At 35.6% G+C, this 288,358-nt stretch overlaps 1 protein-coding gene and 2 long non-coding RNA genes across 7 annotated transcripts; 1 reads left to right on the top strand and 2 right to left on the bottom strand.

The window, feature by feature from the left end:
• Positions 1–97,416: 97,416 nt before the first annotated feature.
• On the bottom strand, positions 97,417–221,726 carry TUSC3 (tumor suppressor candidate 3). Of its 4 annotated transcripts, XM_083834594.1 has the most exons (10): positions 221,490–221,726; positions 177,444–177,613; positions 169,200–169,317; positions 166,469–166,609; positions 165,661–165,801; positions 158,944–159,033; positions 123,044–123,107; positions 107,752–107,826; positions 105,639–105,729; positions 97,417–97,716 (listed from the first exon to the last, which is right to left on the bottom strand). In XM_083834594.1, the coding sequence occupies exons 1-10, from the start codon at positions 221,625–221,627 to the stop codon at positions 97,701–97,703; spliced, it is 1,044 nt and encodes a 347-aa protein (XP_083690720.1). In that variant the 5' UTR covers positions 221,628–221,726; the 3' UTR covers positions 97,417–97,700. The 4 variants fall into 4 exon arrangements, with proteins under 4 accessions (XP_083690720.1, XP_083690722.1, XP_083690721.1 ...); XM_083834596.1 differs by lacking the exon at positions 105,639–105,729; XM_083834595.1 differs by lacking the exon at positions 158,944–159,033.
• A 34,514-nt stretch (positions 221,727–256,240) lies between these two features.
• Positions 256,241–270,145, bottom strand: LOC310898644. Of its 2 annotated transcripts, XR_014583509.1 has the most exons (4): positions 270,060–270,145; positions 261,511–261,665; positions 256,586–256,838; positions 256,241–256,468 (listed from the first exon to the last, which is right to left on the bottom strand). It is a non-coding gene; the product is annotated as an uncharacterized lncRNA (long non-coding RNA). The 2 variants fall into 2 exon arrangements; XR_014583510.1 differs by lacking the exon at positions 270,060–270,145 and having other exon boundaries at positions 261,511–262,899.
• A 130-nt stretch (positions 270,146–270,275) lies between these two features.
• On the top strand, positions 270,276–288,089 carry LOC310898645. Its single transcript, XR_014583511.1, has 3 exons — positions 270,276–270,320; positions 283,609–283,749; positions 286,204–288,089. It is a non-coding gene; the product is annotated as an uncharacterized lncRNA (long non-coding RNA).
• The last annotated feature ends 269 nt before the right edge of the window (positions 288,090–288,358 follow it).

Genomic DNA, 288,358 nt, shown 5'->3' with positions numbered 1-288,358 from the left:
TCAAATGGTATCTTTGCATCATACACAGTACATCTAATCAGAGCATAAAACTTGCAATGAGCTTTTTAGTTAAAAGAATACAGCTAAATATGGGTGTATTTAGGGGTAAATACATTTGAGGTATGTGAGGGAAGTAGTTAACTGTATAGCAGGGGTAATGTTAAACTGCTCTTAGCACTATCTATTTGCTTTTACTCCCAGGAGTACCCCTGTGACTATAGGGTACCTTGCTGCCAAATGCCCCATTTCAGTGATCACTGGAGTCTGCGTAGTAAAGCTGGATGTGTAGAAAATGCAGAGTGGTGTAATTCTTAGCCTGAAGCTAAGCACAGCATGCTGTATACATTACTGTGCTGCCCTGCCTAAGACAGAAGGAATTAGACCAAATACTAACTAAAGGCCCTAGTTTAGAACAGCAAAAAGTGAAAAAGTCTGAAGTGCCAGCTCCTGACTATAGCAGTGCAGTTGTGATGCAGTAGTGTTAATATAAGCAGGGTTATCTAAGAATATGAGTGACATGAGGGAGAACATTTATTAGACCAAATGATGTAGCTGGAAAATGCTCCAGGACACACAAGTTTTTCTAATGTTGTTACCTAGGAATTCAAGCAATACACGGAATCCAAGGCAGAAATCTCAAGCCCTCAACTTCATTCCAAGCTCAGTGCCTTTTTAGTGAGATCTGTTATAATGTGGCCACAGCACCGACAGCTCTAATATGAGAGCACACTGCATACATATCCTGTGGAGAAACATGCAGTGTTGTTGTGCTCTATGATTCATGTTGACTCCAGGTGAACCAAGCATTTACACAGGTTAATGCTCTATGACCTGTTAGTTTCTTTTATTATTCTTCAAGGGAACTTTCTACCAAGTAGCATATCCACAATTTTCCTTACCAATGTCTGAGCTCAGTTTTGGGAGAGGGGTGATGTGTAAGATGTCAATAGATACCAAGTTTCCTTTTTAAAGTTTTCTTTTGTTTGTTTGTTTACTTTAGAGGAGAAGATGAAAGGCAGTAATCTCTGACAACAGAAAGAGAGGATTTTGTTGCTGTTGTTGTTGTTGTTGTTTTTTTTCTGTCTTTTTTTTTTTTCCTTCTTCCGGACATGCAGGAATGTCCAAGATGCATGACTCAGCTGTGTTTCTTTGCTTATCTTTCTAGTTTACGACAAGCCAATTTATTCACTGCCAACCAGATTATCCCATCACAGCAGTCTGTGATGCTGTTAAGTCATCACTGGGCTAGCAAATACTGGTTTAGCTCTTGCTTGCTGACCTGTTTACCTCTATCCAATTTGCCTCAGTTTAAAGAGAAGACTAGGGCAGTAACAGCATCTGCTGCCCTGAACAAGAGGCTGTTTATCCTGACTGCTAATTCAGAAGAGGAAAAAGTGATGAAAAAAACTCATGAAAACATTTTCCTAGAGATTTGTATGTACTAATGAGGAGCTTAACACTGGAAGAATAACTTTCCAGAAAGTCCATTACCAATACAGAAATACTGAAGCAGGGAGGAATAGGAATATTGATAGGAGTGGGAAAAAGTTGGACTTTCGTGGAATTAGGAAGGACTGAGATCTGTAAATGGTCACCTAACTAGAAATGTGGTAATGGGAAATACTCTTTGCTTTCATAATCTCTTAGGGAATTCATGTAAGGAAAGATGGCTGTGATGCTGAAAACAGCTGCTGTGGGAAAGCAGACAGACCTGATTTCCCTTGCATCTCCTCCCAGAGTTGTGCAGTAGCCTCATGGAAATATATTTAAGCTTTCGCCTTCAGCTATTGTCTGAGGGGAGGAAAGCTCTTACACTATCACGCTTGCATGGGTGAGACAGGCACAGACTTTGGGTTATCTCCACAGAGGTTTCTGTTTTCTCTTTCAGTGTCTGTTGGCTGTCCTGTTTTCTCAGAAGCAAATGTTGTGGTTATGGTGGTTGACTTAGTTTTGCACAGTCAGACAATGCTCCACCTCATTTTGACCTTTGATAAAATGAATCATGTCATATGTTTCATACATGCCCCTTGTAGATATGTTGTGGCTATCTATCTGACAGAGACATGAAGAAAAGGACAAGATAAAATAATAACTGATGTTATCTGCAACACTAGAAAGAGAAGATATATATATATATTTAGTTTTTCCATCTACACATGATTTTTTCTGAGATAGTAGAACAAATGTTTTGCTTGTAAAATACACAACCCATTTTTCTTTCTGAAGTAAGTCAAGCAACCAAAGGAAAAACTTATAAGCCATGATACACACTCTCTCTTTTTTCTATCTCTTTCATATATGTGCTGCAACTAAGACTTTCAGTGGTTCAGTTTCTGGAAAATCATTATCTGGTTTGAATAAAGCAGCATAAAGGCTTCTCAGCAATTATTTAAGACCAGATTGCTCAGTTCAGCTTTTACGTAAACAGCAGTTCTGAAGTTTGTATTAAATGGAAGCAGAAAAAAAAAAAAGGCATAAGTATAACCTAAGAACAATATTTACACCACTTTATAAGAAAAATGATTATAGGTCAGCAACAATCTGAATTCTTCTGTGCTGTTCTGGGAGAAAATTTGCCAGTTATTTATCCAACAGTGAAACAAATGTTTCTACTAATGACTTGAGCAAAAAGGCATCAAATTCTTTATAAATCTTATTATTAGTGTAAGTTCAGTTGGGCTGAGTCTTGAAAAGAATAACTTTTCAAAGGTAAGCACAAAGCATATGTAAATATGTGAATTGACCTTAATAAATAAGATGCCAAGTGTCTATTCAAATTGGTGCTTGCATTAGTAGGATTTCTAAGGTACTCTGCACGTTGCACACACAAGTTCATGTATCTTCCATGATGTTGTGCTTGCATAACTGTGCATTTAAAAAAAAAAATAAATCATTTATTAGGTCTATACAAAGTGGTTCCAATTCTTTATCGAATCTGAGTATGTGTATCATCACATCTCTGCTCTACAGTGGGATATGACCTGCTGTGCACTGGGCTGTCTCTAGCTGTTTAGCAGGCTTTTCTTCCTTTACCTGTCATTTTCCTGGAAATAAGGCTGGACACTGGAAAATATTTCCTGGAAATAAGGCTGGTGTATGTAGAAACATGTACCCACTCTGTCTGGAATTAACTTCTGTATTTCAGAAAGGTGTTCAATTTTAAGAAACTTTCCATCATTTTTAGAAGATAAAACTCTGTGGTCCAGTAATCCAAATGGAGAGACTGATTTTTCCTTTAAAGAAGAAACTGTAGTAGATGAAAAGACACAGTTTTAGTGCTGCAATCATTATGTGTCTCACTAGACAACTTCTTATTGCCTTTATCACCAATTGCCACTTCTCACTAGCTGAAACCTATGGTCCTGTTTAGCATTAAATAAAAAATGTTCTGTGCCTGCAGGGTATTCAGGTGATGACTTCTTAATTGATAAATGGAATACAATGTAAATGGAATGTCTCTCTATTTTCAGACTTCAGCTTTAGATTATTTTTTTGTCTTCAGTGTCGTAAAAACGTCTGTGTCTTAAAGCAAATAAATAATTTAAGTTTGAAATAGAACTAACCTCCAAAGCATGAGACATATGGACTAACAAATAATAAAAATCTAATCATTGTAAGAACTGTAAGCCGACAAAACAAGTTCTAAACAATTGTTTTCTGTAATGTGGTAATAACAACATCTGGTATGAATATTTTTCATCAAGGGTCTTAGTGCTCCCACTCCTAATCTCAGATTGAATACAATATTTCTTTTGAAAATAACATTATATAACCTTATTTATTTATTTATTTATTTCCCCAAGAGAGAAAAACATATAATTTATTTGCCTAGTGTCAGAAAGGAAGCCTAAGAAAAATCCAGAGAAAAACCCTGCTCTTGCTGTATAACTTGGCTTTAACAATTTGTCATATCTTTGAGCAAACATTGAAAAGTTTGCTTGGGTGCTAACTCAGAAGTGGAAAGAATGTTTCTAGGAAGGCTGTATTTTGACCCAGAGAAATTACTCTATTTTTTTGTAACCATTTAAAACATGACATTATTTTACATGGTGGTGTATACACCCAAACACAGAAAGTGAGAAAGTCTGGAAAATGATCTGTTTCATAAAGGTATGTATCCTAATCTATGTAGAAAGAAACGTGTGAGTAATGCAGAAAAGCAGGACTGGATTACTGTAGTTTTCTTCATATCAGAAAGAAATAAAACATGTTCAAATAGGTACTGCATTTGACTTTTTTGTTTTACAGGTCATATAGGTTAATTGCTGGAAGAAAGGGATATTTAGTGAATTTCAAGCAACAGTAGACAGAAAAAAGCTTCTTAGCTGTGGAATGGACACTCTGCAAAACAGACCAAGCCACAAGCCTCTCTTAGCCTGGGGAAACCACAGATTTTTGCCAGGGTAGTGGACACTAAAGATATTGTTAAAGCGAAAAGTATAAAACCTGGCAATAAGTGAAAGAACTGACCAATTCTGTTTCTTTTGAAGTAGGAATGATTATGTGGAGAATGGGAGAAGAATAGGTCTGTGACAGATTTAAAACAGGTCCCTACAAGTATTTGGTATTTTACATGAAAATGGCACATCATTAGGCACATTTTTACTATCACATCATTAGTATTTTTACAATTTGACATATATTAACAATTCCACTGATATTTTCACTTAATGTCTTTGTGATGTATGAATCCTTTCTTCATGGAAGCCATCATATTCTTAATGCTATATATTCGATATCAAGAATGATTCTTTCATGCTAATAACAGAAATCTACCTAACAATAGGTTTTTATGAGTTATGAATTTCTGACATAGCATTTAACCTGCTCAGCTTTCTATTTTGTGTACATTTATGAGCCTATCAGAGATGTTGAGTAGTACCTTAATTAATGCTGAATGTCATAAGACCTTCCACAACTAATGGTTCTTTTCTTGGCCATGGAAAACAGTTTTAAAATCAAGACTTTATGTGGGTTGTAAAATTCAGGAAAAGCTGATTTGGGCTGATAAAGAGGCTTTGATTTATGCTGTGATATGAAGGAGTGATATGAAGTAAGTGAGCACGTATACACAATTTTCAGTGGTTTTAAAGGGGAAAAATTTTGTCAGCTCTACTTGAGCAATTACTTGCAGAACACAATCTCTGTATTTTTTTTTTTTTTTTTTTTTTTTTTTTTTTTTTTTTTTTTTTTTTAGAACACCACCTAGAGTATATTTGCACATAACTTTTTCTGAAGTGAAGAACTGGAATTATATCTTTTAACACTCTGGACCCCCTTGGAGAAACTTTAATGTAAGCACCTCCAACATACAAAAAGTGTTTTAAATCATCAGCAATCAGTAGAAAAGATAATGTGCAATATACAACTTCTAGTACCAAGGAAATGATCTTGGTTCTCTGTCATCTATAGTAACATGCTAATTTGGAAAAAAATTTTGGTGCTTTTTCAACAAACATCATCACAAGTAGTAATAACAGTAATGATGATCTTTGAGAAGTTAAGCTAAGAAATAAGGAAGCTAGTTTGTAAAAATAGAACTTAAACTTTTAAACAGTTGATTTTATTCTGCACACAGCAATTACTCCTGTTGTCAGCAGGATGAAAATTTACTACCCCAGGAAGTCATAAAGACTCTGATGCATTCTTACAAAACACAGCGTGAGCTGCATCCGAATGAGACTCTTTTCCAACAGCTTCACCCTCCCCTATACTACGCTGCATTAGTGCTTACATCTGCTACATACTGTTGGGGGCTTTTGTACATTGCAGAGCCAGATGAAGCTGAACACCAGCCCTCTCTATTATTATTTCAAGCCTGGAAATATTTTCTATCTATTTTAATCAAGGGTATTTTTCATTGTTTTGGAAAACACATTAAGATGTGATTTTGGCAAGAACATTTTTCTCCAATGCCAAAAATAGCCAATAGAGCAGATTAAAAGTTTTACTATGTCTCTTATGAATAATCTGAGAAAGCTGTGAAACGGAAGCTCACTTGCCTCCCATAACCATAACTATTCTTCTTGTGAAGGTGAAGAATAAGAAAAAATACACCGTCAGGATGTTGAAAATTCGGAGTGATCTGTCTGCAACTCTTCAATGATGCTACTCGCTGACCTGCTTCTCAGGCTCTCCAAGACACTCCTTTTAGTCCTGCAAAACATCCTGCGCACATAAGCCCAATGGCAGCCAATTTGGACCAAATTTCAGAGGTACCATTATTAGGTATGGATGTCATGTCTGCAGACTGGATATTTACTCACTGAGAGATTTTGGTTTTAAGTACTTTTCACTCACAGTCTTCAAATGTCGTACATGTGGACTAGCACTTGAAGACATAAAAAAAATAATTGTTCCCATTCCTTGCCCTGTATCCATTCTGTATCACATTTCTGCAAGTTCATGTGTATGGAGAAGCTAAGTTGACAGAACTAAAAAACAAAATTCTTTTAAAGTATTCAAAAAGACGTACAGAAAAAGGTTCTGTGAGCATGAAATACAATCATCTATTTCCTTTCAGTGTCGGATGAATGTTTCGTATTGAACATATTTTAGGATGCTTTTCTGTTCTGACAACAGAGATTAGTGATTGATCTCTTTGAATTACCTGTATAGATAAATATTCTTGCAGGTTCCAGGAGATCAAGTCAGAGTATTCTGGTATGGCACATCATCAAAAGGAATTATAGATTAAACAAATAGTAACACAGATTTTTTTTTTTTTTCCTGGCCTTTTACTATAGAAATGTATGTTTATTCAGTGAAATCTTCTTTTCTGCTCATTGATTATTCAACATTTCTTGTAAACTTGTTTGTTTTTTTAAATCAATAAAAGCAAAAGTTACTCATAAATTCATTAAAAATAGCACTGAAAAGCAAGGAGAGAAACATTTTTGCAGATACACTTTTTTTAAAATCAGTAGTGTAATACAGAATAATTCAGAATATGTCTGCAATTTTGAGTTAGAACCCCTTGTTTAATCAAAGTTCCATGGCTGTCTCTAAAGGTTAATCATGTAGATAATCTGCAGACTGCAAGCCACAGAGTTTTCCAGATCTCTCAGGCTGGTTGCTTTTTGAATTAATTCTGGGGCATATTTCTTCTACCAGAATATGATCAATCAGATTGGCCAAGTTTGCACTGTACAAAAGAAAGATGACTGATGTGTGGACCTTGGAGCTGCACGTTCTGCTTTATCAAACACATTTCTACTTGAGGCACACAAAGAAAAAACAATAAGAAAATACATCCTGCTAGAGATCTGAGAACTCCTTCACTTCCTCTTCTACCATCAGGGTTCATCGACATATGAATAAATTTGCTGACTTTCTCCATCCTACATGCTGCAGTTTTTAGAACATTTTGAATATTTATCTGTTTGTACCTTTTATTCTGCTTCTTTTTTTTTTTATCATTGCTGTACCCCCAGCATACCACCCAATCAGCCTCCTCTTGACGTGTCCATACATCATTTATATTATTCATCCCAAAAGCTGATAATAGTGACCTGATCATATCTTCATCACTCTTCTTGAAACAATTATGTTTCTTGTAGATAAACATCTACCTCCATGTAGCAAAAAGTATACTTTCTCCTTTTTAATGCTATCTCAGTTCTGTGTTAAAACAAAACGAAACAAAAAAACAGATGTGCTTCCTCCAGCCTTGTGCCTTGTAACCATTTCATTCATAGTCAGTATTTAGTGTGGTATGATTTGGATACTGTGTAGCATATCCTAAAAAAAAAAAAAAACAAACAACAACAAAAAAAAACAACCACCTTTTCACTTCTTCAGGTACATCACATAAACAATCTGGTACACAAAAATTAATCCATCTCTTTCCATTAGCAGGTTGTCATAACTTACTTTATCTTATTCGTAAATAATTTTCTTCTCACGTTATTATGAAACAAGGCTAGTTACAGCATTGCTAATTTGAGATTTAGTGTGGCAGGTTTTACCTCATTGGTGTCATTTTCCCTTTGAATCATATGACGAAAAACTATCAAGGGATAGCCATGAAATCACCAGATAACTGTACACCACCTTCCTGCTGTTTTGGGAACTGTCAAACTTTACATTATATTGTTGCACAGTATTAACACTGAAAATTAAAAAAGGTCATCAAAACAAACTTGCAGCTTATATTCAAACTAATTATTTCTATGATTATTTCTGTACTGATCTTTCAGTTCACCTCACAAAAAGTTTTTCCAGCTCTGCTAAGCCAGTAGTTTGTAATCTGAAATTGTTTCTCTTGTTATCAGATTGATTCTGAAATGTCTTTAATTTACTTCACTAAGATAACATCATGACCATCACTAGTTAACACCTTGTATTCAGGTTTTATCTCAGATTCCCAAAATGTTAAATCAAAGTTTTGAAATTTATTACCCACTGAAGGCAGTTCAGCCTGAATCTTATATGATCTAACTACAGCTGCTAAGTTCTCAGTTAAATATAATTCCAAAGGTTGGATCATACCTGTAGCATCTAACAAATTGTATTGGGTTTATGTGGCAAGGACTTGGTAGTGGGGGGCTGCAGGGGTGTCCTCTGTGAGCAGAGCCCAGCAGCTGCCCCATGTCAGATCAGAGCCAGCTCCAGCTGTCTCCAAAAGGGACCTGCTGCTGGCCAGAGCTGAGCCAGGGAGCAACGCTGGGTGGGCCTCTGGGAGAACAGATTTAAGAAAAGGAAGAAACTGCTGTGCAACAGCAGCTGGGAGAGAGGAGTAAGAAAATGTGGGAGAACCATCCCTGCAGACACCAAGGTCAGTGCAGCAGGAGGGCAGGAGGTGCTCCAGGCACACAGCAGCAGTTCCCCTGTGGCCTGTGGAGAGGCCCCTGGTGGAGCAGGCTGTCCCCCTGCAGCCCATGGGTCCCACATGGAGCAGATCTCCACGCTGCAGCCCGTGGAGGAGCCCCCGGTGGAGCAGGTGGATGTGGCCTGGAGAAGACTGCGGCCCATGGAGAGCCCCCGCAGGAGCAGGCCCCGGGCTGGAGCTGCCGCCCATGGAGAGGAGCCCACGCAAGAGCAGGGGATCTGGGGGGAGCTGCCACCCGTGGGGGACCCGTGCTGGGGAAGTTTGCTCCTGACGGATGGACCCCGTGGTACGGAGCCATATTGGAGCAGTTCCTGGAGAGCTGCTCCCTGTGGGAAGCCCACACAGCATCAGTTTGGGAAGGATGGCATCCCGTGGGAGGGACCCCACATGGAGCAGTGGCAGAGAGTGACTGTGAAGGGTGAATGGGGGGGTGGGGAGTGGTGTTTTTAGTTTGCTTTTAGTTTCTCACTGTTCTAGTGTGCTAGTAATAAAAATTAATAAAAATTACAGTAATCTCCTATGCTGAGTCTATTTTGCCAATGACAGTAACAGGTGAGTAATCTCCCTGTCCTTATCTAAACTCATTAGCTTTTTTTCATCATATTTTCTTCCCCTGTTTTTTTGAGGAGGGGGAGTGGGAGACCTGTGTGTTGGAGCTTAGCTGCCCATCAGCGTGAAACCACCACATAAATTGCAGTGAACTTCTTGGCTAAAAAAAAGAAAGAAAAAGTTTACATATTAAGCTGTGAGCACATTATGATTATCTCAGGATTTCTCGGGTTTGCATATCCAAAAGTTATAGCAAAAGCCTACATAGTACTGCCAGGAAGTAAAGGAATTGGATATCATCATTGTACACTAACACATCATACCCATGCTGATGTCAACAGAACATACCACGTTTATATTCATGGTTCAAGGCTAGCAATACGAAAATGTTTTCTACATATGAGAAGAATTGACATGGATATAAGAAATATTACACAGTGAGGTCAGCCAGTGATTGCTTACAATCTTGTGCAGCTGAGTGTAAAGAAAGTAATGAGAGCTGTGGGTAAAGACATTGTGATAACTGTCTTTCCATCTCCTTGTCAGCAGCAGTTCTTCGGACAGTTCATTGGAAAAACATTTTGTATGCACTTAACTAGTCCAAGCTGCTCACTTCTATTCCTGCAGCATTCATCTTTGTGTAGCACTCCAGATTATCTCTAAAATAGTTGTCTTTTTATTAGACTCTGAGGTCTCAAGTATATTTACTGTTTTGTTTCATGTTTGTGATGCCAGTGATTGCTTAACAAAAGCCATCCACTCTAGAGACTTTAATCCTACATCAGAAGACTTTCAGGAGCACATGGTTAGAAACTGCAATACTTTTTCCTACTATTTTGTTTTTTTTCTGAAAATGAGATGCTGAGGAAAGAAAGTTTATATTTGCATTCTTCATGGATCACTACAATTAAAGAAAAATTAGAATTTTACATTTTATGTCATTAGAAAGTAATTCCCACATATATGAATGTAAGGTACATAAATATACATAATTGCATACATAAATATGCACATAAATATATTTTTTACAATGCTATTCTTTAGTGTAAGAAATTTTTCAGATGTGATGAAATATTTATTTCACACATACAAACACTCATATCTATGCCACTGAAGAAGATATGACTGAAAGCTTATTAACTTGCTGTTAATAAACTTCAGACCCACACAATGCCTTTCTGCTTACCAAATATTTAAAGTAATGATAGGTATATCCAGTTTTATTCTTTTATTCATTCTCACCTTCTTGTACAACAAATATTCATTTCCTAATAAGTTTCTTTGCAAGGAGTAAAAATTATTTTTATTTCAAAAAATCTTAGTTTCTTCTTATCATTTTTATAATTTCATGACTATTCTCTAAAACAATTAAGTTTTCTAAAAATATGGTTATGAACCATATGGTAAAATAATGAACAAGCGACCACATTGTCAAAAAAGTCCCCAGTATCTCAAGGAAATCTTGCACATGTGAAAAACAGCATTCTTAAACACAAAAAACAAATACGAAGAAAACAGCCCCAAAAAGCTGCAAAAAGATCTATTAATAGATTATTCTACTTGTACAGCTTTACAGCTCTACAAATCATATCACTATGGAGTACTGAATAATTTCACAACACTACTGAATGCCATTACAGAACCTTCATTACTGGATTATTGGTCCATTAAAGCCATCAACATATCATTCTTGAATTATCAACATAATGATGAGCCACTGCCCTGAAACATAATGATGTGTATATACCTTGCAGCAATAATAAAATCACAAATTGATGTATACTAATATAACAAAGTGCTAAGTGGAGTTGACAACAATCACTAAAAAGACTGACGTACCTGTTTAGTATTCCCTAAAGCAATAAGAACGTTAGGTGAAGAACTTGTTTTAAACATAATACATCTGAGTTAAGATATGAAGAAGGACAAACTGTCCCAACATTTCCAGTGTCCAGCCATGGAGATATAACAAAGATGTGCCTGTATTCTACATGTTTTTATAATAAATCAGTTTATTCCATATTTTCTGTTTTTTTTTTTTTTTTTAATTAGTAGAAATAATTAGGAGATTCACAGAATTAATTCACGAAAAATTCTGTAAGCAGAAGTGCTGTACTTCTGCAGAGAACAGATACTGCAGAGCAACTAGTAGTGCACATTAGTCTGCAGACATTTTGGCAGACATTAGTCTGCCAAAACACCTTCAACTTTAAAAGACACCTTCTAGAAAAGAAGAAGTTGCTTGTTTTCGGTGCTCATTCTGTTCTTGTCAGTTCTTCTGAAAGTGCCAACAGGGATGCCAATTCCTTGGAGTTAAGATAGATTTTATAATGTGTATTGAGATCATTGTATTTCAACAGTAGGTCACTGACCCACTGTTGGCCAGTAATCTATTACTTATTGAGAAGCTTCAAATTGTTACTTTTCATCCACCAAGTTCTCATTCTTTTTTTGAAGGGAATTATTAAATTTTCCTTCTTTTCAAGTAAAAATTGGATTGTACCCTGGAAGATATGCTATAGCTGAAATGCAAGTTACTGACTCAGTTCAGGGGCAACTGGGTGAAATATAATGACCTATGGTAAGTGATCCGAGTATATAATCAGATCGTCCCTTGAGTGCCTCAGGTCTGTCAGTCTATGAAGGTTAGCTGAAGCATTCATGCTCTTTGAATCTGCACAGTTGTATGCAGTGATGAGCCTCTTCTTAAAGAAGTCTTATCACTGTTCTGAAGCAGCGACAAAACCCTAAAACAACTATTTATTGCTCCAGTTGTATTGATAGACCTGTAATCACAGACTACAGTGCTTGCCACTATAACAATAGTGAAATCCATTCATCTATCATCCTTAAACATACTGTATTTTCACCGTTAGTTTTTATTTTTTTATTTCCTTTATTTCCTTTTAAAATGGGGCAACAGGAGCAGATGAGGAGGGGGTGTCACTTCTAGATGATTTTCCTAAAAGAAATAGCCTGAACCTGGTAGGACATGTGATTTTAAGTAAGTTCATCTCATGATATTTCAGCTTTCCATTAATGTTTATGCTTCCCACTTTCCTGGTTGTAACATATTTTAGGACTATTGCATTGTGGAAGGAGAATTATTTTTCATCATGGAGGAAACCTACATTGACAATCTGGAGGCTGAGGGGTCTCCAGAGCTTGGAAATCTGTAGACCCTTCTCCCTAAGTCTCTCCATTCAGTGGAGAGCTTCCTATTTCTCCTTAATGAGCTCACTGCAAATAAATGAAGGTGCTATATAATACATTTTTCACTTGGGAGAAATTTGCACATAGCTACAATCTTCTCATCTTTTAGTTTGTTTTTGAGGTGGGGAGGTAAAACTAAAAGGTCCTCACTGGCATATGCCAGTGGGCTAATCCATACTGTCCCCAGAGAATACGCGCTTTCTTTCACAGTATTTTTATGTGGAAATGATAGGTTTGAAAGCTATGCTGTGCTTGTACAGCCACCGTGATTTTTTGCCTTAGTGTTAAGGTGAGTGCTAGACAGTGAGTACAATGAATAAGGCTTCAAAACTTTTAATTAACTAAAGAGTTTATAGTTTCCATGGTCAGAGCCAGAAACTTGCAGAATCAAGCCCCAAAAGTCTGTTTTTTTCTTCCTGTAAAACCTTTGCCAATGAACTTTTTGACAATATAGTTTATTTCATCTGGTCAGAGATGTGGCTGCTGACTGCAGCATACAAGTTAGCAATGTAGCAGATGGAGAGGGTGCACTAAAACTTAAATTTTTTTGCATATATAAGGCAGTAATACTCCATCTGGGATTTACTCAGCCTTTGTGCTTCATCAAACACCTCATCAGGCTGCAGCAGGCATCCTAGCTTTTCTGCTTCATAGAAATACTGTCCCAAACTTCTGAGTACCTAGACAAAACTTTTCTAACTACCTTTTGCTTGAATGCATTTGATCCCCATGGGGAGAATTTAATATTCTTACCTTCATATTTTCAAGCCACAATAAGGAAAGTGGTAGTGTTTCAACTCAAGCAGATTAAAGATAATATCTAAGATAGCAGAATAAAGATAATATTAAATATAGTAAAATTAAAGATATCAAGGAAACTCAAATGTTTAATGAACAAATGAAAATTAAGGCACATTGACCAGTTTTTTTTAATTATTTATAATTATTTATATATTTATAAATAATTTTGATTATTTATAATTATAGTTACTAAAATAGTTAATCCTTACAGGATTAACTGCCTCTGAATCCCTTCTATCTGAAAAATAAATCTGGTAGGAAAAATACAAACGTTTCTTAAATGCTTTTGAGCATTTGTTGATGTCACATTTATGTTATTTTATTTCTTTATTTAAATTTTGAATTACTGTAAATTTGTTAGTTGCAATTATCAGACCACTTAGTGGGCACAACTGGTACCTTTTTGTAAATTAAACTTAAACTGTTTTCATTTACAGTTGCCATATGTCCAGTACCAGCGTATGGCTGTTACACAGTGAAAAATACTGTATTAATGGAATCAGTTCTTAAATACAGCAGGCTCGTGGAGCAAAACTTCTACAAGGAGTATATGGAACAACAAGTATTTCCCCTCCATTAGTTTGATTCATTGCATTGTTTACTCATTACCAAAATATACTATAAAATGTAAGCAAAAAGTAGTCTTTGTCCATGTATACTAACTACTGCACAAGATATACTGGACATATTTGTGCAAAGAGCATGAAACGAAATCCAAGAAACATTTAATTAAAAAAGATTATTCAGATTCTCCAACACAGAAAATTAAATTATATCTAGTTGAATTCCGGGACAATATTAGGTCACTTAAATCCTAAGCTGTACTCCAAACACACATTGTTTTCCACCTCATCAATCACAGTAAGGGAGGAATGTTGTAGAGTAGACAGCAGTACTTGCAATGCTTGTCTCAGCAAATGGTTGAATCTAACAATGGCTATTGCTTTAAATGTATGCTTAAAGGGGTGGGATGAGAAAGTAACAAATGTAGGTATTCTCTTTCTGGAGGGTACCTGTGGCAGAGCACTGTTCTTCATCATCTCCAGTGACCTTTGGCTTGAGCACTTTTGTTGCACATCATTTGATTTCCACCTTTCAGTCTGCAATACCTAAGGGAGAAAAAGAGAACTGTTTGCATTGACAGCATTGCAACTTGTCAGGAAAGGATTTTAGCTTTGTATGTGCTAGAGTTTGGCTGACCCAGAAAAAAACTCTCCCTTTGCACAAACATCAGCATTCAATGGAATAATTGCATCTAAGGGATATGTCAGAGAAAATGGAGCAAGAGAACTGTCTTGCATTATATGCTTATGATGCCTCCAGCCACTGATGTCTTGGAAACTTTATGTGACATCCTCTCAAGATGGTTCTGCTTCAAGTGAGTTGGAGCAGTTAAAGTGAGATACAGAACTAAGAAGTTCAACACCTACATTTCTTTAATGAAGAATGATAAGTTGTCTTTTTAATGATGCTAACTAAGGAGTGAATAACTGGTGAGGCACTTGCACAACACTGCAAATCAGACAGAGCTTCAAGGCTCTCCACACCTGTCTTTTCTTTTATGTGAGCTTTCCAGCAAGACCAAATAGCTTCTATATACCAATTTTTACTGGAACGAGAAAGTCCTTTTAAAATGAGAAGAAAATAGAATATGAAAAGGAAAAGAGGGGGACTTGGAAACAAATCTCTCTCCCTTTACCAGCCATCTCCTTGAGGAACAGGACCTTTCATTTAGGCATGCTTTCATCCAACAACCTTTACTGCCTTCTTTGGAGATAACAAAGTAACCCTGCTCACTATCTCTGTCACCCTGGAGGAATAACTTTGGATTTACTCTCAGTTCAGCTGTCTCCAAAGCTAAGATGTTCTTTAGAGAACCTCACCTACCTACCCTACGTTGCTCTATGTCCCCCGAATATTTCTATCTGTTCCCATAAAGGGTTCAATCTCTTCCCCCATCTTCTAGAAAGTTTTATTTGACAAATGAAAGTCTGTGTTCTTCTCAAATTCATCCTGAGGAAAAAAAAAAAAAAAAAAAAAAGAGGTATAAAATGTGAACAAATAAAACAGCTGCTACTCACAAAAAATAATAAAAAAAAAATGTAGGCCATGACCAAAGGAATCAGAAGAGAAAACTGAATGCAAGATCAGTTTAAAAAAAAAAAAAAAAAGTAACATTGCTGTTGAGTATTTATAATTAACCATTACAGCAATAGAGAAAGGACTTCTTCACTTTCAAAGAAATTTTATTCAGTGTTTCTGAAAGCAGGTTCATCTACTGCTTAGAGGCAAACCTTACTTTATGCACAATACTACCCAGTGCTATGGTTGATGAATTACAACTTCAACCTTCTCAGTGCAGAAGCTGTACTATAAATACATTTTAATTGTGAATATATGCTCCTCTGTAATCTGTTCCTCAGGCTCTATATGATTCTTGGAATATGGTCTTGTCGTGTGCTTTGTGGGGACCTGATATATTCACTGTGTTATTGATGTTCGTTGTCAATGTATAAAGGTATGTTTGAGTCGACATCCAATGTACTCTTTCAAATGCTTGCAAATGGTACCCTTCTCATAAGGGAAAATTTCCACTTGCTGAGAAAGCTTTCATTTAACTGTTGCAAATGTTCAGTTAGCTGTTACATGTGGGTGGGTTGCAGGAAGCCCTGTGATCATTGCTGCTGGCTGAATATTTGAACAGGCAGATGCACGGAAGCTACATCACAGCCATCATGACATGATTGCAGATTAGTTATCAGAAGAAATGCAAGAGATGGCAAATACATCAAGTAAATCATCGATTACAGTGTTTATCTTAAAATTAGAACTTCAAAACATCCTTCATCAGTTATTTTAGAGCTACATTTTCCGCAGTAAACATGTGGAGAGGTAAGTAAGTATGTGTTCAGTTCTTCTCCTACCATGAGAAGATTCCAACAGATCCCTAGCTAATTTTTGTATGAAATGTGACCTTATCTAGAGAATATCATCCATTGTCTTCCCACCTGATCAAAAACTAATGTGATAATGCTGTAAATGCTGATACAGTCAGTACCTGCCTTTATCATACTCAAAGTCTGCTAACCGTTTTACTTTGTGCAAGAGCAGGTTTTAAGAATTCTACCAGAAACATCAGGGAATGATCTTGGACATTTTATATGATATTTTTTCTCTCTCACTTTCATTCTTTTTTCTGTTTTCTTTCTTTGTTTTTCTCGCATTTATGCAAATATACTCATATACTTCTAAGTTTTACTACTTAAGTTTCACATCAGTTCATCTTCATGCATCAGACATTGTATCACATGCATTAACTAAGAAGTCTGTCCATTTTTCCCCCCTTCTAACTTTCTTAAAATGCATTTGATGCCTGTTTACTTGACTTTGAAACTATACATGAGCATTTCTCCTTTTCTGGTTTGGAGATCACCTAATTCAAAGTCCCTCTAATCCTTCACTGTTGCAAACAATCCCAACCGCACTATTCTGCACATCATGATACATACGATGTGTAATCTTTAGTAATGCTTCTCTACTTTTCACATTTCTGTTCAATTCTTAAAAGAGATTTAACCACTTTCTTCAAGGTAAGCTGATTTTGCTCTTACCTGTTCCTTCTTGGACTGCCATCTACTGGCTGGATTTCATATACTACAAAGGATGTCTGGAACCTGTATCTATTCCAGTAACCAGAAGGCACCATGACAACCAGTCTCTTTATTTGCAGTACAGATATATGCTCCTATTCTCTCAAAACAGAGCTCTTGTTTGCCCCGTCACTTAACTCTTTTTCAGCTTTTTAATTTGTTACTCTTATATCACTGTTGCTTGTCCCTTGCAATCTATTACCTGCTTCTTTGTCAAAGGTAAAATATCTGCTGCTGCTGATTAAGATCAGCACTTCTCTAGGCTGTTTCTCCTTTCTGTAGTACACCTCAAAATATCTGTGTTCTTCCCATTTCTTCTCCATTGATCTGTCCATTTCATGCATGATCCTTCAGCCAGAAGTTTTGAGCAATACTGGAAATTTGCAGAATCATAAATTTACCTATCTAAATTCAGAATTCATTGCTGCTTGCTTAATACTGTTTAGTTTTCTGTCTGGAACACTGCTGCTTTCTCTCTTTACTGATAATTCTTTGCTTTTCATTGGGCTGACAGGTTTGACAAAATAAGAAAAGCTGCAGATAGCAGGGGTATGCATAACGTATTGAAAGGTGAATTAAGAAAGACAGGCTGCTATGAGTGGATATGTGATTATCAGGATTGTAGTTAATGGGCAGAGAAAACTGTAGGCAACATAATGAAATTACAAGGTATGAAAACCAGCTTGTGAGCATTTAATGAGGGAAATGGTTGTAACCCTCCAATGTCCAATATGACTCTTTCCACTAAAGTAATTGATAGATTACATCAAGTTAGAAATTCCCATGTGCTAGAAATTTCATAAAATTATGTACTAATGTTATTACATCCGATATCTGCCAATGTTTACCAAAGTGTAAAACAACAATATCAAGAACAAAAACAGACAAAACAAATCAGCAAAACTCTGTAGAAAACACTATCAATAGCCACAATAGCTACTAAAATCTTGATGCTCTCGTTAATAATCATAAATGAGATGTGGTTAATAACCATTAATGAGACATTTTATTTGTGTAAAACTAAGCAAGGATTTTATTTTTGTTGTTATATAAAAAGCTTCTTCAACTAATTTCAGCATTAAGAACTTTGGAAACCAGAACAAGGAAGGCAGTTTTATTTTATTTTATTTATTTTATTTTTTGGCACTATTTGTTGTTTGTTTGTTTTTAAGAAAAAAATAGCCAACACTACTGTTTATATTTAAATTTCATTTATATGTACAAATAAGTTTTTAGCAGAGTCAGTGGAGAATCACATTTGAATTTGTGGGCATTTCTAACATACCATAGTTTTAGACCTCGCTTTGGGTACTATACTAATTCCTTCTTAAATTCTTTTAATATATGAGTTTTCTAAGCAGGTTAAGATTTCTTAAACACAAGGGTAAGTATTTACCTTTGTAGACAATATTTGTCATCAGTTTATTTAGAAAGTTTCTGAGAAACTTTAGAGAGATTATCAGATTAAAATTGGTCAATCCTCAACATTTCATCTAGGGTAGGGAAAACGTCTTTAATATATCCCATACTATCCCATTTAAAAAGTGCCTTCAGCTTGTATTTATTTATTTATTTATTTATTTAAAATTGACACCCAAGTTACTAGAATTTGCCTGTATTCTTTGTATTCCAGACAAACTAAATACTCTTCACTGAGCTAGAATATGTTCACACTGCATCTTCTAAAAGCTAAGCAGAAATCCAGCTGACGTTACTCAAAGACCTAGCTCCCTTTTAAAAACAAATAGAAATGCTTGTCCGTCCCAGTCCCCCTCAAAAAGGAAACTGCCAAGTAATTATGTTCAAAATACCTTTTAGCCTTCTGATGATGCATTCTGCTTATAAGTTATACTGCTTATAAGTTAGCTCTGAATCCTTCAGGCTGTGTTGTACAACACTGTTAACCAGCTAAAAGCAGTGATTAAAAAAAACTAACAGAGCTTTCTGTAAGAAAAAAAAGTTCTCCTCTCTGATTCTGACCCAGAAGGCTACAAAGGGTGACACAATCATACCCTGAGAAAATAATAATAAAAAAAGGCAAAAAAAAAAAAAAGGCAAAAAAAAGGCAAAAAAAAAGCATAACTATGTCCTAGCTCCATTTTTAATATTCTCTGCATTAATATCCTTGTGGAATTCAAGTGTTACACTGTAACATATCAAAAAAGTTTCTTTCAAACACTCTGAACCCCCAAAATAATGTTGTTTAATTAATTCCTCTAGCTTGTCTCAGCCCTAATTAGAGCACCAACTACATCATCTTTTCTGACTTCTGAAAAAGTCTGGTTTTGAAACTGTTTGCATCAGAATTTATCTCTTATTTGGAGAGTTTGATATAATTAGGTCCTCTTTATCCTAGATGTCTGAGATTCTTGTACAATTCCCTGCGCCTGGATGTCTTTCCACTTTTTTTTTCTGACCATCATCTGTTGTTATTTATTGAATAGTTCCTTTCACAAAACTACAACTAGCTCTAGGGAGTCAGTTGCATCCTGAATTTCTATCTTCCTTCCTCCATTTCTTAAGATTTCAAGAACTTTTTTCTCCCCTGGAGGCAGAAATGCTTTCCATTCAAGCTGTGCTTCCCGTTCAACAGTTCCTCAGGGTTTACTGAAGACTCTGAAGGGTCATTCAGGAACAGGAAATAGATCCCTTCATTTGCTGCTCTACTGAACACAATGTGCAGTTTCCCTTCTGTACCTTACTGAGATCATCTCAGTTGTAAGATTTATGAATACAAGACCTATACCACATGTATTTCAGTGCATTCAAATCAGAATCAGAAGTAAAAAAAAAAATATCAGGAAATCCACAGACAAAGTTTCATACCTGCCTGGAATGTTTTAAATAAATACCTCTTGTGATATGAGTAAAATATACTGGTAAAATGATGCACTATGTTATTAATGTTGGAAAATATATATATAAATGGCATCTTGAAATCCACCATTCATTTCCTGAAAGCTATTGTAAACTTTAGTTGGTGAATAATACCAGAAAGGTAGAATATCTGTCTCATTTTTGAAAAAAAAAAAAATAGTAACAGGCTAAACAGAGGGCTGTTAAAAAGAAATTGTTATTATATCATCCCAGTGTCTAGAACCTTTTCTAATTGCACAAAATTTTTTTCTGAAAAAAAAAAAAAAAAGTATTTTACTGTAGTTTTACTGTAAAACTAAGAGCTGACATTTAGTTTCCAGCTATCTTACTGGTGAATCACAGCTTTTTGTTGCAAAGAAGAAAACCATCAAGGTTTCAATAAAAAGAGTCCCAACAGCAAATGAGATATTTGTCAATGCCAACCACAGTCAGATTACAGGCCTCTACCTGGTTAAGCCCTTCCCCTAGAAGCTTAATTCTAAATAGCCATAAAAGCTGAACAAGAGATTTTCCTAGTTGGCCAGGAAAAAAAACTCTTCCAGTATTTTCTTACTGTCACTATTCCTCTGTTATTCACTGCAATACTTTCTTTTCTGTCTTTTGCATTCCCTGTCAGGCCTGCAATCGTGCAAAGAGAAATGAGGTACTGAAGGGAGAAAAAAAAAAAAAGTGATCAAAGTAACTCAGAGCTAAAGAATATATAAATTAGAGAGAAAAAAATCAGAATAAAGTGGAAACAGCAATAATCTGGGGAAAGATTACTGTTGAACAAAGTGGCATGTTTTATAAATCTGTGGAGTGCCACATCAAAGTCAATATGGCAGTTGGTCAACAGAAAGAATTGCAAGTGTCTTATAAAAGTGGTTTAAAGAAAAAAGGTCCAGTTATAAGGGCTTGGGTGTCAGTCTTTCTCAGGTAAAAAGTGATTAATAGGACATGAGGAACTGGTTTTAAGTTGCATCAGAGGAGGTTTAAATTGGAATTTAGGAATAATTTATTCACAGAGAGCATTGACCTAGCTGCCCAGGGCAGTGGTGGAGTCCCCATCCCTGGAGGTCCCTGTATGGACATGGCATTAAGGAAGATGGTTTAGTGATGGGGTTCAGTAGGTCAGACTGATGGTTGGGCGTGAGAGGTAGAAGTCAGCAGTGGCTAACAGAACATTAATAGTGATGGGCATTTGCTGTTCCCATAGGAAAAGATCACATAGTGGAGTAGCTCAAAGTATAAAGAAACAGTTTCTGAACTTCTTCCATTTCTTGAAAAGCTAATTCTAGTAGCATCTTCTCTGAAGTAATTCAGAAGCTACTTCAGGACATGGTGGTATCTAAGCCTTCAGCAGTGAACATTGTTCATCAGTAGTTCAACATCTGAAAAGCAAATTGAGTATCAAAGAGCAGCACAATAACAACAAGCTTCAGAAGGAAAGATCCAGTAAAATGTGGTTAGTCAAAAAGCCCGCATTGCAAATGGTAAAACTAAGCAAAATACCTAAATACAAAATCAGATGTCATAAAAAAAAAAAAAAAGCAACAAGTATTGAAAGAGAAATAGTGAGTAAGGCCTGGAAAATATCTATCTTATAGTGGGACATCATGAGACAAGAGGTAGCTCTAGGAACACTAGATCTTGTCCAGATTGATTTCCAGAGATTTTTTCCCCCTGAATGTATGACTTTTTCTCTTAGGTAATTATACTAACTTGTCTGTGCTATGCCAGACATCAAAGAATCTACAGAAGTCTCTAATAAGGCATAAACAGACACAGGGGAAACTGAGGTTCTCCTTATGGTTCAAACACTGACAGCAGATGTCATTTGTGTGGTTTCCCTGATGTATAATAAAAGTTGAGCTCATCGCACTGCATTGTCTCCTCCAGTTGGCATACTAATAAGGCCTCTAGTCTCTGCTTGATCTCTTACATCTAGAAAATTTGTAGTAATTTAGCATCTCTGAGGCTCATCAGATTTCTTGGCAATTTACCTCCGGCTTCAAAATTTATTAGGAGGGGACTAGCAGGCCTCTAATCACACGGACATGTACATTAACTCATAAATATAAAACAAGGCTGGGAATGTTCTTTGTTTTCTGAGAAAAACAGGCTTTTAATAAATAAATAAATAAATAAATAAAGCACACAGTTGAATCTTTTAAGAATCTTTGGATGCATAATGTTAGTGAGATCCCATGAGTATAATTTTGGTAGACTTTCACAGGATTTTTGGCAAGACTTGAATCAGGAGGTGTCTAAGAAATGAAGCAAACATGAACAAAAAGACAAAGTATTGTTATGGATAAAAATCTACCTAGAGGACTGAAGAGAAGAAAAGTTTCATTGTGAGAAATAATTAGTAGTTGTGTTTCATACAAGAACTGTCCCTGGAAAGCTATTGAGCACTGAGACAATAAATCTGCAAATGATACAAAATTATTTAGACTAATCAGTACCAGAAGGAGCTGTGAAGAGCTTCAGAAAACTATAACCAATCAGGACAATGGGCAACTTGACAAGCAGATGAAATGTGATATTACCAAATGCAAAGTAGAATTCATAAGAAAAAGAAATACAAATCTTCCTTCTCCGAAATGCAAGGCATAAACATTTCTTTCAATAAACATTTCAAAAATGTAAGTCATAAACAAACACAAGAATTGGAATATCATATCAGAAGTAGTCTATATGTCAATTTTGCAGTCTTACCTGGGCTTTTGGTTACTTCACTTTTAAAAAGGTGTTTCAAAATGAAAGGAGCTCAGAAAGAATGAAACTGCTGAAGCTGTGGAGAGAAATGTCCTATGAAAGGAGGCTGAGAAGGTTAGGGTTATTTGCTTTAGCAAAAAGACAGGAGAACAAGAGGAAAACCTACAATATAATCAAAGACAGACAATGTGAAGTCACCATATTTAACTGCTTGTTTCATAACACAAGAACATGGGGACATTCAATTTAGTTCAAAGGCAGAAATGTGAAAGACTATATGCACTTTTTTTCCTATAAAATGTAGTCATACTGTGACACTTCTACTTTCAAGAATTTATTTGGGTTAAAATTTAGTAAGATTCATAGAGGAATTGAGTATTTACAGGATGATCATTAATAGTCAAATTAATGACAAAAAAAATCAAAAGTTATATTTTATTTTCTATGCTTAAATCAGTCTCTAAGAATTAGAAATCAGCAGGTGACCTGTGTAAGGGGGTAGCTTATGCCTTACATATGCCAAATGCAGATTGGTTAACTTAGTCCCTCAAGCTCCTTGGTCCGGTTATTTCTAAACATAAATTACTGTACAAAATGACCACTGGGCTTTTAGTATGACAGTATGGCATTTTGTTTGTTTCTATGCTCCTCTGTAGTCTAATTGAATATGCAGGTTCTAATATACAAATATATATATATATATTTTGTGGCATTGTATTATAACTCAAATCAGAATGCAGCTCAAAGTGAATTCTAAAACTAATAAGAAATGAAGGTAGTTACAAATGCAATCTGAAGTACATGAACAACCACTTTATTTAGCTAACAAAAATCTAACGGATGCCTGAGCAAGCTTCCCAAAGGAACAAACAAGCAATTAAAAAGTCAAAATCACAAAAATGTCAGTGGTTATTTTGGCTTTCTTTCCCATCAGGAGCACTCATTAAATAAACATGAGTCTTCTTTTTATATTTTTGTGTTTTTGCCTTTACCTTGAGTGCTTATTGTTCCTTCGGGCTTTTGGTTTTGTCTGATATTGCTTTCTTGTACATTTTATATGATAGCCAGGGTATAAGGAATATAAATTGTAAACTAGTCTTACCAGATGTCAGAATTACAATTGCATGAAAAGGTCCCAGGCCAGAGAAGCTTATAAAAATGTGTTTATTGTCAATCAAAATGTTTTTGACTAAGATAATGATAATAGCATAACAATATCAGCTAGGATTCTTAAAAGAAATAACGTGCCTATTCTATTAATTTCACTAAGTATCAAGTTCCAAGTGTTGGTCTTGTCAGTCTCCCCATTAATTCTAAGTAGTCCACCAATTTCTTGGTTCTAGAATTGACCCATTAAATAATAGGAACCACGACATCAGGACAACATTGCTTTCTGGGAAGTGACTGTGTCTCATAAGATATCACAAAAGTATATGACATGGTAGAAAGTAATTTTGTATTGACCTATTTCTACTATAAAGATGCTAATTACTAACATTAAAATAACCTGAAGAAGTGTCATTCTTCACTTTCACCATCATAATAAATAATATTAAGTAAAGCTCTACAAACCTATTGTATCATAATGTTATTTTATGAATGTTAAAGAAGCAAATTATAGTGTACATATGGTTTAAAATACAGTAAATGAAAATATATACTTTGTTCTGCAGTTCAGAATTGGGAAGATAATGTATTATTATAGACTATATTATATATATAAATATTTACCACATACATTGAAAGACAAGTAATTATTAATTGCACAGATTGTGGTACCTACATTATATATTTGTCTTCTCTGATTATGTATAGAAAGAATCTCAAAGTGAATATGAACCACAGAGAAATTAGGTTATTCTAAGTTACATTAAAGAAATTGTTATTGGTTTGGTTTGTTTTTTAGGAAAAAAAAAAAAAAAGAAATGATCAAAGGTCTACTTGCATGATTGCATAAGCTGACTATGGATTTTGGATAAACTATTCCAGTAATTATTCAGTACTATATTTCTTCAATCTTTCTCTACAACATTTGATGCCAGCTATTGTCAAAAAGAAAATATTAAAATATTTAAAATATTAAAATCTGCTAGATTTTTATTTGCTGTAGCAATAATTAGATTACGTTGCCTGTCATGGAATGTTTTTTTTTTTAAACCTATTTTTCAGTGCATATTCAAACTGTTTTGTTATTATTAATAATAATTATTATTATTATTATTAATTATTTTTAACTCAGAAAATGTTTTAGTTCTTAATTTCAACATCTAGTATGTTTTTAAATATCCCATAAAATTATGTTAATCTTAAAGCTTGATACCTGTCCCATTTAAGGCTCAGCGGAATTTTTGGCTGGCAACTTGTCTCAATGTTCATCTCTTAAAAAACAAGCCTGTCACCCTCTCAGCAATGTTATATCAGTCTGACAGTGTTGCCTCCTCTCTCTCTCCTTTTAGTTTCATTAACTCCTGGCAGAAGCCAAACTTATTCATAAATGAAAATGGGAAGAGAAGACCTTGATGAGGTTCATTATCCCGGAAAGTGATAATTACGTTATGATCAGAGGACAAGATGTTGATGCAGCAATTTTTGATAGGTGGAGCTTCAAGCATAAAATTATATACCCAGTAAGAAATATCCATGGTGATAGCCTGGAACAAAGCAGAGAGTGAATAGCAGCATTTCTGTAAAGGAAAATTGTGGTGTAAGAGGCCCAGTGGAAGAATAATGGGCAAAAAGAGAATACAAAATATAGGTTGGAAAGATTGTTGATTTCTGTTGTTACAGTTACTGAAAACTAAAAGAAAGCTCAAATGCGGTCAAGACAAGCTATCCATTAAAACAAATGCTAAAAACTAGAAATGAGATTAGCTGCAATGAACTCAGCGTACTTTATGATCCCTGGAAATGATACTGATTTAAGTCTCAGGAATAAGAGAGCATGGACAATTTTTTACGTTAGGTAGTGATACTTTGAGTTGGGGCATCATACCATATTATGCCAAAACTGGTTAAAGAAAATAAATTTATGCTAAAAAAAGCAATGCAGCTATACTCCTGAGTCAGAAAGTTATGATAAACCTGCCTCATCTTCTGTGTAAGCCTGTAAAAATTTTGCCATTACTTTTTAGGAGAGCAGGTTAACATTATTATTTAAATCCCACTGAAGACATTTGGGCCTATTTTCTTCTCACAAGGCATTTTAATTGCTTTGCCCTAGCTTGTTGTCTAGGCTCCCTCAATAATTAACAGAGAAAAGTAAGCATCTCAGGAGGACAATTAACACTACCTGTATTAGGATTCATCTTTGGATGGAATTAATCAGTCTGCAGAAGCATTTTGTAGTCTGACTACTATAAAGACAGCCTAGATGTCCAGTTTAGAAACACATAATTTTTGAATATTTAAAATAAGTTATGTCATTTATGCATCTGAATTTGAGTGCATGGTTTGGGGGAAGTGATTTTAACCATATAATTAAAGCCAAACATATCTTAGAAATTCTGCTAAATCACAGCTCTGAGAGGTGAAACAAGATGTTTATTTGCAGTGTAGCTCCACAAGCTTCAGTGAAGACTCCACATAGACTATATGGCCAAATATTATACAGCATCGGAAGAAGTGGTACGCAAAATCTGAAATGAATAATTCAGGGCAAAACTTTCAGTATTTTTATCTCAGCACAGTCTCTTCATTCATTCACAGAACTATTTTATAGACCGGACTTATTCCTTGCCAGCCAGAATATTCCTGGTGGACTTTTAAAGGGTTTAGATCAACCTTGATTGCTTAGACTCATTTCAGATGTAAATCTGTTGTAGTCAAGGGGTGAATCTGAGTCTAGATAAGGCACAGAATGATCTCCTGTGGAGAATTCTAACCTGTGGTTTTTAAAGCAATTTGGATAGAAATGCCCAAGAGGATATGCATTAAAAGAATATATTAAGGAATAGCCCTGAATTTGTTAATTCACAGACAGTATAAATAAGAAAGTATTTTGTGACAAATATATTTTGATTTCAATTTTATCTTCCATTGGAGTTTACTTCTTTCCTTATTACAGGCATTCAGATGTCAAATGGGAAACTTTAAACTGAGTAAATTGGTATTTCTTCTGAAAAAAATAATCAGAAGATAGGAAAATAAAAGTAATATTTGCCTTTTCCTTTCTTTATTCCATTGTTTGCTACAGAAAAAAAAAATATGTTAAAGAATAAAAATACATTGTATTTCACTTGTAATTATGTTGTCAAAATGTCTGTGCTTGACAATAGTAGTAGTATGTGGTTTTATGTGTTTTTTGTTACTCTCTTTGAAACTGGGAGCCTAAGACATGATGTAATTATTGTCTATGTAAATATATACATTCTTTTTCCATACTACTCTATCCCCTCTCTTGCACTGCACTTTATGTAGAGTTTTTTTAAGATACACCTTTCAAAAATGTATTTGTGTTTTTAGGAGCTGAATGTATACTTTTGAAAATCCTGTCATTTTTAGAAATATGACCTCCACGTTTTAAATGTATTTGGTAACATACTAAAAATGGAAATGGAAATCCAGGCAGTGGAAATCAGTATGCTTTGTGCATAAAGTTTTTGTTTGTTTGTTTTTTTGTTTGTTTTTTTTTTTTTAATTTCACTCAGCACAAGACTGAATGTTAAATGCTATCGTCATCTTTTAAAATCTTACCTTAACTTTTACTGAGAAAACTGCAAACGGCTGCCGTGAAGAGAAGGAATGAAAAAGGCAAAGGAAGGACTCATATGGCTAAGCTTTTCATATGTTTATGATTAAACTTTTCACGTTTATTGTGGTCCTGTCCTGGCTTTCTGAACTCCAATGTCAGCTTTTACAAGTGTAATGTTAAGGTGACATTCTTTTAATTTGTAACTGGCAGTGTTTTATAGCAGCGTCTGACTATCTCTACCATGTAAATGTTCCCCAGCAGTGCAATTTTAAACCAAGATTACAGCCACTATAGTGAAACCAGGCTTCACAAACTTATTTTTCACCAGCTCAGAACTGAAACTGTTTTCATCTGTGGAACAAAGTGCCTGTAAATAAATGATAGTATGAATAAACAAGCAAGTTGTATAACTGCCATTGTTAACTACATTGCATTTTTATCTTTTTGTGAGACACAAAAAGTGTGTGGATAATAAACTGTGACCTCCTGAATGAAGGTACAATGTTTGCTGTGTACTTGTACATGCTCTACCATAATGGAGCACAAATTCTATCCAGGACAATAGCTTTTGATCAAAAAAAAAAAAAAAAAAAAAAAAAAGAGAGAGAGAGAAAAAGAAAAACAAGATAACAATAAATAGCTGATAATAGTAAAAAGTACTGAGCTTACTCACATAATGGCTGCAAATCTGTAGTGTATGTTTGTTCCTGATCAGAATCAAACAATGAGTAATAGTTTGAGCCTTAACAGTTTAAGAGCACAGACTGAAAACAGGTTCATCTGGTGTAAACTGGAAGAAAACACATATTACATTATATGAGCAGACATGATTCTAGAGAAAATACTTCAGCTGAGTAGTTCAGCATGTTGCGTCATTATTGAAAGAAGGAGGATACTACATGTTTTGTACCAAAACAAAAGCAGGAACATTTGACATGTATTATTCTAAGTTGTCACTGACTTTTCCTAGGCAGGAAGCATATTCCTAATATCTGTGCTTTGTAGGGGATAGTGCCCCCTACATACCATTGGTTTCTTTTTGCTATCTTACTAATTTACATAATATTTCTTCTTTGGACTCCTAACCCTTATAAACCATTTTGAATAAACAAGGAATATAAACAGTCTTAATTTTTTTAAGCAAAATATAAATACTTGGCATATGGTAGAAATTAAAGTTTTTGTTTGTTCGTTTTTTGTTATATCAAGAAATCTCTGTGAACAGAACTTATTTGTATGGAAGGGAATAGTGTTAAGTGACAGTTTCCACTGATACTGGAATCAGGTAAATAAACATACCATATATTTCTTTAAACATATGTGTCAGTCATGGAAAAATAATAGAATAGCTGATATGGTACTTGACTAATAAAAAATTAGAGGCAGGTAATGTAGTTAATGATAATCAAATAGATTTTTGGTAAATACTGTCTGGCTGACCTGATACTCATCTCCCCCCCCCCTCCCCCCCCAAAGATTATAAGATAATTAATAAAAAGTAATTATCAGAAAAACATTTGAATTGTTTCTATGTGACATTTTGATTAAGAATATAGAATGATACAAACTTAACATGACATGCATTGACTATATTGAAGCTGACAAACCAGCATCAAAACATAATGGTAGTAGTCACTGAAGGGTTCAATTCCAGCTGGGTCTCACAAAGACTGATTCTTGGTCTCATTCTGCTTAGCATTCTTAGTAGTGGAAGAAAACATAAAATCAGTACTGACAAAGTTGGCAGATAACATAAAGATTGAATGAATGATAAAAAATGAGTGTGGTAGGTCACAGAGTACAAGCAAACAATATGTGATTTAGTACAGCCAAATAGAACCAGAAACTATAGGACATTGAGGGCTCTGCTTTAATTTCTTTCCTTCCTGGCTTCATTACAGCTCCATGTCTTTTCTTCCATTTATCTAGCCTTAAAAACCTTGGGAGTTACATGCTGTTTGCTACAGCTACTGCTTACATTCTTATTTTCATTCATTCTTATATTTTTCTCCTTATTCCCAGCCAAATGTCCCTGTTGACATGTTTTATCTCTTTGGACGTGGACCACCTACTGCTCTGTGACTGAACAACATCTGGCTCAATTCTTATCTGCTTTTTTGGCACTACAGGACTATAAACCAGTTTCTAGTTGTAAAAGCTTTGAAAGGAACTGCTCTAGCTGCCATTTCATTGGATTTATGAATGTGTTGGACTGCTTTGGGATTTTTTATGGAAAATCAAGTTTTTAAAATAATTTTACACCTCCAACTACTACTATATTTGTTTCTAGTCCATGAAATGAACAAAGCTACAATATGGAAAATATTAATAACTTCTTTTATGAGAGGGCTTTCCCCTGTCCTGAGGTAATGTACTTTCCTTGATCTCCCAATGCATGTATGTGTATTTAAGATAGTTGGTTTACTACAAACTGAATACGTTATAACTATGCTTTTAATGCTTCTAGTACTTCTCAAATCCCACCTACATGTTAGCATCTTGAAGACTTGTCAGTCACCAGTAAGGGTGACTGACTGCTAACTGCTTTTATAGAACTTTACAGAATATTTTCTCAGTGTAAACTTGCCCATAGGTGATTACTGCTGCTAAGACAGTTTTTCTCATAGGGGTTTACCCCCCCCTCAATCCAAAAAGTATCAATTGTTCTCCCATCCATATCCAGTGATATCGTGTCTTTTGAAATTAGCATTCAAGTTCATGTGGGACATCCAACCTTTCATTCAAGGGAGCTCTCTCATTGATTAAGAGATTGGCCAACAGCCAAAACCCCTTCCACTTTGTAATTTATCCTTCACAATATATTGCCTCTGGTCATCCCCCAGGAGACAGACCTGAACAGATGCAGGAAGACTGTCAAGTATAAAATGCCCATCCTGAGGACTTATGCACACAGAGAAGTTGAAGATGCTAAATGTAGTCTATGCTGAATAATCTTCTCAGATAACTTAATCTTCCTGACAATTTCAATAGTGAAGTCAGATTCTAAAGTAGAGAAACCTGCCTCTGTCATCTCTTCTGTCCTCCAGACAGTCCACACTAGATCCTAGTTGCTTCTGCATTTATTTTACTGGCAGTACTCCCCAACATATTAAACAATTTGCAGGCAGATAGTTTCTTGTCATAAACTGCAGATTATTATGCAAAGGAATTTTTATGTTCCACTACCTAGTTTGCAGTAAATGTATAGTGTTTATGTAACGTTTGTCTTGTGTGTTTACTTCATCTCTTTTACTCAAACGATGATGTCCTCAGTCTCCCAGCCTACTAATGTTTTTCTCTGCTAATCCGGACAAAGTCTCTTTACCTTTGGGACTGAGGGGTTAATCTTCTTCTTTCCTGTCTGGCCTGTATATTTGCTCTAGGAGTTATCAAAAGGATTTGGAATGAAGTGTGAAAATGAAGTCAAAGCACAAGGACATGTTGCCTGATAAGGCAATGTTAAGAAGCAGTAGAGACTAGCTAAATTTATAGTTTGGTTATATTGAGATTGAGGGGTCAGAATAAGACAGTTAATTTGTGATAACATTGTAACAGAAAAAAATATATTTAGGTGTCAGTGACTAGAAAATACCAAGTCTCCTCACTTTCAAAAAAAGAAATTTGGTACAAGAAAAAGCTGAAACTTGCAGAAAAGACATTGAATAAAGAAAAGGAACTTTCCTTAGAAGGAAAGCACAGTGAGATTTTCTGTGGACAAGTTATTATCAAACTGTTTAGTGTGCAAAGATTTGGCAAAACTAGATGCTCCTGTACAGAAGAAATTAACTGGGGCAAAATAGACGAAGAATAAAGATGTGTGATCCTTTGTTGCCTTGCATCTTGCCTAGTCTTGTTTTAATAAGCACAGAACATACACAAGGTAAATATAAAATGCCATTCCAATATGTGACACAATTCATGCCTCTTTTCACATGACCTTTGCAGTCTTGTAAGACTGAGTAAGGTACAGAGCAGCAAAGAATGAGTGTCCACTGAGAGATGGGAGGATGGAGGTAGGTGCCTGCTGATAAAACCTTCCTCATTCAGGGTGCAGTCCACAAATACTCTGTAGTATCACTGCTATATCACTGCTATACCCGGCTTCTATTTTATTGTTTCTCTGCTCATGAATATAACATCTATAAGGTATCTTTGAAAATTCTGTCCAAAGCAGATGATGTGGTACTGAGGTCAAGAGTTACCTCACTTAAATTTTTGTCAGCTGATCAGCCCAAGAGAAATGAGAACCCTAAGGGCAACCCTGGTTGATAGGCAGTATAAGAGAATGCAGATCTCTAACAGGTTACAAAAATTTAAAAAAAAAAAAAAGTAAGATATATTTGCTAGATAATTAATGCTATCTTCTAAGAATTCCAGGTTACCCTGTAGTTCCTTCCTAAAATTTAATGATTTATTAATGAAACTGGTAAAAAAAAAAAAAAGGCAACTTGAAACTTGAACTTTTAAGCAAGATAAGTATTCCACAATGATATCAACTATTTAAATGCATAATCTTTTACTATTCTTCCAATGTATATCACTTCATGTCATTTGCTGCTTATATTCTTAGATAAGATGATAAGATACTGTGATGTACTTGGTATCAGTCACTAACTTTGTAGGTCTAAATTTTTCCACAAGTTTTTTTATATATTTTTTTCAGATAAGAGCTGTGTCCGGTTATGTTATCGATTATGGTCCTCTGAAACAGACTTTTTTTATCTGATTGTTCCCTCTAAATATCAACATTAGTCACATTATCTTGTGATGTTGCTTTTATCAACCTCCACTGATCAAGTTTTAATAACTTTAGATCTCTTACCTGCATTTCCTTCTAGTCTGCAGTATATTAAACAACTTGACAGTTATGGAAACTTTGAGTGCAGCTGGTTTTTAATAATTTTGATTTGTTGCAGGAAGCACAAAAGGCTGGAATCTCAGCAGGATTAAATATATTCAGCTTTCCATAGTCCTATGAAATTAAATGGCAATGTGCCAATCTATATGCTGTAAGCTTCTACATATAAATATGAAAACAAACTACTTTTTTTGCAGGAAATATTTGAAGTTTTTCTACATATTATCACTTGTAGGTTGTTTTTTTCTTTGTTTTTGTTAGCTTTTTCTTTGCTTTTTTTTTTTTTTTTGGGAAAAGTGAACTGGGAAAAGTGAACTCTTCCACATATTGCTCTAAGGGTTTGCAGCTGCGACACTGGGGAAAGAATGCAGTGCATTTCTCTTTGTAAGCAGCAAAATAAAAACCGTGTCCATTTATAATGTAGAACTACAGTGTATCATACAAGAATAAGATCATAATAAAATAATAATGCTGTGATTCATGAACCAGAACTCTGATTGTTCAAGAAATATAATTATAAAATTAAGAACCTAATTCATTAGTGATATGAAATACAAGAGTTTTGAAGCGGGACCTGAAGAAAGACTCATAGTAGTTTCTTCATTAGAGTTTATTAGGAAATTGAACATGAATTCATGCATAATTAAGGTCGAATTAACAGCAAATATAAGACATATCATCCATAGTACCCTCATAGGTGATAGCTTTGGAAACATTACTATGCATGTGCATAGTAAGTGATGTCCGGCCAGGTGAATCCCACCTTTAGGATATTCGTTTGCATTTTGCAGTGGCATATAATGAGGTTTATGTGGAATTCAGTGTGCTTAACTAAAGATAAATACCCAATGGTCAACTTGTTAATTAAGAAAGTGGCCTAAATAGGATAGTATTCCACTTCTTATCATTATAATTATATGCAGTACAAAGAGTATGACACCTTGTACAGCTGAAAACTACTACTTCAGTTTAAGTATTTATCAAAATGATTATTTTGAGAAGTAGCCAAATGGCACTGATTATTTTTTCAAGGACACAGGGTTGTATCTGAATTTATGGGATACATAAAAGATCAAAAGTCCAGGAGTGAGGAACAGCACCTGCTTCTCTTACTTGGCTGATGAGATCTGCTGCTGCTTGGCTGCTTCATCACCTGAGCCAAGTCCAGGAGCTTTTTTGGGAGCTTTGTTTTCTGTATGAATTTCCATGAGTTTACTTTTGGTTTCTGTCTTCATTTTCAGTAACAGATTTTACTACTGTAATCCCTTATTACTATTAACTGTGTAGCAATGTAATGCTGTGTAACTGCCAGGGTTACATTACAGGGGGACAGAAATTTGTCTGAGTGTCAGAACTTGCTCCAGCTCTTATCCAGTGAACTGCATGTCCTTCCTAAAGTGCCATGCTGTAGCATCCAGTACCATCCCACATCCCATCTCTTTTATCTCAATTGTATTTATTCCTTGGGTTCAAACCGTGCCTGACATTAAAACCAACCAAACAAAAAACCACAACTGAGTCACAAAACCAATATTCCGAGCATTAACATTTTAGTGGATTATTAATTAGTTAAGTTGTTAACTATTTTCAACAGAACAATGAGCTGAGCATGTAAGATCTTGAGTTTACAAAGCTGCAGGCACAAAAGTGACCTTCTCAAGTGTTCACTGAATTTCAGACATGAAACACTGTCAAGCACGGAACAAGAACTGTAAGAATTGAACAGTTTACTTGTTTTCCAAATGCAAAGAACAAAGCAAGCCAGATATGCACGTTTCCTTTCAGAAAGCAGAAAGATGGGATGCTTTGTAAAGAGCTTTTTCTCATACTGGTATATACTTTTTCTCATACTGGTATAAATTCATGCATGATAGAGACACTGTTGTGGTGAGTCTGATATAAAGGCAAATTAACATTCATAAGCCTGAATATAAATCCTACAAATAAGCATTTGTGCATCTAAGGATATTCTCTGGAATATTGGATGCAGTTCAACTGAAATAAAAACAGTAACATTTCTTTGATACCAGATTTTAAGTAATCAGTCTAAAATATTTCACATGTACAATTAATCTGTTCTTAAAATAGGTGTATTTTAATAAATATATATTGACATTCTTACAACTGGTGATTTTTTTAACTGATGATTTTTTTAACTCATTTTATGTTAAAAAACTTTTTTTTTTTTTTGGCCATTGATTCTTACTGACTGAATTGCCTCATACACTGACAGAATGAATTTCCAGTAAGGAAACTGCTGTTAGAAACAGTTCCTAGAACATGGAACCACATCTTGTTTTTCAATGGTAGACTACAAAAGTAACTCATCCATCAGCCTGGGTAGAAAATAGGATGTTACTTTTAATTCTGTGCAGGAGAGTATTTTTTATACCTTTTTCCCAGCAAACTTGAATACTACTTTCCAGATGTGTGCAATGAAAATTAAGGAGATACCACTCTCTTGAAATCAGTAGCAGTTTTGCTACCAATCATAGAATCATAGAATCATTAGGATTAGAAAGGACCTCCAAGATCATCTGGTCCAACCGTCACCCTACTACCAATGTCACCCACTAAACCATGTCCCTAAACACCAAATCCAACCTTTCAATGACTCCAGTATTGAATAAGCAGTAGTTAGTAGACTAATTTCAGAGATGATGAGGGGGTAGGACATTTTCCTTTTTTGAACAATGTGTGGGTGTAGTCTATCCCAGCCAGAAGTACCTCATAAATTACTCCTTTTTGTTCTTTGAAATTTCCTGTGCACTGTCTTGACCTTAAATAAATTCTTAAAATATTAATTCATGTAAATGCATATGAGCATATAAATAGTAAGAAAGTAGAAATGCAGTGGTAATATATTAATAAATACTTAATTGCATTTGGTTCTCATGCAGATCAAAAAATCAAAAATTTTAGTTCAAACCATGGGTTATTACCACTCCTAGCTCTTTCTATTTATGTTTTTAAAGGTAAAGTATATGATTATTTGTGCCTCAATCTTAAAACATCTGATTCACCTACAGATTTTGTACACATTAGATATGCATCCCAAATCCAAAGTATGGGTTTTATTACAGTAAATAAAAATGAAAAATACATCATTGTAGTTTCAGGCTTTAAAATTACCTCATCATCACCTATGTGCTGAATTTAAGGTTTCTATTGAATATTCATATAATCACAACACTGGCAACTCTCCAATTTTGTTCTCATCAGAGGTTTATCTACTTCTTATGGGTGCTTTTGTTGTACTTGATAATCTCATTTTTAATAAAACAGTACTAAGTCAATAGGACTATAATGGTAACACTACATCAAGTTTTTATTTTTAAAATAAAAGCAAAATATCTGCTTTCAGGGAAATTAAGTTTCAGTGCTTCTCTGCATTAGAACTTAAAATATATTTTTCTTCTCTTGTTGCTAAATACTAATTGTGCTTCTGAGACTTTTTCATGACTGTTGTGCCAAGCTACTCTTAAAACAGAACTTTAAAAATAATTGAAGCTAATAGTAGTCTGCACCTTTTTTTTTTTTTTTTTTTTCCCAGAAAAATGAATGAAAAGATAACAAGGATATAGGCTAAACTTAATTTATCAGACTGCTTCTGCTGTGTGATCCATCTATCCTAGCACTGCCCCAGTCTCTTCTTGCATCCCTTCTTCTACCTTTCTAAAGACATGGATCTTAGTCAAAACACAACATCTGAGAACCAGCAATAGTTCTATCTCATGGGTTTAGAAAAATGTGGAACTGCATCAATCAGAACATGGAGAAAATCAGACCGTAGAAAGATTTGACCAGCCCTTACCCCATGTCCAACTACAAGAGAAAATTAATACTAATAGAAAAAGAGCCACCGACAAGATAGTGTTAAGCAGATCTTATAGTAGTGCTATTTCAGATTACAGGCATAAAAAATTTGGCCAATTATCTGTTAGAAAAAACTTTGTGAATCTCATATGTGGTTTATCAGTCTGTATTTCATGGGTTTAGGGGAATAGTTAGAAGGGAGATTTTTGTCATGACTAAGAAACTATGAAGCTTACAGAAATCATGTTTAAATATTAACTGGTTAATTTAAATCTTGGATCTGTCACTTCAGGGAAGGAACAGAGGCAGAGTCCAGTGACACAGAGATACATAAAATCCTTAAAGTTCTTATTTTAACACAACAGATTTAAGTTTCTGCCAGCACAGTGCTTTCTGAAGACCTGGAAGATGAATGAGCTTTGATTCATGCTTCAGCAAAGGACTGGGGTTTAAGGTCCAATATAATATGCTTGCAACATAATTAGCTTTGATAATGGCTAGCATTGCCCAATATTCCTTTCTGGTACAATCCAGACTACTCAGCCTGGAGTACCTGAAAACTAAATTGGTAGGCCAGACTGGAACAGTCTCCACTACTTCCCATGCTGTACCCTACCTGTGATTAAAAAAGAGCTTCAGCTTTCCTCTCTTCCAGGTTGGTACTTTTAATGAGCACCGGACTAATTTATAAGATTGCTAGATACAGAAGCAAACTTGTCTGAAAATATAAATATTTCTTTTTCTGGAATAAATCTATATTCCATTGTCACTGCAACCTGAGGTAATATTGTATATATCAGCATTTTTAATGTATGCTAGTCTGCTCATAAAACCATGGCTGTCTGAGCTTACATAGTGTCTTATTTTAATGCCCTAGCGACTGAAACAAAAGAAACTGTGATATCAGCCTTTTCCAAAATCACATTTGGGAAACAACCAATGTCATTTACAGTCTAATAGAAATGTAACTATTTAATATATCAGTATATTCTTCTCAACTCCAGTCCCTCTTCCTGAATATAATATCCCAAGCATATATCACTTCTTTACTTATGCTAAGCACATACAACTAGATGTGATTCTTGACTTTTCTTCTCCACTTCTACGGCTTGAAATGAGATCAAGGTGTTATTAAACTCCTCCATTTTGTTGTCTATCATATAACGAAATACCCTTTTTATATGATGCCATGACTTCAAGGCCCATTCAAAATTCTGGTCATTCCTATCAGTCCAATACCATGACAGATTTGTTTTCAGAATCATCAGCCTTCTAGGTGTCACCTTTAACACTGCTTTGAACACAGCTATAGTTCCTGAAATACAGATGAATGAAAAAGAAGAATCTGACCTTTTTTTCTCCGGCTCCTAAGTCATCTTGCTATTAGTGTTTCAGTCATTTATGGACATTTTCCATATAATCCCTAATATGTTTATAGTGCTAAGGTATTTAAAATGCTTCCTACTTGTTAACATGTCTTAAATGCTATTTATTCATATCAATCTTTATATTTTGTTGCAGATATTGAAATACTTTTACAATCTCTCTTTCTGAGAAATATTTGGGGAAATAATTCCTCCTCAGTTTTAAACCAAGCTCACTAAAGGGAAAAGAAGTTATGCAAAATGTAGACTTTGATCTGACTATAACCAAGCAGACACTAAGGACCAGATGTAAAAGCTATCTTCAGTTTGCCTAAAAAGTAGATGTAAAATTTAAAGCAGGTCCTTGGAATAGGGTTCAAAGTAATCACGGAATTGAGAGAAGGATGCTTAAATCAACTTCTAGGAAATGAGAAGGAGATATGGAAATCTCACCCCTTCTTGGACTGTGATGGATTTTCTTGAACTAACAAAAGACAGCAGTGAAGGATACTTGTGAAAATTGAATTCAGAGTCAGAAATTTCTACTGTACTGAGTGATGGGACAGGAAATTACAGGCATGATGGCTGTAACCTTTTAGGAGGCTCAGAAGTTCAAAACCTATGTATCTGAGCCTTTCCTCACTTCTGCAAGCCAGTGATTTTGGTACCTACAGAACCTCTGACAGTAAGGATGAGAGTACTCTATTGTGATGAAAAAATTCTGAATTCTGCTCCCTGCTCTCAGGATTCTTAAAGTTTTTGTCCAATACAAGTCTAACACATAAACTGTATCAATACAGTTGTGATCACTCAAGTCTCAGTATGCCTTGTGCCTTCAAAAGTCAACTGTGTACTTGTTACTACAGCAAATAAGCAATAAGTAGAGAGACAGAGAATAGACCATGAAACAACAATTATTTGAATATTGGATAGAAACAGTAATGTAGAAAATGGTTGGATACACTGAGACTTTTTTCACAACAAAATTTATTTTGTCCTAAGGGGGAATACGATTGATCAGACAAAATTAGTTCCATCTTAGCAAAGTAGTTAGATATATGTTTAACTTTTAAGCACAAATTTTATGCTAGATCTTTTAGGAATGGCTGAGAATGATTTACTCTATGTTTGTATATTGTTTTTAAATTCTTACAAAATAGACATAACTCAAAAACTACTGAGGTCAGAAGAAATGTAGAAAAAATGGTACTGGAATTTGGGAGCACAGAAATCACTCAAGCAACTTGCTGAGCATTCAGAATAATTCACTTGCTGTTATCATATTACTTTTTCATGAAGTGACCCATTTTTAAATAATTTAGGTGATGCTACTGCTACTCTAACTAGGAACTTTCTAATTTATAAATTAAATGTATTCAGAATCAGTTTGTACCAACTTGTTCCTGTGCCAAGGAACAAGTGCTTTGGCTACTTGTCCTTTAGCTCATGGTTGTTTTTTTTAATTATTATTTATTTTTAATTTTTATTTTTTTCCCTGCTTGTTTCCTTTTTGATTTATTTATGGACAGTTATCCTCCATAGCTTGCATTTTCTAGACTAAAACAAGCCAAGCTATTCTGATCTTCCCTGTTAAGAGATGTGCTACATTTATTACTCATCCCAGAAGCAAATATTTCTCAATATTGACCATCTGTGACCCTCACAAGAAAAATTCACAAAGCATCATGTTTCAGAAATATTCACATTGTTCCTTACATTCACAGTCTCTGACAGCTAGCAGTGCACTTAGAATAGTGAATAGGAGGTGTCTAAGAAATTTTTAGAATAGGAGGTGTCTAAGAAATAAAATGTCACTGCAATAACAATGCACAACTTTTAGCTTTGCTTAATGCCAAGGACAGCTTTCATGGATCTTTATTTCTGCAATCAGAAATTACATTCTTGTTTCTAAAATGAACTGTATTCCAACACCCCACCCCATTTTATTTTAGCTTTGAATTACTTCTGATTTCTAGCCAACAGAATGGATTTTACAACTCATGACTGAAAAAAAGAATGACATTGAATTTAACCTTCTAAATGTAATCCTTTTAAGTCTTGGTGGCTTATAATACAACCATCTTGGTTTTAATGGCAGCTGTTTCCTCAGATTTACAGCTCAATTTTCACAAATACATGAAATGCTTATTGTGGTCTCAAATGACACATGCTCAAGAACATTACAATAAGGAAAAAACAGCATTTTTGTACTGTCACTAAACATATAATCATGCTCTCGAGAGTGTACAGTTTTGTGCTGAAGTGCTACATTATGCTTTTTTCTTCTGGCATTAACTCTATTAGATGGTCTGTACAACTTGATTATTTGTCCTTTGTGCAACATTCACTTTTACCAACTGAATATAAACTGCTAAAAGGCTTATCTTAAGAAGAGTGTTTATAGAGACAGCTACACCTGCCATCCAAACTATACATTGAGAAAGGCTGTATGTCTTTTTATAGACTTAGGGGAAGGGCAAGTTTCAGATGATCTGAGCAGGTTTTAAACTAAAAATTAATGGGAGATTACATGCTTGATTTCCACAACATTAACTATTTTCTAGAGATTACTACAACCTAAAATATGTGAATCTTGTGAGAGGATAACTTCTTTAATATCCACCATTCTATGCAAAATCTTGAAACAAAGAAACAGCCACTTCACGTGAGAAAGATAGTAAAAAAGAGCAGGTAATTGTGACCTTGGATGAGGAATTGATTGTCTACAGAAAAAGGAACAGTGGTTAAGATAGGAAAAGCTATAGGAAGGGGCATAAGGAAAGGAAGGTGGTATGTGCCAGGATTCAAAATGTCCTCCTTCAGCTCTGTTATCAATTACTGCTCTAGCTAGTTTTGACTATTCTGTCTGGAGCTGTAATTCTTGTTTTACATGAGGAATACTTGTTTTCTGTCAAAGATTCAAATTTCCAAGTTTTCAAAACTTTCATTTTATCGTCAAAATCCAGTTGCATTCTTTTGTATGTACTGAAATTAGAAGGGCCAAAGCCCAGGTCAAGTTTGACTTGGCCACTGCAATAAAAATATTTTTATAAGTACATTAACAAGAAAATGAGGGCTAAGGAATCTGTAATTTCTGTACATATATTTGTGATGTAACAACGTCTTTGACAAACATTTTTTTTCATCTCATTTTGCAGTGTATTTTGCAATACTGTATTATTCTGGCAAGCACTGAGCAAATAAGCTTACATTTGTGGATTCAATTTAGACTTGCTTTTAAAGCCCTGAAAATAGCCAGTAAATTCCATTGATTTCCAAAACAAGTCTGTTTTTAAAATATCGAGTTTAACTTTCCTCAAAAATCTACATAGAATGCGTTGTAACACTTAATAAATAAATAATGATTGGTTAAAACTGAAAACTCTGCAATGGACTACATCTCCAGAAAAAAAAAAAATGTTCTGGTCATATCACTACATTTCATTTGGCCTAATGCATTCGCTCAGTCCTCAGAATGAGGACAGTGACACTGTGTATAGAAACAATCTTTTTTTTTTTTTTCCTATAAAGAACTTATTTATATCCATTACAGATAATGTCTTACATTGCTATATTAAAGATGTAATACATTTTATGTATGTAAATGCCAATTATATGGTAAAAGTACGGTGTCCTATATGAAAATCACAACTGAAAAAAAAAAAAAAAAAAGGTTGAGATTAAAAATCTTACAAAATAATTAAAAAAATAGAAGAAATAGAAAACATTTCTGGTGTAATTTTCTCCCTTTCTAACATGAGATCCTTTGATGCTAGAATTTTATTACAGTGGCCAACACTGGACATGAGTTAGTGTGATATACCACATTATTTCTTTGCAAGAATATTGAAAATGTAACTGAAACCTTTTTAATTATTTTATTTTTTTAATCCACCAAGGTATGTCTTTATTAATGAAACAACTGTGGTAGCATCTGGCATGATATTGTTGGCACTGACTGTGGAGCAAGGTGTGTAGGCATCTGACCTATGCAAGTATTTATCTTCAAGATGATTAGGTTTGTCAGTATTGCTTGTTGGCTTGATATTCAAATTGAAAATCTTGGGAAGTTTAAAGTTGTTAGTTCTTCATGAATAAGAAAGTGGAGTGAAGGGATGGGGGGAGGTCATCCAAACAGACCACAGCTTTGCCTCCATGTTGTCCTCACTGTACTCACACACCTGCCATCCTAACATCACATTGCCTTGCCTTTGAGATAAGCCAATGTGCCTATTTTCAGCAGTAAAGTCTTTAAGAAATCATGCAGTTTCAGTCTAGATTTTTGTCCAGATTTTAGTACCAAGGAAGATATGCTAATTTTCACAGTTCTAAACTAGTCACAGAAATAAAAACACCAAGTGCCTTTCTGTGTCTTGAAAGACTTAGAGTTGAAATACCTCTGGGACCACCATAATTCACTGTGAATACCACAGGCAACTCTTTATCTGGCAAAGCTAGGGCAAAACTGTAATGACTTCCTAGAAGAATAGTTCTATCAAATTAATAGCTGGCAGAGACTCAAACTTCTATGGCTTGAGTACATGACAAGCTTTTTGAGAACCTTAAAAATAAATGTCTGTTCTTGAGAAATATTGCTAAAATACATGTTTGCATCCTACCCAAAATGTGTAAAAGACTAATCCAATAAAGAAAAAAAAAAAAGAATTATAGTACTCCTTCATTTCTAATCTGGTTATAATAATATTTCTAATAGCTACTATATTTAGTTCTAGACATCTGGATTACAGCTGTATTAGAAATCCATTGATGTATTAGATTAGGTAAATTAATTCACCTGTCTTGTTGAATTTTGTGATATTGCTTAGAGTAACAAGACCTTTTTATTCCTCATGTCAAAGAAAAAAAATAAAATCATCATATAACTGGAGTATATTAAGCATGCTAAAAAGGCAGGATTTCTGAAAAGAAGTTGCACAAAAGACTGTGAAAACAGAAACAGATATTTGTGTTATTTTAGCCACTGATCTTTTCCAGAAGTTCTCACACTTTTCCCCCATTACTGAACATTCTGCTATAAAATGTCAGTTATCATGTTCCAGAATCATCATTCACTTTTAAAGCCTCATACATAGCTGGTATCCGATAGTACATCTCAATCACATTTTTCCTGTCTGTTACCTTAACTATTACTATTGTATAACCAAAAGTGTGAAACATGACTACCTGAGTATAGCATTGAAAGATAACATATGTGAGCCTTTGTGGAAACTGGAAGAACTACAGGATCTGCTCTGTAACAATGGACCCAAATGAAAATGATTTGTACAAAATTTGTGATCTCTTTACAGCATGAAAAGAATAAAGCTAGAGTTACATGACACCTCTTCTTAATTTTCAGGTGGAGAATACTATGAAAACTAGGAATTCTAAAAGTTCTATATTCAGGTATCTGAACTATAGCTTCAGCAACTGGTGAAACTAAGCATAATTAGTCATAGCTAGGTCTTTTCTAATTTTTAAAATCAGAAGTAATTGAAAGTTTCTATAAAGGAGACAAGTGAGACTATAATGAAATTATACACTACTAACAGTTTTTAAAGGAAGACTAAATGTAATGGAAGAAGAGAGATAATCCATGGTCAGTTTTTAATGTAATAAAAGCAATTGGTTTCTCTGACTTGAAAGGAATAACATGTTCTGTGCTCAGTAATACTAATCCTGACAGTTGCTCCTGGCCATGTATCTCATATAATTTTGAAAGGTACTAAGACATGAAAAACTTCTTACATGAAACAGAACTCATGGATATTAAGATGATAGAGGGTGAAGTGAAGACTGTGGGCTTTGAAGAAAGCAAGGCAATTTTCAAAGCAACTAACTTTTTATTCTTTTTCTAGAGTTACTCTGTCAAAGATACTTAGCTCAGCTGTCATTTCTTCCTTACTAAAGCCATATGTTTCACAACTTAAATCGGCAGATCCATCTGCGTTATTGGTAGCAAATAGCAGTGGTTAAGTACATACTCTGCATACAAATCACTCTGTTATACACAGTCTCAATTTTGATAAAAAATAAAATATTATTAATAATAGTAAAAAAAAAATGCTAGCTATGTCAGACATTTTCATGTTTCTGATCTAGGAACTGAGAGGAAAGAGATCTCTTTGTTCTTAGCTGCATAATTTGTGCCAAGCAATTATGAAAAATATTTTTCATATAATTTCTTTAATATTTTCAAAATCAGAATAAGTCTGTTCCAATATTTACACTGCCTTTAGAAGAGCACACAGCTAGGATGCAAGATATTACTCCATTCCATCATCCACAATAAGCTCTGATGTATTGGACCAATTTAGTTTTAAATACCACTAGGTAATAAAGATTCAGTAACATCCACTGGCTCATATCACCATCTGAGTCAAATTCAATAAGATATTTCAGCTGATAAAATACTTTATTTGAAAAGGAGTGTTATGTGGGTTGCATTTTGCAGAAGCCGAGCCCTTCGGCATTAGGAAGCAGAGACAGAAAAGAGAGGTACCATTTTTCAGGGGAAAAAAAAAGCATGCTATCACTTTCAAACAGCTCTTGTACTGTCATGAAAGGGTCTCAGAATTGCATGCTCCTTTTAAGTCACCTTTGTACAACTAACAGCACCACCAGTTTTGGCATATTTCTGTTTCTGACATCATAGCATTGCACTGGGAAGGGATTCTCATTCCAGAATACCGATTAGCAAATCACTTGTTTATTTCTAAATAAATATAATAAATAATAATAATAATAATAATAATAATAAGAAGAAGAAGAAGAAGAAGAAGAGGAAGAAGAAGAAGAAGAAGAAGAAGAAGAAGAAGAAGAAGAAGAAGAAGAAGAAGAAATAAATACCTCTCTCTCATAAAGTTCTGACTTTTAAAGAGACAGAAGAAATGATATTTAAAAACAGTCTGTCCATCATTTCTTCAGAGTATGACTGATTTCATCTCCAGACACTATGTGTAGCATAGTTACGTAGCTGACATGGAGGAGGAAACAAGATCTGAGAGACCAAATCTCTCTTCAGATCCATGGTTAGGGTGACTCTGCTTCCCAAGACTGCTGTTCAAACCTCTGACCTAAAATCCTGTCTGTTGATGACCTGTGGGCTGATTGGCAGGAGTTAAAAACTTTGAATCAATGCCCTTCTGGATTGCAGATGCCTTTTCTAGATAACAGAGTTCTAATACAGCCCAAGAATGCTATCCAAACTCAGACAGATCATACTCCTACCTTTACTTTATGCCATTTTATCTCACCTCCATCCTGAACTAAGTAAAATACACATTCTCCTTACCAATAAAAGTATATAGAAGTGCATAGTTGCTTTTAGTCTCATCAAATTGGTCCCAGAAGTATAATCTTTGATTAGTACAGTAGATTAAGGATAAAAGTATTCTGCAACATTTGCGCTTCAAAAACATACCTCAGTGAATAAACTTAAATGTTTGAATGGAGACATTTTCACAGCAGCTGACTTAAGTATGAATCTTAGTACTGGAAAAATTGAGTACTTTATGATAAATTTGAATAGTAATGCAGATACTACAACAATTAATCAATAAATTAATACTCAGCTTCTGTACAGAGTGGTTTTTCGTCAGCTTGTATATCAGTTATGTGGAGAGCTGCCTTTTTCATAGAAATACTGTAGATATTTTTTGATGAAACTAAACAGTAGATCATACTACAAGTAGCATAGCACACAGAAAAGGAAAGTATTATTCCATTTTAGCCTTTTATACTTTATACATTTGTATACATTTGTATACATACACAATATATTTAAACTGCTCAGATATTCACTTCCTCTGCTCCTCAAGCACATTGCAAACAGTCCACCACCTCTCAGTTAGAAAATTAAAATATTTTGATTCTTGAAATCGAGTTCAAAAGAGGTCCTGATGTTAAGAGCAGAGCTAGATGATCATATCTGGCTCTTTGCACACATGCAGGTCTGCATTCCTCTTGTTTTTTTCCACCAAAAGAATCGGACTAGGATTCATAGACGAAGACCAGAGGTTATTAATAGTAAATAATGATTTAAAAAACATTGCAGATTTTTTTTTTCAATAACACTCTAAGTGTCATGTCAAAAGAAACCTATTTTTAATTCTCACCACATGTGAACACATTTTATCCTAGTGGTGTAAAGAAGCTAATCGCTTTTTTAAAGTTGATGAATTGAACGAAACCTAATTTTCCCTCCCCCAACATCACATTTGATAAAGCAGTTCAGATTAATTTTTAATATATATATTGTTTTATGTGCTTAATTTTTCTACTTTGTCAAGGGATTTGAGCTGTCCCTTTCCCAAAATAATTGTGAATCCTTGCAAAAAGCGGCTAGGGACAGACTGCATACTGACTACGTGTGGAGAAATGTTTGAAAAGGATTCCTTCTCTCAGGTATCCATTTCCAATAGTAAAGCACTTTTGCTTGTGTTTCCAATATTGTTTGCTATAGGGACTGTTCCCACAGTATGAGCTGAGAAAACCCTGAATATCAGAGAACTGTCTACTGAGAGGTCAAAAGCAATTTTTTTTTGTGACGTCTTTTTCTTTTGTAGTGTCTGATTCACTGAGTTTCCTATGCAGTATTTCCAGTTGTATCAAAATTAGTGTCAAACAAACCTTAGATTAATTTCTTGACATTAATACAGGCTGTTTTAAAATACTTTTCATGTTGTTTTCAGTAGCTTCATTGTTTAGTAGAAAGCTTTCTTCAAACTTAATTAGGTAAGTCTAGTGAATACTAAGGACAGCCAGCAACCCCTACCCTGAAATACAGAACTGTCTAACCCCTCCGTAGATGAAGTAAAAAGTTACTTTTTTTGCCTCTGTTTTCATCTGGCACTCTTACTACACTCCTGCTTCCTCTGCTTTGACACTCATGACAAGGTTCATTTTTTCTTTTCCATCAAAGACTGAATTTTAATCACATCAAGAGAAATTATTGGGCACATTTTCTGAGGTGTAAATTAATTTGGCCTGATTGAGTCCTGGCAGTTGAGACTTTGCAGTCTTGATTTTTGAAGAAGCTGTGCATCCACTTCAACTCTGGCTGATAACTGAAGCAACAAAACCACAGAATACCTGCAAACTAGCTCAAGATCTTGGCCTGGGCATTCATACAAATGAAAGCATTTAGTACGGATAACTAATACAGTGCAGTTTCAGTTCTACTGAACCTGGAACTCAAAATTTCCTTTTTTTCCCTTTTTTTCCTCTATATCCCTGCTCTAAGGCCTACCTAAATGCCAGGGAATGCCTTCTGTATCCAGGAATAAAAGAAAGTTGAGCATTTCTGATTTCAGCATCTAAGTTTAATATTTAGAGTCTATTTCTATTCATTAAGCCAGACAGCAGGATGAATTCCTAACAACTATGAAAGATAGTATGCGTACTGCAGTAATACACCTGCTCCAGATCTGTCATGAATGATCTATCTTCACCACCTGAAATATCACTCCAGAGGATCTTATGTCTTTAGTCATATTCCTAACCCAAAATTTTCAGCATTTCTTTGACTCCTTTTCTCATTTTCTTTCCTTTAACCTTCTCATTTCCTTTCAGCTTGAATTAAGGAAACTATCTTTAGTTTATCTTGGAAAAACAGTAGACATGCTGAAGATAACACTTTTTACAGTAGCTTTTAAATTTGCAAGAAATTATTTCTGGAAAGACCAGCTCATTTCTGCTTATCAGACAGTACAAAGAAAAGTTTCAAAATGCATTTGACTTTTTAAAATGCAGAAAACATTAAAATATTTGTCCAATGTAGAACAGCAACAACAAAAAAAGATCTGAAAAAGCTAACATCAAACACTAGATAATTAGTCCAAAATTAACTCAGACCATTGTACTGACTGATATCTATGGTACATTGGGGGAAAAAAATAACAAAAAGTCACTTCACAGGTTTCTAACTAACCTATTTCTAAAACGTTTCCAGATGTACTCAACACATTGTTCATCTGATAGCACTTTTCTTCTACACATTGCACAATGTGCAGCTAAGTCCAGCCTTCAGTAAATGACAAGCTTCCCCAATAGGATGAGTAAGCTATCTGAACTCACATATAAGGTAACATATTTGGAATTTCACTGATGACTGCATGAAACAGCTTCCAAAGGAAGGTTTTCTGAAGCAAGTTATAAGTTTAATCTATTTGTTAGTGCTGTATGTTTAGCACACAGTATCTTCTATTTGACTTCTAAGTGTTTTCAAATATATGTATTTGTTTTTTAAAAGTACAGTAGAGAACTTACGGGGAGTGGTATTCCAAATGTACAAAATTTTCACTATTTGCTGTGTCAAAGCAAATTTCCATGTCATCACCAGATCCTCTCAGGACAGAAACTCTCAGTGGTCCCCACTGAGTGTCCATTCTTTTGAAAACTTGTCCTCTCTGACTTAGTGTGTTAGTCTATTTTAGCTGTTGTCAGATCAGCATTTTAATATTTAAGCAATGTAGCTTTATAGATTATCACAGTAAGTTTCTCTTCTTTGCACCTCATTCTATAATTTAAAAATCTTTTCTCTTGCAGGTTTTATTTAAGTATTAGAAATATACACAGACCGTATAAGTAAACATCAGAAATAATTGTACTGATAGAGCTAGTCTGTTTGGGAGTGTTATTTGCTTTACACTGAGTAATCAGTAAGTATATAGATACATTGGTTGAAAGAACTGATGTGCAAATCATGTCTAGCTGCATAAATAAATAGATACTTTGGGGAATAAAGCAAAAAGTATTTCATAAGAGGCTAACAACTAGCAGTGCAGGTGCTAGACAATTGTACAATGCTAAGATGCGCCAATACATGTCTAGTGACAGTTTTCACACTTTTTAAAAGATTTTATAAAGTATATTATCATTTCTGATATTGTTAACTTCTGTGTAGAACTAATGGAGTTTTCAATTTTTAGTACAATTATTTTAACATCTTATAATACCAAAGTGGTGAAACCTCAGCCCTGCCTCATATGTTATGCTATTATATAAGCTAGGTATAGGGAAACCTGGGATAGGAAGGGTTGTCTTTCAAGCAGGAATAACTATTTGCACGACTGCCTCATTACAGCACTGACTGTAAGTAGAATTTACCTCTGGATTGGATTTACAGATATGAAGTGGTATGAAAGGTGCTGCAAACTCAGTCTAGTCTTACGTTTACAACCTTGCTTAGCTTCACTCAATAAGCTTTCGTTGGTGTGACTATTACCTAGCATTACACATTTTTTTGTTTTCTTCAACATGCTCCCATGGCATTGATATTTATTACTTTCTTTAAAATCCCATCTTGTCATCCTGTCCTCACAGCTTGTTCTTGTTCCCTGTTTTAAAATTCTGCAGGCTGGGGTTTTTAGAGGGTTAGGTAATTTTTAGTGCACATGAGGAATTTATAATTCTGTAAAATCTTGAACGTAAATCCCAATATCTTACAAAGAAACTGAAAGAAAATAGCTTGGAATTGCAGCCTTCAGCTGTCTCAACCTGTCAAGATACTTTTATTTGAAAGAATGGTAACCCTATCTTGATACCAGCATGACTGTAGCTGTAAGCTAGTGTCACCACATTAAGAAAGAAACTTTATACCTAATGATGGCAAAGAGCTTCTTTACTACAAAAGGCATTTATAAACTGATTCCACATGTAATCATACACAACTTTATGCCTTCTATAGTAATTTTAAAAATTATTATAAAAGTTATGTTCTGATATGTAACATCCAGTTGGAAATTTGGATATCCATTCTTAGCCAGCTATCAACCTCCAGACACATTATGTGCAAGGGCATAATGGAGTACAAAGTAAGACTCTCATGGCTGAAGACATGCACAGAAGGGTGGTGGAGAAAAAACGTGAGCTCAGGTAGCTATAGGACTGGTAATTATCTAGTTATGTAGTAATTTGGATTAAAAATTGAGTTAAGTGGACAGTAAGCATATCTGTAGTCTTAAACTGCTATTATTACACTGCTAAAATGTTTGTCTAATATATTTCGTTAGTATACTTGCTTTGTCCAGCTAATTTTATCTCTGCTTGGTGTGAAACAAACCTCATCTTTAAATTCACATACTCAGAAATGGTTGTGTTGAATATTCTGCAAAGCTGTTTGTCTAATATTTATGAAAATTAAATTCTGCCTGCTTCGAGTTACGCTTAATAAGAGTAGTTTAATGTTACATTCAGAAACTGCATTTTTTTCTCAAAAATGGGAGAGTTTAAATATTTTAAAACATTACCACTGTGTAATAAGCAACATTTTTTTTTCTACAAAATAATAGAAACCCATTTACTTGCAACTCATTGCTTCAGTTTCTGTATTGTAAATTCAAAATAAATATATGGTACTTAAAAATATATATATATATAGTTTGGTAATCCCACTTGAGTATGCTTTTCTACTAATACTGTCTTCTCTGTTCCCATCACTGATTTAGATGGCTGATGTGTAGATTTAGAACTTAATTAAGCTATTTTAATAATGTTCCAAAAGAGAAGGGTTTCCATTCCTAGCTCTTTAGCCCTATAGCTCGTAATCAACATCCAAGGTTTTTTGAAGGGCCTTCTGTTATTAAAGATTCTATTCCGACCACTTTTTTTTTTTTTTTTTAATGTAAGCAAACTCTGATATTTTTCTTTATGTAGCTAACACTTATTTTAGAACTCCTGATCAATCACTATCTTGGGATTATTGTTTGTTTTAGTTGTTTAAGCAAAGGAGTTTTGCAGCATATGATTTACTACGGTTACAGTGTGACTGATAAAGAAGGACAATAGATCACCCTTGACAACCTTGCTCTGAAATGATGTTTGAGATAATGCAATATAAATAAATAAGCAAATAAATAAATAATTGCTGTTTGGCACTTTTTTTGCGTCCTCAAAAAGTGCTTCATTGATTTCTATTATGATTGCATTTAATCTAAGGTTAGTTCTGATGTTCTGGCATTCTTACAGATTAGACAAATAAAATGAAATTCTTAAAAATACTAACAAAATTGTAAGGTATTATTGCAGGTATGAATCTTTTCAGCAGACATGGAAACAGTGCCTAGATCTTTTCCCCAACAATATTTCATTTTAAGAAGGATTTCATGTTTGAAAACCAATTGCTTCTATTATAGATTCCTTTTTTTTTTTTTTTTTCCCAAGAGATTTAGAAAACAAATGTAAATTTGTGTGACCTTTTCCATGATCTTTGGAAACAGCAGTGTATCAATTAAATTGTTCAATATTACTGAATGAGACTTTGCCAACAAAGACAATGTATTAGCAAAATCCTGCTCATAAAAAGTATTAGAAAAAAAAATGAAACCCTTATTGATCCATTTTGAGCGAATTCAACAGAAGGTATATTAAAACAAGGTCATTTTGTAGATGCATGTCTCACGAATAACTTTTATGTGTTTTAAAATCTCATATTACATAATTCTACAAGAGGCCTAACTATCTGAAATGTCATTTGAGCACTGATCTTGGACTATAAATATAAGAAGGAAGAGCATTTTAACTATATATATTTTAACTATGTCTTCCTTGAGACAGTCTTCTTTCAAAGCTTGCTGTTGTGATTTAAGCCCAGCAGGCAGCTCAGCACCACACAGCCACTCACTCTCCCCAGGTGGGAAGGGGTAGAGAATCAGAAAGGTAAAGTGTGAGAATTCATGAGTTGAGATAACGACAGTTCACTAGGGATAGCAAAAGGGTCAGGCTATACAGTATAAACATCAAGCTTTTAGATAACCTCTTTTTTTTTTTTTTTTTTTTTCCCCATTTAACTAAATCTATTTGTTAATATTATGCCGACCTGTCACATCCCATGTTACAAATGATACGCTAACTTGTAAGGAATTGTTGTGTGGGTCCACGTTGAAGGCATGTCTAGGCTACCCAGTCAGAAAAGGTTATGGGCTGCTTCAGCAGCTCAGCAGCACAGGATTAGTTACCTGAACCATCTTTGCAAAAAATGGGCAGAGTCTGTGGTAAGGATGGGATGATTATACAATAATGGTTTGCTTTAGAACCTTGCTGAGCTCAGAAGTGACTGTTCTAACCCAGCACTTGATTTTTATTTGCTATCATAATGGAAGTTCAACAATGATGATAAAATCTCAGCTATTTGTATAATACTGTCTGGGGTTTTACAAGAAGTATCTAGCCTGTTAGACAGGTGACATGAAATTAAGTATATATCAAACAAATCCACAGTCCAAGCTGTAGTCCAAATCACTGTTCTGGGCACAAAAATGAGGCTGAATGTATAATTTCTTTTAATTGCTGTTGCATGAACATGAATGTTGGAAGATAGTTTTTGAGATGCCCTGAAGTTAATTCCTTTATATATCTTATTAAATTGAATAGCACACCTTAAATCCCTTCAGATTATTATTTCTGGTTGAAAAAAAAAATATGCAAATTTCCATTCTGTTTTCTGTTCCTGTGCTTTGATTAAATCAAATTAAATTGTGAAATATAATTCCTCTTGAAATAAGCAATTAAAACATTTTTATTTGATTTGATTTTTTTTTTTAACCAAAAGCTGCTGTCATTTTTTTATAAATGGTTTAAGCTGCTCTTCTACCAGGGCTTGTTTGGTTTTTTTTGGCAAACTTTGGCCAGCTGTGTCAGTAAGCTCACTACTGCATACATTTTAAATGAAGAATCTCTTTAGTCCTGCTGCTGAATGTGAGAAGATGAAGCACAGACTTGCCCTACATGTAGCCACATTCAGACCTGAAAGTCCCCCTGTGCTAAGTGGCTACGTGTCTTTCAGCTCCACTTGGCAATCTCACTGCAGGTACCTGTGGTCACAGAAATAACGGTACCACTCACAATATTTTCTTAGAGCACTAATCCCTGTAGTCACGGGGATCTCAAATCAACCTTCAGCAAGAAGATAAATTTCCAGATATAATAACTGTGAGTAAGAGCTTGGAAATTTGGCTCAAATGCCGCACAAAGTTTCAGAAATAAAGGTGATTCCTTAGTCCCAGAACTGTTATCCAGAAGCACTGTGCTTTTGATGGGAAATGACACAGAATTTTCAACGTGTGAGTCTGGCAATATTGTAGAAGGCAGTTCAGGCAAGGATGGCTGAATCTTGTAGGGAAGGTGGACCAGAAGGTGAAGACAAAAGTGTGGAACATTGCAGTGCTTTATAGAAAGCAGTAAAGTAGTAAAGTGCCTTTATAGTAAAAGGCACACAGCAAGCTAAAATATGATGTATTTAGATATTTTGGAGAAAAAGTTTGTAGAAAAGATGATAAGTTTCTTTGTCACTGAATTAGTAAGCATTGTGGACATAAACTCATTGAGAAACAATAGACACCAAAAAGTCATTTTTTAAGTACAAATACTGAGACATGATTGGAAATGCACATATGAGAGACACCAGTTATTCTATATGGGAGATAAACCAACACATCTCATGCTAAGCAACCCATGTCTGGGTCAGCAAATGAAAATATACCATGTTAGGATTATTATTAGTATTGCAGATTTTAATATTTTTAACTGAGACACAGTATTAACTAAACATATTCATATGCATCTGATAGGAAAGGGGAGAAATATGAAAGGAATGTTATTGACAGTGGTTTTGAGCATCAGATTTTTTCAATCTTTGTAATTCATCCCAATGAAATTTTTTGCTTGCAGAAAGTGAATGCTCAGTTGTGTTATGGCAGAATTGAGGTTACCAGATACTAATACATAATACAATATATACAAAGATGAATTTGACATTTTTAATATAAAGATTTGATCTGAAATGTTTTAAGGATTTCAAAAACGCAGCCTGTAACATAATATTTTAATGTTGCAGAAGTCTAACAGCTTTCCCTTTTATTAATCAACTATTATATCACATAGGAAAAAAACTTTGTCCTAGTAGAGAAGTGTGAATTCTACCTGATTATGACTATTTTTAGGTTTAGTACTGTGTAATTATTCTCATTTGGGATTTTTCATTAACGTATATAGATGAAATCAATACAAATCAAAAAATATCAAACAAGTAATTTGTTTCTTTAAAATGTGTACACAGTGACCAGCTTAAATAAAAATTAAATCTGGCAATTGAAAGCATTACCATTTTAATTAAAATGACTCCTCTGTTAACAGATTGAAATGTTAACTTCAGAAAGTTAGATGTTGTTTGCAAACTACCAATCTCTAAGTCAGTAAAGTAAGAATAATAAGAATAAGAAATTAGAATAAGGTGTGGATAGAAATCTACTCATGTTATTATATAATAAAACATGATATTTTTCAAATGGAAAAATATTCCTAGCTCCTAAATGAAATTAAATTCAGAGAATTTCAAACTACTTAAGAAGAGTGGTTTTTTTTAAATTATTATTATTATTATTATTATTATTTATTTTTATTAACTGCTAGTGTGTAAAGAGAACTCTTTTATAACAATAACTTTTATGCCTACTGGAACCCTGAGGGTATGTAGAAGTCTTACATATTCTCCATCCTTATTATTCTGGCTTTCGATTATCCTAAGCAGCCAAGGTCTGATGTTCATTCATCAGGTTTGGGAGAGGTGGGAAAGTGACTTTATTCTATTTCATAGAGTACCTATTGTGAAAAAGGACATAAGGTTTACAGTTCACCTTACCAGTAATCCATAAACAGTGTGACTTCTGTTTACTAAAAGTTTGTCCTACGTGTTGTGAAAGCATAATTTCTAGATATCTGTTAGTTTTGATATGATCCGAGCACACCTTTTACATAGAAAAGTATTATTTTATCTTTATTCAGTGGAATAAAGAAGTAAAGCAGTTAGCTGCAGAATTCAAATAACTGGGAATTTTTCTATAGCAATTATTCCACCTATTGTACAGTGTGTTGATTCTACCACATTGGTGACAAAATCGTCTTTCATTTCAGGAGTGCTGCATGAATGTGTTGTACATCTTACGGTTACAGTCCATTATATGTTTAACTGTTTAGTTGAGCACAGTTCTCAAAATCTTCACAATTATGTAGGAAAGTGATTTCTACCAATTTTTGGTACAAAAAAAAAAAAAAAAAAAAAAAAACCACAAACAAACATGGAGCTTAAAATTGGTAAAACATGAAAAAGAAGTACTTTTTAATATTACTTTATAAAATAACTAGCAGCAATGGGAGGAGTGAAATCCAACTAGAGCCAGTGACCTTTCCTTAAAGCTTCAACTCAGAACTTTACACATCTTAAAGTTACAGAAAAGAGTGCCAGAAAGGAATTGCCTGCCCGGGTCAGCCTGTTTTGTCTGGGGGTGATATTTGTGGAAGGACTTAGAGTTCTCAACTGATTTACTGCAGTTATTGCAATTTATTATTGCAGTTTTCTCTGGCTATAGTTAGAAGATCCCAGTTGTTTTCTTGCATGTGTTGGCTTCTGAAGTTCTAAACTAAAAAGTTCTAAACTTAAAACTTTTTTACAAAAAATAAATAAATATATCTTTATCCTTCGGAATATAAATAGAGTGCAGTGGTGGAAGTACAATGTTGTGGGAAAGAGTCACTTCTGATCTAATGAATACAAAAGAGACATTTCCACCTCAGGAGGTGAATGTGTGGTCATTATCAGTCACATAAAATATTTTAACTTCCCTCTGGAGTTGTGACTTCCGGGCTCTCATAAATCAGATGAGATACTGCTGGTCAAACAGTCTTATTTATATTCCAAGAGTCAAAAGAACTGTTTTTTCACAATCATTTTCACTTTGCACTCATCACCTTCTAACCCTACTTTAAAATATCTCTATAAGTTTTTTTGTTTGTTTTTCTTTTCTTTTCTTTTTTTTTTTCCTCGCATCTGACTGATTTCCAGCAAAGAAAAACTGGCACCTGACTTCTGTGCTGTGAAAAACGAGAGCTTCTTAGTTTATCACTAACCTGATTTTCCATGAAATTCTACCATTTGCCAGTCAGCAGGACTTAGAAGCATAAATGCCTTTGAGTGTGTGCGAGTGTACACCTCTTGTAGATGTGCACAAGTACTAATGCCAAAAGCACTCCAGGAGGTATGTCTGCCCTTCTAGGAACACCATTTCCTTCCACCCTTCAAAGAACTCTTACATCTGAAAGATAGCTGAGCCCCTGCTAGTGTTTTCTTTTTGTAATAACTTCTTGCTGAGAGTTAGTTTTTTCCTTGTTGCCTTCTTCACATTTCAATGAGATGCCAGGCTCTTGGGGAACTTGGAGATCAAGTGATTTTTATGCGCATAGTGCTAGGGCAAATAGAGAGTCAAACTAGGGATGGCACAGGAATGAAAATAAAAAAGTCAGTTCCTGTGCCATAAGAAACACATTCCAGGCAAACTGAATAATAATAAAAAGGATATATCAGTCCACAAGGAAATAGTTTACAACGCAAGTGAAACTAAATGTTATAAAAACATCTGATTCTGACTTGAAGAGGACAGTCTTAAGCTATGATCTCAGGTCCTAGAAATAAAGATTGAAACAGTTCTTTCTCAGGTATCAAGAAAAACTTCAAACAGAAAAACTTGCAAGGAAGTCACTTGAAACACTCAGCTAGATGCATTAGGTATTGACAAATTTATATTTAGGTAGTGGATGATATTCAGTGATTAACCAATGGATGCTAATCAATTTGGTCACAGTTGAATCCTGCTACTACAAAAAGAAGTAGGATTTTTTTAAATTAGCTTCAGTAGTTGTAGAAACCAGCCCTTTCCCAGCATAAATAAAACCCAGAGCTGGTAGTAAGAACCTGGATTATCTGAACTGCAGGAAAAAAAAAATTGTAGTTAATGAGGCATATAAAAATTTACTCTCAAGTTTTATGGTATTTCTTCTGAAATGCTGTGTTTTTAAAGAAATTGTGACTTCTAATCCTGTGTACTTACAGAACAATAGTCTTCCTTTTTAATAAACATACTGAATTTGTCGGTTTTTATGTTTGAAGAGACAGTATTATGTCGTGTATAAACATATACATATATATATGCATATACATGTATGAATTATCTATATATAGAAACATGCAGATTTAGAACTTAGTAGTATGGTTTAGTGGTGGGTTTGTCGGTACTAGGCTAAAGGTTGGACTAGTTGATCTTAAAGTTGTCTTCCAACCTGAGTGATTCTATGATTCTATATACGAAACACAGCTGAAGAAAAAAAAAAAAAAGCTACTTTTTTTTAACCTTCCTTGCATACTTTGGATCTGCATTCTTCAGATAAGTGAAAACATATATATATTATATACAAACATATGAAAAATATTCTTCTAAAACTGAAGCAGAAACTCTCTGAGGAGCCAGACAGAATTTTATGAAGAATTTAGCTACAGGGCAAATGTTTCCTATTTTCAATTTTTACAAGTCAACCCTTTCCTGGGATGCTCTCTGATACACTCATTTATTTTCCAAACATTCTTTGCTACTGGATGGTTTTACCTAAGCTGTTTCTCATACTGGTGAGGTCAGAGAAGCCAATTTCATCACTATTAAAACTTGTCTAAAATTCTGAGTGACTCTTCTTAAGTTTACTGTAGCATGTCGAAAGCTCAAAAGACTTCTTCCAGCCTCAGTAGGAATTGTTGGCATTACCTGGAACACTTCTCCCTTCCCCCACCTCTTAAAAACTGTAAATTTGTAATGCAATTTGGGCTGACATTTGAACTCTGAATAATACAACTCTGGAATTATATCAAAACATACATTACACATTCTAAATATCCCAAATTATTTCTTAAATAGCCAGCATGTTACAGGGTGAAAGAAATCAGGTATGTCGCAACGCATGGAGGGGATGGTCAGTTGTATGAGGGCCTTAAAATCCATCTCCAGAGAGAATTATGCACCTGCTAAAACTAAGTCATAAGAATACTAATCTTCTCTGTCTGCTCTGCTCTACTCTACCATTCCATATGCTGCATTCATTAAAAAACAAATAATAATAAAAAAATCCTCTATGTTGACAAAACTTTTGTTAAAGGGTGGGTTCTCTACAAAACAGATTATTGATCTGAGCTAAAAAGATAGCCACAACAGGAAACTGCTGTTTGTTTTTTTTACTAAAGTATTAATAGAAATGGAGTTTTCTGAGGAAAGGTAAAACAGCTGAGAGACGTTATTTGTAGAACAGTGTTGAATGATACTAACATGTTTCACAGAGGTATAGGAAGAGTTGTACATTCCCGTGGTTAATAGCTTAGAGAGATGTATGGATATAATGCACAAAATGCATGTTTTCTGTGTGACCCAGATGCATAATTGGCTTCTCTTTATCAGGACGAGAAAGCTCACCTTGCACAGCTGGAAATGCATGAAGGTGTCAAATCCCAAAATTTCTGAATGTTATGGCCAGGTCATTTAAGTCACTTTAAAGAGCACTGACTCCTTGGAAAATTAGGACTACTGATGCTCTGTTTCAGGTGACCCTGGGGTATCACGGAGAAAAATGAACAGGCTTTGTTTTGTTTTGTTTTCTTCAGAGAGCTCATTGTCTGAAAAAAAAAGCTGATTTTATAGTTCAGTTGATTATCCTGCTGATAATGAAGACAGGAAAGAGCTGAAGATTTCTCACACAGGCCTGTTCCTTGTGATTAGCTTCCTAATACTCTCAGCCCAAAAGCAGGTTTCTCAGAGTCTCAAAGAAATTGTAGTGTTTAATCATCTGGGACTGGTAAGGAGAACACAGCCCTTGTTGGGTTACAGGAAAGGGTAGCACAGAAACACTCAGAGGCTGGTGATAAGGTAGGAGTTATTTCATCTTTTTTTTTTTTTTTTTTCTCTCCTCTGAAGGAGCACAGATAAGTTCACTGCTACAACAAGTAGGAAATGCCCTCAGGCACTGAAGATCTCAAGTGTGTGTGTGTGTCTCTCTGCCTCTTTCTCACACCACCAAGCTGAGTAGCTCTTTAAAAATCCTTTTCCACACAAATAACTGTACTCATCACATATAGCCAGGAGATGAATGAAACTGCACCAATTTCTGGGGTTAACTGCAGAGGAGGAATGTCACACACATCAGTCCAGCAGTTAGGTGTTGAAAGTCAGCAACATGTATTTCTAATCCATGGTTCAGCCAATAAAATAAAATAAAATAAAAAACCAGAACACATCATTTTCCTTTCCCTCTTCTTTCTCTCCTCTCCAAAACCCTCGAGTACATACTGACATACTCAAATATTTCTAAAAGAGGCAAGCATTTTTTTGGCTTACAAATAGTCCAGCAAAGTAAGTGGCCCTTTAGAAACATGTTAATTAGAAAAAACTTCTTTATTCTTTTGATAGTGAGTCAGCAAATAAGAGTAAACAGATGCTCATGAGGAAGTCAGAGGTAAGCTGAGGCCATGCTCCCACTGTTTATGTTTTCAATTTGACGGTCTGTTCCCCTGCACATTTGCCCTCCTTTCAGGCTTCCTTCACCTTCCCCAGCCCAGATGGTGCTCCTGACCTATGTGATGGAGATAAGGGCATTCCCTCCATGTGGACCCGAGTAGGCTCACCAAGGCATGATCTCTGTGGAAGAGAAATACTTTTAATGGGAACATCTGGCATAGTCTGGGTGTGTCACACATTCAGCTGCTCAACACTATCAGGATGGCAGAGCTTTAGGGCTTAACCTGAAGCAGATTTGTAGAGACATAGGGAGAGTTAGTCTTGGCACTTAATGTGCTTGGAATCGTCATGCATCTCCAGGGTTAAACAAAAGCTGGTTTGGGGGATTCTGATTATGTTCTTGTAAACAACCCTTTTGGAACTAATTTTATATTTTTAATTTATGGTTAGATGAAAACACAGGTGCTATTCGAGGCTTTGAATTCGTGAATTAAAGTGAATCCCAAGAGACATATATCCATGTAAATTGAAACTAATGAAAAGGTTCCTACAAAGCCTAGCAAAGCCAAGCTATTCAGCTTCATAGATCTCTGTAATAAAGACATTCTATAAAATTGAGTTAAATGTATTAATGCAGTAGTGTGCTACTGTATTAAGTTAACATACTGCAGCATGAAATGAACTTTATCTCTCTAGAAAAACAATTATTATTTAATGTAATACAATTTCCAGTGTGTTAGTACTGCAGAAATGAGGAACCATAGTCTAAATATGATTATCATCTCAGCAAGATAGCCTTACAGATTCCTCATGTTTACTTCGCCTGGCATTTTTGCAGCCTTGGAATTGCTGAATGTAAACAAACCAATATGAATTTCAAACAGTCATTTTGCTAAAATCCTCTAAAAGAATAATATGCTGTCCAGAGTATATGTAGATATGATTGTTCTGAATGACATTTCTAATGGTGACTTACTCTAAGAAAGCTGAGAATCAGCTGCTTTATAGTGTTTCAAATTTGCATTAAAATTCATTTTAAGCCAATTTACATTATTTCAAATGTAACTGAACATGAGGGGCACTCAGTCATTTATTTTGGGGATAATTCATGAAGTTCTGTGTCTCTAAAATGAATATTCTCTTTACCTCATTTGCAAGTCGATTTGGTTTAATACAGAAATATGACTGAGATCTAGTTTCATTTATATACTGATCTATAAATATGTTTATTTCTTGTACTCAGCTAAATGGAATACTGAAAGGAACATGACTAGAAAACAACAAACCATTATCTGTTGCTAGTGCTCCATCAGAAAGGAAAAAAAAAAAGTTTTTCATTTTTCTGTTGCATTTTAGTTTGTATCTAAGATAATAAGCCATGTTATGATGATTGCCCAGACAAAATAAAAGATGTGTTTTCTCTGAGCCGGTACCATTGGTTCAGCTGCAGATGCCGTGGAGAGATGGAATACTGAACATTTTTGTCCTCTTTGAACATTACCTTTCCTATGTGGCATATATTGCCCATTCAAAGCAAGCTTAGCAGGCTGCAGTGACCAAACAGCCAATGTTTGTGACTTTTTACAGCACTAACTGATACTACAGATTTTGCAGTTTATTATACCAGCCCACCAAATTTACTTTAGAGATGCATGAATGTGTATGATTAAATGCTGTTTGTCTGTTGTTGTTTTTAAAAGACTGAATAACAACTGAATAATGAAAACTTTGTCTTTAAGTGAGACAAATGTGGTAAAAGGCCAAGATGAGGTAAGTATTTTTTTCAAGGGACAGTAATATATTATCATCTTCACTGAATTAGCCATCTACTTTAACAATCTTCTTGATATGATATAGCCTTTACTTTTATTTATTTGTCTTCACAATAGCTCTACAAAATAGGAAAGTGTTACACCCACTTTAGAACTACAAGTAGTTAGCAGAGGTATCTAAGTCAGTAGCTTAGGTAAGTCAGGAACCCTAGAGACAATTTATACCTTGCCCACATAAAAGCCGAGATGATCAAATCATCTTAAGCAAATGTTTCTGTGCTTTTTTTTTTTTTCCTTTTTGATATGCTCCTCTATGGTTTAGAAGATCAAGGGAAAAAACACAGTGATGTAAGAGCTATTTGTCTGCTGCTGATGTTGTCAAAGCGCAGTCTGACAGGTCAGAAGTGGAAATTAGCTTGAGCAGCACAGCCTTAAGTAGTAGAGGTCATTTAGATAAACTTGCAGAAATTTTAAGAAGGAAATTAAGTGCTCCATGTGGGGACTGTGTGAGCACTCCCTCGCTATGATGAAGGTAGCCTGCTGAAGGGACATCAGTTCCTTTAACAGTGAAGCTTGGCCATTTAGAACTCACTTAGCCTGCAGTCAGCTGCACCCATTCAATTGTAAGACCTGCTGGGAAAGAAACCAGGCTCAATGGCTCAGTTCTGGCTGACGGGCAGAGGAGGAGATAGGATCCTGCAACAGGCCTGAAGCAGAGGGATTAAAGAGAAGACAGTGGGGAGCATATGTTTCTTCAGTTTCCTTACCTGTGGTAGGCAGAACTTTTTGTTTTGATGTTTGTTTAGGTTTCACGCTAGAGAATAAATTTTATCCTGAAAAAAAAAACAGAGCTTTTCCTGCTCTTGGGAAGGCTAAGCACGTCATCTTTAATGCAATCCTCCACTGACAGTATGATTCAGCTGATATCACTTTAATGCCTCAAGTACTTCAAGTATTTGCTTCCAAGAAGGATAAGAGGTGATTTTTTTGTGTATGTCTGTTTTTCTCTCTGTTTTGTTTTTTTTTTTAACATACACATTAGTCCTTGTAATATCTCATGGAAGCACATCCTATCCTGAATATTGTCTTTTCATGCCACATATAGCATAATGAACCTGTCAAACTCTCTATATTAAAAGTGCTGTGGGTTCTGGAGTAGCATAAAGTTGCTATGCATTGACTTCTCCATCATCCCCATAGGAGAGTGAGATTTTAAATTTCTCAGAGAGATCCCTGGGAATCTTGAGCATTTGCACAACTCACTTTGAGTTGCATAAAAAACAGATGCTTTCTACAGGCTTTCAAATACGTTGCTGCTCAATGGTTTTAACATGTGTTTGTTAAAACATTAAGAAACTACCAAGGGCATTTCCCAAACCATTTTAATTCCAAGTTATTGCTCATCTCCACTTTATTTTTTAAAATATTATTATAAATTAGTTTAATTCTAGAGAGCAGAAAAACCTGCTGCTTGGGAAGCAATTAACACTTAATAGCATGCAGAATTGGATATTATTTTGCTTAGTGTGCTGAGTTTTAAAATAAACAATAACAATGTAATATTCAACTTCCTTGAGTGCACTGACGAAAATATATTTAGTCAATGAGGCTGCCAGCAAATAACACTTTTTGGAAAGCAGGCTCTCCTGCTTATCACTGTGCATTCTCAAAAAAAAAAAAAAAAAAAAGACAAAAAGGCAGACATTTTGAAATATAAAACCAGAGAGCAGATTTAAAAAGTCCTATGTCCTATGTCTTGCATAGGATTTTCTGGCCCAAGCACTCAGCTTTGGTTTGAGACCATATCTTCTACTCTAGGAGTTCACGTGTCCTTTTCCTCTCACATAATTCAGTAAATGTAGAAGCCACTGCATGTAAACCAGGTGTATCTGGTATTATCTGGGCAATGTCAATTACTTCATATATTTGTCTCTTGTAGGATAGTAACTATACTATACTAATTTTAGAAAGACAGACTCTTCAATCATCTTAGTTAAATTTTGAACAACTAAATTTTTTCGATAAGTTAAAAAAGTAAGTTCATACTACTTTCTGAGCAGAGAGAAACAATGGCAACATGCAAACATATAACAAAGATAGAAAGCTGTCACATATTTTTCAAAGTTTATTAAACATTAAAATTATAACACTAACTGCTGGTGAAGCCTTTATTTTATCAAGTGAAGAATTGGAATGACTATAACATCTTCTAGCTATACCTTTATAAACTCGGGGTTCACACTTTCCTCACGCTGTTTAAATTTTAAGCATCATTCCTACAAACATCTACCCATGTAAATATATTGATCTAACATAAGAAGCACATGGGTAGATTGAAAGGCTGTAAAGGGCTAGGATGATCAAGTCATCTAATTTTCTGTATAAGAACAGTCGTGAAAATTCCCTAAATCAACTCTTGCTTGTATTTTTAGGAAAATATAGTGATTTATTTTAGAATTGCCAGTGATTGCTTTTGGGCCTAGGTCTTGTTCTATGTCATTAAGTAGAAAGTAACAATAATTCACAATTATTGTGAAAATCTGGAGTTTTGAGGTAATTCCAAGAGATGTCTCAACATTTGAAGGATTATCTTTAAGGAGCATTCATCAATCCTCCTATTAATAAATGGGGACCAGCTTGATGGAAAAAGGCATGATAAAAATCTTTAAAATAAAACCAATGGATTTTTTATACTTAAAAATATATTTTCACTTTGAGACCAAAGTTCACTTCTATCTTACTGACTATTTATCAGTCAAATTTCCCCACTGCGAAGCTGTACTGAGTTACTTTAGGGATGCCTTTAGTGTGTTATCTATGTAATGAAAAAGCAACATTGATTTCACCCTCACATAACCTGAAAGTGAATGAATGGAGTTTTCTCTATTTTTCAGAAATTCTCCTTCCTTTTAAATCAAAATCAGCCAAAACATGGAAAAATCCCAAACCACAGATTTTCTATAAAAGGCATAATGAAATAATAATGACAGAGACGGTCTGTTAAATAAATAGTGTAATTATTTTCTGTGCATATGGGCACTTATTGTTTGTCTTGGCTGAAATTTTCTTAGCCATCTGTCCAGAGGTAGAACATCTTTAAGATTTTGCAAGATCGTGGTAAGCCTTATGTTCTGATACACCTTGTGGTTCATCAGCTCTCTGTTTCAGACTACTGAATACATTATACTTAAAAACAAGCTCTCCTTTTCTGCAAAGATAGTGATTTTGTTCCACTCTCCAGTCTCAAATGTATTAAGTCTGTGACAACTTGAAGCCACAGACTGTATGAAAGAATGCCCAGTGTAGGACCAAAAGTAAACTACTCAGTACCTATGATAGAAAGGTTGCAAGCAGAAAAGAAAACCGCTATATTGTTGACAATCTTCAGTAGAGCAAGAAAATGCAGAGCACAGGCATGAAGATGCAAGCTTTTGGCAGCTCTGTATGGAAAACTGCACCGAGGAGAACACAACAAGCAGAGACATGCTGGTGACACTGACACAGTGTTGGAGACATTCTCCTCTGAAATGAGAGCACAGAAAAAAAGTTTAATACTGTACCATAACCTGGTGGTGTACAGTCCTGATATGTGGTTTGAATCTGATCAACAAAATAGGGATAAATGAGAGTTCTGTGCTGCTGTTTCAGTGTCTTTTGAGCACAGAAGACTTGGAGGAAACAAAATATTCTTCTCGGGTAAACTCTGTGCAAAGTCTCAACCTTAATTTGGAAGAGCTCAGGCAACTTTAGTATCTATAGATTTCCCCAGAGAAATATTTGTAGCATGTTTGCAGTCTTGTAAGGATCCTGTTTGTTTTAAAAGGTGAAACAGGAGATTTAGTGAGCGGAAAATCAAGAGGGAAATAAAAGGAAGTGTTTTGGAAAATCTGAATGGCTTTGAGTAATGCAGGTTTTGACACAGTTTGCTCATTTAACCAAGAGTAACTCAATGTACTTTAATTTTATAGCAAACAAACAAACAAAAAAAGGGTGAAATTACAAATACTATGACTAAACCACTGCAAATTACTTCAAACCAGTTAAGTGTTAAATAACATAATTAGAAAACTGAAATAAAAATATATTGAAGACAGTTGGCTGAAACATTATCATCACCTCATAATTCTGAACAGAAAGTTGAAGGAGGTGGTTTTCAACATAATTACAAATAATATTTAATTTTTAACAGTCATTAGATTATATAAATAAATCCACTTTAATTTCTATTTAGAATGGACTAATTGCATGCATTTTCTCAGCAGTAAATCTGAGTAAAATACTCTCAAAGGGTAGTTTACTGAGTTATGTTTCCTCATCCGTTTGCAGTCCTGTAAAAATGCTCTTAGGCACCTCAATATTTACTGGTTTTCACATGTTCTACAAATGCCCAGTATGCATTTAAACTTCTTTCTGAAATGAATAAATATAGTTCCTCCAAAATGCTTGAAGGAAAGAAATCAGGGTTCTTTAGCTGTCATTGTGTACAGATTCAGTTCATGGTGAATAAAAATAGCATGAAATGGAATGATGGATCAACAATGGCTTCTAATGTTTATCACTTTACATTAATGAATGTTTGTGGGTAAATTAGTAAACAAATAAATAAATGTACACTTATATAACATTTCCACCTTTCCCTCCCTAAGCTAGGACATTAAAATCCAGTTTTGTGATGATTGTTTAAAAAAATAATAATTTGCTTCTCCTTTTAAGCATTAATATTCTATTTTATTAACCTTCCTACACATCTGTTTGTAGTTTTAATATACAGGGAGAAAAAAAGATCAGATAGATAAGGCACTGCAATGGACGAAAGATCATCAGTGGTCAGGAGACCGGATAGAAAGCAGAAGGATAGAATATACAGATGAGAGCTGTAGCCAGTTAGCTGAAACAGATAGTGCAAGATTATTCCAGCTAAGGAAATTAGTTTCTGGTCAGTGAAAAGTAATTGAAATGCTATATATTAATGCCAGCAGCCTTAGTGGCAAAATTGAGGAATAAGAACAAGAACTATTGGTGCAGGACCTGAGAAATATTCTCCATTTAACAGAAGCATCTTAGAAGAGCAGCTGTGGCAGGAGCACAGGTATAAAAAGATATCCATTGCTCAGGATAGACACAAATAAAGACATAAAGTGATTGTACCTTAAGGATACGAAAACTTCAGGAAATAAGAAGAGACAAGATGCATAAAACAGATTTTTTTGGAGTCAAAATCATTTGGGGAAGAATAATAAAAGATGAATTACAAGTAGGATACTGAGAGGTTTGGGGTCTGGTGTAGGTAAGAATAGACAACTTTGTGAAGTTGCTAGAGAAATACTATCAGCAGTTATATTCATAGGATCAGCTATCCTGGAGATGGTAGCTGACAGATTTCTTCATCAGAAAACTAGAGTACAAATGAGGCAATGCTATTTTAAACTTTTGGTAAGCACTTAACATATATCTGGTGTTAACAATAATAAAAGTTGTAAGACTGTAAATTAAATGATAAATAAGTAGGAGTAACTGCAGTACTTAATTTTGAAATAGCAAACAGAGAAAAAAAAAAAAAAGGAACAAGTTGGGGAATATCAAGCAAACTTACGCTGCTGAGGGACACAAATATACCAGAAGCCAAAAATGTATTTCAGTTGAAGGTACTATAGATATGCAAGACCTACATCTCAGAAAGAAAAGAAAACAAAACAAAACAAAAAAAACAAACAACCAAACCAAACCAAATAAACAACAACAAGAAAAACAACACAGGGAATCATTGGAGAAAAAAGTCTACACCGACCAGCATGAACACCTTGAGACAGATATTCAAGGTATTTATAGCATCTAAAAGGACAAGCAAAAAGCAAAAATGATCAGCAAAGAAAACTGTCAAACTATAGGGAAGTGTAGGGAAATATTAAAACAAACAAAGCTTGTTCTTACAAAGAGAGGATGAAGGTGACCAAACAGCAAAGATGTGATAGGAGAGCTAGTGCTTGGTCCCCAAATTAAATTAATATTTAGCCTTACAGTTCAAAGTTACAAAGACACTAATATTGACCATGAGATCACAAGAAGAATAGGCCCATGAATGAGAATGGGGATGGAGTTACCTCCACAAAATACATGCTGGTCAAGAAGACTAGATAATGCTAGCCCAGAAAAGTTAGTACAAGATCAGTATACACCCGATTGATACAGGTCCCTTCCTGCCCCTTCCCTTCCCTTCCCACCTGATTTATGACTAGTCTGAGGGTAATCACAGCCACAGAGAGCAACAAATGTAGAGAAAACCCGTATTAACAAGGAGGGCAAAACACCCTGGGGATCTCCCATTGTGCACCTCTTCGCAAGGATTATGCAATTAAAAAAAAAAAAAAAAAGCCTTGTTTAAAAACAAATTACAACCTGCATACAAAATAAAAACTGGATACAATGCAGCATAGTTTTTACATATGAATCATGACACAATAATTTAATACTTTTCTTTGATTTTTCCATTAGGAAACTCACTTGACCTATAGGAAATAATTGATGATAGTAAGAGAGAACGGAGAAATTGGAAGATGGATAAAGAACTCACAAAACCTATTACACACAGCAAATTGCATTTATTGGTTTAAAAAAAGAATGTTAGTGGAGTTTCTATGAGGTAAATTTATGACTTAAAGTTTTACAATATTTTCATTAGAGAACTTAGCACAAAAATTACAGGGTATGGATGAAATTAACTGATATTGCAAAATCAATAAACGTACTTGGCATGAAAAAGGAAAGATCTCTACTAGGGGAACAGGAAGCCAAGACTAGAAGACACAAATTTTGGAAGTAGACATAGTTATCTGTAAAATGCACTAGCTAGTTAACACTTTTCTTAACAAGAATGCCCAGACTTCAAAGGAAATCTCTAATTAATACTGAGGATAAGATGAATCTTGGGGCTGAATTGACTGACCTGAATGGTGCCTATCTCAATTCAATATGAGTCTTTTCCATGTTGTTATGAGGCAGCCATTTCCATGTTATTATGATATAGCCACTTCCATGGCTACTTCAGCTAGCTTTTTGCTGGCTTCGTTGCAAATTAATTCCCTCCATGCTTACTTAGTCTGGAGGAGATGGTCCACCCATATGTTTGGTATTGCTAAATGGAGATGAACAGACTCTTACGTACTCTTGACAATAAGAAAATGGTCTTAACTATGTTTGACCTTGATCTTTCTTTGACCTTGTTCAGTGTTCACAACTTAGTTGTTATTTTCTACAAGGACAACATTGGATTAGAACCTACACATAAACCAAGTTTAAAATAGGAATAATTAATGCTCATTCTCATGAAAACATCTCTTTTCACTGATACACAGGAGATGGAGAAATGCATTCGTATTTGAAACTATGGATGTCAGTCCTCACATAATCGTAAGAAACCTTTTAGTCTGGGAGCACAAAGTGTGTGTGGCTGTTGCATTTTTGCTGCCAACCCTCCTGCTGCTTCCACTTAAGTAGAAAACTTTTAACAGTTACTCTGTACTATGAAATTTACATTGGTTTTGCTACATAACCTTTTCCTAGCTGGCAATAGTCTGATTGCTGTATTTGAGTAGATAGTGGAAGAGTCTTACCTAATCAAATCATGCGTAGAGACAGGGTTCAAGGCAGTTTTGGGTTTATTCATCAGAAGTAAGGTTCAGCAAAAATCAGTTCTTCTCTCCTTAGTCAGATCCAGTCCTTTCCCTTATTAGAATGGAAGAGGAAGAGGCTGTAAACAAGGGAGAATCATGCTAGCAGACCAGACACTTTTCATGAAGATTTCGTTCATTAACTAAAACATCCAGGCTTTTATTTCTTTAATTTTCTCTCAATAATATTTGAGGATTGTTTTTTTGTGTTTTATGCAAACAAAACAAAACAGAACTATAAATCTGGAGAGTTTTTTACATTAATATGTTATAGAGTGGGAGGAATTAGAAAAACAGCCATGAATTACACACTAAGTGAAAAGTTAGTTTTTCCCAAAATGGAACCGCACAAGAAAGTGGGGCAGTGAAAGAGCTACTCCAGTTTTAGTTTCTAGTGTAATAAAACTGTAAGTAGAACTTTCCTCAAATCAAACAAACTTTAAAACAATGAATTTGATCTTCATGGAAACTACCACGTCCTTTAATTCTCCTGTGACACCAGGCATTATTTCCAAAGGTTGAACAGTGTCCTGGTCTCCAGGACACTTCTGAAACTGTGTATTCTAAAATGTGTATTTACGTAATTCTAGTTGAAAATAATAATGAGAAAGATGATAGGTACCAAGTTCAAGTGAATCTGGGATACTGCATCAGTTTTTGTGTTTCCATTTTACTCTATGAGACCTAGTACTGTGGTTCTCCATCCTGGTCTTTTACCTTCATTTCTAGCCCAGGTATTACATACATCAGAGTTCAGGGAAAATATAGTCATGAAAGATTTAATGAGAAGGTTTCTGTTTTTCAGCACTGCTTCCCAATGGTAATCTAAGAGCTACAGAAAATGGATTCTAAAAGATAAATAAATAAATAAATCCAAGACACTTCTCCCAAGCTCTAGGAGTCAAGCCAGTATAGTGAAACAATCCAATAGCTGAATATTCCCTCTGTACAAGTTAACTATAAACAGCAACTCCATGTTTCCTTCTACAACAGCAAGTAAAGCAACCCACAAAGCCTGACTGTCTTTCACTCCTTTTCATACATGGTAGTATGAAACTGATATTAAGTGCACCGTTTTGAAAAGTACTTTACAAAAATTAAAGAATTTTGTGATCCTCCAGGTGTAGAGAGGTTAACATAGAATCCGTCCTGGAGTTATGAAGGTGAGGTGGTAGTAGTCACTATTTCCACCTTATCACCTTGCCTGAAGGGCAGAAGTAGTTGGATGAGGCTGGAAAATTTCTTGCTGTTTTAAGTGGATTGGGTTTTTGTTTGAAATACTTTGTTTTATAAATCAATAAAAGAAAGCCCTGAGGACAGGGACTGAAACTCTGGTGCTGGTGAGAACATTATTCATCTTCCTCGGCTGGTTGTTCAGTCCACTGGCATAAAATCCTACATGGAAAGTGATAGCCATGACTAACAAGAATGGATGATAATTTGTCTAAAGGCTATATCTATTGGGTCAATATGATTTTATTGCAGGTAAAAGGAGTTTTGTAATAGACTCATATAAAATGGAGATCTAGCTCTGAGAGATTACTTACAAATGGCATAAAGTAACTTTAGGTTCAAAAGCTACATCAGAGATACTGTAAATATGTCTCATTATTAGAAGGGGAAACTTAATCATGTGTATCAAGTCAGAACAAAGTCTTTATACTACTTTGTATAGTTTATAAATCCCACTGTTAGAAAATATTAACTTATAATTATTTTTAAAAAGTAGATAAAGTTATAACCTTAATATGTTTGCCTTAAGGAAGGAATAACTCACCGTTCAAAAACCAACCAAACAAACAAAAAACCACCAAACTTATCAATGTTAAGAATGAAGCTAACGAGGAGTAGCTCTTACACCTGTCAGTATGTGAAAGAAAATGTGATTTATTTTCCTGAACGTGGACATGCACTCTTACACATACAACCACCACGTATGTTCAGTCACTTTGTGTTCCTTTTCATCACTCTTACTTAAACCATTGCATGTGAAAATAAGGGTTAGGAAAGCAGAGACTTTCAGAGGCACAAACACTCCCCACGACATATAGTAGAAGAAAGTCTGTAGGTATTGGTGACTCATTCTTGCCTATGTTTCTGAAAATACTCACCTTAGATTTCAGCCTCTTCAGAACAGAAAATTTTCTTTCTTAGTGTGGTCAGAAAGCACCTGACACCATTATATATACTATGATATAAAATACTATATACTACTATAAAAACATTCATATACAGTTCTTTCATGAATGTTAATTATTTCCTTCTTTCTGACCTGAAAAATCCTTCTAACTCCTCACACTTGTATTTTGAGTATCTGTCATCTTGCATCTTTTCATTTTTATCTGACAAAGCTAAATGTGCTCTGTTCCTTTCATCTTTCCTTTAACATCTTGTAGTCTTTTATGTTTCTCTATGTGTTCTTTTAGATGTGTCAACATTAGTGATCACAGAAAAAGGAAAGACTTCAGGATGTTCTAATAGGTAGCTCTAAATTAGGAATTGGTTTGACAAAGTAATGCAAGCTAACCTACTCTGCCTGGTACATTGTGCTCAGCGAGGCAAATGGAAGAAATCATCTTAAGAGACAGCTAGTCATTTTTATGGTGAGAGAAAATTGGAGGGGACAGTGACATATCAGAGGGTAAAGGGTAAGATAAGCTTAAAATGAACTGATTTGGGATAAGCTGGCTTTCCTTGTATAAGTAATTCTTCTACTTCTATGACACCTCTTACTTCAGCAGCTGTTAGTGCTCTATTTTATACTGAGGTAAAAAGTTTGCTAATAAAATAAAATTTGATTTTTTTTTTTTTTTAAAGCAACACAGAGTCGCTTCAGGAGTTCAGGGCAGGTTAAATGTGACGCATCTGAGATTTAATATTTGAAGAACTAGCTTTGCTAGCCAGAGATACTGCAGATTTAATGTGCTTGATAAATCACTGTCATTGCTACAATGGGACTGACATAGCAGGTATAGTAATAGAAGCCCAAAGGAAACACAACATGTTGAAGATGAATGATATCAAACAATACCTTTAATGGAAAACAACTTGGACAGAAATGCCCTTAGCTGCTACGGTTCTTTATCACAACATCTTTTAAAATCATTGCATTGCTTCAACAGTAATTCTGAAATTGATGTGTTGGTGTATGAAAATACTGTGAGAATCCTGAAATATACCTGATATAATATATATAGTATACATTATTGAATGTAACTTTATTTGCCCAAACCTGGCACAAAGTAAAACATGAAAATAAAGTGGTAAAAGTTTGTTGAGTTCTAAGCTCTATACACATTGGGATATTTCCACTATATCCTTCAAATGTTAAGCAAAATAACATAGAATACAAGCAAGACATAGCTAGAATGTTATGATACACACTAAATATTGAGTTTTCTGAAGCAGTTTCTCAGTGAGCACTGTGACTGCATTGGTACAAGAACAAAGTTTAGCCACAAAAAGCGAGAGAGAGAGAAGTTAGGGAAGTATTTACACCACTTTGAACAACTAACTAAATTGTTTCTAAATTGCAAATTAGATTCTAAAAATAAAATCTTATAAAACTGTTATTGATTATTCTGGTATGATATGAGAAGCCACCTTAAATAAGCAAGTTATAAGTAACAATCATTTCTGTTTAGCTGGCATTATGCAGAACCTTAACATGTCATGGACAGAAATGTAGTAAAAATATTCAATTAGAAGTCTATCTTGGGAAGCGTGGTCTGCATTTCATTATTTTTTTTCTAATACACTCTGTACAATTGTTTTGAAAAACAATCTTTAATACTCAGCAAGTTTGCCTCAAGGTGTGCTATGTGTGCCTGGCCTTGATTATTTGGTTATCTTTAGGAGTTAGAAATGTTTTTAGGAGAGTGCCTTACTGATATTTCTGCTCCTGGGCTACACTGACATTATTCCAGATATAAATATTAGTAATAAACTGGTAGGATTCCAACAGCATTCATCATATTGGTCTACCTTTACTAAAATATTTTTGAGTTAAATACAGTGCCAGTTATGGAAGTTGTGAAAAAATAGGGCTCTAAGTGATTATGATAGGTTGACTCTAGCCAGCACCTAAGAATCCATCCAGGCTCTCAATAACTTGCTGTCCTAGCAAGACAGAAGGAAGAAATGGAACAGCAAATGCAAGATAAACTCATTGGCTGAGATAAATAAATAAATAAATAAATAAATAAATAAGTTTAAAAATTGAAGGAAAGACACACTTACTCCTCCCACAAGCAGACTGATGCCCAGTCTGAATGGGTACCATGGAAAGACTACCCAAACACTTTTTACTACAAGCATGATGTTATATGGCACAGGACGTCACTTTGCTCAGTTTGGCTCAGCTGTCCGGTGTGTGTCCCCTCCTAACCTCTTGCTCATGCCCAGCCTACATTTTGTGGGTGAGAGGGGACAGTAAAAAACTGAAAGCTATGACACTGTGCAAGCAGTGTTCAGCAACACCTAAAACACTGGTGTGTTAGCAACACTGCTTTAGTCACAAATCCAAATCACAGTAGCACAGAGACTTCTATGAAAAAAGTTTGCTCCATCCCAGTCAGACCAAGTACAGTGAAGCATAATGGACTAAACCTTAATTTTAATCTTCAACACTGTCTGCCAGGGAATTATCTGTTGCAGGGTATGATCCTGTTGTCATTCAAATAAGTGCAAATAGACATGAGATCATAGTAAAAGCAGAACCAGATATTCTGCTGTCTTGTGGAACATCTAGCTACATCAGCTATTCAAGTTGGACATGATTAATTGCCTTTGAAGCCAAACAAAATATGAAAGTCAATTAAACTGTAAGGGTGGAATTTAGAGAAAGTAGCTGGTACATATCCTATGTTTTTCTGACATCCGCCTTCAGTCCAGTGATGTTGGACTTTTTGTCAAGATTTTATTCTTCATTCTATTCTAATATACATGTGATTTTTTTATCCTCCAGCACACACATATATCTACAAGGCTAGTGAATATTGAAACAGTATGTCTTTTGACCTTTGTTTTCTCTTCAGTGAACTATAGAGTATCATGAAAAGCAAGACTCTATAAAGCAGAAACTGTTATTTAAATTTTTTTTAATTATTATTATTTGCATGATTTTATGTAGAGTTCATTCATGTTCAGCATTTATTGTTAATTTCAGATACAAAAGTGGAAGTGCTTGAGTGCTTCCCATCTTGGTTTTCATCTGCCTCCTTTCCTTCCAGTAGACCTGTTCTCAAGACTCTGAAGTTCCTAGAAAGGAGTTTATAATCAGATGTCATTTTAACTGTTTTATGTAACAGAACTGTAGCTTCTGCCTTCTAAGGCACAACCTGTGTCAGCTGAGACATTTGAATTAAATTTACTCCCTCAAATATATAAAATATTAAAAACAAAACCAAAAAACACCTCACTTTATTGTTTTACTATTTTGTGAAGATTTGTCGTTGCAGGTCAAATTCCCTATAGGTGTAACTTCACCGGAGGCCATTACTTTAAAAAGATTATGCCTTTCTGTGTCTTTCTGCCAAAAACAAACAAACAAACAAACAAACAAAAACAAACAGAACAGACAAAAAACAACAAACAAATAGTATATGGGATTCTTACAGCCCATATACTATTTCTTAACTAAGACAACATACACAAAAGTTAATAAAAAATATATATTTAATTCATTATGTCAGACATCATAAACTCTGTAGACAGAAACAGTGTGGGTTTGAATCTAACAGTCAATAATATTTAACAGATTAAAAATTGACCATACAATTTTGCATTGCTAAGAAACAGCTCTCTGAGTGTTTTAGATTTATGACCACTGAAAAACACTGGAGTGATAAATCCTGCATCAGCTGCATAACTGCAGTAAGTAATGCTGAACTGGGAAATGACTTCACCCAACAGAAATGTAAACAAAAAAATTAATTGGTCCAAGGGGATTCTTTATGTCATTAAATATGCAATAGTCTGTACGCAGCAAACTTCCTCACAAAACTGATAATAATATTGAATCCACAGCAGAATTGCCTGCCCCAGTGCTAGGTACATATGTAATCCATCTGTTTGTGTTGTCTCAACTGATGCATTGGATTACTCACTTTCAATATTTGTTACTGAAATTACATAGGACAGCTGAAGTTCATAGCTGGTTGTATCGATGCTCATGAGTTGACAGCATCAATGTCTGTCTCAAAATTCACAAAGCTGATAAGCAGACAAGTAGAAGTAATTATTTTTGCACAGTCATCTGCCATATTTTATGTAATTAAATTTTGTAACAGTATTTGAACACCACACTCTTTGCAAGATGTTATTATATTTTATGTATTCAGCTAGAATCATTGGCACTGTGAGTCGGCACTTGTCAAAAAAGCTATGTTCTTAGTAATAACATTCTTTTCTTTGGGGCTGAATTTTTCTCTCAGTTCAAGACAGTTGTAGAACAGAAGATTAAAAGGAGAATAAAGATCCTGAACCATGAATATAATGTAGCTTACAAAATTATTTTTTACTATCTCATTTTCCCTATCCAAGATAAATGCCAATTAGCAGGAACAGTGATTCCCTGTGAAACTCATCATGGTGGTTTCACATTGATGGGCAGCTGAACTCCACCATGCCACTCTCTCACTCCCCCTTCTCAAAGGAACAGGGGGAGAATATATGATGAAAAAAAGGCTAATGGGTTGAGGTATGTACAGGGAGATAACTTACCAGTTACCATCATGGGCAAAACACACTCAGAATAGAGCGATTAATGCAATTTATTGCCTAACAATAGCAGACTAGAACAGTGAGAAACTAAAAGCAAACTAAAAACACCTTCCCCCTATCCACCCTCTTCTACCTCTTCCCCATACAACAGAAATGCTGATGACATTCCTCATAGCGTAATAAGAAAGAAAGTCAGTTGTTACTTGAAATACATAGGAGCATACTAGCTCTTTCAGTTTAAATTGGAATCGTGTATTGGCAGTTATTATAACTACCACTGTGATCTGGATAAAAATGAAATGAATAATACAATGGCTTCATGTTCACTCCAGATTTCTTTACAAGCAGTATTCTCACTAGTGTTGTATAAGTATGCTGTACTCATGAACAATATTAGTTTCGCAAAAGAAAATGTAAATACAGGCAGGTCTAGAAATATATTAGAAATTAAAGTAAGAAAGATGGTTTACATATACTGGAAAGTGATATTTCTGATGATACATTCTTATTCTTCTTTTTACTCTTCTTAAAGCTGCCCCTCGATTCACCATGGAGAATGACATCTTCTGGTGTGCATGCAGTAGCAGTGCAAGCTGGTGAGACTCCAAATGGACCAGACTGGCTCCAGAGAAGTACCTCAAAAGTCCAAAAGACTTTGGTCCTGCTGATCTGCAGCGTCTTGGACCCATCTTGGATCTCAGGCTGTGCCCACTCCCAGTCTGCATCCCTGAACACAAAGAGGTCTGAACCCAGGGGAAACAGTGAGCCAAGAGCACTTATTTCTGCCCGGATAAAAGACACTGCTTCTGTGGAAGGCAGGAATCCCTGTGGTTACTTCACAGCAGAGTGGAAACCACACTCTTGCAAAGGCAGGATATAGTTTTCAGGAAAGGTGGTCTTTTCTTGGCTCCTGTCAACCCCCCAGCTCAGTGAGAACCAAGAGGCCTTGACTGTTGAGGTGACAAGCTCTTACTGCTATAAAAGCAGGTGCATTATGGGCAGGTCCTTCTGAACTTGGACATGAACACTTTGAGAACTGGAACTAATTTATGAAAAAATTTTTTGACTGAAGCAGACCACAAAACGAAGCAGCAAATAAGTGCCAGGCAGAGCACTTGGACACATCTGAGCAAAGATCTAGATCCCGAGCAGCCCATAGGATATGAAGACAAAGATAGGCTGTGCACTGTAGAGTGTTATAGCAATACTGGAAACTTAGCTGAATCAAATAAGAATTAGCCACCCTTTCCTGCTTGGGTCACATACTGCCACAAAAATTGGTGCACATTAATTTGAGAAATTATATTTCTAACAGAATAGGGTTGTTTTGTATATTTTTTTCCTGTATTTCTCCTTTCCTATCGTTTTCTCTAGCAGTAAATTACCTGCTGCTTTTGTCTAGTCTGGCTCATTATTTGATTACTTATTCCTCTCAAACCTAATAGAGTGAATAATCTGTCTTTACCATAGACACCAGTGTGGAGCTCTCTGCTCACCATCTCCTGTCAGCTCCCAACTACATTGCATCTTTTAAATGCCAATTACCTATACAGGAACTGGTAAGTTATTACTTTAAACACATTTATCCTACTCTGTCTTTCTACTGTGACAGAAAGCTCAGCTTCCCAAATTGGTTTGGCAATTTGACTGTCCTCAAAGGTGGAAAGTCCTTCCTTATTTATATCTCCACCTTGTTTCTCACCAGGTGTCTCCCTCCGTCTTGCCCCCTGTATTGAAACAAAATGACAATGTAAAATGAAAATCATCAGAGCATTTAGTACTTGTTATGTTTGCCAAACAAAACCAACATTTAATTATGACAGCTGTTAGGTCAGAAAGATGTTAGAACTGAGGTTTGGAAACTTTTGACCTAAAAACTATACAACTAACCAAACACTGACACTGGTTCAGTTTGCTCACCGTTTCAAGTCATTCTGATACCTGAGATAGTATTAGAACCAGTCTCTCTCAGCTCTCTTTTGTCTTAGGCCAACACATTTACTTGTAAAAGAATAATGTTCTGTCTTTGGTTTAACTTTGTAATGACATATACAACACAGTTTATAAAAAAGCATAAAATATTTCTGTTATATTTAATGTCTTTGTTGTCTGCCTGTATCCGGACTCCAGCTATAAATGGGTTTTGTTCCTACTTGCTTTAAGTAGTAGAAGCTATCTCTGACACCAAGAACCAGAACTCTAGATTGTTGAAATTCAGCTGGAAGTCTTTATAAGAACCATTACCAACACTTTTACCAGACACATTTTCAAACTGAAAAGCATAGATTTTAATTTTTTTGGAATACAATTATTTTTAAATCTGTAGGCTTTATTAAAGGAGAAAAACAGGCAAGCAGTTTTGTACTCTTTGCTTTCTTTACTGTGATCTTCTGTGTCACCTCTACAAAGCAGCTTACTTTGGTGAGGAATATTTAGCTTTATGTGACACTAGTAAATTAGTAAACATGAAAATATTCCAATTTGAATAATATTTTTTAAACTGACTCTCCTATCTTTTACTGTATATTCATATTATTTATGTTCTTCTACTTATATGAAAGTTTAAATAAATATATTTCTAGAGAGTTAAAAATATATATAAAAAAATTCTTACCTCTCCTTCGTGTACCAGATGAAATATGAACTGTATTTCCTCATGTGTGAGAGAACAAAGACTGACTGTCCCCTCTAGGCATTTGATAAGATAAGAAATAACCTTCAGGCAATATTGTGACTTTTGCAACTATTGCTGTTTTGGAGATGTAGGGTAACGAAGTCCATTCCTTCCATTTTAGCTGCCAGCGGCATTCAGCCCACAGAGGAAAGAGCTTATGTTTCACATTTCCTGCCTTTCATGGATAATACTAGAACTACAAGTTCTTTGACGTATTAAAGGAAATTTCATACAAATCCCTGTAACCTCACAGTTTTAAACATTTTTAAATGGGAAAGAAATATTATCTTAATAACTTAAATGCTGAGACATAAAATTATTTCCAAAATTGTTGCAGGATGGAGGATGCACCATCCTGAAATTCCACCACACAGACTGGGAAAATGGGGTGGACCCAGTAGTACAATGAACTTTAGAGATGTAAAACTCCCCTTAAAATAAGAAAGAAAGACCAAGTGGCTCATATGTGAGAAAAAATCTTAAAAATTGTTGTTTTATTAGAGAAGTATTTCAAGGTTAGATCCCAGAGGACTTTGAAAGACAATCCCTGCTGTAGGGCAAGTTATGATCCTGGAATGTGACCAAATCTAGCAGTGAATATAGTGTACATGGAAATTAAAATAGCTGAAATCTATATATGTATATATATATATAAAGAGAGAGAGAGAGAGAGAGAATAATCGTTATTGCTGTTACATGTGTCTCAAAGATGATGCGTTGGATCTTTTGAAATATTGAAGAAAATGGTGACTGAAATAAAAACCTGTGAGTAAGATTTATTCCTATTCTGTTGCAAAAGTGTTCAAGTTCTTTAGCATTTTCAGATGAACTCAAGATCATGGGGGAGTTTGTAGATAATGATTATTTCCAGGGTTAAAAACATGTAATAAAATCATGGGTGGAACATAACATCAGCCATTACGAGCTCCCTAGACAAACTGTCTATGGATTTCTGAGACTATGTCATGTGTTGCTGAAAATGAGGAGGCATTGCATTCCTTCTCTGCATCACTGCAAACACAAACAATTCAGTGGGAAGCAAGCACAGTGTCTTCAGAGAATGTGTAATAAAAGAGCATAACTCTATCTGCAGTGCTTATTAGTCACTTGTCACTGGTTTCCTGCTTGAGAATCACAACACTCTATAGTTTAGGTGTAGCCTGCTAAATGCATTTCTCTTTTACTCATTCTTCCAAGACTTAAAATAATCCCAAATGAGCTGAAGTGGGTCAATACATTCCCAAATAATCACTGAAGCAGGAAATGTAATCTCATGGAATCCTGATTGTCTGCTCAAGAGACTCCTAAAAAGAGTAGATGTTATGCATACGTATTTAGGCTCAAAGACACTGAGACAAATGAAATTTGCTTGCATCTCAGTCATCAGGATTTTATCTTTCTTTTTTTTTATTATGGTGTTTAGGTATGACAATAACAGACACAGATAATCACCAAAACAAATATTGCATTATATTCATACAATGTTATTGACAAGACAAAAAGTTCTAACATTAGATAGTTAAGTCACAACTGGATGAAGTTAACATATAGCAAACATCCTTTCAGGAAAAACAAACAAATTTAAAGTCTTTAAAAAATATCACCTGCCCAGTTCTGCTAAATGAGAAGGCCAACTGTACTGTAGCCTAAATTACTAGGAGTATTTGATTAGGCAATGATGATTACAAATACTGAGTTTAAGTATTTGCCAGATGAGCAGTAGTCCAAATTTCACTCAAAATTTTGTCTGGGAAAACTTAACTTAACTTAACCTAGGAAACTTAATAAGCTTAGTTTACACTGAAATAGGATTTCAGTTTAATGAGAGAGAAAGGATATTGTTCAGTAGCTGTCCCATGAGACGTAATTGAGAAATATGAGTTCTCTGTACTCTTTCCAAAGACACCTAAATTTGCATATGTTGATTGTGTGTACATTTCTCCATATCTCCACACGATGCAAGTACTTGTGTGATAGGTTGCCAAACTGGAGCAAATTGACTCACATAATTCCAGTACAGTTACACCTGAACCCATGAACACTGCTAGGGATTAAAGAAGAGATGTCTGTGCATGTGAATCTCCTGAATACCTTCACTCATGAGAGTTTGGCTAGAGCAGTTTCCTTTTCTGCAAAGACAATTTATCTGTCTCCCTGCCTAATGGGCCTCCCAGATTTTAATAAGAGGTTCCTGGTTACGCATACCTCAACCAAGATATAAGAGCAAGCAAAATTGCTTCTGATCATATTTTGATGTCATTACTTTATATATCCTTTCCACCCATATCAGGAACTATGTTTAAAAGTATCTCAGGTATAAGCTATTAGAACTGGAAGCTATTAAAAGGGAAAAACTCTATTACATTTTGTTGGTTTTTTTGTTTGTTTTTGTTTTGTTTTTCTTGTTTTGTTTTGCTTTTGTTTTTTTTCCTACATTGATCTAATTTATCTGTGTGATACTTAGACAGTGTCTAAGCATTCTGTGAAAATATTAAATCAGATTAGACTACATGATAGAGATCCAGTGCTGTGTATAACAATTCACTGGAGACTACAGAAGTGTTCAGAGGAAGTAAACTACTCAAATTCAATGAATGCTGGCATTCCGCAATAATGTACTTGTTTAGAGACACCATGCAATCAAAACCAAAGGAAAAAAAAAAACTAGTGACAAAATCTATACAAAATTAAAACCTCTGCCAAAATTTCAGTGGAGAAAAGCAAAATATAAAAATGAATCATTTGAAAGGAAAATGTTGATTTTTTATGAAATATTGTACAAATGAAAATTGGCATATTCTATTACTGTGAACAGGTAACATTTCCAGCCTCTTCTTTTCATTTTCATTCTTCCTGAGCTTGGATCCTGAGAAAAAGTGGAGCCTTTGAGCTGTGCCATAGCAAAACCTTGATTACTTTGCCTCCTTAAAACTGACAGAAAAAGGAACTGTCTGGCATGCTCTGTGGTGCAGGAATAAAAGAGTTTCTCAATGACTAAAGAGGATGTTGCACCCTTGTGCAGAGCAGGATATTTGTCTTGTATAATGATTTTCTTAGCAATATGTCTGCTTAGCTTTAAAAGATACTGACCTGAGCCTTAAACATCTGACATTTCTTTTCTTTAAAAAACTTACCCACTCCATTTATGGCCTAATTGGGCCAAGAATTCACATTTGTTTTCTGGGAATATTGCTCAAAGTGTTGTATAGACAGAACAGAGCCGGTACTTTAGTTTAAGTTGAAATACAAGAAATTTAGGCTGTGATTACACACTTGTCTTGTTCTATATAGTGACCATGTCTAGTGACTCCATTACACATCAGAACAAATCTGATCTGGATCAGGCCAGAGATGTAATCATATTTTTATGTAAAAGATCAGAGAACATGATAAAGAGATTTTTTTAATTTTATTTTTTTAATGTTGGTTTTATATTTGATGATGATTTTAGGAAAATGTGAGAGGATAGATGATGTGCCTTCAAGGTTGTGATTAACAGATATCTCATACAAGGTAAAATTTACAAGCACAAAAATTACCCACTAAAATTCTTCAAAAAATGTATGGAGAGAATTTATAAATTATGCTTTATATCATAAACACTAGACCTTTTGTTCTTATGCTAGAAGGCAAATCAATTCCTGAAGATTTATATTTAAAATTTTATCTTTGTTCTGACTTTATGATTTTTTTTAATTATTATTATTTTTTGCATTCTGGCAATGGCCCAAATGTTGATTTACTCAGTTTTTCTCATGTAAGAAGGAGATCCACTCACAGTTTTTCTGACTGTCATAATATCTTGTTTGTTCAAGGAAAGTAACATTTTTGCTAAAGTGGAATAACTGGAAAGGTTTGAAAACCTCTCTGCATCTTTCTGTTTCTTGTTTATGTTTAGATGTTCTCTTCTTTCACACCTCTTGCATCTTCAGTATCTTCTCAATTTACATCATAAGGAAACTCAGTTTGTCCTGGAATGGTTATGCAGCGCTAGTACCGACAGTCCAATCTTAGTAACTAAATTCAATGGCTCAGTCCTGATACTTTCTGCAACTACTGAGTGTCTACAGCAAGCCATTTGTGTGTCTTGATTCACACTAAGACAATCCCAAAGTCTTAGGTTATTAATGTTAGTTTTCTGCATTGCCTTTGTGCATAACGACCCCTCTAGAACTCAACTACCATTTCAAACAAACACTAGATTTCAGCTTTAGCTGCTGTCTCACTTGTATGGCTGAGTTTTTACATGACCTAACCCCGTTTTGATGACTGGATCAATGGGTGCCCCTTTTATCCCCAAACTTCCCATGGCCTCTTTCATACATAGAGAAAGGAGTGAAAGGACAATATTCTTGGGAAGAGACCCTTTCGTCATCCCTCCCCTCCCCTCCCCTCCCCTCCCCTCCCCCCCTCCCCTTCCCGCCCCTTCCCTTCCCGCCCCTTCCCCTTCCCGCCCCTTCCCTTCCCCTTCCCCTTCCCCTTCCCCTTCCCCTTCCCCTTCCCCTTCCCCTTCCCCTTCCCCTTCCCCTTCCCCTTCCCCTTCCCCTTCCCCTCGTCATTAGTTTTCTGAATTTTACACAGCATTAAAACACCTTAATATATCCAAAGCACATAGAAACAATCAAACAAACAAACAAAAGTCATGTGATGCATTTTGTTTAATCCATGACACATTATAATCATGTCCTGCTATCAAAAAGAAAATCAAGTTCAACTGGATAAAGATTCTGACAGAGTCAAAATTTTGACACTAGGGCACTATTTTTTCTCTATTTGGTAATATGAAATGCTGCTTTCTTCCCACAGTGGCAAACTCAAAATTATCTCATTTGCTACAATCTGTCTGAACTTTCATTTCTCACCTTTCCTGTCAATCGGCTAATGCAGAATGGGAAATAACTTCTTGGTGACTGGACACACGGAGCTTTAATAATCTATCAGCTGCTGTAAATCAGCAGAAAGAACAGAAAAATACTTAGTTCAAAAATTATAACCAAAATATCTAAAACCAGTCAGGTTTCTCTGATTGCTGGATTAAATTTAGAAAAAAAAAAAAAAAAAAAAAAAGGATCTAAGATTAAATATTTAAATTGAAATTAAAGTACAGCGGACATCAAAGAATGCTAAGTACTTGAGGGAGAAGATATAATGAGCCTACACTTATAAGAATATGTACAACCTAATGGTTAATTAGACTTTAGAGAACACAATGAGCTAAGGAATTTGGTTAAATGGAGAATATTATAAGGTAACTTCTCTGCCTAGGGTTTTTGAATGTAGATACAGTCAGTCCCATAAGCTGGATTCTCAAACTAGTTATCCTCTCTGAGACCACCTGAGTGGCTGGAGCCTGTCTGGCCATCTCCTTCTTTCAGCCTAGGGCCAGAATTAAGAAAAACATGTTGACAGAAGTTAAATTGAAAATGGATTTTGAGTCAGGTGAGGCTTACTGTTTTATCATTGATGTTAACTCCATAAGTACACTACTTTCTAATTTAAAATGTAGTCAAGAGACTACAAGAAATAGTAGTTTCTCACCATGTCTCGCTGCCATCACACCTCAGCTTTCTCTGTGGTTTATGTTTTGTTTTCTCCATCCAGATTGCAATGGTCACCCAGTGCTAGCCACAACAGAGAGAACTGGGAAAATGATTTTTCTCTTGGTCAAGCTATTGACAGCAGTATTATTTCATTTTGGCAGTTCTATACTTCTCAGGGCCTTTTGTCCTCTCTCTCTTATCCAACATCTACTTTTCTTTCAAATGTTCTACAAATGTTTACTTATATTACTGTTTACATCATTTTGTGTGTGTGTTTACAAAGTTAGATTTGTCATTTCTTTTCAGCCTCTAAAACATCAGTTCTCATGGTTAAAGTAATTCAAATAGTTTTCCTAAAGGAGCTCTGATATTTTAAAGTTTTTCATTCATGACAGAAAATGAATTTCAAATTAAAATACAGTTTAATGAATACTGACAATGCAATTAAAACTTTTCTTATGATGGGTAGATCCCAAGGAAATTGATGAGAAACAAAGGTAGTTATGAATCACAGATCCTTTTTCTTCACAGAATAAAAAGAATGTGAATTAAAAGACAGAGATAGTCATGGGCAAAATATTTCAGTATATAACCATCAGACAAACTTATCTTTGTTCCTCAAGTTCATTCATATCTTTTTCCCCATTGCCTTTAATATCCCTCTATGGATCAGCAGAGATGATGTTAGAACTGATTACTGCTCCTGAGGCATTGGAAGAAGTAATTCTGATAATATCAATGATGGACAAACCTCCTACAGTATGAAAGTAGACTTAAGATAAGGCTTAGTATGCTCCTGTGTCAAAGATCCCAAGGCCCTTTACAAGAGACATATGTAGGCATTACTTTGTCAAACAAATATAAAGGCCTTTGGGGAAAAAAAAAAAAAAAGTTTCTTAACAACACAACTTTATGGGATGCAGACAAAATAAGGCAGATGTCCTTAGATTCATGGTAATATTTACATGCTTAGAAAATAAACATCTGAAAATTTGGTGCTTATTTGTAGCAGTTCAAAATCATTGTATTACCCTTCTCTTTCTCAAAAGGTGAATCAGGATAGAAATCGAATGAGCAAATTCCAAATCCATGAAACTTTGTTGTGAATTCCCAGTCAGAGATATTTTAAAATATTTCAAAAAGGATCATGCACTTACTTCTGTGGCACTCTAAGTAGAGGGGGGCATATTCTCCAGCTCTTTCTCCAGCAGCTGCATACATTTACAAGCTGCATGTGAGGTGAGACCACAATAGCAACAGGTGAAAATAAATGTGCAACAAAACGTGAAGGACATTTTGGGGAGGAAAAAAAAAAAAGAATCAGAGGTCAAGTATTTTTCATTTTGTTACTTGGGAAACAACACTTATCAAGGAAAGGTAGAGAAGTTGTTGCTGTATGAACAGTGATCAGAGGGGGAAAAGATCAGGAAAAAAGCTGACTGGTTATTGATCCCTACTGCATCAAATTATGCCAAATGGTTATGCAGATTATTGCTTTAGGAACATATAGATAAGATAACAAATGCAGGCACTGTTAAACGTACTATTAGCATAAACAGCTGTGGTTTTTTTTGTCTGTTTGTTCTTAGAAGCAGATTTTACGAATTTTTAAATTAGTCAATTTTCTCTATGGACTGACCAGATTTTTTTTTCCAAAAGTAACATACAGAATGGGAGAAGGAAGATATTTCTTACAGTAACATATATTTTATAAATGTATAACATAACTAACAAAAAAATGTTATCGAGCATTTAAGAAAACTTTTAAAAACACATAATCAAATTCTGTTTATGAATTTAATTTCCTTGAAATATTTACACAATTGTTAATTCTATTTTATAGTCAAATTTTCCCAACATGTATTATTTTCCCAGAAGAATTATGTGTAATTGCAAATGATGGATAATTATATCAATTCTATTACCCTTTTAGGGCTTATTATACACAGCTGATGAACAGCACCACTGAATTCAGTAGAAAATTTATAGTGAATAGACTCTGGCATTTAGTTTATTATATTTAATATAGAAGGGCTGGTGTTTCCTTGGTTTATTTTAGTTTCCTTTAGTTATTTTTCTGTTCTGTTCTATTCTGTTCTGTTCTGTTCTGTTCTATTCTATTGTGTTCTGTTCTGTTCTGTTGTGCTCTGTTGTGCTCTGTTCTGCTCTGTTCTGTTCTTTCTGTTTTATTTATTTTATTGATTCAGCTGATTTTATTGATTCAATAGTTCCAAGTGGGCTCAGATTTTGGCATATAAAAGTTTTCATTTTCCTTGGTCATCCCATCTCACAGACTCTGCTGGCAAACTAAAAGTGTGACTTGCTCATTTTTCTATAACAGATACTTTGCTGACTTTCATTCTTTTTTTTTGATGTTTGCATTTTTATTCTTATTCCAACAAATATTCCAGTCCTTCTTTGCAATTAGGAAAGGATGAAAGAACTTAACAATGGGAGTTGTGAGGGCAGTAGCATTCTTCAGCATTGTTAGTATTTTTTCTTAATCCTTTTCTCGGTTACCTTCAAGTGAAGAGAAGGAGAAGGATTCAGCCACTGTGTTATTTAATAGTGTAACTTCATTTCTCACCCTGGCAGCTAGCACCAGTACAACATACCTCTTCGTGAACAGTTACTTTGATGGACTGTACCCCTGTGACATTGGACAAGAGCAGTAAAGGCAGACAGTAAGTCCATCAAATGGATTCACATTGAAAAAGCTGCAGACCTTGTCAGAGGGCAACCTACGTGTGAGGGTGTGACCATTAATCTTCTCTTTTGTGATTTTTTTTGTCCTTTTCATTAGAAAAGATTAGTCTTAATTAAACACCAGCTATTAGATCAAAGGTAATTAGTTCAAAGAAGGAAAAAAATCTCAGTACATTTAATGATAAAGTATTAGGCAAAATACTCTCTCAACGAGTCCATGAGAAGTCTTTTCTAACTATATATTTATAGCCAGAGCCTAGGAGCTTTATATTTATTTATAGGTAGTATTCTGCAGATTGCTTTTTTTTTTTTTTTTTTAAGTCACAAAAACATGGCACTTTCAGGACTGTCTCAGATAAAGGTATCCAGTTATTGACAATCAACCTGCAAGTGGTGCCCAGGTTCAACAATAAATAGTAGTTTTGCCTTTGCTACAAATAAGCATCTCCAGTTTATGAGGCAAGTGAATTTGAAGATGATTAAGCAGAAATCTGCTCAAAATTTTAACAAGGATTTGACAAGAGAAGTAATTTTCCTTTGAGCTTGTACTCAGCTTTGAATCTCACTAGAACAGAGCTTTCATTTCACAGGCAGTCTCTCACTGCACACCCAAGCTTTAAAATTTAATGAATGCACCCTTTGCAAGAGATTCTGGCAATAGCTCAGATATATTAGTAAGTGCAATGATGTCAATCAAAAAAAAAAAAAAAAGAAGAAAAAAAGGAAGTGCAACTGATATCTTTCACTGTTATAATCTTATTGATGGTTTCAAAGCTTCTGTTTTGAGTTCCAGAACCATTTTCCATTTTGAACAGAACAGAACCTTAATAAAAACAAATAAATCACCCAACAAAATAAATCTGTTTATTTACTAATTGTACAAATGACACTGTATTGATTAATATGCATAGTTTAGAGGAAGTGTTGCAAATATAAAAAAGCTGATGCTAATTTTGTCCAAACATGCCATGTGAGACCAGGGTTAACCTCAAGAATGAGGCAGAGCAGCAGGCCACTGCCTTACCTGGTGGGATGAAAGCGCAGGAAGAGGCAGGACAGAGAGAGAGAGAGCACAGCTAAAGCTTTGCAGAGATGAGTGAGCCTCAGGGATGCAGAGGATATTGATTTCATGAGCAATAGTAATGTGTGGCTGTGGTGTGCCAGAGATCTGTTATGAATCTGCTCTTTGCCTGGAGAGGCTCTTCTGGAGGACAGAGGCATGGCCACAGGATTTCAGCCCATTGCTGGCACTGTGTTGGCTTGTGAAAATTATCCCAGATATGCACGTATCATCTGTAATTTAGATAGCTTTCTCCATCAAAGATCTCAGTGCGTGTTTTGTGGACTCAGATCTTTGTGTTGTGCTGCAGAAAGGTATGAACTAATATGTTTCCTCTGCAAGAGCTGCTGTGTGTGACACGCAAAGTCATTTCAAGCCCCGTGTCTGTCTGAGATGGGATTTCCTAAAGTTGATCAGAGATAGCTAAAATTGAGTTGTTTCTATCTTTTCCTTGAAGTTAAGATACCAAAGAGCTTGCGATCTTTAAAGGGTGAATTTTATTAAGGTACTCCAAAGATGAATGCAGACCTGTTACATAAAATGGAACAAAAGATGAGTTATTTAACCTCATGTTACCTTGCCCTCTGTATCCTTGTAGGATGGATAATTTTCTTTCTAGGTTTCTTCCTAGGACCCCCCTAGGTTGCAATAAGCTATGCAGTCTCTCCTCTGAGCTTTAGCTGTGGATCTGCTCTCTTCTACTTCTTAGAGTGCTATAAATTTGTTTATGTGGTAGGTACCCAACTTGCTTTGTCTCTCCCCAGCCTGCTGCCCGACACTGTGCTGTGCGAAACCTGTGTCAGCAGGTTTCATGCTCAGGCAGCATGTGATGTCCTTTGTCCCCAGGGCTGTGTCCAACTGCAAAGCTGCCTTAACGTCTTGAGCAAACAAGTAGATATAAATTGAGCAAGCAACCTGTACCATCTGTCCTAATATCCATGAAAACTACATGCAGATAGAAGGCAAGAAGAGTATATGGATTCAATGGTTCCTTTTTTGTTTTAATTTTGACCAATACATTTTTATTTATTCACATTCCAGTTAACTTTATCATTTTCTCGACCTCACATCTGCTTGGAAATAACAGGGACTCATAACTTGCATTTCTAACTGGAAACGGTCTGTGTTTTTCTGCTTCACATTGCTTGTTCTGCTTTCATTTTTTATTTCACATGCTTACTGTGTTGAAAATAATAACTGAAATAATTGATATAGGAGCCGTAACTTGTAAATAAAAAATTGCATTTTCATATGAAACTTTTAAGCTTGATTTAACCTCTTTATCAGAAGTACTACACATTCTTGTTCTTGCCATATCATTTTTGATTAGGACTTTGAAGATGATTCTGATAATTAGAGCAAATGTGTGCCCTCTGGAAGCATGAGTGAGTTAGAGCACAGCCCAGCAGTCTACCAAACTGAGCAAACTGCTAACCAATCAATTATTTCTAAGGAGGAAGACAAGCACTTTGCATAAGAAAAGATTCATGTAAAATGCAATTGTTGCTTTTATAAGCCAGGATTATTCATTATTATGTATCTCATAATGTTGTAATCCTAATTACATAGAAGGCTACGCATCAGATCCACAAGCCAAATTAATCCTATATCCTCTAGTCCTAAAATATTTACTCTGAGGACATGACTAATCGTGTAGTATAGTCTTTTTTTTTTTTTTCTTTGTGTGTGTATGCATGTGTGTGTATGTGAACAGTAATCAGATTTGATTTTAAATTAATGTTTTCTTGAGGGTAAATAGAATAGATAGTATACATGTTTTTTACAATTTAGAGCAATGAACTGCTAAAGGGATGAGACATTATAGGGTATAAGTAATGTTTGCTGAATAAAGCTTACTGAATCTTGTTGTTATGTTGGATAGGATGAAGAATGTGTACAGAAAAGCATAGTAATTCAAGAAAAAAAATAGTAACAATAAGAGACAGTTATTCGTCTTAATGATTAACTGCACTTAAAAAAGAAACAGTAAAATGTCAATAAATTTTCAGTGCTTTGTACTGCATTGGATTTAACAAGGCTATGCTTTATATTGATGTACAAATTGTGGATATGAGGTGAAGAGGTTTGTCTTGAAGATTGTGTACTGCTTTTTAAAAATAAAAATAATAGGAAAAGAGTAATACTGTATGTGTGAACATTACCTTTCATTTCAAGGTGCTTAGGAAGCATTATATCTACATAAGACCAAAATAAATAAATAAATACAAAATGCTCTCCAATCCCCAAAGTTATTCAGCAACTGATGTGGTTAGTGTTTCCTGATTTGTACCTTATGTACACCCATCTAAATACCTTCCTTAACAGCTCTGAGTATGTATGCATCTACTCCTCCTTAAGCACACAAAATTGTGTTACGTAGATGTGATTGTATGTACACTTTTACAGGTTCAAGGTTTAGAACATCTGTACCTCTCTGCATAATTTTTGGCCTGTAGCTCTGTATTAGATGTGGTATTTGGTGCTGCTCTGAAAGGCCACAACAACTGACAAGTTAATTACTTGAAGAAAAATGCTGACTAAAAACAATGAAGTATGCTTATTATTGGGTTTTTATATAACTGAAATCAAATTCCCATCACAACTAAAAATAAGACTTTGTACTGCTGTTCCTTCAGTGTTTTCTAGTATTTCAGTGCTGAAAGCAAACAACAGATGTTGTGGTTCTTCTGCACTTCAAGTTACTTAATGGAACTGTTTGGTTTGGGAGATTGATTCTAGATTTAATAACAAACCAGTATTGATAACACAAGACCGTTTTGTCTAGGTTGTGTGAGTGGTGTGACCCAGTACCTTGTATCAACTGATAAAATACCTAAACTGCACTATTTATATTTAATCCAGCAGAGAGATGATGGTTGCATATGCAGCAAACAATATGCCGACAGCAATTTAGACAGGCAACTACATTTTCTGCTTTGGTGAGCTGAATTAATTGTTTTAGAAAGTTGGTTATCTTCTTCAGTAGATGCCATTGGATACTGTTTCTTTTATGGCTATCTGGAAATGGATAAACGTTCCCTTGGTGAAGGTAATAACACTGAAGGTAGTTGTTTTGTTAAGCTCAAATCACCTGCAGCATCCTCTCCTTACAAAGCGTGGGCTGAATGAACTCTTCCTAGCCATTTCCTTATTCAGTATGATACAAAAACTTGTGCGTGTCTTCTGTCTTCTAAAAACACCGCAGTTGGGTTCTTCATGCTGGTTACAGCACTGAGCACCGAGTGCCACCAGTTCCTTACACCAAACATGGCTTTAGTTATATTACTTAAGAGCAAACTTTTCAGTTACTTACCTAAATATGATATACTGCTGATTGCAACTTACATTTAGATTTAAATACAGGATTATCAGCAGAGCACGTTCAAGTGCAAATAATATTAATATAATATTAATTCAATTATTTCTTCACAATATAAGCTTTGGTTTGGGAAGTACGACATGGAAAACAGGTAAGATTGTATGAATATACTCATTAGTAAAATGCAAATAGCATGAGACCCTGAGACCTGCTATGCATCAAGAATACATTTTGTAGCTGTAATTTATCTCTAAATCCAGCACATAAGAGTATTCTAAATCTACATATTGAGCAATATTGAGCTTTGCCTTTTAGACTTCTGACACTCCTGGGAGAATTGCTGCTGCTTCACCCCACCTATAAGCTGTGCTGAATGCTAGTCTGTATCAAGGCATTCTATTATACATCTTCATTTACCTCTCTTGTCCAATTTTTTGTCTTTATTAATGCATGACACACCAGAGCACCATTCAGCACTGATTTATATTAGTGTCACAAAAATTGAGACCTGCAAAAAGGAAATTCCCTCCCTCAAAAGGATGACAAATATCTACTTAGGCCTGTAATGACAGTACACATTAATGTTTTTGTGAAATGAATCAGACATAAGAGGTGTTTGAAGGAAGAGTAACCCAGAAAGCACGACCAATTGAAACCAAAGTATTTTAATGCACTTCTTCAGGTATCCCTCAGTGTGAATGACACTTGAAAGTACTCTGCCACTTCAGAGAGAATAATGATGCTACTTGTACACTAACAGCAGTAGAGAGCCTCATAAAGGAACAGTAAACTTTGAGGATTTTCAGTACACCTGATTTGACAAGAAAGGAAGCTGAATGGAAGCCTATGCAGGCATGTGAGGACTGAAGTTTCAGGAATGCATATGGTCTTGCTTTAAAAAAATAGGACATTTGAATAATTAAGGCACTTCAGACTAATTTTCTTGCTCCTTTAAGATTTTCCTGACTTTGCAACAGTTTAAAACATGACAAGTGGTGTATCCAAAGCTGTGATGGCCAAATTTTGAATGATGCTGATTGATAGTGGTTTCAGTTAATACCAGGACGTACTTGTGTGAATGCATGAATTTGCTGTTTTTATTTTGTGAACTAAAATGTAGTCTTAACGTTTGCTGTGATGTGTGTGGCTGTGGCTTGCACAATTTTCTGTGGAACCAGTTGGGGGGAGGAGTGACATACACAGCAGGAAATCTCATTTTCCTTTGAGGAAATTCTTGAGCCAGCTTTGGTGTGAGAACTGGGCATAGAATGAGAAGTGCTGGAGAAATGCTTACCCTGCACTTTCTACACGTCCTCTGTATTCAAGTATATGTGGCACAGCATGTTAATTGAAGATCTTATGTACAAATAATGGTAGTGTTTACATGACAAATGCAGTTTGCAATTTATTTATTTACTTTTTTTTTTCCTCCACAAATCTGTATCTGTTGTACTTTCAGCCTGTCCACCAGAAACAAAACTGGGCTTCTAGCTGTAGGAAGGCCTCTGTCTATGGACTGATGTGAAACTTTGTTTCCTCTTATGGTTTTATAATATGTAAGACACGAAAAGTCAAAGACTATTCTGCTTCAAAGGGCAAGGGAACTGGGCCTGCCAAGCCCTCTTCTGAGCCATGATCATCTTAGGAGAAGACCATCTGAGCTCTAGCAGTAAGAAATAATGTGGGAGGGCAGAGCAGCTTTGGGCTGAGCCTGGACACATCTGAAATGAATGCAACTGGGAAAAGTCATAGCACAACCCAATGTAGAGCCCTGTAATTTGGTCATAAAAGTGGCAAGTTGCTGAGGCAGGAGTTAGAGCCTGGGGGAATGGAGCATCTGACCAGCAATTAGCTGATTAGGATTTAAAGTAACATGGAAGCAGGGCCATCAACCTTCCATGACCCTATCCAAAGGGGAGGTGGGGAGAAGAATTGAGAGTAATTATAGTAATTATAAGACTATTCTGCACCAGGTACGATTATTCCTAGCTCCAAATACCTTGACTAAAGGGAGCACTATTGACACAGATGGATGGCCAAATCAGCTCAATATCGGAGTGATATTACTACTTGTCACCAGATGTGTTGGTAGTAGGTAGCCCTCTTGAAATGTGCATGTTAATATGTCACCACCGGAAAAAGGCAAAGACTGGCTAAAAGCACTCTCTCATACTTACAATAACTTCCACTAGCTTTGACCAGTGAAAATATTTTCACATAAGAAGTAAACTGTTCTGTTTACCTTCACTTCGCAAAATGAATCCACTGATGATGAAAATGCATACCAGGACAAAACAAACTATAACTGGATAGGGCTCAAAAAGCTCTTCTTTAAATGTAATATAAAGCTTACTGATCTCTATCCTTAAACCTAGAGAATGAAACTTCTGCACCACATGCTACCAGAGGGGAAATAAATACCTGTGGAAGTGCGTGCATTGCAGCCTGGATACACTCGTATATTCCATTGTTTTTGCCTGAAGGGCTCCTTAGTAATGACTTACCTTGAGGCTCTTTTTCTCTCTAGAGTAAGACTCCTAAAGCAAAAGTGTAACTATTAGAAGATAAAGCAAAGCTTTGCAACTTGGGAACTTCTGAGACTTCGTTACTGTTTATACTTTTGAACAATTTTTAACATGCAAGACAGAAAGGCTAAATACAAACAAGAGAAATATTCCCCATTTAATTAAATTCTAATTTAGAGGACCAATATACAACCTAGTGATTACTGAAGTTACTAATCTCAAATAAAATGTACTGATCTCTGTTGACGCAGAATACAAACCTCCCTTGAAAATATGGAAAGATGCTTCTTTTGACATTATGCAGTTGCTACAACACGCAAGGACAAATATTTGGTTTTCTTATTAATTCTACCTATATCTTACATAATACTATAGCTAACCGGGGTGAATAGAGAACACGGAATTTTGATTTTGAGCATAGGTAATATCGAATTAAAAAACACTCTGTAAAGGTTTGTTCCGGCTGCAGATACTTGTTTTATGTGACAATGTCAAAGAAAGCAAAAGAAATGTCATTTGACCTAACCTTTATTCAGGATGATGTTGGATTTGGTTTGTCACACAGAAGACGCTGAGTTCTGAACTGCTATAGCTCTTAGTGTAGCCATGCATCTATCCCTCTGAGGTGAACATAAAATGATCCTGGTAAAAATATAGGGACTGTGCATAGGTGAATGTCTACTCTATTATAAGTGAATATGCAAGAACACACCTATTTTACATTTTCATTGGAGGTAAGATTATAGGTTTATTTATTTATTTATTTTTCATGTCTAGTTACTCAGTACTACCTGACATAAACACCAAAATCATACCCAGTTATATATATTCATTATGAAGAATTATAGGAATAACTGCTAGAATTTCTAACTAAACAGTTCCTTTAATGACAATATATGTTATTCCAGTTACATCAACATCTAATTAAAGTAACTAAGTGCAACAAAATAAATGTATGATATGCTTCCTCAGACTTCATCTGGATCTATGTAAAAACTCAAAGGCATATGATATAGAAAAAAGACACAAGGAAGAAGCTGCTGGTACACAAAATTGGAAGAGAACAGAACTAATGCTTTTGAAAATGCTTACTGAGGTCCATAGGAAAGTATTTAAACCCAGGGGTTGGAGAGGAAGCATATGGGCCAAGTAGCATAAGATAGAGCAACCGTCAGAAATGGAGGAATCTGTATTGCCTGCTGTGTGTAGACGTGCAATTCTTATTGCCTGTACTACAGTTGTGTTGTTTCTCACTGCTTTAGTTTGTTCTTTAAATCAAACCTCAACCAGTCCCCAGACTACTGTGAATGCCATAGTTAGGGTGATAAATTCATAGTGCTGGAAGTGATCACCTATGAAATAAGACAGGAATTGAGTTATCAGCTTCTTATGAATATAACAGAAAGGAAAGACTTAAATCTTACAATAAATAGCATTCAGTCTAGCACTTCAGAAAATGTTGTGCATTAGCATCATAAGAGGATCTTAAGATTTTTGATGCATGAGGAAAATATCTTGAAGTTGTTAACACTTTTCTGTATATATTTTAAAACCTGCTTGTATGTGTTTTATAACTTAGCAGTTCTTGAGATCTAAATGCATTATTCTGTGTATTTGTTTTCTGCTAAATTTTGTACTTTTTCTTCCCCCTCCCCACAGGGTTTGTTTGATCACATCTTGGGATAGGGGTCTTTCCTGAGTTGCAGCAAGATAAGGCATATTTTTTTTTTTCTATGTGCATCGATGCTCATCTTCCATCTTTTTGCCCATTCACTGACTTTTGAGAGGTTCTTTCGGAGTTTTCTTCCCATCAGCATGGCACTTCAGTATCCAAATCTGACAGGCTGCCCTGAATGTGTCCGTCTCTAAGTCATTGATCAATTCAAGTGGTCCCAGCAACAGTCCTTTGGAAGGTGCCATTGCTGTTTTTTTTTCTGTCATGAGAAGTAAGGTATAGGAAGCCCTATCCTTTGCTTGGTATCTTTTAATTGGTTTTCAATTCATGAAAAGGACATTTCCTCCAATTCTGGATTAGGTTCTTTAATAAAACCTTGCCTAGGTATTTTTATCCATGTGCTTCTCTAATACCTTTCTATCCCTCTAGATGCTTTGCGAGCCTGAATTTTCCTTTATAGAAGTCCTACAGCTTTCTCAGCTAACCATTTTAATCCTTGTCCTCAGTAAACTTACTTAGTCTTTATTAGACACTTGACCATCCTATCAGGATTGGAAATTGTTCACCGGTTTGCAGCTCTGAGGCTTCCCTCTGGACTCCTTTTTATAGATGAGAGCTGTGTTGGCAATCCGTCAGTCCTCTGACACAGCTGGCAATCTAATGATAGGTGGAGGCACCTCAGTCAGCAGTTCTGCAGCCTCACATCTGATTTCCTTCAGAGCTCTTTTATAAATGCCATTTGGTCCTGAGATCTTAGCAGCATCTAGCTTATCTATTTAAAGCAAATACACAGAAGGTGCTCTGAACTATCTGCTACAAAGAATTCAGCTTCTCTGTCAAGGTCTTATCATAGAATCATAGAATCATTTAGCTTGGTAAAGACTTCTAAGATCATCAAGCCCAACTGTTAAATATGTGGAGAATGCAGGCAATCAGTGGGTGCCCCATCTTAAACCTTGGTCATCAGCTCTCTCACCAGTTCCCTGCTGGGTCCGCTCCTTTTGACGTGTTTTAAGAATTCTGTGCTACCGCGCTGCTACCACCTTGAACATCATCTTCTCATTACTTTTTTAGCCTTCTTAAGTTTACAGTTGACCTAATGTTCTATGAGTGTTACTGTTCCCCTTGGCAGCATTTAAAACACAGAACTCCCTAGGACACCTTTTGTAACCTTCTTGTTCAGCTACCAGTCTTTTTTATTTCTTTTTGAGTTGTGGCACATTTTACCTAGGGTTTAAATAGAATATTTAACAGTCTGCAGGCTGCTTGTTGGTGTCTGGCTATTTGGACTGCTCCTTTATAAAATTTAATTATCTGCCTTTACTTCTACATTACTCCTTCTTTGAAACTGATTATCTCAGATTTCACTTTGATTGTCCACTCTTGCAACAGTATTGAACCCGCTGTATTATGGTTGCTCTTAGAGAGTTACTTTCCAATTAATCTTTCTTGTGCTTAGCAGCACTGCTCAAGCTGCTCTCGATTTGCTTATTAATTGTGAGATCTAGTCTTTGTTCCAGGAGGCAGTCGTGTACTTTTGGAACACTTTAACTCAGCAAAAGCTGCAATACTTAATCTCATCAGGATGTTGTCTTGAGATCTCTCACTATTACTGCCTGAGTGTTGCAGTTTCTCTTATCTTACTTTCTGATCAATATCATCACCTTGATTAGGGGTCAGTAGAACAGTTCTAACTCTTTTTAATAATAATAATAAAAAAAAAATTATTAGAGAAGTACAGACTTCCAACCACAGAGAATTATTGCTATACTTCCCCATCCCTCTACCCCGTAAGACTTCTGTGCTGTCACACTCTATGTAATCCCTCATGCACAGTGCCACTTTGTCACCCACATATCCTGCTGTGCCATTCCTAAGTCAGAAGCCTGGCAACAGTGTCTTACAGACTTTTTTTCTCCAACAGGTCTCTGTGATGTGTTATACCAGGGCTGTGGTTTGGCACCACACATTCTAATTCCTCCACCTGTTTTTTTTAAGCTTCTAGTGTAGATATAAAGCACTTGTAAATTCTGCCCTAGCTTCACCACACTGATATGTGCCAGTCAACTGGCACTGTGGGCAGTCTGATTTGCCTTCCCTACATGTTGTGAGGTGTTGTTCTAGCTAACATTCAGAGTACCTTTGACAAGGCTACATTCACCTTCATGTTTCATAGCAGGCTATGAACCAGGTGCTTTGATTTTGTCATTTTTTTTTCCCCCAGCTTCTGGTTTATATATTGATCTACAACTTTGCAACTTCTACAGACCAGCAGTCTTGCTGTGTTTTTGTGTAAGATATACCGTGTCCTTCCTGTCTTTTCTTGTCCTGAAAGGTTTCCCACCTGTTAACATAACTCTAGTTTCCAGAAAAGGAATACCTGGAGCATTAGATGAAGGGAGTTTTGTACAGTTTAGTGAATTTTATCCTCATATTTAGAGGCATTTGTGTATGATACATAAAGAAATATGTTGGAGGTGAATTAGGGACTCTATTAACCTGCCAAAATGAATGCTGACAGGCTGTTCTCTCCATATCACTCCAAACTCCAGTGAGTAGGACTAGCATTAGGTGTGTCCTAAACGTACCTCTAGAACTGCAGACAAAGGCACTGAGTTGTCTGGCTAATTGGAGGTTTATTGAATAGTTCAGTAAAAATGAATGTTACCTAAACAGATGGGGCTTTTCCAAGACTTCCTTGATCCTTACTCTTGTAATGGTAGCTACAAATATACTAGGTTGTACCATCTCTAGAATGGCTACCAAAGGGCTACACCGTGTTTTGGGGGGATCCTACATGACACTGTGTTAGTATGCTCAGTGTGCAAACAACTATGTAAAATTAAAACTTCTGGGCTGAATTCTATTGTCCCCTAAGATAACAGTTTCAAAGCAAAGTGGTAGCAAGATGTATGGAGTTGTTAAATTACAGTCCCCACCATGGTATTTCTCTAAACAGGAGTTTAAAGAACAATATTTTGTTCATATGCTAAAACATATCTCAAAAGCTTTTAACAAACTTCAGATGAAAAATCCTGGCAATACACCTTGGATTCTTGTCAATGAGGAAGCCTTAAACAGAAGCACATTATAAAGAAATTTATTTAAATTCTTGAGCACTAAGTATACTATATTCATAACTTTTTAGCACTCCCAATGAGATGTTTACTGTATGTTTCTATAAATTAAGCATTCATTGCATAAAACTGTATAACTGTATTCATTTCTCTATCAGCATACTATATAAATTATCACAAAAACAGACGAACCAACAAAAGATTCTTGAATACATGTAACATTGGTGGGCAGATAATATCAGTAACAGCTTATCTTCATGGTAAGCAGCTCTAAATGAATCCCTCTTGAATTCATTTAATTAAGAAGCTGAAAAGAAAGGAAACATGATTAAATGCTGAGAAATGTCTATAAAATATAGCACCACAATTATTTCAAAAAGAATAAACAAGGACTTGAAAACATTCATTTGAAAAGTCAGCCAATGTTTGTGTAATAATCTCTTAAATTTTTATATCCTATTAAGTAATTACTAAGCAAGATGAAAGCCATAAAATAAAAATCTGAGTGACTGAAGCTTAAATTTTCCTATTAAAAAAATTAAAAAGCAAAATGCACTTCAAACATCTGTTCTCTTCAATCAAGCTCTGCATCTGCTCTTACTACTTAAAGTGAGAACTACCTCTCCCAGGAGATGTTTCAGATTTATTTTAAGCATTCTTTACTGTTGAAGTGGCCCCTGAGCAAGGAGGGCATACAGGACTTAGCAAGGCTCTGTAAGGCTGCAGATTCTTACATTTTTAATGTTTTAATAAATTAAGAAGTTTCAGATGACATTGTTGCTTCTTTACCTCAGAACACAGCTTTGTATTTACAAAAAAACACATACACATTGCTTGTCATACCTTTCATTTGGGGATTTCCAAGGACTTTACCAAAGAAGAGTTATCTTACAAATAGGTTAATGGGAACACAAAGACACAATCACAGACTCAGTTAACAGTACAAACATAAAAACAATGAGCTACTGAACGGAAGGATTTCTACAGCTTCACTGCCTCTAGCTTTGCATAAAAGATCTTTCCACTCCTTTATAGAAATGCAGTGTGCTCTAGCGTACACACTGTATTAACTTCATCAGTTTTCCATTAATGGCATAATTAATTACTCATTACAAAACAGCCACGCAATTGCCATAAGCTTAAAAGACAGTACCAGTATAAAGATGTTCCCTGCTGCAAAAAGTTGACACGCTTATTAGGCAAGACATACAAGCCAAGGCAAAACAGATGGCAACTGGCTGGGTGCTGGAGGGTGATTACTGAAAGGGAAAAGCTAGCAAGAACAACTGTGTGACGAGGTGAATTGTAAGGTGCTAACAGAGAAGTAAGAGAATGCTGAGCACAGGATACTAGAAAGATAACCTAGGTCTAAGATACATATGTAAGGCCATGTATAGGAAAGACGGAATTGAGAGGAGAGGAGAGAAGAGAGGAATACAGTCAATGAAAAATTTTGGAGGTGAAGAGTGGGAAGGGTGAAGAGTACAGTAATCATGCAGGTTGTGTTGATAGGGCTGAAAGACTGAAAGATATAACTGTAGGAATATATAAATATAGCAGTGTCATTTTGAATAAATACACCATTATCGTGTCTACTGTTCCTTACTTTCTGTTTGTAACTGAACAGCATCTTTAGCAGCTAAGAGACATAATATAGAACATGCGTAAGGTAAACACTGAAAGTAATGTAGAAATTATAAAACAAGCCAAAGAGATGCTCAAAGAAGGAAAAAGCCAAAGGTGGAAAATGACAAAAAGCCAAAACATCATAAAAATCATGATACAGGGAGTCGCCAAAAAAGAAGGGGAGGAGGCAGGGTTTCTGAAAAATCTATGACAAGTTGGACAACATCTGTTGGAAAAGATCTGCAAAAAGAAAAAAAAGAAAACATATCCCCTTAGGCAAAGCACAGCAGGAAAGGATGGCCCAACTGTGCCCTTCCAGACATTAACTAACTGGAAATGGGTACAACAGGTAGGAGGAAATGGCAGAACTTACAGGACTTACAGGAAAGCTATAAAAGCTAAAAGAAATTTCTAATGGTGACAATCACAGAAGTCCTACTCATTGAACAGCATGCAAACTGCCACAGGAAGAAGCATTCCCTTCTTAAGAGATATGCTATGGGGCCAGACACCTGAAATTCAGGTCTGTTCTTTAAAGGACTACAAACTGGCACTGAATATGGACATTTCTCACAGAGAGAAATGCAGTGGTTTGTGGCTATTCATTAATTAGGTATGCTGTTGGATAGTTTAGATGCACGGAAGAGACTGGGCTGTTTTGTTTCCATTTCAATGGACAGCTTCTTTCTCAAGAAACTGCTGTCCAGCCACATTAAGAAGAGTAATATAAAAACAATAAATTTGAAGTTCATTGTCTTGATAAATGTGTATTATCATTCTCCTGTCTTTTAAAATTATTCTTATTTCCTCTGTTTTGAGGAAAATAACCTATTTTGCTGAGCACCATAGACCTGACTGTGAATCCTGGTGTTCAACAGAAATACATTTATCAGTTCATAAACTTGAGGTGAATCAAACTAATTAGGCATGAACTCAGTGTGGAACACCTGAGCAGTTGTTTGTAGCACTCACATCTATTAAAAAAATTAATTGGTCTGCATACATGTTCACTTATATTTTACAAATATATTTTTAAGAAATAACTATTCTATTTTATTCACTTCTATTTAATCTCTATTGTTCAGTATTATGCAAGTTTTCTTTACTGAAACTAATTTAATTACAGTGAGATAGACATTTCTTATATGGTGTATACGGTGAATGCAAGGAGTTTTGCAGCTCTGGGGCATCTTGTAATTTGTCTGTTCATGTTGCACTGACTGCTTTTCTCTAAGCAATGAATGAATACTTCATGTCTGACTTAACATTTATGTTCATTTCATGAAAATAAGGCATCTTTTATTTATCGTGCTATCTTGTAGCTTAGTTCTTTCTCTCTGCTAGTCAATACAGAACATGTATTTTTCCATTCTCCCAGTACATAGTTCTGAAGGCTGATTATTCTTTATGACTTAACTAAAACCTCTTCACCTTAATCTTTTCAATAATACACAAATGCAATTGATATAAAGGCTAATCTGATAATGAAACACTCAAATGCAGGTTAAAAAAAAAACACTACCTTTGTTACATAATGCAAGCAACTTAATAAAAATTATTTGAAAACTTCAACTTTTCAGCTGTTCGTATCATTTAAAATCAGATTAAGAAAAAAGCACGTGGTAAGTCGTAGACTTGAAAGGATTGTAAAAAGTGTGAACAATAACAAAGCCATACTAAAAATTAATGCAGAAAATAAAGCATAAAAGACAACACACTTGGTAAATTTCAGCCAAAGCTCAAAATATATATATATATATATTTTAACATTAGTAAACAGTGGGTAAGACTTTTGTCTGTCTGTCCTCTTGAAGAAACCAGTGTTACAAATATTTACGTTCCTAATATTCACAGTAATACACTACTGTGCTAGCGTACTGATATCTTCTGTTTTGTTCTTATTGTCCTTTCTCATTCTTAATATTTTCTGTGCTTTTTTTGGACTGCAACTGCCCGAAGTGACATTTGCACTGAACTTTCAAAGCTCTTTTCTGACCAGAAAAGCTAACCTAGAGTTCATACTTTTGCCTCAGAGTTAAGTATATTCTCTCTGTTGTTCCCATGTGTACTAGTTTCTGATAAGATTTTGTGTTGATATAGTGAAATTTTATTGCTCAATGACCGAATATCTGATACTTAACATATCACTTATTCAGTCTAAATGTTGGGGTGAAAAAACTTCTAAAAATATTCCTTTGGATACAACAACACTCCTATCTTATCCAGAAAGCTTTATAAAGGGGAAAATGTTCAACAGTGTGAAATAAAATTAATGCATTACCATTCAACCATAAATGACAACAATTAAAATAAAAGTTTTAGCAAAATTAAAGATTCCATCTTGTTCCTCACAAAAATGTAGTTTAGTATCAGCATGAAAAAAACCTGCCCTGGTAAAAATGGCTCGAGGGGAGAGATTTATTACATGCTAACTCATCCATCATGATTGTGTACACTCAGTAAGTAACCTTCACGGTGACCTCCATTTTGCATCACCTCTCACTCCAAAAGTTTATTGTATAAAAGTATTTTACCAACATAGTAACTTTTTTTTTTTTTTCCCCAACACTAACTTTCAGAAAGTAATATTCTGTGGAAGGAAGAATTGAAAACTTAATTGGAAGATGTCTGAAGTAGATGAAAATAATGTAAACACAATGTTACTTTCCCTTCCTACATACATATGTGCCCTCTAAAGAGCACATTTATAGACTTGTGCTGTTCTCTAGCACTTTTCTGTTTGTCACAGAAATTAACACTGACAATGGCATTACCGGGGTCAAGGAAGTAACAGCATTCCCAGTACTTTTATTTATGCACATTAGAAAAGGAAATGACTGTTTTACTCCAGTTTTTGACTCCTGCTTTATGTTTATCTACCTCTGTTTTTGATTTATCTTTACTACATAGAGGTCAGTGGAGAGAAAGAGGATGCACAGCAGGTTATGTTAGTTTTTCATTTTTTATTGATGCATACTGCTTCACAGAGGACTTGATTGTTTAGTGACAGCACAAACAATTTGGTATATCAGACTTTTTTTTTTTTCAAGACAGAAGCTGATGTTTGTGATTATGTATATAGCATTAAAACATTTTCTTTAAATACTGCTTTAGGCATGATAAGATGAACATTCTTTTTTTTCTGACAAATCATTAGTATGCATTGTTGCTACTGTTGTTACAGGCAAAGCTTTACTAGCCTGAGGACAATTTATCACATAACGACTGATAGTTTCAAAGTGAAACCTACTACCAGTGAAAGTAAAAAGACAGACATATTTCATTTCGTAAGACATATCTACACCAGGATCAATTGATGGGACAAGAAACTCTTTGGAAAGATACTGAGAAATTCAGACAAAAAGATGAATGTGTATCAGCATATATGACTAAGATTTAAGTGCAGGATATAAAATTAAAGGAGCAATGAGAAAATAACAGAATTTATATATTTAGTATACCTTACTGTTCTGTGTGTTCGCTTTAAATTAAAATTAATTAAGTATGAACATAAAGAAGCTTCTCTTCAGAAAGAGTATGACAGTGTCATGCAGACTACATGGTTGAGACAACTGAAGTGTCAAAGAATCAATAGCATGTTTATTTACAACAATGGAACAGAAAATGGGTTCAGAACTACCCAAGAGACCCACAAAACCCTCAAAGATTTAACAACGGAAAGGAACAGATAAGTACATTAAACATTTGGAAACAAGTAAATGAAATTTCATCATGGCAAAGTAATAGGATCAATTCTAGTGACAGTTTCCAGTGATTCTGCACTGAATGAGGATTTAGGACTGAATGGTTAGTTCATTCCCATGAAAACACGGAGAATCTAGAAGAGTACAAGCAAGCCTGTAAAATCTTGCTAAATTCTGTAGAAGCAGTAATGTTACAAAAACAAAAACAAGGAACAACACACAACAACACCGCGTCAGCTACTAAATGTTTCTCATGTACTTAGCATCCATGGAGTTCATTCTTTCATGAATTTATCTCATGGGTGTTATTGATTAGTAAGTTGTGATGCTGATTCTAACTCAGCTCTTTAGGCCAGATTTTGGTTTATGGGTCTAACAGTTTCTTCACAGTAGCAGCATGATGAAGCAGTATCTCACTTTAACAGGGTTGTAATGAATCATTCTTTTCAGCACTATCCTAGATTTCTTTTATTTCTTTCTTCACCAGCTGTAACATAACGTGCATTTTTCCACATGCATTGCATAGCAAATTAAATTTACTGAACCTTTGATAGAAATCAAATTCTCTCTCTTTTTTTTTTTTTTTTCTCCTACTTCTTCACATCCTTTATTCTTAGCTTGGATACTAACAGAGGAGTCTACAATCTACACAGGCTTCAGCTTCTGCTAGACAACCAAAAAAGGATGTCTTATTTTTTCACTAAGAGCAGATTCAATTGTGGGAAAAAAAAATCTGCTTCCCCAAAATTTACAGCAAAAAACATTAGCACAAAAAGAAGGAAATCCCCCAGAAAACAGGTATGCATGAACATCTACGGTGTTGTGTAGCCAAGCCATAGTCATGTTCAAAAGGTACAGTTCAACCTCAGACATCTTAAGTGTAACATAAGAGTCAAAAATTTCTAGTGCTAGCATTCAGAAATACCATGCAAGGTCTGGAAGTTGGCAAAATCATATAAGCATGTTGTTAATAGGTGGTAAGAACATTCCTAAAATGAAAGGATTAAAAATGAAAAGTGACCTTAATGTGCTGCAGATGAAGCTAATAATTACTTCTTCAACCTAAGCTCTTAATGGGAAGTAAGAATATCTCACACTTTTGGAGACTAGATTCTGTTCTTCACCCCAAGTTATTGAAGGCTAAAAGGTAGAAGACGTTGAGAGGCTGTACAGACTATCACAAATTGAAAATTACTAACTCCACACTGATGAAATCTTGCAGTATTATAGTATCGAGCTCTTTAAAGACCTCTTCCCTTTCCAGCAGGAAAGAATAAAAAGCAGGAACAGACCTTCTGTGCATATTGCAAGGGGAAGAGCTCTATTGTCTTGAGTGGTAGAACAAAACACAGAATATAAAACTGGCTACTGCACTAATGCACAAGAGCTAGTCATAGAAAGCAACACTAAGAGAAAAACTGTAGAAGTATTCTTATATGATTCATTAACAGTGGCATTAACAGCGGAACTGTTAACATTAACAGACAATTCTTTTGTTCTCTACTTCAAAATATAGCCTTCAATCTGTGGTGCAAAAGCTTCCCTTATGTATATTTTGTATACGTATTAGATGACATTTCATCATGTCAGATCTTTCAGCAAAATGTTACTATATCTATACAGCAGCATGAATATCATCCACTTACTTTCATCCACGTTAAATAGTAATGTAGATTAATATTCTGTGAATGATTAGTCTACTAGTTTATAGAAACCAATTTTACTGGAAATAAGGCAAACATCTTCTTTAAAATGCATTGTGGACAGCTAGAGGGAGGAAAACAGCTCACATGCATCTTATCTCTATTGTAAAGCCTTACATAGCACGTTAAGACTATGCCAACTGTATAATATGTACATATATATACATGAAAAAATATTAAAAAGGAGCAAAGACTGGAGCAAAAGAAAGAACAGCACAGTTTCAAATAGGATCAAAAGTCAACGGAACAAAACTATTGATGTTGGAGATTTGTTGGAACAACAGAAGACTCTTCCTCATTAAAAATATTTTAGTCATCTTATAAAAGAAAGCTTTGAATGAGAAAAATCAACAGATCTCTCTGTTTTGTTCCACAAACTTGATGACTCAGGAAATGTCACTGTATTGCTTTTATCTCAGTAGCCTGGTCCATCATTGCTATAGCACTGAAGACTTCACATAATTGCACATTTCCCTTTCCTCTGGGGTAGGATTTTTCATGTAAATCTAAAAATTATACTGGGATCATGAGAAAATGATAATGGATTCTTAACAGGCTACTGAGAAAATATGTTAATAGATGAGCAAGGCGATGTGATTCAAGTCTAGAACTCTACAGGTGACTCACAGATGAGATCATCCACCTGCAAAATGGAGAGGCTTCTCTACATCCTTGGGCAAGAACTGTTTTTCATTTACTATTTCTCCACTTTTTTTCTGCTTGTCTGACAAACTACAACTGTTTAATTGGCAGATGTAGATATAATTAAAGATCATAACTCTTTATTTCCTCTCCGGTGTTTCTGACAAAAAAGATGGAACTTGGTGATAAAGCATAGCTTAGCACTGTACACTGGTTTGGTGTTTCTTTTATCTTAGTTTTAAAGACGCACAAAGAAATATCTAAAAAAGGTTTATAAATTCAAGCATATGTTTTCCTTTGCATTTTTAGTGGTGGCACTGTAGATGACATGGTCTGTGCTCAAACTAATTTAACTGATCTGCAGTAACAGTCATGTCAACCCCACTAGCTTTCCAGCCCTTTTGGGTTCGCTTTGATTAATTACCTTTCTTCCTGCTTCTTCCAGCTCCCACAGACTCCAGTGGTAACAACTAAATATTTGTTACCTAAAAGCTATTCTTAAACTTATTCAAAGTTATTGAAATATATAAAATGAGAATTTAATGAGAGATTACCTATATGGGTAGCCATGGTATTTGGAACGGAATATCGACAAAAGGAAGCTGAAGAAAAAGACCACCAGACCCAGGCCTACCAGGCATATTACTGGAAAGAAAACAACTTTGTTTACTAGCATATAAAAGACTTAAACTGGAATTTCTACAAAGAATATTATTTATGTCAATCATTTATAAGGGATTTTGACAGTGAAATACAAAAATGTTGCTGCTTTGCCTACTGATGCCCACTATCTTCTGACAGGAATTCAAACACACGCTGAAATAATATTTATGGTTATTAAGAAAAAATAACTTGTCAGTATGAATGTATTTTCAAGAAAGGAGTAGCAATTTGCAACTCAAATGTGTGTGGATGCAAACACCTTACCACTGATAATGGATTTAGTAACCCTGTAAATTATACATATCACGTAATGTCATTTCAGGCATTTGCTTGTTCTTTTCAGAAAACAAATCACATTTAGAAAAATATTGCTTAACTAATGGAATCATGTTCTCTCTAGTCAACCCTCTAAGGCTAAAGTAACAGCAAAGGCTGTTTAGTAGCTGCCTTATCTAATTCTTAATGGCTAAAACATTACACTGTATTAAGTTTCAAGGTTGGTAGCCAAATTCTTTTTTACTCTTAACAACAATATTAATCTTTTGGTACTGAAGATAAGTAATAAAGACACAGAGCTTCTCATAGCACCTAGATGAGATGCAAGCTCTTTTAAGTCTTTTCAGGGTACAAATGAATTAGCAAAGTAAAAACTTAAATTAAGAAATGATATGTGAAACAGCAATTGGCACCTGTGTGCCATAGCATAAAACCTTATCAGTCACCATTGTTCACTCAATTGTACGCAAGTGGGGAAAAAAAAAAGACACATTTTACAAGCTGTTGCAGATAATTGAGATGCATCTCATCTACATTAGGTTATATTTTGGTTCTAATGAGCAAATTTGGTTTTAAAAGCTTTTCTTCTTATACTATTCCTAGCCTAGGCAAACCTTTGCTATTTAATTGCAATATTTACGTATCAAAAGTGGCTGGCTTTGAGCAAAGAACAAGCAACCATGAAGTCAGTGAACCTGAAAACGGATGCATTTTTTCATTAAAATTGGCCATGTGAAAACCGACATGTCAATTTAAATATATGATTTCTGCAGTTAATTTAAGAAAACTAGCCATATACAAATCCTATAAACACATTTCATCATCAAAAAATCATTAGTCATAAATATGAATTCAAAACATGAATAAATAAATTACTAAGCATGAACAAACAATGCAAGGCAAGTACACAGAAAGCATTCACTTAAGGACCACAAGCAGAAAGGAGTTTGATTTTGTACTGTAGCCTGTTGTTATTTCACTATGCTTACGTTCACACACCCAGATACAATCTGGATCTATGATCACATGCCAATTAAACTCATGTCAAGGTCTCTTTCAAAATCAGTATTAGTTATATACTTTCATATCATGTTCTTACATGACTTATTGCCAAAAATCTTTTAAATATTCTGAATGCCAATGAAATTCAGAAAAATATTAAACTTGCACTTCAGGCTTAGAATCTTTAGACATTACAGAAGAGGGTATGTTCTATACTGTTGGGCTTTCACCTTCCTGTGGAAACTTACGATATTGGCAAAGTGTACCAAGTAAGAGAGGTTTTTCCACTCCTTCCGATATTGTCATCTTAAGCATTTTAAATGCCTGAATTCATGTGTTAAAAACAATATTTTTAAACTCTTGTTCTTTAACTCACTGACTTTCAACATAATCCTAAGCCAAAAATCATTCACACTATGCCTTACTACGTCATGGAGATGCTGTGTCAACCTGTAGGTTGGCTGGGGATGCTTAATCCATTTATATATATACATATTCATGCATACATATATACACACATATATATATATATTTTACAGCTACAACTTCATATGAATGCAGTTTTATCTCCTGAAGTTTTATACTATCTTCTCCACACCACAAAACTTAAAAATTGGTTTGAGGGATACCTTTTGAAAACTTAATCAGGATTAATCAGATTCATCTGTAATTTCTCAGTATCTTTTAATTGTGCAAACATTATCTTAATTGTAATAAGCAACTTACTTCTCCTCTTTCCAACATCCCCTTTGGAGGTAGCAGCTTCATTCAGGAGTACCATTCCCATGGTGATAGCAGCATCTGTATTGCCATTGTCAAGGAACAACAGATGTGTGGATACCTCAGAAAGTCACAAAGGTACAGCTAAAAACTAAAGTTTTCAAGGTAATAAAATGAAAAAGTATTTACATACAAAGCTGCATATCACAATCTATACCGTAACAATAGATTCACCTGTAGCAAAAGTAGGTAGCAACATTTTCCTTTGTGCATTCGACATACAAGAGGATAGGAGGTTCAAAAAGCTTTAAAGGGTAAGTCCTCATGTACGACACACAACTTTTGGAGAGTTATGGAAATAGATATTTCCCAATATCTTCCAATATTCTGTATATTGGAAATAAAGGATTTTAGACATGGAGACTAAAACCAGAAATCATTGTTATTGCACACAATTTATTTATTTATTTATTTAAATGAAAATTGAAGCAGTTGGACTGCTTTATCTTCCTCTGCTTCTAGACAGATATTAGCTCCCTCTTTAGTGCCATATTGTTTAATAGTTCAGCAGAGAAACATCCCAGAGGCAAAGTCCTCAGTCACTTGCAGTGTTTATTGCCTAATTATTACTGTTACAAATACAAACAAGCACATAACGATAAAGCAATTTAACTAATTTAGCTAGATCTTAAACCATTCACTTAATTGTTTATTTGAAATTGTATAAATAAAAAGAATGGTTACTACTGTGCTTAACATCTGTTCTGAGGAGGAGGCATGCATGAATGCCACACCGAAGCAGGAGCATGTCGTGTGACTTATATTTCACAACGTCAGAAAATACAAACTTTGAGACAACTGAATCTTGAATAAGGATTTTTTTTAATTTTACTGACTCTGGGGCTAGGTAGCAGGATGACAGACTAAGTATCAACTTTAAGAATGAGATGTATTCCAATTTACTTACACAGATAATGCACGAGAGATACTTCAAACATGCTACAGCCATGAACAATATGTGCATCCTCTAAGATTATACTTGCACTAATCCTATCAATATTTGTATTAACATTTTTTTTTCATGTTAGAAATGATCAATATTAGACCAAAATTCTTAAAGACATCTTAAATTGCAGTTATACAATTTCAAACTGAGACTGGGCGAAACTATTAGAAATGTCATAGAATCATAGAATCATTCATGTTGGAAAAGACCTCTAAGATCATCTAATCCAACCTTTAACCTAGTACTAAAGTCTACCATTAAACCACACTAATAAGTTCTAAATCTACACATTTCTTGAAGACCTCCAGGAATGGTGACTCAACCACTTCTCTGGGCAGCATATTCCAATGCTGCACACCCCTTTCAGTAAAGAAATTTCTCCTAATACCCAACCTAAACCTCCCCTGGTGCAACTTGAGGCTATTTCCCCTCGTCTTATCATTGGAAAAGCTAAAAGCATGTCAATGATAACATCATCCCACTTCAGAGGAGATCAGCAGCCTGATTAGGGGGAGTGGTTTTAAACTAAAAGAGGGGAGATTTAGATCAGAGGTTAGGAGGAAATTCTTCACTCAGAGGGTGGTGAGGCACTGGAACAGGTTGTTCAGAGAGGTTGTGGATGCCCCATCCCTGGAGGTGTTTAAGGCCAGGTTGGACAAGGCCCTGAGCAAGCTGATCTAGTGGGTGGCATCCCTGACCATGGCAGAGAGGTTGGAACTAGATGGTCCCTTCCAACCCAAACTGTTCTATGATTCTATGATTCACATTTGAGACTTCTAAATTTCATACATGAAGAATGAGAAAAGTCAAATATTGAATAACGGGATTAACAAAAATAAGCATCAGTGCTGAAAAGAGGTAGATACTCATCTCTGCAATAACAAAGAAATACAAGTATAAACAATCTTTTGGGTACAGACATCTTATCTACATTCCTAAATTAGACACTAGCAACACGTTAGTAGCCTGAATTACTTTTCTCACACATGTACAAGGTATAAGGCACAGAGTGACCCTTTGGAATGAATGGTTATATTCAAGTTCTGCACAAAACCATTGCTTAGAATTGCCTGGGAAGTGAAAAACTGGGGATCTAATTCCTCCTAAACTCACTCCCTGTCTTTCTGATGATGCTGTCCTACTTTACCTAGAGAAAAAATGCAAAATTCTTAAAGGCAGAGAAAATCAAAAAAGACTATAACTGAATCCCAACAATACTGGGGAAAAATCTCTTTCAATTCCCAGTCTTAAGGCCATTTATAATTTGTTTGTTTTTCCCCAAAGCATCAGAAACTCAGAATCAACAGACATAGGAATTTGTTAAATTTATGTTGAGAGACATCAGCATCACTATTACCGCCTTTTCCAATGCCTGTTTTGAAAGAAAAGGTCTAAAATTTACTGACTCTGTTCCTAATACAATGCTGTCCAGAGGCAGGGTCCGCTGACCGTGTTAAAGGAATTGGTGATTTCAAGGGACTTGTGCACGAGAATGCTTCATTGTGAATCTTAGGAGATGTTAGTTTCATTAATGAGACATTAACATATGTAGAGTTGCATACCTAAGTACTTTAGTCATTTAAGATACAACTGAAAGCAAAAATAACCTGGAAATAATGAGAATGCATCAGACATAGACATATTACTACTGGGAAGATTGCAGATGAAAAGTAGAAGAAAAACAAGAATAAAACTAGTAGGTAAATATACAAGGAGTTTGAAGCTTCAGCTAACGAATAGTTTGTTTCAGTGCAAAATCTGGAACACGAGGTTCCATCTTGACATCTGGAAGCACTTCTTTACTGTGTGGGTGACAGAGCAGTGTCACAGTGAACTGTGCTTATTTTTTGTCCCAGCTCTTTTGGAGCCTCACATCATTACCCCTACAACTTCCCTCACACTGTCACTATTTCTGCTTCAGTTCTTGCTTTCTAACTTTAGCCTCACTTGGTTAGTGTCAATGACACCTGCTTTATAACTTCACACCCTAACAGTGAGTGTGTCACTTACTTCATGATGTTGAAGCAAAAGAATCAGTCTTACTGAGTTCTGATTTCAATGCAATCATTAGCTTTTTACCACAGAATTCTTAGCCTATGATGTTGAAGCAAAAGAATCAGTCTTACTGAGTTCTGATTTCAACGCAATCATTAGCTTTTTACCACAGAATTCTTAGCCTAACTTATTATGTCGGGCTGCTGTTTCCTAATACTGCATGTTTTTTTACATTATTTTGATATTTCACAAAATAACGCAACGGTCCTAGCTACAGAGATAATCTTTTATGATAACACATTTCTCCAGTATTGGTTACTTGGACAGTTTTCTATGCACAAAAAATAAGATGGCATTAAAAGATGTACTTATTTTCTGTTTCTCTTTATCCCTGTTACTATGCATTATGCAATTATTCTGAAAACATGAGGGAAATGTGGCACTCAGATAAACCATGGCTAGCAAATGTTTCAAGTTCAGGTGCTTATATTTTCTGATAAATGTATCCTTTTGTAGGAAGTTTGTGTGTGTGCAAATCCAGTTAAATATCTTCTCATTTTAAAATTTGGAATGATTTACCTACTGAAATTCTGCTGCCCTTTTTTCCCCAGCTGGTACATTTCATAGAAATTGACAACATACACAATTCAGTTAGTTCTTTTGAAAAGGCTCCAAATATTTTGATACCTGAGGGAGATCAGTTTAATAGTATGATGAAAAACAGTGATCACCAAAATTCATAAGATTATTTATAAAATGATCAGAAGTAGCAGAGCATAATATTTAGCTTTGTAAATACCAAGATGCTTGACTGGAAGTATTAAAAAACAAAAATAAACATTGCATCAACAAACTCCAGAATGATAGATACCTTACAAAATGAAAGTGATTACTAGTAAATTCTGGCTGCTGTTTATTAGCATGCTTTGACTGAAAATTTAATTGCTACTAATTCCAGCCAGAGTGCCCAAAAGGAAGAAAATCTGGTAATCCATAAATGTATTAATGTGATGTATCATTTATATCTTTTCTTCACAAATTTAGTCCTCATCTGTTGTGAGTGGGGAGGAAAAGGAGAGAAAATTAATTGATAGACAACTCGTTACCTTTGTGAAAAAGTTTGGTGGTCTCATTTATAATCTGCTGGATTACTGCCAAGAGTGAAAAACAAAACCTACATTAACATTATTCACATAAAGAAACAATTACATTAAAGCTGCAGATCACGCATCTTGCTTAATAACTCATAAGCAAGAACAACAGGAGGACAAAATGTTCATCCACTCAACTTTGTGTTCAGTTTATTGTTAACTAAAATAGGGACAGGTTATCCCTTGAACTTTAAAAACCTCTCATTCACTTTATTGTGTGTGGATAAAAGGAAAGCACATACATTTTCTGTGAAGGAGTATCAAGATCTACAGGAAAATCTATGACTTTATTCCCCCCCCCCCCTTTTTTCTCTGAGTAATAGTAAGTAAAACGAGAAAATTCTTTACTGCCCCCTTATGAGAAGGACATATCCCACTTACCTAGAGAAATACCAGCCTTAACTTTTTCCTGTTAATATTTAAACCTCTAAAATACCTGTTATAACTTCAGAAATATTGACCACATTACACATTCTTTAACTGAACCATTTCAAGGTGTATTCAACTTTCAACTTACATTTGAGAAATCCCAAGATAACACGCATTACAATCATTCTGTTTAGGAGATATTCTTTAGCTACATGCAATTCTTGAAAACAAGGTATTAGTCACTTTTCTACCTTGAGAATCTGACTTTTTTATGTTAGTGTGAAGATAATAATGAAGACAAAAAGTACAGTTCCGAAATTAAACATTTCTCAGTTTCTTTCATGACATTGTCGCTTCAGTTCATGAACAACAATTCTAATATTCCACTTTGGCTCTTCAATGTATCATCAATTCTGAATTAGATCATAACCATCCCAGTGGATGGTTCAACAGGCCTTGAGGGCTGAGGAAGGAGGCAAGTTTAAGATACCAATCTTTGTATGTCTGATCTCAGCAGAGAAGGATGACTCCTAAATCATAAGCTGAGAAAACGGAGCATAATTTGAAAATGATTTGAATATGAGCTTAATTTACTCATAAATTGTACAGGATCAGAACATACTTCAATAATTTTAATTGCCTGAACATAGATGTACTGATCATCACAGCAACAACCCTGAACATTACACAGAATGGCTGAGATCATCTAGTCCAAACTCTCTGCTCACCCAGGGTCCCCTAGGGCACGTTACATCTGGACTGTGTCCAGAAAGCTTTTGAGTATCTCCAGGGAATCCCCTTCCAGGGACTGAGGTGAGGTTGACTGGCCTGCAGCTCCCTTCTTGCACATTTTGAAGACTAGAGTAACATTTGCTTTCTTCCATTCCTCGGTCTCTTGGCCTTCTTTGTCACATTTTTCCACACTCTGACAACATCCCCATATTCACCCCACTTGGTCCCTGCTTCCATCTCCTGTATACCTCCAACTTATGTTTGAGTTTTGTCAGGAGTTCCTTATTCATCCCTGCAAGTCTCCTGCCCTCTTTGCTCCATTTCTTACTCATCTCAAGACGCTCTGGCCTCAGATACACCAAATGGCTTTCCAGAATTTTAGAAGGTATACAGCTTTTACAAGTTAGTCTTGGCACTCAAGTTCCTCTCAACTCATTGAAAAACGCAGTTCATAACTGTAAAGATACTGCAAGTCTGCATTTCAACCGTATAAGTACCAAGCAAAATACACCATTCTTCTTCTTAGTGCTTTTTCAACAATTTTACAGAGCAGAGAAATAATTTGATACTAATATGGAGTCTCCTATGTTGAAAAAAGTTTCTTTATTATTCATTCAATTAATGTCAGCTTCAATCCATGAGAACTGCACAAAGATTATCATTTTAATCCACAGATAATCTGATGGAACCTGACCTCCAGTGATGCTCTTACTTATTAGAAAATGGAAAGACTTTATAAAAGCTTTAGGAGTAGAGAAAGATTCTGGAATGCTTAATTCAACTGCAACAAAATAGCATAAAGATACCTGCTTAGGCTTGTACTAAATCACTAATCAAACATTCATCCCTCCATTCAGGGTTTTCCAGCCTGATTTTTATCCTAATTATTCATATTGGTGTTGCCTTTTAGGATCACATTTAAAATGAACTTTGGAGAGATTAATTTTACTTTCAATATTTATGACCTTTTCAGTTCTGTAAATTGTATCTGATGGAATTTCAGGGTTAGTCCTGTCCATCTTACAAATTTTTGTAGTGTAGTTGCCATTGTACAAAACAAATATTATTTCTGACCTTATTTACGCTTTATAAATTGCCTCTAGAAATTTTCTGTCCTAGAGGCACATGAATCACAGAAGTGTACACCAGAACAAGCAGATATATAGCAGTACATTAGTTTCCTTGCTTTACATTATTTTTAAGCACTTACAAATGCTATACTTGGTCTAGTACGTTGCCTCTTCTCTTTGCTAGTATACAACTAATCCTTTAGCATGCACACATACCATCTTTCTTGCTCTCTCTAAGCACCTATAGATTTTTTAAAGAATATCACAGATTATTTTTCTATATCATAAATCACCACCAATATGATTCTAGGCTGGTATTGTACTTTCCTTCACTTTTAAAGACCTGTACGATACCGTAATAGATACAGTTTATCCTCAGATGAATGTACTCAAGGACTATTTGATTTATTAAAAACTGTCTGTGGATACAAAAGGTACAAAAAAACTTCGGACAATGTTTGTGCATCTTTCAGTCAAATAAATGTGTCTCTTAACAATTAAAATTCCCATTAGATTTAAACTGATAGCTAAAGAAATCCTGAAAAATTCTGTTGACTTTAGCCTGTGGTCAGTGAATGTCTTCTGGTCTGTGGACTAGTAGTCAGACAGTTACAAAAGGCAAATGAGGAAAATCAGGCAACTGTCAGAGCAGCCCACAACTAAATTTGTTTCTCGGGTTTGTACTTCCACTGGAAAATTTTAGAGATACAGATATTGAAAATGGTTGAAAATTACCAAACTACAGAGATAGCAATTTCATACACAGGGCACACATCTTATCAGAGAGTGACTCACCAAATTATCATTCAATTAGCTGATGAAATAGAATTATATTGTATGTTGTACTGACAAAAACCCAGTTGTAAATTTAAAGTCCCTGTGCATCGCACTGACATCTAACAAACTTTAGGGTCTTTCTCAAGAGATCATATTATGAATTATTTTGAGATGAAAGCAGAGGGAAAATGAGATAATAGAAGGAAACATCAACCACAGTATTACTAATTTTTCTAATTAGCATCTCCTTATGCATTGTTACATTTGAGAGGAATCAGGTAGCCTCCAAAAGATCCAGAAGCACCTACAAGGTTAACAGACAGACAGTATTACAGCCTAAATGCAAGTAGATTAAGTAGATTATAGAAAATATGCACCATGTTTTGCTGCGCTGGACATTGATTTCCACAGTTAATTAAAAAAAATGTTTAAAAATGCTATAATTTTGTGCTATTAGTTCCATCTTTTTCCACTGTGGTGATCTTCCCTTTTTTCCTTATCCTTATGATCGAACAAATAAAAAGCTTGTATCACTGCTTTCATTAGCACCTTCTTTTACTTTTACATAAACTCTGGAGGACATAATTTGATTCCATTACACATGACTGATAGTGTCTTAGAACACAGATCTAAACGAGCATTGTTCTACCGACATTGCCTCAAAATTTCAGGTTCTTACACTCAGTGACTACATTTTGCATTGACACACAGGAAGGCATCTTTCATTTAAATTTATTCTATAGTTAAGTTCCCTTACACCAAAGAGGCACTTAATACACTTCATTAAATTCACTCTGTAGGACAGGAAATGTCTTTCATAATAGGTGTAATTTTACAGCTATAGAAAAGATTTGTCTTTTTCTTCATAACCAATCAGATTTTTTTTTTCCTTTTCAATCAACATCTTATATCCACCTACACAGCTGTCACATTAAATTCTGTCTTGGGAATTCAAATTAACAAAGTGGAGAGATTTCCATTTTCACTTAGGTGCACATATTTTTATCAGCATCAAAGTTAAGTAAGTTTAACAGTAATAATGTGGAAGATTATCAGGTTATAAGTAACTGTTAATTCCTATAATTGTGCTTTTAGATTTATCTCCTGTGCAATCAAATAATTTGCTTAATGAAAACTGAAACTCTTTTGATAGCGCAAATATTTACTGCAACTTTTAAACTTAACTCTGCATTAGAAAGATTTACCTTCCTGGCAAAAAGAAAAATATATATTCATTACATTCAAATCAATTTTATTTCCTAAGGGAGTGACAGAAAAACTTGATGAAAATGGACATTCATTAGAAGTACTGGTTAGCGAAATGAAAGAATTAAAGGAGTCTTTTACCTTCAACACACACTCTCCAACCTTGCTACCTTTCTGTACCTTTCTCGTTGTATCTTCACACAGAGTCATAATTACAGCCCAGCACTGCACATTCCATTGTTTGGTTTACTAAACTCAGCATACCCTATCTGTATTCAGCTATATTTAACAACAATAACACTGATTGCTCAGTTTACTTCATATGGTTCCTTTCTTAAAAAGAGAGCTCTTAATTCTGCAGTCATAATCTCTACCAGCACTATTTGTCTATAAATACCTGATTTTTATTGTTGAATCATTATCTATGACCCCTTTTCTGCCAACAAAGGGTTGAAAGAATAGACACCAGCAGCCTGGAACATATTCTACATAAGGAAGGAGTAGGATTTTTCAATTTGGAAAGGAGAAACGAAAACGAAGCCTATATGATGATAGAATGAAATAGGGAATAGAATGAAAAAGGGAAGGAAGGAAGGAAGGAAGGAAGGAAGGAAGGAAGGAAGGAAGGAAGGAAGGAAGGAAGGAAGGAAGGAAGGAAGGAAGGAAGGAAGGAAGGAACTGAACAGACAAAACACTGTTTCTTATGATGGAATAAATACACACAATAAATTTACTGTGTTCAAACTATAGCCTAAAAAACAACTAAACAATCTAAAGGAGTAACTAAAGGATGCTACATGAAGTTAACACTACAAAAATTAATTGCTATAGAATGCTGTTCCATAACTAGTTCAAAAAAGGATTAAGAAGAAATAAGAATGTATTCATTCATCAGTGTCTAGGAGCTAAAATATTCTGCACGTCAGGCCTGGCTCAGAAATCCATAAATTGCTGGTTATTGTTGGATATTTTGTTTTTGTACTCTCCCTCTCTAAAGATCTGCTTAACAGTGACCATTGCACTTAGACACAAAGATGTAAACTGTGATGATATCTTGAGAAGATGCTAAGTCTTAGTATTAAATCATAATTTGTTTAGATATATCCTCTTTTTATGTGTTCAAATTAGATATCTACCCAACAAATACATTGTCTTATCAGGATTACTTCTGTGAATAAAGTTATTTGTTTGTGTAAATTATGCCGTCCCAGGTTCCTCAGAGATATTCACACTCTTCAGAAGCAAAAACTTTGCATTATAGACTGTGTAATGTCTAGCATGTTGGTAGCTCCACATAAGTTACTGCTTTCATATCCATTTAACAACCACAACAACAACATAACTATTTCTGCTTAAATAAATCTACCCTATGCTCTTATTTTAAATATTTTTGTTTGCACAGTCTGCCATGTTTATTCTACAGCAGGTATAGACTGTTATGACTTATTGATCACTTTTTTAATCATTAGGAAAGTCACAATATTGATATAACTCTAGGTAACCTCTCAAATTATTGTGTGTGTAAATTACACATAGTTGCTTGAAGAAGCAGTGATCATCAGGTTGATGTAGGGCTAAATACTGTCACATTACACAAAACTTCCTCGATTGCAAATGATAACCCATTTCTCTTGCTCCTCAGAAGGAAGGCAAATTTAGTCAACTTCAAAGAAAAATAAAAACATACTTGACAGACAAGCATATATTTATGAAAGATTAAGAGCAACCTCAAACTCAATTTATACCTAACTTTTATTCACTTTTACTCTTCCTCTTTAAATCAACATTAACCCATTCTCTACATTAGGGGTGATCTGCAAACTAGAATAAATAAAAGCAAACCGTGCCTTTTGTTTTCTGCTAGGCAATAAAAAAGCTAAAACGTAGTGGATCTCATTATTCTACTCCTGAAACTCACCAGACCTTAAATGAAACTCATTCCAAATCAAATAACTGGGGTAGAACCAGTCTGGACAATATTTTCCTTTTTGCATGAAAATACTGCTGAAGACTCCACTAATTCTACAAAGTTGGAAAAAAATCCAAATGGAAGTCAACAAACATTATGACAGACATGATTGCTACACACAAAGCCAGGAACTGCCGATTGGGAGGTTCACAATGGATGCTAGGAACAAATTCACTTCTGTATTTGCCCAGAGAGATTATGCATTCCTCATCCTCAGCATTTTTCAATACCGAGGCTAGACAAGGATATGTGTCCTGGTTCCAGTTAGGACAGAGTTAATTTTTTCCTCATAGTAGCTGGTAGGGTGCTATGTTTTGGATTAGGATGAGAAGAGCGCTGATAACATGCTGATGTTTTAATTGTTGCAGAGCAGTGTTTACACCAGGCCAAGGACTTTTTGGCTTCTCGCTCTGTCCTGCCAGCGAGCAGGCTGGGGGTGCAGCAAGAGCTGGGAGGGGACAGACCCAGGACAGCTGACCCAAACTGGCCAAAGGGGTATTCCATACCATCTGACGTCATGCTAAACAATATATAGGGGTGGCTGGCCGGGGTGGGGGGCCGGCTGCTCGGGGATAGGCTGGGCATCGGTCAGCGGGTGGTGAGCAATTGCATTGTGCATCACTTGTTTTCTTACACATTATTATTATTAATACTATTATCATTATCACTATTATTATTGTTATTGTTATTATTATATTCCTGTCTTAATAAACTGTCTTTATCTCAACTCACCGGCTTCACTTTCCCGTTTCTCTCCCCCATCCCAGAGAGGGAGGGGGGAGGGTGAGCGAACGGCTGTGTGGTGTTTAGCTGCCAGCCGGGTTAAACCACAACATAGACAAGATTGTTGGTGACAATCCTGCTTTAAAAGGAAATTCGGGGTACGTGACCTTCAGAGGTCCCTTTTAATCAGCATTTTTTGTGACTTCCACGATTATTTACTGAAATTAACTCTCCAAGACAAGGGAAAGAAAAGCCAAATAACAACAACAAAGCTGAATACCAGTGTTGTCAGAATAGCATAAAGCCCTCAAGGTTTCTGAGTAGTAACAGCCTGAAAGTCACAGTGGCAGAAGTGTATAACATTACAAGCGGCACAAATCATATCCAAACATGCTCTTTTACTGTTCTGCCAGGTACTCACCCACAAGGATTTATTAGCTCAGGCACTTTTGGATGTCAGCTCCATGTATTTGCTCCATACCTGAGATAACAGCCTGTTTCTGAGTGCCATCTGAGTGGCTGAACAGGCATTAGTGTGTGTGCAGCAATGTTTATTAGCTCTGGATCAGCTTGAGCATTGGCAACCAGGTACCTTGTACTGCATTCCTAATGGGAAAATTACATTGGGATGCCAAGCCAAATGTGTGGATTTTCATGTTACAGTTTAGATAGATAAGATCTCTGCCACAGAGTGGAGCCACACTGTTCTGACTAAAATGCTCCAGGAACAAGTAGAAATGGGGTTTGACCAGAGATGGTTTTTTATACTACATGACCATTTGATATCAAACAACACAGTCTGGAATTAGCACGTGTAAATGATTTTGAAAGACCTAGAAATCCTAACTTCATAAAGTAAAAGGAACATCTGAATTAAAGGGGCTACCTCTTACATAAAGAGTTAACTGCTTTTTAAAAGGTCTATTAAAAATTTTACTTGCTATCCTGCAGTCAGAAGTTCAGCAAGGTCTATGTCAAAATACAATTATTACTATTTCTTCTTCAGTTTCTAAAAGGAACCTTCACCTAAGATGCAAGATACTGTGGACTCCACCCTCAGTAAGATGGCCCCCATTAGCCATATCTGAAGAGCTTCAGAATTAATCAAAACCTGGAATTTGGAAATGAAATAATGCCTCCTTCTTGTTCTGAGGAGCTTAGTATCAGTTTTTAATGTCATCAGAAAGACATTAAATAAAACACTTAGCTAGTTTCATCTGCTGCTAAGTGCAATAACAGTATTTTGCTTGTTAGAAAATATGCCACAGAAATAAAACTAAGTACAAAAATCATCTCCAGAAGTAATCAAAGTGGTTTTTGTATTTGTCTTCATTTTACAGATATAGTATTCTATGTGCTGTATTATTATGGTGACTATTTCAATTGTGTTACTACTAAGATGTAGTTACTGTATTTTAGGACTAAAACTATTTGTTTAAAATTTTATAAGAATTTGGGGCGTACAACTAATATGTACTCAGAAACACTGTACAGATGTTACTAATATAAGATGTTAACTTAACTTGCCTTTACAGTATAATCGAAACAGAATATCTGATATCTTTACAAGTCCTTCTTACCCAGCATCCTCTTACTTGTGTAGTTACAGCTTTGGCAAAAACAGCAGATCTCTATAAGGAAATCATCTAGCAGACTGCATAGAATCACTAAAAACAAGTATAGAAATGGAATGGAAATTCATATTTTCTCACCAAAGATACTAAAAATTCACTGTACAGAGAAACACAACATTGCATTTCAACAACTATCAGGAAGCGATGACCTTGTCCTTACTACTATGAAGTAAAAAGCAGCAACCAAGTGAAGCATGTACATGGCAATGTCTAAAATTAAAATTCTGTGCATCTTCTAAACTTTAAAGGGTGAAGTGTGACTGTTTATAAATCTAGCATACTTGATTTATTTACCTTTTTATTATTGTTATTACTTTAAACTAATTCCCACATTTTCTATTAACATCTGAATAAACAAAAAATAAAGAACCAATGAAGCAGCTAATAATTACTACCAGCATTGAAAGGATAAATATTAATTCCTTCATGCATAACTGTTAAAATCTGTCAAGACTTCATGTCACTTGTGAAATGTTTGTGTCCAAAATCCCAGCTCAACAGTGTTGAGCTATGAAATGAAACCTTAGAGAATTCTTTTTGCAATTGGCAATGAACAATCTCGCTAAAAGTATTCTTTCAGCCAGCTGCTTTAATATAGTTAGCCAACTTCCCAGTTTAAAGATGGTCTCTGCCAACAAAAAATATCACTTTCATGTCTGAGTCAGACAAACAAAATATGTCATGAACAAAAGTTTTGTTTATTTTTAATCTTAACTAGTTTTTGCAGTAAAAAAAATCCCATTTTCTATCAGCCAAAATGATTTGTTTTAGATAACAGATTTTTTTAAATTGTGTCAGTTTGGGAAAAGCAAAAAGCATTACAAAATAAATTGTGGCTATACTATAGAAAGCACAAAACCCATATAATAATATGCATAATGTTATATAAGACATTTCCATCTACAATATAATAGCTGTCTCTGTTTATGTTTAAAAATGTATCAATTAAATTAATAACTAAAGAGCTTTGACTTTGTAATTTTCAGGTAAATCTACCTTTAGCTCTCCCTTCCCAAGAAATGGAGTGCAAATTTAGAAAATATGAATGATAAAAAGCATCTTCAAATCTTGAATGAATACAATGTCATTTTTACACAATATTAACTTGAGTATGATATAAAACCTAGAGAATTCACAGAATTGCAGAACAGTTGAGGTTGGAAGGGACCTCTTGACATCATCTAGTCCAACACACCTCACGAAGGAACCTGCTTGAGCAGGTTGCCCAGAACCACGTCCAGTTGGGTTTTGAATGTCTTCACAGATGGAAACTCTCCAACACCTCTGGGCATCTGGGCAACCTGTTCCAGAGTTTGACCACCCTCACCGTAAAAAGTGTTTTCTCATCTTCAGACCAAGAAAACAGCTGTTTTTCTATTTGCGTCCATTGCCCCTTACTTATCCTCTAAGAAGGAAGCCTCGCTAATCTTCATTTCCTTCTATCTCCCCTGAGCCTCCTCAGTCCCAGCCTTTCCTCAAATGAGAGATGCTCCAAACCCTTAATCATCTTTGTGGCCTTTCACTGGACTTGCTCAAGGAAGTCTGTATCTATCCTGTATTGGGGGTGGGGAGGGTACAGAAGTGGATGTATTACTCTAGTACAATAAGGAATACTGTATTTAATCTGAAAAATCTGTTCGTAATTTTTAAATTAAATTTGCCTTGGCTATCTGTGGAGCAAATAAGGTTTAAAGTAGCAAAATCGATGTCACGAAGGAATGATGAAAAGAATGAAGCAAGAAGACAAAATGATGGTCTTCTCTTCGGATAGTAAGTGCCAAAGATGAAAGTAGATGGGGAAGCCAAAGGAGGGGCAGGATCTAAATAAGTCTACTTATCCTCAGGAAGAGGACAAGACAGTAGCTACGATCGTCAAACTCTGAGATCTGGCTACTACACAGCTTGGGAAACTTTATTTTTTCCCTCTTGTTCTCCTTAGAGGAAGGTATTTATGAAGGAAACACTGTACTTTAATATCAGTTAATGGTGACTACAGTTTTCACTCACTGAGCAAAGCTGATCAGAAACAAGATTTAAACAAACCAGATACTATTTGAGTTCTTCTTACACGTTCTTAAGGCTTATTCACCAAAACAAACAAACAAAAACTTAATTTGTCCTGTGTCAGTAAGAATGAAAAATTAGAAGAAAGATTCTGAGTCTTTCTGCCAGGATGCAATGTGAGAACAAATGGGACTGAGTTATTATTATCATGAGAACAAGAAGTAAACTGTTTAGATTTGTTAAAAAGAAAAAACAGAAAATCTGAAGACTACTGGAGGGCAAATAATCCTTATACACTATCAGTAAGTTTCAATTTAGTAAGCTCTTGTCTGTTAAAACAAATAACACATAATTTTTAACTTTCAAAACAGAGTGAAAAAGAGAAAAAAATTCATTTCTGCCACTGCAATGATAATATTGAAAGGTAAAACATTAAGAATAGTAACCAGACATTAACAGTAACAAAGGTGATAACAAGGCACAAAAAGCGAAAAGCAATGCCAGCTTTCCTTGGCAGCAGAAACAACATTGAATATTTATTTAATCATATAGTAAGCCAAAATACAGTACCTGCTCAGAAGTTCAATGATGTTCACTGTCAGAGCAATTTCATTTAATAGCACAGCTTTTTTTTTCCTATTTATCACAATTTTGAAGGATACTCAGCAGAAGAATAATATGAGATTCTGCAACAAACTGAGCCTGACTGCTTCCATGTATGTAACTCTGTAAAACAAAAATGAAAAGCAAACCTGTTTAAAACAAAGAATTCCATTGAAAATTCCACACAACTGGATGTGTGTGAGCACAAATAAAACCTGTTTTGCAGAAAAATACAGACAGCAGCAGCTACGGCTGAACAACAAATGCATCTATATACGGTAAAAAGGAGTGTTAAAAAAATAACATATTTAGGGTTATACATACATATACACAGGATGTAATATTTTATATATGAGAGCATTATGCTGTACTTACTTTCACACTGCTAAAGTGGAGTAAAGAACATACATTTATTTGCTCAGGACATACGATTTTGGAGAAGGGAGGTTTGACAAAATCAAGGCCGTGCCTCAGCATAGTTCTGACAGAAATGAAAACTGAGTCTTGCAATGTTGCCTTTAAAAAGTCCATTTTTTTTATTCATAGACTGAGTGAATTTACTGAATACAAATATCTTGTTCATATGAAATTGTAGTAAACACAATCACAGATGCCAATACTAAATAGAAACCTAAGTTAGTCAATGTTTTTCCCCCCAAATAATTACTGTTAATGGACATATTTTGTACATTACGTTTTAATAACATACAGCATATTATTCAGAAGTTGTTAGTTTTTATTGTTAACTAGCTATGATATCAAAACAGAAACCAAAAACAGGCATGTAAACATGCAAAAAATGAGGGAATTTCTCTCTCTTCCTCTACTATAGCAATTACAATCCTGACTATAGCTTGTCATGCTATTACATGGAAATTAAATATATCTGTGTTCTCAAAGTATTACTTATATGTATTCTTCTGAAGCACAGACACAATTTTCACCTCAAATAAATAGACAGAAAAACGCTCACTCCCATTAAAGTAAAGAAAAAGGAAACATTTTGCACCCCTCATGGTTTCAGAGTTTTGTTAGTCTATTTTACCTCACACCTTTTGCTTTAATTCATTTTATTCTGAATGATTCTGCCTGAATAAAATTCATGTCAAGATTCAGAACAACTTTTGAAATCAAACATTTGAAATACTCTTATGCTTCAGCATACAAAAGAATGCCTTCATCCATACGGGTTAAATTCTGGTTGATGCACTGTTTAAACATGTAGTTCATAAGATATTATAAAACATTTTTTACTCAGTGGTTGGTTATCTACTGTTTTCAAAATTGAGTTATACTGTGTTCACTCAAATCACTAATTCAAAACTAAAGTATGCAGGAACTTCATATATCTACAGATTCAATCTCTCAAATGAAATGTCTTTTTTCTTTAACAAGATAAAAATCACTTACAAGATTATCTCATTGCAGTATGATTGTGATAATAGGTTAATCTGTATTTCTTGACTTTTTGTCAGGGCTCCTTATAAATCTCACTAAGGCAAAATAGTCTGATATAACAAAGAAAGAAAATAAGAATATTTCACATTAAGAAAAATTAAAGATCAAGTTAACATGCTTCTCAACAGACCAATTCTTAATTGCCTTTCTTTGCTGCCCTGTGCAAAGTAGTATAAATGAGCACTTTGCATTATTAGCATATAAAACTGTAACTAGAAGAAAACAACCCCACCGTCAATACAAATATTCACATTTATCCAATCAAATTAATTGTTCTATCAAAATATAGTCTAAATTAGGGCTGTTTTCCCCCTCATTTTCTCCAGCATGATTATTAAAAAATAGTAGTAGAAAAAAGTTCTCTGTAGCATACTCTGAATCAGTTGTATCCACATAGCTACAAATAATGACCCTGTCATTATTTCTCATGCAGCTAAAGCAGCATTTATACACACATATATATGCATTTGCAGTATCTGGATTTACATGTGCCTAACAAACTGTAAACATCTATTTCTACTTATTATCATAGCACCAAGTTATGATAAAGCTTACAATGATTAAAATATGTACTGTATTTCTGAACACAAGGTGACTTGAAATAAAAAATGGACCTTTCAATTGAAAAGTGTAACAGGGTCTAACAGCACTATCCTGTTATTAAGTACCTACAAGCATTTATACATAACCACTACTGGTCTTCTCCACATGTTCTCCACATAGCTCAGGAGCGGTCTGTCCCCACATGCCCAAAGACAAGCCTGCGTGGAAGAAGACTGGCCTGGCTGAACAGAGAGTTGTGGCTAGAGCTTAGGAAAAAAAAGGGGGTTTATGATCTTTGGAAAAGAAGGCAGGCCACTCAGAAAGATTATAAAGATGTTGTAAGGATGTGTAGGGACAAAATTAGAAAGGCCAAAGCTCATCTGGAGCTCAATCTGACTACTGCTATTAAAGATAACAAAAAGTGTTTTTACAAATACATCAGCACAAAAAGGAGGACTAAGGAGAATCTCCATCCTTTACTAGATGCGGGGGGAAACTTAGTTACAAAAGATGAGGAAAAGGCTGAGGTGCTTAATGCCTTCTTTGCCCCAGTCTTTAGCGGCAAGACCAGTTGTTCTCTAGATACCCAGTACCCTGAGCTGGTGGAAGGGGATGGGGAGCAGATTGTGGCTCTCACAATCCATGAGGAAATGGTTGGCGACCTGCTACAGCACTTGGATGTACGCAAGTCGATGGGGCCGGATGGGATCCACCCGAGGGTACTGAGACAACAGTTGGAGGAGCTGGCCAAGCCGCTTTCCATCATTTATCGGCAGTCCTGGCTATCAGGGGAGGTCCCAGTCGACTGGCAGCTAGCAAACGTGACGCCCATCTACAAGAAAGGCTGGAAGGTAGACCCGGGGAACTATAGGCCTCTTAGCTTGACCTCAGTGCCGGGGAAGCTCATGGAGGAGATTATCTTGAGTGTCATCACGCGGCACTTGCAGGGCAACCAGGTGATCAGGCCCAGTCAGCATGGGTTTATGAAAGGTAGGTCCTGCTTGACGAACCTGATCTCCTTCTATGACCAAGTGACGCGCTTGGTGGATGAGGGAAAGGCTGTGGATGTGGTCTACCTTGACTTCAGTAAGGCTTTTGACAGCGTTTCCCATAGCATTCTCCTCAAGAAACTGGCTGCTCGGGGCTTGGACTGGTGTACACTTCATTGGGTTAGAAACTGGCTGGGTAGCCGGGCCTAAAGTGTCGTGGTGAATGGAGTTAGATCCAGTTGGAGGCCGGTCACTAGTGGAGTCCCCCAGGGCTCAGTACTAGGGCCAGTCCTCTTTAATATCTTTATCGATGATCTGGATGAGAGGATTGAGTGCACCCTCAGTAAGTTTGCAGATGACACCAAGTTAGGTGCGTGTGTCGATCTGCTCGAGGGCAGGAAGGCTCTGCAGGAGGATCTGGATAGGCTGGAGCGATGGGCTGAGGCCAACCGTATGAAGCTCAACAAGGCCAAGTGCCGGGTCCTGCACCTGGGGCGTAACAACCCCAAGCAGCGCTACAGGCTGGGAGACGATTGGTTAGAAAGCTGCCTGGCAGAGAAGGACCTGGGAGTACTGGTTGATAGTCGGCTGAATATGAGCCAGCAGTGTGCTCAGGTGGCCAAGAAGGCCAACAGCATCCTGGCTTGCATAAGAAACAGTGTGGCCAGCAGGGCTAGGGTAGTGATTGTCCCCCTGTACTCAGCTCTGGTGAGGCCGCACCTCGAGTACTGTGTTCAGTTTTGGGCCCCTCGCTACAAGAAGGACATGGAGGTGCTCAAGCGAGTCCAGAGAAGGGCAACGAAGCTGGTGAGGGGTCTGGAGAACAAGTCTTATGAGGAACTGCTGACAGAGCTGGGGTTGTTCAGCCTGGAGAAGAGGAGGCTCAGGGGCGACCTTATCGCTCTCTACAGGTACCTTAAAGGAGGCTGTAGCGAGGTGGGGATTGGTCTGTTCTCCTACGTGCCTGGTGACAGGACGAGGGGGAATGGGCTAAAGTTGTGCCAGGGGAGGTTTAGGTTGGATGTTAGGAAGATCTTTACCAAAAGGGTTGTTAGGCATTGGAATGGGCTACACAGGGAAGTGGTTGAGTCACCATCCCTGGAAATCTTTAAAAGACGTTTAGATGTAGAGCTTAGTGATATGGTTTAGTGGAGGACTTGTTAGTGTTAGGTCAGAGGTTGGACTACGTGATCTTGGAGGTCTCTTCCAACCTAGATGATTCTGTGATGTACACTCAACAGCTCCAGAGTCGACACCTTTGGACCACCTTTGGTCTACCAGAGTCAACCCAATATGGTATCGTCCACAAACTTGCTCAAAAAAACTTAAATTCCTTCAACCAAATTGTTTATGAAAACATTGAAGAGGACTGGTCCTAAAATGGAGCCATGGGGAACCCCACTAGGGACAGGTCACCAGCCTGATGTAACCCCATTTACAAGAACCCTCTGCGCCTGACCCATCAGCCAATTGTTCACTCATCTTATTATGCTTTTATCCAACTGTATTCTGGTCATTTTGTCCAGAAGGATATTGTGAGAGGCAGTATCAAAAGCTAGAGTACTAGTCACCACCTGACATTCAGTATAGATAAAAACATGGACTGGATATGGTTTATTGTAAATACAAATAAAACATTTGAACTAACCTAAAACAATGAAAATGAAACTTGAAATGAAACCCTACCTAGAAGACTTAACGCAGAAACTGAACTTTGAAAACTCGCTGATGAATATGAATTTCTGGCTAAATATCTCATAGGGATCGATGTTATATATTTTTAAAAATATGAATTGCTAAAGGCATAGCCTCCCTTGCAAGGAAGTTGATGTACTTTGATTTAGTTTTGGAGATATTTTGTTTTAAAAAGCTAGTAAGAGACAATTGTTACCTACTTCTCTTTCCCCAGAGAGAGGACAGGAATGGCTACAAGCAAAGTGAGTAGCCACCTTAACCGTAACTTAAAAGCCATCATACCATCTTTATTTGAGAAAGCAAGATATGCCAGGTTAACTTAAAAGAGAGAGACAGAGAGCACTAATTAAAAGCTAGTTAGTTGAAATATTAAATAAGATGGATGTTTTTTGTCGTGTGTGTATATATGTTTAGTTTTTCATTTTATCTTTTAACTTCTTTGTTTTATTACGAATCTGCTTAGGTAAGCTATTTTTTTAAAGTTACCTAGTAATAAATCTAACTTTGGGTGATCAGGAGGCTCCTCAGATTGCTTCCCAATGACATTATTCTCCAAATTCTCAAAACAACAGGAGGGCACATCTGCATGACAGCAGCATGACAGTCCAAGGAATGGGAGTGTAGGTTTTGAGAAAGTGAAAGACTGTTGCAGTGACAAAGGGAAACCAAAATAACTTGCATTTGACGCTATAATGTGAATCACCTGAGTCTGACACTACCCCATGCCATATCTAACAGGGAATGTATGATATGATAACCACTGCATGAAAGGAATTACTTACTGCATTTTTTTCTGCAAACTATGTGCTTTCTAATACAAAAAAAAGTTCACAAGATGGAAGATTAGTAGTTAATGCAAAAATGATGGCAAACGGCTTTTCTTGAAGAGAGAATTGTGAGAAGTACTGTGTAGCATTTGTACTTGTGTCTTACCCTAGAGGTATATGACAACACTGTGAGGCCACCCAAGAGGTATACATTTTATTTGTACAGATAAATATTTATGCATTATGTTCCCCCACACAATAGTTTTGTATACTGCGATGGCTATTGACTCATCAGATTTTGAAATTCATGGCCATCTGTGGCTCAAACCCTCGTAAAATAGAACACATTTAAAAACAATATACATACATATAAAGTATGACTATATATATGTGTGTGTGCATATGTATGACAAATCAGCTTTTCAACAGTTCTCAACTTGTTTTCTCAATACTTTTTTGTAGTTCCATAGCAGCTTTTAATTGTATAAAATTATTGAATTTTGGTTATCTTGGCTAACCAAAACAAGGGAATTGGTCACATGTGAGGTGTCTTCATTTTCACACTTGTCTCCCTTCACAAAATTGCTGAATGACCTACATGGAAGGCATATATTCTTGTGAAATTTTATTTGAATTTGCGAACTATTAATGGACTGAAGTAAGATTTCTGGTTTTGCTATCTTTTCTGCTTTTTGACACTGAATCTGTTTAATATTTGGAAGCTCTGTGAAGCCTGACTGAATGCTCTAGGCAAAAGCTTTAAATAAATTCATGAATAAAATCAGTATTCTCTTTCATTTTAGAGGCATCAAGAGGAATGACCATGTAAGTTGCAAAGCTGAAGTCCGTCAGAACAGATGCAACCATGACTTACACAGAAGAGCCATACAGCCACACAACTGCCACAACCAAGACAACAGCAAATACTATGCTAGCAAGACTTGTAGTGGAACTGAAATGTGACTGACACATTGAACAACTGGTCCTTTTCCATCTTTAATGTTGTCCTATCTCAAGTCTAATTCCACAGAAGCAATTTGAATTGCTAACTGAAACAATCATGTCCTCAAATTAGGCCATTTTATTTGTCAGTGAAAAATAGTTGTTTACCGCATGCAGATTTCTACAAAGCAGTGTTAAATATTTATCTACTATTCGTAAACTCATTAAATATTTAGTGTTATTGAACTGCAGATGGCACATACATACAATCCCTCACTAGGATAGTCAAGGATAACAACAATGTAATATATTTTTAAATTTCTCTAAATACAACATATGCTTGTGATTTCCCTTCAAGAGTGATAGTTGTCACATTTAGGAAAATACTGGAGTTAAACGTAATCTGTGCTCTTTCCTCCCTTTCTGTTAATGCAATGTAAATAAAACAAAAACAAAGTAATCAAAAATAAGGCCTCTATGAGTTACACATTCAATCTTAAGACAATACAATTACCTTCTGGAGTAGGTCACATCAAGTTAAAACACAATTTCAAGAGCTCCAGTGCTCTTTCCTAAAGTAAAACATCACAATGTTTATGAGCGTGTGGATGAAGGAAGCTAGGGTGGAAGGAGCTGGTTTAACTGAGTTGGGTTTAGCAATAGCACACCGTGCAAAGCTGCTTGATGAAGTATCATTCTGGATAACTGAGAAATAACTTGCCCTGAATTTGCAAGATGTGACACACATAACATTGTGTATTGGAAGCCAAGAAAAAGCAGACCATTGGAATAGTCCAGACGTCATCTCACTTCTCTCTTAATAACTTCCTTAATTTTGTAAAGCCTCTACAGATGTCTAAAACTAAACCAATTGTAGACTTTCTGCTCAGTAGTCAGATTTATTATATTTACAGGATAAGAACAAAGAAACATCACATATATCAGTAGTTCTGTAGATCTGATAAACATTAGCAACAAACAAACAAAAAAAATGTAATCCAAGTATTTCATTCCTTGTAACACTTCAGCTTATCCTAAGCTTTATGAAAGTGTTTTTTTCCCCCACTTACTGGCTTCACTTCCGCTCCCAGTTTTTTTTTCTTTTTAAAATATATAGTGTATATATAAATACATATTTATACAATTTTTAAAAAAGAAGAAAAAAGAAATGAAAGAGAAAAGAACAGGATTCTAGTTCTAACAGAACTCCAAAAATAGTATTAAAAATCTTAAATAAATAGTATTAAAAATCTTAATAAAAATACTGAAAAAGTAAATAAATACATGAAGAAATAACTCAAAAACTAGAGAAATACAAAAAGTCTTGACTCCAGTTTATTTACTGACCAACTCAGAAATCTTTGATTAACCTAACCACATTAATTTCCAAAGTTTGGCTGATATTCAAATGTTTAACAGGGTAATTTCTTTAATTGTAGATATCCAGTTATAAAAGGGCACATCTGCAAATGACGCTTAACTGCTTTACAACTGAATGTAGTATTAAACACAAAATAAATCCAAACTCACTCACTGCTAATTTAAATACTGCTTTAATGAATTTGTGTTTCTGTCAAACTGAAAATCGTATATAACTATAGCAGTAACTGTGAAGCCAGCTATGATCTTTGCTTTGTTTAACAACAAAACAATTTAGCACTAACCCACAAGAAATAAACTCCTTCAGAGAGTTAATAGCTCTCTATGAACATCTGCAACTCGAATGAGAGTCAACAGAATGCTACTCTTGTGAAAACTTCGTGTTGCTAGTAAGCAATCTCTCTAAGCAATGTCTCTCTTCTGTGCAAAATCCAATCCAGCTCAGTTACGGATCAGCATGACAAGGACTAAGAAAAAAGTTAAGGTGCACACGCCAGCACATAAAAAATGGTTAGAAATAAGCATAAGAATTACTAGTGGTGGTGACTATGTACTTTTAGTGATTTTGTTCAGCTCAAGCTCTGTACTGTAAAAAGTTGTAGGTTAATCTAGAAAATCAGCATTGGACCCCACAAATAGAACTCTGTGTATGTAACCTGCCTCAGCACCCTTGGAGTAACAGTTGGTATAGGTGTGGAGATTCTCCCTTAACAAGCATGACTGTAAAGTATATTAGCTACTTCTGATTAGATAGTTTAATAGCTATGGATGATTATTACCTGATTTAAGAAAAAATTTATGTTGATTATTTTTTTTTAAATTATACGCTATAGCTATACATGACAGTCTCATACAGACTCCTCGATTCACCCATATTAATTAAATGAATGAGAGGTAGATCTTCTATGCCTAAACTCACTGCTGTGTTCACTGTTGCCCCAAACCAAAACACAGCCCAGAGAGAGCAGCCAGTTTTCACAGAACTGGGTAGATGAAACAGACTGTGCTGGCTGGCTTCCATGAGGTCCATCTGGCACTGAGCACAGAATATGATTTGGGTTCCCAAGCCTAGAGCAAAAGTGGAGAGACGCTGCTTAGTTTTGCAGACTAACTGGCTGGGAAGGGTAGCTGGTATAACTTAAAAAGGTATGCAAATCCTGGCTTATGCTACATACTTTGGTTGCACCTAGACAGCTTTTATAGCTATACTGTATTACTTATGGTGTCATCGAAGTGCTATCAACAGAATTAGGTAGCAGAGGTGATATTGCAAATCCAGAAACTGTGAACTTTCTGCTCAGCTATAAGGTTTTAATACAACCCACTGAATAAGAAATTATTCTAGTGAGAGAATTCTCCTATATTCATTAATTACTAAATATTAACAAAAGAGACAGCAATTCTTCGAGTAATCAAAAAAAAAAAACCAACAACCAACCAACCAAAAAAAAAAAAACCACACTTGAATTCTCATTAGGAATAAAACATTGCTACCCTTATGACACTTAATTCCCAAGTTACCTGAGAGACTGGCATACAACAGATGTCTTTTCCCTGAATGTGCATTATGACACACAGTACCCATGCGAAAGACTTTAACGGAGATGAAGCTGAAATTTCCAGCATTTCTGAACTAGCATTCTGGCAGTTTGGGGAAGTTTATACAACACAGCTTAGCCAAGCTGCCTAAGAAAAATAAATGCTGCTGCTGTGATGCTTTGCTTAAAAAGTTGACAACTTTCGAATCAATATGTAAAAGAGGACAAAAATCTCAAAGAAAGCTGACACTCCCACAGATTTAATTACAGTGAGACAAAGGTGAGTGCTAATCAATAATACTAATGAAAGTTCAACTGTTACTAATTGAAGTATGCACTGCTTGCTTACCACATGGAAGCCAAACTATGATATTTCAAATTAGGAAATAGAGAGAATAAACTGTACAGGTACAGACTGAAGTAAAACAAATTATATTGGGAGGACAGAGTGCAATAAAGGAACAGTAAATGAGGGACTGGAAATGACACAGAGACATTACTGTGATTTCATGTTAGCTGTATATAGGAGTTTGTACCCTAATGCTACACTGTCCAAGACAGAAAACTAATCAGATTTCCATCACCTGGTAAGATAACCATAGAATTTAATAAGAAAACAGATTATTTCTCTTTGCATGTTTTATCACTATCCAAATTAACATTCATAATGAATTAACGTGAAAGGCTAGCATCCAAAGGGGCCCAAATCTCCAAATGGGAACAGAAATTGTGGCCATGGTAGAAGAAGTGCAGTCCCACCTGACCTTAATGTTACATTATTTACTCGACAGAAACATTCATTAGACTATCAGACTAATGGCTCTCTACATTAGAGAATCTTTTGATGTTGTGGAACTCCAGGCTGGGAATGATAAGGTTGAATCCCTGTGGGTTAGGATCCGCGGGAAGGCCGGCAAGGCTAGCATCCCGGTCGGGGTCTGTTATAGACTGCCGAACCAGGATGAGGAGACGGATGAGGAGTTTTATAGGCAACTTACAGAAGTTGCAAAATCGTCGGCGCTTGTCCTCGTGGGGGACTTCAACTTCCCGGACATATCCTGGAAACACAACACGGCACAGAGAAAGCAGTCTAGGAGGTTTCTGGAGAGCGTGGGAGATAGCTTCCTGACGCAGCTCGTCAGTGAACCTACCAGGGGTGGCTAGACCTTCTCTTCACAAACAGAGAAGGACTGGTGGGAGATGTGGTGGTCGGAAACTGTCTTGGGCAGAGTGACCACGAAATGGTAGAGTTCTCTATTCTTGGCGAGGCCAGGAAGGGGACCAGTAAAATCGCTGTATTGGACTTCCGGAGGGCTGACTTTGAGCTGCTCAGGACGCTGGTTGGCCGAGTCCCTTGGGAGGCGGTTCTGAAGGGCAGAGGAGTCCAGGAAGGCTGGGCGCTCCTCAAGAAGGAAATCGTGATGGCACAGGAGCGGTCCGTCCCCACGTGTCCAAAGATGAGCTGGCGTGGAAGAAGACCGGCCTGGCTCAACAGAGAGTTGCGGCTTGTGCTTAGCAGAAAAAAGAGGGTTTATAATCTTTGGAAAAAAGGACGGGCCACTGAGGAGGACTACAAGGATGTAGCGAGGCTGTGCAGGGAGAAAATTAGAAAGGCCAAAGCTCATCTGGAGCTCAACCTGGCTACTGCCGTTAAAGACAACAAAAAATCCTTTTACAAATATATCAACGCGAAACGGAGGACTAAGGAGAATCTCCATCCTTTACTGGATGCGAGGGGAAACCTAGTTACTATGGATGAGGAAAAGGCTGAGGTGCTTAATGCCGCCTTTGCCTCAGTCTTTAGCGGCAATACCGGTTGTTCTCTGGATACCCAGTGCCTTGAGCTGGTGGAAGGGGATGGGGAGCAGGATGTGGCCTTCGCTATCCATGAGGAAATGGTTGGCGACCTGCTACGGAGCTTGGATGTGCGCAAGTCGATGGGGCCGGATGGGATGCACCCGAGGGTACTGAAAGAACTGGCGGAGGAGCTGGCCGAGCCGCTTTCCATCATTTATCGGCAGTCCTGGCTATCGGGGGAGGTCCCAGTTGACTGGCAGCTAGCCAATGTGACGTCCATCTATAAGAAGGGCCGCAGGGCAGACCTGGGGAACTATAGGCCTGTCAGTTTGACCTCGGTGCCAGGAAAGCTCATGGAGGAGATTATCTTGAGGGTCATCACGCGGCACTTGCAGGGCAAGCAGGCGATCAGGCCCAGTCAGCATGGGTTTATGAAAGGTAGGTCCTGCTTGACGAACCTGATCTCCTTCTATGACCAAGTGACGCGCTTGGTGGATGAGGGAAAGGCTGTGGATGTGGTTTACCTTGACCTCAGTAAGGCTTTTGACACAGTTCCCCACAACATTCTCCTCAAGAAACTGGCTGCTCGGGGCTTGGACTGGCGTACGCTTCGCTGGGTTAGAAACTGGCTGGATAGCCGGGCCCGGAGAGTTGTGGTGAATGGAGTCAAATCTGGCTGGAGGCCGGTCACTAGTGGTGTCCCCCAGGGCTCGGTACTGGGGCCGGTCCTCTTTAATATCTTTATCGATGATATGGATGAGGGCGTCCAGTGCACCCTCAGTAAGTTTGCAGATGACACCAAGCTAAGTACGTGTGTCGATCTGCTCGAGGGCAGGAAGGCTCTGCAGGAGGATCTGGATAGGCTGGAGCAATGGGCTGAGGTCAACTGTATGAAGTTCAACAAGGCCAAGTGCCGGGTCCTGCATCTGGGGCGCAACAACCCCAAGCAGAGCTACAGGCTAGGAGATGAGTGGCTGGAAAGCTGCCTGGCCGAGAAGGACCTGGGAGTATTGGTTGATAGTCGGCTGAATATGAGCCAGCAGTGTGCCCAGGTGGCCAAGAAGGCCAACAGCATCCTGGCCTGCATAAGAAGCAGTGTGGCCAGCAGGTCTAGGGAAGTGATTGTGCCCCTGTACTCGGCTCTGGTGAGGCCGCACCTCGAGTACTGTGTTCAGTTTTGGGCCCCTCGCTACAGGAAGGACATGGACGTGCTCGAGCGAGTCCAGAGAAGGGCGACCAAGCTGGTGAGGGGTCTGGAGAACAAGTCTTACGAGGAGCAGCTGAGGGAGCTGGGCTTGTTCAGCCTGGAGAAGAGGAGGCTCAGGGGCGACCTTATCGCTCTCTACAGTTACCTTAAAGGAGGCTGTAGCGAGGTGGGGGTTGGTCTGTTCTCCTACGTGCCTGGTGACAGGACGAGGGGGAATGGGCGAAAGTTGCGACAGGGGAGTTTTAGGTTGGATGTTAGGAAGTACTTCTTTACCGAAAGGGTTATTAAGCATTGGAATGGGCTGCCCTGGGAGGTGGTGGAGTCACCATCCCTGGAGGTCTTTAAAAGACGTTTAGATGTAGAGGTTAGCGATATGGTTTAGTGGAGTACTTAGTGTTAGGTCAGAGGTTGGACTCGATGATCTTGAGGTCTCCTCCAACCTAGAAATCTGTGATACTGTGATACTGTGATACCTTCAATTCACAGCTATTCTACCTTTTTCTTGTGCTGAGGAAACTCATGATTACAAATCAAACTTGGTGACCTCTAAATGTAATATGAGGATAATAATGATACATTAATTCAAATGTGTAGTATGTATTCAGAGTATTGTGCTCCTAGGGTCCTAAATCATGAATGTAGTTTCATTTCAGGTGATGTATTCTACAGCACTTGGAACAAGAATTGTACCCTTAGATCAGATGATGAGGTCTCACCATCTACATGACACTGTTATTTATTGCAGTGACAGAGGATATACTCTTAGTGAAATACTATCAGAGAATGTAAGAAATGTTGGCTGCTCTACAGGAAACAACTGAATTTAACCCACTTCACTATAGCACTGTAGCGGTCAATGACTGTTACTGGGGATGGCCAACTTGTTTTTCCAAATAAATTTTGGTTGAGTTCTTCTCTATCAAATACATTTTTGCAAAGAAATTTTTCACGTATGAAGGACAAAAACATAATTGGTTACAAGTTATTTCCTAAACACCCTTTGATCCTTCCTTTCTTCAGTTAGTATGTACAAACAGTTTTAAAAAATCACTCATAATGATGAACTGTCCTCCAGTATTTTCAATTGCAAATGTTATTCTTCCATGTGTCCATGAATAATCCCATTTTATTTTCCATTTGATATCTAATTAGATTGCTTCACCTCTTAATTTTAACAGTAATATTTATCAAGTTTCACCATATACCACTTTAGGTTGAATATCTAATGCTAGACTGACCCTGTTGCTCTCTACAACTTCCTGAGGAGGGGAAGTGGCAATGTTGGTGTCAGACTCTGCTCCCCAGGAATCAATGACAGGACATGTGGCAACAGCCAAAAGCTGCACCAGGGGAAGTTCAGTCTGGACATCAGAAAACATTTATTTACTGTGAGGATGGTCAAACGCTGGAACAGGCTCCTTAGAGAGGTGCCTGAGAGAGATGCCCCCATGCCTGTCAGTGTTCAAGAGACATCTGGACAATGCCCTCATTAATATGCTTTAAGTTTTGGTTAACCTTGAAGTGGTGAGGCGGTTGGACATGATGATGTTTAAAGGTCCCTTCCAACCAAACTATTCTATTCTGTTCCATTCTAAAAGTGACCAATACAGTTAATATAAACCTAAACCAAATCAAAATCTCTCACCAATAAGTGAATACAGCCTAGTATTTTGAGATGCAAAAAAAAAAAAAAGGGTTAGAACCAAGTAAAATTTGCTGTACTGTTTTCTTAATCAATTCATTCTAGAGTAAGCCTATATTTTTCAGAGTTGCACAGATGAGTTATTAAAAAAAGCTACTGTGTTGCCCAGAACAATATTTTGTATAGCATTTTAGGTTTAGTTAACCTATTTGAAAAAGTACTGCTTACATGACATAGAAACTGAGCCAAATGAAGTCTTTACCAGGACAAACTGAGAACAAAGGAATCACTCCATGTTTAGAATATAAAATTTGAAAGTAGACACTGTACAAATAGGAATTTATTTCGCAATAACAAGTGCTTTGAATCCATGATTTATGACAGCAGCTATGGGAGTCACTTATTTAAATTTGTTGTTTAACACACTGGCAGATGCTTCCTAATTATTAGAATGCAGGAGTGAGAACATTTTTTTTTCAATGGATGTGTTATTAACATTAAACATCTTGTACTTTGGCAACTATCAAATTTGTAATGATGTATTTTATGAAGTTCTATTTTAGGATTGCAAGCATTAACTTAATATACCATAAAAGCCAGTAGCTAAAAAATTTATGTTATGACACAAAACCTCAGACCTATCTACTGTACTATGCCTAGCAAGTGTTCCAGGCTGCAATGAATATAAATCAAACATTGCTGTTTGGAAGACACGTTGCGTTTCAAGTTCTTTCCTTCATCTGTCTCCAAAAAAAAGCAAACAAACCTACAAATTGTTAAGGACCAAAAAGTTCCAGGACTACAAAAAACAAAAGTCTGAACAAAAGTTCAGAATGATCATTGCTTTCAAGTTTATATCAAAATATTTTAAATGTTAGCTTTACTAAAAGAGTCATAAAAAATAATACCTAGAAGAAAATCAATAGAATACAACGTCCATGTACTGGGAAAAAGAAACCTGGGATTTATTTAAGGTCAAATGAAAAATTCTCTCAGATGTAATAACTGCTTATTCATGTGAGACTTTGACAGTGGTACGCAAGGAAGTTAAAATAATTTTACAAGTATTAAATTGTGAAACTGCAGTCTCTTTTCAGCTCAGAAAGGAGAACATGAGCTTTGAATAAGTTACTTCTGGTATCTGTGAATGTGACTAAGCTTAATTATGTCTGAATTCATAGAACTACTCCCATTTTATATTTTATTTTCATGACACATTTAGTGATTTGAAACAAAAAAAAGAAAAAAGAAAGGGCCACCGTGGATAAATAAGCTTTTAAGGCAGAGGCCATAAAATGAATTTCATTAACAAAGTAGACTGAAATACAAAGTAGAGCACATCCACTACCTCATGATGATAAATGATTCTGCTTTCTCTGTTATAAGGTAGAAAGAAGAAATAACTTTCCTTTAGCTGATCACAGCTTTACAGAACTGAGAGCAAAGGCAGAGCTGACTATATCAAAAACATCAAATAGTTATCACAAAAATTTCAAAAGCCAAACTACCTCCATTGTGCACACACATCTGAATTATTGAAAATGCTGGAATTCAAATTTGTACAGATCGTAACTCTTTGTATTATCCACAAATTTGCAGTACTGATATAAAACAAGAAATTTTCTGAATCTATACTGAAGAACAAAAATCCATGTGACCTACGTAGCCTAGCACCCAGATTCTAACTTCACAATGTTAGAAAAACAAAACAAAAAAATAAACTACCTTAAATTACAGGTTAAAGAAAAAAATCAACAAGCCCAACCCCATAGCTGGGGGTATGTAAAATGATTAACATGTAAAATTATTAATGTCCTGAAATTTTCTCATAGCGTTTCTTATAGTTTCAACAGTTTCTTTAACTTCTTACTGCATTCTGTTGACTTTCCCTTCTTCAAAGGGGAAAGTACTAGTTTACTTTCTCTAATAGACAGTTATGTATATTGCTTTTTGTTTGTTTTTGTTGTTGTTAATTTGAGCTAAAGACCCAACAAATTTGAGAACTCACTGCTGAGTGATGGCAGGAAGGGTACATGACTGGCAGCTTATTTTACAGTGCTTTAACATGTTTACATTTCTATTGTATTGAACTTCTCAGGCCTCTGGTACCTCTGTTGAATTCTAGCATGTAAACTATGGACAAATGTTGAGAAGCTCCCCACTAAAATTTTGTTTTGCTGCAAGTTTTTCAGCAAATCTTACTGCAACTGCATAATTCTAATATGAGAGAAGATAAATTACTCAGGATTACACAAAACAATACATTAAGCATGCATAAACTAAATTCCCATTCACACAGATCTTTGAGGTTACAATTAAAGTGATGGTTAGATTTTCAAATTAGACTCTGTAGTAAGCCCTTAGTGGTTTGCAAATAAGTGCTATTAGTTTGGGCAAAGTTGTTGAAAAGCAAACCCTTAGATTGATCATTTTTAGAAGAGAATATTAATTTGCCCATTAAAAGGTAAAATACTGATGTCATCAACTGTATTAGGCTTACATGGCAAGGTTTTAGTAGTAGGAGGGAGGCTGCAAGGGTGGCCTCTGTGAGCAGAGCCCAGCAGCTGCCCCATGTCAGATCAGAGCTGGCTCCAGCTGGCTCCAAAGGGACCCGGCTGCTGGCCAGAGCTGAGCCAGGGATCGACACTGGTTGGGCCTCTGGGAGAACAGATTTAAGGAAGTGAAAAAATTGCTGCACAACAACAGCTGGGAGACAGGAGTGAGAAAATGTGAGAGAAGCAGCCCTGCAGACACCAAGGTCAGTGCAGCAGGAGGGCAGGAGGTGCTCCAGGCACGCAGCAGCAGTTCCCCTGTGGCCTGTGGAGAGGCCCCTGGTGGAGCAGGCTGTCCCTCTGCAGCCCATGGGTCCCACATGGAGCAGATCTCCACGCTCACAGAGGAGTCCACAGTGGTGCACAAGGATCTGACCTGAAGGAGGCTCTCTCTCCCATGGAGAGCCCCCACAGAAGCAGACTCCAGCTGGAAGATGCTGCCTGGAGCAGTTTACATTAATCTCCCTATGCCGAGTCTGTTTTGCCCATGATTGTAACTGGTGAGTGATCTCTGTCCTTATTTCAATCAATGAACCTTTTTTCATCATAGTTTCTCCCTCTGCTCTCTTGAGGAGGTAGAGTGAGAGGGCTGTGTGGTGGAGCTTAGTCACCCATCAGTGTGAAACCTTTATTTGCTAAGTTAAGTTTAGCCCCATTTGTACATTGTACATATATACACAACAATTTTTAAATATTTTTCCACTGATAATTTGAATAATTTTCCATTGATAATAGAAGAAAACCAATTAAAATTGAAGACTTTTACAAAACGTGTAGTATTTTATTAATACTTTCAGAGTGCTTGCAACTCTCTTATACTAAGCAAAAACTTTGCATTTAGATTTGTCCTGGAGGGAAATTTATTCACTAGCTGAGCCTGAATCAAGATCTGACAGGCTGAATAGTGCCCTCAACCTTCTGCATTTCTCTGAATTTAATTAATTCACTAATTTATTGCTGGCCAAGAAAAGCATATTCTGATGTGGTGTTTGTTGCTTTCTCTAAATGAATTTAAATGAACAAAAGGAACAAAACTCCAGCCAATAATTCCTAGAGTCTTCTGTGTTGAGTCAGTTTTCAAATCTCATCTATACTGGCAAGTTTTTCTTTAACTTAACACAAACGTGTAAATCTGAAGATCGTTTTTCCAGGCATCCCACCACTTCATCACAAAGGTTGTGCCCAGTGTTGGAGAAGCAGTTGTAGGCTTCAAAATGAATTTTGTCTGCTTTCACCTCTCTGGACTTTCAAGATTCCTCTCAGTTCCTATAAACTAATTAGTGATTCTTTTAACATTACAAGCAATTTCTCAAAGTATGTTTTTAAAAAAAAAGGAAAAAAGTTTTTGCTGCACACTTCTCTTTAGTTTACACACAGTGAGCAATGAATTCTAACGCTCTCGTTACAAAACCTCACAGTGACTCTGACCTTAGCAGTGTTTCAGTCCCATGCTACTTCTAAAAGAGCACAGAGGTCTCTTCTCTGTACAAAAAATAATTTGGATGAAATGCTGATTCAAAAGAAGTCAATAAGCATTTTGCTATTGATTTCAAGAGAGCCAATATTTCACCTTAATGGTTTATTGGACATAGAGTTTCAGAATATCAATATTTAGAAAGATATATAGCATGCAATAAGCCCCATAATTGCACAGAACAAACTATAAAGTAAAATCATTTACTCTATATTAAAGAATTTTAACCTAACATTTATTTCTATGTAACATCTAATTGAGCTTCAGAAGACTAAATAGAGTGCCACAAGAAAAAAGTACACCGAAGTCTTTCCACAACAAAGAATGGGTTCTACAAATAAGCTCAAGTAAGAAGTTCAGCAGGTGAACTGTCATCCATGTTTCTGGTGATTAGAAATGCCTCCAAAATTGACCTAGAGAGAGAACTTTTTACTGAATTAAAACTGTGACTAACAGTGCATGAAAAACGTCTGGTAGACACGTCATGATATGCTGACAATAATGTTCCAAATAGAGTCTGGTATCTCATCTTTAGCATTTGAATTTTCTCAGGTCTAGAGCTCGTTTCTCTGCTCCTTATCAGAATAATTTTTTTTTCCTCATGAGTGAAACACTCCTTGCTTACCAAAAAGGCAAGAGACGGGTAAAGCACTAATTTTTACTGTAATATCTATCTCAACAAGGAACTGTGATGGCTAGAAGCTAATGTACATCATGTATGTGCTCATTCTTCTCAAAGATTACAATCACACACCAAAGATTACAATCAAGATGAGAACAGTCACAATCCGTCAACTACTATCTCTGCTATTTCTCAACTTCTGCTACTAGGAGGTAAGTCTCTTCTCCTTGTTGAATCTAAGCATATCTTACTTGTCCTAAAACTCCTTCCAAGTATGAGGGAGCATAGCATCTGCCCTGATAAAGTACTCCAAAATATAAGTTACTTTCAATGCTAGGAAGTACATTTTTATATTTTTGTCTAATCAGCTTAAGAGCTCCATACAAGTGATCATCTTTTCTGTTTTTCTGTATCTCTCCAGTGACCTCTCAAAAGTTAACCTGAACAGCTGGCTGCATGCACTAGCAGCGCTACATAATGCTCTCTATCAGTCCACATCTCATTTTCCCTTCCTCCTTAAATCTAACTCCAAAAGGACATGGATTAAGATGTACACCATGTGAACGATGTGGGTATTCCAGTATGAAATTAAAGTAACTCCAGCATGACTATACAAAACTCTTCAACCTTGCAACACAACAATAAATAAAGCCACCTAGCTTTCTTTTAAATGACCAACTAGTTAAAATCTTCATTCTTGACTACACTTCTAGTATTTTCCACATTTCTTGAAATACACACGCTTGAATTATTTACAATTTTTATCCTTCTATCTTATTAAATGCTGTGGACAAAGACAAAAGTAACTTTGCCCTTAATAGTCTTCACATACTTCAAGACAGATGCTATTAACAACATTACATTTTAATATTTATGTTGAGGTTTGTGATCTAGAATGGTCCCTTTAAATCTCTCCCTGAGATACTGCCTCCCAAGTCATACTGGTTTTAGGCAGACTACCTTGAAATTACAATCTTGAACAGGTTTTATAGCTATAAATTTGTTCAATAGCTTTTTGCATACTTTAAGCTTTAAACGCCTGCAATAACCTACAGCAAGGAGTTCCATAGCTGGCTGTGTTATGCATAGAAATGTTTTATTTGAAAATGCCACCTTCAAATTTAGTTTGAATAAATTGAAGATTATTCCTTTGATGCTTTTCTCCATGTAATTATTTAATGGACCTCTTCTGAAGTTCTTCTGCACTGAACTCCGTCTACCATTACTCAACAGCTGGCAAGTCTTTAGCATTCCAAATAACTTAAGGCCAACAGCAAACTGTCATGCTTATAGAAAGGGATGAATAGCAAATAGCAAAGGTGCTAACATAAACCCCTGTGAGACACCACTGATTTTCTTTCACCTTGAAAATTGGTAATTTGCACTTTTTTTTTTTAAATTTATCCATGAGAAGAACTTATTAGACTTCATTCTGTAACTTAAAGGATAATGGAGTACTTGAACTCTTGGAAGCTTTGCCTGAACTCTCTACTCTTCTTGGAAGAACACGGCTGCGATATCTTAAATCTCCTCATCCTTTGTCCCCTGCTTTTGGAAGCATGCATTGCCTTTCAGTGTAAATTAAACAAAATTCCATTCTTAGCCTCAAAGTAAATTCAATATAAATGAAGTACTCACCACATATCTCTGCAGCATTGCATATGTTCTTCAAACTGCTTACAAAGATGACATGATATCTTTAAGAATTAAAGACCGTATCTATATTTTATAAAACATATCACAAGGAAAATTTAAAACTTACTTATCAAATGTAATTGCTAGCACAAAAGCTTTTTAGTGACCACAGAACAGACTCAAGAATGCTTTTTCCCCTCCTACACAACTTCCATTTAGCTTTTACTAGTTTTCAGGGAGGCCCAGCTCATCAAAAACAAGTAGTTACATACTTCCTAAAACTAGCTGACTGGAATTTCTTGTTGTTTTTGTCTGTAGTTCTTTGTTAGAGAGAGACCTGAATGGGACATGTCATTGTTTTACCCAAGAATGACTACATACTATACAACCTAGAGCTATGAGAACACTCATTGTGTTGCTTCCAGTTAAAAAAAGACACTGATATACGACATATTTTGCAATGTTAGCTAGAAACAGTGGCTAGAGCCAGTCTAATCCATGGCACCAAATTTCGTGCCCTACTTTCAGAAAACACTGATTAGAATCACTGGAAAAGAACAATTCAGGAGGGAGGTCATTCCAGATATTTCAGTATATTTCAGCTCGTCCTAACAGTAATTCAAGATTCATGACACAGGTCCCCTGATCTTAATCTACGGCATGTCCTTCAGAAAAGGTAAACCAAGCTGGTTAACAAAACCTAAGAACAACTTCAAATATGGATGCCAATTATTTAAATATTGTAAAGATATAACAATTTTATTTTTTAAAAGTTAGACTGATATAAATACTACACGTAAAGCTGGTTTGTTGCAGCATTTTGCGTAAAGTTTCATTACTTCTCTATATGTCTGGAACTTTTAAGAGAGTCTGTAGAGCACACTTTGCAAAAGATTTATCTTCTACAGTGAAAAAGCTACAGTGAAAGTGAGCTACTGCTGCCTGGATTACACTCCGGTAGTTGACTGTTATTGGACACTTTCTCGAAGATTGAACATTACCATCATATAAACTAAAGAGTAAGAAGAAAAGTTGGATATTAAGTAAAATGTTTTACACCATTGTTGCCTCCGCATTTTCATTTGTTTGAATTGTTTCTTTACTTCCTTTTCGCATTTTGAACCTTTTTAAAACTATAAAAGATACTGGAATTCAACCTGCTAAGGTATGCAGAGCAATATGAAAGTATATATTTGCTAATAATACTGTTATATATATATATATATTCATTTTTATCTTTTTAATTCAATGAATTACTCTATCGGCAATAAGATAATTGAGAAAACAGTTCTCTACTGCTTCAGCCATGTTTGTTTTCCTTAAGATAGGTAGATTGGGAGGAGAAGACAGTAGAGAACAAAACAGAAATGAGAAAAAAATTTAGTCCTCATTCTGTAAGATGAGCACTATAGCCTGACCTGTCATGTATTATAAAATATATATTATCAGTTATGTAGCTTGCTAAAATTTCTGACACTGATATTTTCCACTGGCAGAGTTCTTATACCCAATATCCAAAGTTAATCAAAAGGCCCCTGTATGAACTCATCTGGAGTCTTACTGTTAAAAACAATGTGTGTATTACCAGAATCTTGAGTGATATTAACAGGGAAACAGTCAACTTTACAATATATGGGACACAACACAAAATGAAATCTATGTTCAATAACAATTAGTTCCAATAGTTATAGAATATGGAATATTTTTTGATACTAAAAAAATAACCTAGCTTTCAGTTGAGCCACAGTTGTGCCTACATAAAATTCTCTAGGCACTTAGCATATTTGATGATTATTGGAATTTAATTTATGCCGACGTATTAGGGAATGTTTTCATACATCTGATATATTGGAGATTGCTAGTGAAGCCCTACGCACTGATACGATTGTCAATCTTTATTTGTTAACCTGTACGTTAGAAGATCAGGAATGAGAATTTCACTCATGTAAAACAAATATTATTTCAGAATACCTAGATGCAGTAAAAGACTACCTAAGACTAACTAAATCTAGTAGTGAACATACAATTCTCATAGAAAAGATCTTGAATTATTTGACATATTCCTAACAATGTCCAACAATTCAAAGCAAATTAAAAGAAAACCAGTGCTAGTGGGCAGAGAGTTGTAAAGGTTAAGCCCTCAATTAATTTCAGTGTAAATATTAACAAGTTTGAAGTAAACCAAATGTAAAAGCTTAAGTGTCGTCGTCTTTACATGCAAAATTTGCACAATACTTTTACATGCATTGACATTGTGTGCATTAGCTAGCCCACAGTATAAAAAAATCAGTATTTATACGAAATAAAGCCAAGTATATAAATATTATACATATATATATACACATTATATAAAACAAGCCAAGTAACAAGTAACTACAGTTCAAACCAACTTATACAGTTAGTAGTAAATATAATGGGTTTGCATGCATTACCAGAAAAAGCATAAAACTCCTAGTACAACCATCATAAATAAGCTTGTAATGGTATTTGTACATTATGTAGGGGGCTGGCATTTATTCTGTGCGTTTATATTCCAGTGCTAGACTCTGAAGTTCCATCTGGCTGATGATTCCACACATATACCAGGAAAAAATACAGATTTTAATGTCAATAAAAAAAAGGGGGGGGGGGGAGGGGCATGGCTATAAATGTGTTTGAAAATATTTTTTTTCCAGAAAATATTCATAAAAATATGAGAGAGATCAAAGTGGAACTTCATCCTGTATAAGGACTGAGAGAAACATTCAGAATTTAGTTTAAAGTCTGACATATTTATCATTATACTAATATCTAAACTATATTAAAAACTGCATTTCAGTACATGCAATGAGAAATTGGCTACACTATAAAAACACTGATAATAGTGTTATCTCTTCTGTTCCAGCGAATATAACCTCAAAAAGGGAGCTTACTCTATTGACAATTCAAAGTCTTCTCGAGTATTCACATTATGACTCTGACACTTGCATGACTGATAAGAGACAAAGTCATAAAAAGTTTGAAGGTTATAGTCTTTTGTCTCCCTTGAAACTAGTATTTTTTTAATACTATCTAGCAATCCTTTTCTGACAAACTTGGTTAAGAAACATTATTTTAAAAGATATTAAAATGCAATTTCTGTATGTTTGGAAGAGTCCTATTCCTTTTTTTTTTTTTTTGCTGGCCAGATAAAAAAAATCATCAGGAATAATAGCACTGTCCTTCTTTAAAATGAAACAAGGGATTTTAAAATTAGGAAAAATTATATATATATATATTATATAAACTGAAGTAATTCTTAGTTCTGTTAAAAGATTGAGCTTTTGTTTATGTCTATGAAAGAATTTTTATTCCTCAGAGTAATAAATTTCATCCTTTTATAGCTTGGTGTTTATGTGGTTTGTTATGTTGCAAAACTTCTACAGAAGCAGCTTGGATGTTGTTAGATTCTTTCCTGCTCAAGGGATGGGGAACACTACATGTCTGATCATGGGATTTGGCAGTTAGCCCTCCAACAGCAATTGTGAAGGTAAAGCTGATGAAGGCAAAAAACAAAACAAAAAAAAGGCAGCAGAGAACAAAGTATTAATGTCTGCATCACAACTTGGGGGATGCAGAAGAGCGGTATTTGGTCTTTCTTTTTCCATCTCTCTAAGAGAAGCCTAAAATAGAAGCTGACTGTAGTAGCTACTATAGATAAAAGTAGACATGATCCAAAGCTCTATCTAGTGTCTTTCATATATATGTACAGAAAGGGAGAGCAGCAGGAAACAGATAAGCATACATTTGAAGATCTATTACCAGAACATATCCAGTAAAACATGACACACCTTGTCCTAGGAACAGGTATATCAGATACGAATCTGTGGTTCAGTTATGGTCATGGAATCAGAACCTCCCACTAACATCACCCTTCACATCAGAACAGAGTTCAGAAGTTCAGCATTTGACTGGAAGAATACCACTGCTACTGATGCAAAGATGCTTATGTTGAGCTGCTGAAGACTCCCAGGCTATGCTTGTATTAGCGATTAGTGCCTATTGATTCCCAGAATTCACTACCCACACTACACATTTCAAGGGTTTTTACTTCACAGTAGTTCCTCTCTAGTCCTATGGACCGAACAAACCAGGAGCAACTGGAAGCATACTGGGTGAACTTCTGGAGTTCACTATTTGTCTTCACTTCATTCAAAAGGAACACAGTCAATGTGCCCAATGTAATGTGAACCAAAGCATACAAGGTGGGAATGAATGTGACATAGGTTTCAAAAGAGTGTTCCTTATCTGAACTAAGTACCGATGCAGGTGAACTCACAGAAAAATGGAAATGAGAAAGTGATAAGCTGAGCTTCAGTGGAACATTTCAGGCCCTGGAGGAGAACAAGGTCAACAGATAACTCAGGCTACCTGCATGGTGGAAGATATTGCAAAGCTGAACTGAAAGGGATTCGGAAAAAAGAACTTCTCATGGTAGATGGGAGACTAATTTTCTAGATAGAAATTGAAACAGATACTACTAACAGCAGACTTCAGTGATCTGTATGTGACAGCTAGCAGATTCTATCTTCAATTACTGGTTCAACAAGAAGCAATGCTATTTTAAGCACAGTTTTCATAGAAAAAAGGCACTGTAAAGACACAGGAAGTATAAAATAAGTTCACAGAAAATGTTACAAGTTAATTCAGTAAATTAGACTAAAAGATGAACAGTAAAATTTAAAACTTTCCATTTAAGATTTTCCATTTAAAAAGATTTAAACTGAAATAAAAATTTAATGAGGGTAGTCATCTAGACTAGAAAAATTGGTGAATTGAATTTGAGTCATAAGCTAATAGTTAAAGTTATCTTGAATCTGTATCCGACACATCTTTAAAAAAAAGTGGCCTTTCAGGGAAGGATTCCAGACCTAGCTAATTAATAAACCCAAATGGAATAACAATGAACAACCAGAGCTTAGAGAGTTGAAAGAGACTGACTAGTAGCAAGTACATTTCCCTCTTAAAAAGTCAGGAAGCTTAGAGATAAAATGAAAGTTGTCAGTAGGTAAGCTGAGGTGACCCTGCAAATGAAATGAAAACAGATAGCTCATATGTCAGCCATTAAAAGAAGAGAACAAGCAAAGAGGTTAATATGCAGTAAAGGATGGTAGCGACCTATTTTCTGAATCCTGTTTTCAGCAATGCTGAGATGAACATAAGGGAGACAAGGGTTCAGAGATGCCAGAATGCATCTATACCACATCAAAAGTTGAATAAAAATTCAAAGAGACACATTCCAAAAGTAGCACATCAATCTTAACACTTAATAGTGATTTTAATTTTTATGTATTTATTCTAACCAAGTCTATCAGAGTATGCTAGTGTACATTTATAGAATAGCATACATGGAAAGTATATGGATTCTAGAAACAAAGAAGTTAGATTTCATTAACATGAAATGCTTTGGGATAAGTTTTGATATAGAGAACAATTAAACATATAAAGGAACATGAAAAATGAGATGAAGTAAAGCATATTTATTCCAAAGAGATGGATACCAGATTTAGCAGGCACAGTATCTTCCATTAGGCATTAATTCTCTTGACAAAGAAAATGTGGTATTTATCTGGACTTAGGTAATTCATTCTGTTACATGTAAAGCTGAAGAAAAATGGGTTTGGAACAAACATTATAGAAGGCTGAATAACCGGCTCAACTGGAGACATAATGGGCTGTTAAAAAACACTTAAAAGAAGCCTGGATTTTGGGACTAATTTATTAAGTATCAAGTTGATGATAAGCACAAAAGTAAGGACTAATGAATTCAGATGATGCCAGGAAGAACAGATTAAAAGACAAAAAAACCACACACACTACATTACATGGGAAGAAATGAAGATTATCTTGCTTGGAAAGTCAGAAGAATTTCCACAAATTATGTTCTCACTACCTTAAAAAAAATCTCAATTGGAAAGAAGTACACACTAATGAATCATATTCAGGCTGTGCTTATATAGTATGATCTGCCTATTAAAAAATTAAGTTAGATTTGGGGTACAAAGTACTGCCCCTGCAATATGTTAATATAATACTCATCACCTCTACTCAGGATCTCTCTAGCACGGGCAGAAAGCAAGCCAAAAGAACACAATAGTCTTCTAGATGAAAGAAGAGTGAAAGAGCTTGGTTCAGGCCTTAGCAAACCAAGGCTTCAGTAAATTAAGCTTCCCCATATTTTAGTAAGGAAAACAGGAAATAAAACAAAAAGGAGGAAAAAAGCCAGGACACTCACAAGTTGAAATCTGTGTACGGTTTTTGTTTTTCCAGATATTCAAGATTTGCAAAGTGTTTTTGTAGGCCTGGACTTAACATGGTGTTTTTAAGGGATGAGAGCAATAGAGTGGAAAGACTAGTGCAGCAGACATACTATAGTCCCTCTGTGAGCACTACAAAAAGTGGCATATATATTCATGTCATGTCCCTGCAGTTTTGTATTTTCCAGAGAGAATTAACAATAATGCAAGTGATCAATTATTAAGATATGAGATGACTAGTGGTTTGAATTTAATTCAATTTGGTTCTTAAATCAATTCTTAAAATCCATTCTTAAACTGTGTGGCTGCTCCAATGCTTGCATTATTTCCACTTACTGTAGCATATGTATAGTTAAAGGCACATTCAGAAGGTCAGGTACCTAACATTGACAAAACTCTCCATTTTTTTAGTGCCACACAAAATGGCTGTGAATAGTAATATGTCCAAATGTTTCTGCACATTTACAAAGCTCAGTTTTAAAACTGTTTTTACATACAGAGCATTTTAATGGCAGTTTCCCTACTTGTGTTCTAGAGACCATCTTAAGTGACAGCACTGGACAAGATGAGATTGTGTTTATTCATTCATTATACCATTTATTGAAGTGTTCTTTGTTTATAGACAGATAAAACAAAAATAATTGTAAAACATTTTCAGCTTGGTTCTATAACTCTGGTATTTAGCCCAGAGAAGACTACAGAACCATTCCTTCTTTGATCTGACAGGGATTACTTAGCCGGAAGTACAAAAATATGAATAAACGAAAGGCAAAAGAGTATTTTTGCTTGGAATCTTTTCCAGAACAGTGATGATAAAAAATAATAATGATAATAATCAGAGATCAAAGGCTCCTTTCATTCCATTAACCCATATTAACAGTGTGAAGGACTGGTAAATCCAGATAGTTTCCATCTTTTAAATAATAATGCTATTTTCTCTTCATTTAGAGGATCCTACTATACCAAGTGACCTCAGGATCTGGAAGTTATTTCATATCTTGTTTGTTGCTCAGAAACTAGATTTGCAAGACTTTCAGTAAAAACTCTAAGTTGCATTGTGCTTAAAGTTAAAGCACTCCAGCTTCTAAAAGCTTTTAAATAAATATTAATGATAGACATTCAAGGAGAGGAATGGTGCAAAGCGCCTCCTCATTTCAGTACAGACATATGCAAAAGAACTGCAGTCTATTTCTAATAAACGTTAAAGTTTAATTCTGTAAGCACTGAATACTATGAAAATGTGATGTACACTAAGCCTGCTCTCCTACTCACTTCTGTATATCATATTAGATTGATGCAAGATGCTTTCAAAACACTTAACGAGCAGATCCATCTCAGCTGTGCTATTCAGATGAACAACCCTGCTAGGTAAGGCTGTAAGACCAGCTTTTCCAACCCATGCACGTTTCAGTTCTGTAATCTTTTTAAGTGGAGGGCAGGAGCTTCCTTGACTCAAGAATAGTGCAAAACAAAAATAATTCCTTATGTAAAGCTCATGTAAAGCCCATTCCTTTCATGAACTTGTTTCTAATCAATGAAGACAGAGTTTGAAACCTGACCAGCAAACAGGATAAAAATTACATTCTCTCTGTCTCCTTCCCTCCAAAGAAGATGGTTGGAGGAGCTGGAAGATGTTCACAGTCCAGCATTTTTTTTCATAGACAGCTTACCATATATATACCCACACTAAGAAAATAAATTTATAATGCCTGCTTCTACATATAAGCACTAATATAACAGCTATGTAAATTATTCTTGTGAACAAAATCCAATTGAATTAATATAAAAATAATTAAGTAACTTGAACTTTTCATCTGGCTCCTAATTTATAAGACTACAGTTCACAAATTAAGTATATTCTAGTGAATTCTGGGTGTTTAGGTTGAATTTTTCACAAAATTCACAGAACAGAGGAAAACTTTAACAACACGTGCATGGTATTTCTCACATCATAAGCATTTCAGATTCGGTATGTGTTTCTAACAACTTTTAATTGTATTTAAGATATATTACAGTAAGGAGAAATGAGAAAATGAAAGTATATACATATAAAGTACTTTTATAATTACAAACATTGTAATAACAATTCCAAATAACGAATAGTAGATAAACTGTATATACTTAGAAATGTAAAAATCAGGAAAAGAGGTCCTTCATTTATTTAAAGATTCTCATTGTTTAGTCTAAGGCTAGACAAAATTTCACTTCTGCGATTGAAGCACTTCCATGGAAAAATAAATCTTAAGTTATGTTCTCTGGATATGATCTTCAAGGGTGCTCTAACAGGTCTAACTTCATTGAAATCAGAGATAATTTCACCAATGAATTGGAAAAAAAACACACTATTTATCCCGGTAGTCAACCTTTATAAAAAAGAACCAGAGCACCTACTCCTACATTCTGCATATATATATAAACTTTTGAAGTACCAGTTTATTCCACTTCAATTTTAGCACAGGAATAAGTTTTGCCTATCTGAGCACATTATCTGAAGGCAAAACTGGTTTCCCAGCTACCTGGGTTCAGACTGTTGAAATCTTATGTAAGTATACTGCTAGGCAGAGGGGAAAAAAACACACTTCTATATCTCAAAAGGAAAAGTAGAAAGAATAGCAGTAGTAGTATCATTAACCTTGTCAATATTCATAATGCTTCAAAAGAACATATAAGGAAAACTTTGAAAAGAGATTTCTCTCCCTTGCTGTATGATCTACAAGATCTGAATGTCAACATATGTTAATAAAAAAGTATAATAAGTGATTCAAAGAAAAGAAAAATAAAAACATAGATAACTTGCCTTTTAATGTCCAGGAACTCAGAAATATTTGCTATCTAAAAGACATGATTGTATAGTACAATCCTACTGCTTATTAGAGGCTCAGAAGAACATTCAGCATATAGAATAAAACTTTTTAGTTTACCTTTTAATTTTATCTTTATGTCTTCTTCTATTGTGTATTCCTTCAGGAACAGTCAGTACACATAGAAGATTAGCCAAAGAAAGGAATTAATGTTGACACAAAAGCTAAACAAAAAAATGAGAATAACTTGTTTCCTTGAAAACATATAAAAAGCATTTTATATTTATCAAAATATAAAATAGCAAATTACTGTTGCCTTGCAGATAAAGTATCCAAAGTTCTTTGCATTCAACAATTCAACCACCATAAAGGAGAATAAATATAAAATAAAAACAATAAAAATGTATCTCTCCGAGGCAAAGATTATGGGTGAATTAGTCCCGGAAAGGCTGTCTGAATTTTGCTGCTTCATTTACAGCATTACACATTCAAATGCCTGTTTCTTCTCTTGGCATTGTTCATAAGCAGGTAAGAGAAATCTAATACTGTTACATTGAAATGACAGCATTAGAGTTTACTGGCAAAACTATATGGAGAGCAAGTACTCTCCAACTGAAAAATATACAAGATCTGTAAGTCTAAAAGGCCCTGCAGAACAGAATATATTTTGATACTTGATTAGTAATTAACAAAGTGATTCCCAACCTGTGTTACAAGTTATCTTTAGGGAGGAAATACAAAAGATTTGCAAAATAATCCATCTGAAGTAGTAAAACACAGCTGTACTAAGATGCAAAGAAAAAACTCTGTATGTCAGGTATAACATTTTCTCATTTTCAGTATGAGTATTGCAGAGATATAATGCTGCTGCCACTTAAGCAAAGGCATGCTTTCAGGAGCTCTGAAAAGGTGTACCCCTTGGCTAAGTTTAACTGTACTAAAGTCAATGGTAAACTCTACTAACAATTCAGCTATACCAGTATTTACTGAACAGAAGGATAAAATTTACTTTAACTGTTCCTGAAGTAAAACCAATATATATATATGAACATATATATGTTCCTGTATATATATGTGTGTGTGTGTGTGTGTGTATATACATACAGGAACATATATATATGAACTATAAATATAAAGATTAAATTAAAAAGTAAAAAAAATAGCAGAATTACGTGGATGGTAAAACACTGCAACAGATTGCCTGGAGAAGTTGTGGAATTTCTAACCATGATGACATTAAAAATTTGCTTTGACTAAGTCCTGAGAAACCTGACCAGCTTTGAGGTGGCCTACATGCTCTTCAGAGGTATGTTTCAATCAAAATTATTCAGTTAGACAAGGCCTTTAAACATATATACAACCAGTAAAGTCCAAGAAGAAAAAATAGATTCCTACTTGACACTCAACCTGGATTTACCAAAACTGCTCTTGTCCCTGCAAGCAACAGCAAAGCACAAACATGCTTTTCCTTGCATCATTCTTTTTTTTGTGTGTGTTTTTAAGAAAACTTAGCTTTTCTGTATTTCATTATCATTCTGTCTTCCTATCTTCAGATACTTCACAACTTCACACAGCTGAGGTTTTTCTGACTTCTGATATAAAAAGAGCTATTCTGTATAATATGGTTCTTTTTCCAAATGAAACTGAATTTAGTCTAAGAAGCCCATTCACACACAGTCAAAATATGTGTGTAGGGGGGGACAGAGGCATAGGGAGAAGGAGTGTTTGTTATTTTAAAGTGGTACTGATCAATTAAAATTGGATTTTTTTTGTTACAAGTAGCAATTAAAATCTGGCTTTTTTTTTTTTTTAAATTCGATTTTATCATGACAGACTACTTGCTGCCTGCTTACCTGCCCAAAATCTGCTTTTATTTGATGGGAATGTGTTCCATCTTTACTGAGCCAAGAATACAGTACTGCAATAGAATGATATTCTCTAAACTTTTATAGCATATATGCTTCAAGAATTGATAAATTTAGTAATTTAGAGGTTCTTTCATCCAAAAAACTCTTCTGTCTCACCTTTTCTTCCCATAATAAAAATGGCTACAAAATATTGGGTGAGAGTTCCCTTTTCTGATCTCATGGCAGAAACATTTGTTATACAGAAAGTTATTGAAATGTCAGCTATGACTTGTCTTGCAATCTCAGGCATTAGGACAGATATCTTATACAGGTTAATAGTTTTCCCAACACTAATTTAACAAATGAGCAACATCGTATCTAATGTGTTGATCTGCTAATAGAACTATTTAATAAGATCATTTGTTTTACATTAGTTCAACCAACTCCTTACACTGCCAATTGTTTTTTTTTTTGACTAAATCAAGATAGAAGTTTAAATTACAGGCTTGATAAATCCTTTACTAGTTGCAGCTTCTAAGTAAACTCAAAGTTTTGATGATCACAGAAAAGCCATTTCATTAAGTACACTCATAATGTAATCTACTTCTCACTTCTACCAAGTATATTAATGTAAACAATGTAAATAATTGGTTATTCCAATAGAAAATAAGTACTTTCAACAGTACAATGTTTGTGATTATTGTTGACAGATGCATCAAAACATCACTGGGGGGCAAGTGAGATCAATCTGGATATCTTACGTTTGACACTGATACAACAACCGGTATGAACTTTTTTTTCTTAATTTAAAAGCCAAGACAAATACATTATAATACATCATACAGCAAATTGACTTTTTTATATATTGAACCTGCAACTAAGCAATCTGGCCACTTTCAAAAAAGTCAGGCATTTCAAATACAATCTGAATTCAAACATATTTCTAGATAGGTTGAAGGCAAAAAGACAATGTATTTGCTCTGATTTACTGATATAGGAAGGTATTTCTAAAAACAGTTTAGTACTCACATGAAAGCTTTATCCTGCTTAGCTATAGAGGATTAATGTGAATTAAGTTTCTTGATAGTCTAAGCATAAATTTTCACAGAGCACCTTAACTTTACATTGACAAATGGAAAAATGAATCAGAGCAGTCAAACCCATTTTTCATTTAACTTCAGAAACAGACAGATTACCAGATAACCCTGCCAGAGAGGCTATTTGAAAAATAGATATTTAAATAATGTTCCTGAATAAAGATCAGTGGTTTTTAAGCTGTTAAAAGGCAAGTAAGAATAATAAAAAAAAAGCTGAATGAACAGCTTGGTAACTGAACAAACATTTATAATTGATCTGATATTGAAAGGTGATATTTAAAAGACCTACTAAATGGGTAAAAATTGCTTCCTAATGGCATAACTTTTTTATGCTAAAACAATTTTAACAAGCTTCCATAATATAAGACATGTAAAAGAGAATCTAATTAATATAGTAGCAAATAAAACCATTATCCATTTCACAATGCATCTGCTTATGTCGGGAAAACATCTGAAAATGGTTAAGATTTTCAAATTAACAAATAAATATACTAAATAAAAATGTATTTCCCCCCTTCACAAAAAAGCTTTTCCAACTTCTTGAAAAATATTTTCATTCAGTATTTTAGGTCAAGCTTGTCCTTCATCTTGTTTTCCTTCATAGTCAACTTTCAACTATTTTAAAGATGCAGTCCTGAGCATACTGCACAATGAAAATTGTAGAATTTGCATCCAAATATTTAAAAAGTTGCTGATCTATCCGGATAGATATACATAAATATTTTCCTAGCCATTTGATTTTCTTAGTACCTGTTTGAGTAAAAGCTGATGAAAATTTAAAAATTCTTTACTGTTAAGTGAATTAAATGTCAATAGAACTACCTCAGCAGGAGGCTATTTCGCTGTATTCACCATCCCTCTACTTGTCTCACCACCAGCTCTACCACTGATAAAATTCAGTACTCTCAAGACTTTATATATAATCAGTGGGATGTTTAGCTTTCACTCTAAATTTAGTTAGTAAGTGTCTAATCATAATGAAATTACTAAGCAAAAGATGAAGAACTCCAAAAATACAACAGATGAAGAAGACATCAAGATAAAAGACTGGCATGACTAGTTTCATCAACTTAAAACAGAACTGAAAGATAATACTGCTGCCACTTTCATGCGGACCCCAAAACTGAAAGTACCTGAAGGCAGTAAGGAATAAAGGAAGCAACAACAACCACCTCAGTAACAGAGCGTATCAACTTCACATAATAGATCTACCCAGAATTACAGAAATTTGGTTTAAAAGCTTCATTCAAAGAATATAATCATAGAATTAAAGTAATTTAGGTAATCAAGCAAGGAATCGTAAATGCTGTGCACAAGCCAAAAATGCCAAGAAATGGTATGTTACTTCTAAAAGATACTGGCACTAATAAGTAGTCTTGTTTAAGCAAAACAAACAAATGTCTTTTCATCTTTTGAAAAAATAGGAATTTAAGCAAGAGAAATGAAGTGTCATCCAAAATTATGACAAGAACAAAGCAAATAATAGGAGATATTTGAGGCAAGGCACAATTTATGAAGACAGAATTATTATCCCTTTCAAAGACTGGAGGCATATCAGGCCGTGCACTACAGAACCTAACTACTAACACCTGAAACGAAAAAAAAAACCTGACCATAACACAACTAAGCTTGGTGAGCTGTTCTATGCCTTCTGTTGAAAAGAGTTTACATGTTAAGATTGTTGAACAGAGTTTGTGAGTAAAATGTACATGAAATCCTTGTGCAAAATTGGCATGTAAATTTGGAATTGGTACTAAGTCCTGGACATTGGAAATAAAATGAAGAGTTAAACATCATCCAGATATAAAGATAGTACTTGCTAACTTACTGTGGAACACTGTTACAGTTATCATAGCTAAATAAATCTTACAGAATTCTCAGATAATTAGTTTTATGACATCAAATTCAGTTAAGTGCTAGAAAAAGAACACAGGTTAGTGCTAGAAAAATGAAACAGGAAAATGTTCAATAAAGTTATTTAAAAATCAGAAATGTAAAATAAGTCACGGTTTACAGAACACTTACTAAGCTTCTAGCACTGGTAAAAATCAGAGCTTTATGTTACAACTGTATTGGTCAGTGCTATTTTAAATTAGGAACTTGGTGAATCAATATCTGTACCTTTTTAAATTCTTAGAATCTGACTTCTTACTTAATGACACAGACAGCTCCATGGGAGGTGTCTGACACATGGGAGCACTGACACATGAACAAGTTAAAGACAGGGCAATTAGAGAAACAAAATAACTTACCTGAAGTCATGTAGTGGAGTAAAAACAGAAATGTATTGACTTACATAGCAGATTAGTAATTAGAATTCAAGACCAGCCTAATGATTACCTTCATTATTTAGTTGTTTATATTTATACTCCCTAACTAGTAGCTTTTCAGACATTCAGAATCTGAGTTGACACTCTGAAAACTGAGAGACAAGATGGCACAAGCTGAGGAACAACTAAAGGGTTACTTTTAAATGATTTAATGAAAACAGGTCTTTAAAAAGGGTGGTGTGTATAAACCTGGCTAAGGTATAAAACTAATTTTTCAGGAATGGTGCTTTTTCTGTACAGTATTTCTTCTTTCTGTTGCTCCATAGGGAAGCTTCATAAATTTAATACTGCAAGGCAGTAATGAAACGCTAAATTTTTCTAAACAGTGTTTTACAAAGATTGTTTATTACATTACCAGCTCTACTTCTGCATAACAAGGTTGACGGATAGAATCATGTCACTTTATGATCTCAGTATGGTGTTACATTCCAAATACAAAGCAGATTGGTAATCAAATTCAAACCATCATTTTTTCTGCTATCCCAATTACGATACAAAGGGATCTTTGAAGAAAATTTATTCTTTAAGTCCTATGTCAGTCTCTTTTAACTAGCAATGGTCAAAGCTGAACATGGCTCATTTTGCCACAAAGTATGGAAAAGCTTCCTGTCTGCAACTGTAAATTTCACAGATTCCATCCTAACAACTTTGAAAAGTGGTAAATATGGAAGAGTAGTAGAAATTAGCCAAGGTCCTCTTTACCTTCCCTGTAGGTAGAGAGAGTTTCTCCTTGTGAACTCTGATGAACATTTACTAATTTGTGAGCAGGGAAGAGCAAGGATGAGAATTCCTTCAAAGACAGCAATAGCAGCATATAACAGCAATTTTGACAGTACTGAATTAATGGTAACTTTCTAAGAAGCTGATAAAGACCTTAAATTCAAGAAGTAAAGAAAAACAGGAAAAAGCATTATGTAAAGTTCAGAAAGTTCAGTGGAAGTGTGTGAGAGGTATGATGGAAAATGGTAAAAAACATTAAAACATTTGCCATCTTTTCTAAACAAAATGCTCAAGATGAAGAGGTTACATATCTCAAAGGTTTGCGTAAATGAAAAAAACAAAAGTTTGCTTTTCACATTGAGAGGGATCATGCTTCTAAAAAAACAGAACGCATTTGAGCAGTGGAAATTGTGAGGTATGGAGTATTTTATAGCACATTCACTGCAGCTGGGAGCCTAATTAGAATTTTGAAAAACACAGGCACTCATTTCACTGCCCAAATCAAAAGTGGTGGAACTTTCTAAACACCAAAAATTCTGTAACGGACTCTGCTTCTAATTTGAGACAGTCCAGTGCAAATAGCTGCAATTACAGATTCACTGTAGGAAATATCTACCCTCAAAATAAAATTTAAAAGAATTAACTCACCACTTGTCCGTTCTGAGGATTTTTATGAGCATATGGGGGTCCACGGATGTGATTCCACATCTGACCAGATGTCATAGCAAATACAACACACTAGAAAAATAGAAAAACAACAATATACTTGTTTTCTAACCCAGAGGAATTGAATAAAAAACCACTCTGCTAGTGATGTTTGTTTTAGGTACATAATTGTTTACCTAACCAGATACAGTATCTACTTTTATTTGATGTTTAGGACAGGGTTTTCAGATGTGCTGCTCTCATAAAATTCTTAATGACTTCTGTTAGAAAATGAGTTAGCTCAAGACAGAAATTTTCAAAATCTCTCTTCAAATAATCCTCTCTTTATGTGCACTTGGAATTGCCACATTTACAAATCCGCATGGCCGAAAACATTCATGATAGTAGAAAGCACTCACTACAAATATTCTGAAAACTGTCATTTGAGATTTCTACAAGCTTTCATGATGCTATTTCTGCCTCTAATATGAATGTTTAGCTTAGCTGTTTACTTTCAGGTATATGAAATTATTTAAAAAAACACCAAAAAAATCCAACTATCTAAATGTCTTTCTCATTTATGAAATGCTTACTTTGTGTCCTATACGACTGTGATCCATTTTAGCCATGACAAAGGACAATGACTGAGTTGATAGAAAAGTGATATTCCCTATGGAAAAGTGTGGAATTAGGATAGGAATCTATGAAAACTGGAAAAAATGGACATTACTTCTTGCAGGTCATACTACAGAATCTAAATGGCAAAAATCAGTCACAGCAGTAGTCGTGGCTATCTTACAGAGGAAATTAAAATATCCTCTAATAGCCAAATGAGAAAAACAGTAATGCTGAACTTGGATCATCTAAATGACTTCTGATTTAACAGTGAAAGTAATCCTTAAAAGACTCTGATATAAACTAGGTACAGCTTCTATATATATATGCTTATTTTTACTGTAAATGTATATTCCCACTAGCAAAAGTATAGCCATAGCAATTTAAGCAGATGGTTCACGAGTGTGTAATTTTTTTTATATTTTTTTTAACTGGGATGATTAGCTAGACCAGAGATGACTAACTTCTCTTTACTAAAGAAAAGTAGTGAGGACTTCTTCAGCTTTTCTTTAAAGAATATTTAATAATGTATTTGTGAAATAAATTTAAGCTAGTGTACTCTGTAGCACAGTAAATCCAGAATGGACACCTCTAGCAACATACTTTGAACCAGCTTTGGAAGGCCTTAGGACTGAATCTTGACAGACTTTATATAAACTTATTTGGCTTTTCTAGAGTTTTAACTTGATTAGCTGAAACAGCCATTTTTTCAAAGACCAGTTAGCTATGCTTAGTTTACGTTACTTTCGCTCATCTCTGTAGGGCATAACCATTTTTTCCCTCTCCATTCCATTTAGGATGAATTAGTTATGATCAGCATAGTGATGCAGTGTAACCAGCGATATCAAAAGCCGTAACACAAGATATACGGTACCAGTATGGAATGATAATATGGGGGCACACAATGACACTAGAGATCTCAAGTCCATAAATATTGTACCAATGCTGAATTAAAGAAACAAATGCAAGGGAGCTGGTCAAAACCAGTTTTAGGGGTAACAAATAAAACAAATAAACACCAATTTATCAATTTTTTACGTAAGGTGTAGTTGCTGGCCGGTGGAAAAAAAAGGACAATGTGTAAAAGTAGCCCCAAGTGAGCTCTAGGGTGAGGAGGAAAAAAAAACATTCTACTTCCAGCAAAGAATGTGAAACACCGTGAACTCACCATAGCAGCACACCCTTTCCCCAGATCAAAGCCAAGGATCTTAAGATCCAGAGAGAATCAGTGGAAGAATAACCATGACAGTCACAAAGAGGGAAAGATAACAGAGTCTGTGCATAATTTTGTGTTGTTACTATTGACATTTTTTGCCCTTGTAACAGAAAGAAAGTAACGAAAAAAATTCCGCCCTGTAATGATGATATCTGGTTAAACAATAATACTTTAATTATACTGTTAAGATTTCAATTACACTAAGAACAGATTCTTGGCTCTAAATATAAAGTGTGTTTCATTTTGTCCATAACAGGATTTGGAGTGTAACAGTATTGTAATTAATATGGCAGATGAAAGCATATTGGTAGTGATTATTAGCAAATGGGTTTATGTTTTAATTAATAATATGCAATGAAGTGAAGAGAGTATGTGCTTCCATTACTGAAAAAAGAAGACCATTATTTCTATACCTTGCAGATTATTTTAGCTGAGAAATTTATACTGCAATTTCGGTGATGAATCACAGAGCTGATAGCTTATGTGAAGATAACAAAAGTGTAAAAACTGAGATGAGGGTAAAAAAGGTGAGGTGAAAGAGATGTGAAAGGGCAAAAGTCAGACAGCTGAAATGTAAAACATCGAAAGAGAAGAGGTGCATGTAGTGCACAAATATTGGTGGCTCTGAAAGTGAGTCTTCTATTAAAATTGTGATTTTCCGCATTCTTAAATTTATATATTTAATTTATGCTCTATACGGCCAAGTCTGTTTCCATATGTAAAGATAAAAAAGCAACCTCAGTTTACATTAGTGATGTGCTTTTAACTAGTAATTCTTTCAAATTGCTTAAGTTCTCTAATGCTAGCTAGTATGGATACCTGACCTCACAACATGCTAATATCTAACAAAAAAAAGATAAGAGACAATAGTAGGAAGAAACTCTTAATCTATTTTAAGTACCCCAAGAATATAGCATTTCCATCTTATCCCTTAGGTAAGCAGATAGTAGTTGACATTCAAGCTCCATTCCATGTTCTCCTATTACTATCAATGACGTATTGATCTGTTATATTAATTATTGTAATCTACAGACTTTTAATGTTTGTAAAATATACTTGAAATATACCTCATTATTTGTAGAGCTGACAAATGCATCATAGACACACTGATACCCAATGCTAACCATTCCAAACCCCTTAGTTTCCATGTGATCCCATGCTTTGGGATCCAAAATTTCCAAAACACCTGGTTGTTTCATTGCTATGAATCAACGTTCCTCAGGATAAAACTTTTACAAATTCATTTTTACAAATGAGCAACTTGCAACATGTGATTAATGACTTCATATTTACCTTAAGGTTTTATATGGTATTGATTACAATGGAACAATTCATATGCAGAGAAATTATTGTTTTCAGTTTTCTTGGACCTTGTCAACGTACAAAGGATGAAAAGTAGAGAAAGAAGATTCAGTGAGGCACTTGTCTGTGAGCACTTAAAGGATTTTTTTTTTCCACATACCTAGGCAAAGCAGAGTCTCTACTTTAGCATTTCTACAAAGAAGAGAACCACTCACCCCTTACCAAAGACAGTCCTCTCATATACTCACAACCCCTTCCTTTCATACTCCTGACTAGGAAGAATAGGAACAGCTCCTAGGCAGCTGCCTTGGAATCTGAAAACAGACTTTGCCCCTCCCAGATTCCATAGGTACACAGGCAATATTGAAATGTACACTGAAAAACTGAAAATTACATGCAGAAAGGCATGTTGGCAACCTAGCAAAGAAACTATTTTAAGAAGCCCCGTGTTGTCCACATTCTAGCCATCTGAACAAATATTTTCTCAGCTCTAGAGAAACTGTTGTCTGAAATGTAGCAATTGCTTATGTAAAATGTTATAAATTTGCTCAGCCTTACACTATTTGACCTTTTATTCTCTGCTTAAGAAATGAAGAGTCTTGACAAGAATCTGAATTGCTTCTTGTTATCAATATAAAAGGACAGGAGTCTGCAAATATCTTAGGACTGAAGTCCTTCCTCATCTTTGTATTAGTATGGGAGAGGGGAAAATATCCATAGATGAACAGTAGGATTTAAATTAAAGTTTAAAACAATCTAGGGGATAAATTTTGAGTGTGATCTCAAAAGATATCTTTTGAGTGCTAGGTACAGTGACTCAACCACCACAGTTTGCCTTTCCAGAAGTCTTCTGGGTAATGCTGCAAGAAAAATGCCTAAGGCATACAAGATACTACCAGAGTTTGCAGTGCTTCCATGAGAGGATGAAACAGCTTATCACACTGCTATTGCTCAATCTAGTATTGAGGACAAAACTAATTCAACAGTTTTGTGTTAACTGGCATTGGAATCAACGTATGACAATTCTCTTGATTCTGTGCCTATTCAGAACTATTAGACGGGTTATTAAAAATGGCATTCCAAAATATTTTCCTAAAACATGGCTGGAAATATTATTTATGAGGTTTTTTTTTTTTCAGTTGATGTTCGTACCAAATTAAAATCCAGTCTTCTAGGATCCTTTTTCCTCCTTCTAGTAAAAACAGCAAAGGCACTTTATGCAGAGAATTTTTTCCAATTTTTAGGAACAGAGAGGCGCTGTCTTTTTTTTTTTTAATAAAAAAATAGGTATCCAACCTTTGGGAGTATAAAAGCTCTTCAAAACAACAAACCAAAGAACTCTTAAAACAATGAAAACAAAAAACAGACCTGTCTATTTGCAATGATGTGGAATCCTTAGTTTTCAATTACTGAATTTCAGGAGATCTATGATTAAATTGAAATGTAAAATGCTATTTTCCATAAGGTTAATGAATGCCGGCCATCTAGCAGAATGAAACATGAGAAGAAAAAAAACAACTTTGATTATACACAAAGTTAGAGTACACTCATGTCTTCAACTACAGCCCCAGGGTACACAATACACGGCCTCTTTAAAATGGTGCTAACAAAAATCTCTGACAGATTTAGTATAAAGTGGTTTGATACCTGCATTAAAAGGCAGTCACTATCGGTGATAAAGGTTACTTTTTCTTTTGGGTCATTTACCATCATCTTTTGAGATAATTTCTCTACTACCTTTTCTAAAGAGAATTACAGAGGCTTTGTTTTTCTTTCAATTAAGCTAAAATGATTCAGGAAAGCAGACAGGAAATAAAAAAGGTTTAACACCACCTAATTCAGTCATAGAAATCTGATTGTACTACTTTTACTGTGTTTCGGCCAAAGTGTATACTCCCAAGTAACTACAAAATGAGATTATTTACCTTTTTACTATAAATAATTAAACACGAATATTATAAGCCTAAATTCTGTGGTATTATTCAGAAGCATACATCCAAAAGACACTGTTATAAAAGTGGCAGTAGAGCACAGCCTCATATAGCTATAAGGCAATTACTGTTGCAAGGGACCTCCACGGGTCATCTTACACCTGTTACAGTTCAGGGCATTGTCCAGTTGACTTCTGAGTATGTCAGGACACCAGTCCTGACCCCTGAACTCAGCCCAGGTTTTCAATTGGTCTTCTCCCAGAAAGCCCCAAATTGGACATAAAAACACGCATACACATGCGCTGCAGGAATAACAGGTGGTCAACACTACATAGAATCAGTTCTCATTTTGTACACTTTGGACCTGTGTTAAGTCTGAATAGTAAAAGAAATGCTACAAACCACTTCTCCGTTTTTTGTTAGAAATCACAGATGACAGAAGATATCCACCCCTTTTTACTCTCTGGTTCCTCTCCCTACTCTCAGCTAACACTTTTCAAGGATTCACAACCCAACACTTCACTTTCAAAATAATAAAACTTTTTCATTGGAAAATACTAGTACTCTACACAAATATACGGAATTAAATTTGACAGCCTTACTTCGAAGGAGAACTGTCAAAATTCTGTGTTAGAGCTCAGGATACTCCAAGTGATATACTGGAACAAAGAACACATTCTGCCCACAGCTCTCTAAATTGAAAGAAAACATTCTACTTGAAATCTATTCCTTCAGGTGGTTTATTTGAAAACTTGGACTTCATTCTTTGACTTCTGAACAACAGGTACTAGGTAACTTCATCCCTGAATTGATGTAATAAATGCTGCCAGTGAGCCCATCAGCTATAAGTGTCACAAGAAGGTAAGTATCTCTTTGCCTTGTTGAATCAGAGCAAAACTGACCACCAATATGACATGGCTTTGAAAAGGCAAAAACAATTTTGTTTTGTATCAGTAACCTGGTTCTAGCAGAGCTAAAATGCAAATGCCACTGGCACAAGTAAACTCATATTCCATTTGCAATCCTGGCCATATGCATTCAAGAAAAATTAATTCAGATAGAAGCAAGTTGAAAAAAAGTCTAAAATGATTGAGTGAACAAATAACCCATTTACATGGAAAGAGAAGAAACGCTTGACTTATCTTGTACAGATTACATGAACAATTTTTTAAAAAGTACTGTTCTCATTGCTAGCATAGAAGGAAGGAATTCTGTTAAGCTGTAAAATGTTGGATTGACTTGATGCTACTCTAATGCTGATAACCAGGCTCCTGAATCATGGTTCAGGAGCATGTCCCCCCAAAATTAAGTCTTAATGCTACTTCTCAGACTTAATTCTTCTGTCAGTCACAATGACAGCAGAAATTAAATTAATGAGTACTTGTTGATAAACCTTAACTGTCATCTGTCATACTTACATGCTATCTAAAACTAAGATAGCTGACTATGCAGCACAGACAGTGTTTTTCCATGAATCTTCTCAGATGTTTGAAGACTGTGGTATAAATAAACATACTGCAATACACTGTTAAGCACATTCAAACTTAATTCATCATTTATGGCCTTTGGTTTTTACTTTACTACGCAAGTAACAACGACACATAAGCTAAGATAGGGAACTAATCCAAAGCATATTAGTATGGAAAATCCGCATACCAGAGCTGCCATGGCCCAGCCAGTTTTGTTGTAGATGAATTCTAAATTATTTCTTCTCAGATATAACAAGCCACCAACAAGAGATACCAGAAGAGCCAGTGCAATTGTACCAGAATAGTTAGGAGGCCTGAACACTCTAATCTGGAAAAGATAAATGCAAATATAGATCAGAAATAAATACATACCTACAGATCAATTTCCATATAAACAAACAAGGAGCATAAGGAGCATCTGAAATCTAGTTTTGACACAGACTAATCACTGAATGTATCCATAAATAAGAAAAACATAGTACTTTAATAAATAGACTGCATGAAAAAAGCTTTAGGGACCATTTTAAACTGATAATACGCTACTGATCTGAAAATTTCAATACAGAATATTCCATTATCTCTTCTTTAAGAAAATTAAACTGTTCAACTCAAAAAAATATACGTATTTTCAACAGATATGCATGTTGTTTCTGAATTAGGAGCAACTACTTTTGGATCCATTTGTTCTGTATGTAGTATTGCAAGTATGTATTACTCATTCAAAACTAATTATCACAATATCACTACTTGTTCTCATCTACAAAAAACTACACATAATTTAACAAAGCAAGAATAAAATATAATCTGCAAACTGTAGAAGTTACCACAACTATCACGAATATTTATTTTGGTTTTGTTTCTTTAAAAATATGCATTCAAGAGCCTATGTTTTAATGGAAAAACAGACATTAAGGAGGGACTGCATTTGTCATCTGCCTGTCTCAGACTACAAAAGTACATTTGGCTCTAACTTTTAAAATTGTCTGAAGACTTACATGAACATCTGTTCTGTCAGCTATCCATTTAGCTAGCTGTTCAGCTGCAAATCCGATTCTCTGCAGGTCAAATGTGTCAGCTCTCTTGGGCTTACCTTTTGGAGGAAAATGCATGAAAGTCGGAGCAGAGTTCATATTCAGCTACAAAACCAGGAAAAATAGCAAAAAAAATTAGTAACCCCATACTTTAAAATGTTTAACTGTTATGTATCAGACAACATAAGCATATTCAATACGAAAAATATTATTTGCCTTCCTGCATAATGTGTTACTCTTTTTTATACATCTTCATGTACAGTCCTAGAAAAAGAGTGCTCAAAGTATTCCTTGCTATTTTCTTCTGGTAGATTCTTTTGGATGTTTAATTATTCAGAGTATTTCACCTGCAAGCTTCTCTGACTAAGAGTATCTTATGCTTTATAGTTCCCACACACTGTAAGAACTTCCCAGTAATTAGTAAAAACAGACAGCCCACCCCCCTCCAATCTATTAAAGCATATTAGGCTGAAATTCAGGGGATAATAAAAGCTTATAGCTTGACATTGTTTCTCTTGCTTAGCTCTCACCAGTCCAAAGTTACCTAGACTAACCTATTCATCTTCACTGGTTTCAAGACAGACTACTCCACTAGTGCTTAGTCCTTTTTGAATCCCAAAAAACCTAGATAACTAGCTACGATGACATAACTTGCTCTGGGAATCGGGTGAATATTAATCCACATGTCGATGCCTTTGGAACTACTCACACTGTATCAATCTGGGAAGTTTGTTTAAATATAATTCAATTGATTTAAAATCTTTCATAACTAAAAGAAAAAGTGAGAGTATGCCTCTTTGTAAATCCTCAGCTATATTTTGTACAGGGTAAAAAAACTCGTAGATGATAAACAGATTAATATTTACCACTTGTTTAAATTTTGACTTCAGCTTTGCTATAGGTATACATTGCTATAGGTATATATTATTATATAGGTACATATTGCTATAGGTATATATTATAATTATTCTATATAAGATTCCTCCATATTCAGTCCATCTCAGAAAAGATGTAATAAACCACTTGAAAAACATGAAAATTAATGTAAACAAAATCAGGGAAAATATTTAAATATGATGCAATATGGAGATCTTTGAACAGCAAACACAGAGTAACCTTGTTTGTTTCATTCCTGCAAAATGAGTTTTATCACATTACCAAAACACACTATCTAATCAAGTACAGAACTGAATTTATCATTAGAAATTACCAGCTATTAAAATATTTTCCAACTAGGCAAAAAACAGCTCACTTCCTTAGTGAACCTATTTGTAAATAAAAGTATTCTGAGAAAGGCTAAGAGAAATTTTGCGAAATAGTTTAACAATATTTTGTAAGATTCAGAAACCTCAGATACAGAAGCCTTCTGACATTGTATGGAGATTAAGGGCAGTTGGTCTGCAGCTGCTTTATCATTTCTCTACGAACATTATAAAAGCTGGAAATCCAGTCTTTTCTTCTTTTTCTTTTCTTTTCTTTCTTTTTTTTTTTTCTTTTTCCCTCGGGCATCAGTATTACATTACTGGTTTGCACACATAAGGACAAGGTCAGAACTACTCCAAAAATCCACCTTAACATAATCATCAGTCATTCAGGTCCCTTATGCTTATCACAGTATTTCTCACAGACAGCCAAAAAACTTACACATTTTATTCAATTTGGTATAATGTTTACGTGACTTTAAATGTGCATCATCTGAAATAAACTGAACACGTGCCCTTTTACACAGGTAATAAATTGGACTGTACTACTCTAATATGTATTGATGGCTTAAGGCAAGATCAAACGATGTGTTTTATATTAGTGCAACCATAAAGGATAACGTAAGATAAATTTTTAAAGGTTGAAAGTTTTAAAATCAAAATCTTACCCATTAATAAACATATTTTTACACAACACATTCTAAGATGTCTGATGGAAACCAAAATATTTAGAAGACACAGTAAACTATCAAAATATTAAATATTTGAAAATTAAATATTTAAATTTTTCAGGGAAAATGTCTAGCTCGTATTTCACCAGAAGGTGATTAAAAATATAGAGAACTTCAAAACTTGTTACTTTTCTTAATCTCTATTTTTAGCTTAAATCAGTAGAAAAATATCAAAGAGATAAAAGCATGGTTTTATTTAGCATGAATTTTCCAGGTACGCTTTTTGCCTTGACTAGTCAATTTAAGACTATTTTCCAGTAATTGATTCCTCACTCTTCATAGCCAGCATATAAAATCTAAAATTTAAAAGTCTCCTCTCTTTACCCTGAAGAACTTCCAGACTAATACTAAGAGTACTAAAGCTGAAGAATATTTTCTTCAACCTAGTCAACTAAAAGGCTTTTAACTAAGACCATTTTTCCTAAAGATAAAGGAAATCTTTAAATGCAAATGTTATTTACACTGCATTTCATTCCAGAAAACAACACTAATAACGGGTTGATGAAATTTTACATATATATAAGATCGTCTATAAAGAAATACTATGAACTACGTTTAGCAAATGCTGGAAGTGGCTACTTGTACAATTCTTCCTTGTTAATGTTATAGAAATTCCAGCATCTGGTATATGTAACAAGAAAATTTATATATGAAATGCGTATATACATACGTATCTACAGAGAGAACACTTTTCTGCTGTCGTTTATCAAATAAACATGTATTATAAAAAATTAAGAATGTTTTATAATATCCAGCATTTACCTGTTGAAAGACATCTGCCCCTTCATCATAATCCACTATTGTGAAAAACAGCTTGTTTGAAAAAGCAGATGAATAGCGCCATGAATTAGCCAGCACTTGATATTCTTCATTAGCTTGCCTAAAAGAAACAAACATATATCCGCGTGGCATTCACTGGCAACAAAGATGCCCTAGCCAACTGCAGTGGTTAGCTGAATTACACTTAAAATTTCACTCTCAACACCCATATTATCAATTAATAAACAAAGCTTCAGCTCATTATACAGCTCTCTGCTTCACACTTGCATTCTCCAAAATTACAAATGTGTTAAGTCAAACTAAAAGCAGAGAGATCCCAGAAGATGTTAACAAGAGTAATCTCCTTCATAATCAAAAGCTTCAGAAAACACAATCAAAACCCTCAGGAGCGGCCTCCTGAGGATCACCAAAATCTGCAAACAGATCTCTGTATGGAGATGCTTACATGGCCTTCAAGTATAGTAACAGGATTTACTTGCCAAAGACAAGTGCACATAGAGGATTCTGAAAGTAGTGGAAAAAATCACAAAGAAACATGACTTTAGTATTCTGTATAAAAAAAAAACAGAGCCATAGAAAAAGTCTGCCCACACTATGCCAAGAACTGCTAAACACTGGGGACGTGACAGTAACTAAGCTAACAGGAGGTTCGTAAGTAGCATAAAAATGCTCAAGATTATTTCTATAAAACAAGGTTTAAAAGCAATACAGGATAATTTCCCACAACATATAGGGTTATATAATCTTTTTTATCATCATTAGAAAGCCATATTGCTACTACTTGTATTTGCAAGAAAGCCTCCTATTTGTTTTCCTTGTGGCTGTACATTCAGGGTTGTTTTGGATTTGCTTTGGTTGCTTAGTTTATTTTAAACCTTTCCATGTCTGTCCTGAGAGGAGAGAAAAAAAAAAGGGGGGAGGGGAGGGATCCTTACCAGGAGAGAAGTGCTCCAAATACACAAGCACAGAACCATAAAACAAGTTCCTTCACTGGACAAACCCGTATCAGCAAATAATTCAATAAAAAGGGGGAAAAAAAAGGAAAGGATCCTTGTGATACTTTCAGCTTTACATAGGTTCCTTCACTAATTATTTCCCTATTACTGATTAATCATATCTGCTGTAGATTCCAAACCAATGCTCCACCATTTGGCCACTTATATTTGCATGTGGTTTGATGCTAAAGTAGCATAAGTGTATTCTGCAGCTTTTCTTGATTTTCTTGCTGTAGAAAATAATTTCCATGCACATGATGGTGCAGACTACTATTATTTAAAAACTGGGACTGCAAGAAATAAACTCTGCACTAAACACATACAAAAACATCATACTTTAAGAGCAAAGAGGAGGAAGACAGAACTACAGGAGTGGTAAGACAATACCCCATTTCCTCATAACTGTGATCAGCCTTAGGCATGAGATATATTACATACAACTCCAGCAGAGTTGTGTTGTATCTAGGAATATATTGTATACAAGAAAAATCTATCATGAAAAAAAAAGTTAAAATAAAATTTGATCATCTATTCTCCCTGAAAAAGAAATCTTACGAAGCACAACAAAACTCAACTTTCACTCTTATTACTTGATTGAGTAAAACTTGCTCTTTAAAACATTTATTCAACATGCAAAATTTGGAATTATAAAAAGTGGATTACGCCTTTTTTTTTTATAATCAAATATTAACATTAAGCAGACTAACGTATTCACTGTCATCCTGAAGAGGGCAGTCAGACAACATCAAAGGAATGCTATAAAATCTTAAGTAATATCTGTAGAACACTCTTCTGTTAAACCTGCTATATTAAAGTTGGACCATTTTCATTATAAAAACAAGATAAAATCACTTCATCTTGATGCTAGCATTCTTCTTAGTCTAGCTTTCACTTGTGATGAAACAATATTTCTGGGAAGTTCAGATACCCCGGTTATGCCCCCACTATTTGACAAAACCCTCTTGTTCCCTTTGATCTCCATGCATTTCTTCATCTTCAAATTATGCTATTTTGATTTAATATAATAGGTAGAACACAGGTTTCAGAAAGTAACGTTTTTCCAAATGTCCTCTTGAATTTTCTGTAACAGTACAATTTTATCTTCTCACTGAACATTCCAAAGCATTCTGCAATACACCCTCATAGCAGCTCTTGGAGGGTGTGGAGGAAGGAGACTGCAACAAGGAGGGGCAGGAATGCAAAGTTAAAGGAATACTACTGAAGAACATCCTACATTTATTATGTTAAATAAAAAAAACTGATATTCTACATCCACTAAATAAGTTCCAATGGATATGCTGATGAAGCAAAAAAAATTGCATTAAAATTTTTTTGAAGTGTTGGTTACTCGTTCTTAGATATAATAATCATAAACAGTGTAAGCACTTGGCTGGAAAAAAAATCAACCTCCAATTTATATCAGTTATATCAATTCCATCACTAGTTATCTACTTGTCCATCACTACCATTAGTTAACATCAATTCTATCACAGTTTGTTTACATGAAGCAATGTTAATTATATAATCCATTATATAAAATACTGTAAAGACATAGGGCAGAACCATACTTGGCATGAACTCATCAGATTAACATTAGCACTGTTCTCGTTAGTTTGACAGGATTTTTTGATAGAAAAGATTTAAATCATATTGCTGCTACAGTCACCTCTTAATTTTGTCATAACATGTAGCAATATAGGAACTAGCAACACCAACAGTAATAATAACCAACTTCTAGAAAATAATGACCAGATCAAAATAAAATGCTACTACTAGAGTTTCCTAGAATATTCAACCCACTGAAAAGTAAGCTGCTAGGCAAATGGTCTATAAAATATCACACATTACACAAGAGCACTCATTAAATATTAAGTTTTATTTAAAAATATTAATTACATTGGTGTCTATGGCAGATAATCACATTTGTATTGCTTGAGCTATATTAAATTTGATTAATTTTATTCTATTAGTCTGACATTATATTAGGGAAAACGCAAACTGAATATCGTAAAAGGAATAAAATAGACTATGGAATTATTTGTCAAAGACAGCAGTAAAAACATCAATTTTTGGCATGTTATGGACTGCAAAAAACATTTACAAATGTACAATTGGCAAAGAATGCACTACCAGGTGACCTACCAGTTCTTAACCCATCTGCTTAAGTAGAACTGTGATCAATGCTGCACTTTACTTCCAAAACAACTTTTTTTTTCTTATTATTTGGAATGGTTTTCCCTAAAAGATGAGACAAACAGGCTAAATGCATATTTAAACTACTACTCAGTATCAAGATAATAAATTCAAACTGGTTATTTGCTTTTGTTTTTAGTGTGACTCGATGTCATGATGAAAAGCATGAAAGAACTTAACAAATGCATCCAGAATATACTCCAAACACTACAAAATAAGACAGAATGGACAGTAGTTGAATACTACACTATTTATGCAATCTAAATATCGATAATAACAGAAAGCAAGCTAAAATCCATGCTATTCTATTTACAGCATCCCAATAGGTCCAATTCCTATTTAACCTGGAGATAAAAGGACACTATAAGATCGTATTTTGTAGAAAGAGAATAAGGTCTCATGGTCCACACAGATAACTACTATTTTGGAAAACAAGACTCATCCATACTTCTATTGAGATACTAGAGTGCACTGGAAAAAAACAAACACAGAACTTTCAGTGGCTCCTTCCACACCTCCTGTTCCTTTTTTGTACAAAAGTTCAAAAGATAATTCCCTCTCAGTACAGTTAAGAGACATAGCCATGATTTTCTCACTACCCGCTCATGATCAACCAGCAAAAAGCTGAATGGTAGAGGGAGGATACTGTCTTCTTATTTCTCATGACAACTCCTTGACTGTCAGAATTTTATTTTTTGCTTTTGACCTACTCTTTGATCAACTACTTGAAAACAGTTTTCTCAGATATCCTCTTGAACAGGGAAACCAATAGATTTCCTTTCTTTTCTAGATAAAAAACCTCCTCTTAGGTATCTCTTACTGATGGAGTAGATGGTAATAAAAATATGTGGAACTTATTATTTTGTATATTTTGTCATTCCTTTCTGCACATTGTGAGTCAACAGTAGAAGGCGGCTATACTTAAGGGCCTTTTCTGAAAGGTACATGACATTAAGCTCAGAACTTAAAAATGCACAAACTATATGTTGAATTATAACTTACCTTTTTTATAGTCCTAAAACAAATACAAAAGAAATAGTTATTAAGGAATTGACTTGGAGCTCATGCTGCAGCATGATTTCTGCAGTAACTACAACTTAGTCCAACAGACACCATTAATCCTTTCTGACAGAACTCAGCCTTGTCACTCAAAATGCAACAAAAGAAGTCTTTAGAAAATGTATGCCACACCTGCAAAATTGAGCTGGCTCCCTCATGACCAACAGTATACACTTTTTTGTATTTGTATAAAATTATGATATAGATGATTTTATATATTTGTTATACATATCTTTACACACACACATATTTACAGATGTATACACAACTTCATCTAATAGGAGTGCTCCTTTCAATACAAGCTCTTAAAAATACAACTGTCTAGTCAACACAGGGTGAAAAAATTAAGGGCTACACAAACTTCTCTCCATTCCTAGCCTTTTTTGGCTGCTTCTTCATAAACATAGCCTTTGGAAAACTGTTAGTGAAAATATTTCATTAAGATGAATACAAAACCAATCCATGTCTCCGAGTTGACAAATTGGTTGTTGCCTTTTCAGAATCATCTGTAAATTAATCTGATTTGTTATGGGCATAGAATAAATCAGAATTGAATACATGTAATTGTTAAGTTTTAAAAGTATGTATTTAAAATATTGAAAAGAGATGATGTAAAAGAATTTGAAGCAAATCAAGCAAAATTATGTAAAGAGAAAGCATTAAATACAACAATATGACATGTATTAGGAACAAAGACAAAGCACTGGATGAATAGATAAGTTACATAAAAATTGACAAATTAAGCGAGAATCATTGATTTTTTTTTTTCAATTGACCCTTCTCAAGCTGATGTGTAACATTATCTATTTATTTCCTGCAACGGTAAAAAATGCTTCTCATTCCATTGGGAAAAAAAGATCTTCAGTAATTTTTGCTTGAGAACATCTACAAAATATGCAATATGCGTTGATTTTAATCAAAAAGATCAGCTGCTAACTGAAAGGTTAATTTTTACACACAATAGTTTCACCCAAACTTCTGAAGTCATAAGGATTTCTTGGCATGCAGCATTTTAAGAGTAAATTCATATTATTTCCACATGCTTTCACAAACGTGTAACTTCTAAGTGATTTGTGTGACTGATGTGACAATGTCGTCCTTGCTGCACACAGAAAAATCTTGGATTTTCTGAGACAAATAGGGTCATTTCTCCACATGTAGGTTCTTACTATATGTTAAGGGTATACTTTTTCAGAAGTTATTACATAGCATAATCCCCAAAGTTTTAAGATTTGGCTATGATCACTCAGCCAAGTTTTAACCAAAATTTGGAACTTTTCTGGTGTTGAAAAGATTGGGAAAAAGATCTTTCTTCACACCTTCTAGACAATGTCCAAACAACAACACTCTTCAGCAATGGACAGACAGCATTCCTTAGTCTGGTACAAAACTTGACCACCAAACTGATTTTATATTCACTCTGATAGAGTGCCAAAGGTGATGCTAACTCCCTAGATGGAAGAAACTACATCTCCATTGTTGGTAGCACAATCATTCAAAATACTTGGAAGAATGTACAACAACATTGTAAGTAGGGGATCAACCTGACATCAAGCATTCTAAATTTAGACAAATGCAAAATCAGATACAAAAGATATAGCTTATTTTAACACAATAGGACACATTATCCCTTATGGTCTCATATGAGCAAGTCTGCAATGGCCTGCTCTAATGACAATCAGTTTTCACTGCTCTTCTGCAGAAGAGGAGCACATCTCCCACCATTGCTATCCAACCTGTTATTTCTCTTTTTTTCTTTCCTTTTTTTTTTTTCATATAATGCTGTGTTATTCATGCTTAGCATTTGAGGTAGCTGTATGCAACAGCAGCACACTACATTTCTCTTTTAAAAATACTGCTCCCCTATTCTTTACAAACTGGAAATTGAGATAAAACACCAAACTGTCAAATCTATCCACCAAAGAGGGAAGACCGGGAAGACCTTTAGACCTTTTTTTTTTGGGGGGGTGGGGTGAACGTACTAATTCTTGAGACAGTCATTCAAAGACAAATATTTCAGTCTAGATACTACTTTTTATTTTAAATATAACATTGATTTTTGTATACAGCTGTTTCAAAAATATTTTGATTAGCAACAATTAACTTAAACTGTGGACAGAAGCATCCTCACAGAACATTACAGATTTAGTTAAAAATCTATTTTTTCTTTAGGCAAACTAGCTACTGAATAGCTAACAATAAAGTAATGCATGCATTTCAGTTCTGTATATCTTTTCAGTGCTCCTATCCATTAATTAGCCATTGATTCGAAAATGTCGATTTTCCTAATAATGGTTTTATGTGCAGTACGATCAACCTCATTAAATTTCTTTTATTTCACATGAAAGAGAGGATCTCAACTTCACATTCATTTAAATAACCCCAACTGAAAGCAGTATGTTGATTTTTTTCTTCCTGTTATGCTTAAAGATTTCTAGTTGCTTCTATACATAAATACCTAGCCTAGCATATTACAGGATGAAGTTTATAAGGTTAAATTCCTTAAACAATATACAGTTGTAAGCAAAATTAACTTCTTAAATAGTAATATTTACGTTGTTTTCACATGCCCTACAAAAATATCTGTATATCACATAGAGAATGAATTGACTACCACCATTATAATGGCAGATATGCTGACTCCTTATGCTGAATTTACCACATCTCCTGTAGATTTATCTACTTGGAAGGAAAATAAGAAGTGATTTTAAACAATATGGTAAACTTCCAACTCTTATTATCTAAAGTTAAACTCTGGCAATGCAAAGAAATAGTAGCAACCAAGTGCAGGAAGTGGTAAAGCAGTATTTCTTTGACTTAGCAATGCTGGACAGCTTCTGTACCTAACTTCCTCCCCTTCACAGTTCAGATGTGGAGGGTGAACTCATGGGAATGCAATTTACACACTCTTCTTCAAAACTGAGAAACTGAAACCAATAGCAAAAAATTAACCTATTAAAAAGTCTAAGAAAAAACATATATAACTACAGGTTTACATCTTATGATTGTAAGCAAGTTGAAGTTTCTATTGTAAATGTTGCATTCCACTGCCTAAGAAATCCAACAAGTTACTAATATTTATCAACTAAGTATTGCTTACAGTACACCCATTTAAAACAAATAAATATTTCTTCATATAAATGTTACTTATTTCATAGTTCTATGCAGCATTCTGGTGCCTATTTAGATAAGTTTTGAATACCCTGCATAATAAGCCCACCTTTTACTAAACACAGTAATTTCTAATGCATGTTTTGGCTGAAGAAGGTTTTATTAGCTCAATTTCTGATTTAGTAATGTAATTAAGTACATAACTAGCTCTCAGTCCCTTGGCCCCATTCCCATGTCTATCATTTGTCATCTTTTGTTTAACTGCATTGAACTAGAAACTTGCAGAGAAAGATCTTGGACTTAGAAGAATACCACTACCACTCCAATATGTATTCTAAAAGGAGCTAACGGCACATTTCAAAGTACAGTGCCAGACAGTATTCCACAGTATTTTGCCTCGTGGAAAAACTCACTTGCATGTAAGAACCATCCAAATCAGTGAAATTACAGCATAACTCACATCTGTATCAGAGCCTTAGATATCACTTAACAGGAGAAATTAGTGAAATGTCATATTATTAAATGGTAATTATTTACTTTATCACAAAACATCTTTGGAAAGATTGCAGCCGTTGATTATAGTATAAAGCAGCATTGATTATAGTATAAAGCAGATTTCTTAAAAAGTTTTAGTCCTAGGTGGCATACATTTGGTTCAACTGTAATAAAAAAAATGCTGAAACTAAGAAAACTTCTAAAATTTATCATATATATTAAAAAGAAATTGAAAAGATGCTTTAACAAACACATGAGGCTGTTAAATAGTAAATATCTGCCCCAAGCAAAGAACAATCCTACCTGTATTTCACATTGATTAAAATGTTCAACTGAAAACTGTGATGAGAAAGATGGAAAAAAAATGAATTACCTGCAAACAGAGCATTGCCGCTGTGGCTGCAGAGCAGTGAACATCACTATCACAGAGTAGTTACGAGGTGGAGCCTTCACAAATCTTCGGAATTTGTCTCCATTCATGCGGATGACCGAGCGCCTTGAGCTCCACTCCATCAGCTGTTCTACCTTCTCAGCCAGAAGATTCTGTAATTGAGGACAAAGATGAGGAACATTTAAGCTTAAACTTCAAGCACTTTGTAGCTATATTCTGCCTTTGCATGCCCAGAGGGGACAACTGTATAGCACAGTTTAGTCTTGTATGTACACAAGTAGATAGTAAGTATCTTAAAATAACTCAATCTGGTCTTAAAGAGAAAGGATGCACAAAATGAAATCAGACAGCTTCTTACCTACAGCAAAGGAGTAGAGTAAGGCTGACTAAATAAGAGATATCAGTATGGCAATCATTTAACTTGCATTGAAAATTGGAAGCTTTAGATGATGCAGCATTATGCATGCATTCTATTTAATAAGAATCACAGGAAGATATTGTCAGTCAAACATTAAGATGAAAGAAAAATCTGTTACAAAGAAATAGATATAACATGCAGACTTTCTTTACAAATATGCGTATTTATGTTGAATTTATACATTAATATTTTGTATTTTGATACAGATTGCCCTGTTTTGTAAACCCAGCTAGGCACATTCCATTATAAGATCATGGTTTTAGTTGCTTTTAAGACTGAGATCACCATACTATTTGGGCTGAACTATGAGTGTATAAGAAAAAAAAAAACACATTTTGCTTGCATGCTTTTTTCTTTTCCATGGAAGTATTAAATCACATGAATGATCTAAAAGCAGGCTATGACACACATTAGCAGATGGCCCTTACATCAAATACATTCATCTAACTATTCCTGTGAAAATCTATTTATACATTTTTTTTTCCAAGTGAGACTGATGTCATACACGCTCTGTAGAGAATTGTTAGTTTCTTAAAATCACCTACTTTGAGTGAGGCTGCACTGACTATGCCGTAGGTGGATCACTACACCTACAACACACCAGGACCAATGCAACAATCCATCTTGTTTTAAGTTCCTCACCCAAGGACACTGTGGAAGCTGCCTATATTGAGTAATAGCAGAGGGAAAAAAACCAGCTAAGAAAACTGGAACGATACACACAGAAGCTGAGTGCTGAGGGAGGGTGAGCAGGACAGAAAAAAAGAGACAGACAGAAATAGAGAGAAAGTGAAGGGGCACCAACCAAGAGAGAAACTAAGGTCAGAAAACTGGAAGGTGTGAGACCTGTGATAAGGCTAGGATGAGTTGGTGAAAGAGGAAACAATGAGGATCTGGGAAAAGAGAACATGGTAACAGGCGAGACAAAGAACTCAAATACTGTGCAAGAACAGCTGTCCAAGGAGACAAGATAGCTTCTCTAGGATAAAAAAATAAATAAAAATAAAATAGAAGAATAACTTAATCTAGTAACATTCTGACAAATCAGTATGGCCATAATTAAGAGACAAGATACATATATGAGGGAGGGAAGGACTAACTACAACAATAAAGGAAAATTACCGTCAGATCTTCCATCCTAAAAATTATCAGAAGATGGCTCTTACAGCTCCTTCTAAGGCACAAATGGTAATCAGAAATTTTAAGTCTAAAGGAACCTTTATCAGCATAAATCTTGAGCAGTTTTGAGACAGCTACATTTATTTGTCCCCATAAAGCCTTAAAGAAAAAAAAGATCTTTTAAATTTTCATTGCCATTGCAATATTTTAGCTAAGTTTTATAATCACAAATCCAAAGAAGAAATTACAACTTTGTTATCATGAGAATACCAATGAAGCAATTAATACTAGAAGTTTTCTTCTGCTAATAGACTTACTAGTTTTTGGTAGTTTTGCATCAATAAGATATTACAAAAGTTTTGTGTTTTTTTTTTTTTTAAAGCAGGATTCATAAAAAAATAAAGCCTACTCATTTGTATCCTCAGTTAGCTGTATCCAGATAAAACATTAATTTCAAAAAGATACACTGGTTTTGTATTGGGCACACCAGTACACAATGTGCAGTATACCAGAAAGAGCAAAAAGGATGTGGAAAATATTTCCAAAAGCTGGAATAACTGAAGTAAAGGATAAACCAAAAAGAACTAATAAAACAACATAACTTTTAAATTAGCACAGAAGAATGTATAATATGTTTCTTGGTAGAGAAACCACACACTTTACAGAATAGGTCTTATTCAGAGAAAAGAAATAGAAACCCATGAAGTATCATTAAGGGTATTAAAGTGAAAGCATGATCTTGACAGAAAAAAACAGGGAAGAAAAAGACAGTTGTTTATTACTGCTATACCATATTTTTCTACAAAATTATCAATGATACCAGAAGAGAACTCCCCAGAGAAGCCCCATACAAAGCTGAATTTGGAAACTTGTGTTACCCTAAGCAATGGCCTTGTGGTGTGGTGTTTTTTTTTTTCTCCCCTTCAGATTTAGTCATGTATGTGGTCACCTACATGTAACCATGAAGGCTCCTGTAGAGTACCATGAAGTTCACCACAATGTTCTCAACCACGTATGTCTTTTGTTCTGCTTTTTCTAAGTGCCAGGTAGAAAGTGAGCAAATAAATTAACCAAATAATTTTACTGTACTAAGTAACCAACTTCATATTCTTGAAGTATTGCTTGTCAGGTACAACTTTATCACTTGCTTCCATGGATTCTGAAAAATCTACCATTTTTTTGAATATAAAAATACCATTGAATAAACAGTGGATAATCACATAACGTTACAAAAATTCTTCTAATGGCCAGATTACCTAATCTTAGATAACTGACTGTACTTAATTATCCTACCATTTTTTAAAAAATCACTTCTATTCCCGAAAGTCTGCTTTTGCAGAATAATGAATAGATCAGATCTTCTGGAGTTAGGTAGCTTCACAGTGATGTCTGTGCCATGTCCTATATTTTAAGGCTTTCTTGTTTATAACACTTTACAGATAGGTGAGGTCTGATACTGGTCGGTTATAAAACCTTTACACAATGAATGCTGCTCATCTCATGTAATAATGAAAGAAAAATCTAGTGTTAAATGAGTTTCCACTGTAGCTGTGCATTTTACTTTGAAGTTGAGCACCAGCGTTCAGGAAAGATGGCAGATTTCAACACTACAACTGTTTTCAACTTTGAATCAAAAAAGGCACCTACTGTCAATATAGTCAGAAATCGACCAGTCTATTAAAAGAGAAAAAATGTATATTTTAAATGCTGAAGCTAGCAGACTGGACTTTGAGATTTCATAATCCAGAATGTATATTTGATATTTTTGTAAGAAAATAAACAGTTTTTAAAATAAGACTGCATAAAAACAAAGAGAAAAAAAAGATTGTTGACTACAAGTATGACTATAAGCTATATCTCCAGTCAAATTTTTTCTCTTGCATAAAAGAACAGCATTGGAAAACTAAGGGAAAAAAAGTTAATTAATACCCAGGAAAGCATTGTTAAAAAAGAAAATTAACATGACCCTAAATTATTCTTGCAACGTACATTACTGAAACTAAAGATATCCTTCAGCATTCTTCTTCCACTGGTTATCATCCAGCTATGCAGAAACTATCACCAAAGTGAATCACCTTTAAGATGCCAGATTTTTGTTAAAGTGTTACTGACACACCTCTTTCCACTTTGCAAACTTTTCTGTTTGCCACAATCCTCCATCTCTCCAAATCCCCAAATAAGAGAAGGTGGCTAAATCTGACACACTAGGCAAAAAACTGCATGTGATGACAGAGATACTCGAATGATTGCTGCTCACGTCCAGAAAAATCACAATCATCTCATTTTTGCTCTATGCTGCTAGTTTTCTGCTCCTTTCCAGTTCATAGAAGACCCTGCATTTGTTTAAACATTTATTTAAAGAGATCCTCTGAACACTCACTAGTTAATTTACCAGCTTTCTGCTGAAAACTCAAAGGGACTTTGTTGTTGTTGTTGTTACATAAGCGTAAGTCTGAGGAAGCAAAATTCCTCTTTTAAGAAAAACCTTGGGATGTCGTTGGTGCAAACAGCTATGGAAAACATTTAAATCAATCGGTGAAAAGGCAGCCATGTATCATTTATTTTCATTAGCTGATGCTCCAACTAGAATAAAGGAAAATGCAAGATCTACGTGTGTAAACAACACGAACATTAAGAATTGTAAAACACAACAGTAACACTGCTTGCTCTTCCTACAGTGTTTTGTAACAAATGCAAATATACAGCACATTTTTTTTCAAAACTAAACCATAAAAACATAACTGAGAAAATCAGAATCCAGGAATTTTCTGAGGCAATAAATAAAGCAGTTCAGGGATTTCTCCATGAAAAGATGACCTATGAAAATCATTTTTGTTGCTGGAGTAGGAGCAGAGCAATTAATGTTCTGGCCTCAATCCTGTTAAGCAGATGAGCAGTCCCTACTGAAGTCAGGTGCTCAGGAGAGCAATTCTAAATAATTCTGCTTTTGTTACTATGGCTAGCAAAAGATTTTTCCACGTGAAGTTACCCACATCACTGAATCAAGAACAAAGCAAAAGAATAAAGTTCATCTATTATAGATCTCGGTTTCCAGTGATGTGATGAAACAACTATGCCACCTGTCAGAAGTGTAGGCAAACTGTGACAAGCTATGAAAAAGATGATGCTGGCAGGCCTGGCTTCTGGCATCTGCACCTGGTTAGAAGCCTTCCACAAAGCAATTCCCAGTTAGGGATTGCTTCCCAGTGATCCCCTGTATCTCTTTCTTGCTTCTTAACCCAGTAGAGCTTGGCATTTACAAGCCTTCCTTTTTGTACTCTGCCACTAGCAGCTTAGCAACTCAAAACATGGCTTTATTTATCTATTCACCAAAGACACAATGACTACAAGACAAAGGATAAACAACAACCACCACCCTGTATACACGTTTCCCCTCACTTGACTGCTAATCTTCCTTGACCAGATTTTGTAAATTTCTCTTGGACCAAATAAAACCACGCATGGCTGGGGAAGAAAGAAACAAACAAACAAAAAACACAGATTTTCCCAATTGCAGCTTGCCCTGGCTGCCCAATGGATGTGATACATTCTCAAGACAAACCTCTTATTTTTAAGACAAAATATGTACAGTTTTAAATCTCTTAATTCAGATCTGTTTATCTTGGCAACAGCTGATTTGGGAAATACAATGTATCACAGTAATATGGCAGGAGTATGGCAAAGAGTAGTTTCTCCCTGATTCTTACAAGAGTTCTGTCAGAGCATCTTTAACATTTTGTTTGAGTTTACATTACAGGAAACGTATTTTGAGTTGAGTTTCTACTTTAAACCTCTTTTGATTTACCTTGCCTTCGGTTAGAACATCACCACACAGGTAACTTACAACAAACGGCCATTAAAAAAGTGAAGTCCCAAAGATCCTACTAAATGCTTCAGTTTCCAAATTAGCCCTCATTCATTTGAAACTTACTGGGTCTACCAACCGGCCTCCTTCACGTTTCAGAAGAGGCTTTAGGTATGAGAAAAAGAGGATGCCCCCTTGAATACAACTAGACTTGTGAACACACAAGACCTTAACTCTGGAAAGGTAGGGCCAAGGTCTGTAAGAGGAGATACCAGTATTAAGAAAAAGTCCTCAAAAATTCCTAAGAATTAGATGAAGACTCTAATAGTGAGACTGAGGAACCATTTATTAGCAAGCCATGCCCCATTTCCTGATGAAAAATTCAAATGCAGCCTAGTAGCTCAAATCTCACAGTTTCAGTAGGGAAAAAAAAAAAGTATCTTATAAATTAATGGTGTTACACTAACATTGCTACAGGAGATAAACTAACTATGTTTTTAAAGGATTTATTAAATTACAACTTTGCTAATCAAAAAATTGAGGTGGCTTGATTGTCGTGTTTCTTAAACGTATACCTTACCAAAAAGAGCTAATGTAGACTGAAAGACTGCTTGAAGCATGAGTTTCTCTAAATATTCATTATGATTTCTTTCTTTTCTGTAAGAGGCAAGTCTAAACTAGAGCTTATATGGCTTATGGACTTGAAGTTACTTTAAAAAAAAAATTCTTTGATCTGTCTATATCTTCACTCTTCTCTAGCACTTCCATGACCCTGGAGAACTATTAAAGCATATTTTATATTTTGTAAAAAGTTAATTCCTCTTGGAAAAAACAGACCTGCAGCATCAGTAGCTTTACATAAAATATTATTTATTGTTTTGAACTTGTCTATAAACAGGAATAGAAATTGTGGGTCATGTCAAATTTACACTTTGTTAAATGCAATTTCTTCATAAACAACACAAGAAAATAGCTTTAACGGGGACCTTTAGGATTAAAGGTACCTGATCTTCCATGAAGGAAAATGCTTTTCTTCAGCAGAAATTAGCAACATTTACATCAAATTCTGAAGGCATCAGAAGCACTGTACAATCTTCTACAGGTCATAATCTAATTCCTTGTTGAGAAAGTTTTTATCTGTACTAAAATGTTTTCTTCCCTTGTCCTCCTCTATCCTCTGCAGCTTTCCAAGATCTTTCAAAGCTAATTTTATTTTTGTGCCTTTTAAAAATAAATTCTTTGTTAATAGAAAGATTACTAACTAGTAATGTACAAAGAAATTTTTAAAGATGGTAATTTGTCTGAAAGGGAAAATTTTATTTACGAAAAGCCATTGCCTAAAAATAATTGAGAAGCCATGTAAACTGGCACAGTATGACTGACTCAATATTATGCTCCACTGACTCAAAGTTGATATAGCTGTGACAGTTTAAACAGGATTTGCTTCTTGGAATTTCATCTTTTCATCATGATTTTTAAACAGATGCTTTAAGTTAGTTCTATGCACAATTATTATTTCACAGAAGATGGAAAAGTAAACTGTCCTTTTAAGGTCCTATCTGGACCTAACAAGTCAGAACTAAAAGTAGCAAGTTTTTTTAATTAATATTATTTTAGCCCACAAGATGCACTATTAACAATTAAAGAAAAGTTTTGTTGATTTCCTATTACACAGAGCTGTCAATTTCTGATCACTATACAAAAATAAAATTACATTAATACATATTTTTCGCATTAGAAAATTCAGGCTATAAATTAACCTATATAATGGTTTACATGGATCTATTTGATTCAGAGGATTTCAAAGTGATCCTTAATTTCCATGGATCCATAATTGATTATTGCTTTCAAATTATAAGAAATTCGTTCTTTTTAATAAATATTTTTCAGCACATTCATAACATGTCACAATTTTTAATATAACTATTTATAAAGTTCACCTAGTATAAAATTAAGTCTGTATAGTCAACAGTATTAAGTAGAGAGTAGGACTCTAGTACTGTAAACAAGCACATATCCCTATTGTACTGTGTTAAACACTGCATTAATCTCTTAAGAGTTTATAGAAATAGGCCTAGGTAACATGGCTTGTACAGTATTAACAATAGACTTTTTCCCCCTTTTTTTCCCCTACAGATCATAAAAGTTATTAAAAACATGAAAGGAAGTCATGGGGAGCAGCCTTTTCTCAGATAACTACTGACTAGAGGGAATGGCCTGAAGTTGTGCCAGAGGAGGTTTAGGTTGAAAATGAGGAGACATTTCTTCTCAGAAAGAGCATTCAAGCATTGGAACGGGGGTTGCCCAGGGAAGTGGTGGAGTCACCGTCCCCCCTGGGGTTGTTTAAGGACAAATTGGATGTGGTGCTTAGGGACATGGTTTAGTGGGTGACATTGGTGGTAGGGGGATGGTTGGACCAGATGATCTTGTAGTTTTTTTCCAACCTTAATGATTCTATGAAGACAAATATAAGGAGGATGAATTACAAGTTATAGAAAAGATACTAGAAGGAAAAATTCTGCTAAACCTCAAAGTATATTTTGTTTAGGTCACCTTTACACTGAAAAGATATTACTCTTGGGAAAACTTAATATAGGACAACCAGGAAGATTCCAAGACTACATATTATATAGGAAGACTTAAGAAGTTCAATTTATTCTCACTGGAAAACATTCCAGAGTGACCTAGCAAAAATATTGCAAAAGCTTTTAATTATAAGATGGGAAAAAAGCCTTTCCAAAATATTAAAATGATACAAGAAGTTAAAAACTAACGTTACTGAATAAGAAGCAAATCATAGAACATTTTTAGTTGGAAGGAACCCACAAGGATCACTGAGTCCAACTCCTGGCTCCACACAGGACCACCCAAAAATCAGACCATGTGTCTGAGAGCATTGTCCAAACACTTCTTGAAGTCCAGCAGGCTCGGTGCCATGACCACTTTCCTGGGGAGCCTGTTCCAGTGCTCAACCATCATTGCAGTGAAGAACCTTTTCCTAACATCCAGCCTGAACCTCTTCTATCGCAGCTTCATGCCATTCCCTTGGGTCAAAATTGAAATATCTGTGCAGAGTTACAATTACTAGGCTAAGCATCTTATAAATGCCTATGCTTTTTCATTATTTAGAATCACAGACTCTTCAGATTCCTGATAACTGGATATGACCATACCTTTTGGTTAGTAAACTTATGATTTTTAAGCAGATACTTTTAAATCAGTTCTATGCCCAGCTATTATTTCACAAATAAAAACTTTGTTTGCCCAGGAACATACCTCATAGCTACAGATCATCAAGACATGCTGTGGCATTAATACACTCATTCAGTCTGTCATTTCTGAATACTTTGAGTTTTAGCTAAGACTGCATACTTAGCTAAGACAGTCCTTTAAGCTAGTTTCTATTAGTATTTCCATTCTGAGTTTCAGGAATTCTTCCACACATCCAAGACCTTTTATGAAGTTCAGTTTGCTGTAATACTTATCTCATAGCACTCAGCAGCCTGGCTGAATGTACAGTAGAGAATTATGAAGTAACAACTGGAAGCCATTCAACAACTGTTACATAATATGTGTACCTCTCTTGCTAGAAATATTAACTTCTCCAGCTCACTATTAACACTGCTTTTTTTTTTTATTTAAAAAAAAGAAACTTTTGATCCCACTCTTTTCCCTTCACTTTTTTTTTTTCCAACATTTGCTGTAATCAGCACCTTATTTAAACTATCCAGATCATTTAAAGAAATGGCATTTGTGCACTAAAAGCAAAGTCTCAATAGTATAGAAACTAGACACAAGCCATTTCTCTTTTCTTCCCCTCAATGACAACAATGGCAATAACACACAGGTAAACCATTTCAGAAAATTAAAGTTGCTTTTCATTTGGTGAAATGTCTTCAGTAAATCACCATTTGAAAGGGGACAAAAACTGAAAAAGCAACAAGAGTTCAGGGTATTACTGGATGCTAAGACACACAAAAAAAGAATTAGCTTGGACAACTCAGGCAAAACACTGTGAAGACAAAAGAATATACGTATGCCCATATGGGAATATGCCTTAAGACTCAATCTTAGAGAACAGTATATATAAAGTGTAACTTATTCTCTCTCTGAAAAATTAAAGAACTTAAATTGCAGCCAGATCTTTTCTATCTAGGAATACTAGAGAGACATTTTACAAAGCCATTCATAGCTGAGCTCTCTTCACTGTGGAATAACCACAGAGACTAGCCCCTCAAAGCTGTGAAGTACTGTGCTACCCAGTAATAAACCCAGATAATAAAACCTTGGGTAAATGTTAAAAAGGCAGTTTCTTCCTCATCAATTTTCTAAGTTATTTCAAACATCAGGTTAAAATGAAGATGCTGTAGGTTCTATTTTCAATCACTAGATGCACAGAAAAGGTTATGAACAACTGATGCAATAAGTTTTACTTTAAAAAGAAGCTTATAATAAACAGCTAGCTATGGGAAAAGCACTAAGACTTTATAGCAAACTAGATTCTAACAGAAGAATGGTAAGGGACAGGAGCACATCCTATTAAAAGAAAGGATGCAAATTAATTTAACTTCAACAATCATTTAAAATTTTAAATGCCAAGTGAATACAATACAAATCAAAGATGCCTTGGTTCCATAAATGAGCATAAACATACTAGAATAAAAAGGAATGAAAGGGCAGAAATGAAATTGTTGTAAGAGCACTTAAGCACTGCTTAGTAATCAGAAATATAACTGCTTGAACAAGAAAACAATGACAGCTCAATCAAACATGCCGTAATAATGTTGACAGAATCCCCTTAAGAATAATGAATGTAAGATTTTATTTTTTTCCCAATTGCTCCAACAAGGAGCATAACAGTACATTACCTTATTTTGTTATTATATAATGGACAGTTAAAATGAGGGTATAGAATACTAAAGAACATAAAAGACATTTAGATGAGGCTAAGTGACCTTTAACTAAATCAATACATCAGCAGAGTTCTTACAAAGACGTTATTCCACGCAAGCACAGAAAGACCACTTAAGCTGATCTAGAGGCCACACAAAGTATCTGACCGAAAAATATTCTGGGTATGAGCACAATCTGGATACCTCACCTCTCCAGACTTAGAACAGAGAGAGGTCACAGGTTTGCCTTTTTGTTTTTTTACCAAAAAGAGTCTCAAGTACCTATTTTCTAGTGGCATGTTTACAATTACGCCCCCCCCCCAAAAAAAAAAAAAAGAAAAAAGAAAAAACGAAAGGTTACCTTGCTGATTAGCACACAGGGAAAGTAAGCAATAGAGTTAAATCTCTCATCTGCTTCTTCACAACACACTGTGAATAGTAAGTGAATTAAAAGACTAATTGCAGAGCAAAGATGTAGTGATAAGCAATAAACAATTTCTATCTTGTGACAAGCACATTAGACACTTTCTGAAGTAGGATATCTAGCTATGCAAAAACTAGTCTATGTAAAACATAAGTGTCAAAGCTGTTAATCAAAAAATCGCAATCAATATTGTTATCAATCTTTAGATTAGTATCATTACTAAAGACAAACATCTTCTAAATACCTACCACCGATACCAAACTGAATTTCTTCCTTAAAATTCTAGATGCCAAAAACATCAAAAGAACATGAACGTTTCTCAATTTGAGTAGTGTCATAAATTATAAAAGTCCAAATTGCACAGCTAGCATAACTAGTCAGGTACTGAGATCATTAAAATGGGAATGCGTTAGAATATGGTCTACCAAAACACAATTTGACAAAGGCTTCAGTACACTGGCATATGACCAAATGGCTTATTTTTGGCTTTGGTGACTTTCTCATTCTCTAAGAAATCTAGTATTATGTATTTGGATTTTTGCCCAAATCTTTTGTTACAGCAACACAATTATCCGAAGTTACTACAAATTAGTAGAATTACTTTGAATATATTTGTAATATAATATTGTTTAGAGACTGATTTCTAGGCAGACTCTAAAACTTTCCTAGCAAGTTTGTCTAATCACAAATTGAATGCCATCTTATTTCCATTCTTCTACTATTGATAAGTAAGCAAAGATGTGAGACAACCTCAGGCTCAGAAAACCTAGAAGCTACACACTTCTGTAAGAAAGAGGTCATATCTAATGAAATACATTCTATAGATGTCTTTTTCTTACCATCTCTTTCTGAGCATTTCTACTGGCTGCTTGTCAGGGTAGGATACTGTCCCAGGGCTTATGCCAGGAGTCTGGCTAGCGCAGTATTTGCTGCATTGGAAATTTCTATGCTGTCTGGTATTTCAAACACCAAAACAAGATATTTTCAGTTTAGACTCCACTTCTGCTAACCTGCAATACAGATTTACATACGCACACGCCCGTAACTGAACAGAAAAATTGTAAGGGTATACTTTCTATTTCAAAGCTATTAATCTATTAACTTTAGTAATTCCTGTTGCTCTGCAGATATTCTGAATATACTTTTAAACATGGATGGCCTGGGAAGAAACTTCTTAACGAAAATGATGGCACATCACTTGGGAATTGAATCACTGCATAAACTAACGACTTTAAGTCTGTAATTGACTTATTTTTAGACAGTGCCATCTCCAAAATTATACATTTAAGTACCTGATAATACAGTATTCCCACAGTGTTGTTTTGGAAATAAGAACTTTGGTTATTAAAAGCAGAAATAAATGTCTTCTGTGAACTACTGTGATTTTATTTATATATATACACACTTTTAAAGCCGTTAGATGTTGGTACCCTAATTAATATATGCACTGTAACCATCATTTGCTTTTCAAATTCAGACAGAAAAAGATGCTTATGGTATAGAGGGTTTCAGAACACATGAATAGTAAGTGCATCCTACCACACTGAGTTGTATGAGCATTTGAAGACTTAACAAAAGACTACTAGTTCAGTGATGAACTAATAGAACTAACGAATCCAGTCCTATGTATTTGTGCCTTGAGCTTACATTCTGGTGTCTCGTAAGATACCAACATCAGTCACAGATTTTTCTTGTAATGAAAATACAACATTTTTTGCTCAAGAATTCTCAGGTATTTATTAATGCTGGGGTTGAAACTGTCCAAGTATGGAGGCTTAAGAAGAGATAGACATGCAGAGATTGTTTTGTTCTTGAAATCAAGGACAAAATTTGTTTTGTAACATATGACTGCATATCCAATTTGAACCTGTGTTTAAAGAAATGTATAAGTTCTTACTAATATTATCTGTTCTCTTCATCTTCATGTTTCACCCATAAACTTACATACCCATAGGATTAAACACCTCCAGTGTAGCTCTCATGGAAAGAAATAAATATTACTTATAAAAGCAAACCTCCTCTCACTGCACAAGAAATGATAGCTATTAAATATGCTAAGTCTAGAGTTACCAGGGCTAAAAATAACTGCTGATCTCCCCACCTCACCCACACAATAGAAACTTTTTTGTGAAAGAGGAAAATTCCTATTTCAAGACCTAAACAAGTCAAGAAACACCAAGCTTCAGTTCCAGAACTGACTCAGTAGACTGCTGGTTATTCTGCTTCTGAATTTGAGGAAAACACAAGAACCCTTGTGCATTTGGAGTGCAGGTTGTTTAATGACAGAGAAGTAAGGGAAATAAAGTATTTGGCAGTTTGTTTTTAGTGGTGGAATTTAAGGACTTCATTGATTAAAAAAAATGAAAAAATAAAAGTAGAGAAGAGGCATGGCTGTAAAAGCTGTACATGCCACAGACCTATCCTAGAAATTAGCCTTTAGAACAGTTAGAACGATAATTTTGTGAAGCACTTTCACTATTTTTTTTTCTAGCTGTAGAACAGCCATTTCTGCCCCTGATTATCTGCAGGCACCCTGATCCGCTCTTGAGTCCTGCAAGGATATAACAGAGGTTGTACCAGGTCATGCTAAACATCAGCCTAGTCCCCATCCAACTGCAGACACCTACAAAACACTGCAGGAACTGACCAAACGTGTTATATATCCTACTACATATTCAGTATCTCAGGGACATATGGAAATAGAAAATGCTATCTTTGTATTTAAGATAACTCCACAAGGATAAACAATGAAAATTACTGAAGCCAAAGACTGCATTATCTTCAAAGAACGCATCTATACATATACAAATAAAATTTATGCAGCTTCTTGTCTCTTCTTGGTTAGCAGCTAAGAGAAAAGATACACTGCAGCTAACTTGACTTAGATTTAAATTTCCTTCTTTTGAAATCTGCATTCTGTAAGGTCAATATTAACACACTAGTTAACCACTCTACCTTCTAGCACCCATTCACCTTTCAATTCCCATCCATCAGTGTAGAAAAAAACAAGGCACCTACGATACCTTGTTTTATAAATCAAGGAATCCTCAGAAACCTGCAAAAACAGCTGCCATGCAAAAGGTTTGCCTTTATGACTGAGAAGGTATAAAGCACTGCACTTCTCCCACGTGATCCTACAGAAAGGCACTGTACCACTTTCCCCAACAAATGCTATGCCATTTGCCATGATAATGAAACAGCAAAGTTAGCTACACCAATAGCTCCAAAAAGTAAGTGAAAATACACCACTTTACAGTTATAACAGAAGAGATGTTGCTATTATTTTTACGATAGCACAAAGGTCCAAGCTAGAACACTCACACCTTCCTATTGGAAGGTTAAACCATAAAACCTGGTGAAGCAAGTGACCGCTGATAACCAGAGAGCAGAGTTCTGAGCTCTTCATTTGCCAATTTAACATTACAAACTCCTTTACAAAGAGGACCTAAAAGGCGAGTTAACTAACTAGTCAAAGACCAAGTGCGGGAAAAAAAATATGTCATAAACTTTCTCTAGTTTAGGGAGCAGGAGGAGTGTAAGAGGGTAATGCTTTTGACAGATTAACAATAATTGATATTGAGAGGAAGGTCATAGAGTCCTAAAAACAAAGGTAAGATCTGAAATAAATACAAAGCTCATCAATAAGTTTAGCACAAAAATTGGTGAATATTCACTGACTACGCAAGTACATCAACCAAATCACCTCAATACAAGGAAAAATGCCAGTCAGGAACATTCATTTCACATTGGTTACATACCTATAACATATGAACATAATCAGTTAGGGAGATTTTCATCATTGGAAGCAGCTGAAACTTGTTATAGTGTTAAAAACATGTCAAAGAAAAAGGAAAGATAACACTGACTAGCTCCTTCCAATTCTAACCTGGCACAATTTATATCTCATGCTATATGAGGGCCTCATTTCATGACCTGGATGCTAACAAATCTCTCTTCTACAAAACGAACTATGAAAAATTTCCTCCTCGCTTTTAGTATGAGGGGGAAAATGAAAAAAATGAGTAACAGCATTATGTATGTGCACATCCCTAAATAAAATCTGCAAAATTATACCATAATTTACAAATATATTCCAAATATACTTTTTTTTTTTACTCTATACTTAAAGGTAACAATTAGGGGTGGGGGGGACCGCTTTGCTCTAACAAGCCTAGAGATGAAACAAATCTGAACTTAAGTCCTGTTGCTTAAGAAATTCACAACCGACACTTCAACTCCTTCCTATATTTTCACTGAACTAATACATCAGTGACCACAGGGAGGAGAAAAGCATCACAAAAAATTAGATACAATTACTGTCCTAATCCCTATAGACATAAAGACTAAGAACATACTTTATCTCCATTTGACAGAACCGTACCCTTTAACGAGAACACCACATGATTTGTTGTAAACTTTTAGGTCTGAATCACATTTAAAAATAAGCATGAGAGGCATTATTTTCCAATTTACTATTCTGGTACATAAGTACTTATCTCCCACTCCAAGAATTTAGTTCAGCTGAATTGAATTTGCTCTGCAGAACAATATAGTTCCAATAAGGAAATCATTTTTATAATGCATAAGATGTATATAGCAAACAATAAATATAAAAATTAACATTCTGCATTATACATACACAGTTACATATGCAGACTGAAACTGTAGAATATTAGTCATCTATACAAAAATGACTAATACAGAGTTTCCTTATAGACACAATCTAAGTAACACTGAGTAGACTGAAATCATCTGACTGCTCAGCTGAGACACTGTTAGCTTGGCCCATTGGGTTTGGCCAAATATCCAATAACGTAGCATTTTGTGGTACAAGGTAAGAAGAGACACCTAATATTTTTCTGAAAATATTTTTGCCAGAAATTATGCAAACATATGGTTCAAACAACAAGCAAGTGTACAGAAGCCCACATATCTGAACATCCCATAAAATGCAACACACAGGGCAGGTGGGCTATATGGCTTTTTTTTTTTTTAACCAGCTCTTAAAAAAAAAAAGTAACCTGTAGTGTGACTAAGTCACTTTGCATATACACAGCTCTGCCTTCAGGATAAATTATCAGGATCTGTAATGCTAAAATAAACCTTCTTATGTATACAAAAACAAACAGCCTGTTTGAGCACATCATAACATTTCCACTTAAAAAATACAGTTAACACAAGTGGTAAATTTACCTTTCTGCTACTTGTAAATGGCATTTAAACAGACTGTCAGGGGGAAGAAAAAGATGCACATAAGGCAACCTTTAGACAATTAAAATTTTAAATTTCAACCAATATGAGAGATTTCAGGAAAAGGTATATTTTCAAAACATTCCCACCAAAAGATTGATATCAGAGCCAATGCTTTTACAAAAGCTGAAGGTTGTGCTGGTGAGAGCCCAGCTCAATTGTAACAACCATTTTGAGCAAGCTCAATTACCTGTTATATTACCTCACAGTCCATACTAGATTTAACAGGTCCTTTCTCTCTTTTCCATTACACACAGACATGAAATTATCCCCCTCTCCCATGGAAATGAACGAGAAGACAGACAAAAGAACTGTCTTTGAGCTTACTGCCAGCAGAGCTGGTTACTGGAGTTGCACAGAGAACATTCAAAAGTTTCAGAAAACCATGGGATTTATTTTTCTAGGAAGAGGAGATCCAGAAGATTTTCAGATGATATTCTGAAAATAACATGGGATCTATGATAATGGAGGAAGGAGAGAAGCAGATTGGGAAAACAGCCAAGAAACTATAAGCACAAAGGATGCGAGCTTCTGCCATGCCCACAGTACATGGATGAAGAGTATATTTAAATCTGTGCTGGAAAGCTTAAAGAAACAAGAAGCTAGGTTCAAGACCTTACACATCTCCCCAAAAATACATAGCTGAATCCATGTATTCAACTCACTACTAATCACACCTTTCGAACTGTAGAACAATACACTTCTTTTTTAGTATTGCAATGATAAAAATTTTATAGACTTAGGTTGTTCAGAGCACAGGCATAGTATCATAGTTTTTATTTTATGTTGATTATTATCAGTAACAAGAATATTGAAATAATAATTCCTTGCACAAAATAATTGAGAGTTCTATAAAAACTTAGTCAAGGAGCAGAAAACAATTGCAGAAGGTAGAAGGTAGACAAGCACAGAACAAAAAGAGCTTTAGTCCTAACAATGTAGACGCCATGAAGGAAGGAAGATGTAACAGATCTCCTTTGCTTGTTTACATGTGTCTGTGCACAAGGTACAGGAGATCAGTGAAAATAGAGGTGAATGTGATCTACTGTTTCACCATATCTATTGTCTAATCACTGTTAAGGTTTTGGAAATATGACAGAGAAAGCAGAAGCATCTTTAGGATGGAAAGAACATGAGTTTTTACAATGTTTTAAAGAATAGGAGTCTTTAAATTGCTTTCTGAGATGCTGCTTCAATAGGAAGATATTAATAAAGTTTTGGATTTTTTTGATTAAGTTAAACAGATGGACAACAAAGACACTGCAGGATAATGAAGACTAGGAAGTTGGCAAAAAAAATCTGCTTGTGCACAGAACAGTTAAATGAAATATGTTCTGAAGCGTTTGTTTACTACCAATAGTTGCAGAAGTAAATGGCGTGTCATTTGTCACAAATATTGAAGGACCAGGGCTGGAATACAAACAGAAGGCAGATGGGGTAAGTAAAATGCTGTAATTTTTGTAAGTTTTCAGAGCAGGCATTGCTTTAATATTCATTAACTGTAGAGACCCTTTATTTTATCCCTGAAGCCCTAATTATTGTGAACCCACACTGTCATCTACATTTTTTGCAAGACTGCATCCTCTCCCTTTTTAGAAAACTTAATTAAATCTTTAATAAGCCAGTATAAATGTAAAGGATGTGGAACACAAAATATCACCTTATGCATATTTATTAAATTTCTGCAAACCCTAAAGCATTTCTCCCCAAATTAATGGTATGGAAAAAACTGATTTCAGTTTACCTGCCAAATTATTTTCTTTTAATAATTCCATCTGTTAGCTGTCATGACAGGGACCTTACTACTAAATACTGTCTGGATGTAGTCTCCAGGACTTGGTATCATCCCCAAAGCTTAATATCAGCCTAAACCACAGCTGATCATTTCCTCAGGTAATTGATTAAAATAATGTTGTTCTAATCATTGTGTGAAATTAAGTGTGAAATCTACCCATCCTCACCAAGCGGATGGTTTTGTTTTCATCTTCTTGCTCAGGTGCTAGCGTACAAAGTAGTCTGTAAGATCTGTAAGATCATCAAGGAAGTTAGCAATGACATTCAAGTGGTGTTACCACCACTCAAGATATAAGATCTCATGTTCAAACTTGTGATAGTATAATTGCAATTTCTAAAAGTACTTAATCCAGTACATTTACTTCAGATAATTTGTTAGACCTCTTTTGGCAAACAAAGATGGTAAGACAGATATCACATATCAATGAACTGAATACTGATGGTTGCATATATGCAAGCAATCTTGTCCCAAACAGCAAATGCTACTTTCACACAATACTAGCATATTCAAGTTGTCCAGGAGACAAAGGAGGAAGGAGGAGCCGAGAAGACAATTTTTACATGTTTAAAAAAGAAAAGTGGACAGCTACACTTTTGGGGGGGGAGAAATTATATTAACTTAAAAAAAACACACCTTGATTCCAGGTGACGTTTGTGATGAAAAACATATAAATGAATTGATTGGACATCAGTGCACTGTTGATTTCCTCGAGTTGTAGAAAATTCAACAGCTATGAAAGCATGACTTCAGTTATTCATCTGCTCTGACTGAGATCTACAAATGGCATTTAGAATGTCAGCACTGTTAATTTCAGTGCTGAATACTCTGATAGAAACATTCAGCTAACATTCTAACAAACTATCCAACTGACTCTCAAATACCAGAAAGCCAATGATTAACAAGAGAGCAGTATATCTAGTTTGTCACTCTGCAATGTAGTTATGCTTTGTTGATACTAATATGTGGTGTATGGAAAGAATACACAGCATACAAAATGAACCGCAAAACAAAAATCAGGGAAATTGTGCTGGTGATGGGTAATTTTCATATCTTAAGACAAGAAGCAGCATTACAAATCATTTAATCTAACCAACAAAAAGACAAAATAAATTAAATCCTCAGGTAAATTAAACTAAAATTAAATCTCACATTACAAAATTTGCACCTGATCTCTCACTTTGCCTAAGCTTCAGCTTTCAACTGTCAAACCAAACAATTTTTGATAGATGAGACAGACCTTACTTAACAGATGTATATTTTTATACAGGTAGGGGTTAGATTGTGGTCAAGGTCATCCTTAATGCTTAACTTTATTCAAGGATTGAATTCAAGCTTCTACCTTCCAGGCAGATCAACAAATATTTGTTGCAATTCTTTCCTAAATACTTCAATATTTGTCAAACATTTTCTTCAGCATGGATATCAGAACTGGCTGTAATACCCTACCAATTGCTTTGTCCATGCCAATACAATGTGCATATGAAATAATTTGATCAGATAAATACTTCCTCAATTGTTTATTCAGAGACCCCACATTCTCTTCACAACAGCTTAGAATTGGTATCCACTTGTAAATGGTTGCCATTATTTTCCTCCCTGTCACCACAGCATTCTATGACCACCTTGTAGAAGTGACTCCAGACTTCATTCCTAGTACTATGCACCTATCAAGTGGGTGAGTTCAACATACAGAACTACTGCCCCCCTTAGTTTTTAACCACTGGAAGTAACCTATATCATGCATAAACCTATGCTTCTCTCTCCAAATGACTGATGGAAGATGGCCTATATATTGGACTGTTTTGAATGAGATAATTCAAGAAACCTTTTTTTTTTTCCCCGTCACTTGAAATTAACATTTCTTACTTTTAGCTCCTTGAACATCTAGTGCCTAACTGTTGGGGAGCCTATCACTGAACACAGCACTATCTCTTTTGGCAAGATTCAATGCAGATTCAATTAAAATGCTTTTCAGAAATCTTATGTATTTTATGCTTCTCTATTCATTAGGTATTCAAAAACAATTCCTCAAAGAAACACCAATTCTGGAGTACAATTCTACAGTATATGGTAACAAGACAATACAAGAGTCTTAAAATCAGTATCCTCTGACTGAAAATCTAGTCATGCTTAGTGTTTCACAGCGAGAACACCTCCTCACCTGTCATCTCTGTATGTTTAAGTTCTTGACAGCTTCACAATTTTAGCTAAGAAATGCCACAAACTAAGGTGGACCTTTGCACTATTCTTTGTTTCATTCAGTCTGTTGTCATGATGTTTTACATAGGGAATAATGTTGCACATTCATTGCTTCAAACAGCATCTTTCCTCTGGAGGCGTAAGACCTATTCCTTCCTTTCTCTTTATTCTAAACTGTTGTCTTTAATAAAAATGCAATTGAGAGTGCTACTTCTTCAAAATAATGAAAGTTCATTTCAGGTAAAATGGCAGGCTCAGAATTAAATTGTGATTTAAGAGCTAAGACAAGGTTCTTCTATTCAAAACAAAAACTTATTTTGTGTCGTTGTTAGTATAAATTACTGGTTATACAATCATAGTTCAATTTGTCAAGAAAGACTGATTGCTTATGTATTTCGAAAGCAGTCACATTTTTTACCGGGGTGATCTCCATCAGAAATTCATTCCAAATTCAAGGGACTGCCACTAAAAGTACAATCTCATGCCCTCACACCAGCCATCCTCATCACCAGAAAACAAGTTGTCTCCAAAACCCATATGCTTTGGTATGTCATAAATGCAAGCAAAACAAAGAGCATCTTGCTGCTTGTTCAAGAAGGTGTGTTTTTCTTCTTGTATAAAGCTTCAGAACTGATAGCTAGTGGTTACCACGAGACAACTGTAATCTCTTTAGCAACTGAACATATTAAGCTTTATTTTTTTCTATATAGTTAAATCATTTCTATCAGACACTTCCTGTTTAATAGACAACCGTGTACAAACTGTAAAGTACACAGCTGAGCACTTAGCTTCTAGACAAAAAAAACAGACCAGTCACAATTTTCCAATTTTTTTTTTTCCTGGAAATGTCCAAGTAGAGCCAAGAATTTCCACGTTTACATTTCTAGACTTTTCAGAACTACTATATACAACCAGGAATATCAGGTATATACACTGAGCGAGCATAGACAGATCCAATGCACTGTTCATATCTTTTTGGCCATCTCAGTCACAGAAAGCTGGAAGACTTTCTGTAGAAGACAGTAGAAGAACTTTATCTATAAAAGGTCCAGATATCAGCCCGATTATCCTTAAAGAAATACTCCCTTCAGCAGTGAAATGAGCTCTCCTGAATAGAGAGGACAATATTTTGGTACATTCTTAGTGCAACATTCCTGCAACAAAAGAAACACAACAGCAGAATTTACATCTGATTAAATACTCTTAATTTGCAATCCTCTCCACATAATACGTGTAACCACATACCTAGATTCTGTATGAGCTATATATCAAGTAAAGCATAGAAAGAAAGGTACAAGATCTAGGACTGTTGAATTAATCATGACAGTTCATTCCGCAGAGAGCTCCACTAGTGGAAAACATCAGACTCAAGAAAATCTGAGCTGAAAACAGTGGAAGGGTGGGAGATTACAGGTTAGTGATGCAGTAATACTTTTCCTGTTACTACTCCTCCCTATGCATGCATTTGCAGATGTTTGAGAAAGAATATTGGGACTAGGTGAACTCCACCTGAATGAGTTAAGTCATTCTTACCCACCTCATATGGAGATCCTAAATGATCTCAGGTTATAAAATAATGAATGCACAAAGTAGTTTTTCAGGGGAGATAAAAAGATTTCTTCTGATTACCACAATATGGCATGCAGTTAGCTGCTCTGGAAAGAGATACCAGAACCATTTTCACTCAATACAACATGGCAACAGAACAAAAATCTTTCTGTGAGATCTTCTGTCAATAGATGGATAACATGAGAGGCAACGATTAGAGTTTAATGAGTGAGAATCATCCCTTTTATAGATTAGTGCAGAGAGTGATCATGACAAGGACAGAATCCATTACCAGCCTCGAACATGTCAGGGAACTGCAACAAGCGGAGAGGGAAAAAGAAAGGTATCCAACAGAGATCACGTTTGTTTTGATAGCATTTCACACCATATCATCCCAGTTATTCTTCTTCTCCAAGTAAAGCAAAGGAGGAGAGTTTCTTGAGTTAATTCACACTGCCTGTTTTGAATTTTCAGAGAAGAAATATAAACTCAAGACCTATGAGTTACAACAAAGACCCCTTGAGTCAAAAACGAGGAATGTAATAAATCTCTTAAGACAAATGGATATTGGTCACAGAGAAACAGAATCATGCTGAATCCAAGAACTTTGTGTCATAATTAGAAAAGACAGCTCCAGCAGAGCTAACAAAGCCTTTTACCTTTCAGATTAACAATATGTCAAGTATTTTAGTTCTAAAGCTAAAAGTCCTTTAGTAATCTTACAGTTAGAAATGGTAATAATTGTTACTTCAAGGATTTATCCTTGCTCTTATTTTGCAGTGTTAGTTGAGCACAAGACACTTAAGTATATGAAAACAATCAAATCAGCATTGGTATGAATTCTCTCAGAGAAAACCTGGATCAAACCAGACAGCACCTGGAAAGCAAATTCTGAGTATTTCTTTCAGGAGTGGAAGCCACAGGATAGTTTTCCAGATGATTTGATCAACTTAGAAGTAAACAGATGTTACGGTTTTAGGGAAAGTTGACTCCTTAAGAGCCCATAAATAAATAATCCTTCAATTTCTGTCTTCACTTACAAGGGATATGGACTTTGAAGGAAAAGTGATGTGAGGCAGAAACAAATAATCAAAATAATAAGCAATGCAACATCGAACAGTCAACTCAGCAATGAGGAGGAAGTCAAAATAGCGAGAGACATCTGCTGACGGAAACCAGTAGGAAGAATGACAACGTGAGATGCTCTTTCTTGACTGCTGTAAACTGGACCTATTCTGGTCCTGACAGACAGGAGGAATATTTGCATGCACCTCAACATTAATGTGCAGATAGTCTTTGATTTTACGATAGATCATACAAACAGAGTGAGATAGAGATAATTTCATTCATAAATAATTAAAAGAAGCCCTTGTTAGCTTTGTACACTTGTCCAGAGTTACCACAGTCTTATGGTTTAACCCGGCCGGCAGCTAAGCACCACACAGCCATTCACTTATCCTCCCCCCTCCCTCTCTGGGACAGGGGGAGAGAATTAAAAAGAAATGAAAACCTGTGGGTTGAGATAAAGACAGTTTATTAGGACAGGAAAGAAAGGAAAATAATAACAGTACAACTAATAGTATTACTAATAATAATGTGTACAAACAAGTGATGCACAGTGCAATTACCACCCGCTGACCGATGCCCAGCCTATCCCCGAGCAGCCGGCCCCCCCACCTTGGCCAGCCCCCCCATATTATTTGTTCATCATGACGTCAGATGGTATGGAATACTCCTATAGCCAGTTGGGGTCAGCTGTCCTGGGTCTGTCCCCTCCCAGCTCTTGCTGCACCCCCAGCCTGCCCGCTTGCAGGACAGAGCGAGAAGCTGAAAAGTCCTTGGCTTAGCGTAAGCACTGCTCTGCAACAATTAAAACCTCAGTGTGTTATCAACTTTTTTTCCTAAAAAAAGATTTTAGATTTTCATCCTAAATCCCAAACACAGCACCATACCAGCTACTAGGAGGAAAATTAACTCTATCCTAGCCAAGACCAGGACACATGATTACAGACATGCCTCTCTTCCCTACCCCAAACAAATCTAGAGGCATGACACTCAGATTTTCGAGGAAGGAAAAAAAAAAAAAAAAAGGAAGTCCAAACAAGAAATTTCTTCCAATACAAGTACATAAAAATCTAACTTATCCTACTTTGTTATTTTCATTAGTTCTTAAAGTAGAGCTGAACATAACTATTATCTAAGAACAAGAGATATAACACATAGATCATGGAGTCATCTTTTTAAATTTATCTGTATGTACTAAGCAGTACATTGACAAGATGGAGGATCAAAATCCTTGGGAAAAATGTTGAAAAACACACAAATGATGGAACCAATGGCTACAAGGAAAAATACCTAGATAATCACAAAAGTGTATGACACTAAGCAATAGGTATGATAAATAAAAACGTACAAAGGAAAAACATAAGAAGAAAAATGTAGACGCAATTGGAGATACAACATGAAGAAACAGAATGGAAGAAAAATACTACATTCTAACATTAAAGGGAAGGGAAATGTAATATAATGCAGGAAGTGAATGGTGACAGTTTGAAATCTGACTTTGAACAGACCTAGAGAAAAATTTTTTGGCAGAAAATACATCAGTAGCTTTCCCCAAGGCAGCAACAAACATTCCAAGACGGAGTTTGCTCTCAATACTGAGCAGGCATCAGATGTCCATCACATACATGAATATTTAATTTCTAAGAAAGCAAAAAAGCTAAGAAAATAAGAATTAAGAAGAATCAAGGAAGTGATCTAGACAGACGGAAGAAAAATTAGAACACAGAAAGGAAATAAGTAGACATTTTGGTTAAGCAGAATAAGAATGCAGTCACAGGCAGCAAAAAACATAACTCCATGTGTGATGACTTGCAACTGTAGCGGGTGACTCTGTTTCATAAAAGCTCAGAGACTCCGACAGACAAGCAGAATTCTATCTTAAAAAAAAAGGCAGGAAAAATATAACAAGCGACTAACAGGAAAATTAAGGGTTATTCCTATAAATGTTAAAAAAACTGAAAAATCTCTATCAGAGAGGTTTTAAGAAACTGACCTACTATTATGCCATTTCTTTATTTACAGTTTTTTTTATTTACAGGTTTTATAGACAAATATCCAAAAATAACATCAATACCAAACTGCTCCACTGAGAGAATTACATAGAAAGGGATAACAAGAACAAAGAAAGATAGCCAATGAAAACAATCTGAATAATGAAAAAATAAATACTTTTCTGATCTAAAGCCATATAAAGCTAATGCTAGAAGCAACAGATATTACAGGATAACTGCATTCCCTACCACACGTGGGAAATAATTTATTTCATATATATAAAGAAATTTCAAGGAGAAATGATAGGTCAGGATGACTAACAGAACACAAAGAAGACTACAGGCCAAGACAGCAAATTTGTTAAAAGATCTAAATAGTATCCAGAGAACAAAGTAACCTGAACTTTGAAATGCCATTTTGCATCACAGAAACATATTTAATTCAGGCACCCTACATACTTCCTGTCCCAATTAAATCAAGATAATTTAGTTACCACAGGAATAATCTACTGATATGACTACTCCTTAATTTGCTTGTTAAAATTAAGCATTCAAGAACTGAGGCCAGGCAAGAGTGCACAGCAAGTAAAAGATAACTCAGATAAAAAAGTATATACATTTTATTCTGACTTCCTTGGGATTCTTCACTACAAAAATGTTGTTCTTTGCTCTCTGTTTTGTATGGTGCTATTAAAAATAAGGCAGATATTCTAGTCCTGTCAAACACGTAGCATTATGTGGGTCACTGTTAAGCCATCCCTCTCTGGAAGAGGGACAGACATGTTACTACTGAGCAATACTCTTAGTGGTCTAAATTTCCCCATTCCCATAAAATTCAAAAACAAAACAAAACAAAAACCATACAAACAGGAGAAACTCTGAAACTCTAAGTGAACTATTTTTTTTTTTTTTTTTAAGACAAGATGCTTAAGAAATTAAAACATTTATACAACAGCTTTAACAGGAGAAAAAGGTGACTAAACAGACTAAGTCAAGGAAAGGACAGGGATACACCAAGCATGAAAGAAGCTAAGCTGAAAGGTAAGGAAGAGATTGTAAATTGTTCATTTCCATTTTGGATCCACTCTGGAAAAGGTCTTTGTGAAAAATACTAGGTATAATCTAGCTGACAACACCTATGACAGTGGACATTCTGGGAGATATCAAGCTGGGAAGACCATAAAGAATATTTCCTTTAATTTAGACAGTAGTTATCAGAAGCCCAAAACTGAATCACAAGTTTAATTTCCTTTAAGCGGATTTTTTTTTAAAGCCTAAACCTTTACATTTAAACATTTTGCACACTAGTTTTGTCATTCACTATTAAGGAAACATTGAGGTGAGTATTTATCTACTGCACCTATACACAATAGGTACTATCATCATACACAAGACAATTAATTTACAATTAATACAATAGTTACAATAGTTAATATTAAGACATTATTGGAATCTTAACTATTGGTTTGCAAAATCAAGGATGGATTACAGTCATTGAACTTTTGTCTACTTATAGCATGTTTAAGTGAAAAATATATTTAAACGTTCTTTTATACAAGAAATTGAAATTAATATGCTGATTAGACTGAAATTAAAAAACAAAAACAAAACAATTTCCCTGTATAGCATTTATAGAGTATGTTCATTATGTTTTAAAATACAATGCATAAAAGTTTTAAGGATAAAAACTGTTTATAGTCCTCATACTGCTGCAACAATAATTTGCACACCTTTCCATCAGTTTGTAAGTAAAATTGAAGATTTTAATCCATTTTTTTTTTTTTTGCCCAGAGAAGTTCTGGATGCCCCATCCCTGGCAGCATTCAAGAACAGGTTGCATGGGGCTTTGGGCTACCTGGTCTAATGGGAGGTGTCCCTGCTTATGGCAGGGGGGTTGGAACTGGATGGGCTTTAAGGTTGCTCCCAACCAAATCATCCTACGAGCTCAGGATTTTTCAGGTTTGAATATCCATAGTCCAATATCCTTATCAGCTCAAACAGCTGAACCTGAAATAAATAATCCTCCAATCTTCGTGCGTGTGTTATATGAAGGGTCTTTAAAAATATTTAGAGTTTGCTCACCATTCTAATCAACAAAAAATTTAGGGGAGGAATTATTTCCACTACAGTGGTGCACAAGCTGGTTGCCTGTCTCTTAGCAAGGGCAGCTGCAAGACACACACACAGATAGCTGCTCAGCATGTATGCACAGCAGTACAGGAAGGAAATGCACAGAAGTAACTTTAAAAAAAGCATTTGGAAAGTATCAAAAAATCTAATTAGAAAGATATTGGAAATGCAAATGAAAATAAATCAACAGCCCAAGACTTGAGACAACTGTAAAACAGATCATAGCATTAACTGAACATTGTGACTTTTGAAGATTTTTTTCATCTAATCACTTCAGAATCAGTTTGCAGAAATTCTCAGAAAACTCAAAACATATTTGAAATTTTAAACAGTCTAGCACGTACCTTCTAACAACGTAACTTCTGAGCTTTTTCTTTTGTTTAAGAGGGGGTGCACTGAGCATCTGCCTGAGAATTTTTGTATAATACTAACTCATGGCTATCCCACCCTCCAACCATAGTTTTTGGGCCATCACTGCAGTAGATTAATTCCCAAAAATATGCAAAGTGCAGCAATCTTTTCTAAGCTGTTTATAACACAGCTTACAGGTCAGAAGGACTTTTGCTGTTGCTTACAAGTGCTCATGTGCCTGCCTTTTGACTTCTGGAGGCACAGCATACACAGCAGTTATCTGTACTGACACAAGACATGAGATCTATCCCCAAGTTGAAAATAATGGAAACAAGGAAAAATACAGGTAATACAAAATTGGAAGAAAGCACACAAACCTTTCTGCTCATCTTATTTCTATTCTCATAAGAGCCTGGGTAAACATAACATCCTCTTGTGAATATAAATAAACAAAAACTACTGTTATTCATTTAAATATAATACTGGAGTGTAGCAACATTTCTACCTGCAGAAGATGTCTCTAAAAATCTACACCTGCTGGGGAATTAAAGAAACAAATTATTCCTGGTTTTGAATTACATCAACCTTTTGAAGAACACTGAGACATGCTATTATTATGTTTGCATTCTAAATATGATACATAGTAACACCACTATTAATCTAAGTGTGCAAAATTATTTACAGAAAAATTAAACTCTCATAATTAGAAAACATGATGGCACTCGTCAACTGGAGATGAGTTTGAGTATTATTATACCTTCACTTTCCAAAATTCTGCTCACAAATATCTGGAAATCAGGTAAACACTGCAGCAACTGCAACAACAAAGGTCTGCCTTAGCCTAGAACAAGTGTGGTATGCTTTCCACTGATATTAGTGTATGTAAAGAAGGGGAAAAGCATTCTATGTTGACATTTATGCATACGTTACAGTTGTCCATCACTAATTTTAAAATAATAACCACAACTAAAAGCTCTCATCTTACAGCTTCACGCTAATACAACAGTTCTAATCTTGAAATGTGTTGTATACTCTATAACATTACGATGTATTAAGAGCATCAACTAAGGAACTGTTCCAAAAATCATGTGATGAAAAAAACATATTCTTTTATTTTGCACTGAGTGAATTCCACATGACCAAATCACAATTGTAACTCTGTTACTGAGACAACTTGAAGGTCTTGACCTCAGTATGAATGCCCTGATCATTAAAAAAGACCTAACATCTTAGATGCTATGGAACAACATAAGTTGCAACTAGATGCTTCTGTATAGTCTAACTCCTGTAGGAAATGAAATACTTCTTTTAAGTTACTTTTTTCTTTCTTCTCTGCTATGAACAGCAGAATATTTATAGTCATGAAGCCTGGATGCTATTCCTAGCTCTGAGAAATAACAGTGGGCAGAAAGGCAAATCAGTTTGGCCACTTTGAAAGGCAGTATGAAATAGTGGTAAGATTTGCACAGACAATCAGTCTTCAGTCCTACATCAGCATTTTAAATTTTTTTTTTTAATTTGGAAAATATACAGCTTCCTACTTTCCCAAGCATAGTTTTAATTTTCTTGTTTACAACTCTGGCAGCAGTCCTCTAGACAAGACAGATAGCTGGTGGGAAAAAAAAAAAACAACACAGCATTTCCCTCCTCTTTCCTCCACATGCTTATCAGGAAGATATCAGTATTTGACCTATGGCAGATACGTAATCAAAATTCAATGAGTTTATCCTTTGCACACGAATTCTCCATTATGGTGAAAAAAAGCTGTAATCTACTTCATATAATTGACTCCATATAAGTCACTTTGGTTAACGAAGAGATTATATACTATAATTCTATGTAGCCCAAAGAGATTCCATTAAGTAGCTTAGAGCATATGCATATAATGCTATAAAACATAGTAAGCACTATGGCTAGAGTTGGGTAGGAATAAAAAAGATCCACAAACGTTTTTGCATCAATACATTTTCAAGAAAGTATGAAAGATTCTGATATTGTCAAAGTTTACATTCTGCACATTATTTTTTTCCACTTCAAACAGATGAGCAAGAAAAACAAACGTTAAAACTGTACAAAGCTATAGCTGATATGTAAGCAAGATGTCTCAAAAATTTTATTTAATCATCCTGTGATTTCAGTTTTAAATGCATTAAACTTAACCGTACAAAAGCTTACCTCAGAAGGCAGGTGGGGAAAAGTGTGTAACTATAACATCTGTTTGGCTTGCTGAATATACACAGTGAAGAGTTTTAAGTGGCATGAAGAAAAAAAGCTCAGAACTCTTATTTTCTCTCTTTTTCATACATGTAATCTACATTAATTTAACCCAGGTCCTTGTGGCATTAATGGAAAGCCTATAATCTTCAGAGAGATGTAAGGATAGAGGACAGAACACTGTCATAAATCTTCCTCTATTAAAAGAATTCCAGAATATAACTAACGATCTACCAGCAGGTCCTCGGCATCCTGCAAACCTGTTATAGAGAAGTTCAAAATTTCCCTCTATTTATCACTTCACATACACATTTCTTCATAATCAAGCGCTATACAGAAGCAATGCCAAAAATCACTTATTCTTTAGACTGCTGTTTTAAGCAGTTCAAAGCAACTGCTATTACAGCATGTACATAGTATTGCACATTCACTAATAGAGCAGCCAACAATCTGGATGTATTCTTGTTCCTTACACTTGGAAGATACTTATTAAAATGGCACAACAGAAAAGTTCTCTGATAAAAGAGTCAAAGACAATGAACGGTATTATATGGGGAAAAAATCTTCAGGCTTTCCAATCTGCTACTGTTGTAGAAATCACAGATCTCTCCAGGACAGAAGGGGAAGTTGTATTTATTTGACCACATGTTCCCCTGAATGTACAAGTCCAAATATATGAAATTTCATGCAAGCAGGGGAAATTATAACATGCAGACTAAGACTTCATAAAAATTTCCTCAAAAGTTTGGATTCATGTTCAGACTGATTTTTCTTTCCCTTCTTCCATCATACAGAAGACAACCCTCTTTTTTTTCTTTTGGTAAAACCTTTCCATAAAAAAATCCCACAAGCAATTAAGACAAAGTTAGAAATAGTAGGCAGTAAAGAAAGTTTTGAAAGCATCAAAATTAATAAAGTGTAATCTCCACTTTAAAAAAAAAATGGGCAATTTGTATATTGTATCCATTATCTCTGTGTTAATACATATTTCAGAGTAGTATGCCTCCTAATACCTTTTTTCAAACTACTTTTGATCATGACTAATGTTCTCATTGTGAGAAAAATCATCTATCCTCACTTACATTATTTCAGTGTCATTTTATTACTAATACTCATACATTCTTCACTACCTCTGACATTTATTCTCTGTAGTTTTATTCTATTGTGTCATCCTTTTATTGGTCACTTTATTGTCAGAGCTTCTTAGCAACTTCCATCTCTCATGAGGAAAACAATAAAAATACAACAGAGCCACTGGATTTAGCATTCTTCTTCTCTGTGACTATTACTTCCACATTTTCTAACAACAAAAGCTTATACTAAACTTTCTATTCTGTCAGCCATCTGGATGAAGTTCTTGCTTACCTGCAATTACCCATGCACTAACAGAGATCAGTACGAAGCATTCCTGGAGCAGGAGTTCTTCTCATTGGAATGCCACCTTCGCTGGTAAGTCATTCATTACAAGACAAAGAACATCAAACATCGCATGGTGTTAATACTAACGAATGGCCTCTGAGGTTCAACAGGAGGTAGACAATCACCTGTGACAGATAAAGCCCCTAGTCCTTTCAACATAAAATAATTACTTAGTAGTTCCAAAGCTATTTCTGAGCAGTTTAAGGAAAGACTATGCATAGATATCATCACATAATTTAGAAGTTAAAAAAAAAAGTGCCATTGATAAGATTAAAGCAGAAGTTTGTTGAGGAATGTCAAATCAAGACTGTACAAAGTGGTCATGATACTTTAACAGAAAACCTTCCACTTTAAATATGTTAGGAAACAGCAGCATGAACATATGAAGTCTAAATTTTTACCTCCTGCAAAGAATTTCTAAAATTTAACTGAAATCAAATTTTTAAAGGCCTATTTATGTTATTCTTATAAAAAGCGAGTATAGATCTAACCAGTTGAAAGTGTCTCTGTTTATAAGCTCATTTTAAAAACAAATTGTAGTAACTCATTGTAGGCTCAGGATTTACTGTATGGACTTCAGTAAAAATGCGTTTCCTAAAGAACTTTTTTACTATCAAACAGTTCATTAAATTTAGGAAAAGTTCTATTTTGACTTCCTGGGAGAAGTGCAGACTTCAAATTACTTTGGAAAACAAAGCTGCTGTATCAGCTAATGAACTGGTAATTTCCTCTCTCAGCCAAGTGAGCACAAGTTCTGCATCAGAGCACAATGCATTCGCTGCTCAAAAAAAATAATGCTATAACCGAACAACTTCAGCTAGATTTTTGAGCCACTTAAGATACATGCCAGTAAACTAGTGTATTAATACAATTGTAATTATATTACTTGAACATGATGGGACAAGAAAAATGCAATTAAAGATAAAAGTTGTACAAGCACGAAACTGTATTTCATCAGAGTATGCAACATATACTTGGTACTTCCAATCTCTCCAATTCGCCTCACTTGAAAAATCTTGTAAAATGAACACTAAGATACCAGCATGTTTTTTTTTTTTTTTTTAAATGAAGATGCTGAGGTCCGAAATATCAAAATCTTATGTGGGTGGAACCATACTCTCCTCTACCACGGATGACAATAAAGGTTGCTAAATCTCCAATAAAAATATCTAAACTAAAAATTTCAGTTGTGATGAATTCAGGTCTCATTGTTTTTCAGTGTAGCCCAATTGCTAATGTTTTATACAACATCCGGCACTAAAAGAAACTTATCAGCTTTTATCTCCCCTCACCCCATATTGTATTCAATTAAAAACAGAGTCAAATATCACCATATTTGACAACCTATAAACTCAGTCAAACACCACTGCAACTTCATGCTATACTTTACCTCACCTGGTATATAGTACTTAGTTTAAGCCACACAGAAGCTGTTAACTAGAGGACTGTGACCTACAGCAACCACGCGGTGAGAACAAAGCTAGCAATTCGAGGTCTGAAGAAGCTTCTCCTGGTTCTCTTGGGTACTTACAGTGCAAATGTTGTGTATTCTCCTTCTCCTCCACAAACCTGTAATATACAAACAAACCTAGAACAGTTTTAAAAAAAAAGTGCTGATTAGAGCACCTTTGTGTTACCTGCAAGACCCCCATTACATCTAGATGTTTGGGGGCCGACACTTTGGGCACAGTGCCCTCTAAACTTCCTTCCTTCAGCCACCCCCACTGATCAAGGAAGTTAAAACTGAAAATGTGACAGCAGCTTCGATGGAGAAAGTCAGTGTGTAGGGGTTATACTGAAGAACTCTCACTACTCAAAAGTAACCTTGATTTCTTCCACTGCCCTCTGTGTGTTCCCCAACTAAGAAGTTTGGCAGGCAGCACTCATCTCCAGATGGTGGACAAGTAAACCTACTTGAACAGATTGTATTGCAATATTTTACATTAAACAGTTATTGGATTAAATGTATAAATAGTTCTGGGAACTCGGGACATCCCTCTTCTGAATGATCATCATTCAGCTACAAAATTACCTTCCCTCTTGTTGTTCCTTTCCAACCCAGTGAATGCTTCAACCTTTTCTGAAGCTCTGTGCCTGCGCAAGAGGACAGCTGGACTAGATCTGTGTTAGCAAGTAGTGCAATGCTGAAGAACGGATTTGCAGAACAAAACAGCTGGTGTTGCAATCCTAATAGCCACACCCTGCACATTTTGAGAATTTTACTTCAAAATAATTCTCAACCAGTTCCAAGGACGGAATACCAATTAGCACCTGAAGTGCATTACCTGCACTTCGATTTCATTTCAGTAACAGAATCCAGTTTGCACACTCAGAGCCCATTCCAAAATGCAAACAATGCATTGCAGGTATAAGACAGCTGGTTCACTTCAGAGCCTGCTCATAAAATTAATAACACAGACCACCTTAAAGAGGATCCAGGCGCCCAGAACAGCAGACAGCAAAGCATTTAGGGCACTTTATGTGAACCAGGATAATCGTTTGATTTCTGGGAAATGGTATCAACTGCTCTCACTATTTCAATTTCCCAGAAGTGCTCTAACCATAAGGCTACTATATAAAGGGACAAGATGTCACATTCCGCTGACAAATCAAATCCTATCAGTGAATGTTACACAAGTTCACAGCAAACAATGACAAGTTTAAGAATGCCAAGTTTCTGTGCAAAGAATGGGCTGAAATACACGCTACCAAATCAGACAAGGATTGTCCTCCACACGCGCAAAAGCAGAACTGCACGTGCCTATTACCCTTGAACTAATTTAGTTATGCTAGCAACCTGCAGGACAAATATGCAGTTACACAAGAACATTGTAGATGAAAGTTTTGGTTTCTCCATGGATTCTCCATGAAGTTTGGTTTAAGTACTTGGATCATGTATAGGACCTGGGCAAATGATCAGCTATAGCCAAAACCAAAGAAGCATAAAGGAAATGAAAAGCAATGATAGTATCTGGAGCCTCTCCAGCGGATATTAATAATGTTTTATCTTAGTTTCTAAACAAATTGCCACTAAAGAAGTTAGTGCTTCCATTTAAATCACTGTCACATTCTCAGTAAGTGAACCCATCTGCTGTGGACAGCAGAGAGGCATAATAGTCTCACATTTTCATCTTGGATTAGGTTTTCTAGGACTGCCATCGTCCTTGAAATTCCAATGCAATTCCTGCCACTCACTTTCCACTAGGCCGGAAGATTTCAAGAAATCAGGCATGGAACTAAAAGATTAAAAAACTTCCAGTGAAATGCATTAAAGCTGAACCATCGCGTGGTTACCAAGAGTACAAACCGTGACTAAAGTGTGATGCAAAAATAACGTAGTTCAAACAATTTAGCAGTAGCCTCCTCTATCCTCTAGCAGATTTCAGTATTTCAATATGTTTTAAGAACTCTCACTTCTGAATATGTTTGATCACTTTACCCGGCTTCTCGTAAATCTCAGTATTTAAACCTGGTAAACATTATTTACCATTTGCTAAGGCAAATTACCAAACGCTGTCATCTGGATTTGGTGAGAACATTTGCTTCTAAACTGTAATAAAAGGACAGATCTAAGCAGCATGACCAAGATGTTTGTGCTTAGTCAAAACAGTCTTTGATTGGATGATCAAAACTTGTCTCTTTGGAATTGCATACATCTTACTGTGGGCTTCTTAATATATTTACATGCAATTTTTGGCTTGTCATATTTCACAGGCATTTTGCCTCAAAATCAGATCAGCTACCCATAAAAAAGCTGATCTGATCCAACACTCCAACCTGATCAGGCCACCTGTTAAGCAGGTCACATTGCAGCATAAGGTAAGTTAGAAGAATCTAGGACTTGTTAAGAGAACTTGAAGGAGGAATCTGTCTCTTAATGACATTTTACATGCCATTAACAGCAACTCCATGTAAGACATATGGCTGGCAGCTGATAAGAAGAAATCTTATCAACTTCAGCCATCCATCACCACGAAGACTGATCCACCTTCAAGTGATTTTTGCACTACGCTACAGCTAGATTCATACATAACCTGAAAACCTCCTTTCAGTGTTACAGCAACATTACAGCTTGAAGGAAATCTAAAGCTTTTTTTTTTTTAAAAAAAAATAGGTCAGAAAAGTACAAACATAAGAGAAAAATTTTTAGCTCTTCATGTTTTTATATTAAAGGAAGAATTTTCAGTGCTCTCTGGACCTCTGAACATCTCCTACACTATTCCAGATGTTGCACTGAACTCAACTCTATGGCCCCATTATGAAGATGGATAAAGCAGGTAGCATGAGCGCTACCTTTTCTAAGCACCTAATCTCAGGCATACTCAGAAAAAAATCTAATCGATACCCAGAACCATCTCACTAAAAGGAGTCAAAGATTTAAAGAGATGCTTGAAAGCAAAACACATTTATTGCTGTGTGCATTTGTGTACCTTCCTAAATTCAAGAGTGTTTGGCCAAGTGAGGAGATACAGATTCAGCCTGATCTTCATTAACCTGAAAGCATTCAAGTCTCACATCTCAGAAGAAATCCCTGAAATATCTTACAAATCACAATCAATATATGTACTTTCACCACTTCATACAACCTGAACAGAAACCAAGGTAGATACAACCTTAACCATAATTATGTCACTGCATGGAGAAAAAAAAATCACAGTACTCTAACGTAATGATTACATTCACGTTACTTCTTTATTGATATTATTTTTAAGGACTATGTACATAGTCTTCACTGAATAATTAGTGTACAGTCATTGCTACTATCACCTCCTCCTGTAGCTGAAGACTTTGCAACACTTCACCAGGACATAACCAGTGCTAACGATACCAAATTCAGGACAACACAGCCTTACAGTTCTGAGTTCAATATCCAAACTCCAGAGAAGGCCAAGATTTCAGAAACACCTTCCTGCTTAGCATTTCTTATTCCCTAGTTCAAGATCAATGATTATACAGTGTGCAGGAACTACACACTGATGTGTCCTACTCCTTCTTTTACTAAGCTTCTCTACAATTGCCTCACTTAATTGTAGTTTGAATTTCTCTCTTTAGAGAGCCACCTAAACACATGCCAGTACAGTTAACTTATTTCTTCGCTTTATCTAGCCCAACATCTTCCAGGGTACCTAGAAAAGTATATGCCACCTTCAGTTAAAATAGATTTCTAGATGTATTCAAATACCTTCTTTATACTACTAGATAACCTTGATAAAGCAGAGCATAGAAAGGCACCGTACTTAAAAGCACATTAATCTCCCTTGCAGAATCTGAGTCTTCAGTTATGTCTATTACAGAAAGATAAAGACTCACCTAAGATATTGTAAACAGGTTTAAAAGTAAAAATGAATTCATGTTTTTAGTAATATCAGTACCTCAGTGGATTTACTAGTCACGGGTTCAACTTAACTTAGATTTCATTCTAGTTTACTACTAAAGATAGAGGAAGGTAATACAGAGTTGGTGCTGCGAGAAGGAAAAAGAACAAAAATGTTTTAAGTAGTAATTTGCACCACTGGAGTCAACAATAAAGACAAAGAATCTACAATTATCAAGACAAGTTTAAGTAGCAGTGACCAAAAAAATACTTCTCGTACTGTTAAAATAATCATATTTTTCAGCATAGTGAAGAAAAACACAGTCATATAAAAGTAATAATACTTTTATACTTTCACTTTTACACTTATAAATGAACAGGCACTTAGAGGACAGTGCAGTTCTGAATTAAAGTCTCAACTTTATGAATGTACCTCTGCCACTAACAAGCTCTAAGAGAGAAAATGTGTTGAAAACCTAAATGTGTAGAACCTGATAATATGCAGTATTAAGGGAATTAGCTAGTTAATTAGCTGAACTGTCAATTATTTCATAAGTCATGAAAACAGGCTAAGTATCAAAAGACTTCATAAAACCATCAAGTTCACAAAAATTAACCTTATGCTTGAGGGACTTTCACCATATTATTCATACTTCTGTTACAGTAGCTCAAAAATCTTTGAAGAGACATTTACAATAACTCAGGAATGAAGACATGCATACCAAGATCTAGAAAAGTTAAACAGAAATGGAAATACTCTAGATTAAGGACTAGAACCTGTCTTAGCTGGCCTCTGTATGGCAACTGGATGAGGAAAGTAACTGAAGGTTCTAATTTTGTAATAGTACAACAGATAGTGATGGTGATAGGAAATTACCGAAACAAAAATCTAAACCTAAAACCAAAGTAGAAAATAGTTTTTAGACTTAAAGCAGTGGATGTTACAGGCTATATCCTTGAAGCACTCTACAAACTCAAGATGTCACTGCACAAAGGCACTGCACAACTGTAGTTACCACTTGTGTTATGAACTTAATATATGAATGTTTTATGTAATACAGCCAAACTTTGCTAAGCTTAATGTCCAATTTTTATTAAATTCAGAAACAAATTGCTTTGGATTCCACAGAAAAGAGCAAGAAAAAATAATGGAATTGCATAATTAGTATAAGAACTGCAACTGCTTAAGCAGAATATGGAGAATTGAGGATATTCTATAGTGAATTATCAGATTAAAATAAAATCTTACTAGTAAATCCTATTAGATGGTAAAACAGTCACCCCCTAGAAACGACAGAAGTCCTGCCACTTCAGCAATCACAAAGAGCATCGCCATGAAGAAGCCTGCACTGCCACGGGTACAGATCTTTTTCATCTCAAACCAAAATGTTGCAAATTATTTTAAAATTCTTTTGTAAAACAAGCAATCCACTCAATGAAAGTATAAGTTTGCTTATCTTTCTCTGAATGCAAAGAACTTTCTACATTGTAATAATAGCATAGAAAATATAAGTCTACCTGAAATACAGCATGTACGATCACTATAGGAATATCTTTCAATTTATTTCATGGCAATCATTCATTATATAAATTTTTGAAGAAAAATAGTTATTAAATTCTATATATCTATCAAATATTAAAGAAGGCACTATAATGCCTATGTATATTATATCTAACAGCATTATATGAAAAGACAATATTTTTTATTTGTAAAAATTTTTACATTGTAAAAATGTATTTTATATTTATATCTTTATATATTTATTTATATATTTATAGTTATATAAATATATATTTATAATATAAATTATAATTATTATAATTAAAATATAATTATAATATATATATATTATATTTACATTGTAAAAATGTATTTATTTTTATATCTGCTCACTTTCAGATTTATTAAATCAAGAGGAAGAGGCCTAAATCATACCAGATAAAGTTGTTGTTTTTTAGTTCTGATCACTAACTTAGCCAATAAAATGTGACCTTCAATACACTTTCAGAAATGAAAGTAAATCTGAAGATCCAAAATAATAATGCACAAAAAAAAAAAAACAACACCATGCTTCCCCCCTCTAATTATACTGACTGATTTATCCCGAGTATCTGCTTGATTTCTAAGTGCTAACTGTATATTCCATGTGGCTGCACAGGATGTGCTGTATAAACGGTTATAGAACAAAACAGGGAAAAAGATCAATTAAGCCACTGATCTGTCTTATGACAGCAAGGATGCCAAATGGAAACAACTGGGCAGAAAAAAGTTTCAGTAGCCCAATCACAAAAACACGATCAGGCTGTTGTAAGCATCCCTTATTTCACTTCTTGTATGCAATCACAGAAGACATTAAGTTTCTCTATGCACATTTGTTAAGATTAGAACTGCTAGTTAATTTTGTCCATTTTCTCCAAAACCTCAGTTAATTAGGAACAGAAATTGAAGGGATGCAGAGGTTTTTGTAGCTTGAAAAAAAATCAGCGGAAAACAAAGAATTCTTGCAAACACTCCCACCCCCCTCCTTTTCCTTTTAGGACAGATTCAAGAAATAACATTTAGAATTGTATTCAAAGAATTTTACAGTTTCAGGTAGTACTTATTGCTTTTATTTCACTTCAAAACCAGGACAGTTATTTTAATGTTTTAAGTATTAATTGTAAAAGCTTCTCTCCCTACTGCAAAAAAAGATAAAATACCAAATTAATATAGAGACCTTCCACTTTAAATACAGCTTTAAGATTACTTGAAGCTCAATCTATAACCCGGACTGCATTTCCCTTCAAAGATTCAACCTTTGCCAGATCTTAATTTTTAATAAAGTTTTTAAAGAGGAGCCTGTGACTTGGTATAAATGCCAAACATTTTCCTGCATGCTGTTTCAAAAGCAAAAACATGCAGCATTCCACAGTCTGGAGACCAAACGTAACATTTTAATGATTAGAATACCAAGAAGTCTTTTATATTCAAGTTTAATGTTAAATAAAATTTCAAGAGAGAGAGATGAAACATGAGTTTTAATTATTACTATTTTGTTTTTTTAAAAAATAAAAGTATCAGAGGTCAAGAATCCATCCTTTATACCACACATGCTATTGAACATGCTAAATACTTCTAATTCTTCGTACATCTTTTTTCTGTTTTCATCCAACACCGACTGTTCAGTGTTGAAGTAACAGAGTGTCCAAGGCAGCATCACTATTACTTCAGAAGAAAACTATTCTTCTAATGTTTGCTTTCTCCACTGGCTCTACTACATGTTTCTCATCATATCTTTCTTTAAATTAAACAGGCAAGCAGAATGCCGATCAGAAGAAATTAACGCTACGCTGAGAACAGCATTAGAAGACAGAGGAAGTAATTAAGTATTGCCTTTCCACGTTGGAGCAATGGCAACCAAAGGCAGCAGGTTTTGCTGCATGTTGGGCAGGCCCTGCAAGGGTGACTTTCACTACTTTTACAACAAAAGACAATCACAATAAATTAGACTAAGAAAGGAATTTTCAAACAGATGTAATATCCTGGCTGCAGTGGAAGGAACGCACTAATAATCATCACGAACCTGGAATAACCGAGATGGGCTCACTACGCAAATCCAAAGGAAAATAAGAACACACAGCAAAGCAGCAAGAGGATCCTGCCAATCTATCCCAGTTAATTTCACACAGAACAAAGTATGCTCAGGACTGAAGACTGACTCAGGAAAATTATCACATTTAGAACTTATAGCCTTAAAGAAAAGACACTGTTGCTTCTGTTTATAAAAAAAACATAATCCCAAAAGAACTGTCAAATGCTACCTTTAGTTCCTGTCTAAATGGAGAAGACTATCAAAGAATTATCTGTTCTTTATGGTCATCATGAGGACAAGAAATAACCGACTGAAAAACAGGGACAATACACGCAGAAGTTTTGATTAGAACTTCACAAAAAAATGGATCTTTATAACAGTAAGATGCTGTAATAGGCTACCTAAGTTCTAGAATCACAACTGAAGACTTCTGAGGGCACATAAGGTAAGATGTTTGTTAGAAACAATGTAAGTGTAGCTGAGTTTTGGAATAAAGGATGAGGCAGTCTGTCCTTCCAAAGTATTTTCTACAATTTCTCACAACTGTCATAATTTGTATATACACTTGGGGAAGGGGTGAGGGCAGTAAGAAGGAAAAAGTAGGGAATAATGATAAGTATACCTATCTTTAAACACTTCAAAAATACTCAGGCAAAGGAAACCATTACAAAAGCTTACAGTACGGAAGAGTGATTATAACATCATTACACCTCAACAGCATCTTTTTCAGTAGACTTTAGCTTAACAAAATACTTAACCCAAATAAAGCTGATATACTATAAAAAGACAGCTTCCCCGTGTCTGAATTAGCAGTAACGACAAACTTACCTACAGAAAAACAACTACTCCAATTGCATATCAGTGGTTTAATTAAGCTTCTGAATTATCCATCTGAAAGCTCAAAAATAAGCATTTTGTATACAGAGTAAAGTTTGTAATATTGCAAACCCAATATCTTACTTTTATGTGCTTCAGTCCAAAAAGAACGTATCCATTTGGACATAAAACAATGAATGATATTAAAGCAACATGAAATGTAAATTACCCGCGCAAATTTATAATAAAAAGCCAAGTGGTATATTTCAAGTTGTAATAGTCTCGTTCTGATTTTCTGATTTCTTTTGGTTTTTAATAGTTACACAAATTTTAAGTAGGTAAAAGACACATAAAGAAAATAAAAGGATTGGAAAGAATATGCCTTAGTGAAAAATGCTTATATTAAAATACAATTATATTACTTCAGATACTGTGAAAACAGTTATTTTCTCAAGTTACAAATACAGTTGCCAAAAGAAAAATCACTTCTTCAGTCGCTGCTATTTCCACAATCAGAAACATATTTATTTTTTTTTTGCTTCGCTTTACTTAAAGGTACTGCTCAGCACCAGAATTAAAATTGTAGAGCTAGTTAAATTTATAAAGACTGCTTTTAGGTGTGAGACTGGTGAGAAAGATACAATGTTGGTCTTCATCTAAGTTCCAAGTTAAAATATTTTATCTCTGGGCATGTTAAAAGAGTCAAATGGTTTCTACATATTTCTTCAGTGGCAAAAGCTGTCTTGGGTGTCCACAATACAGAAGAGCGAATAGCAGGATTGAAGAGAAGCAAAAAGACTGTTCATAGGTTTATGGATTCATGCTGCTATTTTACAACTTCCATGACACCACAGAACTAATTCTGAACTAATTCAAAACCATTCTTTTTTTTTGAAGATGAAACTCAGCAGCTTTCTGTAATTATCATTCAGAATTTTGCTGCACAGGACAATGTATTTCAGCAGTTTAAGACCTTGTATTTTCCACTCTAAACACAGATATAACATAGTATTTACCAATCAATACAATGAATCTGCGACACAAAGTTATGCCAGTTTTCTCTAGTTTCCTCTATTTGTCTTTCCTTGCTAGCAGTAATTTCTTCAAACATATTAAATAGCTTAACTCAGTCCTCTTTTTTTCTGTAGTCATTATTTCCATCTTACACGCTCAAACAATCAATCCAGACAACGATTTATACATAATTTTCTACATAGCTGACACTTTAAAAGAAAAAATAATAATAAAAATCATTGCCTTCACCAAGGTTCCTTTCTTTCTTATGATCCAATATCAACACCTCGAGTTCTTCTCAAGTATTTCATTTTGAAGTACTTTTTCAAGCACTCAAGGTTTTCAAAAAAGTTGATTGGGAAAGACATTTCTTTTCTCTAGTCCTTAACCTCTCCTTCCATACAATCACCCCCAAGAAATGCACACACAAAGCAAAGAAGAAAAACGAATCTGAGATGTGACATCTTTTTATCTCCCAAGATAGGCATTTTAACCCTACTACATTAACTTCCCTCTTGAAGGTTCACTTCACAAGAATTCACTGTACGTTCAACTATTTTTCCAACTTCTACAAAAGCTACAGCAATCTTGTCAGTCTTTGTGTGGAAAAACAGGCTCATTTTACTCACTTAACCTCCATCACCTTTGCCTTTTGCAACTACGCTTCCAGACAGTGTTGCAAACCAGGAACCCCAACCTCCCATACCACAAGTTTCTGTGCTCTTCCGATTTACACGATTATCCTGACAATATTTTGTACATATTATTTCCAAACGGCTTACTGTGAGAAAGTTCAAGTTTTGTATTTCTCATACAGATATACCTCCTCCTTTCCCCCACATATTGGGCAGTTTTCTACATGTAGGTAACAAGGCAAGAAAAGAAGCCTGGCTTTAGCTGGCCAGAAACATATATACATACTATACAGAAACATACAAAGAGACAATCATAATATTTATGCAATTAATTAAACCCTGAAAATCACTGTGTTATGCTTTAAGTTTGCATTTAGGGTGAGGAAAGTGCTTACAATGTTGCAGTAGTTTCTCTAAAGATGTAGCTGTAGATACAGTATGTTTACGTAACACCAATAAGTGTTCTGTCTATACCAGCAGAAGTATCAAACAGGACTAAAAAGAGGAGGTAAAACTATGCAGAAGGCTAAGCATTAGTTCATCAATTAAATAGGTTAAAGAAGAAAGAAATCAAGCAAGAAGCTTTTCAGATGAGAAACACCACCTTGAACAGCATCACCAAACAGCTAGGCAAAATGTATCTGTTACAATCCTGTTATCTACTGTCTCTTCAGTAAAACTGGTAAACTTTATAGAAAGCATTTGTAGATGGCCATTTTAATTTGCCATTATTTATTGCCAGGAAAGGATTCCATTTACAAAGAAATAAAAATTATTTCAGCTATCTTGGTAGCACAGCTGCCACTCCACGGGAAAGTGTCAACAAAAGTTGCAAAGCCAGTACATCACAGCATGGGAGAATCAATAGTGATAAACACCAAACACATTTTATTAAAAAGAAAAAAAAAAATTTTTGAAAAAATAAGTTAATTATAGCAGAAGACTGCCTACTCTTTCCAGTTGCAGAAAATTGTCCAAAACAAAACAAACAAAAAAAGCAAGCAAAAAAAAAGGGAACATGTAGAGTTCAGGTGTTAATTTTCTACCTTGACACCCAAATGATTTATCTCGACTTCCGAGATTGTTATTTAACTTGGTAAGTCCACAAAGTCAGACCACTACTTTGAAACTTAAATCAGGATTTTACAGACTACATTAGGGCTTTTACTTCCTTGACCAATAAACCTTAATAACCTACATAGTTAAAGAACATCAAAACCAACATTTTTGACCATTCTCTCTGCTGGATTATATAGTTGAAGGAGATGATTTGTTAGCAAAACTTTCCCTCTCCTTTTCCACCACCAAGTACAAGTCTGGTAACACTAACAGAAAAGAAGGGATGCAAATAAATTAATTAAACTATAAAGCTCAGTTTTGTAGCAGTCAGTAGCAGTCTGTGGTTATTCATTGGTCAGTAAAAGGTTATTTTCACCCTTAAGTTACAGAGAAAGTGTAAGGAGATTCTGCTGGCTGGCCTAGTGATGGGTACGCAAAAACCTGGCCTGAAACTGAGTGCAAGACAGGATGAAGTGTAGTAACCTGCACTAGCATCAAAACCTGAATAAGGCACACATAAACACTATGTGTTAAAATCCACTTTTTGCACGTTTCCCTACTGCTGAAGGACTCCTACTGAAACCGAATGCGAGCTGCCCCTTCCTCCTGCTCCCCTCACCCCCAGGATGCCCCGAGCAGGCTGAGCACCTGCAGCAGCACACGGACACACCCGCCAGGACCCTCTGCGTCCGAGCCGGCACCTTTAATTTCTCTATAACTTCTCTTTAATTTTTCCTTAATTCCCTCCTGCTGCTCGCTCGCCAGGGCTCAGCTCCCCCCGCCACGCTGCGGGTGGGGGCCCCACGGGGCCCGGCCCACAGGTGGGAGGCCACAGGGCCGGGCAGGGGCCGCAGCAGCCGCTCCGCCGGGGCACGGCCCGGGGCTGCCCGGCGCCCCCCACCCCGCAGGCACCCTCCCCTCGGGGCCGGGGAAGGAGCGGAGCCGTCGGGGCAAGGAGGAGGACGCAGGGGGAGGGCGAAAGAAGCGAACGTTTCTACCTCCTTCTTTTTCTGTCCTCCCCCGAGCTGGCCGCAGAGGAGGAGGAGGAAGAGCAGCAGCAAGAGGAGGCGGCTCCCGGCCGGCGGGTGCGGCACCAGCACCGATAGCCGCCGCCACGGCCGGGCGCCCGGCGCCATCTTCCCGCCGGCCGCTGGCCTCCGTCGGGCAGAGCACCTGCGGCACCGCTGCCCACCTCCCCGCCGCTGATTGGGCTCCGGCCCCGGCCAATCGCATCGCCCTCGGGGCGCGGCGGCTCCTGGGAGATGTAGTTCTAGTCCCGCTCGCAGCGCCGCGTGCTGGAGGGAGCTCACCGGCGCCATTTTGGCGGAGGTGGTGGGCACTGGTGTTGGGCGGTGCGCCCTACGTGCGGGTGTGTGGTGGGGGTTTCATGTGCCCTGGCTGGGCTGAGGCGAATGGGATGACATTCAACAAGGTCCTGCACTTTGGCCACAATAACCCCATGCAGCACTACAGGCTTGGGGCAGAGTGGCTAGAAGACTGTGAAGAGGAAAGGGACCTGGGAGTGTTGATCGATGCTCAGCTGAACATGAGCCAGCTGTGTGCCCAGGTGGCCATGAAGGCCAATGGCATACTGGCCTGTATTAGAAATGTGTAGCCATCAGGTGCAGGGAGGTGATCGTTCCCCTGTACTCAGCTCTGTTGAGCCTGCACTTTGAGTACTGTGTTTGGTTTTGGCCCCTCAGTACAAGAAGGACATCAAGGCCCTGGAGCGTGTCCAGAGAAGGGCTACAAATCTGGTGAGGGCTCTGGAGCACAAGCCTTATGAAGAGCGCCTGAGGAAGCTGGGATTGTTTGGTCTGGAAAAGAGGAGGCTCAGGAGAGGCCTCATTGCACTCTACAACTTCCTGAAGGAAGGTTGTGGTGAGAAGGGGGTCAGCCTCTTCTCTCAGATAACTAATGATAGGACTTGAGGAAATGGCCACAAGTTGCGCCTGGGGAAATTTAGATTAGACATCAGGAAAATCTTTTTCTCTCAGAGTGGTCAGACAACAGATTGGTCAGGGAGGTGGTGGAGTCACCGTCCCTTGCGGTGTTCAAGAAGCGCTTGGACAAGGTGCTACGAGATATGATTTAGTAGCTTAGTGGGTAGTACTGGTGATAGGAGGATGGTTGGACTAGATGATCTCGTAGGTCCTTTCCAACCTTGTGTTTCTATGATTCTATGAATGTCTCCATCAGATACTTTGTACCAAGGCCCTAGAAACAGAGTGGCGCCAGACGTGGTGGTGGCCCCCCCCGATGGGTATTTCTGCCCACCTGGAGCAGGGGGAGCTGCTTTACCTACTGGCCAAAATTCCCCATCCCTCTAGCAGCCAGCCACCACAGCAGCTGCCAGAACCACTGCTTCATTAATCAAGACCATGTATAAAAAAGGAAAACTGAAGACCCTTATTTTCCATATGTTTGTATGCATACACTTTTCAAATTTCACTATTCACACTAAAAGTTGTCTTTGCAGAAAATAATATTCATGTAATACACTAATACCGTTAATTTGAATATAATTCCCAGAGCATTAACCATGCAGCTTTAATTTGATATTCTTGTGCATGGTACAATATTCAAATCATCAACTGCATTTTTTTTTTTCCATGGAAATACATACTGCAATGCATAAGCTAGGTAATGTTAAATTAATATGCATCTACTTATTTTTTCTCAGACTCCAAGTCCTCACCTTATGCTACATAAGTTATTTATACACATCTGTGCTACAGACTCCACAGACAAAACTATCAATTTCTTCAGAGATTTTGTAATGTCACTCAAAAATATTATGAATTTTATAATCAAAACACCATCTGAAAATAGAAAGATGAGACACTGAGAGAGTATTCAAAAGTATCTGTTTATTTTGAGCACAGAATTTTTAGATGGTATTTTAATGATAATATCAGATGCTAGTTCAGTGATACTGCAGACATCTTAGCACTATGTGTTTAAAACATTGAATAGGCTGTTGTGTTCCTTTCGGTTATATTTGCCATGTGCCTTTGAGGAGTTACTCATATCCGTAGGAATTACAGATCATATTCAGATAATCTACCAGACACTTAAGATTGATCCCAGTGTCTTAAGTTCAAGAAGGTTCAGACCATTTTATCCATGTTACATAGGAAGGCTGGCCCAAAAGCCCTTGATCATAAACTTTGAATTCAGATACCAGGGGCGCCATAATTACTAAAAAAGGTGATATCCAGATGCTGACTTTTTTCTCAATTACCCAGACTTTGCTCTGTCGAGTAAATATAAAAAGTAAGATCAAGATAGAATGTTTGCAAATGAAGAAGGAATGAGTTCAAAAGAAAGAATGAAAACAGGAAATTGAAGGAAGGAAAGACAGGACACAGGAAGAGGTTTGTATGTTTGAGCAAGTTGAAAGTAAGAAGATCAGAAGTGAGAAGCATTAGTTTTTCCCAATGTGTTCCAGGGTTTTGGAAGTTCCATGTCTTCCGGAGCATGTAGGCCCATCTTCTCCAATATGACCTCTATTTGGGTTCTGGAATTCTTTATGCTGCCTTTAATCTCTGAGGCTACATTAGCACAAAATGACAGCATGGACAGCTTTGCTTCTTTTTCACTCAGCTTTCTAACAGATTTCGATGACAATCAGAACTTTCATATTCCTGACTGGTTTTTATTTGCTCATTGGTGACCTGTGTTTCTTTGCACTCCAAAGCTAACTGGAGTCTATGGTGATGGAACTAGCCTCACAGATATTTTACATGAACATAGCTGCTGTACAATTACATGTATGAATTTCAAACGTGTTTCATTAACAAAATTAAAAAAAAAATCTCTTTCCTCAAAAAATTAGAGAGGTAAGAGTAAAGCCTGGAAAAGAAGTGCAGTGCTGGAGAAGGATTAATGGAAAGATTTCACTGATTTCACTGGAGACAAGTAGTAGAGCGAAATTTGGCTAGGGAGAGTGGTATGAGGAACAGCTGATATGAACGTGACAAACCAACAGATCAGATTAATTCAGATCAAACCTTGCAATCCAGAAACATTAAAAAAAAAAAAAAAAGTGGGGGGAGTGCAGCATTACATCCTCTTAAACTATGTACCCATTCAGCAGTGTGGCTTTAGTTTTGATTTAAGCCCATCACTGGAACATTTAGTTATGATAGCAGCTGCTTAGCTTAATGAGAGAAATGTCATATGAGGCTTCTGTGCTACAACTTCATGGAAAAAAGGAATTGCATTTATGAAGTACAATTTAATATTGGCCTCACCCAAAACAAAGTAGTTTGGTCAGTTTATTAAGCTATCATGAAACATCTTAGTCATGGGAAAGCTTATATGCGTCTTTAAAACCAATGATAACCTTGAAACTAAAATTCTTGGACATTTCTTAATTAAAACTTCAAAAAAAAAAGTTCTGAAGAAAAAAAAAAAACTTTGTTGTGATTTGGGATCAAAATAAATGTGTCAGAACTTTCTGCAATAAATTTACATTAATGCAATCCTGTTCCTTAAGAGATGGATGTTAACGGACAGTGTCAAAGGCTACTTCTGAGAGAAAAGATTGCAAACTTCTGACCAAACACAGATTCTTAAGGACCATTTTATTACTTTTATATAGTCATTTAACAGTCACAGGTCAAAAGATGCAAACTTTTAAGTTGAAAGATGGATTTACTCCTACAATCAAATGGAATGATACCTTCTCTTCTGGCTTTCAGCTGCCAGCCTTCAGAGAGCTTTTTTTCATTCACGCCCCATTGATATCTCTTTAACCAATGAGCCACATCACATCCAAGTCAGGTCTGAAGAGTGGTTTACTGAGTTATATTTTTTTCTTTCTCATGTTAAAGATGAACCATGCAGAACAAAACTTGGAGTAGCTGGGAGATACAGCCTCCCACAGTGGCAAGCTGCCATTAATCAATTGCTGTCAGTAAGTAGCAATTTGAGGCAGAAAACTATTGCAATATTTGGAAATCAATAGGAGTTTTATCTGTCACAGATGTACTTTTCAAGACATCGAGGCTCTTGGGTTTTTGCATTGCACAGGTCCTAATGCATACCATCAGAAAAAAAAATCTGCTCATGAGCAGTAGTACAGCAGTTGCTGATTCCTTTTCTGGACTTTGTTTAGTCTTCGTAAAAAAGATAAAACCACCTAGCTACCTGCCAGCCATCCAAGCTCGCCAGTTTACTAAGTGAACTATTACATTTTTCTCTCTCTGGACTTCAGGCAACAGTTGGTCAGGCGGATAATACTGAGAATGCCTTCTTGAACTGAAACCATAAAATTTTTTTCCAGAATCATTTCTTCCTGAGCAAGACTTTGATTCATTCCTCAAGAGTACAGCCTAGTACTTGCAACAAAGCGTACTGAGTTCACTGTTGAACATCAATTCTATCAGCATGCTTTATACCCCTTTTGCAATAGAATAGACAAGTGCTATGAAAAGACTGACTACAGAACTTTGTACCTTTTTAACTTTAGTATTTTTTATTACATTTAATTTTAGTAAATCTCTTATTTATGTATACAAATCCAAGTGATATATTTTTTCTATCATTCCCCTGTTTCATTAACTTAAACTAGGATTCCATAGAGTATTATGCAAAAAAAAATAATTGCTGGATGGAATTGGACAAAAAAAAATCACTTTACATCTGCACCAACATGCCATACATATCAATTTATTTTGTTTTGAAAACTTTCAGATTTTTCTTTGTTAATAAATTAATGTTTCATATTCAAATCTTTTCATATTATTATGAATGCATTACATTTTGTCTTGGATAAAGAAAGTCATGGAATAGAATAATCCATGTATTCTGGAAAATTTGGACAGCAATCTAAGCATAACCAAGAATTTTCCGTATAACACTATATTTAAAGATATAAAAATACATAGATATATAAGTGTATATCAGCAACGGAGTTCCTAGTACTTGAAAGGAATACCTAAGATCAGATTGTGCTGCTGATTTGTCTAATTTTGCACCACATTGATAAAACGTAAGAAAGTGTGGTTAAGAGTCCTGACCCTTGTTAAACAATTCTCAGACTGTTTTTAGCCTTATGCTTATTTAGCCCTGATGCCATGTTTTGTTTGTTTAGTATGGTTTTGGCTGATCTTATTCTACAAAGTTCCTTTATCTGTAAGCACTAATATATCATCTATCATATCACAGACATATTTTTAGCCTTAAAGGAAAGTTACAGACATCCATTAACATCAGGTAGTAAAAAACAGAGCTAGGAAAATGAAAGCCAAAACATTCAGAAAAATATATTTCAGTTCCCCAATGAACGGCAAAATCATTTGCAACTCATTAATACAGTTTTAACTGTTCTATAGTAAGTGCAAATTCCCAATTAATTTAAAATTTACATTTTATTTTGTTTTCAAAAAGTGTGCATATTTAATGGCTTAAATAAGATTTAAAAAAATGATGGTGAAGACTTGATTTGTGTATCAGCTGTCCAGTTTTTGCTCATGAACATCTGGACTAAAAAGCTTGTTGAAATTTTCCATTGTTGGCAAATAGTTGCATAATAAATCTTGAAAATTATGCCAATGGGCACCTTTAATTCTTAAGGAGCATCACTATAACTCATTCCTCTCCCAATAGCTATGCTATTTTGAATGAAAACTCAAAGTTTGAAATGTGAATATAAAAAAGAAAGGTATCTTATGGGTATGAAGTTGCTTATGCATTTTAATATCTCACTCCACAATCCAGACCAAAGTAAATGTTTGATGCGAATGTCACAGTGATTCTTACTGGGGGTATAAGTTGGATTTGTGTCACCTAGTTATATTTTAGTAAATTTTTTCTGAACTAATCAAAGATAGCAAGTATTTTAGATGCTAGTTTTAGGGATCAGTTGAATTACTCTCTAAGAACAATTTTAATTTCAGTTTTCATTGTCTGTGCAGATACTTCTTCAGACTAAGCATCAAAATGTTGGTTGGTAGAACTTGGGGCAAATTAAGACCATCTGTGGAAATATAATACACAAATTTAATACTTTGGGTGAATAAATGGAAAGTGATCTGCATTTTGAAGTACAGACATAACAATCACTCTCCTGAGAACCCTGAATTTTACATTTCCTAATGGGTGCCTAAAATAGGAGCTTCCTCTTGCCACACAAAGCCTGGCTTTGATTTCTGGAAGTACAGGGGTAAATATATAATTACTATAGGACCTATGAGGAAGACAGGAATATTGTGAGGGACAAAGTACAAGAAATATCATCCAAAAGCTACTAAAATTTTATAGTATTGAAAAATTATAGTCCCAATTTCAATTATTGTCTTCGTAACTGTTGTGGTTGGTGACAATTTAGGGATGCAGCACAGCACACCAAGATCAAATGCAAATTATTTTAACAATATCTTGAGGGTCATGAAAATTAAGGGCATGTAAAATACTTACTAGTCTTAGGTATGAGTATTTCATTAACAAAAGAAAGGATCTTGAAAAAAATCCCAAGTCACGCAGCCCAGGTGGTTTTTTCAAAAGTAATTTCTTTTACGTGTCTCCCTGTGGAAAGGTTGCCTTTGATGCCTTTGAGAATGCTAGTTATTTCTTCTCTTGGAGAGTTAAGACAAATTTACATTATTTCCGCATCAATAATGAGTCTTTTTATAGCACACCATAAGGTTTAATCTGTTCCAATAATAATTGTAATAGAGTACTGAAACACCATTTTACTTTAAAATAATAAATATTTATGTTAAACACCAGTTCAGATTGTGTGCTTTTAAGGAACAACAAATTAACATTTGATTAGTTGAAAAATAAATATTGTAATTAATTAAAAAAAAATCAAGTACTACTGAGTATTGTACAAGTTTATGGTAGATACTCAAAATGATTTTTCATTGTTAAAGGTGATAAGAACATCAGATGAAAATAAAATAAGTGGCTACTTTAAATAAGCTATTACAGATTTAATTAGCTGAAATATCAGTATTTCACTTTGTCCTGGTTCCAGTTAGGACAGAGTTAAGTAGCTCATAGTAGCTGGTAGGGTGCTATGTTTTGGATTAGGATGAGAAGAGCGCTGATAACATGCTGATGTTTTAATTGTTGCAGAGCAGTGTTTACACCAGGCCAAGGACTTTTCGGCTTCTCGCTCTGTCCTGCCAGCGAGCAGGCTGGGGGTGCAGCAGGAGCTGGGAGGGGACAGACCCAGGACAGCTGACCCAAACTGGCCAAAGGGGTATTCCATACCATCTGACGTCATGCTAAACAATATATAGGGGTGGCTGGCCGGGGTGGGGGGGCCGGCTGCTCGGGGATAGGCTGGGCATCGGTCAGCGGGTGGTGAGCAATTGCATTGTGCATCACTTGTTTTCTTACACATTATTATTGTTAATACTATTATCATTATCACTATTATTATTATTATTGTTATTATTATATTCCTTATATTCCTTATATTCCTTATATTATTATATTCCTGTCTTAATAAACTGTCTTTATCTCAACTCACCGGCTTCACTTTCCCGTTTCTCTCCCCCATCCCAGAGAGGGAGGGGGGAGGGTGAGCGAACGGCTGTGTGGTGTTTAGCTGCCAGCCGGGTTAAACCACAACACACTTGCAAATAATAACTTAAGGAGAGAATTCATGAGTGTTCTTACATGCATTCACCTAAGCATGCTCTGAGGTGAATGTTGATAGCACATGAAATTTTAATTGCCCTTTTTCAGTACGCATCACTTTCAGACTTTTTGGTATGGTTATAAAAGTCTGTTTTTTTCTTCTAGAGTGTGTGCAATGAAAGAAAATATGACAAAGGGCCCTACCTTGTGAGAGATGGATAGAGCATTGATGGGTATGAACCTCTCTAAAATCCCAGGAAAACAAAACCAAAACCAAACCAACCAAATAAAAAACATTCCCATGTTCTTCAAAGAGGAAGCCGGATTCTGTCCTGTAAGAAAATCCTCTATACTGTTTATGGTTTTAAACTCAGTTCCTGAGTTTACAGCTTTCAATAACTCCCCTTAGGATCTAGAAAAATCAAATGGTTCTAGCAAGACAAAAACAAAACATGGCTACCTACAGTAAGGTACATCTTTCTGGCATAAAGAAAATAAACACCTATTGAAGAAGCTTTTTGCATGTGACATTTTCAGAGGAAAAGGATTGTATAAGTTTAACTGTCTTAAATATCTTAAAAATTAAGCAACAAAATAAATTGTAAATTATTCATCAAGTACATCAGGATAATTTTAATTATCTGATATTAAATAAAGGTAATGGAAACATTTCAAAGATCTATAATAATGAATGTACAATATTATTTCTTAATGATTTTTTTTTCATCCCTATTGATAATTATTCCTTAAAGAAAGGAATTCCAAATTCCCATGGATAGAAAATGACACTGACTTTTGTAGGCTTCTAACCATTATTACTTTTAATATTAATTTTCCTGAAATATCATGTATTTCAAACTCGTGGTATGTCTCCTGCTTTGTATTTGATTTGGGAGAAGTTTGATTTTGGGAGAAGTTTTTACTGATACGTGTTTCTTAAAAAAACTATTCTACTTGAGACAGGCCTTAGTCTTCAGGTGAGGTTCCCCAAACCAGAAGACTATCAGATGATGCTGTTGGGATGGCATCTCAGTTTACAGGCTATGAATGTCCCCTAGTGGCACTTCATTTTCATCATTCAAAAAAATAAAAAATAATAAAATAAAAATAAAATAAAATATATATATATTTTCTCCACTGAACAAATTTTTCAAGTCATCACAAAGCAGTCTTCTCCCTTACATTTAGATTTTTTTTTAAGATTTCATTTACATGTGTTTTAAGGCTTGCCTATACAGCCACACTAGAGGGAAGAGAAAGAATACAGAACGAAAAGCCTTGTGGACAGTGAGAATCTCCCTTCACTTTGCTTCCTCTGAAGGACTGTAAAAACATGTGACTGATGGACAATTTTTCACTACATCCTTCTGTTTCCCTCATATGGGTTGGGAGGATATCTTACAGAATAAAAATGATAGCACCTGTAAGAACTGCCAACCTGCATCTTGTGAACTTCGTAAGACTTCATTATCCATGCTGTCTTCCCTAACATGACAGCTAACATGCCTGAATAAGCTGTGCGTATTGAGAGCTTCAAGAACCACTGTTGCTAGTCATGCATCACCTCTTGCAGTTAGATGTCTGTCACCTTATTCTTTCCCCAGTACAGCTTTAATGTATTCTCTGACCTCATGTAGAAAATTGTAAGCCATCCATCTCAAAACAGCTTATTATAAACACACATGGCAAATATGTGATTTAGCTATGATCTGAAGCACAGTGTTGTGACCCAGTACCTGGTTCTGTTTCAGTAAGACAATTGCCAAACCAGACTTCAACGGCTTACATGCTTAAGCAAAGTCTGACAGATGTGGTATTTAATGGGCTTTTAGTTTTGCGAGCTGCTGCTATTAATAGAATCAGCATCACAACGTGGGAGGAAATCCTTGTTGTTCTGAAGCCTCACTCTGCATTTTAAAAACATATCATTTGCATTAGTTTATTAACTTAGGTTACACAGTTGCAATGACAATAAATGAAGGCCAAAACATAAAAACAAAAAATTTAGGGAACAGTTAAAGGACGGAAAAATGGCAATTACCTGTGACCTAGGGGTTATGTTAGAAACTCATTTAACATAACCTGTCATTGTTATATTGTAGTTCTCTAGCACAATTCTTCCATGCATAAGTGAAGGGATATAAAATTGAATTAGGACAGTATTAATGTTTTCTAGAAACTAGAAAGACCAAAGTTGGATCATATAGTACCTGCACTTCATGAAATGAAGTTAAAACCAGAATGATGTGTAAAGGGTAATTATTCACAAGAATAATGTGAGCTCTAAGTTATGCTACTGTAAAGATTAAGGAAGTTCAAACTAATTCAAGAGATGTATATAGCATAACGTGATTACAGTCAACAGGTATATATGTAGAGAAAAGACATCTTCAATGTGAAAAAGCTGTAACAGGAATCAGCAATAGAAACTGAAGTTAAATTCATTCACATTGAACACGCGGTGCAAGATGTCAACAATATTAGCACTGAGCTGTTGGAAAAGCTTCTCTAGATATTCTCAATCACTTGAAGTCAAGACCGAATGACATTCTTACAGATACATTGTTGTCCAAAGTTAAAGCTTGTTTCAGGAGTGACCAAATAAAATTCAGTGGCCTGTTTCAGATAATTGAAAGCAGATTTATTTTCTTTAATATAATGGGTTACCTTTGGTTTCATTTTGTTTCACTAATGGACATTTTAAGTCTTATTTTCAAAGCTGTTAACCTTCAAACACTGGAGAAATCTGCAGCTTTTTAAGAAAAAGTCAACAGTAAAGAAGCTGAAAGGATGTCTTTCAGCTGAAGGACATTTGTGGAACATAGAATGACTTGCTCAATTTTGTTTCTAAAAACTGTCTGAAATATTACGTCAAAACAAATTATTCTTGACACAAACTTAATAAGAAATATGTAAAAATGCATGGTTCATTACGCAGGAGATGTCGGACTTGTTTTGTTTCACTGAGGTTGTAGTCATAATTTCTTAAAAATTTGCCTCTGCCTACAAAACTTCTTAGATACATTTGTTCAGTGAGTACTGCCTACATGTTTCTTGCCAAGCACTTGAAGTTTATATATACTCTTGTGTATTTGGAATCCAGAGGACAGAATCTGTGATAAAATAGATTTTATTCAGATGATCAAACAGAATTGCAGAAAATAACCACTTTGGTTTCTTCATTTTCCAAAACTCAGTCAAATGAAAGACTTGCCATGATGTGGATGTGATTACCAGCCCTACAGAATCAATATGATTAAGTTCATGAGAACTCAGTTTCCTGATAAAAATTAACATAGGTAAAAGAAATCTATACTTACCATTTCTGTTGTGACAATTGTTGATATCAACAGAGAAAAGTATCTGAATGAAACCATTACACCTGGGAATGCATGCCTGGTACCAAAATAACTGTGCCTTATGTTCTTTATTTCTGCCAATATAAAAATTATATATAAAATTATATATTAAAACATATGCAATTATTTTTATAGGTATCTAACATCTAAAGATGAAATAAAAAGCTAATAGTGCAAAAAGGTGGGTTGTGATTAAAATCCAAAAGAGATGTCACACTTCAAATGTTCATAGACTTCAAATCAAATTTTATATCTAAAGTTTTAAAAGTGGACTGAAATTAGTAAAATATAATCAGTATTCTCACAATCTAGTATCCTCTATCATTCTTTAACAATTTAATTAAAAGATGAGCAATTATTCTTGTCAGCAGATGAGCGTATCACCATACAATGTGAAACAAATTAATGAGCAAAAGCACAACACTTAGAGTAGTTTTACAATAACCTTTTGCTGTATAAGCAAGGACTTAGACTTTTTTTTTTTTAAACAAACAACTAACTGTTAATTTCTTTGACTGAATTTAAGGTAACTGTCATGTCATGCTCGTGTACCATTATTATGACAAATTAAAAAAAAAATACACTTTACTAAGCTCTTTAATGGGAATCTTAGACTGAATCATCTGTCCTAATTAGGGGATATTCAAAAAAATATATAAAATGCAAGTGCTCTTCAACTCTGTATCAATATGATGGCTTAGTCACAATATAGGGTTATATAAGCATGAAAAGGATAGAACCTCTTGAAAAATGAATCCCAGTAGTCTAATTAATGTAATTGCCACAAATTATATTCTCTTTCAGTAATATTTTCTAGTACACAGAAATGTAAAAAGCATAATTTATAGATAGTCCAACAAACTAATCTGCTTGCTGTCTTACTATGCTGTTTCTACCTCCAGTATCATGAGGTGTGTTTGTATTTGTGGACAGAATTTACCATCTGCGTTTGTAAAACAATTTTGGGACATTTTTCTTTGCAAAAAACACTTGTCAGAGCCAAGTCAGTATTACACTGTAAGATGATACCTACACTGCAAGTATAAAACATCTGAATTCTACTTCTGTATGTACTAGACCTAAGAGCAGGCGGTGGGATGATACTGGAGCTAATTTGTCTTTGCAGCTGTGAACCATGTACAACGCATGGTCAGTGCCAGTGCAGTGCTAGCCTGGAGAAACCTCCACAATCATCTGTCATGTCAGAGGAATTTGAAAAAATAGTCTGGTATATGTCAATACAATAAAGAAAAAGAAAAGAAAGGGGAAAAAATGAACGAATTAAATTGATAAATTGCATTCACAACTTGTGATAATGAGGGCAAAAGTGAATGTTTGTCTGTTGTATTTGTGTCGAGGTAGGTGTTTTTTCACCAAAAATAAGTTGAATGGAAGAAGGAGTTGTTACTTTCCTTAGAAAACAACAGCGTTTCTTCTAGTACCACTTAGAATTTAATTTATGAAGAGTCACAGTTTGGGAGCGTTGTAAAGTCTGACCTCTGCCTCCACTGTTCTGTTACTGTCTTAGCTGAACTAATTGCAACAGCCAGATTATATTTGACAGCCAGCACAAATGGCTGTGAATGCAATCACAGATAAAAGTGAACATTCAGGAACAATGACTGGCTGTAAAAATACATGTATGTTAATGAGCTAAATAACCAGACAAACTGAAGTATCCTGGGGGAAACAAAATAAAGAAACATTATAAAAAGAAAAGGGGAAAAAAAAACTTTGGGTAATCTGACATTATCCATTCTGTAACTACGTTATAATATAATGGGCACCAAAAGGAATGCTGACTAGCTTTTCTGTGTAGTATTCTACCTATTGCTTGAACACAATAGACTTCATGTTAGGTCAGGATGTGAGCTGTTATTTTCTTTAGGTAGTCTGCCAAGTATTCCACCAACAGCCTCACAGCTCTGATGCAATGAAAGGAGACTCTAGCTGAGAGTTTGTCTTGAAAGGTACTTCTCTCTAAGTACTTCTCTGTGGTACCAGTTTCCAGATGGCTTTTGGATTCTTGAGAAGGCCTTAGGGAATGCCTGACCTTCTGCTGGGCACTGTGAGAAAAGATGAGTCTCATCATTTAGGTCCACCACTTCCTCGTGAATGAAATTCCTGTGACTTGGCAGCTCTCTTGAAATCGTTTACAAATCTGGAATACTCAGAAGGAAAAGCTAAGTAAATTTATTATAGTAAAAAGCCAAGCTCATGAAATCAAATATTGTATTTGGAAGCAGATACAGGAAAATAAAACAGGACACACATGATTTGTTTCATCTGTTTTCCTCTTTTCATTTAACAGACTGATGCCAAGCTAACTCCCAAGAAAATTCCTCCAGCCTATCAGTTGTGTTACAATCCCATAGACAGAGCATGCACCCAATTTTGCCTTCATAAAGGGACTGATGATTGAGTTGTGATTTTAGTCAGTAATATTTCTGTTGCTTGTAAAAACATTTAAGGACTTCTGGTAACTTCCAGTTCTGATGACCAATCCAAATTCTTCAATCTTGCATCCTCTGCCATGGAGTTATGCCTGTTGTGGATTCATATTTATCACATAAAGACAGCTTTGAAATATAAGTTCTAGCTAAATGGAATTCAATTATTTTTAATGTACTTGTTCATAGTCAGATGCATAAGCAAAATGTAAATATGCCTTTTTCGAAAAGCCAGTTGGTAAAAGTAATGTCTTCTCTGACTTACGTTTTTGTAATGTGTAACTTAGCATCATTCATTACATAAAAATATAAATTATAATAGTAATTGTTTAATAGCCGTTATTAGAAATTGAACGTGACTGAGCAGCAATGCTGTGTTACGAATTGGTAAATACACAGTACAGTTAGAAGTGAGGACTCTGGAATAAGGAAGTTTTCTTGTATGTTGTTACAACAGCTTTACAACAGTATGGATCTCTGACCATTTTAGAGAGTGTTTTAAACTAGGAATAAAAAGTGCAGTATTGAAGAAATTCTCAAGAAGAACAGAATGGAGATTTTAAAATTTCAACAGAACAGGAACTAGAATGATCAAAGGTAGGAAAGAGGAACTGGGAGCTGGGCTTCTTCATCTGTAAGAGGAAGTCATGGAAAAGGCAAATACACAATGACAATTTCTCATAATACTTAAAACAACTGAAATCAGCGTATGGCACTCTCAAGGAAAAGGAATAAAAGCTATTTTACATGACAGAGCCACAGAACATGGCAGATACACAGGATCATAAAGCAGTATGGCAATTTAATGAACAAAAATAAAAAATAAAAAAAGCTATATCAGGTTATTAAGACCAGAAATATCAGTTGTGGTCTGCTTTTGCATTCTTCCCTGAACATCTATTACTAATCATATTCAAGATAGGATATCAGGCTATATGCTCAAGAGTATGGCCATTTTTATGTTCTGTGGACCCATGCTAAAACAAAGTGGTAAAAATGTGTGTAATTTTATTTTGTGGACTAGATGATGACTGGGAGTTATGTTGCCAGAATTCTCAGAAACAAAATAGACGTTTGAAAAAATACATTTTCTCTTCATTTTAAGATTGTTGTAGTCCTGCAGTGGTCACATCCTTTTTTCTGGCTGTATGAGTGGCTACAGGAGAGTGAAAGCAACAGATCTGTGCCTCCTGAAAACCCCAAGGAAAGGAAGATTCGCCAGGGTCCACCCCTACTTGCTTACTGTTTGGAATCTATGATTGCAAAAGTCAGATGAAGGAAGGCCCATAATTTTGCTGCAATCCTTTTGCAAGCACTGTAGGAAGCTTCTCAAAAATATTATGCTAGAATTAAGGCTGAGAATTAATTAAAACAACAACAACAACAACAACAACAACAAAACTAAACATATGGTTTGTCTATTCCCAGATGAAAAGATAAATGAGAAGAAAAAAAAAATCCTAGTTGGCTTAAAAGCCATTTAAACATCGGTTTATATAAAATGTCTTCAATCTTTGTTAAGTTCTATGGGAAGGATACTTCAGCTAATTATTTCAAAAATACATATGCATACAAAAGTAAGTACTCATAACAAAGAGATTCAGCTCTAGATTAGGGAATGCAAATCAGTTCCAGGAATAAAAGCAGCAAAGCTAACAAGAGATTAGCATAGAAGCTACAAAGCTAACAGGGGATTAATTTTCAGAAAAGCTTAAGAGTTTATTATGAACAAAAAAAATAGATATAAAAATAAAAAAGATGAGAACAAAATAACCATGAAGAAAAATATACAGGGTAAAACTACTAAACTATAGCTGCAGTATATGTATCATGCTGTATTTCTAAGCACAGGTCTGAACTCTTACTTCACCCCAAACTTGTCTTACATCCAAAGTGGGCGCAAGCCCAAGGTAAAGCAAGGTGCTTTCAAAGAATTTCAAAGCCTCACCCATGTTATCCATCTGTTGAACTTCAAGAATGTTTCCATCCAGAGTTAGATGGAGTCCCGTTCTGAATAGGTGAAATAGGTGTGACTTAGAAATCGTACAACAGTTCAAACATAAAGCTTGGCTGTTTGGCTGACACCACTTATATCCACAGCAGAGAACACACACACATGCACCCTAAAGTACAAACCTGGATGACACATCAGTCAAAAGAAAAGTGTCATTTTTTTGCTATATAGTTAAAAGGCACTAAGGATAAGAATTTAGAAGATTCATAGAAAGAACAGAACTTATAAATGAAATATTTAAAAAGTCTCCTCGTGTTTTGGGAGACACTGGAAATGAAACCAACGCAATTAAAATTTGTCATGACAGGAAAAAATGACACCCAAAGTTTATTTTTTTCTGTAGAACAGAATTGGTTTTTATTTGAAATATGCCTTTTAAGCTTTATTTTTATATGTTCATGGAATAATTCTATCTCATTTATTTATTTATTTATTTTAAAAAGGCTTAATAGTGCATGTGAAATGTGAAAAGGCTGAAAAAGCTGAATTCAGTTCAGAGACAACTTCACCCTAATGAATTAACACAGTTGTTCTTGTACGTGGAATGCTCCAGCTCCAAGTTCTGCTTGAATGGGAAGAAGCATTTTCTTTACCTCTGCTCTGTACAGCAGGTAGCAGATACCTTCCTGATAAGAACTTGGAACAAATTGTTCTTGCGCTTATCAGACATACCCTACCCAACTCTTACATTTTCTCACCTGCACTGGTTATCTTTCAAAACATTTGCTTGAACAGTTTTTTAAAGCTTTAACTGTCAATAATTACATACAGGTTTTCATTCCAGAAGAAGCAGAAAAGTTACAACACATATGAAATCTTGAAGTTAATTGTAGTGAACTTCAGGTCTTTTCCCAACAGGCAACAAATCTGAAAGTTAGACATGGGAAGAATAAGCTTCCTCTTAGTCTGCTGCTACTATAGTGAGACATCAGATGTGTTCTTTTCTGTCCATCTAAAAGAACTGTTTTGTCCTTAGAGCATAAGAAAATAGCACACTTGTCTGAAGTTCATTTTACAACTAATGAAAGACTGTTAAATTTTTAAGTGATCTTTTTTTTTTTTTTTTTTAAATTTTTCAAGGTCTTCATCCCAATCTTGTCTCTAGATTGCAAACAATGCCAGTTGATAACCATGTTGTATAATGTTCATTAAGCCTCAGGAATATATTTATAAAGATCTGGACCCAAATCACTCAGAAATGTTTGCTTTTCCCAAATATTTTGATGAATCATACCTGTAACAGATGAATTAGCCACATCCCAAAAGGATACTTTAGCGAATAGAGGTATCTAATTCTCCATTGCCAGCACCTTGCACATACATCTAATGCAAAGATCAAATCCTTACCATCCCTATTTAGTAGGTTGTTACATTGCCTTTGGACAGATGTAAATTAAAATTATCCACACAAATTTACTTGGGATGCTAGATTAATTACATTTTCCAATTTAATTATGCTGACATAATATCTGTGACAGGCATATTGCACATTACTCCACTTTTGGGTCAGTCAGTCTCAAACCAGTCATTCTTGAAGCGGCATCATTATTATGCCTGCATTAAACTGAAAAATGTATTTGTGATGGTGTCACACTTGAATGGTGCAGGTTAAGGAGGACATGGTAGTGTTTGCTAGTCTATCTTCCCCCCACTGCTATAGATAACTAACCTTCAAGTGTGTCTGCATATTTTAGTCAGACTTATGTGCATATTACTATTGAAATACGGTATAATATCTGCAACTTTTGAATTGGAGCACTACCTTTAAAACGTAAAAATTGAACCTTTTCCTCAAAAAAAAAAAATGCTGTAGAATTTCCTGTGGAACTTGTAGAAATAGTTGTCAGGTCATCATAGCAGTTCTGTGGGATGTAAGCATCTTAATCTTGTAGGCTTTACTGAAAGTCTCGTAAGAGTCTGGGAAAACAATTTCAGTCTGATGGTAGTTAAGCTTCCAATACTGAGATCACCTGTTTCTATTTAACTGGGATGTAAGTGCTACAGTTACAACCCTCTAACATGACAATTGTAGAATAGGATATTGTCAGGCAATAATAGAAAATAGCAGAGTTACTTAAGATAAATTTGAAGACTTGTCTTTTTAATTCCCTTAACATATGGTAAGTGAAGGAATCGAAGTCTGTTTGTAGAGTTTGAAGACTCTTATGTGCTGTTGGATAGTCTTGGCTTAAATAAAGCTCTGGGTACTTTGCAAGATATGCTTTGTTGAGTGCTAAAATCTCTCTTCCTCATGCCTTCTTTCCTACCTCCAAACCTCTCCTGAAAGATAGGGTCAATAATGCCCCCTCAAGTATATTCTGGAAAATCCTTCCACCTACCTAATATTTGTACTATATTCACATTTCCTGTTTCATTGTTAATAATAAGACCTTGCTTGTTGTGGATTGCCTTGGAAAGACTTTGAATAAGTTATTTCTCTTTGAACCTTAGGTTTCAGGTGTGTGTTTCAGGCTGATAATCAGGCGAGAAGGAGGATACCTAAGATCTTCCTACTTTTGACAACATACTTGTACATATTGCTTACTGAGACTCGGTGACTGTATGCAATGCATACAGTTGGATAGCTGGGTTTAGAAACAACCTTTAACAGTATTGATTTGATGCTTGCTGGTTTGCGTAACATACTATGAAGCAAACTACTGGTCTTAAAGCTTTTATCAGATTTGAATAAGTCATTGTTTAAATAGGGAGTAATACTCTTAGTATTAAATTACTTTCAATTAAACTTAAAGTAAAAATTCTGAAGATTAATAAGACAAATTTATATGCAGAATATGAGAATATGTGTGTATTTTTCTCTCTAACAGACTAAGCTTGTGTCTACACAAATGCAACATTTTACATGGTCAAACACTGGAAACAAAAACGACCAAGTGATGTCAGTGTACTAATTAAACATGGTGAACATAGGAATTACTTTTACTATTTTTTTCTTACAGTTTATTAAAGTTGAGCAATGATATAGGCTTTTCTGGATCATAAATTACAATATATTTTGTCATTTGAGCATTTGAGTTAAATTATAATTTGTGTGTGACACTAAGTTGTTTGCAACAAACATAGCACTAGTTCCTAATCCAGAGACCTCTAAGATCAGGCTCGTGGCTCTTTAAAAACTTAATTTACTTTTTTTTACTTGATTTACTTTTACTTAGTTTTCAACTCCTGATTGATTTGTCCAGATTTGTTCTCTAGTAGTTGACAGCTTGTTTTTGGAAAGCAAAGCCAAATTAGCTGGTTTAGGGAACTATAAGGGATCTGGAAAATAACAAACTTCTTTGTCTTCTGCAAATATGTTCCTGATCTTTTAGTGAGATTGCTAACCATGAGTAATATGGTAGCTATAACTGCTTGTACAGACCTCTTCATTCCAATGGAACAGTGATCATCTATTTTGATTTTCCCCAGTTAATTTTTCTATTTTTTGTAATAGGTACTGTATATCAGATGGTGACTACTGTCTGTCCCCAATAAGGAGGGGACACTTGGCCCACTCACCTGAACCAGCTGTTTCCTAAAGGAAGTTGTTTAGTAAAACTTACTGTGAGGATTAATTGCTATTAAGTGCAAATAGAGTGATACATTATGTCACATTATGTCATTAGTGTGATTTCACTATCAACAACTACATGATACTCAGATTAACTCTATGGCCATTACAAGCAAGCAAAGCTGTAGTTAGATGTAGTTTGCTCTAATCCTTAGGGGAGCCTGGATTCTGGTGTACCTTGGGTCCTGGTGCTGCTCACAGTAATGACCATTTTCACTGCTTTATCTCCACCATCCAGCCAGGTCAGTACTCTTGCATGCCATGCAGAATTAATTTATTTTGCCAAATCTAACTCTTGCTCCATCTGTCGTTAACAGTTTATCCTTCTACTTATAGGACTTGTGGTAGAAATATCTCGGTTTAGTTCATGTTAGTGCTACATAAATTTCAAGAGATGTAACACATATTTTTTCCTACAAGGTCAACTATTTATTAGTTCCTCCCTGGTCACTTTATTGGGCCTGGTGATTTGGGGGAAATTCCAATACTAGTGGCGTAACAAGTGACAATGCCACTCACTGTATCTTCTCATGGTGCAACTACTTCCAGGATTGTCCACTGGTATTCTCACAGGCTGAGCTCGCCAAAGCAGGTACAAGGTACCATTGCAGATTCATGGAGCAATGAAGGCGCTTTGTCTCTCTGATACCACAGTTTCTCCTGAGACCACTGTAACCCTCGCTTCTTTTGAGGCATTGTAAGGTACCTCATTACTCAAAAATAACACACTAGCAAGGCAACATAGGTGAGCTGTGTACCTATTACAATCCATATGAGCACTTAGTCACATGGTCTAAACTTTTGGGCAGACCTGTGCGGTGCGAGGAGTTGGATTTGATGATCCTTATGGGTCCCTTCCAACTCGGGATATTCTATGATTCTATATCTTAGTTCACTCCTGCTTTATCCAGTGTCGTTTTGCTGTGTCATTGTTTTTGAGATATTTGAACAGAATTTTTGTCAAAATGAGATGTTGATGGTGCAAGATGCCTTTACCATGAAATTTCTATACAATTTTCTGCTATACAATCTAAATCTACATGTAGCAGACTTCTGGCAACAGCAGTGTACATGAGATTTTTTCTGTTGGTATCACAGTACTTGTGTGGTTATTTGAATTTACAAACCAAATTTCTCTTGGTATATTTTTATTTGAACATTTAACATTAAAAATGTAAAATATATGGAAGTAGCTTGATACACTTGCACGTTGCTGTTGTAAGTTTTTTTCCCTTCTGTTTTTTATGAGTGTTGAAATTCTCTGTGTTAAATATTGCAGTACATAGAAAAACAGTACAAGAGAAACAAAGCAATATTGTGTGGTTTTACCATGCTCAGGAACTGTAGCTAATAGAGTATAAAGAAAGAAAAAAATTGGCAATATTCATCCCAAAGCTCCACATTAAAAAATTTGGGATGACAACCATAAAATCATAAATGTCCTAGTGAAATTGAGGCAGGTGGCAATGACAGCTGTTTCAAAATCCATCAAAACCTTCAGGGCTTTTGAATTATTGTGGATATAATATATTCACATGGATTATAGTCAGTTTTTGATGAGATTACAGTTTTGGTGAATAAAGGTAACTGTAAATGCAATAAACTTGGTCTTTGACAGGTTTTTGACCCAGAACAATATGCTTTTTAACAAATTAACATTAAGTGGCTTCAATAAAATAAATTTAGAACAGCTACCTGCCATATATCAGAACACCTTTTAATAAAGAATTGTCAAACCAGGATGCTTCTGTGGGGCTCTGCAGCGAGCAGCAGAATGCCACTATTAAACATTTTTATTACCATTCTAGAAAAAAAAAATACATAGAATCCATAGACACACTGCTGACAAAACCTGAAGACTGGTGATGGCAACAAAACAGTCCTGTCTAATCACTTAGGTAACATATCAGGCCAAAGATATTTGAGACAATCATTTTTGCTACATCTATAAAGAAGAATTGTGGTCTTCGGTCACAAACAGGAGAATCCTGAAAAGCATTTACAAGAGAAAAGCAGTTCACAGTAACCTCAGTGTAATCTGATCCTTGGCTGTAAACAAAGAAGTGGCGACTTAATCTCCCAGGGTGATATTGCTGACTGCAGTTTTGGAATACTATGCACTCTAATGCAGCTCATATTTAAAAAGTTGGAGAAGGCAGAGAAAAGAACCAAAAATCATTGAGTGCTGAGAAAATGCCTTAGACGGAGAGACTTAAAAACTTAATCTGTTTAGCATGTCAAAAAGAAGATTGAAAGGTGACTTGACACAAGGCATAAGTATTTCCTTGAGGAGCAAATACCTGGCACTAAAGGTCTTTCTGTCTCAGCAAAGAAAGGCATTAATAAACCCCAATAAATAGAAGCCAGGAACAGTCAGGTAGAAAGAGGACATGCATTTTTAAAAGAAAAGATGTTTGTGCTCTGATTGATTCAAACTGAAGGAAAGAGATAGAACCTACCTGTTGCCAGTTTGTTAAAAGACCAAATGCCTTTCTATAAAATAAGCTGTGGACATTAACTGGATGAAGTTCAATGGTATATATCACACATAAGGTCAGGCTAGATGATTTAATGGTCCTAACCTCTTAATCAGAGGTAAAAAAACCTTCCCCCAAAAAACTATGAATATCAAGTATCAGAAGCACCAAAATAAATGAGATCTGCATTCACTGGTGTGTTTCATAGCAGACACTAATAATTTTTTTCATTAAGAAATGCTAATAATATGCATCTACTTCTTTGAGTGTTGAGTTCTACTGTCAGAAGTATGAGTAGAATATAATGACAAACAAAGCTGCATAATTCATGTAATATAATCAACTCAAATGATGGTATATAAATTGAGTTAGAGTCTTGATGTTGCCAGTACAAAATCTGAGAGTAGCCTGGTACAGTAAGGCACAGTGCTTCTTCCATATCAAGAGCCAATTACTTGGATCCTGTATTAAGATAGTAAACTGAGAACCACTGGACGTGTTTTCACTATGCATGTTATGTTGTCTATCAATGTGATTGCTCCTACTCCTTAGGCTGATCCACCTGCTATAGCACAACATGTATTTTATTTTTCAACAGAAGAACCTAGTGAGTAAAAAGGGCCAAGACCTTTCAAAAGGAACTTCATGCAGCTATTCAAGGGGCCAGGAATACTTTGCAGATCATAAATGACTATGCTGCAAATGCACACACATCTTTTGCATCAGGAGGCTCTAATTAGTAATGCCTGGCTTCTACTTAACCTACCGTGTTATGTGATCTCCCACATGACAGCATGAAAAACTTTTAGAATCATTTAGGTTAGAAAAGACTCTTAAGTTCATCAAGTCCAAAACATGTCCCTAAGTGCTACAGCTTCATGTCTTTTAAATGCCACTTGGAATGGCAATTCTACCACTTCCCTGGGCAGTCTATTCTAATGCCTAACCACCCTTTCTATGAAGAAATCCTTCCTTATATCTGATCTAAACCTCCCCTGGAGGCTGTTTCCTCACATCCTACCAATTGTCACATGGGAAAAGAGACTAATGCCTTCTTATGACCTCCTCTCAGGTAGCTGTAGAACTACCTAAAAGTTTGGATCTAAGGCTATAAATTAATTTCAGTCATGCTTCATCCTTAGAGAAATTAACTCTGTGCTATTCTTTTGCCTCCAGTTGTCTTTTATATATTAGAATATTAAAAATTTGATCCAGTTACTTGGGTTATTTAGCCATATAAAACAGTCAACCTTCTTAACAAAATACCTTTTTTAAAAATAGGAAATAAAGCCTTAACTAGGTATCTTACCTGTACTATTCTATAATACTACTACATGCAGTACTAGAAAAGAGTATCTAGAAATGTTTCCCAACCGCAAAATAATCATAGAGGTTTTCATTTCAGTTATGGTTCATGCAACAGGATCTTGACCTCATCTACATTTTTTTTTAATTTGAAAGTTAATTCTATAAATGGACAGATTCACTGTATTGTTCAGATAAAAGAATGAATGCAATAAACTAGCAAAAGTTAAAATTTCTATTGTGATATTTGTCTTTTATCCACATCTAAAAGCATATAAAACCTAATGCCTAGAAAAAGCTGTATCATTTATAGATTTGTCTGATTTTAAAGATAGAGCTTCCAGGCACATAATAATAACTTGGTAGTGGTTATGATAGAGTTTAAATCTAGTGAAATAACAATAATAAAAAAAAAAGCTATTTACAGTTTATTGCTACATCGGGGTCATTTGGAATGAAAAGTATGACTGGTAATGGTCCCATAAAAAACTATATTGCAGCTGTTGTAAATAAAATGTATAGTATATAATTATAATTTTTAAAAATAAAATAACATGCAAAATAAAATATGAATGCAAGACCTCAGCATTCCTCATTAGGTCTGTGTTTTACATAATTTCTGGATAGGATACAAGATTCTTTTAATGATTTTTGAAATATTTTATTGAAATACTTGGTGTGTCTGTTTAAAGTACAAGTAGACAGCTTTTTAGAAAAACAATAATTAAAAGTTCACACAATAGAGGATTATCTCTGTCTGTGTAGTGAGGTCTGGAACATCTCAATTTCTGAAGCAAGTTTAGACATATGTAGATTTTGATGGCTAACTCTAAGACCAGAATTAAGGGGTTCATGATCAATATCTAAATCACATGCTAATGACTAAGTTTAAAGACTTTACAGTTCAGAAACTGATGTGGGGAATTTGCCCTTGGGAATTAATTGAGACATTGCTTAGTTTGTTTCTAGAGGTAATTATTAATAAGTTAGGGTCTTTCTTAGTAATTCCTCAAGGGCAAATGAGTAAATCAAATGTGTTTTGATAATTTGCATATAAGGTACCTTCTTAATTGTATTCAGCCATAAAGCCAAGACACTTGAACGCTGCTTGTGTAATCGATCTCCAAAGTGTGTCACCTATGTCTCTTCTACATATTTCAAGTTGACACAGATGGCTTAGAAGAAGCATTCTTCTCCCACTTCCCTTTTTGGGCAGTCTCACACTCCTGGTAAAGTAGTGAGGAAGAAATCCCTGTGCTCCACCAAGTCCAAAGGCTACAATTATAAAATGTCCTTATGTAAGCCTCACAGGCTCAGGATGAAGAGGAAAAGTTGATTGCACTTTCTTTCTGCATACATCTGCATAATTTCTGGGCACTGTAATGGCCCCTTGTGAGGTAATATGCATCTGTTTTGCTAGAAAACCATCCTTCCTGGCTTTGCAACATCTTTGAAAGTACTTGCCAGTGGCAAAAGGAGATGAAACTCTTTTAGCGCGATCACTACAATCACTTCAACTACTGGTGTACAGGCTGGAGCCCTAGAAAGATTGATCTGATATTTTCTAGGTTGTCAAGCCTTAACTGTAATATTGTACAGCCCCTATTGCTACATGTACAAAGATACTGCTGACTCAGAAACTGTGCAACTTTGCCTGTGAAACACAGCACCCGTGCTGTCGTGGTGCAGTCATGGGCCTGTTATGAGTCAAAATGGGAATCGCTAGTGCATTACTTCCTCCTCTAAAACCAATGGGCTGACCTCGTTTCATCTCCTAAAAGGCTCATCTGAAGTGCAGCTGAATCAACAAACAAACAAACAAACAAAAAACCTTACTTCTATGAACTATCTCCAAAGTCATTTAAAAGATGCAGCTTTTGCTTTAAGAGCAGTTGATTGTGGTCCTCTTACTGTCCAGTCTTTGGTACTATACAGAGCTTTCCTTTTACAGAGAGGTAATAGAAATAATAGTTTACATTTTGAAGTAATGCTACCCTAATAAAAAGGTAATAGTCTGTAGGTAATTAAGTCTTTGTATATCTCCTTTCTTTTATGGTTACTATGGAAGATACTGCAATTGGCTCCTGATAAAAAGGAAGAATCTGTATTAGAAAGATCAGTGACAGAGAAAGTAGTGTTTTTAATGGTTTACTGTTCATGCAGCTACTTCAATAATTTTCTAAAACAAGCCATACTAAAGAGAAAAGAAAAAGGTTTGTTCAGCTTGTATCTCCAAATATAACAATGGCAACCCTTTTAGGACATATCCAATGTTAATTCCTACTAGTTTAGGTTGTAGATTTATTGTTCTGCTGGCTAAATCATTAACTAAGCTACTGGTAAAATTGTTGTATTGTCTTAGAACTGTAACAGAAGGCTTCAGCTGTTGTTCAACCTTCATAACAATACTGAAGTCTGTTCTAGGTTGCAAGCCTCTGCTGCTTCATTTGCAAAGCCTTAAGCAACAGGTGTAAGAATGTGGAGTAAATTGTAAAGCTTTACACATGCATATGGGTTTTCTTGCAGATAATATATGGACATTTGGGCAGATCAGTATGTGCAAATTAGACCTTATCAGACAAATATCTCCTGCATCACTTCTTGCAGTCTGGGTTCTTGGCTGCTTTTTATAAAACTAGGAAATGGCAACATGCAGCCACCTTCTCCCAACTAATTCAGAATGAAGAATGACCAATATATTTGAAAGGTTGTTAGAGAAATAAGAAGCTGATCTACAGTTGATGTGAACTGGGAAGCAGCAGAGCTATTGGAGGGAAAGCTACCAGTTTATATCTCTGCAAACAAATTAAAGCAACATATACAGCTAACTAAAGAGCAACCTGCAAGTACTGCACCTGGATCAGCATACGTTTAGAAATAAGAGCTGCTGAAGCTTTTTCTGAAGGGAGCTACGTAAAATCATCTGATCATATTTGCCAGGTACGATCATAAACACTGAAACTTTCTTCCTGCCTCTCTTACCCAGTCTTGTAAATAGCCTCTCCAACAGAGAGAAGCCTCAATCTGAAGATGCAGGGTTTCTGGAAACAGTATGGCTTCAGGAATTCCTGCCTTGGCAAGCTGTCACAGCTTGCTGTTCCCTTCACTCAGCTGTTTACTGGATTCCCCTGTGGACTAAGGACAGGTTAAAACATACGCACACATGGAGAAAAAGGGAAGGAGGCAGGGTAGGGGGAGGGAGGAGGAGGAAGAGAAAGGAAGAACGCTCATGAAATCAGCGTTGCCACCAAAGCCCTTCATCCACAAACAAAAGCGTTACTTTCATATCACAAAAGGATTTTCCAAGGAGTGAATGACAACAGGAAAACCAAGTTGTATGGCTCAGCTGAAAACCTTCCTACCACTTAGAGATAAGGGAATAAAGAAACAAAGAAGGATAAATAATATTACATTAATAACACTTGATTTTTAAAGTTAAGTAAAATTAGGTTCATCTCGTTCTTCAAAATCAGCTGTGCTCCAGTTATAAAGCAGACGATTAAAAGTTAATAAAGGAAACACTTTGTTCACCAAAACATGTAACTACTACATTGCACAATCCACATGTTTTTTTTTATAAATATATGGACTCCATTTGCAAGTTCAGGATGTGCCATAAGATCTTACACAGCTATGTTAGAGAAAATGAAAAGAATCCATTAATGTTTTACTGCTTCAGGACATGTGTAAGTATAACCACAAAGAAACTTCCTAAAATAGGTTACTGCATTGTTCTTGCATTTTTCTTTGACTTATACTGATCATTGTCAGGAAGAATATATTGGATTAGAATGATCAATGGTCTCATCTAGAGTCTATCTTTGATTTCTACAGAGCAGAATTGCCTGATTGTTTGTTATGGGTACAAAATTGCTAATAACTAATGGTGATTCTTGTAGTCTCAGTGATAAAAGACCACACATTATAGCAATGGGCATAGAAATGTACCTCCAGTGCCACACAACACTTTAAAAATGCTGTGGTCTGCAGTATAAGAATGTTTTGATTCTTCAGGGGCTGAGTTGTGTTCCAACTGAAGTCAATGTGAGTCTTTTCAATGAATTAAGCATAAGCTTAACCCTACTCCTAACCAACCCATAGTTTTCTTACAGTGATTTTGTGTGTGTCTTCTTGTATGACTTTTATTTTGATTTTAAGAGTTATGGATCTACTTCTCTCAAGGTTGAAGTGTATTTAAAAGGAATATTTATGGCTGCACAACAATTAGTGCAAGTCAAACTGTCGCCCATTTAGGATAGTAAATAGAAGAAAATTGGTACTTTAATGTTTGGACTAAAGGTCTACATAATGACATTTTCCTAAAGATTTTCTTAAGAACAGTGCTATGATTTCTACAATCAATGTTAAGGGTTACTTTTCTTCAAGAAAACAGTGTTGAGTGTCCACTTTACAGAAGTGTATTTAAAACCTTACAAAAGCCAAAAAAGGGACAGACAATAAATAGTTGTTATTGGTAAGGAATTCATTTTTATTTTTATTTTTATTAGAAACTACTAAAATTAAGTATTGACATAGAATAAAAATAAATAAATAAATTGTGTGAACAAAATCAGAACTTGGAGCAAAATATGATGGTTAATAATGGAGACATACAAACTAAAACATTCTAAGCAATCCAATAGTAATGAAGTCTGAATTTCAGTGCAAGATATATCAAATGTACTGTCAGGTAATATCACTTAGTTAAAGACCCAAGCAAAATGTATATGATTCTTAATGAATTGCAGTGAAGGCACTGAGCTCATCTACTAGAGGAACCCCATGCAACTCAAAAGGAATGTTACTGGCTTAGGGATTATCTAATAAATGTTTCAGTTTGCAGTAATGTGTATGTACATGTAAGGAATATGAACATAAAAGCTCATATGTGTGCAAAGATATGGAGGTAAATTATGTCAACAAATTAATTGTGTTTTTCATCTATGCAACTAAAATTTCCTACAAGTCAAACATATACAGGTAAAAAAACATCTTCTGTGGAGACAGCTTGCAAGCAGAAAAGCTTTACTTTTTATTGTATCTGAGATTTGAAACTTAAATAACTAAACTACTTTCTTAGAGAGATTATATTGCATTTCTTTACGATTTTTTTTCCTCTATGTGCACTGAACTAGAATTTCAGGACTGCTGAGTGATGTCATTTTCCATAATAAAATTATCTGGAGGGTCTTGGAAATTTTATGGCTTACATTTCTGCAGTATAAGTAATCAAAACCATGCAGTATTCCCAGTCCTTGGCAGGAGCTCCCAGAGGGAAGAATTAGTTTCTGCCGAACTACAAGAGTGCTTAGGTCATGGGGAGAAAGAAACAGAAAGCATCAAACTAGGAAGGTTTGTTTCTGAAAATACTATGACTCATTTGATGTCTCATACTTTGAAGAGGAGCTTAGCTTTGTTGAGGACTGAAGCAGCAATGAGGGATGACAACTTGCTCAGAGGTGCTTTGAACCAAACTTTAGCACTAATTACAATAAAGGCCAGACAGAGACCCAGGCACTAACATTTCTGCTAAAGAGGCACAGCAGGAAATAAGGATGAGTTAGTTTTGAAATAAAAATGAATGGTAGAGTGAAGAATTTAGTCTTCTCTCCATGTAGATTTTCTTGTTGGTTTTTGTTTTTATTTGGTTAGGTTTTTGTCTTTGTTTGTGCTTTGTGGTGGCTTGAACACATTTCAGCATTTCTGCAATAACTTCTACTAATGTATCCTGAAAATTATTGGAAAGGAGCAATGAACAAAGTCTCTTTTAATAAATATAAGCTATACGTTCAAATCAAATTATTTTTTCTTTCTCCAATTTCTGTTGATTTTTCCTTTGAGTGTTTGAATAGTCCGTGTAATTTTGCAAGAAAAATTATGCCTAAGATGCAAGAATGAAGTCTGCCAAAATGAAGGTGACAAAGGAGAACTCCTTTGCTTAATGTATTTGGACATTTAAAACTGCTTGAGAATTCAAAGTGGGAGGGAAAAATTGTGTAAGAGAAATAGTTGCAAAAAATTATAATTGGTTACACTGAAAAGTTGGAATTAGAAGGAATGTTTCTAGTCTTCAGATCTATTCCTGAGATATCAAAAATCGGTATAGTCTGTAATTCTTTCCTTAGACTGACTGCACTACCTGTAACAAAAGTTTTTTGGCTCCTACTACTCCAGTCAGAAACTATCCAGTCAGACCATCTCTCCTGCAGTACTTTAATCTAATTTCTAGATGAATTTTGTTGTGACCTGTTTAAACTACTTGTTCTCCACCAGAATCATTTAGTTCAAACAGTTCTCCTTCTCAATACATATCCTTCCCCCTGATTTATTTATGGAGAGAAATCTCATCCCCTCGGTCTTTGGTTCCTTGAATTGACCAGACTTCTAGCCTCCCCTTCATTGCTACTGGAAAAGTCATTTCTAATGCATCACATAGCTTCTTTCAGCACAGCCATATTCCAGTGGTAGTCTGGGGCATCCTGAGCCCCTCTAGTACACCAAGCTCACTGAGGTACCACTAGACCATGTCTACACCTCAGTTATTTCTCTCTAATGAGATAGGGATCAAAACAGAAATTATTAATTATTAAGCAGTACAATGTATTTTGTACCACTGACTTCCATTCTTTGAGCACATTCTGTGCTCTATCTCCACTGCTTTCTGCTCTGACTCTTATTCCTTTCTTAGTGACACCTACAAGTTTCATCAGGAGCTTCTTCCAATTTTCTGGGCAGATTGTTTAAAAAAAAGTCAAACTATTTGTTGACTTTTTTTTTTTTTTAACTGTCTGCATACATACTGAGTCAGATAACATATACTGACATACTAGAAGTTCTTGCTGCCACATACAGACACTGCATTTGTTCATTGCTGGGGTGGATTTTTTTAATTGAATTTCCCAGTAAGAGTTTATTTGGACTATATGTAAATAATATGCTACATCAGTATCATAGAATAGAATCATTAAGGTTGGAAAAGACCTCCAAGATCATCTGGTCCAACTGTCCCCCTACCACTAATATTGCCTGCAAAGCCATGTCCCTAAGCACCATGTCCAACCTTTCCTTAAGCACCTCTAGAGATGGTGACTCTACCACCTCGTGGGCAACCCATTCCAATGTCTAACTATTCTTTCTGAGAAGAAATGTCTCCTAATTTCCAACCTGAACCTCTCCGGCACAACTCGAGGCCATTCCCTCTTGTCCTATTGCTAGTTATCTGTGAGAAGAGGCCAACCCCCAGCACCCCACACCTTCCTTTCAGGTAGCTGTAGAAAGCAATAAGTTCTCCCTTGAGCCTCCTCTTCTCCAGACTAATCAACCCCAGTTCCCTCAGCTGCTCCTCATAGGGCTTGTGTTCCAGGCCCTTCACCAGCTTCGTAGCCCTTCTCTGGACATGCTCCAGGGCCTTGATGTCCTTCTTGTAGTAAGGGGCCTAAAGCTGAACACAGTACTTGAGGTGCGGACTCACCAGAGCAGAGTACAGGGGAACAATCACCTCCCCTTTCCTGCTGGCTACACTATTCCTGACACAAGCCAGGATGTCATTGGCCTTCTTGGCTACCTGGGCACACTGCCAGCTCATGTTCAGGTGAGCATCAATCAGCACCCCCAGATCCTTTTCCTCTGTACAGCTTTCCAGCCACTCTGCCCCAAGCCTGTAGTGCTGCATGGGGTTGTTGTGACCAAGGTGCAGGACCCAGCACTTAGCCATGTTAAATCTCATCCCACTGGCCTCTGCCCATTGATCCAGCCTGTCCAGGTCCCTCTGCAGGACCTTCCTACCCTCCAGCAGATCAACACTTCTCTCCCCAGTTTGGTGTCATTTGCAAACTTACTGAGGGTGCACTCAACATCCAACAGTTGATCCAGTATCATCCAAAGGTTAATGACCACTCTTTCCTTATTCTGCTTTTCTTTGTGTAGCTTTTTTTTTTTTTTAATGTATGTATTTTTTAATGTTTACTATTGGTTTTAGTTTTTTAAGATCAAACTTGATCCTATACTCACTGTACTCCCATACATTCCACTTTTTCTGAATCAAGCATTTTGTCCCGCTTTTTATAAATTCATCCTTTAATCCCAACACGTCCTGTGGAGGGATTTTAATCTATTTAAATTTCTAATAACATTTTCACCTTGCTGAGAAATCTGATTTCTTTGATTTCAAGGAATTCTGAACCTCTTATATTCAAGCCCTTAAGCTGTTAATTTGACTATTTTACTAACCATTTCTCTTCAATGGTCAAATTTGAGCATCTGAAATCTAAAATTTATCACAGAACACTATTGGTCTTCCATTTAACATAAATAGAATAAAGTTATGTTTGTTGATAACACTTTTCCCCATCCTTAGCTCACCTCCATGACCACCATTTTGATCACATTTTCATATCTTTCCAAAATCTCTCCTGGCATCACTTTTCATTAGTGACTAGCCAAAACAAACTTTTGTGAGCTATGAGACAAGAATACATCAATATTCAGATCTGTGCCTATGTTGTCAGGACTATCATTAAGAAGTTACGGTTTTCAATATTGTCATAATCTTCTGTACTAATTGTTCTGCTTTATATCTACATCATTTTTTTTTTCTATTCATGTCTGATCCAGGGACTCTTACAGTGCTATCCCAGTACAAGCTCTGTTATTAACCTTTCCCAAAATGAACTTTGACTTCATGCAGATTCCAGTTTACTCCTGTCTCTATTTCCTTACATCTGATGCAGTATGACATGCAGTGATATTTATCATCTTTACTTTTGTATCTGGCTTCCCTGAACAATTTGTACCTCTTGATAGCTGTTCTATGCCATGATTGCCATGTTAACAACTGCTTTTGGGTTCTACACTAGTAATTCTAGTTGCAGTAGTTGATGCCTGGGATTCTGAACTGAGTACAAGCCTTTCAGTTACTACATGCTGTTTTGTTGTCCCATCCAAGCCTTTCAGTAACTACATTATGTATCTGAAGTTATATATCCATGCATATATTCACAGATATACCCATAGATATACCCTTCTAATACTGTTTTACTTACCCTCATTTATCAGTTCTTCTCTGTACATTTTATATTCATATGTAAAGCTACATACATCCCTCTCAAAATTTGTCATTTTTTAAAGATTTTCTTACCAGTTCAGACCAACCTCAGCGCAAGCAATGTTATTTCCCTAGGCTGCGAGGTAATCAATCCTTTCTCTATTCACACTTCAAAGTGCTCAAGCTTTCCCGAACCTCCTATGAAGATTTATTAACCTTTGAGCCACTTGTTCATCTTCCTTGTTGTGTTTCCCTTTCCTCCCGTGCTCAAAAAAATAAGTAAAATCACTGAACATAAAAAGTTTCCACAGCTTTAACTATCTTCCCTGCTTCCCCCAATGGACTGTTTCCATCTGTTCAGGTAAGTCCTGTTAGGAATTATTTTCTCAAATTTGCCAGATGATCTGCTGCATATTGAAATGGATCCTTTTTAGCCTCAGATGCAAATCTTGTAACATAAGTTCTGATGCTATAATTTCTTTCTGTTCTTGGCATTCACGTTGGTGACAAACAGACAGACATGTCTTTTGGTAGGAGTCTAGAAACCTCTCCCCTTCTCTGCCATGATCAAAGAGAGGGAGTTTCTCTCCAGCTCTGAGCTGATGTTTTACAATGCAAAGCTTTCCACTGGTGAAAATGCAGCAAAACTAACTCCCAGTGGAGCGAGGCATACTCTTCTCCCACTAGGCACAAATCCTTTCACATCCCCTCTTTCAGCTTTCAAATTCATCTCACAACAAGAGACAAAAGCTCATTAAAACCAATGAGAAACTTTGTCATCTTTTCAATACGGGATCGAGTCCATGCCATCTGTGGTGCTTCTAATTTAGTATTTTTCCTGCAAATATACTTAGCTTTACAGTGTTTTGTCTTCCAGTTTCTTTTAATGTTCTTTCATTGTGAGAGAGGGTCTGACTATGTAATTTACGTCTCCATTTTCTTCTTTATTCGGTATACCTCTTACATGCCCTCTTATTCACCTCGTCTGGAGTAACTCATCCTATGAAATAAATTTTAAAAGAAAATTTAAAAGCCTGTACATTTCTTTTCAGCTATCATGTTAGTCACAGGATGAAAGCAAAGCTGATGAAAGCATCTAACAGACATTTCTAACAGCTGTTATGACTGGCAGAGACATATAAATTGTTCACTACATCCTTAATCTTTATTTTTTCCTCCAGATTTATCTAACTTGATTACTAATTTGCAGTAACTAATGTCATCCTCAGATAGGCAGTCCCCCAAATAAAGGTACAGATCAAATACTTCAGTTATACGCAGGACTGACACAGATTTCTCATTTGGTCTTTACAAATTTATAGACTACAACTACCTAATTTTCTCTTCTGGCTTTCTGTTATTAAAATATAAAATAAAAAATAAAAAAGACTTTTCTCTTTCACAAACTAAGACTTGCAAGATATCGAGAAAAAAATATATATATACGTAAAACACAGAGACCGATGGGTAAACAGTAATTCATCAACACAGTACATCAAGCAAAGATGCTCAGTCTTTACATTATATTAGACATACCAGAGGGGGTTCTGTAACTGTAGTCAACATGGGGTACAGGCTAAGTTGCATTAGGCAGACATATATTTCTTTCCCGACTTTTTCCTAAATTATCTTAAAGGGTTTGTAATGAGGTGCTATCTTAGCATGAATGATGCAAACAAAATGTTCTTCTTAAGAAATTATAGAACCATTTCTGCCAGATACATACTCTTTGATGGAGTATGAAACAGTCATGTCTAGTGAAACTGCCCAGATTCATGTTATCTATAAATCTGTCCCTGAAATTGCAGATTTAGCCTACTTAAACTCTGTTCCTCTATACTTTGCACCATGTCTTCTCACCAGGTATTTTTTATCTACAGGGACAGAGTCAAGATATTTTCTTGCCATCCCTACTCTAAAATATAAGGTATAGAAACTTAATATAAGCCAAAGCTGCTACCATAGTTAATTAACTAACATGCCATTTCACCAATTAAAGCAAAGCCAAATACAAATAAATAAATAAATAAATAAATGAGGCTATATTATCCTGAGCTTTAGCAGGGGAACAAGATTTTAATGACACTCTCTTGGAAAAATAAAAGGCATTTTCTCAATGAAACAGTTCCAAATGATGCCTGTTAAGTGCAGCACCTGTTCCAGGGAGGTTAAATTCCAACACAGAGCATGAGGCAAATCAGAGCCTTAGGGCGGGATATAGCCACCCAGCAAGCTAAGCAAGAAGCCACTGAGTTAATAGGAAACACTGGCTACAAGAATGGTTCTTCAAATCCCTTCAGGTATTATATTTCAGAGCACTAAGGAAACCCTCTATCCATCACCCAAGATAATTCTCTATAAAAAAGAAAAAATTCCTTACCCTTACTTCACCCCACCTCCCCACCCCTGGATTTGACCAGGGTATTGTTTTTCCTTTTCACCTCCTGTCACTGGATATGCTTTTGCTCCCTAACAGTCTGTATTAGGAAGCAAGAGACTAAGATTCAGCTTTCATCTACAGCAGGGGCCAAAGCCACTTTCCTAGAAGTGCTCTAGATGTCAGATGAAAGGCTCTTTCAGGGTGCAGAATGGAAAAAAACACATTGGCTTTCAAATCCTCACCACCTTTTCTGAGTTCTGCTTCAACTGGGGACACTGTGCTGTTTTTTGCACCCATTAGGAGCTGTCAGTAACTGATCTTCTGTCTCTCCAGGCTGCCTCAAGTCAGTGAGTCACTAGGCATCTCTGCTGATGTACTGACTGGCTTCTGTCTCCTTATCTAGGTGTCTAATGGCTTCAACTTTTTTTTCATTATTATTATTATTATTATTATTGTCATCATCTCTTACTGGTTTATTTCAGTCTGTCCTTCACTTTCTTCCGTGTGTCTCTTGTGTCTTTTGCTTCAGGCTCTCTCTCCCCTCCCCTCCCCTCCCCTCCCCTCCCCTCCCCTCCTCTCCTCTCCTCCTTTTTCTGATCTAGGTGACTTGGAAGCTGCATGTAGATATATGGTAATACTTGTGACCTTCTGACAAAGATACTATTAACCCTTGAGCCTAATAACCCATATTATTCTTCTGTGCTTCCTTCACTGCTTCCACATCCAGACTTTCTCATTCAGATCTCACCCTTTTGACCTTTGTCTTCCATGTATTTTTTCCTGTGTAGAGGGAACAGACATTTGAGATATTAGATTATGCTAATCAATAAGATGACTATTTAAAAGCAGCACAACTTGCTTAAATTAAAAAAAAAAAAGTGTTTTAAAGTGTTTTACCTTATTTAATGTAGTTTTGGAATGTACCAACACATCCAAAGTTGTACACTAAGCATTTTGTTTAGAAAACTTAATTCACAACATATTCTTGTGAATAAATTTCTGTCACCCATGCATGGGCTGAAGGACGGATCTGATATCCTTCAGGATTTTAGTGAAACTCAGATTCCATTTTGCATTTTAGTTATCTTTCTTTCTGGGTCTGTTGATTCAGTAGAGTCCAATTTGTAGTGTGGAACTTTAACAAGATTGGCTGTAAGTACAAAACACAAAACTAATATTAGATGGTTTTGGCAAACTTTCCTCCGTTTATTCTTTCTGTGTGTATCATCCACCTTTTTTTCTGCGTCATCCTTTTAGGCTAAAAATCTATACTAAATTCCCCCTAACCTAACTCTTGCTTTATTATCAGAGTGTTATTCATTTAGAAATGAGAGAAAGGCTCCAGGACTGCAAAACACACTGTAGCCTGAGCACCAGACAGGATAAATTTTTTTGTGGGTCTGAGTGGGTTTGAGCATTCCCCAGATCTAATCAGTAGCACCAGGTATTATCGAGATAAAACTGCAGCAACAGAAACAAGCAAGGGAAAAAGACAGTGCAAGATATTTTTTCCTATTTTTTTTTTTTTTAATATTCTTAATCCTAAAAGTAACGAGTCGCTTTACAAATTTCACTCTTTGAATAGACAGGTGCTTATGTTAATTATATGTTGCATTTTTACCAAATGTGCTTTAAAATTCTTATTCTGTTTGTATTGATAATTTTCTTTGCATACTCTGTGTAAACCTCAAAAGTCATTATAATATACATGTCTATAAGAATTATGTAAACATGCAGAATTAATATAAGCTGGAGGCATGCTTGTCACTTTAAGAAAGTTTCAGAAGTGATCTTTTTAAGATTGGATTCACTGGCTTTCAAATGTCCGTTATTTTAACTGCTTATAACTTCTCGTGGTCTTTGTCCACTGCCTTCCATGATAAGTGTTTTATGTAAGAGCACTTTTTGTTTTGATGATCACCTTTTCTGAAGCTGAGGAATTTCATTTCGTTTAAAGGCTTTGATTCTAGCTTCAACCATTCAATTCAGCTGTATACAAATGACTGCCTATCATGTAAAGACAGACAGCTAGGCAAATATCATTCACTGGCACTATAATTCGTCTATAGATATGTTTTTTTGTTGTTGTTGTTGCTTTGTTTTGTTTTTGTTTTTGTTTTTTCCTTCCACAAGGAAATGGGAAATGTTTAAAGAAAGTGTTTTGATGCATTTCTTAAACAAGAGTAACTATTTCAGTACAACATCAAGTATTCTTGTTGTGGACTTGATCCTGAAGACTTAGGCAAGTACTATTTTACAGTTTTACTGACTAATGCAAATCTTATTACATATGCCCTTAAATTCTCATAGGATTGGATCCTACGATAATTTTTAAGGAAAGGCATGACTGCATATAAAAAATTGCAGGATCTTCAGCTTACACTGTTCTTGGGAGAATCAGGTGTTACTTAAATAGACGCAAGAGATTAGTTTGCAGATGACACCAAGCTAAGTGCGTGTGTCGATCTGCTCAAGGGCAGGAAGGCTCTGCAGGGGGATCTGGATAGGCTGGAGCGATGGGCTGAGGTCAACTGTATGAAGTTCAACAAGGCCAAGTGCCGGGTCCTGCACCTGGGGCGCAACAACCCCAAGCAGAGCTACAGGCTGGGAGATGAGTGGCTGGAAAGCTGCCTGGCCGAGAAGGACCTGGGAGTATTGGTTGATAGTCGGCTGAATATGAGCCAGCAGTGTGCTCAGGTGGCCAAGAAGGCCAACAGCATCCTGGCCTGCATAAGAAGCAGTGTGGCCAGCAGGTCTAGGGAAGTGATTGTGCCCCTGTACTCGGCTCTGGTGAGGCCGCACCTCGAGTACTGTGTTCAGTTTTGGGCCCCTCGCTACAGGAAGGACATGGACGTGCTCGAGCGAGTCCAGAGAAGGGCGACCAAGCTGGTGAGGGGTCTGGAGAACAAGTCTTACGAGGAGCGGCTGAGGGAGCTGGGCTTGTTCAGCCTGCAGAAGAGGAGGCTCAGGGGCGACCTTATCGCTCTCTACAGTTACCTTAAAGGAGGCTGTAGAGAGGTGGGGGTTGGTCTGTTCTCCCACGTGCCTGGTGACAGGACGAGGGGGAATGGGCGAAAGTTGCGACAGGGGAGTTTTAGGTTGGATGTTAGGAAGTACTTCTTTACCGAAAGGGTTATTAAGCATTGGAACGGGCTGCCCAGGGAGGTGGTGGAGTCACCATCCCTGGAGGTCTTTAAAAGACGTTTAGATGTAGAGCTTAGCGATATGGTTTAGTGGAGTACTTAGTGTTAGGTCAGAGGTTGGACTCGATGATCTTGAGGTCTCTTCCAACCTAGAAATCTGTGATACTGTGAAGAGATGTTAAGTAAATTAAGAAAACATCTTCAGATTGATGTCTCTATCAGCCTTTTTTTTTTTTATCCCCTCTACACAACAACTCTGAATGGACATTTGTATGAATGTGTAAGAACAGTTATATTTCTCTTTCAGTAAGAAAAATGCTTCCAGGAAGTATCAGGCATCCTGAGATTATTTTGCACAGATGGTTTGCTCATGCACAGTAATTGGAAACTTTTGGGACATGTCAGACATATTGTGCACACAATGCTAGGGAAATAAACCTAGAAAGAACCTGGGCCAGTATCCTTTTTAAAGCAGGATCTGTATCTCCTGACAGGTGCTTGTTTAATTTGCCATTAAGTATTACCATCAATGAAGATTGCAGTCTCCCTCAGCCATCTATTTCAGTGCTTTGCGGTTTTTACACAGAAGAAAACATAACCAGAGTCTGATTGGAAACCTGTTGTCATTTAAGACTATTCCTTTTCATTGTTTACCAGAGACATGGAGAAAAGTCCATTCTCTCCCCTCTACACTAGCCTTTAAATGCAGGGTAATGGTTTAACCCATTCCCAGTTTTGCAGGTACATGTCATGGCAACTTATCTGCAGTGCAATCAGTTGAAGAGTTTCATATAGTTAGTCTAACTGCAATTGAAACACATCTGCATTTCATTCCACTCTTCTGAACAAAGCTGGACCTGCTGTACCACAGACCACCTATTTTCGTGCAATGCCACAGTCAGCATGGCCATTCTCAAGAGCATCCCCTGTACTGTATATGTGCCCTAGGACTAGGTCACAAAATAGTGAACACATGTAGGATTTCCTGGAGGCACAGAAATTACCAGAGGACACAAAGCTGCAATAAATCTGCTGAGCATCTGGAAATCCCAAATCCAGTCTTCCAGGTGGCCAAGGCAATCCTTTGTAGGAAAAACTGTCTGGGAGAGGAGTGCTGGTTCTATCAGGTGGATAGTAAGGCTAATGCTGGCTATTTTAAGTTATAGTTGTTTAAATATGCAGACATAAGTCTAGAAAACACAACAATGAACTTCCTGGTGGCAATCAGTGACCCCATTTGCAGTTCTCCACTAACAGCACTGAGCCAAAGTTAGCAAGAGAAAACGCCCCCATGTATGTTACGCTGCACAGAAATGACAGCTTGTAATTATAGTCTTGGAAACAGTCATTTGCAGCCTTTCCAATAACAGTTAATGAACCCACTCACTAAGAACCTGTATTCAGCCTCTGGAAATTCTAGGATTAGCATCTATACGGTTTTATCTCTTTGATCAAGAGTAAGACTCCTCCTTTCTCCTGTGCTCCTTGCTGAGTAAACTGAAATTTAAATGAAACTTCTTTGGTTAGTAAGATAGAGGAATTAAACTTATTAGATTATGTTCAGATGCTAGCAAATATTGTGGTAGTTACCGGTAATGTGGATTCTTGCAACTCTGTATTTCATGGAGAAAAAGAGTAAATAGGAGTTTTTACCTTATGAAAGAAGCATAGGCAATTAATCGATGCCATAAACATTTCAGTTTGGGACCAATGTAATTCAGAGGGCATTCACAAGTAAATAGAGGACAATGGTTTAAAAAAAAAAAAAAGAGAGAGAGAGAGAATCTTTTCTCAGCCTTCATGGATTATTTTTTCCCAGACTAATCATGTTTATGTGGAAAACGTTTGAAATGAAATGATTTTACATTTCAGCAGGGCAAATATATTTGGAATTGCTAAAATCTGGAGCACATGGAAATGAAGCATTCCAAGTAGATGGCTAAAAATGGTACATTCAGAGAGCAGCAGAGGTCTATAAGGGATGGATAAATGGTCGGCACTTGGGTATGTTTCAGGACTGCCATTGGAACCCCCCAAAAGTCTGTCAGTGTTTGCTGTAAGTACAGCACATGATAGAAACAAAATATTATAAACAAAAAACACTCTAAACAAGTTAGCTCATTAAAATGAAATTTCTCCATCTAAGATTCACTGTTCTATATCAAGGACAGTCTTTCTCAAAAAGTTGCCAGTTTTATGAGACAGAAATAAAATAGCATAAATGTGATGTGTTCTCTGCAATCAATGAGCTGTATCACCACTAAACATTTTTCTAGCACTAAAATTATGCAAAGAGATATAGAACAGAGTTTCCTAAGGTTTCTCAGTAAGTACCACAAAAATCAGTGAAGGAAGATCTCTATAAAGTAATCCACATGATACCTTAGTTAAAAGGTATGCAGGCTGGGGTGGGGTGGAAATATCACTTTGAAATGATATTTGAGACATTTGACTTTCTCAGCTAATGCCTGTCCTCTTTCTTGTTTATCCATCCCTTACATTTCTTCTCCAAACATTTTTTCCTCCTGTCCTTTCCTATAGTGCTCCCACTGCCTAGTAGTCATTTTATATGAATCTCCATCTCAGGACCCATTTTGTGATAACATTTATCATTTAACACCTTTTAAGCCCGCCCTCCCCCCCCCCCCCCCATTTTAAAAACAAAATTATCAAATATACCTCATCTAATATTCAGTGAGATATGGTATGAAACAATCTTTCTTCATCTGTAGTCAGGTAAGTTGAGGTCAGACTTTGTTCCTCACTGAAGCTGTAATTTATTCTATCTAGTAGAAATAAAGATGCTGGCTGTCATCTCCAGGTTTTATTTGGCACTAGGGGTGGGGAAAGGTGGAAGATACAATCACCAGGAGGTTACAGATTGGCCAAGTTCTGTAAGTGGTCCAAGTCAGTTTGACTCTGGTAGAAGAGTTCTGCAGCTCCACGTTTAGTAACAAAATCATACAGACATCCCCACCTTCAGCAGAGGAGGTGACCATTAGTTCATCATACACAGTGACAATGGTCTCTTCCTACTCACCTGGAGAATGTTCTAGCCATATGGGTCCACTTGGAGTGCTGGGAATAAGCAGTATCATTCCACAGTTCTTTCAGCAACAAAGAGAAATGCTCTGCTAAAAATTAAAGGACAGAAAGCCAAGGCTGGGAAATCCCACTTTAGCTCAATTTAAGTATCGAATGTGGTATAGGAGTCCTTCAGAATGGTGGTGGGCTCTAATTCCATCCATTGTCTGCCATTTCCCAAAGCAGACAGCAACAACAGCTCCTTCAGTCTGCTGAGTGACAAAGCTGAGAGGAGGAAGAGGGAAAAAGAAGACAGACTCCAGAAACAACAAGGAACTGAGCCTCTATAAAGAATTTTGGTGAGGGAATTGGTGCTTGGCACTGGAATAAGGTGTGATCATTGTTTCCACTTAGCGAAATGGTTTTTGGGAAGAAGATTGCTGTTCATGGATTTTATAGCACAATAATTTCCTATGTGGTTCTTCCTATAAAGAGATGGAAGTCTTTGAAGAAGAGAATTGTAAAACAAATTTTCTCCCTTTTCTACTGATTTACATTACAAAAAGCCCTCTCAAAATTGCAACTTCTTTTCACTATCTAAACACTACTGGCTCTCACCCAGTTCTTAGATAGCACAATAGCTAACACAAGTAATATATTTTTATTTTCCCTCTTTGTATTTGGGAAGAGAAATAGTACAGATTTCCTGTCCAAGGCATGTGCTCTTAAACGTAAACATCTTTTTTAAATCCAAAGGTAACTGTTTCTAGGGAGAACAGAATTTTGGATGTGGATCCACATCCTATCCTCTGTCTAGATATTCACCTTTGTGGGATTTGCATTCATGTTGCAAAAGATATTTATGCCTGCAGTTTTCTATTATGTCTGTCCAGCATATCTACGTCATCACCCTGAGTTAGAGGCTAGCAGGACACTACGGAGATCAAATATGAAAATTTCAGAATACCTCATGGTAACTTGGATGTTCAAACAATATTTTCGGTATAGCATTTCAGCAGGTCATTTCTCTTTTCATCTTTTAGAAATAAAAATACTTCTCTTCATTACATTATTTTAAGCACTACTGTGGACTGAGTATTGCCACTAGGGCTGTTAAAAGTAAATTTTGTACCTCACTGAAATACCTGTCCTGTGGACCCATACACACGTTCTCTTATAGTCTCCATTATGAACACTTGATATCATTTAATTTTAGTTGATGAGTACTAAAGGTCATAAATATCTGTACGAAAAAATTGTAGTAAGTTATTTAATTGAAACCAAAGTCTCGCATTTGTTTGAAGTTCATTGACTCTAGATTTAGAGACAGAAATTTAATGCAAATGCAAATACCAGTGTATTTGCAAATACCAAAAGTAATTTGGATCTGTCTCTGCTAACAAAAATATAACAATTCTCCTTGTACTCTTCAAAACTAAGAAATTAGTCATCTAAAGTTCATCCAGTCTGTCAGGTTAAGTTATAGAAGAAACATAAAATAAATTTTTTTTTAAAGTCTGTTAACTGTTAGAATTCCATAAAGCCTGTCTCAGAATGTGAGAATTTTCTCTGGAATCAGAAAAACAATTTAGCATCCATATTTATAGAAAAAAATGCTTACTATTCTTCACTGCCCAGCAACTCACTTCAAACTTCTGCAGCATCTAATTTTCCTCTCCTATTTACCTCTTGCTGCAATGAGAAAGTTGCCCAAACCAAATCAGTGTGAAAAATAGTTTAAACCTTATGTTTTATATTGTAGTTTGATTCATGAGATAAGGATTATTAGGAAAAAAAAAATAGAGGTTGGACAAGTGTGATGTATAAAACTAACACAAGCAAATAGAAGTGTATTAGGACAGGTATCTCTTGATCCACACCTTATTCCAAGCAAATTGAACAACTTTATGCTGCATAACAGGGACAACTGGATAAGAATACATTGCAGTGCTTTACACCTTTTTTGCTCTTCCTGCCCTCACATCATATCCCAGTTTGATAAATGTTGTTTTACTAGACTCTTAAAACTATTAGAAATTCCTGCAAAATGTACAGGACCGTCTTAACGCAATATGTTCAGTCAAATTTTGCCAAAATCCTATGCTGAAAAACATGGGTATTAGTGTAAAAATCCATAAAAAATAATTTTATATTTACCTTCATTCCAATATTCCAGAATAATCAAAGGGACCCAATCAACAAAGACTTAATAACAAGTATTTGGTTTCAAGTTTTCTTTTTTGAAAGCTATGCTTCCTCAAACATTTCTCTAAAATATACTGACATGAAAATAATCTTTGATCTTTTCAGAGTCAAGAGACAAAACTATCATTTGTACATATTAGTATCTATACTTCATTGTAACAAGCATATCATTGTGGATCACGTCAGGTCAAGGAGTCATTTCTTTATAGTAGCACCAAGTAGCAGGATTCTTCAAACCCATGGTAGCACTGTGCCTATGTTTCAGGTTTCCCTTTGTATCTGTCACTCATCAGTTTGCAGTACCTTTAGATAGAGTTGTATCTCAGCAGTTCTTTAAGCCCACTCTAAAGTCTGGAAGGACAGCAAGCTCACAGAGCTTGTTATAAACAAGTCTTTCATCTCAGAATTTTCTGAAAGCCTCTAGTCTTTGTTCATCATTCCCTCATCTGTTCTTGGGCTCTACTCACTCATTTTGCTCTTGAAGTATTTGAGAATATCCCAAAACTCTTGTTTATTTTTAGATTTCAAAAATCTCCAATACTAGAACATCTCCCAAACCTAAACTCTTCTGTTTCTTTATTTTATCTGTCCATCTCCTCTCCAGTCCTAAAGATTTTCCTTCATAACCCTGGCATTACAAGATTATTATTTTCCTTTCATAGCCTCAGTTCATAAAAAACAAACAAACAAACAAACAAAACAAACAAAACAACAAAAAAAAACCCCACCATCCTTAACTTCCTTTCACTTGTGCCTTTTCTTAAGGAGTGGCTACTAGTTTCAGCCATGAGTTGGCCCAAGAGCAAGTCTTTCTGTCTGTAAAGGAAATTCAAATTCAAAATCAACAAAAGAACACTGGGTCAAGTTCTTACACCACCAACGTATAATATGATAACAAAAAATAAACAAACCTGTTTGAGAGATGAGAAAATCTCAGTAAGTGGAGGAAAAGGAGAAAGTTCTATAGAAAGTGCAAAGTTCCAGGGCTGTTAAGAGATGTGTATTGGCATGACAGAATAATCATTTGTAAGCTTGAACTTTTGGCAAATTAGTTAATATATTCCTCTTAAAGCACAGAAATATTTAATTCTGTTTTCCAAGTAATTTTAGGTGGTTAGTTATCCTATTAATTAGGTAATTAGAATTCAAAGCATAGATAAATATTCAGTAGTTCTTAAAAATAAAAGAAAGAAAATTAGCTATTACTAGATCCACCTGTCAAATCTTATTCACTTTGATAGTAGTAGGAGGGAATTTGCTAGAATAACAGAAAACTCATCCTAAAAGTTTTATGAAGCATCCCACGGAACTCAATAATGAATTTATCTCTTGCTGTATGCTGTTTGAACTATATAGAATGGGTCAAACAGACTGGGAAAAAAAAAGACCTCTAATCTACACAATTTCAGAATGTTTTCAATATTCTGTTACTCTTTATATCCTAATCATGTTTTAATCATGAGAAAAATCTACAAAAGAGTTAGAGCTGCTTTATGGGTTGACTTCTGCAGAATTTGGATATAGGCCTGGAAGGATGCTTTTTTAAATTGATGTTAAGGATTAGCGTAATCTGTGTGTATAAGGCAATAACAAAAAGGCTTTTACAACACTAGCCAGAGCTTTTTTTTTTCCCTCCCCCTCATCTTCTAGTGTTTTCAATCTGATGTTCTTACAGTTATGTAGTACGGTTCAGTGTTGATCTTAGAACATAACTAGGTTACATATTATATTGTTAGTGATTAGTATTTTAGTATTTTTTCCTCCCACATCTGCAAATTCAAGGGACAATGTGCTAGATAGAGTTTTTCATACTAAATATTGTAGAGCTAAAGAAAAGAAGTGACTTCCATAAACATTTCAACCAATAATAATAATAATAATAATAATAATAATAATAATAATAATAATAACAACCACCTCTGGAATTGTCTTTAAAGCAATCTCGTATAAAGAAAATTACTTTGGCTGTTAATTTTCTGAAGTACTCTATTTTAAGATTACTTTATCATGAAACACACTGCTTTTTTGGGGGACAACCATCATAGTAAATTCTTGACAGGGGGATGCATGGCTCTGAAGGCTATATACATATATTGATACTTTCATATGCAAGTGCTGCAAATACAGTGAATGACATGAAGAAATGTGCACAGCTACTGTGAGAACCATCCACCCATTCTGTTGGTGAGAAGACGATGCCAGACCCTCCAACTGTAAAACTAGAACTAACTTCACTGAAATACATGTGTGTGTGTGTGTGTGTGTGTATTTAGAAAAATCAATTACTGATTCATTTCCTGAGCAGAGACAAAAAGAATAGACAGCATCTTTGTTTTCTTGTATATAATGTAAAAGAAAATAATGGAGGCACAGAAAATCTCAATGGCTACACAACAACTGCTTCTGAAGGTTGGTGTGCACAAGTTTGTGCTTAAGTTTGTCAATCAAGCTGAGTGTCAAGAGGGATGTTAGCTTATAGACACAGCATCTTTGCAGGATCAAATTTTAGTTTGCCTTTACAAATTTATACTCCACCATTATTAGCCTAACACAGACACCTCATCTTCCTTGTCTCTCACACAAAATGATCTTATTTCAGTGTGCCTATTTTGGCTCCTTAATAGACACACTATACTTCCTGTGCAAGCTTCTTGCCTTCTTTGATTACTGCTGTGCAAAACAGAACCAAAACAGAACCCAGGCTGAAACCATGTTCAGAAGAGAGAAATATGCAGGACTTTGGTCCCTACTCTACAAGTGAAAGAGATTTCCTACTCAGAAGACAGGGAAGTCAGAGTACCAAGCAGGCAACAGGTACTAAGGGCACTATTTTCACCCAGAAAGAAAGAGCTTAGCCTAGTTCTGTCTGATTTTTATATAATCCCTATATATCCTGCAGGGCCAGATCAGGCTCATACCCAGTTTTCATTTCAGGCTTAACATTTCCAATCCTTCATTAGATCATTCAGTCCATCAGCAACCAGGTAACTTCCCAGGAAGTTTTGAGGTGACTGGCATGACATCTCCTGCAAAGGTCTGGTGCCATGCACTACAGTTAGCCAGACCTGCTAGGATATATACATTCCTATGCTTTCATAATTTTACCTAACTAGAGACATTCTTTAAGAAGCCATCTCCTTGGAAGATAACTGTATAAAGACAAAACAAACAAACAAACAAACAAAACCCCAATCTTTAGGAAGGTTTGATAGATGATAAATAAAACTCTAGTCCTTCTATTCTCCACCCCAGAGCCCAGGGCTGGTCATACCCATCCTTTCTGATGGAGGTACCAGAAATATCTCCTTTTTTCTTAAGAAGAATATTTCCAGAGATGGGGATTCTTCTCCTAAAGCGAGATAGAAAGCATATGTAGGATGTGCAAAAACAGGCTTGGGCTCGTGCATACTCAAACCCAGTTCAGAATGTTTAATATGCCATTCTAATTGTAATCTCTTGAGTTTCTTCTAGACTAGTCAGTCTGAGGACACTAAAGGGAGAAAAATAATTGTTCTCAGCTTTTACATTCCACATCCTAGTCCGCTGGACCAAAAGTGATTTTTTGCAGCTGAGCCTTCCCTCAGCCTAAGGGAAGTTAGGATTCTGTGCACTGAAGTATGCAGGCTTCTGTGAGATATTCATAAGTGCACATCCCATATACACATTTGAATGGAACTGTGAGAGAACCAATAAATGAAAATCCAGAATACTCCTTCCTAGGTGCAAAGACAGATGAGGGGGCACTTCATTGTTCACACTAACACATTCCCTTGTCAGAAAGACAGAAATGCTGTGATAGAATTTTGTAAGTCAAGCAGATGAATATATTCATACTTTCTGCCTGCATTCATTTTTTCAGTTAACCCTTGTGACATAACTGCAGTTATCCTTTTTTATAAAGGTTAATTAGTAGTAAAAGTATAATACCAGCCATGGTAACTGCTCGTTTAATGAAAACTTGAAGATTTTTTCAAGCTGATGCACTGAAGCTCATTTTCTTTTCTCACTCCAGGCTAATAGCTTGTAGATAGAAAACCTATTTTTTTAAATAATTTTGTCTGACCTACTAGATAGTTTTTAGTTTCAATGCGTTTCTAATATTCTGATAATCTGAATCTTTCTGATAAGCAAACAGTGTTTACCGGTACTTCTTAATAAAATCAACAGGTGGGGCATTTGTCATCTTAGCCAATGTGTGTTAACAAACAGAAATACCTAGCAAGAAGAGATGAGTTTCTAGGCACCAGTAATCCATGCTTTATAATGATCAAAAGCCACACATCTAGAAGGCCTTAGAGCTTTTTTATTTAAAGGAAAAATTAGAGAAATAGAGCATGATAGTGCATAATCTCCAATATGCATATACAGCACTATGCAAGCGAACAGTGGGTGGCCTACTGAAAAGCAACGGAGGCACATATGAATGAAAAGAAATGTCAGCAGCCACAGTAGCTGTGGTTTCACCTGGGTGGCTCTGGGCTAATACTGCAACGACTTGCTCAGCTTGCTTTCTGCAGTTTTAATGATGACTGATCCCTACAGTTTCTTAACCAGAAGCAAAATTCACCCAAAGTATAACACAAGAATATTTGGAGAGACTATACACAGCTTGCTCAGATTTTTACTTCCCTTTGATTTTCATGCCAGCTTACTGGTAGTATAAGCAGTTGCTTATATGATCTTATTTAGACTTCAATAAATTTACTGTTTAAGGACAGCTCTAACTGACGCTGGCGCTTTCCAGATCTGAGCATCTTTTCACTTAGAATAAGAGGACTTACAGGAATAGAAACATTTAAATTGATAGGTAGCTAAACAAAGTCTCCACCAGCATAACAGGAAAGCAAATAGCTTATAAACTTTACCGAGAAAATATTGCTGCAGTCATTATCATAAGCCACATGGGTCAAATATAACAATTAAAAGCCTATCAATTGTTGACCACACTGTTTCCCTGCAATGCTCAAAATATTTCTAGGCATTGCAGGAAGAAGTCTACAGAAGAAAATAATTATGTCAGGCATTCAGAATCTTCTTTTAGTGACAGAAAGTCTGTCTCCTTTGGGACATACACGGTAGTGCTGACATCAGTTTTTATAGGTTTTATAGACAAAATTGTTTCTATTCAGATATTAAGTTCACAAAAGACATTTTCTGAAGTGTCCTTAAACATTTAAGTACATAATGATGATGAAAGCTAACAGGTAAACCCCTTATTTGTTGTCTACACATAGCCTCTTATATGTAGTTTTGTAGATCCACATTTATTCCTATAAAAATTATTGTGAAAGGATTTTTATGGTATCTCCTTTTACTAATTAAAGTTAGGTTATTATTTTGACTTGCCATTGTTTGGTATAATTAATTGAACAGAACAAAGAGGTAACCAGAATCCTATTTCTTAGGTGCTAGTGTTTATCACTTTTCTTGCAGCATTATCTTTATATATAAAGATTTCACTTGCTGACATTTATGTTAGTTAACAGCTTGACAATGTAAAAAAGCTTCTACCTCCACATTAAGTTGTTCTATAGCACTAAAATTTAAGCACTTCCCTAGTCATTTTGCAACTCATTTGGCTCCCTACTGATTCAGCAGGCTCTATAAAGACTCTGTTGTTTGCATACATCTACAGCACTTACGTATCAGGACGATGGTAGGCAGCAGACAAAGCTGGGTTGCTCCTCAAGGAAATATAAGACAAAAGCTGAGGATGATAGCCAAGTAGACTAACAAGGAATGAAGTCCTAAAATGCTTAAGAAAAGCAAAGCACAGTAAGAAGAGCAAAGCGCCACAGCAAAATTGGGTCGACCACAGCTCAGTGCCTACTGTGAAATCCTGTAACAACAGGACAGGTCTGAGGTCAACCCAGGAAGTCAAATGTGCAAGCGGAGGTGAGGTAAAATGAGGATTAGCAGGGTAAAAGGCTAGGCACAGGCATGCCTACAAGGTAGTAAGTGAGGAACAAAAGTTAGAGCAGGAGCTTAAACATACCTACCAAGCCACTGAGAAGAGGTTGCAAAGCTGGAGGCTCCAACTGTAATTATGCACAATTAGCTGCTGCCACAGGTACCAGGTCCAGGCTTGTAGGGTTGTGCCATAACAGAAATGACCTTGAATGCAGGTACCTCAGTCCACTGGGGAGGTCCCCAGGTGGTAGTGCCTGTTGGTGCACTCAGAGCCCTGGCAGAAGGCTTCTTAGGGGGGGGTACCACACAAACACACTCCCCTCCGTTCACTTTGCCTCGTTGTGGTGAATGTGAGTAACTCTATTGGATTATTCATTTGCAAATGCTCACTACTTGAATATTTTTCCCTCCTGAGTTGCTCTTGTGTAGCGTCTTAGTGCTTACAGTTCAGCTTTCAATTTCCAATGTTAGATTTTGTGTGTGTGTGTTCCACAAGTCTTACTTCTTTGATTCTATTATTGTCTGTAATTGGCTGTTTTTTCATGGCATTTGTATCAATAAGTGCAAATGTTTCTATAAAATAAAACTGATTTCTAGGAAGTAGAGGAATTCTATTTACTGAGTGCTCCCAAACTTACAACTTCAAAAAACATATTCTTCTGAAAATAATAACACATGGAAATCCTTTTTATTGCATTTTATACACTGGGGGTTTAGTTTTACAAGGGTTTTTGCAATGAGTTCTTTACAACTGTCAATAAGAGTTGATGGAACTTGTTTTTTTTTTCTTTTAAGTGCATGCTAAAAGCATTATAAAATCATTGGAATCTATATCGCAGGGCTCTAGAAAAAATACAACTACTTCAAAACTTTCCTGCAGTACTGCCATGGGATTTTGATACAAAAATGTTAATATCTTCACAAATATTTTCTCTAGGTAAATGAAGTGAAATATTCCAGCAATATTATATAGGAAATAAATAAATAAATAAATAAGCCCTATTCTGTGGAAGCCATTTTTACATGTTAGGAAAAAATGCCTGATTTAGCAGATAAGTATCCCTTCTTTTCCAGTTTTCCAACATCTTCAAGAAATCTCGCCTTGATTGTGAAAATTCTATCTTAGATTTACAGTATAGTTTCTTATTTGATGGCAGCGCAGTGATTTTTTCTTCTTTGCACTGTGTGTTTCTGAAATAGACTCTTCAGATGTACTTCAGTGGGGCTACAAAATACATTCAGGCTGCCATTTGCCATCATTTCTTAGAAGCAGCAAGCTTAATTCCTCTCTCATAAAAAAAAAAAAAAAAAAAAAAAAAAGGCAAGCCAATCCTGAAGTGATGATCTAGTAGTTCAACAAATGCAAATTTTGAGATGTGAACTGGGTTCATGATGCATATATAGCATAACTATTTTTCCTGAAGTTATATAATTTAACTTGAGCTTGAATACAATGACAGTGAGACAATAGAGCTATTTTTATTTCCTGAGTTGGAGAACAGTCTTGCTTCTGTCATTGCAACAGCTGCATGATATGACTTTTTATGATCAGTTACTCTATATCATATTTTTTCAGGTTCTAGGTAAAAGAATGAAAATTCTCCCATCTGCAGCTCTTCAGTGCTCTGCCTGAGATCTTGGACATGATATATTCTTTCAGTCTGTCATATATTTACTGGCAAAAAAAGGGTCTACAAGGCCAGAGTCTCTCTTTGCACAAACTTTTCTCTCCATTACGTTTCACAGCTGTAACTGAAGGCAGAATTTGACACTATTAATAGAATTTAGTTAACACTTCTATTGAAGATGTATGAGTTGGAAAACCATCCGTAGATTTATCTCAGCCCTGTGGCTGTTTTGTCTCTTTAGTGTTATCAGGTGTAGAGAGTAATAACTGTTTATTTTTTCCATTGAAGCAACCCAGTGGAAATCTGAAAACTCTCAAAGTCTTGGGAGAAGATGTAATTGTTACACAAGTGTTTTACCAGTTTCTTGGGAGAAGATGTAATTGTTACACAAGTGTTTTACCAGTTAAATTGATGGCAAGTCAGACTATTCAGTGTCCAAATTCCATGAACTACTACAATGTCCAGCTTTACACAACATTAGCTGCTGACAGCAACCATACAACAGTTGTGGAGTGTATTATAGTATGTAATACATAGCAAGTAAGCTAGCATTTTGCTATTTAAAGCTTGTCCCCATGGATATACGTGGAATTCAAAGCATGAATGATTACGTATTTATAGCTAAACGTTTCCCCTCTTCACTCGAAAAAGACATTTCAGCTATAGAAAAAGAGTACCTTAATTCAAGTGTGCAATAATCTGTTTTCTGATATGTTGCCTGCTAAGATTACAGAGGTAACTATTGTGGTGTTTCATCAGACAAGAAACAGACCATATATTCCCAGAAAATCAGATGCCTACAGGCTGGGCCACAGACTTAGATTTACAAAAGCTGATTCTGATGCATCCTATTCCCAGAACCTACATCTCTAAATGGATTTAGTAGAAAGGTTTGGACTCTTGGTTATGCTCACCTGGAGCCTACCAGAATGACTACCAGTCCTTCAGTGGTGACCCGGACTGAAATGGTACAGTCCCTGGGTGTGACCAGACAGCCCTGAGGATGTGTGTATTACATTAGCTGAGTTCCAGCCATGGGGTAACTGCTGTCACAAGTACTTGGAACACCACTGCAAAAGCTGTTCTCACACCCTTATAACTTCTACCATGCTGCCCTATCACCAGATTCCTGTAGCATCTGTGTGTTTGTGTTCCAGTTCTGGTTACTCACCCTCTGTATACACCCAATTAGTGTTCACAGTTTAAGCTATTTTTTTCACCTATGACACTATGTCTGCATGGTGCAAATGTACACTAAATGAAACATTTCAAAAATTTATGGTTGTTGAACCCCAGAATCAATAAGATCTTCAAAATTTTGAAGATTTTGTAGAGTTTTTCATCCTTTTTGTTACTGTCTAGAAAGCAACCTGCAGGGACTACTGACCCACCTTCAGGAATCCTAGGGGAAATAAGGCACTGCAAATCAGAATGTTGTATTGAATGTACTATGACAGAAAAAAAAAATCAAAACATTTTCAATCCTTTCACTGAAAACAAATCTACAGACAGCAGCAGTACTCAGAGCAATTATTATTATCTGTTATTGATACAGAAATGAGTAATCAGATGCTTTTTCTTGGAGAAAATTAATTACTGGTCCAAAGGCTTTTGAAATTATGGGCATGTAGGGAGAATTAGCAAAGAAATTTTCTAGTGAGAAAAAGGCAAAGGGCTCAGATTTATCATGTTACTCATCTGAAACAGTGGGAGACATTGAAGACACATGGCAAGCAGCTTGTTTCAGAAGCAGCTGGAATCTCAGAAGTCTGATGAAAGGACCAGAAATACCATTTGGGAATACTCAGCTCTTGGGCAGCAAGGAGAAGGTAGATAGCTAATTAAAAGCTTTTGGATGTGATTATTCTGTAGCAGAAACTCCTGAACCTGGAAGAGTTTTACAAATGACTCAGATCTTAAATAGTTATGGGATATAGTAATAGGCAAATTATGGAACATGCTACAGTTAGTCATTACAGCATTACACACAGAATGCTACAGCCTAATTACATTAGTTCCGGAACCTTACCAGCATATCTGATTTTTGTATTGATTTCTGGAAGCTAAATGTAATATCTGGTTCAGAAGTACATCCAATGCCTCAGATTAATGAAATGCTACCGGGCTTGGGTGATGGCCAATATGTAACTAAACTTGACTTACCAAGTGATATTTGCTGTTTCTTTTGGCTTCCCAGATTCCAAAAGCCAACTGTCTTTTCTACACTCTATGAGGCATGCTAGTTTTAGCAATGTCCATTTAATTTATAGTAAGCTCCAGCAGCATTTCATTCTATGATTCATTTCCAAGACTGAAGGATAAAATATTCTGTCTTAATCAAGAGATGCACATCCTGATGCAGTGCTCTATACCACTCTCTTGTCTAGATATAAATGGAACTCCTACAGAAGGTGACAATGGCCCTGGAACCTGTTAGGATGCTCATATTTCCTTGTTAAGTTGACTAAATGACAAAATGGATATGCTGAAATTAAATACAAGGACTAATTTTAAAAGGGAAAGAGTAAGAGTGCCTACTGGTTCTGTCTGGGAAGGAGTTAATTTGCCTTGTAGCAGCTGGTATGATGCTATGTTTTGGATTTGTTACTAAAACAGTGTTGATTACACAACGTTTGCACTGTTGCTGAGGGGTGCTTGCACAGTCTCAAGGCTTTCTCTGTTTGTCAAGAGTAGGCTGGGGACTGGGCAAGAAGCTGTCAGGGGCAATTGACCCAGACTGACCAAAGGAATATATAATTCTATGCTCAACAATAAAAACTAGGAAATGTTTTTGTTTGTTTGTTTGAGGGAGGTAACCATTCCCTAGAGACTGATGGGTATTGGTCTGCTTGTAGGCAGGTAGTGATAGTGAGTGATTGCCTTTGCATCATTGTTTTGGTGTTGTCTTTTTTTCTGTTTTTCCTTACTCTTTCATTCACTTATTAAACTGTCTTTATCTCAACCCATGAGTTTTCTTGCTCTCACTGTCCTGGGGAAGAGGAGTAGGGTGGGAGGATGAGGAGAATGAGCAAGGAGGTCTGTGGTGTTTATCCACTAGCCAGAGTCAACCCATCACAGTCTAATGAAGAAAGGGCTTTTGTCAAGTGCATCTTCTTACCAGTAAGAAGGAGGTAATATCTCTATTGGCTTTATCTGAATACTGACAAGTTATAGATAGATTTTTACCTTAGAAGATTTGTTATAGAACAATGCATTCTGTAAGGCATGGTCATAAGTATCTTGAATGAGTGCAATTGATGAGACAACATGCATCTTTTGCAATATTTCATTTTTTATGTAAAGATTTTGATCAGAGCCTCAGAGTTAAAGGTGTTCATATCCATCCCTTGATCTTATTTCTCTCTTTTTCATGAAAGAACGTTTAGGTGGTGATAGAAAATAACTGTCTATGTACTCAGAGGACAATTAAGATCTTAAATACCACCTGCTTGAAGTCTGCTCTTTAGAATGACTGATGTTTACCCATTAAAATATTTGCAGTTTATACATGAGAGGAATCCCAGACTGAATGTGTCATACCTAGAGATAAGACCCCAACACAGAGACATTGACCCAATGTCACACTGTGACATTATTTTGAACCACGTATATAATTAACACTTTTTTTTTCTCAACTTACAAGATTCTGATATTAATTGGGACCACATATATAATTTGGACTTTTTTTTTCTCTTGAAAGTACACTATTCGTTGACAGAAGCTGTACAGAACATCCTGTTTTACAGATTATACAAGGGAGAACAAATGCAACCTTTCCTCCTCCTTTGTGGTCCTTAATCATTCTATAATGCCTCCTGCAGTCCCGAGCCAGCAGTCCATGTCCACACCACCCTATGACTGCATCCCTGAGCACTCATAACATGAAGCTTTTGAAATAACTGTGTGCTTCAGTCGAGTAAAAAGAAACACCTTAAACATCCTGTGGCTGCAGATATGTTCCTAGATGTATATATTAATTCTGTACATCAGTCGTGTCAGAAAAGGTGGAGGAAAATAAAGGTGGATGCAGATCTATTGCCATTAAAGGCAAGGCCTATGCTAAGAATGAACACAAGAATTTTAAACTGCCTAGTGCATCCTGAAGCCTTCCTAATCCATAAATCTGCCCCAGGAAATAGAGAAGAGTGAGGTTATACCTGATCCAATGCAAATCACAGCCAATAAATCTATGTGACACAGCACAGCAGTAGATAGACTTTACCAGCTCAGGACCAGATGTAGTTTAGATGCCTGAGTCCCCGCTAACATGGAAAAACAATGTATTCATTTTTTAAACAAAACAACAGTTTTGTAATTGCATTAGTGCAGAATCAACTATACCTATCATCACTTTCACAAGCCCAAAATAAGGTTACATTCTAGTGTCTCTGAGATCACCTAGATTCTTACACTTACCTCTGCCAGGCTTTTGCAATAGATGTTGAGTCTTCATCAAACTTTTGAACATAGTAAATTTGTTCATGTTTGACTCAGCTCTACACTGTAGTTAAAAAATCCCTTTCTTTCTTTATGTGCAGTTTCATTAACAGTGACTATTGCTGTTTACACATGCATAAATGCATGGATTTTTTATTTTTATATTTTTATATTTTTATTTTAGCTCAAAACTAAACGGGCAACCAAAATATGCATATGGGTCTGTGATGGGCAATCTCCTGGGACCATACATAAATTGTACTGAGTTGGAGGATACAAACAAAAGAGTTTGTACACAGCAGACTAGAAAATAGGATGGAGGGAGGCACTTTTTAAAATCAGTATCACCACCTCCATTACAATTCTCTGCTTTCACTGAAAGCAGTCCTATTTGATGCAGATTATCAACAAGCATATGTGTGGTGACAACAAAACAGGCACTGCACTGGAAATCCACCTCGTCTCCTCTGCAGGAACTCATTTATGTGATTACAGCTTCACGTATAAATGTGACCTACCAAATACCCTTTTTCTTCATTTACATGCATAAACTGTGGGGCATATGGTGTTCCCTATCATCCCTTTTGTTATAGAATCAATGTTTAGACATCAAAGTAGGTATGATTGATTGTTTTACATGGCCTTGAGAGGTTAAATGAGCTCCAAGCAATCTGACATCATTTAGTTCCTGAATGATGATAAGGCAGAGAATGGAATGAATGGACTGGAAATACAAGAGATACAATGATAGACCAAACTGCAGATCTGTTTTAAAATTCTAGAAAGAAAACACTGAATTCACTGTTATTACTCTATCTAGAAGTTACTCACAGAAATAACTATAGACATACAAATTTATTCCTAACTCATTGAAAAATATCTGCATCTTTGGTATTGACTCTAGCATGACCAAGACCAAGCCATTGTTGTGACATTACTGTTAAGATTTCATAGGATTTTTCTATAAGGATAAATTACCTTCTTTAGAGTTGGAGGGTGCCTATGAGATGCCATTTTTGTTTTCCCTGATCCATTTTTTCCCACTCTTGTTTCTTTTCCATAAATTATTTTCATTCCATCATGACTGTGAAATACTTTTTGTCATGATCTATCTGTCCTTGAGCACATTATCTTAATCTTGCTTTTGTTAAAAAGGACACATTTGTGTTAAGCCCAAATTCCAGGGAGCATCCTAGAGCGATCTTCTACTTAAGTGCTAATTCTTGATTACAAAGGTCTTTTCATAGGACTGAGATAGTAGAAATGAAGGTGTTTTGAAAGGTCTTTGGTCAGATGTTTGACGGTTGCACATACAGTAGGCATAATAGCTTATGTTCAACACATCTTTGAGAAGTAAATAAACTGAGCAATTTCACATCATTTCATTCCTGAAAGAAATGTTGACCTTGATATTCCCTGTTATGTATATATATAAAAATGAACAAAAATGCTTTGTGCTGAGCTGGTTAGCAGATTCTAGAATAGAAATGCAGCTCTATATTGAATCAAGGTGTTCCATAAACCTTTAATTTCCTTGAAAAACAAAACAAAACAAGAACAACAACAACAACAACAACAACAACAACAACAACTGAATTTATTTCATGGTAATCTCCTTTTTGCTGAACAAGTAGCTGCATTTTCTCAGTGGCAAACTAAACCAGCTGGAGATTTAATGTCAGGAGTAACTCAGCACTGCAAAATGCTGTGTATGGGGAGAGTTTTGCAGTTTAATTCAGAGGTCAAAAGGCATGTTGCTTCCAAATGATATTGGAGAAATAGCTTGGAATGATTCCCCTTTCTTAATTCTGAGCAGTAAAGAACAGACAAATTAAAGTGTCAGTATACTGAATTAAAAACTGTTTTATGATAAGGCACTTGAGCCAGCAACCAACTTTCCAAATACCACATGTGGTAGTAGATTTACAATTTGTGAAGGGAAGACTAGCACTAATTTTTTTCATTCAGCATATCAGTGAGGCAGTGCTGGAATTCAGTACTCACTTCCATAACATCACACTGGTATTGAAAAGGTAAAAAACAAACAAAACCAACAACTAAATCATGGCAGATATAGCACACTAATTTGGACAACAACAGTTGTTTCCATTGTAATGGTCTTTTATCTTTTAATAAAGAATTGGTATTGTTTGTTACAGGCTTCAATATTCTGAGTTTTACTTAGTGAAATGCTGTGAACAACTTTGTATAAGCTCGTACAACTGATAGAAAAATATTATATTTGAGACTAAAGAAAATGGATAGCTATGAATTAAAAAACTAACTTTATAGCAAAAAAAAATGATACTGAAACAAATAGTGGTATTTCACTCATCCTACTGCAAGTCTATAAATTCTGAAGATATGTATGCTGAGCAGATTTGTTTGTTTAGCTATGAGTTCAATAAGCTCTTTACTTAATAACAGTTGATTTGGAATGCAAGTATATTTTGAGTAAAAAATCTAAGAGTGATGGCTCAGTCAATATTTTCATTGGCTAAAAAAATTACCAGCTGATTCATAGCTTTATCTTCTATTTCTCAGGATAAACTTGTTCTTCTCAGAAGAGTGCCTGAATAGCCTGATAGTGGGATAAAAATACTGCTGTCAGATGACTAATTTTTGTATTGCTATGTTTCTTTACTCCTCTATTGTACTAAACTCAAGCACTTGAAGCTCCCACACTCTTTTACCACTACAAACATTCATCTTGAGACTGGCTTTACCAATTTGAATTCAAATAATGACGGATAAAATGTGGTGCATTTTTCTCTGCAGTACGGGTGTTCCATCAGGATTTCTTTGTCTCAGTTCTCTCAGCAGCTTACAGGCACCTAAAAGCTTTTTAAAATTTACTTTAAAATTTCTAGTCCTACTGGTATCTATCTTCAAACTATTTACTTCAGAGACCTAAGGATTTCCTCTCACACTGGATTAATTTGGACTCATAAACCCCAACATAAATATTTCAACACTTCTACACAGAAATGGCCCCACTTCACAGCCTGGCTTTTAGGAATTCAAATTTCACCACTTTTCATTTTTCAATATTAAAATAAAAATTAAAATAAAATAAAAATATTTTCATATTTTTAAATATTTTCGCTAGATAACCTGGTGTCCTAAAATGAAAAGTCTCTATTTCAGTCTCACAGCTTCCAGAACAAATAAACGTACATGCAACCACATCAATACATAGAGGAATCCCAATTCACTTCTCTGTATCTGGATTCTGAACACAAATATGTGAGTCACAAGAGGAGCAGCTACAGAAACAGCTACAAGAAAAGGTGAAATCCTAAAATAAGTAAGGGAAGAACAATTAATCTCTGATGTCCCAATAGTGGCCTCTCAATCCTTCTTTCCTTAGGATACTGTCAGCTCTCTAATAGATAGATTCACCAACCTGTTAGCAAAACACTATTCATTACATTGCAGTCTCACTATTGCCTTGAATTGTCTAGCAGCAAAATGTGTCTACGAGTGCACACCATCATGTGCTTACACCATTTAGGATTAACTGTAATCAGAAGGAATGTTTGGTATCAATTTAATGCAAAAAATTCTCTTCTGAGTCCTGCGATTCTTGTAGGAATATTCTGCATCTGAATCTCCATGCATTACTTCTCTTATTTTTCTCTTATTTTCACATATGGGTTTAGGCATTTTTTATTATTTTTTTTCCACACACTGCATAGAATTTGCACTTCAGAGTTATTTGTTAATCCTAAATCTATTTAATAGAGTTTTTTTTATTTTCTCTAAGTTAAAATTTCAAATTTATCCTTTCCAAGGCAGAGGGATATTTGGTCAGAATATCTGTTCCTGATCAGTTTTTTTGCTCCCTTACTGGTAGATATAGCAAGAATCAAGCTGATGCTATAGAAATCAAGACTAGAAATAAGACACAAAAGAGTAAGAATAATTAATCTGAAATATTTTCTCTAAAGAGGGTGTATATTCTCGACTCCATGGACTATTTAAGACAAGACAATTTGATATTTTTCTGCATTGTGTGTTAGCTCTTTTGGGTGATGTTTTTGAGATAACAAATGACTCTATGAAATTCTGTTGATTTCGCTAACCCAGAGCAGAGGATGAATGTTCTTAATGAACCCCTCTAGCTTATAAAATCTATGGCTGAATTTAGAAAATCACATTTCTGAAGAAAATACATTGATTTCTTGCATTTACTGTGGAACTGATTTTCAGAAATGCATAGCAGTCCTCACATGAGACTTTAGTTCAGTATTTTTAATGTGCTTTGGAGGACCATGACCAAGATAGAAATGTCTGGAAGGCCACCTGTCTTCTCTGTGACTATAGCCTTGCAGGCTTTTTGCTCTCACACGACATGAGCTGACAGGCAGCTCCTACTCTTTCTTTCCTCCCACATGTGAGCATTTCTGTTGGCAGATTAGTCAATTTGCTGGCAGAGCATTCATGTAAGGCCAGTAAAGGGAACATAAATAATTTCTGCTGATGACAATGTTTGAATTGACTTTATCGCAATTTGGATTTGACAAAATTCCTTAGATACTACTCTCTGGAAACTGCTAGCAATTGCTGAGTCTAACAGCAATCCCAGCACCTGCAATTAGGTCAGCTATGTGCAGAGTGCCCCAGGGAACGGTGGCCAGCCAGGTGTTCCACTGCCTATTTATCAGTGCTACCCACCCAGGGAAAAAAAAGAAAAAAAAAAAAAGAAAAAAAAAAGAAAAAAAAAGATAATAAAAATATGATTCGTTAGCAAATAATATTGGCTTCAAATGGGGAAAAATTGAGAAATTAAAGGAATTAGGATGACTTCATCTAGGCTGGAGAGTTTAGAGACCTCAGCATGAAAGCTTTAAAGGCTCAGAGATTTTCTGGAAACTATGTTTCAAATGAAGGAGAAAAAAATAGATATAAAAAAAGCCTCCAGGCCTGGTTTATTGAAAAGTGCACTAGGGATAGCAGAAAAGCTCCAAAGTCAAAAAGGTGGATTGTCAAAGAAAGCAAATTCAGAGCTTAAGAAGGAACTGTGTTATAATAACAACACCATAATAAAAATGAAAAAAATAAAATAAATCAACTTTTTAAACAAAAAGAGAATAGGAAAAGAAGAAATGTGTTCACTATGAAGTTAGAAAGGTTAAAGTTTAAAGGCAAACTGATTTTTGCTCAAAAGCTAAATAAATATTTTATCTCAGCTTTTGATAAAGTCTATGCTGTTAGAAAGGACAGAGAAATTCTGATGGCTAAAGGTAAATGAATCACTTATAGTCAGTTGGAAGGAAATGCCAAAATTTAGTGCACTCCATGCTGAATGTGAAAGGGCAAAAATAAAAGTCCACCTTAAAATTCTGATAGAACTGATAAACATGATAATAAGTTAAAGATATTTAAACTAATGGAATTTGAAATAAAATTCAATGTGTTTATCAACAGTGGGTAATGATGGACAAGTGCATTGTCTTTTTGAAAAAAAAAATACTGTTTGTAAAAAACAGAAATGTAGTATATTTAATCTGGAGAAGTCATATTCATAGTTGCATGGAAAATTACTGACTAACTTATACTTCAGATGTAGCATATTCTTTTTCTTTGTTCATGTTGCAAGGGGAACCATTATGCGGAAAGTGGGAGGATTTTGTTAATATTTCTTGATGAGAACTTGATCAATTGATCAAGTCAATTGGTATGGGGAGCTAGGAATATTTTTCTATATGATATTCTAGAACTTTCCCACTAACATAAACCATCTTGAAGGATCTTTGATCACAACTGCAACAGAATATTTACTGTTTCTCTCTTCCTGTGACTTGGTAGTGACTTGGTAGAGAGGTAGCGGAAGGGACTGGAACTAGAACTGGCCACCCAGTCTCTGGAGGAGCACATGCCCTTTGTAAAAAGTTTCTGTCCCTGGGCTGCCCACAGAAGAGGGTGACAGGGCCATAACAGATTTTGACAACTGCATCTATCAGCTGTGCTCAGTGTATTCAGTTGAGGATAAATAAATGTTATGCCCTTACTTACTGAAGTCAATATATTTGACAAAAATGCTGAGTCAAAAATAAGATGTATTTCAGCAGTTCACTCTTTCCTAAAGTAACAAAGCTGTAATAATTATAAATATTGTTGATGGAAAATTTTATTTACTAGCCTTCAAGCTGTAGAGTTCAAACAATATCCATTCCAATAATCTTGTAATTCCGCTCTTATAAACAGTATTCATTATATCTCTTTGCATTTCATACAAGGAGCGCCTGAAAAAGACATGAACAATATAATTTAATTACAGAGACATAAAAGATGTTAAGGGTGATAAATATATTTTATGACCTTTAAAATGAAGTCAGACAACATACCTATCTTTTCAATTTTTGTAAGCCTTGGCAAAAATATGTCTTGAGGTACAGAAAAAAATAATACCTATTTTGACAGAAACATTCTTATTCCACATTCAAAGAAGATTGCATTGCTGGTGCTGTGAATGATATATCAATTTTACAGTCACCATACAAAACACTCATATAAACTTTCTACAGGTTCTGTCACACAAAATTGTATTAGAAAATACAGAACTTGGTCATTTAATGACAGACTAAATTTCAATAGAGTTTAACTTCAGAACCTGTTGTAAGTACTAGGGATGTTTGAAACCAAAATGAATTTAAAATATAAAATGCTAGCTGCAGGTGATACTATGAATAAATGTGCACAATATTGTATATAGCAATATTGATGTGGACACATTCTTTCTTACATACAGATATTTACAACTTCACCATCAAGACTGTATCATCATCTCTGCCAAACATTAGAATTCCAAAGATCATCAAGCTAGATGACTGGGACTGTAAAATAAAGGTCATATTGATTCCTTATGTTGCAGGAGATTATATAATGTTTATTTGATTTTTTTTATTATTTTTTTTTTCCCAGAATACACTGCATTCATTTATACACAGAAATTGGAGCTACAGTAAAATGAACCAAATAGTATGTGGATTTACATTGTTTGAACATAAATCTTAGACTGTCGCTATTGGCTTCAAGTTCTGGAAAACACAGTTTGGTGCAGCAATCTCCATTTCAAGATATTAGTGTTAATGTTATTATACAAATGATTAAGTAATATGTATAAACATTATTTCCTGTATATTTTTGACTGTTTACTCCTTCTATTTTACTAGAGATTTCCATTACAGCGGTGCCAGTGAGCTGAGTTCTAAAATACTTTTTTATATTAACAATATTTTTTATTTTCCACTGTGATACCACCTGTTTTAATTGATCTGATTGCATTAGTCCATGGATCATATGTCACATCATACACAAAATTAAGTAAAGCAAAAATATATTATCTACAAAACCTGCCCTCATAGTGGTCTGCAAGCTTGATTTAGCACTTAGAAAGTTGAGTTTCCCATCTGCTGAGATTTAGAAAATACATCTCTGCAATGGTATCTTTCTACAGAAGGTAAAATTGTAGCTATGTGATAATTTTTAGCCCTGGATGTCAGAGTGGACATAAGAGGTATATTGTACAAGTAAAAAACAATAACATTTTTTTTTTCTCCTCTTTCAGGCCCAGGGCAAAGCAACTTGTTCAGTACTGAAAGGAGATTAACTGCTACTAGAGCTATTGGTAGCTATTGACCAAATGACCAAGACCAAAAGAGAAAGGTCATGGTGAGGATTCCTAGTGTGGCAATGGATCATGTAACATGTAATTAATTTCCTTTTTTTTTTTTTTTTTTTGATGGCAAAGCCATCAGCCATCAAATGAGTATGAGAAGAGGAAATATCTGAATCTGAATATCTACTTAGAAGAGGAAATATCTGCTTAGAAGAGGAAATATCTGTGTCTTACATAACACAATGAATAACTGCTAGCATCAAACTTTATTTTGACCACTGCACATATGGAATTTTGGTTGTTGTGGGAGTAATTTCATTTGCTAAATAAAGTTGCTCTTCTCTTTTGCATATATTATGCCTGAGTCAGTACAGATTTTCTTTGGCTTTTCTGTGCAAATCTGTATTTACCTTATTCTTTTTGCAGACAGAAAACTATATGTTGATTACTTATTTTTATTATCTCATATTTGTTATGGCATAAATATATTACCTTTTCTCTCTGTGGATAAGCACTTCACACATGAGCTTTCTGACTCTGTGTTTCAACTGCTTAAATTCCCTTTATACCCTACTTCAAGGCTTTAAAATCTACATGTAAATTTATTTTCACACTGTTAACTGAAGATGTTAACTGATGCCTTCATCCTCTGTGTCATGATAAGCACACTTTTGTCTCATACTAACCCTCACCCTTCCCAACAAGATGTACATTTCCTCTCCAGTGCACAAGGAAATGCAAGAAATAAATTAATGTAGAAGAGCAGCAGCTCAAAACAGATGTTAAACACTACAATCAAAATAAATACATGACCACAATATATTTGGACACCTGTTTAGATGTGTAGTAACAGTAGTAGATTCCCCAGTTTCCTTATTTTGGTGCTGTCAGGGTATCTTCTCCTCAAGGTGAATTGAGATGCTGTGATTTTCCTTTCCCTTTCCCTTTCCCTTTCCCTTTCCCTTTCCCTTTCCCGTCCCCTTTCCCTTTCCTGTCCCCTTTCCCATCCCCTTTCCCTTTCCCTTTTTCTTTTTTTTTTTCTTTCTCTTTTTCTTCTCTTTTTCTTTCTTTTTCTTTTTCTTTTTCTTTTTCTTTTTCTTTTTCTTTTTCTTTTTCTTTTTCTTTTTCTTTTTCTTTTTCTTTTTCTTTTTCTTTTTCTTTTTCTTTTTCTTTTTCTTTTTCTTTTTCTTTTTCTTTTTCTTTTTCTTTTTCTTTTTCTTTTTCTTTTTCTTTTTCTTTTTCTTTTTCTTTTCTTTTTCTTTTTCTTTTTCTTTTTCTTTTTCTTTTTCTTTTTCTTTTTCTTTTTCTTTTTCTTTTTCTTTTTCTTTTTCTTTTTCTTTTTCTTTTTCTTTTTCTTTTTCTTTTTCTTTTTTTCTTTTTCTTTTTTTCTTTTTTCCTTTTCCTTTTCCTTTTCCTTTTCCTTTTCCTTTTCCTTTTCCTTTTCCTTTTCCTTTTCCTTTTCCTTTTCCTTTTCCTTTTCCTTTTCCTTTTCCTTTTCCTTTTCCTTTTCCTTTTCTTTCCCTATCTTTTTCTTTTTTCAGAAAAGCAGATCCATCAAACTGCAAAAATTTAACTGCAAGGCCTCACCTAGCAATTAATAATATTATCTTCCAAAATTGAGAAGTCATTCATAGGCAGGAGTTTTAGTTTTATGATTTTTTTAAGTCATGGAACCAAATCACATAACCCAGTATATGATCAGAATTTTTCCTGAGATACAGCAGCTATATGCAGGTAGGCACAGATCATAAAATTCTGAGTTTAGTCTGGATTTATTGGATTTACTTATTGCAATTGTTCCAAAGCATGTAACAATCCCTGCTCTCATTTTTAATAACTAGTTTCAGTCAGTCTGTAATGTTGTTAGTACAGCTCATTAATATCAGCTCTCCTCTGCACCCTCTTCTATTTTCAAAATTAATTAAGCTGGAGGCACATTAATTGGATGGAAGAGGCCATAGTTTTATTTATGCATAAAACAATAAGAATATAAATCAAGAGCAATAACCCTAATGTTTTAGAATTGACCTTATGAAATGATACTTTGCCAAACGACAACAGCATCTGTTCAGACAGAGAAAACTATACCAAGTGAGTGGAACAATATCCGCTCCTCACTTAAACATTGTGGAAATGTTGCTTGTTTTCTACTGACTGCAGCCCCATCAAGACCCCACTTTAGCACCCATCATCCACTCCATTGCACCATTAGTAGTGAGGTTTTCTTTTTATTGTGCATTTTTTCATCCGCCAAAAATCTTAGTATCTTTAGTTGAATACAAATATATAAAATGTAATTATGTTATTATAATTATTCCCTTCTATATCTGACAATGTTTTAAAGGAAGGTAAACCTTCTGAATTATATGCTGTTTATATAAATATATATTTATGTATGAACACAGTCAGAGAATTTGCTTAACACAGCTAGAGATGGTTGATACACCATGATATTTGCAGATAGGTGTGGAAAAGGTTGTTATAAGTTTTTTGTTGTTTTTGTTTGCTTGGTTCATTGTTGTTTTGTTTTGTTTTGTTTTTCAGCTGTTTAAACAGGTTGCTGTTTCCCCTTGTGATACATAGATGTTATTCTGAGGATGCCTCCTTTGACACAAGGCTGGAGAAGGCTTTCCGTCACATACTGTGTGGCACTGCATGACTGCATTTCCCCTCAATGGCTTGTTGTTCATCCTGCCCTGCTGCAGGGTACAAGCCTCGAAATGGCTGAGACAGCATCTCATGGAGGATGTGTGACAGGCACTGAAATGCTGTCAGAGGCTCCCAGTGGTCCTCAAGATGTTTGGTCTCAGCACAACCTGAAGGGTTTGGGGAGGTCCTTGAGCTCTCTTTGGTCTTTCCTTCTGAGGTCAGGGAGAAGGTTGCAACTACTCCTAGGTTCACTGTTGGCTTTTCAGATTTATTTTCACATGCAGCTTGCATCTACTCTCTCCCATTATCGCTCAAGAAGATCAAGCTTTCTGTTTTGTAATTAAAACCCTTCAGACGCTGTCTTTGACAGATGCTAACAAATCCTTGGTGACCGCTTTTTCTCAGGTTCTGAACACACTACTGATTACTATTTAAAGTAATAATTCAAGGCCCTCCCTCCCCTAAGTTTATACATTCTTGTAGATCCACGAGCTCCATTTATGTTTGGCATGACTACTTGTGATCTGTCTTTTGTGATTTTTGTCTAGGTGAGGAGTTTCGCTATGCCTGTCCTCTCTCTTACTACACAGCCCTGTCTTTCTCTCCCCTTTGCCCCATGCCACCTTCCCAATGTACAAGCAGCCCTAATGACTAGCTTTCTAATCAGGACCAGACTCATCTTCAGTTTCTCCTTTTCTGAAATGAAAATACTACTGATATCTACAGCATACACTGAAAAAAATACCAAACAGATGTGACATTTTGGACCCTTCATTAGAAAAAAAGTATTTGAAAAAGCTATTGTCATGGTTACCAGGCTAAAACAAACCCTTCAGGACCCCTCCTTTGCAGAGTCTCACCGAGTGCACCCACTCAGGTGCATGACCTTTAACTTTCAGCATCAGTAATATGACTTAGACCAAGACCTGAGTTACTGTTGAGTACCAATATGTTTAAGGTTTCCTTTCAAGGGCTTCCTTCTGGGAGCCTGTGGAAAAAGTTGATCGAAGCAACTAATAGAGCTTTTTCTAAATACAGCACGTTCTGTTCATTCTTCAAAAGTATGAAACATTTAGAATAAAGAGGGCTGTTTGTTGACACATCTGTAGTATTTCAATCTTTTTTTATGCTGCTATCAGCCCGGGTAGCTCCCACTCTGGCAGATCCATCCCAAAGTGCTCATAGACTTTACTCTTCTCATGACCTTTCAGCCTACCAGCATCTTCCTCTTTAGAAAAAGTAAGGGTCTTTGGATTGTGCCTGGCTCCCTGTGTATCCTCTAAGTTAGCCTTTAGACTAATAACATTGCGATACAGCATATACTTTCTTGTTTTGTCCTTTTGATGACACAATATCTGGCCCCTGCTCTGGCTGGATCTCCTCAGATATTCTGCTACTGCCAGAAAGATACAAAGACTTTTTAAGATCAAAATCTTGGTTTTACTTGAGGAACAGCTGAAATAGATTATTTTTTTTTAAATCTTTTAAAATGTCTTTTAAAACAAGAAAACTTGTGAGAAGTTAAGTCAGACAGAATACAAGGTATCACAAACCAGCTCCCTGAAGATCAGTCCCTTTCTTCCAGGTCTTCCCTCATCTTGGTAGCCTTTCAGTAACTTCAAGTGACAGGGCCACACAGTCCACATCTGGTTCCACAGACTATTTTTGTCTTCCTGGAGCATCACTTTTTCTCCTCATCAAGTCCTAGAGTTTCCTTTCTGTCATCCTTTACTTTTATTATTGCTTTCCCAGGTTTTGCTGTGCTTTAGGTCTGATCATACTGAAGGAATTAGGTCTTTTCACCCTGGAGAAGGAAAGGCTCAGGGGTTACCTTAACAGTTTTCCATTACTTAAAGGAGCTCTACAAAGAAGACAGAGGCTCTTTCTTCACAAATAGCCACAGGGAAAGGACAAGGGGCAATGGGTAGGAGTTGCACTTGGAGAGGTTTCACCCTGATATAAGAAAGAAATTCTTGATAATAAGAACAAACATTGGAACAACCTCCCCCAGGACTTGGTGGAGTCCCCATCACTGGAGGTTTCCAGGACA

The sequence above is a fragment of the Anser anser genome, assembly GCF_964211835.1.
Source record: "Anser anser genome assembly, chromosome: 4".
Taxonomy (NCBI): Eukaryota; Metazoa; Chordata; class Aves; order Anseriformes; family Anatidae; genus Anser; species Anser anser.
Note: the sequence above shows the minus strand (reverse complement) of the source record. Positions and strands in the feature narration are given on the sequence as shown.

Bases quoted from the DNA above. Each gene is read 5' to 3' on its own strand.
- TUSC3 (XM_083834594.1), bottom strand. From the start codon at position 221,627: ATGGCGCCGGGCGCCCGGCCGTGGCGGCGGCTATCGGTGCTGGTGCCG. The intron at 165,802-166,468 runs GTAAGTCTTCAG...TATCTTTTCCAG, and splicing joins CTGACAGAACAGATGTTCAT to ATTAGAGTGTTCAGGCCTCC. The intron at 105,730-107,751 runs GTAAGTTGCTTA...TTTTCTTTCCAG, and splicing joins GGATGTTGGAAAGAGGAGAA to TAATATGCCTGGTAGGCCTG.